Source organism: Stomoxys calcitrans, chromosome 4 (genome assembly GCF_963082655.1).
Source record: "Stomoxys calcitrans chromosome 4, idStoCalc2.1, whole genome shotgun sequence".
Classification (NCBI taxonomy): domain Eukaryota; kingdom Metazoa; phylum Arthropoda; class Insecta; order Diptera; family Muscidae; genus Stomoxys; species Stomoxys calcitrans.
In genome coordinates this window covers 134986644-135224933 of record NC_081555.1, presented here as the reverse complement: position 1 = coordinate 135224933, position 238290 = coordinate 134986644, and the positions used below count along the sequence as shown (strand labels likewise).

Below are 238290 nucleotides of genomic sequence, written 5' to 3'. Positions count from 1 at the left end.
CTTGGCATTGAGGACGTCAACTTGTTCTCTTTTTAGATTCATTCTTTGTTTACGTTTTCTCCTATTTGATGACATTTTCAAACGGCATAATTGATCTACTTAATGATGCTCATGGGACCTATCCACTTTATGTTTTCGCAAGTGACCCAACCTTCTATTAGTGAGTCCTGTTTTGCTTATGTCGTTTTGAGAAACATCCCAACCGTTCGTTCACACTAGTTGAGATGATTTGGAAATTGCTTTTTTTCACACTCCAACATAAATGTTATGATGCACTTTTGTTAAGATTATTTTTTTTTGGCTTTATCTGTACACTTTTGTTTATTTACATATTTTTTTTTTTTTTTTTGAAAAATCAATTTTTAATTTTTAGCATTATTCAAGGCTGTGTTAATTTGGCACAATTTAGGCATTTATTTAGTCTTACATGCCCAATCGTTTTACCCTTACGAACTTTAAAGGAAAAAATTAGTAGTTTTCAGAGCATTATAAAGGGAAAACAAAAGGTTTGCTCAGAACAGTTTTGGTCTGAACATTGCTGAAGTTGCATAGTTGCAGTGGTAAGTTATCAATTATCATGCAATAACAGATAAAAGCCGATTAATAGAGATTTGCACTGTATAGTACTAAAATAAAACACAGCAAGTATATGAAATTCATGGACATATACTAAGCGAAATTTTCGGTAGCGAAACTTTTGCAGTCAAATAAAATAAAATTCATAGCCAGCTTTCAGAATGAAACAAAAGAAAACTTCAGATTTTTAATCGTTGTTCGTAGTTGCAATTTATCTTTAAGAGCACATACTGCAAAATTAAAATAGATAAATTATTTTTTTGAACGAAGTTTTTTTGAACGAAGTCCATTTATGGACTGGAATGTGTATCCTGCCTCCAGTTTCCAAACAGAAATCTGGAAGGATTGTTCTACGAAAAAAGTACTGTGATATGTTCAATACGCCAATTTGAAGATACTGATCTTCCTGGAAGGATTTGTTTAACAAAATACAGTTCTTGGGTAGGTGCGATAAAGCAAGCTAAAGGCAATGATCTCCCCTTTAATTTGGTATATGGACATTTTTAAACGAAGTTCCTTCCTGGCCTCCAGGTTGGAAGTAGATAGCTCACATCCATGGTGAAACAATTAAAGGCGGTCTCATTTGTACAACAAATCATATGAAGCAATCCGCCATCTTGTCATCAAGCTGATCGACGTTTTGCCAACACGCACAAAGAAATTTGTGTGCTTGTGTGTATACGTGTGCGTAGATGAACAGAGAATATGCGAAAAAGAAGATTACAACAAAGAGAATACAAACAAAAATCTTACACCTTAATACCGTCAAACCTGGTCGACTGTTAGCAGTTGTTCGCGTGAGACCACCTTATTAAATCCTCCGTGGTTCTGCCTTGGATTTGGATACAACTCTGGAATTGGACAATTCTATCAGCTAGGTAAGTGAACCAGCCAATTCAACCATGGACCCAAAATGTATTCATTTACTAATTATATTATGCATAGACCCAGGATGCACTAATAATTGTACCATGCCATGGACCCAACCAATGACCGTATGCCACGATATATTCATTTACAGGTAGTGGCAATTGGCCAAAAACAAAATATTGAGTACATTATCTGTCAAAATCAGTGATTAGTGCAACTCTGATTCGCGTCATTTTTCATTGTTTGTGTGTGGTATGTTTCTTGATTATAATACACCCAAACAACTAAAACTCGTTGACAGATAATGCACTTCGCGAGAAAAATTGTATTCAGCTTTTTACGGTACATTACCTGGTAATTATATCATGCCGTATGCTCCCAAGACATACGGCATGTCACAATTTCCAAAATTATTAGATAATTATTACGAAATTACGCTCAATTGTTTCAACAGTTTCACACACGTATGAACCATGACATAACTACCAGGTAGTGTGTGAACGAGTTTTTGTTGTGTGTGTATTATAGTTAAGAACCACAACAAACACAAGCAACGAAAAGAAGCGCGATCTAGTTACATACACAAAATCAGAGTTGCACCGATCATTGATTTCGACAAATTGTGCTCTCAATACTTTGTTGTTGGACAACAGCCACTAAATGTAAATGAATATATCTTGGTATGATATCTTGGTATATCTTTCAAAATTCCTAAAATCTATGGACCTAACCTTTTTTAATAAACCCTGGGTACCAGCCCTAACTTAGGCAACGTTACTCTTGCCACTAATCAAGTCGGAAAACGGCAATCAGCTGATTTAAATATATTAAATGTATTGTCCGCCAATGGTGATAGGAATACATCTTAGATTTGTTCAACCTTCTGCATTTTGTTAACTAGAAATGTCAAAAATAGTGGAACTTAGGCAAGATCGCGCTCTAATGCGTCCCAATTTTGATGGTTATAAACTTTCTTTAGAGCCTGTGCCGGTAATTAGACAAGATTTGACATCTGCTCCTTTAAAAGCAGAACCAAGTGACGAACAATATTCACTTTTACACGTCGAATTGTTTTCCATGCAAAATTTACTCATTGTTGATCCTTGGTCGAGAACAGAGTCTTATTACATTAATCGCAAGGGTGATGTTGTACGAGTCAGCTATGATGAAAACAAAGGTAGTCCTAATCCAATGCATATTGTATACCGAATGAATCAAGAGGAAAATGATGATTCCACCCCGATTTGGAAATGTAAGGGACAATATAATACCACATTTCGTTTTATTTCGGAAAAATTTTGTGTCTTATGTGATGGAAACAAGAGACTATTTCTGTTTGAAACTGGAAATCGTTCAAAAGCTCAAGAATGGCAAGTTGTAGCCACCACCAATATATATGGGAGCGACATAGAACTCGAAGAGAGGGGCTATGTTATCTTCGACGCCCGTTTAGATATATTGCAAGAACAAAAGCAGATTTCACTGGCTCTTGGTCATGTCCAGAGAGTCGATTCGTCACAAGCTCGCAGTAGTAGCACACATTATATGTACATACATTGGGCCAAATGGATCCTTAAGGACCAACAATGGCAACTAGAAATTGTGGATACTTTGGAGTGCAAAGGTTCCATTTATTATTGTGCATTTGAGCCACGCAGCCAATCCTTAATTTTAAGCTCTAATCGTCCATGCATTTGGCGTTCTGCAAAAACAAATAAACATACTGAAGGTGAACCCCTTGCAGAAATGGCTCAACTGCACGAAGGAGACGAGGAGGACAGGACAGAAATATCTAGTTATTCATGGTCGCAAACCGATGATGATATATTGGTAAAATTCAATGTAAAACCAGGAATGGACAAAAACAATTACCACATCAAGTGCGTTTCGAACAGAATAACCGTCAAATGCAACGACGAAACTTTATTAGATAATGAGCTGAAGGAGAAAATCGATCATGATTTAACAACATGGACTATAGTAAGTTTACAATTTATATCAACGAAAGAAGCCTTATACATTTACCGTATTTTGCATTGCAGGAGAATAACTTTTTGCAAATTACTTTAGTTAAACAAGATTCAGATATGTATTGGAGTTCATTGCTTGCAAATGATTTAGGTCCCAAGGAAAATACAGAAAATAACACACAACAAAACTGCCTGCCATTAGAACAGCAACCTATAGCAAATTTAGAGGCTCCAATAGAAGATTGCGATTTCCCTATGGGGATTGAAGAGGATGAAATAACCATATGTAAGTTGAAACAAAACAGTCGTAGTTTATCCACATTAATATATTTTTTATATTTTAGCTCGCTTCAATTTGCCCACCAAAAGCATAACACATTCCGTAATAATGGGATCCAATCCTCCATTATTTACAACGTCTCTCAGACCAGGGTTTCCCTTAGCCATTGCAACGAGACAGGATGTTGATTGTTCTTTGTGGCTACAACAATATAATGTCACAAAACCTGACGAATGGTCACTAAGGCACGAAGGAAATTTGCATGCCTTTGGATATATTCAAGCATCAAAACAGCAAAAAAAGTTTATGGACTGTTCTCCAGATTTGGGCTATGCTATTATCTCTGAATCGCATCGTCATATATTTTTATATAAATCGAAGTATGATACCGCAAATGGTTTGAGGAACCGGAATGGCCCACAGGTGACAATTGGCAAACAGCATTTGGTTACTTTAGATGATGCAGGTGAAGTTCTTGGTTTATGTACAGCTAATAGTACAGCCACTTTGTTAACAGAAAAGTTTATAATGTTTATTCAAATAGAAAGTTAATAAATATTTGGTACACACTACATATTCCTCCTTATTGTAATTAAAAACTATTTATCTAAGAATAAATATTGATTGCAATCATAATATGGTAATAAACGCAAATCGAAGGTAAATATCTTCGCAGATGTGTGCTTTGAAACGGAAAGCTACCTGCCAGGGAATATTTAGAAGATAAAAGTTTGATGTCAAGAAGGTATTGATTTCATATCTAAACAATATTTATTTGAATCTAGAAGATATTCACTTGATTCTAGAAGATATTCATTTGGTATTTGTAGGCCATCGTGGCGCAGAGTTTAACATTCCCGTGAACTGGTGAGAAGATCGTAAAAAATTTCCAGCGGTAATTATATCTTCCTAATGTTGGTGGCATTTGTGCCATGTATTGTGAAAAGCGGTGTGGTCGATAGTCAATGGTGGTGTCACGGACTCCAGTTCGGAGTTAAGTAAGCTTATTCTGACTCTGGATATATATTAGTGAATCTGCGGTGAAGCAGAAACTAGATTGTTAATTCGCTAAGCCGACAGCGCTTGATGCATGCAAATTAAACCGAAGATGGCGAACATTGGCCATCTTTTCTGTCGGAATTTTTTGTTCCTCGATTATGACTCAAGCTCCATTGAGATATTTTATTGCTAATTTCACTGTCCTAAACGGGTCTCATGTTTCTATTCGACCGGCCGGGAAGAAGCGAGTGGCTTCTGCCGTGATGTTTCAACGTAGAACCTTCTCTGCGTTGCGAACTTCAGAAGGGGTGGTTGTCGTCGGAATATTTTTTCGGTATGCGAGGTAGACAATCGTTCGCCATTTCGTAAAGATTACCAGTCCTGCGCCGACTATCCTGATTTCAGGCGAACTCGAGCAGGCTTCCATTGTCCTTCCATTTCTGCTGCCCCTTTCTGGCGAAAATCGATCACACCACCACCCTTAAAGGCCAAGTGCCAGAGTTCATGGTCAACATTATAGCCTTATTTATCTATGCGGTTTTCGTCTACAATCAGTACTCCAATGTTAATTTTTTTTTTGTTTTATGGCCCCATTTTTACATATGGATACAACAAGCAAATGCAAATTGCCAATTTTCCCATGAACAATTCATTAAGGAACAGAGGCAACTTCTCATATATCGAGGAGTGCTGTCCGAATGTCGCCAGCAATAGAAGGGGTAAACCACGGCGGAAAATTTTTCTGATTTTCTCGCTAGGACTCGAACCCAGGCGATCAGCGTAATTGGCGGACATGCTTACCTCTGCTTTACGGTGGCCTCCGGTGGGTTAGAACAAGCTCCTTTTGTTAAGCAAGTTGGATCCGAACCATAGAACCTATAGCAGGGGAGAATGTTTTTTCTTTCAAGAGGAGTGGTGGAAATTGCAAATTTTGCTCATGAACATTCCACTATGGAAGAGGTTAAGTTATTCTACATTAGCGCACATTAATTGGCGCTTATTCTACATTAGCGCACATTAATTTGGCACTTACTTTCTGAAAAAATTAATCAATAATTTGGAACTTTTAGTTCGTGCTAATGGATGTTTATGCCAAATACCTATCTTGGGTAGTAGAGCATTTCAAAACGATAATTAAAATATGAAACCTAAATATAATAAGTTTCCAGGTAAATAGTAAATTACTAAATCGTATATGCTCGCCACGTAACACAGCGACTAATTGTGTTAATTAAACACACACATGAATGTAAGAATGTCAATGCCAGCAAAAATTCTTAAAGCCGTTGAAAAAAGTTTGCAATTCAACAAAAAAAATGTTTTTGTGATGAAAATATAAAAATAAACTTTATTTACAAAGAAAATGTTATGAATCTCTATCCAAATACGGACATATAAAGATCATGTCGATGGAGGAGGAAAAAACGGAGAATGTGCCGAAAGTGTGGAAACCAGAATTGTATAAAATACAATTGGAAGCACCCGTTCCAAAACCTCTATATACCACTAAATTCCTAACAAATAATTTTGAGAATGAAGAGAAAATACCGAATTTCTATGGAAGTGAGTATCATGGGCGTATGAATCACAAAGAAGCCGATGAGTTATTGAACAATAAGCCCGATGGAAGCTTTCTCGTGAGGTTGAGTCCTGGAGCAGAAGACTATTATACACTTAGTTTGCGATTTAATCGGAAAACTAAACACTTTAAGATATACTTTAAAAGTGGCCAAGGTCATTATCTTCAGGAGCAATCAAAGCACTTTGAAACCGTTCACGATCTTGTGGCCGATGGTTTGGTTAGTTTTTATATGCAACTACATGCTGCACCTATAATCAATGAAATAAATCAACAAACGGGCAATTCGTATCAATCAAGCCCTTATATGACATTGAATAGACGAAAGTTGAGAGCACTTTCCAATGATTTGCGAAAGTCCCTTGTGCACAAAACCAATGGTAATAAGGACTATTCAGAGGACAACAATGCAGCTGCAGATTTAAATGAAATAACAGCAGAAGTAGATGGGTGCACTGTAAGCACTGCCAAAAATTCGGATAATGATGTTGATGCCTTGCTACCGTTTGTATACGAAAAAGACCATGCCTTTAAAGTGCACACCTTCAAGGGGCTTAATTGGTGTGAAGTGTGTGCCAACTTCCTATGGGGATTCACAGCTCAGGGCGTGAAATGCGAAGACTGTGGCATAGTGGCTCATAATAAATGCTCTGAATTAGTGCCAGCAAAATGCTTACCCGATTTGAAAAATATACGCGGTGTATTTGGAACCGATTTGACCACAGTTGTACAGTTATATCAATGTTCTATTCCTTTTGTGGTACGTCGATGTGTCGAAGAGGTTGAGGCGCGTGGTATGCTACAAGAAGGTATTTATCGTGTATCTGGTTTCGCCGATGAAATAGATGCATTGAAATTGGCTCTTGATAGTGAGGGCGAAAAGACGAATATGTCTGAATCAGCGTATAGCAATGTTAACGTTATAGCGGGAACTTTAAAGCTATATTTGCGACTGTTGCCTGTACCATTGATAACGTTTCAGGCCTATCCCAGTTTTATGGAGGCATCAAGTAAGTTGGACAAAATTAAATCAATACTTATTAATATTTGTATATGTAGCGTGGCCCACCAAGAAGTTACTATTGAGACTGTAATATCTTCAATAACATTTCCGACGTATCAAGTATTCAATACTTGGTTTGCGGCTTACTTTGTGCCTTTGCATAGTACTAATTATTATAATAAACGAACCAACTAGAAGGGCTTTAAAAGAGTATAATAGAATAAATTGTTTTGAATTGGATATTTCAACTAATACGAATCTTCGAACATCTTAGATTTTCTTTACTATTAATTTTAGGTTAATTTTAATTTTAAGTTTCTAACCTATAAGCAACTTTATTAATCCATAGACTTAATAGAATGAATGAAATAAGTTTCTTTTTATAACAATTTGTAGAATATGTACAACTCTTTCGTGGGCCATCCTTAATTTTAAGAATTACTTTTTGAAATATTTATTTAAAACTATATTTATTGTTTCCCAAGAGTATGCTCCACAGCTTTCTCCCTCAATTTTGCATATAAAATTTGTTTAAAAAATTGTCTTATTATCTATTTTTTTAATTTTCAGGAATTAACAATCAAGAAGACCAAATTAAAAGAATGGCTGATTCTGTGAAAAAGCTTCCGATGGCCCACTACGCTTGCCTTAAATTCATGATGGAACATCTAAAAAGGTAATTTTTTAACAGAATATAAAGGGAATAGCATTCTTAAAAGACACCCGCTGTAGGGAGGTTGGATTACAAGTACAAGGTCGAGGGTTCGATTCCCATTTGAGGATACGCTGTTGTGGTATCAAGACAAGATTTGTCTAAGTAAATCAGTGTTTAGACTGCCACTATAAACACCATTGAATCTCAAAGCCAGCTCGATAAAATTTTCCAATTGAATAATTTTTGCTAACCAGCAATAGAAAACAAATCAAATCTTATTTCCCTTATTCAAATCCAACTTATCCTAATCCATCATCGTCCGCTGATGATTTTTCTTGGTCGAAAATGAAATCGCGATACGGGTAGCCAGTCAAATCCTTTTAGCAACAACACACTTTTGCTGACTTCTAAATGTTTGTTGCTATGCTATTCTTTGAATAGAAAGCATTGAACAATGGTCTAAAGCCGGACAATATTCTGCAATGGAACCTCATTTTTTTATAGAAAATTAAAAATGTTTTCAAAATTTTATTTTTAAAGAAAATTTTGTAAAAATTGTCTCCTTTTCGAATGTTTTTAAATTGTATTTCTATAGAAAATTTTGTAAAATTTTTTCTTTTTTCAAATGTTTTTGATATTCATTGTATGTATAGTAAAAACTAACCTAAAGCGAAATAAAAATAATACAATAATTTTCTTTTTCTCTCCTTTCAGAGTTGCTTCCCATTATGCTGTTAATAAAATGAACGAACATAATTTAGCTACTGTGTTTGCACCCACATTGATAGCTACACCTCAGCATCTTACAAATTTAACGGAGGAAATCTTCATGTTATCATCCTTAATAACACACTGTGCGCTCATCTTCAATTAACATACACCCCGCACCTAAGAGTAACTATAAGCGTTACTCATTGTGTTCTATTAAAATTTATGACATAAATATTCAAAAAAGTGCACCAAAGTATTTATTACAAGTCTCGGTCTTCATTGAAAAACATACATAGCCACATTTCAGCGACAACATGTAACCAACCCTCCATATACTCCCACTATGACCCACATATTTTACTCTTAGAGCATTTATTTATTTCTAGTTTATGTACGTATGATGTATGAGTTTTTTGTACTTTTATATACCCTAGGAGATACGAAATAGATAAGCAAACCATACATTGGAAATAAAATCCAAATGAGAAAATTACACGCAATTTGTGTACAAAAAATGTGTTTTATAATTTATTTAAAGATTTCGTGAAAAATCGCAGTAGAAGAACACAATTCGTTGATACACCGCCATTAAAGGAACAATGGAAATAATATCAGCTAACATTCAAAAAGCCACATAGACATCTATGAGTTAACGAGTCTTTAATTTCATTTGTTTTTTGTTATTAAATAAGGTAGGTAGGTGTTGGTATTATAAGAATGATAGGAAAGGAAAAAATGAAAACCAATAAAATACTTAATTCTTCGAATACAACTTTTTTAAATTGTGATATACTATTATAGTTTCCGCTTTTTTAAGGCAATATGCAAAAGCATTACATGCAAATGTAAAATGCCTGTGTATTTGTTGTTGCTTTTTGTCGGCTTATAGGAAATATGGTGTAGTATTGTGTGGTGGTATGACACGATCCGTTTCAGGTACTGCCACAAATATTCTTGTTGTCCGATCCTTAGCTGTTTGGAAATTTAACATAGCCGCTACATTACCGCAACGATAGCAATAGTTTGGAGCTGACCATACCGTTACTAATTTGCTGTCGAACATATATTTTATGCCTTCGTTAACCAGCTGATGGGCTCGACAAATTAATTCCAGGTTATTAATTTGCATAAAATCTTTGGTAACCATTTGACCGAAAAGCCAACCCGCTCCTCTTGGACTTTGGCCCCTGAAAAATGTTTTTAAACGCTTTTACTTCTATAATTTTATGTTCACTCGATTTCCCATAGATAATAATTCCCTATCATAGAAAGCTGTCTTGCTGTAATGTTTCTATCTTAAACTGAAAAAAATATGCAAAAACCACCCAAAGTGAAAATGGTACTCACTAAATAAGATAGGGAGTTGTTAAGTAAAAAATAAGGAAGCTGTCTGGTTGGTTTGTATTATTTTTAACAAAATTACATTGGATTAGGAGTAACTTGTGGTATTTGTTTTGAAAAGAATTCAAAAAGCACAGATTCCTGTATTAAATTCCAACCAGAAACTTTGAATTGTTGATACAAATGGTTTAACTCCGTCAAAATCTAATAGAAACTGCAAACTTTAGAATGGCTCCTTTATTTACGGAGATAAGCCTGTACTTGTGCTCTTATCAGAATCTCATATATTCCTATGGTATGAAGGAGCTTAAGGTTAATTTTCATTCCAAAGGCAGGAAAACACTACCGCTATCTCCACATGTGCCTACAACAACTTTAACAAAAGATGTTCGTTCTATTAGTCCGTCATTCATTCATTTTGGAAAGAACCCACCTCATTGAGCCACACCGAGAAGACTTTGATTATACCAATGATTGCTTTACAATTAAGTTTTAGCTCAATGATTAAGGGCCAAATTTGTATAGCATCGTACAAAGGCGTGCTTCCGAAGGACAAATCCTTGCTAAGATTAAAACAATTTTAAATAGTTGAATGTCTGACAAATGTCGCCAGCATTGGTGAATGAATAACTAATTGTTGGTGTTCTCGCCCGGATTCGTATGTAAGCGTTCTTCGCTAACCTCATGGTGGACTTCCAATAAAGAAATTTTACAAATGTCGACAGCACAAGCGAGGAATAACTTGGTGCTTTCGGTGTGTTGGCCACAATTGTGTTTTGGTGGTCCTCGAAAAAATATGCTCATTGATCATTGTGTTACGCAGACGTTTTCTTGAGGAAGAAAGAATGTGGAGCCAGCTGTATTTTTAGTAAAAGAATTTCTAATGCGTAATTATCAATATATGTCCATCACGCCACAACCCTAATAATTTGCTATACTTGCTACTATATGCCTTATGGCACTCCATGACGATTGAGCCACACCTTCAAATACATACCAATAATCCATTTCTTCTGGATCAGACCATACTAAATCGCAGAATGCACCCTTATAAGGAATTTCACCATTTCGATCGATTGTTCTTATTTGATCCAATGTTATTATCTCGGGACTTAAGCCACCATGGACACATAGAACTTCTTCGTCAATTATCTGGTTAAGAGCGTAAAAACAGCAAATATTACAATTATATCCTTCAACAACGAATTCAACATATACTAACAGCAGCTATAGCTAATAAATCGAAAACTTTACAGCAGTACTTCCAAGCATTCGCATTACCATATTTGCTAAAACATTCATCATAGAATCCATAGACCTTTGTAATTTGCCGTGACTCATGATTACCTCTTAGTAAAGTTATACGATCAGGATAACGTGCCTGTAACGAAACAACAGTGCTTGTAAGGTGTGAATTGCAGACAAAAAACTTAGAATTCTTGCATACCTTTAGAGTCAGTAAACGTGTCAATGTTTCCAAACTGTAATACCCTCGGTCAACGAAATCGCCCATAAATATGTAACTCGTATTTGGAATAGCACCGCCGATACAAAATAATTCTTCTAGATCATAAAACTGTTTATAATAGTATTTTCCGTTATTTATACGCCCATGTTTGGTTGATGTTTATAAATCCTCGAAAACACTTACCTGCCCATGTATATCACCACAAACTGTCACTGGCGTGCTGACTGGCTGTATGTTTGACTCTTCCAAAAGAATTTCACACACGATATCACAAAGCTTTTTTAGGTCATTCTCGGGTAAGTATCTGCAGTCCTTTACTAGTTCAATCCACTTATCTAGATCAGCCATGATCTTGCGTCCTTTTATTTGTGAAAATTAAGAAAAAAATCGCAAAAATGCGTTTTCAATCCCTTTAACTTGCTCTTCTTCAACCTCAACTACGATTCACAGCGATATGATAACACACACGATAGGGCTTGCAATGCAAGTTAATGGTGATTTTAAGTGTTGGAGCAAGGCGGATTTAAAAAGGTGGTCTCAAGCGAACAGCCGTTAACAGCTGGCAAAGTTTGATGGTATTAAGATGACAGATTTTTGTTTGCATTCTCTTTGTGATTAGTGCGCAACTCTGATTTTGAGTATGTTACTAGTTCGTGCTATTTTCCGTCGTTTGCGTGTATGGTTCTTAACTATAATACACACACACAAAACCAAAACTCGTTGACAGATAGTGCACTTCGGTAGAAAAAATTGTACTCAGCTGTTTGCGGTACACTACCTGGTAATTATGTCATACTCATCGGCAAGGACTGCCGTCTCAGTGTACAACACACTGCTACAACAACAACAATTAGAATTTAAGTAACATACGGTCACTCGAAAACATGATTATACTCTGATTTCTATTGTTACGTTGTAATTTCCTGCTGTACGTTACTTAAGAAACCATAGAGTAATTGGCAACTTTTCATCTGATTTGCAAAATGTTAATTGTTTATATTATTTGTTAACAAACCAACGTGAATGGCAATTTCGACTTTCCATAATAAGTGGTAGTGCTAAGTATTCCTTAATTTATTATTTGTACTTTTTTGTAAAAAAAACTATATCTAAACATATTGTTGCGCACTGAGTTATGAATTGCGAATTATGCATAATTCCTTTGCGAAGGACAAAATCATATAGTATTTACGACGAGTTTTTTGATGACAAACATCGTTTGGTTGATGTAATAGAAAAATATTTGCAAATGCAGGTAAGTGTGGTGTTGTGGACTAAGAGTTTTGAAAGGCCACATTTTTTGGAATTTAAATGTGGGAATAGTAATGGACCTGTGTGCTATGTTTCTCTTTCATTCCAAAGCTTAAATCCACGGAATCTCAATCTTCATTTCTTTGTCAATCATGTTATACACACTTGGACGATTTCCACAAGTTTGCCTTGCTAGTAAAGGAAAAACAAGAATCGCTGAATGATATACCTACAATAAAACTTGAAGATTCCGATGATGAAGAACATGAAATTGGGTACATACGCGATACCGATGTTTTAGTGGAATTTAAGACTGACGGAGATATGCAAGACGACGATGCGGCGGACATGCAAGAGGATTTACTAATTCCAGCCGCTGGCTATGCAAATGGTACAGATTATTACAATGACAGCAGATCCGGTTTTGAATATAATTCGTCGTGGCTTACAGGAAATGATAGAATGTTCAAGTGAGTTTTATATGTACATACGATAGCATTAAACATGGGTAGGTATTGTATATTAAAATAATTAATTATAATTGCTACATTTACCACCACCATTTAGAAACAACTCGGAAGAATTGTTTTAATGCTATTTCTACGAATTAACTATTTTTGATGTTTATTTTTTGTGTTATAGATCCAAGAATTGTTCCCCTAAAACACCAGTGCGCAAAACTCCTTATAAAACACATACTCCAGAAGATCGGTCACGAATCGTCGATGCTGCTAATCGCGGAGATGATTGGTCGGCTTTGGCTTCAAGACTAGGAGTAAAATATAAAACAGCCTACACTTGGGTCTCGACAAGCCGCAAGGAAATGTTTTTAAAAAGTGGAAAAACTTCGTTCACTGAAGATGAAATTCAAACTATAATACAGTGGATAGAAGAAAATCGCCAAATGACATTGAAGGAAATCGTTGCGAAAGTCAAGAGCCATTTAAAAAAAGATGTGTGCGTATATTTCGTGGAGGGTACACTCGAAGGTCGTCTGTATCAGCACAGGCGTTCCCAGGATTACCATCCGCATCTTATGAATACAATCGAAAATAAAATGAAACGTTCCGAATATGTAAAGACGTTAAAGTATTATATGGATTTAAAAAAGAGTATTATTTGGCTGGGAGAAGCTAATTTCAAAATGTTTTGCCGTCGCGCCAAGGGACGTTTCAACACAAACTCAACCATTTATGCAACATGCGATCCCACTATATATATGATGGGAGCTATATCGCATGATGGCGTACTAGATCTAAAGCGTAGCCGAACGCGTATAAGACCTGAAGAGATTTTTAAAGAATGGATGGAGACCAAACGTGACAATATTACTAATTTTGTAATTGTATGTGATAGTGACTATTGTTTTTCTGAACTGGATGAGTACTTTAATAATTCCGATGTGACACTCCTATTGCTAAGTCCTTATTCCTGCACCTTAAATCCTTTAGAAATTATTTGGGAAAATATTAAAACGAATATTAAAAGCCAATCAAACATTTCCCATTTCATTCCGAATGACCTTAAAGAACAACGTCTTTTGGTGGCCGAGAAATGCATCGATGATATGTTGCCTAATATTACCGTAGATGATTGTCAGAATGCTATCAGAAATGCAAATAAACGTAATAAAGATATAATGGATATGCTGGATATGCCAGTTTATTAAGCATTTTAAGTAGATGTACCGTTATACTACTTCTTTACACATTAAAAAATGTGCAAAGCAAGTGTGGTGAGAAGTATTAAACTATAATAATTATTTAGATTTTAAAAGAAGAAATATTGAATAGTTATTTAGTTACATAAAAGAATATTTATTACATTCAAATAAATTGAGTACAAATTATTTATTGAAAATTTCGCCTTTCTTATTTTTACAATTTAGTCTCATCTTACACATTGACAATATTTTATCGTAGGTGTCTGAATGGATCTAAACACATAGCATAAGATAAATGACAATATTCAGTAAAAAAGAAAAAAAAAATTATGGCTAAAACGTACTTTCTTAGTGCTTAATTCTACTTTTACCATCAGGTCTATTTTCAAAAGGCTTCTTTGCTAGGACTTCTTCACACATTATTTGCCATACAGCTTGTGGGGTAATTCAAATAACGAATAAAAATTTGCCCTTGTCTCTTAAACACTTGATCGTTCCGTTCCATAGAACCGATCGCCACAGAAACATGATGGCCATTGGTTATTAAAAGGAGATAAATTGTCGATTTAGGCAAAAAACCACTTTATAGAGCGCATCTCCGATTTTGCTGAAATTTCGTATGTAGGTATGAGTCGACCCCAGGAACACGAATCTGAAGTCCGTATCTGGGACAAAAGGTCGTGAAGCCCCATTTGGAGTAAACAAGCCCCCCACATTTAGGTGGGAAGGGCTCCAACCTAAACAATATGAATACCAAACCAAAGGTATTAACGGAGAGATTAAAAATATGCAAAAAAAGGTCAAAAATTAAACTCGAGAAGGAACTATGTGGCCTTGAAATGTTGAACCCCCTAACAATCAAATAAAAACGATTGACGAGTAGATTACTAATGTGGAATGTAGATTACTTATGAAAATGAAAAACATTTTAAACAAATTTTATTCAAAGTGATAAGTATGGAAATGCGCCAAGGTGAAAATTTCTTCAAAAAAAATCGCACGATTTCTTTTTAAATTCGCCTGCGGTTCTTTTCAATGTTTGTCATTTTTTTTATTTTCATTTTATTACCTTTCGTTTGATATCTATATTGTTGAGATTGCAGCACGTCCAATTGGGTGGGTTTTCTCTGTATGGGATAGCTGTGAGCACCACGCAGGCTGGAACTTTGAGGTTTAATCTGTGTGGTGTTCATCGCTGTCACGAGAAGCTTAGCGGCGAACTACCCGGCGCGTCCACAGGTTGCGGATAGTGGAATGTTCCATACCAAGTAGCTGCAACGCTAGTCGCGGAAATTCGGAGGCATGGAGTGGAGAGTCTTAGTGATAGGCCGGGCGGCACCAGCTCTTGCATTAATACTATTATGCTCGATATGGCAAGGCGAGTTATTGGCGCTTTAAATAACCAAGAGCCAACCCGCGGCGATCGATCTTTTGGAACGAGCTTGCTCACTTACAGGAGCTTGACGAGAATCGCAACCTCCACATGACAATGTGTCTACAACAACATTAACAGGGGGTTTTGGCCTCTTGGGGTTCTTCGGACCATTACCATTTTGACAGTATCGTTGCTACTGCATCGTACATATCTGTCTAGCGGGTCAGGCTGTATTATTGATATTTAATCAAATAACCTGTTTAACCCTAATGTTCATGTTTTGCTCATCTGTGGTGTTTGCTATCAATCATAAGTGATTGATTCAGAATTCACACACAAAAGCAGAAGAAGAAATCAAAACAACTCTAAATAACAAGAAGGAACAGAACCTTTCTAAAATTTAATAAAAATTATTAGTGAAAACATAAATATGATTTGTCGTTTATGCCTTAAAGACAGTGCTTCAATTGCATCTGTCGTTAAATTATTTCACAACTCTGATCTCAACATCATCGAAGGCCTGGAAGTTGCAAGACTCATTGAAAAGTATCTGGAAATAGAGGTGTGTAGAATTTTTTTTTTAATTCTACGAATTTAGTAATGTTATTGTTTACTATAGGTTACACATGACGATGTCATTTCAACCATGATCTGCACTGAGTGTCATGGGCATTTGAAAGAATTCCATAAGTTTCGGAGAAATGTTGAAGAAAGGCAATGTACACTACGCTCTGACTTTCTGCAAATTCAAGTCAAAGAAGAGACAACTAATTTGATTGCTAGCAATAATGGTAACGATTGCGACAGGATTATACCCGATACTTTGGGAATGGAGGAAGATGCTCCTGATTATCAAATGGATATAGCAAAAAGTGAACTAGATGAGGAAAAGGCAGAGAACGATCAACCGATTTTTTTACAAACCAGCGATATGAATACTAATAGTGCGGTAGATAAAGGCATTTTTCCAAATCATAATGACTTAACGGGAGGTAAGTCCAAATAGGTATTTATGTTTATAAATTAAAGGCATCAGACCTTTTAAGCTATTACACAATGCATATATTATAGGTATAAAACTTCTTCATTTTGGGAGTCTACGAATTGTTCAATTGGTAAATTTTTCTCGTTAGAGAACACGATATCAGGAAATTCATCAGTCCATTTAACAACTATATATAAATTTAAACCGATTTAGCCCGTATTTACCTTTAACCACTATAGACTTCAAATTGCAAAATCATCTTTATTGAGCTAAAAGTGCGTATAAAGTACGCTTACGTTGGTCAATAAATTTAGATTTATGGTCTTTTCGAGATTTAAGTCGTAAAAATCATGTTTTTTGCAGGTTTTACCATACAAAAAAATCCCATTTTTGCAGAACTTACTTTGAAATCCCAAATAAAACCGATTTCATGGCAAAATAATCGATAAAAGTACCAATATATGCAACTGCCCGGTTGTCTAGCCAGTAACCAGTTGGCACCATCATTTCCAGAGTAACATGGTTATACCAATGACAAAACCATGTTAAATTCACCAGTTGTTTACACTGAAAGTAAACAAAAGTGGAACTAGTCCTGATTACTGATTACTACTACTAGTGAATAGACTAGGCTGGACTACTGCGTAGCCCCTAGTTCCAAACATGTCTATTCACTAGTTCCAAAGTAACCAATAGCTTGGACTACTGTGTGCCCTGCACGGGATAGCAGTGAGCACCACACAGGCTGGAACATTGAGGTCCGATCTGTGCGGTGTTCATTGCTGTTACGAGAAGCTTAGCTGCGAGCTACCGGGTTCCCATGTTGCGGGTAATGGAATGCTTCATACGGAGTAGCTGCAACGATAGTCGCAGACACTGCACAAATATTCTCGATACGGCAAGGCGAGTTATTGGCGCCTTTAAATAACCATTATCGCGGTGATCGGTCTTTTGGGCCGCAACGAGCTTGCTCATCTATAGGAGCATGACAAGGATCGCCACCTCCACATGTAAATGTGGTTAAAACAACTACAACAACTACTGTGTGTTTTCAAGAATTGTGTGTGGATGTGCGTAATATGCACATTCATGTATACGCATGTACGCTTGTGTATGTCACTTAAATTTCCAAAAACTCGGTGTAAACGGACATGATTTGTTTTTGGATTCAGTTAAATCTAGATCTTAAAAATTTCAATATAAACGTATTGAGGTATAGAAGAAGCAAAATAGGTATATAAATCTTAAGAGTGTTTTTTTAGACAGGTAGTAGCCCGGGTTAATTGGACGTCGATGAAGCAAATGTATTGAAATAAATGTCTAGACATATCGGTTAGCTGTCGTTGCGATGTCTATGTAGAAGAATCTGTATGCCCTGCCTTCTCTTCTAACAACATTCTCAAAGACGCTAAAATGAATTTCTAATACAATATTATATATGTGGATGGATAAAATGCTTGCGCATTGCATGAATAAATACGTTGCTGGGAATACAACTTATTCTTCTTATTAAGCATCTTTTTCGGCGCAACGAAATTTTTGCAAAAACTCAATAAAAATTCAATTTTGAACCAAATGAAATAACACCCCTTAAAAATTAAATAATTCCCATTTTTATACCCTCCACCATAGGATTGGGGTATACTAATTGAGTCATTCTGTTTGTAGCTCCTAGAAATATTCGTCTTCGACCCCATAAAGTATATACATTCTAGATCGTCATGACATTTTAAGTCCATCTAACCATGTCCGTCTGTCGAAAGCATGCTAACTGTCGAAGGAGTAAAACTAGCCGCTTGAAAATTTCCACAAATACTTTTTATTAATGTAGGTCGGTTGAAATTGTAAATGTAATCCGATCCGAGGTTAAGACTTCTTGGACCTATAGATGGCGCAATTCCTATCCGATTTGGGTGACATTTTGCATGAGGTGTTCTGTTATTTTCAACAACTGTGCAAAGTGTGGTTCAAATCGATCCATAATCTAATATAGCTGCCATATAAACCGATCTTGAATTTTGACTCTTTGAGCCACTACAGGACGCAATTCTTATCTGATTTGGCTGAAATTTTGTACAACGTCTTTTCTTATGACCTTCAATATACGTGTCAAATATGGTCTGAATCGGTCTATAGCCTGATATAGCTCCGCTGTAAACCGATCTCCCTATTTTACTTTTTGAGGCCATAAAGGGCGCAATTTTTAATCGATTTGACTGAAATCTTACACAATAACTTCTACTATGGTGTCCAATATTCAATTCATTTATTGTCCGAATCGAACCATAACTTGATATAGCTCCAATAGCATACGACTTCTTTTCCGTTATCCTTTGTTTACCTAAAGGGATACCGGGAAAATAACTCGATAAATGCGATAGTGGAGGGTTTATAAGATTCGGCCTTGCGGAACTTAGCAAACTTTTACTTGTTTTAAGTTTGTTTGGGAATTATTATGATATAATTTATCAACGAAATAAACCCAAATAATATGAAATTACTTTTGAGGGTTATTTCTTTTTTTGCGTTAAAGGTTATTACATTAGGGGTTAATTCGGAGAGCTATCATTTTAATATAAATTGAAAGATGTGTTTTGTATGGCGTCTGTCCAATTTATGAAGTCTGAAAATATATATTCGATAATAATTTCAAGCAATGTAAAAATATCATTTAATTTTAAACGTGTAAGAGCTTAAATTAGTTTTTGTTGCTCAAAATTTCAATCTAAGTGCGATATAATAAAAATACTTATTGAATCATAGTTTTTTGTGGTAAGTATTCTATTCTCTCATTTTATTTAAATTAAACTTTAGCATCATTTATTTATTTTCTAGACAAAATTATCTCTGTCTAACGAGTCTCGTACTGCAAAATCTGTTGGTATTCAATTACCTATAAAAACTTACTATTGCTTGCTTCTTTTTTGTGAAGCTAAGTTTTTAGAGTCGGCCTGGTAGTAGAGTTGGCAACATGCTCATATTACCAGCGCGGGGACAGTGGTGAGAACCGCACAGGCTGGCACATTGAGGTCCGATCAGTGTGATGTTCAATGCTGTCACGAGAATTGGCTGTGAGCTACCGGACCGCAGCTTGCGGATAGTGGAATGCTCCATACGGAGTGGCTGCAACGGCCTGATCCGTCGCTTCTGTGGTATCACAGTTGACTAAAATAGTCTTAAGTGAATCTGTTTTGAAAATAGACTGCCACTCTAAGCTAACCTAAGCCAAGTAAAGCATCTTCACTCGGAATGTAATCTTGTAACATTACAATTTTTTCTAATTTTGAAAAACATAGTATGAAATTTGTATTAATGTCTTGATTTTCTAACGTTAATCATAAGATATTTTTTTTAGCATATAGAACTTTTGTTTACAATTTTGTTCACCAATTCACATAGAGAACTTTTTATTTGTTCCGCAAATTTAGCATTAAAGACAAACGAAATGGACACATTTTTACAATATGCTCAGCTATTAAAAGAGATTCATAAGTTAAAAATCGATATAAGATCACGTGATGAAACTAATCAGAATCTTATAATTAGTTTAACGGAGGAGTTAGTAGCACTGCGACATGAAGTTAAAAAGCAAAAAGTTGTGTTTCCCCCAGAAGAAGATACATCTCTTTTGCCCCCCATGCCGTTTTATTCGTTTGAAGACTTTAAGAAATTCGACGGAAAGATATCGCTGGAAGATGACATGAGAGTTCAGCTGGTAGGAATATTTCATATTTGTTAAGGTTTTAAAGAGATATACAATAAATTTTTTTAAATATTTCAGAAAAGTTTAATACTACGGCTTGGAGGTAAAGACATGCCTTCATTTATGAAAATGGCCATAAAATCAATAATAAGTGATGAAATGGCCGTAGGATTAACGTGGCGAGGAACACCCGAAAAGCCGAGTATTCAGGAATTTGCAACATTTAAAATAATAAAAGGTTGAAATTTTTTGTATACATTTTAAAATTTAACAAAAGATTTTTAATGAAATTTCTTTATTAGATATATGCCAAACTAAATACAAGAACGCTACTATTGCGGACATAAACAGAGTTTGCCAACAGCACGTAGTACATGCCAAAGATCGTGTTGGCAAAAAGCTGAAAAAGAAAGAAATGGCTTTAAGCATTTAATTTATAAATAAACTTATTTTAATTTAATTTCCTTATTTTAGTACTCCTAATATTCTTGAATAATACCTTTCTGTATTAAAGTAGTTTTTAATTTTTAAATAAACCATAGACAAAAATTATTCAAAAAGAACTGATTTTTCCATAAAAAGGTATATTTAGATATTCAGGTCACCTGAGAAAGAATTTGATTAGATTGCGGTTAGTCGCCGAGTACAAGAATGCTGGCACTGCGTGATAATCGGCAAGGAAAAAGTTTGCGACTTTTACGATCAGAATTAGCGAGCAACATATCTGTGTAGATTATCAAGTGATTTGATCTAGGGTGTTGACTGATTGTTGACAGTATCAGACGGTGTGGGCTATGCAGCCACGGGGAACGTGAATGCTGTTGAACTTGTATGGATACCAAAGGTTTTGTCAAAATGGATACTACTTAAAGCTGTATTGCATACAGGGACCTCGGGACGAAGTAACCACGGACAAGGGTAAATAACCTGCTGAACTTTTCAAAGATAAATTTGTGAGCATTCTGATGGTACATAAGATCATTAACATACATTCAATCCCATGGCAGCCGGTTATACGTACCGGATTGACCCGATGGAGTCCTTCATTGGCAAGGGCTGCCGCCTCAGTGTACAACACACTGCTACAACAACAACAACAACAACCATACATTCAATCCCATGGCAGCCGGTTGTACGTAGCGGATTGACTCGGTGTACAACACACTGCTACAACTAACATACATTTGGCAAAATCATACGAAAGATTACCGCAGACTACAAAAAATTAAAACCGGTTTGAACCATGAAATTAATTGATCCAATTAGAGTTTTAATTGAAACTGCTTCAATCACGAATATGATAACATTAAGGTTTTTGAAAAAGGCGATTAAAAACATTTTCAATTAAAAAAATTGGATATTCAATTAAAAAAAATTATTGAAAATTTCAAAATTGAATAGAAAGCTTTGATTATGATCTCGAGCTGAAAGATGTTCGAAAAATCACGAAAAGTTTTTGAAGATCAAAATAAAAGAGCGCAAACATGCAAATCAAACGAAGCGGTCCGTCGCTGTACTGCGGCCTAATAAAGCACTTGCAGTGACATTCAAAAAATGTTCAAGTGCACAACAAAAAGAGATTGGCAATGTTTATGTGTTTGTTGTTCATAGCATTGAAGATTAGTTTGTATCGGAATAGTGGAAATTAAAGCTTTCTTCTTTCTTGCTACGCTAAGGAGAGTTAAAGTACTTATTGGGCCCTGTTTCGAAACAAAAGCGTGCTCTACACCGTACTTAAAAGCCTTTGGGGCACCGTACGTTATCACCGAATTCGAAACGACACGTTGGAAAATATATCCGATTTTAATAAGAGTTCATTTCAGAATTCTGAACGACGTTTTCAAATTCCCATGGTTTATACTCAGAATTCAGTCCGAATTCGACAAAACCGTCCGATTTCCCTCCGAGATTTCGTTTCGAAATCGTGTCAACCAATCCATATATTTTTCGTTAAGAATTCGGACAGACTTCGTATACGAATTCGAATGAATTTGCCAACTTTGCCAGAATTCTGAACATTTGATTCACCAGGTAGGTTTGTGCCCTTGTATATGTATGTGAGATCATTTGTATATATGTATAATAATTTAAGGCCTGTACTTGGTACCGTAAAAGCAACCTGTTTCAACCGTAAAAGCAACAACAACCTCAGGTGGTCTACAAACAACGCTCACAAAGAAAAACAACTCAGAAAGTCTTAAGAAAACTAGAAAAGAAAGAAAAAACCTAAGACGGCGAGAAAAATCTTAAGAGATTTAAGCAATTGAAGAACTGAAGTAAACCTAAAAATGGAAGCAGTGGCCATAACGAATCCGAGTGACGATAACATAAGGCAGAGCAATATGAATTTCTCAGACATTGAAAGTTCTCTGCCTAGATTCAGTGAAGACGACGACTACGGCATAATGAAATGGATTGCAGACTTTGAGGCAATTACTGACATTAAAGGGTGCTCTCCGGAGGAAAAATTCATAATCGCTAGCCTATATTGCGAATGATTAATCAGATTCATGAAACGATATTAAAGCCCAATTATATGCCCGGCACGGGATAGCTGTGAGCACCACACAGGCTGGAACATTGAGGTCTGGTCTGTGTGATGTGCATTGCTGTCACGAGAATCATAGCTGCGAGCTACCGGGAGCGTCCAGAGGTTGCGGATAGTGGAATGCTCCATACGGAGAAGCTGTGAAGGCAGTCGCGGATGAGCGGAGAGTGTCAAAAAGAAGCCGATCGGCATCGGGTCTTGCACAAATACTGGTTGCCTATGGTGCTCGATATGGCAAGGCTAGTTGTTGGCGCCTTGTATCCGCGGGGATCGGGCTTTTGGACAAGAACGACAGACTGCACTCAGGCCCTGAATCGGACTGCACTCATTGATATTGATTTGCCCCTGTTCCTTAGGGGAATGTTCATGGGCAAAATTTGCATGTAGTATCGATATGAGTGATGATGCAAGGCCTGACGTGGATTGGACTCTCGGCCTAGTCAAGTGTGAGAAGTTGGAGATTTTGAAGATTGTGGAGTGTGATTATTTTGCTAAGTCCAATACTATGCCAGTGCCATCAAATTTTTGTTCACCGTGACGTCTCTCATTTGCCTAAAAAGGGAAATTGGTCGCATAATAGATGATCTTCTGCGGAATGGGGTGATTCAGTCTGGGGATTCTCCATACGCCTCTCCCATTGCATTGACTAAGAACAAATCGGGCGAAACTAGTTTATAGATTACAGGGCACTCAACAAGGTAATAGTTAGGGATAATTACCCCTGCTTGTTATTGGGGATTGTCTGGAACATTTGGAAGGAAAGACGTACTTCACAGTGATGGATTTGAAGTCTGGTTTATACTAGGCGAAAATGGCAGAGGACTCTGTGAAATCCACTTCGTTTGTTATGCCGACGGGTTAATTCGAATTTCTGCGCTTACCTTTTCACATTGAGAAATGGTCCAACAATTTTCCAACGGTTTGTTAGTGGGATTTTAAGGACTTCTTGGAAAGGAATGAGGTGTTGATATACCTGGATGACATGGTTGTTGCTAGGATTTGCTACGACGGGTTAGTGGAGAATGGACTGGGATTGAAATTCCAAAAAAGTAAGTTTGCTAACACCACGATAGACTATTTGGGATACTTGGTTTCGGGGAAGGGAACGGATGTTATGAGACGTCGAGCTGAGGCCAAAATAGTCAGATATCAGAAATACAATGAGGAAAAGGTTGCGGCCAGTGTGGGTAGGATGAATGAGTTTCAGAAGGATGATGTTGTTATGCATATTTTTTTCTTACTTATGTGGTTATTTGTTTTGCTTGCAGCGCACGTTGCATTGTCCAAAAAATTGTCCAAGTTATTGGTTAAAAAATTTGAGCACTGAAGCACGCCGTTCAGACTTGATTATAGAAAGGAGGTCTCCTATCACTGAGCTTTAACTTGAATCGGGCAGCACTCATTGATATGTGAGAAGTTTGCCCTCTGTTCCTTAATGGAATTTGGATTATCTTCAGACACATATTCCTCTCGTCATTATGGGCTGTTTTATTACTCTTATGCATAGAAAAAGTAATTTTAGTACCATTTCTCCTAGGAAAAGCTAGTTTTAGTACCCTTTCCCTTAGGAAATGATTAGACCACAATGGTTTCTATATCCTTATGAGAAGCATAACGTCTGTTTAATTTAATCTATCCTGAGAGTCATCATGAGTGCTAAATTTCAGGATCTTTGTCTTATATGTATGGGTGCACTTATTAAAATGTGCTTATGTAACTTTCACTGCAAGCCGATCGTTGCAAATAGTAGTAAGTACTACACACTGCGTACTTCCATATAGTACTAAATTTCCGATGAACATTCCATTAAGGAACAGGGGATACAACAATATACAATATTGTATAACGAAGTATAGTGGCCACTAGAGATGTGCTTGTGAGTGATTTTTCACTCATGCTCACGAGACATAGAAAATATTAATGCCCGACTTTTTTATGTCGCTCACGTTCACGCAAAATTATAATCACGACTAACGAAAAACTTGCAAATCACGGTTGAAAAAATATTTTTCCATGAAGCAAATAATTTTTCTGCAAACGTCGGCGAAAAGTAGAAGAAAAATAGGCGAAAAAGTAGATTAGGTTAGGTTTAAGTGGCAGCCTGCCATCAAACACACTTGACATTTTTGTCCATTGGAAGATGCCTTCTAGTTCCTAACGATGAACCATCCAGATCGCTTCAAAAGCCTAAGAACTTGCGAATGTTCATATCCGCTAAATCAGACAGGTTCTCAAAGAAATGAGAACCTAAAGTGGAACTTCTTCTGACTGCCAGTGCGGGAGACACACACAAAAGGTGTTCCATAGTCTCTTCTTCTTCGATGTCCTCACAACTTCTGCAAAAGTTGTTACTGGCAACCCTCAGTCTGTCAGCATGTTTTCCGATTAGACTGTGACCTGTCATGATGGACACAATGACTAAGACGTATGTTCTTGGCAGTGACAGCAAAGCGGTAGACCTCTTCATGTATAGATTAGGCCACATAGATTTGGAATGCTCACAGCCCCCTCTTTATGACTATCTAATATTCGTTGTCCTTCGGGCCGGGTCCTGAAAACTTAGCTTATATGTCGCTAGAGGCATACCCACAGATTCCAGTTTCCCTGAAATGTGTAAGTGGCCCAGCACCCAGAAAAGGTAAATTTTGAATTGTTAAGCCATCTCGTTGAGAGATCTGCGACAGTCGAGGGAGGTTTTGTGTTCAGAAATACGTTATCCAGTGATTTAATAGTTGCCTGGCTGTCTGAGTAGATATTTATTCCAATAACTAACCCTAAAGCCAAGTACTGACTTCGACTTTTCACCCGAACAACTGTTAAAACGCACTGTAAAAAAATGGTGACGAAGATAATGCGAACACATTCCGTACAAGTGGTACTGAGTTCTATGAGCAAAATAGTAACAACATGTCGCTACATCAGGATAAATTTCGCATAATTTTAATTGCAAATGTAATTAAATGCTAACGAAATGGGCGGAATCAACTCTGTTACAATCTTTATTTTTGTCTTGGTTGTGTTTTGTTGTTTGACTTTTGTTTGTGTTCTGACAAAGAAAAGAGTTCGCCGGATTTCGCAATAATTTAATAGGCATTTTCGCTGTGAATGAAGTAGTACTAGACTTAAGTCGTGATTTTCCTATGAGTCGTTATATCTCGCGGTTCGTGATTTTCTCGTGTGTCCGTGAGTAGCGTTGTGATTCACGCTCACGCACCAAGATATTTAATTCAAAAACCCTTACGCACAATCACGTAATTATATTTGGATCTCACTCACGAATCACGTGACTCACGTGTGATACGACTACTCACGACTCACGTGCACACGTCTCGGCACTATTCCTATTTGCCTTTTTCTTTTTTTTATACCCATCACCGTAGGATAGGGGGTATATTCATTTAGTTATTCCGTTTGCAACACATCGAAATATCAATTTCCGACCCTAACAAGTATATATATATATATATATATATATATATATATATATATATATATATATATATATATATATATATATATATACATATATATTTCACATCGTCGTAAAATTCTAAGACGATTTAACGATGTCCGTGTGTCTGTTGTAATCACTCTACACCCTACAAAAATTGAGGCATTGAGCTGAAATTTGGCAAAGATACGTCTTTTTGACCGATCTGCCAGTAAAGGGTCTTATGCCCATAAATGCTTTAGTTTTTATCTGATATCGCTGAAATTTGAAACAGTGAGTATTTTTGGGCCTCCCGACTTTTGACACAAATAGGTTTCAGATCGAAATTAATTTTCGATTTCGCTGAAGTTTGAAACAGTGAGTAGTTTTAGACCTCCCAACATAGTACCCAAATATTGTTAATATCGGACTATATTTAGATATAGCTGTCAAATAGACCAATCTGCCGATAAGGGGTCTGAAGCCCATAAACCGACTGTTTTGAATTTCAGCGGAATTGGGTAACAAATAAAACGTTACCCGATTCCGCTGAAATTCGAAACAGTCGGTTATTTTAAGCCCTACGACATATTTTTTAACCGATTTCGCTGAATTGAGTGAGTTTTCTTTAGCCTCTCACCATCGGTCCTTAATATGATTCAGATCGAGATATATTTGAATATAGCTGTCATATAGACCGATTTGCCGATAAAGGGTCTGAAACCCATAAAAGCTTTATTTATTACCCGAATTTGCTGAAAATTGCAACAGTGAGTTATCTTGAGCCTCCCGCTATCTGACCCAAAATGGTATAGATCGGACTGTATTTAGATATAGCAGTCATAAAGACCAATATGCCAATAAAGGGTCTGAAGCTCATAAAATCTTTATTTATTACCCGATTTCGATAAAATTTGAAAGTGAGTTGTTTTAAGCCTCCCGACATCCGACCCAAATATGAGTCAGATCAGACTATATAGATATAGCTGTCATATAGACCGATCTTCCAATTTAGGGTCGTAATCCCATAAAAAGCAAAGTTATTGTCTGAAAATGTTACTAGTATATGAGTTCTTGGGACCTGAATAAAATATGATGGAGACCAGCCCCTATTAAAATATAAATACGGATATTGTAGTGGAGTTAGAATAAAATAGGACGATTATATCCTTGTTTAATGTGGTCCAGATTGGTTATAGGTGCCGTATAGAATGATCTCTCAATGTAAAGTCTTGACCCTATTGAAGGCGGATTTATTATCCGATTTCGTTGAAATTTGACGCAATAACTTATGTTGGGCTTTTCGGCATCTGTGTCATTTATGGTTCAGATCGATTTATATTTGGATATACAATAGTTGCCAAAAAGGCCAATATTTCTACAAAATTTAACAGTTACTTATATTTATTAGACCACTCAATGTCCGTGCCGAATTTGGGTGCATAAGTTATCCAATTTTCACTGGATTGTGACGAAAGGGGGTTTACATATATACCCGAAGAGGTGTGTATCCAAAGTTCGGCCCGGCCGAACTTAATGCCTTTTTACTTGTTTCAATTCAAAAGACTTAACACTCAAATTTTCCTATTAGTTTTTAAACTAACCACGTGAATGTCGTAGATTTTTTTAAACCAATCTGTGCTTCTTTTATTTATAGCTATGACGACCATGTTAAAGTGCATCCAAAAGCATATCGAAGGTCAGACGCAAGTACTTCGCAGAGAAATTCATAGTCAACATCAGTTTGTTGTTAATGAATTATTTGAAATTAAAATGTGTCTAACTGAACTAATGGATAAAAATGAAGAAAAAAAGAAAATTGTAAAACTCTTCCCCATCGAAACACTAGAGAGCATGGCCGAACTGGAGCATACATTGAGGACTAAAGATAGTAACGAGTTATTAGAAACCGTTAAGAAAATCATCAAAAGAGGGGGATTTCTCAAAAATTTCCGCAATTTGTTGGGCGATAATATAATCAAAGATTTTAACTTCGATGGCAGTCAAGGAAAGAAATCATTCAAATCATTTGAAAATATAAACGATTTGTTCTTTGCTGCTGCAGAATCGGAATGTGAAACATTCGATGCATACAAGGAGTCTGTTAAAAGAGCCTTTAAGTTGGGCAAAAACAAACTGTACAAGGCAAAATGTATAGAAATTAAGCAAAGAGAAACAAATAATGCGGCCAAAGAAGATTCGAATGCAGATTGTCCTTAAAAAATACACTGCCTTTTAGCAAGTCTATATCTTAGTAATAGTAATAATAAAGTATTTTAAGTTTGTTGTTTTTTTGTTCGAACTATTTTTAATATACTTTTTTTATACATTACTATAAGTTTTACTGGGTTTTCACAATGGACTATAATGTGGAAATGTGTTTAGTTTTGGGAATAAAACTATGGCCTAACCTACATTACCTGCCAGAAGTGTTGGTATACCAAATTACTATATTACTTAGATTATTTCAGTGTCCTTAAAAAACTATTTATTTAAATTTAATTTTTTTATATTCAAATGTTTTTGTCCTTTGTAAATATTTCATAAAAGAAATATACGAGAAATGCACAAATATAAAGTGGAACATTTTGATCATTTTACTATCTTCTCATGAAATGTATACGTTAAATTCCAGTACTCTTCTTAAATTAATCATAACTTGCTTAAACTCTCTTAATATGTAAGTCAAAAAGTGTATCACTTTCCTCATCAAGATAAGACGGTGTTATTTAATTATCTTAAAGCTCACCAATGTAAATATTAAGCTTTCTCTGTATAGGTATTTAAATGCAATATGTAATAAATGCATTTTTATGAACAAACTGTGAATGTATTTAAAATTGTTTAAAAAAATTCGCAATCAATCAAAAAAAAATTAAATAAAATTGTGAAGCTGGATTTCCTTTCTATAGAATATCTGAACATGAAATTTATACTCATGGGGTTAGAAAGAATAGAAAGACATCCAAGAATTATGTTATTCCTTGTTGCAAAATTAAAACCAACCAGTCAGGAAGTCGGGCGGTGCCGACTGTACACCTACACCTACCATATAAGTACAATGTGGGAGCTATATCCATTTCGGAACCAATGTTGATGGACTTCGGCGGATGTTTTCAGATGGGTTTTTGAATAATCCGTATCAAATTAGGAGCAAATATGTTCAAACTGTAATAACTACGGTTCACAAATAACAACATTATTGCAAATTACCCAAAATCTAACGAACATGGGAGCTATATCTAATTCTGAACCGATTTCAAGCAAACTACTCCGATAATTTGGTAGTCGTCGGGGAAAGCTTTGTGCAAAATGTTGGCAAGATTGATCAAAAAATGTGCTTGCAGTGTCTCTTAGAAAATCCTTCCTGTCAAATGGGTAACAAATGAGCACTTTATTGCATTATTTCTCAAAATCGGACGAACATATACAAACCATTATCTTATTTTGGAGGGCGTGTGGGGCCATTATCATATTTTTAGTTTGCCATTAAAACGATTACATTTTTTTTCATAAAAAAACACGGTTGCACCCAACAATCTGATTTTTTGAGAGACCGACAGTCGGTGGAAAGAAAAAAACCGGCCATGCATGGTTAATTGCTTATGTAGATTATAGAGATAGGGTTGCAACCTGGGTTCTAAGTCTCTTCATTCGGAGACTCCATTATGTTCGCACTGAAAGAAGGAAAAGGAGTAAATAGCAAGCGAAGAATATAGACAGAGACCCACAATGTTTTTTCACATTTACATATGGTGGTAGCGACCCTCAAATTCCTATACGTAAGAGAGCTAGTTCCACCCTATAGGACCGATCGCGGCGGGAACATAATGATCATTTGTTATTTAAGGCGCCACATATAGAGCATCATACGCATTCAGTATTTAAGCATGAGCCTGTGCCGCCCGTCCTCTCACTTGATACTGCAGATTGTCAGCGACTGCAGTTGCAGCTGCTCCGTAATGACCATCCTACTATCCGCAATCCTGTGCGTCCGGTAGCTCCCAACTAATCCGTGCTAATATCTTGTCAAAAATTAATGTTACCAAGTTTTGAGAAAATACAAATGGTAAGAGTTCATGTCTTATTTTATGCATTTGATAAAATGTTTAATTTATTTTATTATGTCTACAAAATATATACTTAAAAAGTTTAAAATTATACAAAAACGCAAAATAATATTTGGAAATGATATATATTATTTAAATTTTATATCTCCTTTAGCAAGAAATAATTGATACTTTTCGAAGTATATGCGGACAAATGTGCTTAATTTCTATTAATGCACACATATGTATGTATGTATAAAAAAAACAAAACATAATTGAAATTTGGTATGCAGGGGGGAAATATTACTATAAACGATATGGCTATACGGAATTGCGGTTGCGAAATGGATTTAATCTATAGAACTTAAACTACAACAAAATTAAAATTGTTTCACGAATTGGCTTAAAATATCATCAGACATTAAACATGCAATATGACAAAAAAAAAATAAATAAATAAAACTGTCTTAAAAAATTATGACACTTTCAACCGCAATGATGGTGACTTATAATACTTTGCTTATGCCTTCAGATACTTTTAATAATAATCTATTTTGTGAACGATTTTCCTCCCATTCTTTCCGATGTTCATTTTTCCTATGCTTGTGCATATTAGCATTCGAAATAAAGGTTCTCGGGCAATGGGGACAAGTATATAAGGCTTCGCCTGTATGGGTGCTTAAATGCTCTTTTAATTCTTTAGGTCGCCGAAAAGCCTTTTCGCATAGGTGACAAGCATGCCTCCTTTTCATTGTATGAGAATACTGGATATGACTTTTATGAGCTGCAATATTAGGCGAAACTTTGGAGCAATATGGACAGATCTGTTCTTGCATATTTTCTTCAGTGTGCCGCAATCTTCGATGTCTGTTGAGACCATAGATACTTGTGAGCTTCATACCGCATAGGTCGCATTCTATATTTGGTGTAGGTATTCCAGTGTGCTCAGACAAATGACGTTGAAATGAATACCTCTCGCGAAATGCTTTGCCGCACACATCACATATTTTTGCATATTTGTTTAAATGCGTTACTTTCATATGTTGTGTTCTTAAGCTTTCCGAAGCAAATTTTTTATCACACTCTATACATTGAAACTTTCTTTCCTCCTCGGGCACATGCAGAAGCTTGTGCTTCGCCAGACTACCACTTCTGAAGAAATTTTTTCCACATTCCTCACAATTATATTTCGCTTTTCGGGACTCATCATGCGATTCTAAATGGTTTTTCAAGCACCGCCGATTCGAAAGCACTTTCTCACAGTGTTTACATTTAAAATATTCCGGATCTTTGTGCACATACAGATGGTCCACAAATATTGCCCGTTTATAGAATTTCTTATCACAGCACATGGCAAAAGGTTTGGTGCTGCTATGGTCCTTTTGAAAATGAAGAATCAAGTTTTGAAAATCCGAAAGTGGAATGTGACAGAGAGAGCAAAATAACTCATGATTTTCGGCGATAAAGCTATCATATTTTTTTGTTAAATGGATTGAGGAAGCTCCATCATCTTTGGGTTTATTTTTCTTACATGATGCTGTTTTCCTACTTTTTTCAATTGGGACATTTACAATCTCTTCCGATGCGGAAGATAGTTTGCTGCTACTGCAATCGTCTTGAAATTCATCACACTCGGGACCTTCTTCATCGGACATAATAGTTGAATTTTGTTCATGATGATCAGAAATAAGGGAACCGGTCTCGCTTTTAATGTCCACGTCTGCCACGGTGATGTTGAGATTTTCTTCAAATAGTTTTGGACGCCCTCGTTTACGTTTGGCCAATGGTATTAGGTCTTCATAAAGTTCTTCTGGATTTTCAGTCACGTTCTCATCATCATCCGCCTCCTCTGCCTTTGTTGGCTCACCACTAATCAGCGTCAAAAATTGCATATTCTGCGATTTTTGCACTCGCAAATAAAATGTGTGGAAAGACCAAAGTGAGGACCAGCATTCGTGACATATCCATGAGAAATGGTTTTTGGTCCACCACCAAAGGTGTTTCTCAATAATATGTTGTACATTATACTTATTCCATTCATCCGAATTGATGCTGAGGCGGGAATATACATCCCCATTGGATTCCAGACATACCATGCAATTATCCATTTCTTTTAAACTTTATTTAGGTATATAGCAAGTAGATAGTATGTTTATTAAATTCTCCATTAAAAAGTTATCAGTAAATACTCAAAAAACCGTGGGCGATATACTTTGGGTGTAAATTTAATTTATAACAAAAAATAAACAACAGCTGTTAATTGTTTACTGTAACTAGTCGGTAGAACCGTATCGTCATTCATAGATGGATGGCCGCAAATCGTTACCTTTACGTACAGTTAGCACAAGATAATCAGCCTTGTTCAGATTTTCATGTGAATTTGCGAATAAAAATCGTAATAAATTCGTACAAGGATAGGTTGACTCCACGGTCTTCGTGCAATTTTCATTCTATTTACATTACATGTTGTTGGCAACACTTTAACAGCTGTAACAGAAGTGAGTCAAATGTTTTGCCTTATTGTAACGCATTGCGAATATTTGTGTCAATTACTTTTTATCTATTTTAGAAGAAACGTTTAAAATAACAAAATTATTATACTACATTATCAAATACCATCTTGCAATGGCACAAAAGCATTTGTATAATAGATAAAAAGCTAAAACATGTTATTAATCTAATATTCGTTAATATTTTTAAATTTTACTGACTTATTTTGCAATATTTTGTAGGAAAATATTATCAGCTGTTTATTTTCCTGTGTGTTTGCAGTGAATTAGCAAAATATGCCAACAGCGATAGCAGTGATTTTGGAGTGTTGACTGTTGACTGACTGATTTGAAATCTGAAAATGTTTGCGATTTCCGATCACCGGAACATAAATAAGAATTAAATTACCAAAATTATTCCGATTGCGGTCACCGGAACATGCCTGTCAAAAGTCATGTACACTCCGAGCCATTTATTTTCCTAGCCTAATGGGATAGACATTTTTTAACCCAAAATGTTGGCAACGCATGCCGATGACACATCACATGTTTGCTATCATTGCATTGTGATTAAGATAGAAAGAAGAAAATATACACATCCCATTTTCTTGGTGTCCGAGACAAAAAATTGCAAATTGGAAAAATACCAATAAAATGGTTTGCCGTTTGTGTCTAAAAGCAATTCCTAGTGAATCTGTAATAAAATTATACCAAGATTTAAACTGTGCAACTGAAGCACTCGAAATGGTAAAACATATTGAAAAGTACCTAGATATTGAGGTTGGTTGTTGTTTTTGTAATTGATAATTAACCATTGTGTATGTGTTGTAAAAAACTTCTATTAACTGATTTTTTTCTTTATCAGGTTAGGCAAGATGATGTTGTCTCCACAATGATATGTCAGGATTGCCATGACCACTTGGAGGAATTTCATAAATTCTATCAAGACGTGAAAGGGAAGCAATGTACACGTCATAACAATTTTCTGGAAGTTGAGCTTAAAGAAGAAAGTCATGATAGCCGGGATGTCGATGTTAAGAACAATGACGATAGCAACAAAGTGGATGGTAATGATAAGATTAGCAACGTTGCCAAGGAAATCGAACAAGCAATGTTCGAAAGTCCTATTGATATCATGAAAACCGAGGCAGATGATGAAAAGGATGAGCAAGAAGTGATAGCAACGGATGTGCTAGATGATGATGTAGATTTGGATAAAGAGGACGTGTTTGCGGATGACGGTGTTGACATTGACAGCGCCGATTTACAATCATCAGAGGGTAAAACATAAAAAATAAAGCTTATACATTAAAAATAAGTATGTAGGTATATGAGCCAAACTGTTTGTTTTTGTATTTTTTTTTTTTGTATATTCGACCTTTAACCTTTACCCTATACATTAACCTCTATCTATACATGTCAAAACGGTGTAATGGAAAAATGCTCAACAAAGTAGTACACTGTATAATGTAGTTTCCCCTGATTTTAACACTTGGCCACAAATCTTTGTTATTACCACAGCTTTGAGACGAGCTAAGTCCGTATGAGCAAACCTAAATTACAAAGCAAAGCCTCAAAACTTCATTACCATTGGCATGAAATAATTTTAGCAAAATTTTTGAAATATATAAAGCAGCTTTGATGCGAGCATTATTTGCCTAACATGACAACTTGAAAGCTGTAAGAATAAGAGTTTTCAATATTCTCAACTAGTATCACTTGTACGCCTGTCTGGTACAAAAAAAAGTTACATAGGTTTACGCCTTGGGCAAAACTTTTGAAACATATAAAGCAGCTTTGACGCGATAATAATTTGTCTTACATGAAAATTTAAAAACTATTTCAAATAAAAGCGAAGTTTCAAGACCCTTGTTAGGGTTTTCACTTAACATATTGAAAACTTGCACCAAATTTAAAAAATTACATAGGTATATAGATAATATAATATTATTGATATTTTAAAAACATAAATTAAACTAAGTTTAATATGTATATTATATGCATTCCAGACGATGTACCTTTAATAAACTTGAAAACTAAGAAGAAAATCACATTATTTTGCAATATTTTGTAGGAAAATATTATCAGCTGTTTATTTTCCTGTTTGTTTGCAGTGAATTAGCAAAATATGCCAACAGCGATAGCAGTGATTTTGGAGTGTTGACTGTTGACTGACTGATTTGAAATCTGAAAATGTTTGCGATTTCCGATCACCGGAACATAAATAAGAATTAAATTACCAAAATTATTCCGATTGCGGTCACCGGAACATGCCTGTCAAAAGTCATGTACACTCCGAGCCATTTATTTTCCTAGCCTAATGGGATAGACATTTTTTAACCCAAAATGTTGGCAACGCATGCCGATGACACATCACATGTTTGCTATCATTGCATTGTGATTAAGATAGAAAGAAGAAAATATACACATCCCATTTTCTTGGTGTCCGAGACAAAAAATTGCAAATTGGAAAAATACCAATAAAATGGTTTGCCGTTTGTGTCTAAAAGCAATTCCTAGTGAATCTGTAATAAAATTATACCAAGATTTAAACTGTGCAACTGAAGCACTCGAAATGGTAAAACATATTGAAAAGTACCTAGATATTGAGGTTGGTTGTTGTTTTTGTAATTGATAATTAACCATTGTGTATGTGTTGTAAAAAACTTCTATTAACTGATTTTTTTCTTTATCAGGTTAGGCAAGATGATGTTGTCTCCACAATGATATGTCAGGATTGCCATGACCACTTGGAGGAATTTCATAAATTCTATCAAGACGTGAAAGGGAAGCAATGTACACTTCATAACAATTTTCTGGAAGTTGAGCTTAAAGAAGAAAGTCATGATAGCCGGGATGTCGATGTTAAGAACAATGACGATAGCAACAAAGTGGATGGTAATGATAAGATTAGCAACGTTGCCAAGGAAATCGAACAAGCAATGTTCGAAAGTCCTATTGATATCATGAAAACCGAGGCAGATGATGAAAAGGATGAGCAAGAAGTGATAGCAACGGATGTGCTAGATGATGATGTGGATTTGGATAAAGAGGACGTGTTTGCGGATGACGGTGTTGACATTGACAGCGCCGATTTACAATCATCAGAGGGTAAAACATAAAAAATAAAGCTTATACATTAAAAATAAGTATGTAGGTATATGAGCCAAACTGTTTGTTTTTGTATTTTTTTTTTTTTTTGTATATTCGACCTTTAACCTTTACCCTATACATTAACCTCTATCTATACATTTCAAAACGGTGTAATGGAAAAATGCTCAACAAAGTAGTACACTGTATAATGTAGTTTCCCCTGATTTTAACACTTGGCCACAAATCTTTGTTATTACCACAGCTTTGAGACGAGCTAAGTCCGTATGAGCAAACCTAAATTACAAAGCAAAGCCTCAAAACTTCATTACCATTGGCATGAAATAATTTTAGCAAAATTTTTGAAATATATAAAGCAGCTTTGATGCGAGCATTATTTGCCTAACATGACAACTTGAAAGCTGTAAGAATAAGAGTTTTCAATATTCTCAACTAGTATCACTTGTACGCCTGTCTGGTACAAAAAAAAGTTACATAGGTTTACGCCTTGGGCAAAACTTTTGAAACATATAAAGCAGCTTTGACGCGATAATAATTTGTCTTACATGAAAATTTAAAAACTATTTCAAATAAAAGCGAAGTTTCAAGACCCTTGTTAGGGTTTTCACTTAACATATTGAAAACTTGCACCAAATTTAAAAAATTACATAGGTATATAGATAATATAATATTATTGATATTTTAAAAACATAAATTAAACTAAGTTTAATATGTATATTATATGCATTCCAGACGATGTACCTTTAATAAACTTGAAAACTAAGAAGAAAATCACATTAAAGCGAAAATACACAACAAAGGGCACGCCGAAAGAACCAAAAGAACGCAAGCAACGCAGAGAACCAAGAGAACGCAAGGAACCAAAAGAACCTAAGGAACGGAAAGAACGTAAAGTGCCAAAGGAGAGAAAAGAACCAAAAGAACCCAGAAAGAAAGGCGAAAGAAAAAAGAATCTATCAGCGCAAGAGCTTATAGCAACTTCAATGGAATTAAAATGTGACATTTGTCAAGTTCAAGTTAACACATGGAAAGAATTAAGACAACACTTTTTATTGGCTCACACGCGTACACCTTACATAAAATGTTGTGATACAGTTTATGAAAAACAACGGCCCTTGGCCGATCATCTTCAATGGCACAAAAATCCCGATGCATTCAAGTATATCTATTATACAGAATAAATGTAAATATACAAAAATAATTTATTTTCCCACTTTTGTTACAGATGCAAAATGTGCAATGAGGTACTATCTAATTCCAGAGATTTGACCTCTCACATTAGCAGCCAACATCCTGATAATGTCGATATACTTGAAAATTATGAGTGCGAACATTGTTTTAAACAATTCCGTAATTACACAATATTCAAAAATCATTTACGTACCCACAGCAAAGACAAAGACGTTGAATGCCAAATATGCAACAAAAGGTAAGTGTCATAGATTATTTTCATTTAGAACGCTATTTGTTCTATAAAAAATGGTAAGAAATCTTGTATTAAATGTCTAATTCGTGTCGGACGCCCATGAGAATTGAAAATCTTTTGAAAGTTATAGTCTAGAAGTACTACAAATTGTCATATACAGATTTTGAGGTTTATTGTAGGGCATAGGGATAGCGCTAATAGAGAGGCTTAGAGACTTATTTTTTAAAATATGTAGTTGCTAAAAAATATAAAGATTTCATTGAAGCCAATTAGCAGCCAAAAATGCTATTTTAAACAATTTAACTGCCTGATATATACTAATATTAAATTTTTCGAACACACCATCGAATTATCATTACCCGGCACGGGATAGCTGTGAGCACCACACAGTCTGGAACATTGAGGTCCGATCTGGGTGGTGTTCATTGCTGACACGAGAAGCTTAGCTGCGAGTTTCCGGGCGCGAACACAGGTTGCGGATAATGGAATGCTTCATGCTCGATATGACAAGGCGAGTTATTGACGACTTTAAATAACCAATGGCCAACCTGTTTCCGCGGCGATCGGTCCTTTGGATCGGAACGAGCTTGCTCACCTACTGAAGCTTGACGATGATCATCACCTCTACATGAAAATGTGGCTACAACAACAACAACTTCATTACCCAGTAATCCAATGACACACGGTTGTACGTACCAGGTTAACCCGATGCAGTCTTTCATCGGCAAGGACTGCCGCCTCAGTGTAGAACACAATGTAACAACAATAACAACCATTACCTGACATCCGATTGGAACTGCAAGGACCATGGCATGCAAGGGCACTTGGACAAAGAGAGTTATGTAAAGGTCTTGAAGTGTATTTTGGCTCAAGCACATATCTACTTAATTACATAAATGGTAGGCATGAATATCTTTTCAGATAGAAAATTGCAGGCTAATCATTAAAACCCTTGACAATAAAACCCATTTTGGAAATTCTAGATCAGTCTATGAATGCAACATCTCACGACAATCAAACGCTTCCAATGAATTTGAAAGCGAAGTAATGATTCTAGTTGAATATGGTTTGCGTATACGGGGTCCCTCATATAGTTTTAAAGCAAAAAAAAATTAATATACCCCCTATCCTAGAAAAAACTTGTAGGACATTCCCTTTTACCTACCATTAACTTGAAATAAATATCATATGTATATTATTATTATTTTGTAATTTTGCTCAGGGACATTCCACTGTAAAATTTGCTCAGGAACATTCAACTAAGGAACAGGGGTAAAGGAGGTACTTTTTATACCGGAGATCACACAGTGGGCAGCTGTGCGATACCTCTTTGGGGAAAAGTTTTGACATGGCATAGTACCTCAAAATTGTCGCCAACATAGGGGGATAACTTTTCTTAAGACAAAATTTTAATGACATTTTTCTTAAGACAACAATTTAATAAAACTTTTTATTACATATTTTTTTTAATTCAATGACAAATCAATAACATTTTCTGTAAAACCAAGACTGCGATAAGAAAGAAAAGAAAGAAAACAAATTTCCCTAAAATGTTGACTGTTTAGTGTTATTTACACTCTCGTTCTTTGTATATATCGATAAATAATTTAAATAACAGAAATATTTCAAGCTTGAATTTAAAAACAGTAAAATTGAATACAAAAATCGCGTATTAATATATCAATACTTTATTTTCTCGAGAGAATATTCAATGCTTTCTACTCAGAGATACGCCATGTATTTTCATCAGCACCTTTGTCAAATTGATTAAGGTGCCCTTCATACCCAACGACTATTGAGTACTGTGTAGAGCACGTTTTGTTTTGAAACAGGGCTCAATAAGTCCTCTACCTCTCCTTAGTCCAGTAAGCGAGAAGAAAGCCTTACTTTCCACTATTCCGATACAAACTTATCATCAATGCTAACAACAACAAATACATCAACATGGCCAAACTCTTTTAGTTGTGCACTTGGAAAACTTTTTGTATTTAAAACCCCGTATATACTGCTCATTAAATCTGGAATTAAAGTTCTCGTCAGTTTTTTTAAAAAGGAAAAACAGATGATCGAGCCATTAAACCCGGATTTAAAGAGCAGTGTGAACGGGGTTTCAACTTTTCTTCAAACTTTTGTTACGACCTTAAATGTCTGTCACAGGATGACCCTTAATAACATATGCTTTGTTCGACATTATATTTTATATACTGCATTGGTCTCACATTAATGCTCTTTCTTAATTGAAAGGAAACGCGGCACCAATTTGAGCAGTGCTAATATATGGTGCGGACCGACACACTGAATCAATCCTTAGACCAGTACCGGGTGGACCTGATCCCTAGATACTGTATAAACCATATGCTAACAGTTGTATAAATTGTGTGTCCCGACATAAATATCATAGAGAAAGTGGCACCAGACACGCCACATGGGGGAATTTTATCGCCACTCCTATGGGTGACCACCATAAATGACCTATTACGGATGCTGACTGAGGAGGGATTTGAAACCGTCTGCTACGCAGACGATGTTATAATACAATAATACATCTAAGGAGTAAGGATCCGAACCAGCTATGCAGAAGGGCGGAAAGGTCTTGCATATGGCATATGACTGGGCTAGACCCAGGGGTCTCATTGTTAACCCAGAGAAGACTGAAATATGTCAGTTTATGAGGAAGAGGAAGGTAGACCAATTTGTCGCATCACGTTTCCTCAATAAAGCGATTTCCATATCTGACAAAGTCAAATACTTAGGTGTGATCTTGGACGTGAAACTGAATTGGAAGTGTCACATTCAGGAGCGTACTGAGAAGGCTCGAAATGGGACCTGTATCCGAAGATAGTCCACTTGCTCTACAGGGACGTGATTAGGCCAATACTTACTGACGCCTCAGTAGTTTAGTGGACTGCGATGGAGAAAAAGTCCAACGTTAGGAGTACACAACAACAGGTTCAGAGAACATGTTGTCTTGGCTTAGGCGGAGCGATCAGGACCATTCCTACTAGGGCAATGGAGGCCATTCTAGATATACGACCCATAGACATACAGATTAAGTGTGAGACAGCCATTGCGGCTATGAGACTTAAGGCGATGGGAGAATGGATAGAGGATAGAAGCAGGTCATACAATCGCGGTATGACGCGGTAGATGATTTGACAGTGAAGGCCATAGAAGAGTCGTCAATAAACTTGGTTAACCCGAAGCCTTTTGGGTCGACGCAGTCCGAGTTAAGTGGCTTGGGCGACAAATGCGCATGCAAACCTGTGGAACAGCGAAACGATCGGTAAATGAAAATTTGCAAATTTGGCCGATGAACATTCCACTAAGAAACCGGAGCAAACTTCTCACATATCAATGAGTGCAGTTCGATTCAAGTTTAAGCTCAACGATAATGGGCCTCCTTTTATAGCCCAACGGCGCGCCGCAGTGCGACACCTCTTTTGAGAAAAGTTTTACATGGCATAGTACATAACAAATGTCGCCAGCATTAGGAGGGGAAAACACCGCTGAATATTCTTTTCTGACGGTCTCGCCAGGATTCGAACTCAGGCGTTCAGCGTCATAGGCGGACATGCTAACTTCTGCGTTACGGTGGCTGCGAAACGGTCGGTAAGACGGCGAAAATCCTATGGGGAGATCCAGATCGTTGTCGTTGTAGCAGTGTGTTAAACATCACCCCATAGGATTTTCGCCTGAAAGAAAGTAAGAAGTAGGTCAGCATAGTTCTCGGTAGCATAACAGAACACATAGGATTAAAAGCTCATTTATGTATAATCGGTCCGGCAAGGGATACCATGTGTAGGAGATGCGCGGTAAATAATGACGTTGGAGCATTTTCTATTTCATTGCCCGGCTTTCGCGTAAAACAGATACCGACACATAGGTGCGGCCACACTACCAGACATGAACCAACTTAGGGACGTGGCATGGAAAACAATTAAGGATTTTATAAGTAGCACGGAATTCCTAACTTAAATTTTCTTTTTCGGGGTAACTTTTATAGTATTTAGAGCGCACAATAAGCCAATTACTGGCTGTAAGTCCATAGTAGCATGGGGCAAATTATAAAAGTGAAAAGTTGTTTAATCTAAAACCTATATATATAAATGAAAATAGTTTCAGGAAGACAAGGCAACCTGTGCATCTTGTACGCGGTATATGACATGAAACTTGAAACCTAAGTGGCGGATAATTTAATTAGGACAACTATATACGGGCCTTATAGGGAAATTTTGTAGCGGGATTTTATTAAGTTTTTTAAAGGTTAGATAATTTGTTAAGCACATTTAGAAAAAAATTCTCTATCGTAAACTCTTGTAAAAAAAATTGTAAAAATGTATTTTTCTCGGATTTCTTTTATCGACAGTTTCCAAATGTTTACGAAATTAATCTCTTAATCGCCAGGTTTAGTTAGGTGCATATCGTTTAACCTAAGCTTACTAAGGATTTAGGAATTTTAATGAAAGTTATAAAAATATGGTTGCGTTAAAGTTGGGTTTGGATGTTCTGGGTTGAATATTGATCTTTATACAAAAATTTTATGAATTTATTTTAAATGTTTTAAATTCCGAATTTTTTGAAAAAAAAACTCTCTAAATGAATACATATATAAAATTTTGAAGTACTAATTGCAATTGCACCTCTGGTGAAAAGCAAAAAATCAGTATTTTATGCAAATGGAGAAAAAAGGGCGCAAATAGAAATGGGAAGTATTTTTTTTATTATTTGTAATCAAACAAAAATTAATATTTAAGAAAATCTATTTTCTGCTTTAAAAACTTCGCTAGGGGTTTATAAAAGACAATCCTCCTTATTCCGGTTGGCAATGGCGTGGTCGCATGTCGAAATTTTTACAAAATGGTATTATGGTTGTCGATTTTTGGTATTACGTTAGTCAAATTCGACTGTCAAATTTCGGGTCTGTTTATCGAAAGAGCATGAAACCTTCTTTTATATTATTTTTTTTGTTATTTACCACAATATTTTTCTATTATCAATCTGTCGAAGGCAAATAAGTTACAGAATACCACGGAAGTGAAATTCGCCTTCGACTGCGAAAGCTGTCGATTTTCGCCTACGACTACGGGAATAAGGGTGAATATACACAACATTGCTCAAACGATATTGCCACAATCATATTTAAACATTTTTAAGCCCCACATTTTTTGGTAAATCTCATAGTTTATTACATTGCAGTTAAATTTTTCTATATGTCCTTATAATTATTTCAACAAAAAAAAATTAAATAAAATTTCATGTGTATCACACAGATTAGAAAGTGAATTCCAATTGCGACGTCATATGGATTCCTTTCACAAGGACGCTTCTTTGCACATATGTGACATTTGTGGTAAACATTTCAAATGTAAAGATTCCTTTAAACGACACTACCAAGTACATCAAGGCATCGTTGAACCAGCTGTGCAGTGTTCCATATGCAAGTCGTGGCTTAAAAATCAGCACAGTTTACGCATACATCGGTTCGTGCATGAGGAACATCCCAATTCGTGCAATGTGTGTGGAAAACAGTTTAAGACGCGTCACACCTTACGTAGGCATATGAAATATTGGCATGAATTGGAACGTAATCTACACTGCACGTATTGCGACAAAGTGTTCCGCCAGAAACGCAATTTGGAGGAACACATGGCCACGCACACCGGTGCCCAGTTGTATACATGCCCCCATTGCGGTAAGGAATCGCGATCCAAATCGAACATGTATGTCCATATAAAACGTGTGCATCCAAATGAATGGTGGCAATCGAAAGTGGAACGTTTAAATTTAGATCCAAGCACAGAACATCCCGAGGTAGAAAAATATCGTCAACAGCAACAAGATGTATTGAAATTGTATGATACTTTTTTAAATAAATAATAAAAACACAAAAAACTGTTGTAAAAATTTGTTAATATGAAAATAAATTACAAAACAAGGTTTTTTCTGTGCCTCCCAGAGGTAAAGTGTTTAGCTGTTATGTAAAAGAGGGATATATACTAATTTCAACTTGAAATAGGAACCACCAATTCTAAATGCGGTGAAAACAATTTTACGTAAAGTAAAAAACTACAAATAAATCAAAATCGTATTCCTATTTCTATGAATGAGTCTGTTTAAGAAGTATTGAAATCCAAAAACTTTTCTTGTTGAGCATATCTCAACAAAAGGATTACTGGGATCTCTACATAAACTCTGGTATACATTTCGTCAGTTGTATGCTTAAGTGTTCCACATTTCATTACTTAATAAAAAACGCAAAACTATTTTTTGGTTACCTATTGAGTTAGAAGAAGGTAGATATAAACCGACATAGAATTCTGTAAGAGCTTGAAAAAAGCACCCATAAATTAAGGAAGTATGCAACCAACGATTTGGGAAATCCAAAACATGCAACCAAAGATTTGTCGCAGCTGATACAAACACTTCGTTGATAAGATTATTAGAGTTAAACCCTATCTTAAATAAAAAGAGTATTAGTATTTATAATAAATTCTTCATTGGCTCTACATCTTAAAAGCGTTTTGAACAAGGAATTGAAGTCTAATCCGAATTTAACCCATGTGGATAGATTAAAAAACAAGACTTATTTTTTCTATTTAGTGTGCATTTGCTTTCGTCTCTTCTCTTCTCTTTGCTTTTATTATATTGATTAAATATTTTGTCTTTCTACAATTAAATTTCCAACTAGATGTGCCACTATTTACCGCTTGCGTAGTCACATCGAATCCGTGCACAATAATGTTTATCACCATATTTGTGATATATGCGGGAAAAAGTTCAAATCGAAAACGGCCTTTCAAAAACACTATGAGGAACATCAGGGCATCGTTGAACCGGCCGCCCAGTGTTCCATATGCGAGGCATGGCTTAAAAATCGTTACAGTCTTAAAGTGCATTTAACCATACACGAAAAAGCCGAATTCTCATGTGACGTTTGTGGGAAAATGTTCAACACCAAGAAGAATTTGAGTCGCCACAAAGGCTATTGGCATCGATTGGAGAAAAATCTTAAATGTAGCTATTGCGATAAAATATTTCGTGAGAAAAGAAATCTCAACGAACATATGGCGACACATACTGAGACACAGCTATATGCTTGCCCCCATTGTGGCAAAGAATCACGTTCCAAATCGAACATGTATGTGCATGTAAAAAAACAACATCCCGACGAATGGTGGAAATCGAAACAAGAACGTTATAACATTAAACCGGAAACGGAAAATACAAAAACAACTGAGATCGAAAACAATAGTATAACAAAAGAAGTTGAAAATCCCCAATAAATGTGGAGTGAAAGGAAGCAAAAGAAGAAGCTGTATTTTTGTTAACTTTTTAATTTTCACCTAGCATAGAGACAATATTTAATGTGCTTTTTTTAAATGATAAATATATATGTATATATGGCATTTTATGCAGTAAAAGAAAAATCTGTGACTTAATGTGGTATTTATATTTCTCAGAGAAAGTCGGTGGGTCTTCTGATAAGGACAAGTATTTGACTTGTTTTTTTTTTAAAGAAACTAAAAACACTGTGAGAGAATTTCAGAGTCTTGGTCTGGGAAGTTACACTTTCTAACTTATAGTGATGGTAATGAGTTAGTAGAGCAAACCCCTTTAAGGGTTTTGAGTTGCCAGCGTAATAGTGAGATCCCCATATTGAAAGATGTATGGACCGATTAATGCGATTTTTTTTACCTTAATAGTAAAGTAAAATATAAAGCAAACATTTAAATTTAGGCTCAAATACGTAGGGGAAACACCCCACTCAAAACCCCCCAAACGGACAAATAGAACGTTTATGGGACTTAAATGAAAAGTGTTTGGAAGTAGAGTATGAATTTGATATAAAAATTATGGGCCAAGTGCGAAGGATGTTTTAATACTAATATCGTCATTCTATTTGTAACTCCTCGAAATATTCCTCTAAGACCCCATAAAGTGTATATATTCTTGATCGTCAAGTCATTTTAAGTCGATCTAGCCATGTCCGTCCGTTTGTCTGTCGGAAGCACGCTAACTTTCGAAGGAGAAAAGCTAGCCGCTTGAAATTTCCCACGACTACTTCTAAGTAGTGTAGGTTGTTCTTGGTGTAGTAGCAGTGTGTTAGAAGTCATAACAAAACACGTCATTCGAAATTTCAGCCAAATTGAATAAAATTTGCCCCCTCTAGTGGCTCAAGAAATCAAGATTCAAGATCGGTTTATATAGCAGCTTTATCAAAACATGGACCGATATAGCCCATTTACAATCCCAACCGACCTACACTAATAAGAAGTATTTGTGCAAAATTTCGAGCGGCTAGCTTTACTCCTTCGAAAGTTAGCATGATTTCGACAGACAGACGGACGGACATGGCTAGATCGACTTAAAATGTCATGACGATCCAGAATATATATACTTTATGGGTTCTAAGACGAATATTTCGAGGAGTTACAAACAGAATGACGAAATTGGTATACCCCCATCCTATGGTGAAGGGTATAAAATATTAATCATATCAATTAATCAACGAAATCCGTCATTTCTAGGGGCCTAAACCATGTATGTATTTAAGTTTTGTGCGAATTTCTACGATACCGGCTAACAGGGTAGTAATCTTAATAAACTAAATTTCCCATGAACATTCCATTAAGCAACATAGGATACTTCTCTCATATCACTAAGTGCTTTCCGATTAAAGTTTAAGATCAATTATAAGGGGCCTCCTTTTTTATGCCGAGTTCTAACGGCGTGCCGCATAGCGACATCACATGGTAGAGAAGTTTTAACATGGCAGGATACCTCACAAATGTAGCCAGCATAAGTAAGGGGATAACCACCGCTGAAAATTTTTTTGATGTTCACGCCGGAGTTTGAACCCGAGCGTTCGGCGTCATAGGCGGATATGTTAACCTCTGCGCCACGATAAATACTAATCGGTTTATTTAATATTGTCAAAACGCAAATTTCCTCAAGAAAATTATACAAAGAGATAGCGGCGATACTTCTCTTATATTAACAAGGTCTGACTGATTCTTAATTAATGGTGGACCTGATTTTTCTAATAGAAGGACCGCATGCCTTCAAAAATGAGGCTTAAAAGAGGACTACATTGCACCTTCTTAAACTTGGACAAGGGATGTTTCTAACGTCTTCATGTATTCCTTAAGTACCCCTTAAAATATATGGCAAACATGTCAGTGGCTATTGTGGCTACTTGTGAGGTACTTATGCAGTAATTCTGCCCTTCATAAGGACAAGTATTTAACATAAAAAGCAAGTACTAACCACGCAATGCCACTCAATGTTAAAAAGATATTAATATTGAATGAAAACGCCACCTATTCCCTCCGGATTAGTAGAAAAATTTTACACGGCTTAATACCTCATAAATGTGGCCAGCATTGGTGAGGGGCTAACCACCGTTTAAGTATTAGTGAGAGGTTAACCACCGTTTTAAAATTGTTCTAATGTTCTCGCCAGGATTTGAACTCAGGCATTCAACCTCATATGCGAACATGCTAACGTCTGCACTACGGTAGCTTCCATACAAAAATTATAGCCTTGACTTTTTGCATATTAACAACTTTTTTAGACTAGCTACTTTTATTTAATGGCAGACGGGCAAATTTGTAATATCAATAATTTAAATCACAATTTCATTAAAATCTACATAGTAGCTATTAAATTTTTGCAAATACATATATGTATTGAATAAATCATGTTAGCATTGTACTGAACTAAAAAACTTTCGCCTACCGTAGATATGAAACTAATCATCAATTGCAACGTCATATCACAACTCTGCACAAGGATGTTACAAATTTTGTCTGTGATATTTGTGGTAAGAATTTCCAAAACAGAGGATCGTTTAAAAAGCACTGCCTAATGCATCAGGGCATCAGCGATCCAACAGTCCAATGTACCATATGCAAGAGATGGTTGAAAAAACCAAAATAGTTTACGAATACATCGTTTTATGCACGAGGAACAACCTTGTCCCTGTCCTATTTGTGGTGAAGAGTTTAGGACACGTCGCAGTTTGAAAAAACATGTGCAATATTGGCATGAATTGAAAAAGAATCTAAAGTGTAATTTCTGTGAAAAAGTTTTTCGTGAAAAACGAAATTTAGACGAACACATGGCAATACACACGGGTGCCCAATTGTATACCTGTCCCCATTGTGGCAAGGAATCACGCTCAAAATCGAATATGTATGTTCACATAAAACGTAAACATCTTGAGGAATGGTGGAAAACGAAGGTGAAACGTTTGAAACTAGATCCGAAAACTCAAAATCCGGAAAAAGAGAAACCTTTACCGAAATAGTCTGCTGCTGCTGCTAGCGGGCAATTGAGTATATATAAATGCCTTGTGTAGACTAGGAATGTAAATAAAATCTTATAAAAACTAAATGGTATTGTTTTCGTAATAATTTCGTATATAGAAAAATTTGTAACGTTATGGAATCGATTTTCAAAATTTCATTAGGCACATGCTTATTTCAAAAATTCAAATAGTCCTTTGCGACAGCAGTCCCTCTTATGCTCATTTATATATGAAATCAACCGTTTAGAAATTTCGAAAAATTATATATGTAACACTCCTAATTTCCATCTATCGTAGGTTCGTAACCAAACAACAATTACGTCGTCACCAAACTGCCCAGCATAAGGATGTGCCAATTCATGTATGTGATGTTTGTGGCAAAAATTTCAAATGCAAAGAATCATTCAAACGGCACTATCAAGAACATCAAGGTCTGACGGAACCCCCAGTACAGTGTTCTATATGCAAGACATGGCTTAAAAATCCCAACAGTTTGCGTTTACATCGTTTTAAACATGAAGATGTACCACAACCGTGTAAGATATGTGGCAAAGTGTTTAAGACCCGACGCAGTTTGAAAAACCATATAAAATATTTACACGAAATGGAAAAAAATTTACAGTGTAATTTTTGTGATAAAGTATTTCGAGAAAAGCGTGGTCTGGACGAACACTTGGCCACCCATACCGGAGCCCAGTTATACACATGTCCACATTGCGGCAAAGAATCACGTTCCAAATCAAACATGTATGTCCATATAAAACGTCAACATCCCAAAGAATGGTGGAAGACGAAGATGGAGCGACTAAAGCTAGATCCAAATACGGAAAATCCCGAATTGCGTCAGGAGAGGCAACCGGAAAAAACCTATGAGCAGCTTCAGTTAATGCAACAATTTCGTATACTAAATTCTTTTATGCAGTAATTTTTAAGTTAACTTGTTTTGTTTAATTTCATGGTGGAAGAGAAAACTATGCTATTTCGAATTGGTGCGGTAGCTCCTTGTACTTTGAAGAAAACATAGACCGCTTGTATATGTAAAGAAATCACTATCGTTTGAAAATATTTAGTATTTTAATACAAATGGCATGTCCTCAAGGCACAACAGATGGACTTCTGAAATATTTCTAACTTTTTAAATTGAAATGGAATATGTGAACGTTTACACTTGCCCGTCTGCCTGTCTATTTAATTATTAAGTCAATCTATAGACCAATCTTTGCAAACATGTCAAGTCTCTCGACAGACTTTGAACTCGGTCTTAAGAGACAGTTAGTGTAGAGACAGGATGTCCAACAACAAACCCAGTCAACCTAGGTAGATTTAAGAAGATAAAGTCATAAGCACCACAACGAAATCAACGATACAGACTTGTGGGAATGTGTGTAGAAATTCCCACTCTTGTCAAACTTATATACACTGTCAAATCGATATATTAGTTTTTATTTGGATTGCCACGTACAGCAGCCAAAAAGCGTGCTAAGTTCGGTCGGGCCGAATCTTATATACCCTCCACCATAGATAGCATTTGTCGAGGATAAAAGAAAAAGAGTTGATTTAATATTGAAGCTATATCAAGTTATGGGCCGATTCGGAACATAATTGAATTGAATGTTGGAGACCATAGTAGTAGTAGAAGTCATTGTGTAAAATTTCATCCGATTGTGTAAGAATTGCGTCCTTAGGGGCTCAAGAAGTAAAATAGAGAGATGGGTTTATATGGAAGCTGTATCAGGCTATAGACCTATTCGGACCATATTTCAGCCAAATCGGATAATAATTACGCCCTCTGGAGGCTCAAGAAGTCAAGATCTCAGATCGGTTTAAATGACAGCTATATCAGGTTATTTGTCGATTTGAACCATATTTGACACAGTTGTTAGAAGTCATAATAAAACACCTCATGAAAATTTTCAGCCAAATCGGATAAGAATTGCGCCATCTAGTGGCTCAAGAAGTCAAGATTCAAGACCGGTTTATATGGCAGCTATATCAGGCTATGGACAGATTTAAAGCATACTTAGCACAGTTGTTGGAAGTTATAATAAAGCACCTTATGCAAAATTTCAGCCAATTCGGACAAGAATTATGCGCTTTAATGGCTCAAAAAGTCAAGACCCCCGATAGGTTTATATGATAGCTATTTCAGGTTATGGACCGATTTAAAGCATACTTAGCACAGTTATTGGAAGTCATAACTAAACACGCCGTGCAAAATTTCTGCCAAATCGGATAGGAATTACGCCCTCTAGGCGCTCAAGAAGTCAAGACCCCAGATAGGTTTATATGACACTATATCAGGTTATGGACCGATTCAACCATACTCAGCACAGTTGTTGGAATTCATAATAACGTACCTCATGCAAAATTTCAGCCAAATCGCACAATAATTGTGCCTTCTAATGGCTCAAGAAGTCAAGATCCAAGATCGGTTTATATGGCAGCTATATCAAAACATGAACCGATATATCCCTTTTACAATCCCAACCGACCTACACTAATAAGTAGTATTTGTGCAAAATTTCCAGCGGCTAGCTTTACTCCTTCGAAAGTTAGCGTGCTTTCGACAGACAGACGGACGGGCGGACGGACATGGCTGGATGGACTCTTAGATGAACATTTCGAGGAGTTACAAACACAATGACGAAATTAGTTGTCTCGAATGCTGTGGGCTGATCCCGTATACATTTTGCTTTGGATTTATATGAAATAGACGGCCCCAGACACTTGTCCTAAATTTATATATCATATTCGTACTCTACTTCCATAGACCTTTCACAATATAGTTCGAGTCGACATGACCGTTTGGTGTTATTTTTAATTGGGGGAATGGCGTCAGTCCCCCAGATTCTTGGACCCAAATAAAAATATAAAATTTTTATTGTTCTGTAAAAAACTTTGTACTTTATGGTATGGATGGCAACCTTAGTTCCATTGCGTTATCAGTTGCCAAATTTAAATTACGGATGGTAACTTTCAACTGAAGTTTCTAATATCGCACAGTGGGATGAGAAAAAAATAAGCGGATATAAGTCTGCCATTTTGGAACGGATAGAGATATCTTCATGAAATTTTACATGGTTATAGCTGATAAACTGGATAGCACAGTTTATAAAGGCCCTAGAAATCCCAGGGGCCCATTGGTGGGCCTTCAAAGTTGGTCACCTCGGCCCTACAACATTTTTTTCGGTCTGTGAAGAGCGCATTTATGGTTCGATTTTCATTTTTTTGCTTAAAAATCACTACAAAAAAACAGGCCTAAATGTGCGGGATATCTTTAATAGTGTTTAAGAAATTTGACTAACATTTTTTTTGAAATTTTCACAGAGTCTGTTCTCTTATTTTGTTGCTTGTGAAAGCATTTTTGAACCGATTTCAAATTTTTTAACTGATTTAGAAAGATAAAAATGTACTATTTTTTTGTTGCGACATATGCTAAGGTCCGATTCTTCAGTCAAAAGTTATGGGAGTTACAAATCAAAAATGTGAAAAAAGTAAATTTTTGGCATTTTTTCGTAAAAGAGGTAATTTCATAGTTTCCTCTCTATACAGAAAAATTGGCCCAGCACTATTAATTTTGCTTACTGTTCTGTAAAGAAGATTTGATGTAGATGCGTTTTAAGATTGTTTTAACTCTAACAGGAGATTTGTGAATACAATATTGGAATTTTTACCAAAAAAAAACTGGGAAAACTCTACGAGTTCTCAAAACGCAAAGCTGAGACTCCCAACATTATAATATATTTTCATTGCCCTAAGCAATAACTAATTGCATGCAAAAAATTTTTTGCGCCATCCAAAAAATAGCATTTTGCAAACATCTTTCCCCAGTGTGGGGATTTTGGGTGTTTTCATAAAGAAATGTGGCCAAAATTTTTACTCATTTTTTTAAAAAGATATTTATACTCAAATTTGTGAAAAATTAGAGGGAATTCATTAGTAGTTTTGGTTTTATGATATTTTTAATTTGAATTTTATTTTCACAAAATAAATTGGACCATAAATGCGCTTTTGACGGCCCGAACAAAATTTTGTGAGGCCGATATAAACTGGATAACACCTCAGCTATAACCATGTAAAATTTCATGAAGATATCTCTATCCGTTCCAAAATGATGGACTTATTTCCACTTATTTTTTTCCCATCTCACTGTGTGTCGGTTGCTAAAAATGCGATTTTCAGCAACCACTTTTACGTAATTGCTTCGTTGATTTTATTAGTAAATAAACTGTAATATTAAAAGGAAATTATTTTTTTTGTGCTTAAATTGTTTATGTATTACAAGTGTGTTGCTGTTTGTAGGCCTTACCATGGTTAAAATCGCCACAAATCAATAATTAATAGTTGTTAGACAAAATGGACGTGAACCCAAACGCAGTGCGGGTTATTCATGTGCAAAAAAGAAAATATCGCCACCGCGTTATTTCTGGAGAATAATTGATAGTGTGAAAAAATTTACTGCAAATATAAAAATGATAATGAAACTGATGCACAATAACGAAAACTTTAACATCACATGTTGGGCCATCGCCAGAAGTGTCTATATCCATTAGGACAGATGGCAGCGGACTTATAGCAAATTAACTTGGATGAAAACCCATTGGGGAAGCTCTTTGATTTAGAAGATATGATGATTTGGAGCAGCTATACGAAACCATTAAAAAATGCTGAAAAAGGCGACAAAATTATCTTTTACACCTTAAGCAGGACAGCCAAAACACTATTAACTTTTATTAGAGCGATCTACATGTACTTTTTAAGATCAAGATATGGTCACTAATATTAATTTCCCCGGTACGGAATAGCAATGAGCGCCACACAGACTGCAACATTGAGGTCCGATCTGTGTGGTGTTCATTACTGTCACGAGAAGCTTAGCGCGAACTACCGGGCGCGTCCACATGTTGCGGATGGGAATGCTCGGTGCGGAGTAGCTGCAACGACAGTCCTGGACAATCAGCGGTCTTGAGCGGAGAATCTCAGTGAGAGGCCGGGCAGCACCGGCTCTTGCCCAAATAATAAATGCCTATAATGCTCTATATTACAAGGCGGGTTATTGGAGCCTTTGAATAACCAATGGCCAACCTGTTCCCTTGGCAATCTGTCCTTTGGGCCGAAACGAGCTTGCCCACCTACATGAGCTTGACGAGGATCGCCACCTTCACATGGAAATGGGGCTATGACAACGACAAGAACAACTAATATTTATATCAGATTCAACTTTGGAGGTTGGGCGACCCTTTAATACTTATACCAGATTGGTAGTGTACCTGTTAAGAACATTTCTTTAATACCCATTTCGTGTCGTTGGTCATACATGTCAGTTTTAGGGATTTGGGGGGTAGGGGAGGCGGCTCCCACATACGTCGGACAAATTTTTTATACCAGAATAGTACTTCTTGATGGACATTTGGTCCTTCTTTGTGAGGATTTTCGGAAGCGTCCTCTGAGGCTTTTGGGGCCCATTTTTTAAATCAAATTCGTTTTGTACTCTTTAACACCTTTTATTTAACAATCAGTGAAATCAAATCTTAACGTGATTGCGACTAAATATGCAAAGCTAAACTATTAAAAACATTATAGCTATCCACATTTTTTTAAGGTAAACATTTTGTATCCACATTCCGGCGAAAAAATCGGAAAGAAGGTGCCTTTGGTACACGCGAAACAATTAACTTTAAGTTCCATGGCTGACAACCATTCAATGGGAAACTCTCTCATTATTTATGGTAAAACTCTTATAAAAATATGTTATGATACATATGTAATTACTTCAAAAAAGTAATTACGAAAAATGAAAAAAAAAATTTTCCAACTGTCTCCGTTACGGGATAGTGAGCATCACATAGGCTGGAACATTGCGTCCACAGGTTGCGGATAGTGGAATGCTTCATACGGAGCAGTTGCAACGGCGGTCGCGGACAATCAGCGGTATCGATCGGAGAGTCTCAGCGAGTGGCCGGGCGGCTACGGCTCTTGCATAAATACTGAGTGGCTATGATGCTCGATATGACAAGGCGAGTTATTGGCGTCTTTAAATAACCAATGGCCACCTTGTTGCCACGGCTATCGGTCCTTTGAACCAGAACGAACTTGCTCACCTACTGGAACTTGACGGGAAGCGCTACCTCCACCTGAAAATGTGGCTACAACAACAACGAAAATAATACCAGCATTGATGGAAAAGCCAAGAGGAGCCTAGTTCGTTCAAATGTCGGAGTTTTGCTCAGATCTCTTTGTTTATTTAAGATGAAATCTATTTGTAATATGACATATTGTTATGAAAACTTTACCCTATGTAAAATGTATATACATCGTCTGATACATATGAAACATTTTATGTGAAAAGCGGATGTGGGAATAAATAGGTAATTTAATTGATTAAAGCGAGCTCTATTTTCATCACATGTAGACACATGTAAATAAAAAAAGTTAAATACATATGACAAATGCATGATGCAAGGGTGGTATTTATACACAAGCCAGGCAAGGCAAGTTATGCGACACAAAAGGCTTATAGACCTATAAGTCTTACGTCGTCTTAACACAAAACCATGGAACGTATCGTGGATACCAGGATAAAGAGTGGGTCATCCATCCATATGCTTAAATACAAATAGCACGCCTTTGTCAAGGGAAACTCGGTGGAGACCGTCTTGCACGAGATTGTGCATTGAATAGAAGAGTTCTTAGATGTCAAGAAGTACAAATTGGCGATATTCTTTGACATCGAAGGGGCTTTTAAAAATGTGCGGACCGATACACTGACGAACAGTTCCGGAGTATAGAAAGGAAATTAACACATTATCTGAGAATGGCACGATCCACATCGTTTGCAAGTGATTTTGCAGTAAAGGCCAAAGGATTGCTGTCAATAAACTTGGTTAACCCGAAGCCTTTCGGGTCGACGCAGTCCGAGTTAAGGGCATGGGCCACGAACTCGCATTTAACACTGTTGTACAGCGAAACGAACGGTAGTACGATGAAAACATCCAAATTGTGAGAAGACGAGGCTATTACTGAAAGGAAGTAAGCGGGAAGTCAGTATAGCTTTCGGTATCATAACAGGGCACATGGAACAACGAGCTCACTTATGCAATATCGGTGCAGCAAGTGATAGCATATGTAGGGCATGTGGGGAAGATGTGGCCGGCTTTTGTGGTACATAATTGGGAACATAGTTGTTGACAACTATGTTCCCAAAACAGTTACTTATACAATATTTATTAGGCCGCTCAACGTCCGTGAAGAATTTGGGTGCATTAATTATCCAATTTTCAACGGATTGTGATGAAACGGGTTTGCATACATACCCGAGGTGGTATTTATCCAAAGTTTGGCCCGGCCAAATTTAATGCCTTTTACAAGGACAGCAAAAGTCATTATGGCAGTGCCATTTAAATGTTCGGGAATGGGATGTAATGATTTGCAAATTTTTTCGTGATTACTTTTTTTAGATAATAGATTAAAAAAAAAAAAGAAACTCAGATTTCATTCTGTAGGACATTCCTCATGTCATTATTGAGATTTTTGTAGTGTTTCAAAAAAGTAATCGCGAAAAAAACGTTTTCAACTGTGAAAAACAAAGTACTAACTACTAAATGGGAAATTATAACTTTTCAAAAGATAATTTGTATATTTGCAACAATTTAAAATATAGTTCCCACTTACCATTGAGGAAGATTCTATTCACTGTTGAAGTTTTTCGGGAGAGCATTATCACCATAAACTTTTTTCAATCCCCATTGCATTCAGGTTTTCAGAACGTCTATTTACATTTCATCACAAGTAGTTTAATATATATGGTGCGTCAGAGAAACTTATTTGTTTAAAAAACTTCCCGAGCAGGAGTTGGGCGAGGAGAGGGTCAAGAGAGACGCATCAGTTGCCATCATACTCTGTTCTAGACAGCAGCGGGCTTTAGCCTTCGGAAGCTTTACTTTCTCACTTGTTGCTAAGCAACGTGGTTTCCGTGCTCAGTTTGAAATTCCTCCTCAAAGTGTCGTTCCTGGCAGTAATTTGATTGAATGGGACTTTAACAGACCATCAGAGCTCCGAAAAATATCGAAGAGAGGCGCAGTTACCGTGATTGCAGCTCGTTACAGGAACATAATCGAACAATTTTTTCATCGAAGCCTTGGAGAAATTAACGTTAGAAACGTATAGTTTCAGAAAAATGGAGCCACAGCACGAGATTCAATGAATTCGTTGCGACATTTCCTCGACCGCCTCATTTCTCTCAGAAGCTGCAAAAGCTGGACACGAATTTTAAAAATCGACTACATTAGTGTATGCGGCATTTACCCGACGTCATTTTCTAGTCTGGTTGAAAAAAATGGGATATTGTAATATCAAATAAAAAAAGTACAAAAATAATAACTGAAGTATTTTTGCTTTTATTGACCTTTTATACATTTAAATACACGAATTTATTAAGAAAGCATGCACTTTAACATTCTATCAATTACCTTTGCAGCCCAACTGTTTTTTTTTTGTTTTTTCAAAATAACTTGACATTTAAAACTATTTTTCCATTCTCTCTGGACTCACGAATAAAGCTAAGTATTCTGTTCAGGTTTTCAAGCGGAATGTTGTCAAACTCCATATAAAAAAACGTCGGCGATTCGTTGGCTAAAAATAGACGGAAAAGTAGTACTCTGTTTATAGTGAGGAAAATGCCAAAAATATCAAAGTGGCAACACTTTAATCATTGCCGGTATCTTTTTTGTATAAATAAAATAGAGAAAACAATAAGTGCAGATAAAAAAACGTGTTTTGGTATGGAAACAAAAACATTTAACAGCTGTCAAACTCCGCTTGCGGAACAATTAAAAATTTCCGCGACTATTCCGAAAGCAGAATAGATTACCAACCCTAACTTTGCTTTCATTATTCTTTATACTTAGGGTGCCAACAAAGTGGAACAGAATGAGCTGATGCCGAGCGGAACCGAGCCGAGCTTATTTTCAAGCGAGAAGAAAATTTGTTCGTTTTGTGTGTTTTGCTTTTATGTCATTTAGTCTTGTTGTTCGTTTGTGTTTATAAAATTGTTGCACACGGCAATGGATTCATCTGCTAAAGATAATTTTGCTTCTTCTAGTATGATAACACCAAAGAAATTGAAAAAAAAAAATCCAATTACACTAAAAAGGGAGTGAATTTCAATATACATGATTTTTTTTTTGTTAAAACATTAAGAAAAAACACGATTGCACGCTAAAAAGTAAACATCAACAATGCAAACAAGCTTTGGAACTCTTTTCTCGCACTCAATCGGCTTTGATCTCTGCTCTGCTCGGCGTTCACTATGTTAAGGCTGATGCTACCAAGATATCAAGGCGGATTTAACAAGATGGTCTCACACGAACAGCTGTTAACAGCCGATCAGGTTTGACGGTATTAAGATGTCAGATTTTTGTTTGCATTCTCTTTGTTGTCATCTTCTTTCTCGCAAATTATCTGCTCATGCGCGCACACGTATGCAAACACGCACACAAATTTCTTTGTGTGTGTTGGCAAAACGTCGATCAGCTTGATGGCAAGATGACGGATTGCACCATATGATTTGTGGTTGTTGTACAAATGAGACCACCTTTAATCGTTTCGCTATGCCAAGATATATTCATTTACAGGTAGTGATGCCCAACAACAAAATATTGTGTGCACTATCTGTCAAATTCAGCAATTAGTGCAACTCTGATTTTGAGTACGTTACCAATTCGGTTCTTAACTATAAAACACATACACAATCAAAACTTGTTGAAAGATAGTGCACTTCGCGAGAAAACTTATATTCAGTTTACGGTACGCTAACAGGTAATTTTGTCATGGCTGGTACTATATATTCAAAAAAGTAACTGTGAAAAACATATGTTTTCACCTGTGAAAAACGAATATAGTACCAGTCTTAAAATAAAACAGCAATTATTTTTATTTATAACTATAAAATGACAGGGCAACGAAGTTCTGGTTAAATTGTCAGTGCAGGCACAGAACATCTATTGTCAGGATTGTCATCGTATGTTTTTCATAAATAAGTGTGGCCACTTGCAGAAATAACTTTATTGTGAATGGTAAAACAAAATAAATAAAACCAATTATTTATACAATTGGGTACACAAATCTTAATACTTTTAATTTGACTGCTATGCCCACACATGTTTTGCAAATTTTAGTTATAAATTTTACAAATATTTGCACATTTTCCTCGTATTGCCAAATGGCGTTACCACTTCAAAGCACACAAACAAACTTGCACTGGAAACTTTTTTACGTTTTATTTGTACTCTTCACCGCTTCTCTATCTAATACTAAATTAAAACAAAGCAGAAATCAACCGGCCAAAATCTCTACCTTCCATGCATCTACCTCGTTGCCGTTAAAAAAATTGCTATTTTTGACTGGCAACACTTTCTTAAGAGCCATGACTGTTGCCAAACTAAAAAAAAGTAGGCATAAACCGATTTTAAATTAGACGACTTACCGCCCAGTGAAACTTTCTTCAGAGATATGCTTTGCTATACATAGCACCCAAATTCTAGAAATAATCGAAAATATTTTCCATTTTTTTAAAAACTGTGTTTTATTTCCATTACAAATTAATTATATATTTTAATATCACATTATTCCAAATAATGCAATAGTAAAAGTAGTATTAACCATTTTGAGTATGAAGGTATGTGTGTATCTGTTCTTCACATTTTACGTCCATATATAAAACCGTATAATTTCGGTTTGGTGGTATATATATGTATATAAATATATGTAACTATGTACATATACATAGTTTGTTTATGATATATACATTGAAACGCAAAATACAATTTAACTTTACTGTACATTGTGTTCCCAATCTACACTAAGATAAACATCTAAAACAAAGCTAAAAGCTGGTCAAAAATGAAAAGATAAGATTTAAAAGTTAGCTTAAATAAGAAAATAAAATCGAGAAAACGATATTTTTTTAAAAACACCAAAATCAATCGTATAATTTTGTTTGTTGTACTTTAAGATGAGATGATGGCTCTCCGTTAACATCCTTTATTGGTTAAAAGCAAATAATTGCTGCATTTATTCATCCCTGGCCATTGCAGGTGTCCAGTTTTGGTATTGAGAAAACAAATGCTAAGCAGCCGAAGCGGATTAAAGTCCCGTGCTGCAAAATTGCTGTACCCTCCCAGGCACCTTTAATCATGGGGACTTCTTCAATGGAAGAACACTTGCAGTCAGGCTTAGGCGGAGGAGCCATGCTATAATTATGTAAAATTAAATTAATACGATTTTGACAACGACCTTATTTAACTGACATACCGAGCATTGTTGTCAACCACAAAATAATGCCGTTGGATACCTCTCCTTTTGTCGAGAATAGCTTGGACTTTCTTTTGCAAGTCCACATCATCAGGTTTTAATTTTTTAGCTGGCGTGGGATTGGGTTCACTAAAGTCGCAGGAATACAATTGACCATTTACTTCCGTACCGTATTCAGAGTAATTGATCAATTCATATGTTTTGGAAAAATCATCATAAAATATGGTAGCATGTTTTGGTGAAATGCGTCGACAATAACCGATTAACGATAGATTGACATCCACCCCCAGGTTGGTGTCACCATATCCCACGTTTATGCTGCGATAGCGCATGAAAAATGACGAACGCAATTCGATGTTACTAAACCAACGATTGTCCTCAAGAATATCACCAAGAGGCGTAAGAACCGCTCGCGCACGTATTTTTCTTCGTAACAATTTTAATTCAAGTCTAGTGGCTATTTCATAGGCCTTCTCTTGTTCCGAGTAGAGGCGTGGCGTATATTTTTGTTCCTCTTCATCGGCGGCAACAATTGCCGCCGCTGTTGCTAAAGCGGGATGCAATTGCGGCATATCTTCGGAAGCAGAATTAGGTTGGGCCAATATGGATGATGTCTCACCCGTAAACATAATGCACAAACGTCTAACGTCATTGGGGGAAAGAATTTCGGATGGCACCACCGCGGGGGATCCGGTAGAATTTTGTTCTTCAGGCGCCGTTACAATTGCCGGTTGGGTCTGCGTCAGTTCTCTAATACGTTTCGCAGCTGTACGATTTTGATATTGCACAACAATTTCTGGATGATCTTGTACAAGCTGCTGCAGTCGTTGAAAAGCCAATTTCTTAATAAGCTCTACATCTAAATACTGAAGTTCAGTATCTATTTGGGGATCGTATTTCGTTTCTTCATCGGAGTCCTCTGCATTGTTGTTGCAGCTGTAGTTAGCATCAATTTTTGATTTTTCTTCTGCTTGTGGTGTTGCATTTTTTTCATCCTTTTCTTCGGGTATAGTCTCACATTCGGTTTTAATTTCTGTTTCCTTCAGATGAGTGGCGTGACTTGTTGAGTTGCGTTTTGTGCGTTTGATCTTTGTTTTGTTTGTTTGTTTTTCTGTCAACACTTCATCGCCGTTATCATCCTTGGTAGTCTCTACTTTAGCTTCCGACCCACTAGTCTTTTTGTCATTCCCATGAGCTGTGGCATTTTTCGGTTCCTCCTCGTCTTCACTGCTACTGCTACTGCTGCTACTACTCAATTCTTCTACACGCCCAAGTTCCTTTTGTATTTCTCTAAACTTTGCCTTAGCTGATTTTAAAGCTTCCAAGTCTTTAACCAATGACTCTGCTACACTTTCCTTGGAAATAACTTCTGGAGCACTGGGCAAACATTTGCGTCTCTTAACGATATCATAGCGTAACGTTTCTCTCAGTGACGGCAAGAGGGGAGGAGGATTTTCATAATGATACTTAACCATGGGGGGTACTTCGATTGTATCCCTAGATTTCACTGGTACCTTAATACGAAATGGTGGATTTTTCATGTGAACACGACGAAAGAAGTCCATTTTTACAGCTTCGTGGTCAAATGGCTGTGAAAACTTGTCCCATAAACGCACCCGTTCAGTTGCCGAAATACTGCTGAGTAAATTGTTGTCCTATGGGATGATAACACAAAGCAAATGCAGAGTTACTCTGAAGAGCGATTCTAGGCCGACAGCTATACTTACAATAAAATTTTCTACATGGTTTGGACACATCCACAAACCGGTCGGCAATGCTGTCATTGGTGGATCCAAACAATCCTGATGAAAAAATAATGGGCAATAGTCACATGCCACAAGTGGTGCTTTTTTGCACGAGCGGTGACAGTAAAAACATGTTTTAGCTGGCAATGGAACCAAACCTTGAGAATCCAATTCGAAAGGTTTAGAGTTTCTGCGATAGTTGGGCTTTTTGTGATTATTGCCATTGTTACGTATAGGTTCAACTAAAATGGTCAAATGGAAAGCAATTGAAAAGTGAAAAAAAAACATTTTTATATTTGACCAGTGCTAATTATAACATTTTGTTTTTTTTCCTCCCTTTGGCATTCTATTACTCATTAAGATTAAGCTCTTCGTTTCAACTTACTTTTATCGTTGCCCGGAAATTGTGTATGAATTTCCAGTTCTCTTGGTAATTCAAATTGTTTTGGATTTAAAATACTAGCTGCCTTAATTAGTTCATCTAAAGGTGTTGGCTTCTTGTTGGGGTCTAATGCCCTCTGTATACCAACTGGTAATTTCGATAGATATTTCTCTGTGCCACTTAAATCGCTACAAAATGAAGCACGACTACTGCTGCGTTTACGTAAATGACGAATTTTCAATGGTATCGACTCCAGATCACCGCCAGCGGAAGGAGTATTAGGCCTTGAATTAACTCCAGCAGCAGCTGCAGCAACAACTGCTGCTGTCGCAGGTGTTGCGGAAGTACGCTCAACGGAACTAGATTTTGATGAAGTCGATGGAGCCGTTTTTAATGTCATGCGACAATTGTGGCATAACCATTGACCACTAGGTATATCATCTTCCGTTAATGGTGGATCACTGTCAAAATATAAGGTTATGTATTATGTACATGCATTAACTCAAGGAAAATATATCTATTTATCTATCCAACACCTAATTTGCTTCTTCGAACTTACTGGCATTGCAAGTGGAAGCTTGATGGACAGCGATCACAACAAAGCAAATCTCCTCCTTCTTCACAGGCATCACACAAATCATGGTTATGGCCCCGACCGGGTCTTTTATAGTATGGATGCTTGGTCGCTGTTGGACGAACACCTAATTTTTCATCTTCTGTTGGCGGAGGTTTTATAAGATTTTGTATTTGCTATGGTAATAGATAAAATATCAAGTTAGTAGCTTTCGTCAAAAATAGGAATATCGGTAGTTGTGTATCAGCGTTTTGTAAGACCATAGCTGTACACACACATTTCCCACTTTTTTTCTCTCTCTAGTGCTTCTGGCCAAATGGTCGTTGAGGCTTTCACTTATTGCAGCATTAATTTCCCACTTACCTCCATAATGCTTAACTCAGCATTAGGATTAGCATCAATTTTAGACATTGTTAAATCCTATTTCAAATAACAATGCAGTGAAGAAATTTATATTTTTATATATTTTATTAACAAATAAATATAATGAAGGACTCGGTCGTTGTTGGGTCGTTTGTTTGACATTAGTCCAAATTGTACAGTGTTTCCAATGTTGCTTGGAAAGATAGCGTTGCCAAGTGAAACTTACATACCAATTAGTAGACACGCAATCCGAAATGTAGTGACGCAGCTATTATGTTTTGTGTGACCATTGAGCCAAACGAGATGTGAGTGGATTGTTCCCATTTGTATCAGATCATTCTATTCAATGGCAATTCTATTATATTTGGGTAGTTTTATTTATCAATTAAAGCCCTGAAAATGCCACATTTTTCTCTATTAATACTATTTGTCTAAAACAAATGCATTGCTACGACATCACGCCATGACGGCCTGAAAAAATATTCCAGTCCTGCCATGCCGAAATAACCACAATGCCATTGTCTGTTATCATACATGGCGAATCAATTAAAGGTGGTCTCATTTGTACAACAACCACAAATCATATGATGCAACTCGCCATCTTGTCATCAAGCTGATAGAGCTGGCAAAATATCGGTAGCACTATCGATATTTAATTTTTTGACTGAATATCGATTGATATTTTTCCGATTGATACTATCGCAAAAATTGAATTTTTTGCAAAACTAAACAACAATAAGCAATTCGACACTAACACACACAAAGAATTTTGTGTGCGTGTGTGTATATGTTTGCGTACATGAGCAGAGAATATGTGAGAAAGAAAACAACAAAGAGAATGCAAACAAAAATCTGACATCTAAATCAAATAGCGTAAGAAAGAATAAGAGCTGGCATTAGAGCGTAATACGGGATGACGAGTGACAAATTTTAAAGACACAACTTGTTTGAATTGCTTACGATATTTCGTTTTTCCTTTATTCCAACTTTCGGTTGCAAAGAAACAAAGCAAAATACGAAAAAATGTTCGAAGGAATGCCTGAATCAAAACAGAATAACCCGAAAATGTTGCAACCCTCAATGTGAATCCAATTGGAATACAATAAAAATGTTGTGTCTTTAACGCGAGTTATTTTACGGTACGAGGAAGACAAAGCAGAAACCCTCTCTTGTATTAGATCTTATGCTCTTTGATATAAATACGGTCAAACCGGTTGTTAGCAAAGAGAGTAAAAAAAGAGTGGGTTTCAACCTAGTTTTACCAATACCGTAAAAAACTCGCGTTAAAGACACAACCTGTTCGATGTATTAAAATTGGATTCACATTGAGGGTTGCAACATTTTCGGATTTTTTTTGTTTTGATTCGGGCATTTGTTCGAACATATTTTCGTATTTTGCTTTGCAATCGAAAATTTGTATAAAAGGAAAAACGAAATATCGTAAGCAATTCAAACATGTTGTGTGTTTAATATTTGTCACTGGTCATCCAAAATTTCACTCTAATGCCAACTCTTCTTCTTTTACCCTTTTGGACAAGATGGGGAATAGCACCATATGATTTGTGGTTACAAATTAGACCACCGTTAATTATTTCGCCATGAGAGTTACCAAAGCAAAATAAAGAATTACTTATTCAGCCGCTATTGTAGGGTTTTTAATACAAATGCTAAAGTGAGCTTATTGTACAATAATCGTTTAAAAACTATTATGCATTTTAATACTTCATTAGTAATTTTTGTGAATACTGCTGTTAAATTTTTGTAGTGTTTAAAAAAGTAATTGTGAAAAAAAATGTTCTTCAACTGTGAATGACCATAGTGCCAGTCTTTAAACATCATAATGAAGAACATGTATCTTTGCGTGTGAACCATACATAGGATTTATTCATACCATTTGTTTTGTTTTCTTCTATTGTTGAACTGCGCGATTACGCATCAGATTTAATTAATAGATTTATAAAAAAATACTACGCTACCTCTCCTGGGCAGAGCACACAGATAGATTCCGGACAAAATGTTCTCATTTTTTACAAAAAAGTCTCAAAACTCTGATTCTCCGGTCATTATTCAAGGTCCTTCAACATCAACGACTACAGATCCGCAAGGAGATGACTTCATATTTGTAGAGAAAAAAGGTGACCGCCAGCCCGATGGGCCTGGCCAACCTCAAAGGCCAATGTATCCACCAATGCCAGCAGGACCATATGGAGCACCATATCCCAGATATCCATACGGGCCACCACCAGGAGGTCATCATGGTGTACCGCCCCAAAATGGAAGTACAACGACTACTTCACATCCTGTACCTTATGTTCAAGATGTGCCATTTGTTCTAGCGCCACAATTATGCACAAAAACCACGTTCGACAGTACACAAACACAGGTTGATGGTATTTTGGCTTTCCTAACAAGACAAATGTCTGTCGATGGACTGGAGGAATACAACTTCACCTTGGAACAGAATGTTCTACAAAATGAGTGATACTAGTATTTAGACATTGTTTATGTGACTTGGTGATGATAATACGTTTTGCTCGCTTTTCCTTTCTTTTGTATGATTTAACAACCACTGCTTTGAATGTACGACTAAAGATACATAGTCTTAATACATGTTAAAAATTAAATAGAAATAAGTACAAAACTGAAAAATTGTTTTCTATAGATTTATTATAAAGTTGAAAACATCTTTTAAGACCATAGTATTTAGGTGGGAAAAAAAGAAAACAATGGACTGCTTACTACTAAGCAAAGTTTTCAACCCAATATTTAGTTGATGAAGGGGCGTACAAAGTCTTGACTCTTTCACTTTCTATTCTTGAAATCTGGTGAGGCATTAAAATCTGTAGGTGCCAACTACTTAATAAAATGCATCCTAGAACATTAATAGCATATGGTTTTATGTGGAAAGAGATTCACCGTTAAAGTTAAACTTTAGTTTGATTAAAATTAAAGTTGTAAAGTTAGGAATAGCCAGTAAGATATTTAATATTTATTATGAATCAGAATCGACACGATTGTTGTTGTCGTAGTCACATTTGCATGGGCAGGGGGCGATCCTCGTCAAACTCTTATAGTTTCGTTCCGGTATAAAGAACAGATCGCCGCGTGAACATGATGGTCATTGGTTATTTAAAGGCGACAATAACTCGCCTTGGCATATGAAGCAACATAGGCACTCAGTATTTATGAAGAGCTGGTGCCGCCCGGCCTTACAATGTTGCCGCCTGGCTCCGTATGGAACATTTCACCATTCCCACCTGTAGACGCGCCTGGTAGTTCGCATCTAAGATCTTCGTGACAACGATGACATCACACAGACCTGAGCTAAAATGTCCAGCCTGTGTGGTGCCGATCCGGGCCGGTACGAGATCTCCTTAAGTACTACACAGGCTGGAACTTTGAGATCCCATATATATGGTATTCACGAAAAGCTTGGCTGAAACTTACCGGCCGTGTTTTCATGCTGCGAATAGTGTAAAGCTTTGCATTTATGCAGCCAGGGGCAATCAGAGGTTTCGAGAGCAGAGTCTCAGTGAGGGGTCGCATGGCACTTACTTTTACTTATATACTGAGTGTCTAAGATGATGGAAATGACAAGGCGAGTTATTAACGTCTTCAAATAACAAGCATCTGTCTCCAGAGGCTGGCTGGAATCGGGGGCCGGATATTGGACCACTGGACAATTAACCTGTGCCCGGAAAGGTTATGAGTCGATAACGGACTGGAACCCAATTTCAGTTGAGTTACCATCGGCCAAATTTTGCATGTTTTTACAATTTACCTAGTAGCTGTAGGCACAAAACACTCATATTGATTGAAACTGAGAAAAATTAAAAAAAATTTACTAATTTTTATTTCATTGTTTTATCACCTGGCAACGCAACTATAATCGCGTTGTAATCTTCACTGATAAAGAAAAGTAAAAACTGACTCACCTGACGTTGACGAACCCTGCAAACGGATTAAAGACCACGATCTGCGTATCTGTGCCGGAATATGTCAAGAATGTCCGGAATATTTACAAAGAGGAAGCGGTATACCCACTGACGGATGTATTGGAAAAGTACAAGTCAGACATAACTGCTATAGCTGTTATGGTACAATGCATGAATTTGTCCATAGATTTGCGGTTAGTCGTTTAGGCTGAAACACCTTGTATCCAATTTATTTCTGCGGATGAGCGGCTAGCCACAACCCGCACAAATGCCAAATTCTTTAATATCAGTCTTATCTTTGCCCATGCCCCAACAAGAGACAAGGAAGGATATTTTTTTATAAGAGACTAGAGAGAACATATGAACGCTACCGCGAACATGACATTAAAATCGTTCTAGGAGTCTTTAATGCCAAGATAGGAAGGGAGTATATCATGGTCCGATGATCGAAGTCTAAAGCCTCTATCCGACAATGGATTGAGGCTAGTAGACTTCGCCGCGACCAGAGACATGATGGTTAACAACACCAGATTTCAACATAATAAAATTTTAAAAGCTGCAAATGCTACAACAGGCAGCGATTATAGACTGACCCAACTGCTTGATGAAATCACTCCTTGTTCCGGTGATATAACGGCACAATGGCTAACCATTGTCCACTCTATGGAAAATGCCCCAAAATTGTACTGTATTCCAGAATGCAACATAAAGAGCAATAACTGAAGAAAAAGAGAGAGGAGAAACGTCTACGAATTCTCCATACGGATTAGCTGCAACTGCAGTCGCGGACAATCAACGATATCGAGTGAGAGTCTTAGTCCGAGACCAAGGCCTTGTCGATATGACAAGGCAAGTTTTTGGTGCCTTTAAATAACTAATGGCCACATTGTTCCCCGCTGCGATCGGTCGTATAGCCTGGTCTCTTATAAGAGCATGACAAGGATCTCCATCTCCACATGCAAATGTAGCTCGAACAACAACCGATTGATGTATTGTTAAAATCTATCTATCATAATAAAGAACTCCATCTATGTTTCACATCACTAATTAAATGCATTTCTTTGCCGACGTTCTTCACAACAAATTCCGAGTGTTTATTTTGCTTTTCGGAAGATTTTTTAAAAATCATGACGGGTTTCTTTAGTTTTTTTTAACCGTTTCGGAAATATAGTTGCGAAATTGATGCAATGTTTCCCACACTGTTTCATGACTTAGGCACCATCATGTCTGTACGCAACGATATCGTTTTCAAGAATAAGATCAAAGACTTTTAACTTTTTTTCTACGATACATATTCTTTTTATCGTAGATTTATTTTCTCCAATTTTTTTATTTCCTCGAAATCCAAATAAAATGTTTTCAAAACTCCTTCGTAGTATGCTCCGAGAACATTGACGCACTAAGTGTTAGAAATGTCAATCCATTCATCAACTGTTATAGAGAAACACCATTCATTACTTCTTATTTTAGGAAACAAAGTCATATACGCGATCTTTTTTTCGTCGTTAACATTGTTAATATGAGATCAAATTGTATTTTCACTTGATGGCATTTTTAATCCTTAACTAGTGAGGTAAGAATTTAAATATTGGAATTTTTTAGGGATTAGAAATTAGAGAAAGAGCACAGGAGAGCAAGGCGCTTGGAAATTTATCTGAGTTCGGGTAGTGGGACAAGTGCTCTGTCAAAAACAATTAAAGTAAAAGTAATGTCGACTACCCAATCCTAACTATACTGAAATGTTCACCTTCCGGAGCCTTATTTTCGAACTTTTAATTGCATACTCGCAATATAATCTTCAATACATTCCATTTGATGCCGGTACTGGCAAATAGGAGCACAACCTCCCGGATGTTTTTTGGTGTTGGGGACACGGTTTCCTGGAGTCATGCCATGTTTGTGCATAAAATTATATGGATAAGTGTTTTGTATTTTAACGTTGGCAACACTAACACACATTCAAAATAATGAATTATCAACAGAAAAAATAAAATAAGTTATTTTAGTTTTAAATAAATGTTTGTCGGGATCATAAATGTGATTTTATTAAAATCTTAAGCAATTTTGCCATTCCAGAACGTTTAATCATTGTTGCGTTCCAAGGCGGATTTAAAAAGGTGGTCTCACGCGAACAGCTGTTAACAGCCGGCCAGGTTTGACGGTATTAAGATGTCAGATTTTTGTTTGCAATCTCTTTGTTGCTATCTTCTTTCTCGTATATTCTCTGCTCATGTACGCACACGTATACATACACCCACACAAATTTCTTTGCGTGTGTATTCAAAACGTAGATCAGCTTGATGACAAGATGGCGGTTTGTGTTGTACAAATGAGACCATCTTTTATTGTTTCGCCATGGTTCTCTTTTAGTCTTGTCATTCCGATTGAATGATGACACCATTGTTTCAATGAAAAGCGATAGTAAGTGGTGATAAGATTAGCAGCTTAGCTAATCAGGGTGGAATTTTTCTCCATACAAACTATGCGAGCAAATCCGTTTAAATAATACACCCGTAAAAAAAACACCTCAACTATTTCTATGCTCGGCAGCTCTTAAAAAATATCGATAACTCGATAACATAACTGCAGCTACAAGTGCCACCACCAACTGTCAATTTTGTCATAATCAGCTTATTTTCGACTATAGTCAGTAGATGGTATTGTGTTTCTTGATTAATAATAAATTGTGATTAAATATAGTATTAAAAACAGTTTTTCTACGAAAATTGCTTAAATTATGGCTTCACAGCCAGTAGAAACTCAGGGACTGCAACAGAAGTCCAAACGGCCCTCGGGTATGTAGACAATTGTTAATTTTTTTTTGTATGACGGGAAGACAACAAAGAGTTGGGTGAATAATTTTTGATTTTTGGAGGTACAACAATCTACGCAATAAATGACTAACAATGTAAACGCAAGGGCAATATACGCGTACAAGATAACAAACTCAAGGGGTTGGTTGGTTGTGAACAAATATTTATTATTGATAACTTTAACTGACCATTAGCGACGGTGACGTGACTATTGATTTTTTCCTGATTTGTTACTTATAATACCTTTTTCGTAGATTCTGCATTTAAGCAGCAGCGTTTACCAGCATGGCAGCCTGTCTTGACAGCTGGAACGGTTCTGCCAACATTCTTTATTATTGGTATACTCTTTATACCTGTTGGCGTAGCTCTGCTCTATTTCTCGGATGAAGTTAGTGAATATGTCATTGATTACACGAATTGTCTAAAAACAGGCGAAAGCAATTTGACATGTTCCCAATATATTGTTCAGAACGTAAGTTCTTCATGCAGATGCGAAATACCATTTACTTTGGAAAAAGATTTTGTGGTAAGTAGAGATAATCCATACTATAAAATTATTATAGTAGGTACCAATATTTATAACTTTTTCTAACTATAATTTTGAACTTCAAAACGATTAGGACTTTATCTCTTAAATCGTTTATAGGGCATACAAGAAGAAAGCCTCGTAATGTTGATAAGTTAAAATTGAAGCTAATGACTTTATGTTGCCAAAATATTCGCATATTTTCCTATTCGTTCTTTTTATAGAGAGATAAACTTATCAACATTTTGGGGGAGAAACAATTGAAGTACATTTTAAATAACCATTGGTTTTGCTGTAGAGTTCTCGTAAAAATATAAAACAAGCACAATTTGTACCTATTAACTGAATGGGTAGAAAAATACCATAGAATAGGGTCAGTCTTAGAAAAATTCTGGCTCGAGTTAAGAAAGAGCTATCCCAGTAAAGTTTGGATTGGCCTAACTTTCCCAACCTAAAGTTTAAAAGTTTGAAATCACTTGAGAATTCTCTTGCTGCATAGAAATTTGATTGAAGTATGCATTTTAAATTGTATATGACATCGTTTGGGAGAATTAAGGCAAACTAAGTCCTTCGTTTTGTGTTTTCGAAAACCGGAACAGGTACAGGCATTCAAACAAAAAATGTTCTCAAAATTCTTGAGAGTGAGATTTCTGGCAACCGTGTTATTGTCTTGTGGCATTTGATGCTTTCTTTATTAAAACAAATATATTTATGGCTTTGGAATTCTACTTATCGCAGAAGTTGGGATTTTGTGTTTTTGCATCAAAATCTATTTTGTTGTGGGACAGGTTTCATATTTTTCTTAAAGGAAATTTTTAATGAGTTCATGTTAATCTAATTTTATTTATTTATTTTTTACTTTTCAGGGCAATGTCTTTATGTACTATGGACTAAGTAATTATTACCAAAATCATAGACGCTATGTAAAATCGCGAGATGATGATCAATTACTTGGCCGGTTATCACCAACACCCTCCACAGATTGTGTACCATTTGCCTATGAAGATACAGCAACGGGTGCACAAATGCCAATTGCACCATGTGGTGCTATAGCAAATTCATTATTCAATGGTAATGCTAAATTCTGCAAAACTAATTCAAATAAAAATTAATTGTTTTATAATATTTTTACAGACACTTTAACGTTGGACTATAATAGCACACCTGTTCCTTTGCTAAATACTGGTATTGCATGGCCGTCAGATAAGCAGGTTAAATTCCGCAATCCACAGGGCAGCCTGGAAGCTGTACTGAAAGACAAATATGCCAAACCCAAATTCTGGAGTAAAGAATTATGGGAGCTGGACCCTAATAATCCGGATAACAATGGTTTTCAGGTATGTTAGAAAATATAAACTTAAAATAAAACTGAAAATGCTATTCTTAATTTGGCAGCAAAGCAATACAAAGAGTGTTCTAGTCTAAAATTAAAATCAGAACACAATTTCTCGATTTAATTTTCTTAAATGTATTATCCTCTATTTTGAGACTTGTTGTTCTTTGACAACTTTCTTTTAAGATTAAGTTTCATGTTACTTTCAACTTTAATTGGCTTAGACAGAACATATGTATGTTTCACTAGCCGACTAGATTGTTGAATAAATTTTCAAACGCTTCTATCTAATGCTTATTCTCCAATTTGTAACACCTAATTTCGAAATGCCTTTCTCCACTCGAACTATCCAACGTTATTTTGGTCTTTCAATTTTGCGTGTACCACAATGTTCTCCTCCTTGGCAGGAGCTTCTTCATTCATTTTCACTGTAGTTGACAGAGACAAATCTCCTTCTCCTTTTTAAAATAGTATTTTAGCATATCAAAATAAATTAAAAAAATTTTTTTGCTATCTATGGGTCTTTGAGTACAACAAAACACAAAATTTAACTTAAACGCCAGGATTAAAAAATGAAAAATTTAATATTCCCCTCAGCATTATCAGTAATATATTGTAGCATAAAAAACTATAAACATAAAAAAGAAAAGATTATGTGTTATCGTAAGAATATTTACAAAAATTCCAGGAGGAAATTCCTAAGCGGGGAATACTTAAATAGTTGAATATGAATTAAAGAATGTCTTCCTGTTCTTTTGCTATTACAAAAAAAAATATTTCATTTGTTTATATTCTGTATTTATCTTTTCAGAATGAAGATTTAATTGTTTGGATGCGTACAGCGGCATTGCCCAGTTTCCGTAAATTATATCGACGCATTGATCATAGTAAACCAAACTTTGAAAATGGCCTAAAGAGCGGACAATACAAATTACTCATTGATTACCGTATGTATTATTAATGATTACTTATTCTATTTTTGATTTCATTGTTTTTTTTTTTGCAGAATATCCAGTTTCCGCATTTGATGGTTCCAAGAAAATGATACTATCAACCACATCATTATTAGGAGGGAAAAATCCATTTTTGGGAATTGCTTACATTGTTGTTGGATGCATTTGCCTTATTTTGGGCATTGCATTATTAATTATACATATCAAATGTAGCAAAAGGTTTGACATATTGCCATAAATATTGTTTAACAAATTTTTACGATACACACACAAATAAGGTGGTCAATTGACGGGTAATATTCAAGGCATTCAATCTTTCAATGAAGTATAACTTTGTATTCTTTGAGTATCATAACGTGGAGTGAAAAATCACTCAAGCAACCTTAAAAAATATATACATATATGTATATTTGTCCGGGTTCGTACTTTAATGATTTCTTGGTTTGTGCATTTTCATTCATGTACACTATATACCATATGTTCCTACAGTCAAAACGTACTAACAAGTCGCTATGTATTTATGTATTGTCATCTTAAATGCAAGACAGAGTAATACACAAAAAAACAGTTTTAAGAGAAACGATACATTTTAATATATAAAGATCATATACAGATGCAGGACAATGAAATGCTTCAATTACTCAAATTCGCTTTATTGTGTTCTCATAGCCATGATAATGTTATGAGAAATGAGAGCTTGTTTCTATAAGCTGAAAGTTAAAACTGTTTATGTAAAACATAGAAATTATAATGCTTGGTCAATGCAATATATGCATCTTAAATTTAGGTTGCAAGGTAATCTCTTGTAAAAATTTATCTTTAATGTAGCCGTGAGGATATTATGGTTGTGACCTTTTATGTTTTGGTTTATAACTTTTAAAAATTCCAGTGTGATTCAGTGTAAAACCCATAGTGCAATATTTTGTCATGGTTGTCAAACTTAAACTATGAAATTATCTGTCAAATATTTCAAACCTAATTCGAAATCTTTTTTAGCGGCAATTTATTCATTCTACAATCAAAAGTTCTCTTAAAACTATAATTAAAAATAAATTTTGTATTAAATTGTCTTGTGTTTAAGGTGACGATGTGCTTTCTAGCACAGCTCGAAAATTTCTCATGAATGAAGTTGTTAAAATAAACCTGTTGGTACAAATAGTCACTGAATTGTTTATGGTACGCTGCTATTCCCATACGAAATTCTATAATGTGAAAGGGTATGATTTTTGGTATGTTTTCAGAGAAAAGGTACAAAATCAAAAGCGAAGATTTAAATGTATTTTTATTTAGTCTGATATGACACATAAGTAAACTAAACACCCGATTCGGTTTCTTGAGCCAACCAAAGGGCATTCTTTATTTCAATTTCAGTAATATTACGCCTTATTGGCCTAAAATACGTATTACACTGAAGAAAAACCTAAGTAGGCATTTACCTTAATTAAAAAATAATGAAAATTCTAGTAAAGAGTTCAATAAAAGGTTCAATATAATTAAAGGGTGATTTTTTTGAGGTTAGGATTTTCATGCATTAGTATTTGACAGATCACGTGGGATTTCAGACATGGTGTCAAAGAGAAAGATGCTCAGTATGCTTTGACATTTCATCATGAATAGACTTACTAACGAGCAACGCTTGCAAATCATTGAATTTTATTACCAAAATCAGTGTTCGGTTCGAAATGTGTTAATTCACCGTAACGTTGCGTCCAACAGCATCTTTGAAAAAATACGGTCCAATGAATCCACCAGCGTACAAACCACACCAAACAGTGCATTTTTCGGGATGCATGGGCAGTTCTTGAACGGCTTCTGGTTGCTCTTCACTCCAAATGCGGCAATTTTGCTTATTTACGTAGCCATTCAACCAGAAATGAGCCTCATCGCTGAACAAAATTTGTCAAAATTTGAACACATTTCGAACCGAACACTGATTTTGGTAATAAAATTCAATGATTTGCAAGCGTTGCTCGTTAGTAAGTCTATTCATGATGAAATGTCAAAGCATACTGAGCATCTTTCTCTTTGACACCATGTCTGAAATCCCACGTGATCTGTCAAATACTAATGCATGAAAATCCTAACCTCAAAAAAATCACCCTTTATAAAGTTAATCAGCTGACCCGATGTGCTTCGCTACACCCTCCGTCCGTTACTATAGCCACATTTTCATGTGAAGGTGGCGATCCTTGTCAAGCTCGTTACGGTCCAAAAGACCAATCGCCGCGAGAACAGGGTGACCATTGGTTATATAAAGGCGCCAATAATTCGCCTTGTCATATCGAGCATCATAGGCACTCAGTATTTGTGCAAGAGTCGCTGTTGCCTCTCACTGAGACTCTCCGCTCGATACCGCTGTTTCTCCGCGACTGCCGTTGCAGCTACTCCGTATGGAGCGTTCTACTATACGCAACGTGTGGACGCGCCCGGTAGCTCGCTGTTAAGCTTCTCCTGACAGCACTGGACACCACACAAATTGGACCTCAATGTGCCTGTGTGATGGTCACAGCTATCCCGTGCCGGGGTTTTGTTGCGGTTCCAGATACTTGTCGTTTTATTTTGGTCCCACATTGTTCCGGTCGTATGCATGAGAGTTTGGGGTATATTAGGAGGATCTCACTCTTGTTTCCTAATATTCGTACTCTACTTTCAAAGATATCACATTTAAGTTCTATATTGTCCTTGTTGACCTTCATTTTATTCATTAATTTTTTCACCAGACACTTGCTGTCTAAAATTAATATCAGATTCGTATTTCACTACCAATGATCTTTTATATGAGTCCCATATTGTCTCGCACGGCCCACAAACTCTTTTGAGGAATATTTAATGTCCCCCCCTTTAATTTGAGTCTCGTATTGTACCGATTGGTCTCCATGTCCATTTGGGGGGTTGTTTAACTTAATTTTGAATTCGTATTCTAAACTGACATACCTAGCATTCGAGTCCCACATTGCCGCAGTCGGTTGAAATGACGGGTGTGGTTTTTGGGCGGGACGGCTCCCCCTCTTCCCATATTTTGATATAGATTTCGAAGTCTCCTTCAAAATACCTTGGAAACGTCGGCGAAAACTAGAAGAGAAATAAGCGAAAAAGTTGTACTCTGCGTATAGTGAGGAAAATGACATAAAAAATTATATTAGCAACCCTTGAAACCATTAAGGCCAAAACGGAATGGCCGCGTTGAGCTTTGCTTTTGAGCGTTGCGTTGAAAACCCTTCGAGTTCGCAAAACGCAAAGCTGAGACAACCAACTTTAGAACATATTTTCATTGCCTTAACTAATTGTATGCAAAAAAGTTTTTGCGCCATCCAAGGATTGAGGTCTCTATGGACATTTTGCTAAAAATGCCAATTTTGCAAACATCTTTCCCCAGTGTGGGGATTTTGGGTGTTTTCATTAAGTAATGTGAACAAAATTTGTACTCATTTTTTTTAAAGATATTCATCTACAAATTTGTGAAAAATTAGAACGATATCTTAAGTAGTTTTGGTTTTATGATATTTTCAATTTGAATTTTATTTTTCACAAAACAACAACAAAATTTTGTAGAGCCGAGGTGGCCAACTTTGAAGGCTCCTGGGACTTCTAGGGCCCTGGGCATTTAAACTGGACAACACCTCAGCTATAACCATGTAAATTTTCATGAAGATATCTCTATCCGTTCCAAAATGGCAGACTTATTTTTTTCCATCCCACTGTGCGTCAGTCTGTGTTGCCATACGTGGGGAAGAATTTTTAGGCGTCAAAGTTAAAAATGGTTTAATTTTTGCTACGCTCAAAAAAGCTCATTCTGTTTTGGCCTTTATGGCTACAATTAACGGCATAATTTTTCTTTGTTTTATTGGTTTAAATGGTTAGGTCTTTTTATTTATTTGTGAAAGAAATAAAATAAATAATAATAGAAAACAATAAGTGCAGTTAAAAAAGTGTTTTGGTATGGAAACAAAAACGTGTAATGGCTGTAAAATTTCGCTTGTGAAACAATTCCAAATTTTAGCTACTTTTCCGAAAACAGAGTGGTGATATCTCGCGTGGTGATATCTCGCGAGCCTTGACTAGCGTTGTGGGTCGTGATTCACGCTTACACACAAAGAATTCTAATTCAATCACGCTCACGCTTGATTAGGTGATTTAATTTAGATCTGACTCACGAATCACGTGACTCACGCGTGACTCCTTACTCTCCTGCAAATTTTTACTGGGAAATTTGAACTGGGAAAGTACACGAACAGATCTAATAATACAAAACACATAGTCTAAAAAAGAAGCATATGTAATTGGCTGCCCTCCGTTCAAACCTAACACATCACCCTCCAATACCCCACCGCACTGAAACAGTAATCGCTATCTTTCACGCATTCAACTGCTATCACTCATACTCTCATATTAAGCCACTCAATTTGTGGGGGCATCTACAGCGGGGCTTCCAGATAAATTTGGTAAAAAATTATCACTTTTCCGCACTTCTTCTTAAATAATCGGGAAATAATCGGAACATATATTTTAACAATAAAAACATTTGTTTTTAATAAAAAAATAAGTTAGGTATGAATCCACCATAATGAATATATTTTAAGCCGGATAAAAAATACACCTATGTGTCCTCCAAGTATGACCATATTTACCATGCATAAAGGGGGGCCCAATACAGCCAAATGAACCATTTTTTTCTTGCAAGAGCAGGAGATATTTCTAAATGATATATCGAGATATGGTCCAATTGAGACTGAATTTAGCGGGGGTGTAACTAAGGCAAAAATACCTGTCAAATGAACTCAATAAGTCTAAACAATAGATCTTCATGACAGCTATGTTCAAATTACTTCCGATTTAGAGTATATAAAGTATATATAGGGTAAAAATAGACTTAAAAAGATCAAAAAAAATTTCATCAGGAGACCTGTATTTTTGGTAATTATATAAAAATTGTCCCATATAACTCTGTATCAATTTTAGCCGAATCTGATAGGCCTTTTGTGAATTTAAATCTCAAGATCGGTTGATATGAAGACTATATAAAGATACGGCATATCTTCGAACTTAATCTGCCAATGAGAAAAACAATTACTTGTACCAAGTTTCAGCTCAATACATTTATTTTCACAACTGTAGATTGATTTCTACTAGATACGAAAGGTAATTTCAAGGGTGTTTAAGAATTATATTAAGATTAAGAATTGTATAACTTTTTGGGTCGGAAAAGAAGTTTCGATTTATATAAAGCGGAATAACAAAATAAAAAAAAATACCTCCGGTTGTGGGTTTAAAATTAAAAAAACAAACTACTGTTATCAAATTTTTAAAAAATTTGCATTTTTAGAGTAAAATTGGCACTTTGCTATTTTTGAAGCTTAAAATTGGCAAATCTGGCAGCCCTGGTCCACAGTTATAATGATTTCTATTAGTATACTCAGTATCTTGAACCGTAAGGTTTTCTCTCGTATTTTTATCTAATTACTGTTGTAATATGGTTTTGCATTAGCACAAACAAATGAGTCTTAACCTAAGTAATTTTAAAATGTTTTAGTTAGAATTTAAAAAAATCCAGCCTTATATCGCATCTTCGTACCTAGAGTGACCTTTATTCAAAATTTGAAGTATGTAGGTTCAGCCAATTCGTCTGGCCGAATATCAATCAGTAACACTATTCTTTTATATATATAAATATAACTTTCATAAATATATCAATATATAGGGTGATTTTTTAGCTGTTATCTTTTTAGAAACACTGGTTTAAACAGCTCAGGCACGTTTCGTGTTTTAGTTTCACTGTCAAACATCTTCAGTTTGGTCTATAACTTAACCATGAATCGTTTTACAAACGAATAACGCTTGCAAATTATTGAATTTTATTATCAAAATGCGTGCTCTGTTAGGAAAGTTCATAGCGCTCATTCTTCATTTCATTTCGAAGCTCATTTTTAGTTAAATGGGTACGTAAATAAGCAGAATTGTCGATTTTGGAGTGAAGATCATCCAGAGGCATTGAAAGAGCTACCAATGCATCTAGAAAGTCACAGTTTGGTGCAGTTTATGGGCTGGTGGCATCATTGGACCGTACTTCTTCAAAGATGATGCGAATCGTAACGTAACTGCGAGCGCTATCGTTAGAATATATCAAACTTTTTTTTATCCAAAATGCAAGAGCTTGACTTGCATGGCATGTGTTTTTAATAAGACGGTGCCACTTGCTACACGGCACGAGTAACAATGGACTTATTGAGAGGCGATATCGATTAAAGCTCATGCCTATCCAGAGGCGTAGTCACGGTCAACATTTGCATGCAATAATCTTCAGACATTAAATCGTATGGACCGTACTATCGATTCAAATAAAGATTTTATGCATTTTTCAGATTCTTCTGAATTTTATGTTTTTTTTTGTGAAAAACTTTTCTATAGCTCTAAAAAAATCAACCTTTATAATATTCAAGATTACAATTCTTTTTTTTACACGAAATATCAATTAAATCTTCTCTAGAGACAAAATCTTAGTTTAATATTCTTCAAAGGCATAATTTAACTGACATTTTTCTTAAACACAAAATTTCAATGAAATCTTTAATAAATATTTTTTTAAGAACAAAATTTTATAAATTTTGGCTTAAGGGTGCAATATAAATGAATTTTTATTGAAATATCAATTTATTTACAGAACTTATTCTATTAATATAAAGAGTTTATATAGTACTGACAAACAAACAATGAGTAAAAATATACTACTACTGAATTTTTCACGATGGCCTTAATAATTATGTAAGCTTTTAATTAAGCGTCAAAAGGCAAAAAATCGACAAAATTATGCTACGTCTGGCAGCCCTGTGTAGAATGCCGAGGTTGCAATCATCGTGTATGCGTTCTTCGAGCTGATGCATACGCCTTATCGCATGTGCGGTCTAAAATAGTTCTACCGGCAACACAACGGCTCCAGCTGCCTTGTTGTTTTCTCACCGGTTAACTGATACTTGGACCTTATTCGAACTAGGCGGTATACATTCTATACCAGTGATGGGCACACTAACACTGTTGAAAATACCAAACTGTGTTTGTATGAGTATCAATCAATCGTAAATGACATAGCATTGAAAAAGAGGCAGCCGAATGAAGCCACACGAAGTTGTTTTTATATCATCATCAGGAATTGGTTCTGCGTTATTCTCGTCGCCGTCACTATTACGAAAAAGGTTCTTTCTTTATCCCAAGCGCACTGTATGTATGTATTACCAGATAACCTTTTTTGTCTCTGCGGGAGGATGTGCCTTTACCAAAGCTATCGGTCTGATTTTTGATACCGTTATAAAATTCCTGGATTTAATTCTGTCTCCTGCACGTCTCTTAACAAATTTTGTTGAAATCTTGCACATATGTAAATCAGTAACAGTCCATGCCAAATTTTGTGCAGATCGGTTGAAAATTGTTGCCTACGGCCATTTAAGTGCAAATTGGGCGATACATATATATGGGAGCTATATCTCAATCTGAAGCGATTTTTACCAAAATCTATAGCGTCTGTCCTTGGGCCAAAAAAGTGATATGTGCAAAATTTCGCGATGATTGGACAACAAATACCACCTGCACTTTGATTACAAGAATACATAGACTCACAGACGGACGGGCGGACATGGCTAAATCAATTCAGAAAGTGATTCTGAGTCGATCGGTATACTTATCAATGGGTCTAGCTCTTCTTCTCCCTCTTAGCGTTGCATTTGTACTGTACATCATGGCACTTCTGTCGGAACGTTGGAGTCGCTCAATCCACTAGTTTGGTGAGAGTAAGGTTGTGGCTCTGGATATCTTCAATGCATTTGATAGGGTCTGGCACGGTGAACTATTATCAAAGCTTGTCGCATTTAGTGTCGGTAATGGCTTCGTTCGATTTCTTTGTTTTCATCAACTATCTGTTGAGTCATCGAATCGAATCCGATTTACTCATTTGCGGATGACAGTAATCTTTGTCACTCGTACACATTCGACCATAGGCCGAGTCTTCGAGAGATTGAGGACAAGAAGCGGAGTGGATGATACACTATACCAGAATTTGCTGGCCATTTCTGAGTGGGTCGAATAAATCGTGATTTTAATACACGGAAGACTCAGTGCTGTTTGTTAGTACTTTTTTTTGGAATTGGGCTGGAATATAAGTAATGTAACAATACTTTTTACACGAATGGATTGTATTATCTGTAACTATTATTCTTGAAATAGATTATATGTATATATAATATTTACATTTTAATAAAATTTAAGTTTAAATTTCGTATATCATGCGGTAAATATTTAATGACATCTTTAAGTGCTGTTTTAAAACGTTTTCCTATTAAGCCAAAACCTTCCACAACATTCTCTTTTAGGAGTGTTAAAGAAAGAAACGTTCTACATCGTATTATTTCACTACGTGTCACATAATATCTTAGCGTCTTTTTGAGACTCTCTATTATATTAGCGGTCCCAAATTTCTTAGAATTTATTCTATAACTCGGTTAAAGGCTATGCCTTCTTTTTCAAGAATTATACAACTCCTTTCATTATCATTACATACGAATGTTAAATACATACATGATCACAACTACTAATTTAACTCCTTCTAACATATAACCCGCATATCAGCATATCTCCATTTTTACTGATACCAACTCAATAAAAAAAACCCAATGGTTTTCTTTTTTTTTTGTTTTTCTTTACAGTAATGCGGAAATGATCAATGTGAACCCTCGTACGCCATATTCGTAAATGATAACAAAATCTAAGAACATTCTATGTGCCGACCGTAATCATCAGCTGCTATGTTGATGTAATCCTTTTCTCCCGTATATGTCCGACCCTTGTGGTTAATTCAATTTGTGTCTTAGAAAGTAGAAAACCCAATACTAAAACCAAAAAAGAACCGGAAGTCCTTATCACACATGTGTACGTCTAGATGTTTTAAAATGATATGTACATGCGTTAAATAGTTCTACTACCAAGTGGCTTATCGTTGTAATGCATATTTTTTCTTTATAATTGCTACACTGAAAATGTTTATGTATTTACAATTATTTTTTGAATTTGTTATTTTGTTATATTGTCTTGGTACATAAAATTTAATTTAAGTGCGATTTTTTTCCTATATAGCTTAGTTATACTTATATAAATGTATGTTCAAATTTTTAATACTTAAAACATTTCAATTATATATTGTCGTTATATTTTTTTCCTGTGTAAGTACCACATTGTATGGTTAATGCTTTTGAAAAACGCAATTTTTTTCTGCTGTATCGACCACCTACACAATTTGTATTACATAATATATTTTACATTTATAAGCACATAATTTATTATAATAACATTTTAAGAAAGGATCACTTGTGACCTTTTGAATAAAAAAAAACGAAAACAAAAAAAGAATATGTTTTATTCCACAACAACAAATATTGAATAAATATCATAAAAATCATATTTCAATAAAAATATATTTTCGGAAAACGTGATTTTTCGAACATCTTCCAGTTCGAGATCATGCTTTCATTCAATGCTTTCTATTCAAAGAATAGCATAGCTAAGAACTTACAAAAGTTTAGCAAGTGTGTGTTATTATTCAAAACTCTTTGAATGGTTAATGGATCGCGATTTCTGTTACGCCATGTAACTTCATCAGCTCTTTTGTCAAATTGATTAAGGTGCCCTACTATTAAGCACGGTGTAGAGCACGCTTTTGTTTTGAAACAGGACTCAATAAGTCCTCCAACTCTCCTAAGCGCAGCAAGACAGAAGAAAGTCTTAAAAAGCCTTACTCTATAAAAAAAATAAATAATAAAAGAAATGACAAAATGTTGAAATTTCAACGAAAATAGAATCTAGCTTCAGTTGGGTTGAAAAGATGGTGCGGATTTAAGATGTGCGCGTGAGCGGCACATGTTCAGGCACAATCATGAGACAAAAATTTACTCACGCACGACTCACGAGACAATCACGACTTACGATGCACTCACGACTTACGAGGCACTCACGACTCTTCAGAAAATCACGACTCACGAAGCACTCACCACTCACGAAACACTCACGAGTCACTTGCGACTCACGAAACACTCACGAGTCACTCAAGACTCAGGAGTGACGGTTAAACAAATATTTTTCAATGAAGCGAATAGTATTTTTTTCCCATGCGTCTCAAATCGTACAGCATTTGTACGTACGTATAATGATGTATAAAATGTATCAGCCCTGCATAACCACTTATTTGCTCTCTTCCTTCTTTGCATCTGTAGACAGATTTGCATGTTAAAATACCGTATGATTTGAGAGCATGAGAAAAATTTAGTTTTTCGTTAATTTTTGTTTGTTTCGTTAGTGTCTCGTCAGTCGTGATTAGTGTCGTGAGCATGATTTCACTCACGCACGAAGAATTTTAATTCAATAACGGTCACGCACGATCACGATCAAAAATTAAAGCTTCTAGGAACCAACCTGAATGATCGAAAGCCCGGTTTATATGAAAGCTACATCAGGTTATAGACCAATTACGACCGTACTAGGCTTAGTTGTTGGCAGTCATAACAAAACACTACATGCTCAATTTCAGCCAAATCGGGAAAAAAATAATAATCGGGAGATCGGTTTATATGGGAGTTATATCAGGTTATAGACCGATTCGAACCGTACTTGGCACAGTTGTTGGAAGTCATAATAGAACACTACATGCAAAATATCAAATCGGACAAAAATTGCGGCTTGTAAGGGCTCAAGAAGTCAAATCGGGAGACCGGTTTATAAGGAAGCTATATCACGTTATAGACCAATTTGGACCGTACTAGACAGAGTTGTTGGAAGTCATAACAGAACACTACATGCAAAATTTCAGCCAAATCTGAAACAAATTGCGACTTCCAGGGGCTCAAGAAGTCAAATCGGGAGATCGGTTTATATGGAAGCTATATCTAAATTGGAACCGATATGGCCCCTTTGCAATCCCCAACGACCTACATCAATATTAAGTATCTGTGCGAAATTTCAAGCGGCTAGCTCTACGCGTTCGACCGCTACCGTGTTTTCGAAAGACGGACGGACGGACATGGCTAGATCGACTCAGAGCGTCGAGACGATCAAGATTTTAGGGGGTCTTAGACGAATATTTCGAGGTGTTACAAACGGAATGACTAGATTAGTATACAACCATCCTATGGTGGTGGGTATAAAAAGAAAAAAATCGAAGTCAGGAATTACGTGATACTAACGAAATCTTTAATTGTCCTCCATTCTAGGTCCCTAAGTCCGTTCAACTCTGTGGCCTAATTACCGAATTTGTAAACGACTTATAACGATCGAGTTTCGCATTATTTTAGATGATGATGATGGCATCCGCAATCGATTAGTGTCGTAATTTTGAATACAAATGTGCGAGTTTTTGCCCGCTGCAATGTACCTATCAATAACAACCGGGCACGGGATAACTATGAGTACCACACAGGCTGGAACTTTGAGCTCCGATCTGTGTGGCGTTCATTGATATCACGATAAGCTTAGTTGTGGGCAGCGCGGACGGCTCATTTCGATTTTGGCAGATTTTTAGCAAAATTGCATTTTTATAACCACCACCATAGGAAAGGAGGTAAATTCATTTAGTCGTTCTGTTAAGATATCGGAAAAAAAATTCAGCAAAATCGGACTACAAATGTGGTTTGGTGGGCTTAAGACCTTAAATCGGTAGATCGGTCTATATGGGGGCAATATCAAGATATGGTCTGATATTGCCCATTTTCGAACTTAACCTGCCAATGGTCAAAAAAAAAAGTGTGCAAAGTTTCAGCTCAATATCGCTATTTTTAAACACTGTAGCGACGGGCAAATGGGCGTACTTGGCTACATCATCTTAGATTTTTACGATCAAGAATATATATTGGGTTTCCCAAAAAGTAATTGCGGATTTTTTAAAAGAAAGTAAATGCATTTTTAATAAAACTTAGAATGAACTTAATCAAATATCCTTTTTTTACACTTTTTTCTAAAACAAGCTAAAATTAACAGCTGATAACTGACAGAAGAAATAATGCAATTGCAGAATCACAAGCTGTGAAAAAATTTGTCAACGCCGACTATATGAAAAATCGCCAATTACTTTTTGGGCAACCCAAAATATATACTTTACTGGCTCGGAAATGAATATTTCGATGTGTTGGTAATGGAATGACAAAATGATTATACCCCATCCTTCGGAATTAGGCCTCTGATCTCATTTATCTTCCTTTCAGCAATAGCCTCGCCTTCTCCGTATTTCCCCACAGGATTTTCTCCTGCCTATAGACCGTTTAACCCACGTTCTTAGCACGCTCAGACCGCTTCTTCCCGAAAGGCTTCGGATTAATCAAGTTTTTTGACGGCAGTCCTCAGACCTTCACGGCCAAATCGTCTGCTCTTTTATTCCCCCTGACTCAACACGCAAACGATGCAGATCACGAAATCCTCAAAGACGGCGTTAATCTCCTGCTTACCCTCCAATATTGTTCGTGACCTTACGGCCTTCGTTGTTACAGGCCTGACTGTCAGTTTACTCTCCGGAAAGATGTTCACACTCGACGTCCTTCGCCTACAGTACAGTATTATGATCAGGCAGTCGGAAACAAATCTCAGTCCCTAGGTTCTCAATGTAGACCTTCAAGCCCATTCTGTCCTCTAGCCGTGTAGCTTCAACTTCTAGATGATAATACTAGAGTTTTGTCACTCCAAGACTGTGTCGCTGGCAGCAGTGACTCGCACTTAACGTCTTACAAGTTTTCTATAGTCGCCTGGATTACACAGCGATAGTGTGACTTGCTCTTATCCTCTATCCATTTTCCCATGGCCTTAAGTCTCATAGCCGCAGTGACTGCCTCACACTTAAACTGTAAGTCTATAGGTCGGTTATCTAGAAGAGACTCCAGTGACCTAGTGGGCGCGCTTCTCATCGCCCTGCCCATGCCAAGACAACATGCTCAAATTGTTTTATTATCCTTAGGTTGCACTTTTCTTCATCGCAGTCCACCAAACTTCTAAGGTGTAAGTAAGTATTGTATCAGTATAATCACAGGGGACTATCTTCGTATTAGGCCACATTTTAAGCCAACAATCCGTCGACATCCAGCCGAATATCTGTGAGCCTTCACGGTAGAATCTCGAATGTGACACGTCCAGTTTCCTTCCAGTATTTTTTCATAAAACTCTAAGTTTGACCACATATTCTATTAATATCAAAATAAAATGAAATCTAAAATATAAAAGTCAAAGTATTGTAAGGTTAGGTTGAAAAGAGGGTTCGGATATTAATCCGCCCTATGCCACTATGGACATACATCTAACCCAGTAATTGGTTACTTAAAAGTAACCCCGAAAAAGAACATTTTAAGTCAGGAATTCCGTGCTGCTTACAAAAGTATTGTTTATTTGTTTGTTTTATCCATATAGACTCAAGAAACGCGGAACTGATTTTGATAAAATTTCCCCGATGAAAAAAGGGTCCTTAATTTTTCGATATCGTTTGATCCATTAACCGAACTTTGAATAGATTTCCATCAATAATTTTGACACTTTGTTTCTAGATGCCTCTCTCTTTCAACTGAGCTTTGGCTCATAGATCGCTGATACTTTCCATCAATATAGATCGGGCCATACATTTTACGATACAACTTTTTCTGATACAATCGAAGTTTTGCCTCGCATGCTTTCGCAAATTCTCATAACGCTTCGGAACCATATACAACACGGCTAGTATCAGAGTCTTGTATTGTGTGATTTTCGTCGGTCAAGTGGTGATCTGCTTGCTCAAAAATCCCTGTCAGAAATCTTTCTCTGATCGTTTTGATTGCAAATTTGACCATGAACATTTTATTAAGGAACAGGGGCAACAGGGACCAAGATCTTATATACAATAGCTGTCATATAAACCAATCTGGGGTCTTGATTTCTTGACTTCTTGAGCGTCTAGAGGGCGCAATTCCTATCTGATTTGGCTGAAATTTTGCACGACGTGTTGAGTTATGACTTGCAACAACTGTGCTTAGTATGGTTTAAATTGTTCTAAAACCTGATATAGCTGCCATATAAACCGATCTTGAATCTTGGCTTCTTGAGACACTAGAGGACGCAATTCTTATACGATTTGGCTGACATTTCGCATGACGTGCATGATTTCTAACAACTGTGCCAAATATAGTTCAAACGATCTATAACCTGATATAGCTGCCATATAAACCTATCTGGGATCTTGACTTCTTGAGCCTACAGATCCTATTTAGCTGAAATTTTGTACAACGGCGTCTCCCATGACCTTCAACATTGGTGTCAAATATGATCCGAATCGGTCCATAGCTTGATACAGCTCCCATATAAACCGATCTCTCTATTTTACTTTTTGAGCCCCTAAAGGGCGCAATTCTTACTCGTATTGTCTGAAATTTTACACAATGACTTCTACTATCGTCTCCAACATTAAATTCAATTATGGTCCGAATCGGAACATAACTTAATATAGCTCCAATATTATAGCAATTCTTTTCTTTTATCCTTTGTTTGCCAAAAAAGAGATATCGGGAAAAGAACTCGACAAATGTGATCTATGGTGGAGGTTATATAAGATTCGGCCCGGCCGAACTTAGCACGCTTTTACTTGTATTTATAGACATGTATTTACATATATGTTCAATGAAATAAAAGCTCGATTTAATAGAAAAAGTTTCATATTTTTTCCAAAATCCGTATCACACGATGTGTACAACTTTCAAAGTTGGTGTTTTTGAAATTACATTTTAATATGTCTAGAGATGGGTGATGGCTAAATACCCAAAAGGTATTTACCCGGTAAATTGGGTATATACTTGGGTATTTACCCATTTATACCCAAAAGCTGGGTATTTATAATTTGGAGATAACTTGGGTATAAAAACATTTTCCAAAAAAATTTTGATGATTTCGTATTCTTTGTATATAAACCTGACCTTCTTAACTCATAAATCGAATTTTAGTTATATATAGCCGCTGTACAGACCGATCTCCAGACTGAAAGTCTTGAGGCAATAAATTGGTCATTTTGCATCTGATTTCGATGAAATTTGGCATAGTGAGTTCTGGTAGACCACTACCTTTTTCTGTGATGCGTGGTTCAGATCGGACTTTATTTGGATATAACTGCCCTATAGACCGACCGCCCGATCTCCCGATATAGGCCATAAAACATCCATTTATTACCCGAATTCGATGAAATTTGGAACAGTGTATTCTGATAGACCCCTATCTATTCCTGTAAAATCAGATCAGATCGGACCATATTTGGATATAGGTGCCATATAGACCTATCTCCCGATGTAATGTAATGAGCCTATAAAGGGAGCATTTATAATCCTATTTCGATGAAATTTGGCACAGCGAGTTCTGGTACCCCAAATAGACCTATCACCCGATGTAGTGTAATGAGCCTGTAAAGGGAGCCTTGTTTTATCCCATTTCAATGAAATTTGGCACAGCGAGTTCTGGTACCCCTCTAAACCTTTTTGTCGATCTATAGGCCAGCTATATCCAAATATAGTCCGATCTGAACCACACTTCACAGAGATGAATAGGGGTTTTCCAGAACTCACTGTGCCAAATTTCGTCGAAATCGGATGAAAAATTAGTAATTTATTGCCTCAATACTTTAAGTCTGGAAATCGGTCTATATAGCAGCTATATATAACTAAAATCCGATTTTATGAGACCAGAAGATCAGGTTTATATACAAAGAATACGAAATCATCAAACAGTTGATTGGAATATGTTTTTATACCTAAAATATCTGCAAAATTATAAATACCCAAGCGTTGGGTATTTGCCCGGTAGAAACCCTATCGTCTAATGGAAGCTTTATATATAACTTTACATGTCGCTAAAGGCATGACCACAGATACCAGTAATGCATAAGGTAGTTCCTAGTCTTACAAATTCGTCTGCTCTACAATTTTTTGGGTTATCTCTGTAACCCGTGATCCAGACCAGGCGAATTTTGAACTTTTTAGGCATCTTGTTGTCAGAGATTTTAGAATGAGCGCAGAAGATCGAGGCGCTTGGAACGCTATTCTATGTTCGGCTAGTGGAATAAATGTTCTGTCATAGCCAATTAAAGTAAAGTAAGTAAATCATCTTGTTGAGAGATCTGCTACAGTAGAGGGCGGATTGAATTGAATTTTAAATGGCTGTCTGAAGAGATATTTATGCCAATCCTTTTCACAAAAGTTTCTATGTAAATAAATTTTCAGTTATACGTTTATTCTGTAAAAATCATAGGTTGATGAAATTAAAAAAAAAAAACACAAATTTCAACAAATAATTTCATGAAATTTCATTGTTATTTCTTTTGAAAATCTTGTCCCACTTAACAAGAACCACTGTAGCCGCATTGATCTTCATCACAGTTTTGTGTGACAGGACATCAAATAATTGTACATCATACCTTCATGGACACCACCGCATATGAAAGGCGAAAAAAAGGTAGACGAGTGGCGTCGAAATGATTTTGGGGGTGTGGTACTGGTGAAAAGAGGGTTGGTGGGGCGTTAGACAGTATCCATATTCTATCGATTTCATATACTAAAGACTTAATAAAATGGAATAAACATAACACAACTTGAAATTCGTCAACCTAGTCCTGCTCTGCTTTTCCCTTTCTCTCTCCGTATGGTGGTCGCTAAAGACCAAACATGCATGCTACATATTTACAAACAAACACTATAGCACAAAAAAGAGTAAACACGAGGCGGTGGTATGGAAGGGTAAAGAGAATTTCTCGAAGGCCTTAAATTAGTAGTAGGACCGGAATTTAAGGACTGACGGGGAAGGGATAACAAATGGCCACAAGTTAAAAACAGTGAATGCTCCGAGATTATGTAGCCCAATGTGAACTTAAAGAGGTCTATCTCATCGCTATACTATTGCCTTGACGTCGTTGTGCAGAAATCTTACCCATTGCGTCCGTTGCGACAGGTTATTGCCACTAGCGAATGTCAACATTTTCCCGTTGGTCTTAATGTCCTTTCGGTGTCGTTCGTTTTTTATTCGGTGCAATGTTTCTTGACTTTTTTATATCAAGTTCGAGTTTTTAGTTTATTCCGAAGTTTTGAGTTTTGTATAATGGTGGAAAGGAAGAAGAAAGGCCTTCTTCCTGTCCACCTTATTTTACCGTCCGTTATTTTCATCGTGGAACCAAACTCTTCATTCTGCGAAAGTGTCCGAAAAACGGTTAAGTCGCATTTGAGCCTCAGTAGACATACAAACAAACCATTTCACTTTAACTTTTATACCAACAAAGCCTGGTGTTTCAAAACGGCAAACCATTTACTATAATTGCAGACAATTTTTTTCAAAAAGTAAAGGCTTAAATTGGATTCTAAAGGCCCTGTCATTGTCAACAGCAGCACTTTGCGGTACGTTATGTGACCACGTGTGCATGTGTTTGTAGCATTTATAGGCAAAAAGGACAACGACTACTTAAGGAAACGCATGCGCCTTCACAAATACGCCAAACGACCTCGTGTGTCCAACATCGTAAAATACTTTGGATACAAAAAAAAAAAAAACAAAGAAAATAAGACCCAATACTCGTGTACACGCTCACCCAACATCATAATGAGCTTCCATCTTCATAATAATTGTCGAACGTGGCTGTCGTCGTCGTCTTGGTCCTCGTCATCACTTAACGACAAACGGCCATCCTACCGCGTTCGAGGAGGCAGACGAACAACAACAAGGATATTTTCTATTGAAGGGGGGAGACTCGAGGATACTTTGTTTTGATTTTTCACTCAGAACGTTGGAAGCATAACATAAAAGGAATTGTGAACTGTGTTTTGTGTAGTGTGGTGCATCAGAACTAATAGAACGACACAGAAAAGGAAATTTAATTGTGGCAATTTGTTAAAAAATTTGCAAAAAGGAAAGAAAACAACAAATACGGAACAAATTAATCTTCAAAGTTAGTGTAGTGAAAAGTTTTCTTTAGGTTTCATTTGGAAAAAAAGAAATTTAAATAAAAAACTCAAAAAACAAAATTCAATAAGAACGTTTTCATAGTGATATTTCATGTGCCCTAATAAATATGCAATAGGAAAATATATTAAATACTTGCCTAAATGTATGCAACGTTCTTTGAAATTATTACCCCAAAACAAAGAAAGTAGTACAAAGATGTTTATAGTATATACCGTTATATATATTTACTACATACCTAGTATATGCAAACAAACGTGTGCACATACATACATGCATACGCATATATGTTAAATACAGACATGTGTGTTCAATAGTGTTTGTATTCTCTTCTCTTTTAAATATATGCAATAATACTACTTGCCTTATATACACCCAATAAATATACACTGATGGGGAAAAGTATGAACACATACTGTATTGGAAATTTTATTGTTGGTAATGAATTCGAAGGCTATGTTCGGAAATTGTTAGTTTTATGATATGAATAGAACATTTTTATATCCATCATGCGAAGTGATAAAGTGAAGTTTAAAAGCAAATACAAGATACTGATACTACTGGTGCAGTGATATGCAGATAAGACGGCGTTTGGAATATTCAAAAGGAAACCTCTTTGCAAAATATATAGACAAATCTGCCATGAGAGAGCATATTGAAGTAGAAGGAACCATAAGCTGTACGAAATATATGCCAACACCAACATAGGCTAGAGATCATGTTTAGAGATGTGTTTCTACCGGGTAAATACCCAACACTTGGGTATTTATTGGGTAAATATCATTTTGGGTATTTATTGTAATTGGGTATTTATAAATTTTCCAAAACAATTTTAAATGATTTCGTATTCTTTGTATATAAACCTAACCTACTAATCTCATAAAATTGGATTTTAGTTATATTGGGTTGCCCAAAAATTGCGGATTTTTTAAAAGAAAGTAAATGCATTTTTGATAAAGCTTAGAATGAACTTTAATCAAATATACTCTTTTTACACTTTCCTTCTAAAGCAAGCTAAAAGTAACAGCTGATAACTGACAGAAAAAAAGAATACAATTACAGAGTCACAAGCTGTGAAAAAATTTGTCAACGCCGACTATATGAAAAATCCACAATTACTTTTTGGGCAACCCAATATATAGCCGCTATAAATACCGATCTCCAGACTTAAAGTCTTGAGACAAAAAATTGGTAATTTTTCATCCGATTTCAATGAAATTTGGCACAGCGAGTTCTGGTAGAACCCTACCCATTTCTGTGAACCCATACCCATTTATTACTCGAATTCGATGAAATTTGGCACTGTCAAAAGTGGTCCAGATCGCACCATATTTGGATATAGATGCCATGTAGACCTATCTCCCGATATGGAGTATTGAGCCCATAAAAGGAGCATTTTTTCTTTTGATTTTGATGAAACTTAAATCAGAATTACCATGTCGATTTCACAATTGCAATTCTTGAGCTTATAAAAAATTTCCTGTGTGGATATAGTTGTTGACGGTTGATTAATGGATAAAATATGTCATTAGTTTGATTGCTATTTGCTTTTAACGGCTGAATCTGGGGCTATATTCAAATATGCTCATATCTGCACCACATTTGCCAATAATGTGTAGGGTTCCTTCAAATCTTACTGCTGCAATCAGATGAGAAATTCGACTTTAATGTACTCAGTACCTAATAGTCTAATCTGGCCCACATTTCCTATATGGACCAATCTGGACGATATTTTACAAAAAGGTTTAGAGGGGTACCAAAACGCACTGTTTCAAATTTCATCCAAATCTGATGAAAAGTACTCCTTTTATGGGCTCAATACTCTATATCGGGAGATCGGTCTACATGCACGTATATCCAAATATGGTCCGATCTGGACCACATTTGTTGGGAATGGTTAGGGATCTACCAGAACTCACTATGCCAAATTTAATCGAATTCGGGTAATAAATAGATCTTTTATGGCCTCCATACTGTCGGTGTATAGGCTATATCCAAATATAGTCCGATCTGAACCACACCTCACAGAAATGGGTAGGAGTCTACCAGAACTCACATGCCATCCAAATCGGATTTTTATCGGAAAATTATCAATTTATTGCCTCATGAATTTAAGTCTGGAGATCGGTCTATATAGCAGCTATATATAACTAAAATCCGATTTTATGAGATCAGAATGTCAGGTTTATATATAAAGAATACGAAATCATAAAAAATTGTTTGGAAAATGTTTTTAAACCCAAGATAAATACCCAGCTTTTGGCTATAAATGGGTAAATACCCGGATATTTACCCATAGAAACATAGGCACGTTTTGGTTAACTCAGAAGTGAAAGAAAGACCGGTTAAAAATTTAAGAAGAAGAATTGTTAACGAAATTTGGCAAGAAGGATTTTCTCTTGGCAATCGACACTACTGTTGAATTTCATAGAAAAAGGTTCAGATTTATATATAGTTCTCATTTATATACATCGCCCGATTTTCGGTTCTGGAGCTATCTAGCAATCTTGGTAAAATTGTGTACAACGCTTTCCTCGACGACTATTACAATATCTAAAAAGTTTTCTCGAATCGGCTCAGATTTAGATGTAGCTCCCATATATTTTTTTCGTCAGATTTTACGTAATTATACCCACCACAATTGGATGGGGGTATACAAACCTAGTCATTCCGTTTGTAACACCTCGAAACATACATCTAAGACCCCATAAAATATATATAATCTTGGTCGTCTCGACATTCTGAGTGCATCTATCCATGTCCATCTGTCCAAATCACGATAGCGGTCGAACGCGTAAAGCTAGCCGCTTGAAATTTTGCACAGATACTTAATATCATTGGGGATTGTAAATGAGCCATATAGGTTCGGATTTGGATATAGCTCCCATATAAACCGATCTTCAGACTTGACTTCTTCAGCCCCTGGAAGCCGCAATTTTTGTCCGAGTTGGTCGAAATTTTGCATGTGGTGTTCTGTTAAGAGTTCCAATAACTGTGCAAGGTACGGTCCTATTCGGCCAAGAACCTGATATAGATTCCACATAACCCGATCCCCATATTTGACTTCTCGAGCACCTGCAAACCGCAATTTTTGTCCGATTTGGCTTTTGCACGCAGTGTAATGTTATGACTTCCAACAACTGTGCCATGTATGGTCTAATTCGGTCAAGAACCTGATATATCTCCCATATAAACCGATCTCCCGATTTTACTTCTTGCGCCCCTGGAAGCCGGAATTGTTGTCCGATTTGGCTGAAATTTTGCACGCAGTGTAATGTTATGACTTCCTGTGCCAAGTACGGTCTAATTCGGTCAAGAACCTAATATAGCTCCCATATAATACGATCGCCCCATTTGACTTCTTGAGCCCTTGGAAGTCGCAAATTACAATTTGGCTGAAATTTTGCACATAGTGTTCTGTTATGACTTCCAACAACTGTGTTAAGTACGGTCCAAATCGGTCAAAAACATGATTTAGCCCCATGTATACCCGATTCGGTTCGGTTCTTAGAGCTTTCATTTTTGCTGGTTTGGCAGAAGTTTGGTATGTAGAATAAAATTATGCACTTCAATTTATTTTATATACATTTTAGCATCATCCATGGTAGTGGGTTTTAAGATTCAAGATTACTTGTTTGTAATAATGTTTTCATTTGTGAACCGTAGTTATTACAGTTTGAATAGTTGATAACCCATCCCGCCGAAGTCAATCAAAATTGATTCAGAATTGGATATAGCACACACTTTGTATTTATAAGGAAGGTGTAAGGTATTATACAGTCGGCCCCGCCCGACTTTTGCCTTTCCTTACTGGTTTTATTTTAGTTTTTGTAATTTTTAATTTCAGCAGCGAACAAAATCAGCCATCACTGTTTAATTTACATATTATGATTCGTGTTGTGTTGGTTACGCTATAGTTGCGTATGCTTTAAACCCGGGAGATGAGTTGTGGGTGGTGTATGTTTTGTATTTTAGAGTCTGAGCATCATTCCCCCGCATTGCCAAATACATTTGCACGTGACCCACTAAAATAAAACAAAGTATTTAAACTTTGTTTATATTTTGAATTTGGAATTTATATTGAAGATAAATTTCCACTCCACCAACACCCAGCCCCTAAAAAAAGTGTATGATGAGTTTCCAATATTCACTCTTTAAAAATTAAGGAGTGGAACTGAAACTTGATACAAATTATTTTCTTTGGTTCTTATACAGGTTAACTACAATAGATTATATCCAGGGATTTGGAGCGGAGGAGGCCTAATTTTGCTGGAGCGATATCGAAATGTTTAGAGCCTGGATAGGAGCGGGAGCGTAGCGGTTTCCAATCTTAAAAACCGCTCCCAAAAATAAAAAATAAATTGTGTATTCATAACTTTTATACCCACCACCAAAGGATGGGGATATACTAATCTAGTCATTTCGTTTGTAGCACCTCGAAATTTTAAGACCCCATAAGTACATATATCGTCTCGACGTTCTGAGTCGATCTAGATATGTCCGTCCATCCATCCGTCTGTCGAAATCACGATAGCCCCAATAGTTGAACCCGTAAGGCTAGCCGCTTGAAATCTTGCACAGATACTTAATAATGATGTAGGTCCTTGCGGATTGCAAATGGGCCATATCTGTTCAGATTTAGATATAGCTCCCATATAAACCGATCTCCCGATTTGATTTCTTGAGCCCTTGGGAGCCGCAATTTTTGTCCGAGTTAGTTGAAATTTTGCATGTGATGTTCTGTTATGAGTTCCAATAACTGTGCCAAGTACGGTCCTATTCGGCCAAGAACCAAGATATAGATTCCATATAACCCGATCTCCATATTTGACTTCTTGAGCCCCTGGAAGCCGCAATTTTTGCCCGATTTGGCTGAAATTTTGCATGACGTCCATAAACTGATATAGCTATAGCATCTATAAACTGATATAGCTCCCATATAAACCAATCTCCCGATTTGACTTCTTGAGCCCCTGGGAGCCGCAATTTTTGTCCGATTTGGCTGAAATTTTGCATATGGTGTTCTGTTATGAAATTTAACAACTATGCGAAGTACGTTCCAAATCGGTCCATAACCACATATAGCTCCCATATTTTAGCAGAATCCATGGTGGTGGGTTCCCAAGATTCGGCTCGGCCGAGCTTAGCACACTTTTACTTGTTAGGTATAGCCCCCCAAATAGAGCGATCTACCGATTAAAGGACTTCCCGTTTGCGACACATCGAAATATTGATTTTCGACCTTATAAAGTAGATAAATTCTTGATCCTCGCAAAATTCTAAGACGATCTTGGCATGTCTATCTGTCCGTTCGTCCGTCTGCTGAAATCATGCTACAGTCTTTAAAAATAAAGAAAATGAGCTGAAGATTTTTTGCACTGATTATTTTTTTGGCCATAGGTAGGTTAAGTTCTAAGATGGGCTAGTCGGACTATCAGCCGATCCCATCAGATCTAAGGTCCCCCATTTAGATTTAACGTCCATAGAAGCTGCATACATTGTCCGATTTCGCTGAAAAGTGGCACATATAGTTTTGTAAAAACATTAGTGCCAAAATGTTCCAAGCCGGTTTATATTTGAAAATAGCTCCCACGTACACATTTATTACCCGATTTCGTTTGTGTGTGCAGTGTGAGCTGTATAAGTCTCTTCCTCGTCCGTGTGGAGTATGGTTCAGATCGGAACATATTTGTATATAGAAGCCATATATATCGAACTCCCGATTTAGGATCTCTCTCCCATAAATTCTGTATTTAATACCAGATTTCCCATGATCAAATCATATTTGGATCTAGCTGCCATATATACCGATCTCCCGATTTACGTTCTGGAACCCACATAACGCCCATTTATTACCCTATTTCGCTGAATTTTGTTACAGTGAGCTGCGTTAAACCCTCGATAGCCGTGCTGGGTTTGACATAAATCGGAACATATTTCGACTGGTCAAACTTTGCGTCGATTTACTTCTTTTTCTAATTTTGGTTAAGGATAGCTTCCGGTATTTAGCTTAAGAAGTAAAATGGTTTGATCGGTTTGTATGGGAGCAATATCAGGTTAGAGAAGGATTCAGACTATAGTTGGAGGTCGTTGGAAAATTATTATGTAAAATGTTAACCAAATCGTTTAAATGGGAGCTACATATAGTTATGGCCCGATTCATACTATACTGGACAAGAATGTTGGAGGTCATAAAAGAAACCGTTATCCAAAATTTGGATAAAAATTGCGCCCTCTCGGGACTCAAGTTATCAAATCGGGGATCGTTTATATGGGCGCTATATCTAGATATAAACCGATTTAGCCCATTTACAATCCCTAACGACACTCATCGAAAGAAAGTAAAATCGGAAAATCGCTATATATGGGGGATTTATAAAGATATAGACCGATATAGGAGACGATCATGTATGAATATTATCGGAGTAGACTATTGGTAGATGTTTCAAACGTAATGACAAAATTGTCCTACGATGGTGTGTATAATGAAAAGAAGAAAATTTAACAATAAACACTTAAAAGCGTGCTAAGTTCGGCCGGGCCGAATCTTGGGTACCCACCACCATGAATTCTGCTAAGAATTTATACAAAATAAATTTAGTTGAAATACATAAATTTATTATACATACCAAAATTCTGCCAAACCATCAAAAATTAAAGCTTCTACGAACCGAACAGGGATAATCGAGAGACCGGTTTATATAGGAGCTATATCAGGTTATAGACTGATTTAGACCGTACTTGGCACAGTTGTTGAAAGTCATAACGAAACACTACATACAAATAGGACAAAAAGTGTGGCTTATAAGGGCTCAAGAAGTCAAATCGGGAGATCGGTTTATATGGGAGCTATATCAGGTTATAAACCGATTTAGACCGTACTTGGCACAGTTGTTGGAAATCATAACAAAATACCGCATGCAAAATTTGAGCCAAATCGGACAAAAGTTGCGGCTTCCAGGGACTCAAAGGCACAAATCTGGAGATCGGCTTATATGGGAGCTATATCATAATCTGAACCAATTATAATGCCCAGCTAGCTGTACGCGTCCGACCGCTATCGTGATTTCGACAGACGGACGGACGGACATGGCTAGATTGATTCAGAACGACGAGAAGATCAAGAATATATATACTTTATCGGGTCTAAGATGAATATTTTGAGGTGTTACTAAATAATCAATTAATATAAAAAAGAGTGGGAGCGGAGCAAAAAAATTTTTTGTCGGAGCAAAAAAAATTCACCGCTCCGGATCCCTGGTTATATCCCACTCAATCTATTCATTGATTTTATATAAAACGATTTTGTGCTGCACATTGTTATATGTATGTGCCAAAAAGGGTACACATTAGAGGTGTGCACTTGAGTTATCGTGTCACGCGTTGGTCAAGTTATTTGTGAAAGAAAAAATTCAATCACGCGTGTCCGTTGTTGAGTAAAAATACATCGTTTGCTGAGTATGTGAAATCATGTTCACGACACTTGTCAGGATTCACAAGAAAATTACAATACGAAAAAAAGTACGAGTCACGAGAATGATTACGACTAACGAGAAAATTTACAAGAAATCAAGACTCTCGAGAAGTGTTTCCACTGAAGAACAAATGTTCCTATCAAAAATTTCAAAAAACCTACCCAACTAGCCGACCAAAATATTAAATTTACTAAAATTTGGTACACAAATGTGAGTGCTATAACGCGTAACTGCAAATCCAGTATACACTGAAAAAATTAATCATTAATAAAAATGATATGTGAGAAGTTTGCCCCTGTTCCTTAGAGGAATGTTCATGGACAAAATTTGCATTTCTTTATAACACTTAGAAGGAAGACCCATTGATAAGTATACCGATCGACTCAGAATCACTTTCTGATTCCATTTAGCTATGTCCTTCTCTCCACGTTAATTTGTGTACAAAGTACAGGTCGGAGTGTTCATCCGATCGTCTTAAAATTTGGTACAGGCATGTTTATTCAGCCTAGAGACGAACCCTATTGAAATTGGAAAAATCGGTTCAGATTTGGATATAGCTCCCAAAAATATGTTCTTCCGAATTGCAGTAATAAAGCAATAAAAAGATCATTTGTTAACCAGTTCTCTCGAACCGATTTGGCAGAAAGGATTTTCTCTTGAATCTCGACATTACTGGTGAATTTCATAGAAATCGGTTCAGATTTAGTTATAGCACTCATATAAATATATAGCCCGATTTAAACTTCTAGAGCCACAGTAAGCGCATTTATCGACCAATCTTGCGAAAATTTTGCACAACGCTTTCCTTGACGACTACCAGAATATCTATAGAGTTTGGTCGAAATCGATTCAGATTAAGATATAGCTCCCATATATATGTTCGTCAGATTTTGGGTAATTTGTAATAATGTTGCCATTTGTCAAACGCAGTTATTACAATTTGAACATATTTTCTCGAAATTTGATAGGGATCGTTTAATAATGCATCTGAAAACATCCTCCGAGGTCCATCAAAATTGGTTCAGAATTGGATACAACTCCCACATTTTACATATGGGGTAGGAGTAGGGTATTATACAGTCGGCACCGCCCAATTTTTGCCCTTTCTCACTGGTTTTTATAAAAACAATACCGATTTGTGTACATGATGTAAAGCGTTTAGTACTGTTAGGCGTTGAATGAAGTAATGCTAATTTTTTGTCAGTGTATATAAAGCTTCCATATATACACAGATATCAAAATCTAAAATTCGAACCGATTTATTGTGTGAGAGACTTTCCTGCGATGTTAATGTTCCCAATTACACAGAGGTGGTATAAAATATACATAAACAAGTCCTGGGCTGGGCCGAATCTTATATACCCTCTATTGAGCCTGGCGGCTGTGGCAGGCTTCATTAGCCTACAAACGACTGGTATGCAGGGGCTTTTGAAGAAGACACCTGTTTCAAGACTTGAGGATAAAACCAAACCTTTTTCTCTTGCTAACCAATAGGTTCTCCGAGGGCTTTTAATAATAATAGGCGCGTTGCTCCCAGTTTTATTGAGAAGCTTGTTGCGAATGATCCTAAAACTCTCAACGTTAAGGAGAGGCTCCCCTAATTGGACTTGAAAATTTGCTGAACAGTCTACCCCGAAGTCTAAACATCTAGAGACGGAAACGGCACAGCAGTCAGCCAAAAGGCTAGGGTCTTCCCCAAAAGAACTTAGGCGAACAATAGCAATGTAGCAAGAACCATTGCTAGTGTCGCCAAGGACAGTTTGTTGATGGTACTTGTCGATAAGGGAGAACAACAGTGTTGCATACCCAGGAGCAATTGAAGTGGGATAGTCAGTGGACTATCAGCTGCAAAATCCGAAGCCTTTGCAGAATTGTCAGGGTTTCCTCCAGTTTTAAACGATGCCGGTTGGTATCGGGGCCGAGACCAACTAGGGGATCAACCTTCAATTAACATGTATAGTTGATCCCATCTAAAAAAGATTGGTGAGGTCTGGCCAGGCGCAATACTGGATTAAATCGAGAAGGATGATATTCCTTCTCGACCAATGGCACAAATTTTTTCACTTAAATTTTTTCCAAAAACTTAACTTGGCATAATTTTCCATGAAATTTAAATTTTTAAAAATGTTGTAATACTTGGATAAAATTTTGCTTAAAGTTCAAATTAGGGATTTGCAACACCAACATTTTTTCTGCGACACCAAAATTTGAATAATGTGCTATTAAAATTTTATTTCCTAAAAAATCTAATTTAGACAGCATTTGAACCTTAGGTCTGCATCATCAGGCCTCAACTGGAATGGTCCAACTAAAGACTTAAATTTAAAATATGTAAAAAGCACTAAATTCCCAACCACATCCGTTTATATAAGGCTTAAAAAGCAATGATGAGCACTATATCAGTGTACGAGTATTTTCATGACTTCACAGACATACACATACACACCTACAATCATTTGTATTTCAATTAACTCGAGTTGGAGTTTATCCTTGAACATTTTGTTTAACAACACATGCACGGTATTCCCCACGTTTATGTGAAAACAGCCCTGCAAACATTTTCGATCGCCAAAAAATCTTCTGCGATGAAGGTTGTGTCCGCCGACTAGCTCGTCTTAAGAGTCGTAGAGAGAGCATAACTCCTCCTCCATCGTAAGGAGTTGTGCTCTCAAGACGAATGCTCTGGAAAAGTGTTCTTCGAATCTTCAATATAAGTTGCTTACAAGTAAGAAGAGTCTTGGAAGATCTTAACATCGCGCAAGAATCGTGTGAACGAGTAAAAATGTTTTAGTTGTTCACTAAACTAAAACATCGAATAACACAATTCAATACAAGTCCTACACCCGCCAGATACTAAAGTAAATACAATTGCGAAAAGTGCACTCAGGTGATTGATAGGCAAATCTTCTGAATGATAATAATGCAATGAGTTATATAACAATCAACAATCGTCGCGACGTGTTGCAAAAACTTCCACACACCCAATGCATTGTCCAATGATATCCTGGAAGAGTGTTTCACGACTCATACGATTATAACGTAATGGGTTGTAAGAAAATCGTCGCGAAGAGTTGCTAAAACTTCGGCACACGCAATGCATTGTCCATTATATCCTAGAAGAGTGTTTCGCGACTCATACGGAAGAAAAATTGCACAAAAATCTTCCAGAAGATTGTTATATTCATTGCGGAAACAAACGCCCTTCCAAAATTAGGAAAAATGTTTGCAGGGAGAATATACATACATGTGCGTGTTTGTATGTGTTTGTATGTGTGCGGTACTTTGTGTGTGATTGTGTGCTTTGTTATTGAAGCAACTCCGAACTTGCCCCAATACTATATACATACATAAGTATGTATGTACCCGTTGGGGTCACTCAGTCTGTTACAATGTACAGACACAGGAACAGGATCAAGTTTTTGTGTCATTGGGTTTTTCCGCAGCGGGGTCAATAGTATAGGCATGTAAAAGCCCTTTACAAGGAACAATTTTTGTGAAACGAAATAAACAACAACACTCCCTGCCGCTGTTTTGTATGTTTACAAATGTTTTGTGATATTTTATTTTAGTGTATAAAAAATTTTGACAAAATTTTCTTAGAAAATCAGATATTGGAAATATTTTGTAAAAATAAATGCAAACTCTGTGATTTTATTTAAATTATTGACATATGGTGAAAGGTTGTAACTAGAAGGATTCGTAATATGGAGTTCGAGAAAGATCCAAGACTGGGCTGAGTCGGATATATGGCAGAACTAAGATCCACACCGCAGGAAGTTCTGTAAGCATTGCTAAAAATGCCACATACTTATTGATATATTAAGAACAGTGCCACCTTGGCTACGCTCAGGCATTTTGAAGGAGGACCATAGTTCCACTCTGGGTACTATAGACGCGTGTGTGATTGTGTGCTTTGTTATTGAAGCAACTCCGAACTTGCCCCAATACTATATACATACATAAGTATGTATGTACCCGTTGGGGTCACTCAGTCTGTTACAATGTACAGACACAGGAACAGGATCAAGTTTTTGTGTCATTGGGTTTTTCCGCAGCGGGGTCAATAGTATAGGCATGTAAAAGCCCTTTACAAGGAACAATTTTTGTGAAACGAAATAAACAACAACACTCCCTGCCGCTGTTTTGTATGTTTACAAATGTTTTGTGATATTTTATTTTAGTGTATAAAAAATTTTGACAAAATTTTCTTAGAAAATCAGATATTGGAAATATTTTGTAAAAATAAATGCAAACTCTGTGATTTTATTTAAATTATTGACATATGGTGAAAGGTTGTAACTAGAAGGATTCGTAATATGGAGTTCGAGAAAGATCCAAGACTGGGCTGAGTCGGATATATGGCAGAACTAAGATCCACACCGCAGGAAGTTCTGTAAGCATTGCTAAAAATGCCACATACTTATTGATATATTAAGAACAGTGCCACCTTGGCTACGCTCAGGCATTTTGAAGGAGGACCATAGTTCCACTCTGGGTACTATAGACGCGGAAGGTTAGGTTAGGTTGAATGGGTAGCCCACCAAAGGTGAGTTCACTCGGAGGCCAGTTTGGCCCATTGTGGTACCCCAGAGAGAGAGAAAGCGAAGAAAAAAAAGAAAATGTGAGTCCTCGTACTAGAGGTTATACACAAATAGAAGAAAAAGACAGGAGGAGTGGAGAAACCTGAGCGGAGGGTGAAGAACCGCCCGTCCCTACGCTAGCACGGCACCATCCTGTTCACTCAACAAATCTCAGGAGAGATACCAGAGGTACGTTCGCAAGTTCACCCAGATCACAGAAGAAACGGCTGCGCAGAAAGGAGAGCCTACGTCTCTGCAGACCCGGACAGGAACACAGCAAATGCTCAATAGTCTCCTCCTCATCCTCATTGAGGCAACTCATTGTGCGGCATACCCATGCGCGGCACCATGCAGCCTATGGCACAGTGTCCGGTTATGAGCCCTGTCAAAGTACTCATCGACCTTTTATCGAACGCCAGCAACTACGTCGTCTTCCGCCGGTCGATGACCAGCCATAGCGCCTTCGCAGTCCGGCAACCATCTACCGTGTCCCACCTCGCCACCGACGCCGCCCCGACCATCCTATCTACTGTGTTCAGTAGCTCGACAAATGGCACATAGGCAAAACCTGGTCCGCCCGGCATAGACGAAACCCTCCTCGCGCACTCGTCCGACCTCTCATTTTCTGGAATCCCTTTATGCCCAGGAACCCATGTCAGCGTCACATCGTGGGCCCGGAGCCTATCCAGGGATTCCAAACAGTCCGCTACGCATCTCGACCTCACCATCCTCGACCCCAAGGCCCTGAGCGCCGCCATACTGTCCACATAACGCAGAAGGTAGACTGAGAAACCGATTCGAGGATCTTCAGGATGAGCTTTCCCCTTAGGAAGAATTGCGAGGCGAATGTAGTATGAACAAGATAAGGGCACGTTCATCATTTATGTGTCTCAGATGGAGTCAGCAATGGAATTGAGTGTCTACTCCGATGCACTCGATTTGGGTATATCGTTTTTGTTGCTGTAGCCACATTGGCATGTGGGGTAGCAATCCACGCCAAGCTCCTAAGGGTAAAAAAGCTGGTTCAGGGCGGGGACACGATGACCACCGTCAATAACTCGCCTTGTCATATCGAGCATAATAGACACTCAGTATTTAAGCATGAGCCGGTTCCGCCCGGCTTCTCACAGGGACTATCCACTCGATACCGCTGATTGTTCGTGACTGCAGTTTGCAGTTATTCCGAATGCGGAGCATTCCACTATCCTCAACTTGTGGACGCGTCCAGTAGCTCCCATATGAGCTTCTCATGATAACAATGAACACCACACTAATCTAAGGTCAGAGTTACATCCTGTGTGGTACTTATAGTTATCCCGTATCGAGAACGGTGTCGTTGAAACTGCCGACATCGTAACTAAGAACGAGAGAAGTGGTTGTCAAAACGACACGGCTGAGGGAAATCTGATATATTTACAAAATGCGGACGATTTTGCTTTTCTGATTATGGTTATATTATTTTCAACCTTGCAGTATTTCAGCAGATGTGGTCCCTCGGCTAAACAGAAGAATGGCGGATTGGAATACATTTCGTTACAAATTGAGGACGACACGTCTATCCTTTCTAGACCAGAAAAGGAAGTGGAAACTGCGGAGGATATAGACATAATGGTCAAGCGGATCACGAAGGCTCTGAATGACTCACTTGTGTCAGCATGTCCTAGTGCCAAGCCAAGGGGCAAAGAGCGACCGCCATATAAGGGCGAGCTAAGAGAGTCTCAGAACAAATCCTGGGTAGAATTTTGTAGCTCTGTAGAGGATACATCTGAGGCCTCTAGGCTAAGGAAAATTCTGTCATCGTGACCTATTACGGTGCGATATATTCAGAAGTCAGAAAATGTGTGGACAATGTCTATTGAGGAAACATTAGAACTACTCGTTGATACACATTTCCCGGGAAACTCTCCAGCTAACAACGTGGCTCTAGAAGAGGTTGCCACTGGTACGCATTTGTTGGAAGTTATTGGCGAAATTGTGTCGGAGTCAATAATCCTTTGGGCGATAAAAAGTTTCTACTCCTTTTAGTTGCCAGGCCCTGATGATGTATCACCGGTTGAATAACAAGCTGTGTCTGATAGACTGATTCCTTGGCTTAGGGAGATATACTCTGTCATTATACCTGTGAGATGTAGGGACACAAAGGTCATTTCCATTCCAAAAGCAGGAAAATATTACCACACGAAGGCGAAAGATATTCGTCCTATTAGTCTGTCATCCTTTATGCTGAAGACTGTTGAGAGGTTGATAGAAACATATCTTAGGGCAAAGATACTTGGAGATCGCATGTCGCGGCAGCAGCATGCATAATGTAAAGGCAAGTCCACTGAAACTGCTCTTCCCGACCTAGTCGGCTACATGGAGGGCACCTTCTTGACATTGAAGGTGCATTCAGTAATGTAAAACCGACGTCAATCATGAAGGAGTTGGAGTTTCTAGACATCAACTCAACCATAAGAAAGTTTATTAAAAACGTACTTACTAAAAGATGCATTACGGCAGGCTTGGCATCTGTGGATCTAAAAATATGGGTCAGCAGAGAAACACCTCAAGAAGGTGTACTGTCTCCTCTACTTTGTAATATAGCCATTAACAATATGCTGATGACGTGGCTATTGCGGTTAGGGAAAAGTTTCCCAGCACTCTAAGATATATACTTCAGTAGGCTAAACGTGCAACAGCGAAGTGGGCTACCAAAAGTGGTCTTGGTATAAATCCGTGCAAGACTAAAGTAGTTCTTTTCAGCAGGAGATACCTAAAGTGGCACCTGTCTCCTTGGGAGGAGAAAATGTTCTTCTTACAGAAAGCGCAAAATACCTGGGTGTTTTGCTGCACAGGAAATTGAACTTCAAATCCAACATTTTAGAAAGGGCAAGAAAGGCATTATACACCTGCAAGGGAGCCATTGGCAAAAGTTGGGGGTTTAGACCGCGTGTCATGCATTGGGTATATACTGCAGTTGTCAGACCAATAATGCTAGATGGTGTTCTGGTCTGGTGGACGGCGTTTGAAAAGTCCAAATGCTGCTCAATGCTTAACCAGATTCAACGGATGACTAAGGGAGCTTTCTCTTCGGTCATATGGCGGCTAAGGACACTGTGATATCCTTGATACAATGTCCGATGTGTGGATTACACTCTACCTGAGCCGCTTTTTGATTAAGTACTGTACCACTATTTCTGATAGAACCGATTAAAACTACGATGTCCCTGGTAATAGAAGTTACATAGACTTCTATGCGGAGGGTTCCGAACTAGACGACCAGATGGGCTTTGGGGTGTACTCTAAAGAGTGATTCTTGCAATTAAGAAAGTGCCGGAATGGCTAAGATATAATGTCATAACGACGATTGGCATAAATGTCTTCTCAGATAGCCAGGCACCCATTAAATCTCTGGAGAACGTATTTCTGAACTCAGAAACCACCGTCGACTGTCGCAGATCTCTCAACGAGATGGCTGAACAGTTGGTTGCCGGGCCACAGAGATATCCCATGGAATTGTAAAGCGGACGAGCTTGCGAAACTAGGAACTACCTTACACATTCCAGGGAAACTGCAATCTTTTGTTTGTCTCTAGCAACATTTGAGCTAAGTTTTCAGGATCAGTCCCGTAGGACAACGAATGATAGACTGTCACAAAGAGGGGGCTGAGGGCATACCAAAACTTTGTGGAATAATCTAGACTTGAAGAAGTCTATCGCTTTGCTGTCACTGGCTAGAACAGACGTCTCAGTCATTTCGTCCGCCATGACAGGTCACTGTCTAATTGGAAAACATGCTGACAGACTGAAGAATGCCAGCTACGACTTTTGCAGAAGCTGTTAGGACATCGAAGAGGAAGAGACTATAGAACACCTTCTGTGTGTGTGTCCTGCACTGGCAGTCAGAATGAGTTCCACTTTAGGTTCTTATTTCTTTGAGAACCTGTCTGATTTAGCGGATGTGAACAAGCGATCTGAATTGTTCAACGGTAGGAACTAGAAGGCATCTTCCTTCTTGTGTTCCTGTGGTATCATAATGGACGAAAACGTTTAAGTGAGTCTGATGGCAGACTGTCACTTAAACCTAACCCAACCGAAGTTTAATGAGTTATCTCAAGAAATTGCACATTCGGATGCACGCCTAGTGCAATGCAATTTAACGCCTCCAGACTATTTTCTTTGGAGCTACGTCATGTCAATGATCTATGCCAACAAGCCGACGACGCACAGTGGGATGGAAAAAAAAAATAAGTGGAAATAAGCCTGCCATTTTGGAACGGATATATATATATATCTTTATGAAATGGTTATAGCTGTGGTGTTATCCAGTTTATATTCAAAATTTTAGGGCACTAGAAGTCCCAGGGGCCCATAGGTGGGCCTTCGAAATTGGTCACCTCGGCCCTACAAATTTTTTTTGGGCTGTCAAAAGAGCACTTATGGTCCGATTTTCAAAACTTTGCCAGAAAGTGCTTAAAAAGCCATACAAAAAACAAGCCTAAATGTGCGGTGTATCTTTTAAGTGATCAAGAAATTTGACTAGATTTTTTTTTTGAAATTTTCGCACAAGTTTTTCTACTATTTTGTTGCTTGTGAAAGCATTTATGAACCGATTTCAAATTTTTAACTTATTTGGAAAGCTAATAAAATTTACTATTCTTTTGTCGCGATATATGCTAAGGACCGATTCTTCAGTCAAACGTTATGCGAGTTACAAATCAAAATATGTGAAAAAAGTAAATTTTTAGCATTTTTTCGTAAAAGAGGTAATTTCATTGTATTGTATTTGTATTTTATTATGATAAAACCCAAACAAAAGACAGTGTCTTATATAAAGCATGGGTTAGTAAATTGATAAATACATTGTTTCGTCTCTATACAGAAAACATGAAGATATCTCTATCCGTTCCAAAATGGCAGACTTATTTCTACTTATTTTTTTTCCCATCCCACTGTGCGTCGTTGGAAATGCACAGAGCCAACATTGAAGGGGAAATAGCAACCGTTTCAACTGAAATGTGTGGCCGAGTCATTGAAAATTGGGTCCAACGTACGAACAGATCCAAATGTGCCCGTGGTGGTCATATGAACGAAGTCGAGTTCCATCCATAAATATTTTGATTGTACTTCAAGCCGATAATGAAGTTTTTGAAATATCTCCTATCTCTCTATATTGTAAAGCTCGATATTAGTGCTAAATTTATTTTCTTAGCATGTTAAAAAAAATATTTTCGCGCACATTATTTTCATTGATAAAAACTTAGTCACAGTTTTTTCCAGACACAAGCTTTTGTGTTATTGCCGTTTGTATATGGGTTCTCATTAAAAAACATTTTTAGGTTAACCATTCGACACACATGATCCATAGCTGTACTAACTGTTAGTTTATGTTGTTCATTCATTGCCCTCAAATTTATCACATAAGTAAGAAAGAAAAAAAACTACACTATCTTACAAAAAGAAATTTGCTAGCGTTATGTAGGGTTGTCACTTTGAGGTATCCTTAAAATTTAATAATGCAGAAAACAATCTGATATATAGACCGATAATGACAAAGTGAAACTTAATGAAAGAAAGCCTTACAAATTGGAGTGTCCTCATATATGTGTAGCATTAAAGTACGATTTTTCCAACAAGGTTTGGTTGAAAAGAGTGTGCGGATTCTAATCCACCCTATGTCACTATGCCAATAATCTGATTGTTGTGCATTATAAAACTGAAAAGTAACCCCAAAGATATTAATGCCAGAAATTTCTTACTGCTTACAAATCCTTAATCGATATCCATTCTACTAAATTTCCCATAAACATCCTATTGGGTTGCCCAAAAAGTAATTGCGGATTTTTTATAAGAAAGTAAATACATTTTTAATAAAACTTAGAATGAACGGTTGATTTTTGTATATTTAACTTCTCCCTTATCTCACGCTCAGTTACATGACGATCCAATTCGATTAATGCTTTGATTTGGTCATCATCAACTTCATTTGGCCGACCTGAACGTGGCTCATCTTTAAGTGAAAAATCTCCAGAACGGAATTTGCGAAACCAATTTTGACACTGTCTTCCTTTTAAGGCTTTATCACTATACACATCTCGTAACTTTTTAGCAACCTGCTCCGCGTTTTTTCCTTTACGGAAATTAGTAAAATATGACGAAAATGCTCCTTTGTGGGCTCCATATTAAAATTGACGCCAAACAAACAAATGTAAACAAAATTTCGCGCACTTTTTTTCTAAAGCAAGCTAAAAGTAACAGCTGATAACTGACAGAAGAAAGAATGAAATTACAGAGTCACAAGCCGTTGAAAAAATTTGTCAACGCCGAATATATGAAAAATTCGCAATTACTTTTTGGGCAACCCAATATTAAGGAACAGGGGATACACCTCTCATATCAATAAGTACAGTGCGATTAAAGTTTAAGTTCAATTATAAGGGGTCTCCTTTTTTATGCCGAGTCCGAACGGCTATAAAAAGGAGGCCCCTTATCATTGAGCTTAAACTTGAATCGGACTGCACTCATTGATATGTGAGAAGTTTGCCCCTGTTCTTTAGTGGAATGTTCATGGGCAAAATTTGCAATTTTGCTATTGTAACCGTTGAGTAGAGCGGATGTGTTTTCATTTCGCTCCTCAAAAAAAAAAATATATCGGAAAAACTGCTACCCATTACGTAAAAATGTTAAAGCCTTTCAAGAGTTGACTCAAAGTCGACTCCAAAGACCCTACAGTTGAGGTGGTGGCATCAGACCGTAGCATGTTTTCCGCTCCTCCTATAGGTGTGGGTGCCTTGGCACCTGTAGTCGAGAGTAATGCTTCAAACGCACAACCAGTCGTCAGACTAACAAATGAGGTAGAGACGGATGAAGCAGAGGGATGCGAAGTTCGTTCCCAGCTTTTAAGAAGAAGTGTTGTTTCCAATTCCGAGTCAGACAGTAACAGTCATCCCAGCCGAATCGAGAGATGAGGACAGCGGGAGTAGCGAGCGGGGGCTTTGTTAAGGTCACAAGAAGATCGAGAAAGCAATCCTAAGCACGTCGAAGGAGATTGAGGTGCATGCACATGCAGCGCAATCAAGCGAAAATGCAGCATGCTGATAGGGATAGAACTCACCTTCCAAGCTCTTCTACGGAAGAGGGAAAGAGAATCAAATCTTTCGAAGAGCATAACACTGCTAAAACGCTGAAAAGAAAAAAATAGGACTCTGGGAAGACCAAACCAGCCCTCCCTCAATGAAGACTTCAGACAGTGTCCTGCGGAGATAAACAAGGTCGCAACAGGAAGAAAGAAAAAGCGCAAGGCGCCTGAGTCTTCATGGAGGACTGTGACTTTCAAAAGGATGCCACAGCCATCATGGAAGAACAAGATGGTAGTTGAAAAAGGTAAGAAGCCGCCCTCTTACACCGGAGCGGCAAGAAAGCACAACAGAGATGAGATGACTAAAGCAGTCATCGATATCGTCTGTGCATCCGATAGGATTACACCAGATTATCGGTCCCAGGAGAGGTATTTGGTAAACGAACGGGTTACCGAACATGTGTTGAAGTCTGAAGGGGGTCCACCCATACGAATTATGAGCTGCGAGTTTAGAGCAAAGCTGTGCGCTTTGCGACAGCAAAATGTATTGATATCGTCAAAAAGCTCGTTGGATGTATCCACACTCCCTGGGGCGCAGAGCTCAACCTTGTGAGAAAGATGGACATCCCACAGCTCACAAAGGTAACGGTCTTCATGTAGAATGAGGTCATCGAAATCACGACAGAACGCATGATGGAAGTCTTAAACAAGCAAAACCAAGATTTGGTCGTGGAGAAATGCGAGGTTTTCCACAGGGAGGAGAAGAAGGAAGTAACTCTCATTGTGGTGGGCAATGATCAAATCTCCGTGACAAGTTTGGCTAAGACTATAGGCATGGCGTACTAAGGGGCCATGGCCGTCTTTTTCAAGGATAGACAAAAATCCTCATATTGAGACATCAGGCCGTGCAGTGGCAGGTGAATGCCGCCCAACAGACAGGGGGCTGACGACGAGATAATCACCGTATCTCTCAATATTGGGCAGACTAGGATAAGCAAAGATCCTAATACTAAAACATCAGGCAGTGCATGAGCGAGAGACCCAACACAACCTAACGAATAGGAACCCGACGACGGAGCCATCACCGACTTCAAGATTCGGAAGACTAGGATAGGTAAAGATCCTAATATTGAAACATCAGGTAGTGCAGCGACAGGAGTCTCAATGCAGCCTAACGTACAGGGAACCGACGATGGAACCATCACCTACTCCCAAGAAGACCATTTACTTGAGATTTGGAAGACTAAGATAGGCAAAGATCCTAGTATTGAAACATCAGGCAGTACAGGGACGGGAAATTCAATACAGCCTAACGAACAGGGACCCGACGATGGAACCATTATCGACTTTATAAAGATTCGGAAGACTAGTGTAGGCAAGAAACCCATTACGAAAATATCAGGCAGTGCAGTGACAGGAAAATCAATGCATCCTTGTGAGCGGGGAGCGGGCGATGAGATCATCACCCATTCCCAAGAAGCCCATTTACTGGAGGACCAATGGTTGATGTTATCCAGAAAAACCATAATCCAGACACACGCGCCGATGGAGAAAATCAGCAAGGGCAAGATTAATTTTGCCTTTATTCAGGAGCCATGGACGACCCGGAACAAAGTTTCTGGACTGAACCATATTAACTACCAATTATTCTTATCTTACACTGGAGACCTGCGTTATTTGTCATAAAAATTTAAATTATATATTTTTTCCCAGAGTCGTCAACGTCGGATGCAACAGTGGTGAGATAAAGAGACGGTGGAGCATACCTGGCATCACTTTATGTGCCTTTCGACTCTCCGACACCGGCCCCCGGCCGGAGCTGCAACGGCTGGTGAGGAAAGCAAAACAGACAGGAAACGACGTACTAATAGGGTGCGATGCGAACTCTCACCACATTTCGGGGGGTAGTACCAACACTAATAAGCGGGGCCAAGCCCCGGCAGAGTTCTTGAATACTAACGACCTAATAACACTTAATATTGGTAACACCGCTACTTTTGTTGATGGCATTAGGGAGGAGGTATTGGATGTGACGATATGTTCCAAAAATTTAATCGATGAGGTTCAGGATTGAAGGGTCTCCATGAAACACTCTTTCTCTGACCATCGCTACATTAGGTTTAGAATAGCACGGCCAGGGCCGAATCCGATAAGCTACCGGAATAAGTTGAAAACCAACTGGACAAAACTCTGAAGACTACTTAGAAGAAGACTTGGGATAATAATTTAGATTGTGCAAGCATAGAAGACATTGAAGACAATAGGACTACAACTGCATTAGTGGGGTCTTTCGAAGATATTGGGTTGCGGATTTTTTAAAATTGCGGATTTTTTAAAAGAGTGTAAATGCATTTTTAATAAAACTTAGAATGAACTTTAATAAAACATACTTTTTTACACTTTTTTTCTAAAGCAAGGTAAAAGTAGCAACTGATAACTGACAGAAGAAAGAATTTTACAAGCTGTGAAAAAATTTGTCAACGCCGACTATATGAAAAATCCGCAATTACTTTTTGGGCAACCCAATAGTTGTCCTCTTCGAAAAAGGAAATCAGCCCAAGAAAAACCCGTGAGGTTTCGCAATATGGGGAAAGAGATCCACAGACTTTATAATAAAGCACGTCAGAAAATAGCGGCAGTTTATTGGAATGTGTATAGCAAACGGCTCAAGGAATACAATAAAATTACCAAAGCGGGAAAGCGTGTCTCCTGGAAGCTTTTCTGCGAACAGGTCGAAAGTTGCCATCGCCCTATTAATACCTCGTTTCCTGTCTGTTTTGCTTTCCTCACCAGCCATTACAGCTCCGACGTGGATGGCGGTGTCGGAGAGTCGAAAGGCGGATAAAGTGATGCGAGGTATGCTGCACCGTCTCCCTATCTCGCCACTGTTGCCTCCGACGTTCACAACTCTGGGGAAAATATATAATTCAAAATTTTATGACAAATAACGCAGGTCCTCGGCCGAATACAAGTGTTAGCATAGAATAATTGATAGTTGATAAGGTTCAGTCCAGAAACTTTGTTCCGGGTTGTCCATGGCTCCTGAATTAAGGCAATATGAATCTTGCCTTTACTGATTTTCTCCATCGTGAACTTTTCTGTTATCATTTTTTAAATGAACGATTTTCATTAAACCTAGTCTATGAATCGCACTACTGTGCCCAATCAGTCAGTTATAAATAAAGAAGCATAAGGAAGACTAGCTTGAAATCTACTGTTATCTATAAATATATCTGAATTTCTTTTTTATTTCAATATGTAAATTTTGTATTTTAATACATTTATAATGAATTATGATGCAATCATGCTTAAAAAAAATCTGCGCCAATATGTGTTGGCAATGTTCTAAATATTTGAATACTTCAAAAGAAAAACGCCAACAAAATAAATTCACAAAATTGGATAAGAAGAAAAATCCGCAGATTTGACCCATACCCAAGTAGTACATGCGACAAGTAGGGGCGACGGATACTAAGTTATGATAACCACTATTTCTGCTGTCGCTGAGGCTGAGGCTGCAGTGACTGACATGTAGGCGTGGTTTTGTGATAAGCCAAAATAAAACACCGAAGCCTTTTCATGCTGTATGCTGTACAGCTTCTGCGGGTCTCTCGCTGTGCATACATTGATCCAGTCACCAATCAGTCGCTCACTCACCCATTGAAAGCCGCAAAAATTATTGTGTAAGTATTATCGTATTCAACATATGTGAATATTCTCTGTATATATTGTATATGCATATGAAAATATATATCTCAAAATGGCTTATCAGAAGATGTAGCCGGTGACGGCTACAACAACTACACAACGACCACAACGACTTTAACATTCATCATTAGACTTAAGATCAATCACTATTTAAGACTCGGATACATCTTTGCATTTCCTCAGTCGCATTTCGCAGTTCTATTAGCAACGATGTTAAGGATTAAACTAAACTATAAACGAAACACAAAAAATCCAAACTCTAATCTCTTCCTCTGGATAAGACAAGGGGAAATGTGAACCTACGAAAAACGTCATTGAGACGAAAAAGCTGAATTTTATAAAATTTCAAGTCAGTCCATCATTTGGCAACATAGCTGTTTTAAGATTGTTAGCTGCCTTGTGAAGGGCTTCCTTGTAATTTCATTACAACAAGCTAAAAAATATAACCCCATCCCATTAAGTGTTAAAAAATACTAAAAATACAAAGTGCAAGAGAACAATGAAAGAGAATCGTTTGAATTCAGTGCACTAAGTGATAATCGAAAAAACTGAGTTATCCCCCTAAAAGTTTGATCTCCCGCTGGACTATAACAACTATGATGCTCTCAAATGCTTATAATTATACTTTGCTTGCTTTAATTTATAACCACCCTACACCTACTCCATATGTACAATGTGGGAGCTACATCCAATTCTGATCCCATTTTGATGGATCTCGACGGATGTTTTCAGATGGGTTATTAAACAATCCGTATTGAATTTCAAACAAATATTTTTAAACTGACAAATGAGAACATTATTTGGCAATTACCCAAAATCTGACGATCATAGACATGGAAGCAATATCTAATTCTGAACCGATTTCGAGCAATCTTCTCAGAAAATATGGTAAAGCGTTGTGCGAAATTTTGGCAAGTTTGGTCAATAAATGCGTTTACAGTGACCCTAGAAGGGAAAATCGGGCGATATACATATATGACAGCTATTTATAAATCTGGTCCGAATTCTATGAAATTCACCAGTCGATATGTCAAGAGTAATAGGAAAATCCTTCCTGCCAAATTTCGAGAAAATCGTTTAACAAGTAGGTTAGGTTGAAAAGAGAGTGCAGATATTAATCCGCCCCATACCACTATGGACATACACCTAAGCCAGTAATCGGCATATTGTGCGCTCTAAAAACTATAAAGTAACCTCTAAAAAGAAAATTTTAAGTTAAGAATTCCGTGCTACTTACAAAATCCTTAAAAGTTTTCAATGCCACTCCCCTAAGTTGGTTCATGTCTGATATTGTGTCTCCACCTAAGTACCGGTGTCTATTGAACGCGAAAGCCGGGCAATGACAAAGGAAATGCTCCAACGTCTCATCATCTTCCCCGCATGGCCTACACATGCTATCACTTGCCGCACCGATTTTACATAATTGAGCTCGTAGTCCTATGTGTCCCGTTATGATACCAATAGCTATACTGACCTCCTTCTTGCTTCCTTTCAGTAATAGCCCCATCTTCTCACGATCTGGATCCCCCCAGATCGTCCTAACGACCGTTTCGCTGCTCCGAAACAAGTAAGAGCGTGCTAAGTTTGGCCGGGCCGAATCTTATATACCCTCCACCATGGATCGTATTTGTCGAGTTCTATGTACGGTATCTCTTTTAGGCAAACAAAGAATATTGAATAAGAACTGTTATGCTATTGGAGCTATATCAAGTTTTAGTCCGATTCGGAGCATAAAAGAATGTTGAATGAAGAAGACATAGTGTAATATTTCAGTTCATTCGGATAAGAATTGCACCTTGTAGGGGCTCAAGAAGCAAAATCGGGAGATGGGTTTATATGGGAGCTGTATCAAGCTATTGATCGATTCAGACGCGTATGTTGAAGGTCATGAGAGAAGCCGTTGTGCAAAATTTCTGCCAAATCGGAAGAGAATTGCGCCCTCTAGAGGCTCCAGAAGTCAAGATCCCAGATCGGTCTATATGGCAGTTATAACAGGTTATGTACCGATTTGGTCCATACTTAGCACAGTTATTAAAAGTCATAACAAAACACCTCATGCAAAATTTCAGCCAAATCGGATGAGAATTGCGGGCCCTATTGCCTCAAGAAGTAAAGATCCACAGATTATAAACCAATTTGAATCATACTTAACACAGTTGTTGCAAGTGATACCAAAACACTACGTGCAAAATTTCAATCAAATCGGACGAGAATTGCGTAGAGGCTCAAGAAGTCAAGACTCAAAATCGGTTTATATGGCAGCTATGTCAAAACATGGAACGATTTGAACCATACGTGCTACGTGCAAAATTACGCCCTCTAGAGACTCAAGAAGTCAAGACCCAAGATCGGTTTATATGGCAGCTATATCAAAACATGGACCGATTTGTCCCATTTACAATCCCAACCGACCTACATTAATAAAAAGTATTTGTGCAAAATTTCAAGCTGCTAGCTTTACTCCTTTGAAAGTTAGCCTGCTTTCGGCAGACAGACGAACGGAGATGGCTAGATCGACTTAAAATAACATGACCATCAAGAATATATATACTTTATGGGGTCTCAGACGCATATTTCGAGGTACTGCAAACAGAACGACGAAATTAGTATACCCCCATCCAATGCTGGAGGGTATAAAAACTGAACACATTACTGCAATATTTCTCAAAATTGGACGAACATATGTATGGGAGCTATACCTTAATCTGAACCGATTTCGAGCAAACTTCTCAAATACTGTGGCATTCGTCAAGGAAAGCGTTTTGCAAAATTTTGGTAAGATGGGTCAATAAATGCGCTTGCTGCGACTCTAGAAGTAAAAATCGGGCGATATAAATATATATATATATATGTGAGCTATATCTAAATCTGAACCGATATCCATGAAATTCACCAATAATGTCTAGAGTCAAGAGGAAATCCTTCCTGCCAAATTTCGAGAGAATCGGTTAACACATGATAATTTGCAATACAATATTACTGTAAATCGGACGTATATATATATGGGAGCTATATCTTAATCTGAATCGATTTCGAGCATACTTTACAGACACTGAGGAAGTCGTCAAGGAAAGCGTTGTACGAAGTTTTGGCAAGATTGGTCAATAAATGCGCTTGCAGTGGCTGTAGGAGTAAAAATCGGGCGACATATATATATAGGAGCTATATCTAAATCTGAACTGATTTCTATGAAATTCACTACCAACATCGAGAATCATAAGAAAATCCTTCCTACCAAATTTCCAGAAAATCGGTTAACAAATTACCATTTTATTGCATTATTACAACAAATCGGACGAACATAAATATGGGAGCTATATCCAAATCTGAACCGATTTTTTCCAATTTCAATAGGCTTTGTCTCTAGGCCGCAAAACATGCCTATACCAAATTTTGAGACGATGGAATGAAAATTGCGAGCTGTACTTTGTACACAAATAACATGGACAGACAGACGGACATATCTGAATCGAATCAGAAAGTGATTCTGAGTCGATTGGTATACTTATCAATGGGTATATCTCTCTTCCTTTTGGGTGTTACAAACAAATTCACTAAGTTATAATACCCTGTAACACAGTAATGGTATGCAAATGCAAATTTTGCCCATGAACATTCCACTAACGAACAGGGGCAAACTTCTCACATATCAATGAGTGCCGTCCGATTCAAGTTTTAAGCTCAATGATTAGGGGCCTCCTTTTTATAGCCGAGTCCGAACGGCATGCCGCAGTGTGACACCTCTTTCGAGAGAAGTTTTACATGGCATAGTACCTCACAAATGTTGCCAGCATTAGAAGGGGAAAACCACCGTTGAAAATTTTTTCTGATGGTCTCGCCAGGATTCGAAACCAGGCGTTCAGCGTCATAGGCGGACAGGCTAACCTCTGCGCTACGGTGGCCTCCACACAGTAGTGGTATAGGGTATAAAAAATCCTTTCACATACTTTTGGACTATACCTGACGTCAAGAAAACAAAAGATTTACTCAAGTTGAGCAAGATACCTACCGTCCTGATTCTTATTGCCCAATTTTACTGTCCGTAAAGATGTTTACACTCGACGTCCTCGCGTTAGTACCACACAACCTCATGCATTCGGGTTAACCAAGTTTATTGACGGCATTCCACTGGCCTTCACCGCCAAATCGTCTGCCCTTTCAGTCCCCCTTACTCCGTTATGGCTCGGCACCCAAACGTTGCGGATTTTTCTATCCTCAAAGAAGGCGTTAATTTCCTTCTTACACTGCAAGAATGTTTGTGACCTTAACGTCCTGGTTGTTATTGCCCTTATGGCAATTTTACTGTTCATAACGATGTTCACACTCGACGTCCTCGTTTTAGATTCACACCACCTCACGCATGCCGTGATCGCCTGGATCTCCGCCTGTAGTACCATATTATGGTCAGGCAGTCCAGATCTCAGTCCCTGGGTTCTCAATTTAGATCCCAGGCTTACTGTGAAACAGTGAAACGGTCGGTAGGACGGAGGATCCATATCGTGAGAAGACGAGGTTATTACTGAAAGGGTGTAAGAAGGAGGTCAGTATAGCTTTCGGTATCATGACAAGACATATAGGACTACGAGCTTACTTATGTAAACTCGATGCGGCAAGTGATAGCATGTGTAGTACATGCGGGGAAGATGAAAAGACTGAGGAGCATTTCCTATATCATTGACCGGCTTTCGCGTCTAACAGATACCGGCACTTAGGTGGAGCTTTAAACCATTTAAGTCACCCGGACCTGATGGAATATTTCCGGCGTTAATTCAGAATGAGGCAGACTATCTGGCGCCTCATCTGGCCAAAATTTAGGCAAGTTATGCGACACCAAAGGCCTACAGACCTTTAAGCCTTACGTCCTTTCTACTCAAAACCATGGAAAGTATTGTGGACACCATGATAAAGAGTAGGAAATCCTGCGAAGTGCTCAAATACAAACAGCATGCCTATGTCAAGGGAAGGTTGGTGGAGACTGCCCTGCACGAGGTTGTGCATAAAATAAAAGAATCCTTCGATGCCAAAACCGTACACACTGGCGGTACGCTTTGACATCGAGGGGACTTTTAACAATGTTCGGACCGAGACACTGATCCAATCCTTAGACCAGTACCGGGTGGACCCGGTCCTTAGAGACTGAATAAACCATATGCTAAGGAACAGGTGAATTAATTGTGTGTCCCATGGCATAAATATAAGCGAGAAAGTGGCACAGTGCACGCCACAGGGGGGCATTTTATCACCACTCCTATGGGTGACACCATAAATGACCTATTACGAATGCTGACTGAGAAGGGATTTGAACCCGTATGCTACGCCGACGATGTTATAATACTTCTAAGGGGTAAGGATACGAACGAGCTATGCAGAAGGGCCGAAAGGGTCTTGCATATGGCTTATAACTGGGCTAGACCCAGACGTCTCAATGTTAACCCAGAGAAGACTGAAATATGCGTGTTCACGAGGAAGACGAAGGTGGGCCAATTTAAAGCACCACGTTTCCTCAATAAGACGATTTCGATATCTTACGTATGATCTTGGACAGGAAACTGAATTGGAAGTGGCACATTCAGGAGCGCACTGATAAGGCTCACAGATGTTGGGCACTATGTAGACAGGCTGTAGGCTCGAAATGGGACCTGAATCCGAGGATAATCCACTGGCTCTACAGGAACGTGATTAGACCAATACTTACCTACGCCTCAGTAGTTTGGTGGACTGCTATGGAGAAAAAAAGAATGTTGTCTTGACATAGGCGGAGCGATTAGGCCTACAGACCCACTAGGGCAATGGAGACTATTCTAGACATCCGACCCATTGACATACAGATTAAATGTGAGGCAGCCACTACGGCTATGAGACTTAAGGCGATGGGAGAATGGATTGAGGATGGGAGCAGCTAATAAAGGGTGATTTTTTTGAGGTTAGGATTTTCATGCATTAGTATTTGACAGATCACGTGGGATTTCAGACATGGTGTCAAAGAGAAAGATGCTCAGTATGCTTTGACATTTCATCATGAATAGACTTACTAACGAGCAACGCTTGCAAATCATTGAATTTTATTACCAAAATCAGTGTTCGGTTCGAAATGTGTTCAAATTTTGACAAATTTTGTTCAGCGATGAGGCTCATTTCTGGTTGAATGGCTACGTAAATAAGCAAAATTGCCGCATTTGGAGTGAAGAGCAACCAGAAGCCGTTCAAGAACTGCCCATGCATCCCGAAAAATGCACTGTTTGGTGTGGTTTGTACGCTGGTGGAATCATTGGACCGTATTTTTTCAAAGATGCTGTTGGACGCAACGTTACGGTGAATGAACACATTTCGAACCGAACACTGATTTTGGTAATAAAATTCAATGATTTGCAAGCGTTGCTCGTTAGTAAGTCTATTCATGATGAAATGTCAAAGCATACTGAGCATCTTTCTCTTTGACACCATGTCTGAAATCCCACGTGATCTGTCAAATACTAATGCAGAAAATCCTAACCTCAAAAAAATCACCCTTTACCATCGCGGTATAATCGAGGCAACGATTAGAAACCCGGAAGGAAGGGAAGAGGTTTCCGATCGGATACCTGAGATGAACCTTGAAGTCGAGTGCGAGGCACTGCTGCCATCGGCACAGTCTTGGATTGACGGAACCCTAGTATTGCCATCTGGAAGATCATGTTACACGGATGGATCAAAGCTAGTGGACAGACTGGGCCTAGGGGTTTACATTGAGAATCCAGGGACTGAGATCTGACCATAATACGGTCCTGCAGGTGGAAATCCGGGCGATCACGGAATGCCTGAAATGGTGTGGTGATTACGCGAGGACGTCGAGTATGAACATCTTTACCGACAGTAATATTGCCATAACGACAATAATAACCAGGCCGGTAAGGTCACGAACAGTCTTGCAGTGTTAGAAGGAGATTAACGCCTTCTCTGTGGATGGCAAACTCAGCATCGTTTGGGTGCCGGGCCATAACGGAGTAAGGGGAAATGAAAGGGCAGACGATTTGGCGGTGAAGGCCTGAAGACTGCCGTCAATAAACTTGGTTAACCCGAAACCTTTCGGGTCCAAGCAGTCCGAGTTAAGGCGAACAGCGAAACGGTCGGTAGGACCAGGATCCAGATCGTGAGAAGGCGAGGCTTTTACTGAAAGGAAGCAAGAAGGATGTCAGTATAGCTATTGGTATCATAACGGGACACATAAGACTACGAGCTCAATTATTTAAAATCGGAGCGGCAAGTGATAGCATGTGTAGGACATGCGGGGAAGATGATGAGACGTTGGAGCATTTTCTTTGTATGCAACATTGTGGAACAGCGAAACGGTCGGTAGGACCGCGAAAATCCTATGGGGCGATCCAGATCGTGAGAAGACGAGGCTTTTGCTGAAAGGAACCAAGAAGGAGGTAGGTATAGCTGTTGGTATCATAACGGGACACATAGGACTACGAGCTCAATTATGTAAAATCGGTGCGGCAAGTGATAGCATGTGTAGGACATGCGGGGAAGATGATGAGACGTTGGAGCATTTTCTTTGTATGCAACATTGTGGAACAGCGAAACGGTCGGTAGGACCGCGAAAATCCTATGGGGCGATCCAGATCGTGAGAAGACGAGGCTTTTGCTGAAAGGAACCAAGAAGGAGGTAGGTATAGCTGTTGGTATCATAACGGGACACATAGGACTACGAGCTCAATTATGTAAAATCGGTGCGGCAAGTGATAGCATGTGTAGGGCATGCGGGGAAGATGATGAGACGTTGGAGCATTTTCTTTGCATGCAACATTGTGGAACTGCGAAACGGTCGGTAGGAGGGCGAAAATCCTATGGGGCGATCCAGATCGTGAGAAGACGAAGCTTTTGCTGAAAGGAAGCAAGAAGGATGTCAGTATGGCTGTTGGTATCATAACGAGACACATAGGACTACTCAATTATGTAAAATCGTTGCGGCAAGTGATAGCATGTGTAGAGCATGGGGGGAAGATGATAAGACGTTGGAGCATTTTCTTTGCCATTGCCCGTATTTCGCGTCTAACGGATACCGGCACTTAGGTGGAGACACAATACCAGACATGAACCAACTTTGGGGAGTGGTATTGAAAAAAAATAAGGATTTTGTAAGTAGCACGGAATTCCTAACTTAACATTTTCTTTTTAGAGGTTACCTTATAGTTTTTAGAGCGCACAACAACCCGAATACTGGCTTAGGTGTATGTCCCTAGTGGCATGGGGCGGATTGATATCTGCACCCTCTTTTCAACCTAACCTAACCTAATGAAGCTAAATCTACCATAGACCTGAAGTCTACATTTCGTTAGATCGTCAATTCTTAAGCCAATTTCAACAGCCCTTAATTTTCAAAGGTGTTTCAAGCCAAGCCATCACTTGGCAGTATGAGAAAAATAGTAGAGAATATATACGAAACTTTCGCAAAGGCAATTTTATTCGATTAGTTTACAATTTTTGCATGCTCTAAGAAAGTCTTCTCAAAATTTAAGTGTAGCAAGGTACTAAAAAAATAATGTTTGCGTCAGATCTTCAAAGCTCAAAACTAAACGAGCTGGTCTCAAGAGCATTACAGTCATACATCCACATATCCTTGCTGTGTGTCCACAACTATTTTAAAATATCAACCATATACACTTAAAATGTTACTTGAATAAGGTTGTATTTGTAATTTGACTCACTTAAACAAAGTGTAATTCCGTTTTTATGATTCACGTTGGTGGTTACAAATCGTAACCACAAATTTAAAAATATTCTTTAGAAGAAAAATCCATTCTTTACAAATACATCATAAATGCACGTGTTGTTGTAGACGGCTTGGCGTTTTGAACATGTATGTACATATGTAAATGGCAAACGCAAATTCATTGCTACATAAAATATCAACTCTCTGATCTAATTTAAGAAATTGAATAAGAATCTATTCGAAGTAGAAGTTTTATAGAGTAATGCAGATGGTTTTGGTATTATTTTTCAATGTACACACCCAAAGATGTGGTTTTAATGAGGAAGAAACTTTTTTGTTTCGATGTGGAAATAAATTTTCACCCAAGACAAAAAAGTACCTATAAATCCACTTACAGTCGATTCGTTTTTAAAAACCTCAAAGTATATTCTTCAAAGATTCTATAAGTAGGATAATTGTACTCTTGACATTTGAGAGCCTGACAAAAATGGGAGCCAGGAAACCCGGAGATGATCTCTCAACGGTATGTGCTCTTTTCAGTTGACCCTTTTAAGGCCCTTCAGTTATCCAAAAGAACTGTGTGATGAAAGCGAAAATCAGACTCAAAAACTGGTGTTCACCCATAATCCTGTTTTGTCCTACACAACAAGATAAGTATCTTATAAATTACAGTGTAGGATTACAATTATTGAAAACATATCCAACTTAATCTAGTAAACTTTAAAATTAAACAAGTAAAAGCGTGCAAAGTTGGGCCAGGCGAATCTTATATACCCTCCACCATGGATCGCATTTGTCGAGTTCTTTTCCCGGCATCTCTTCTTAGGCAAAAAAGGAAATAAGAAAAGTTGTGCTCTGCTATTAGAGCGATATCAAGATATGGTCCGGTTTGGACCACAATCAAATTATATGTTGGAGACCTGTGTAAAATGTCAGCCAATTCAAATAAGAATTGCGCCCTTTGGGGGCTCAAGAAGTAAAATAGAGAGATGGATTTATATGGGAGCTGTATCGGGCTATAGACCGATTCAAACCATAATAAACACGTATGTTGATGGTCATGAGAGGATCCGTCGTACAAAATTTCAGGCAAATCGGATAATAATTACGACCTCTAGAGGCTCAAGAAGTCAAGATCCCAGATCGGTTTATATGGCAGCTATATCAGGTTATGAACCGATTTGAACCTTATTTGACACAGTTGTTGAAAGTAAGAATAAAATACTTCATGCAAAATTTCAGCCAAATCAGATAGGAATTGCGCCCTCTAGAAGCTCAAGAAGTCAAGTCCTCAGATCTGTTTATATGACAGCTACATCAGGTTATGAACCGATTTGAGCCATACTTGGCACAGTTGCTGGATATCATAACAAAATACTTCGTGCAAAAATTCTTTCAAATCGGATAAGAATTGCGCCCTCTAGAGGCTCAAGAAGTCAAGACCCAAGATCGGTTTATATGGCAGCTATATCAAAACATGGACCGATATGGCCTATTTACAATACCAACCGACCTACACTAATAAGAAGTATTTGTGCAAAATTTCAAGCGGCTAGCTTTACTCCTTCGGAAGTTAGCGTGCTTTCGACAGACGGACATGGCTAGATCGACTTAACATGTCATGACGATCAAAAATATTTCGAGGTGTCCTATGGCGGAGGGTATAATAAAAGTGTACTACGTTCGGTCGGGCCGAATCTTGGGAACCCACCCCCCTGGATTCTGCTAAAAATTTATACAAAAAAAATTTAGTTGAAGGGCATAATTTTATTCTACATACCAAATTTCTGTCAAATTAGCAAAAATTAAAGCTTCTAGGAACCAAACAAGGATGAAATAGCTCCCATGGGAGCTGCATCAGGTTAAAGACTGATTTGGACTGTATTTTGCACAGTTGTTGGGAGTTATAACAGAACACCGCATGCAAAATTTCAGCCAAATCGGACAAATTGCTGCTTGCAAGGACTCAAGAAGTCAAATCGGGATATCGGCTTATATGGGAGCTTTATCAGTTTATAGACCGATTTAGACCGTACTTGGCACAGTTGTTGAAAGTCATAACAAAACACTTCATGGTCATAGATCTACAACTTGTCTATCGAAAAGGTTATCCGACTACTAAAGTGTGTATCAAGCGGTGATCCTTGCAATAAAGGAAGTGGTGGAACGGCTAAGATATGATGTCATAACGACAATTGGAATAAATATCCTCGCAGACAGCCATTAAATCTCTGGGGAACGTATTTCGGAACACAAAAACCGCCCCCCGGCTGTCGCAGATCTCTCAACGAGATGGCTGAACAATTCAAAATTCACCTTTTCTGGGTGCCGGACCACAGAGATATCCCAGGGAATGGTAAAGCGGGCGAACTTGCGAGACTAGGAACTACCCTACACATTATATAGGGAACTCGAATCTGTGGGTATGCCTCCAGCGACATGTAAACTAAGTCTTCAGGATCAGGCCCGAAGGACAACGAATGATAGAAGGTCACAAAGAGGATGCTGTGAGCATTCCAAAACTATTGGCTAGAACAGACGTCTCAGTCATTGAGTCCGTCATGACAGGTCACTGTCTAATCGGAAAACATGCTGACAGACTGAAGGTTGCCAGCAACGACTTTTGCAGAAGCAGTGAGGACATCAAAGAAAAAGAGACTTCTGTGTGTGTGTCCTGCACTGGCAGTCAGAAGGAGTTCCACTTTAGGTTCTAATATCTTTCATAACCTGTCTGATTTAGCGAATGTGAACATTCGGAAGTTATTGGGCTTTTTAAAGCGATCTGGATGGTTCAACGGTAGGAACTAGAAGGCATCTTCCTTCTTCTTCTATGTCCAAAATTTCAGCCAAATCGGACAAAAATAGCGGCTTCCAGGGGCTTAAAAAATCAAATCGGGAGATCAGTTTATCCTGCCCGCCAGTTTCTAAACAGAAATCTAGAACATTTGTTCGACAAAAAACTGATTCCTGCTAAGTGTTATACGTCAAATTGAAGATAATGACCTCCTCTTTGATGTGGCATTTTTCTGAACGAAGTCCATACCCGGACGCTAGGCTGAAATCAGTGTCCTGCACTCCAGCTTCTAAATAGGAATCTGGAAAATTGGTTCGACAAAAAACTTACTGAAGCCAAGTGTGATACGGGAAATTGAAGTTAGTGACCTCCACTTTGATGTGACATTTGCAATTTTTAAATGAAGTCTATGTCTGGGCGCTAGGCTGGAATCAGTGTTCTGCCATCCAGTTTCCAAACAGAAATCTAGAAACTTTGAATGAATTTGGAAAATTTTTTGTTGTTGAAAGTTACCTACGTCGTTAACTTCACGCAGGTCCATTAAGGAACAGTTGAAATACTTCCTCATATCAATGAATGCTGTCCGATGATGCCGAGCACGAACGGTATGCTGTTTGGCGATACAACATTGTAGAAGTTTAATTTTCACTGAAAATTTTGTCTGGTACTCATAGACAATAATGACGAAATTCGTTTTTTGTGCAATCTTCTGTCAAAATTTATTTCTTCACTATTAATTATTTTAGACAATAAATTTTAAAAGCCGAACAGAAACCACCATTTCCTCTCGTTATTTATGAACTATTACTAACCTTAAATTATTTCACTAAATGTTTATTCACTCAATCTACCAAAATACCACATCCAGGAGTGTCGTAGTTTAACCGAGTTTATGATGTGCTGTTACAAAAAATTACTAAATGGTGGATATATGATACATTGCAACTGTTCGAGGGTATCTTCCTCGTCTACGATACGTAATTGGAATAAAATAATTGATATGTAGATGTCGCCTTAAAATAATGATTGCATCGATTATTTAAAAATTAATCGATTATTGTGTGTGAGTGTTATGCTCAGTTTACATCGCACATCACGATGCGTGGTCGTTGTAATAGTATTGGTGAAAATAAGGGTGTATGCGTCGCATGTACACATAAAAGGCGTGCACAGTTACAACTGATTGCACCAGTTTGGTCGTTTTTCAACATTCAGTGAGTAGAGATAATTAGGATTCAGTTTCTGTTACAAGTCCATATTGCAACTTTTTCAACGAAATTAAGTGTGAATGAGTAAAGAGAAATAGAGAGTAACATATCTATTTGCCTATGGTTTGTCCAAACAGTTATAAACAGATGTTGATGAATGATTACACATTTGATGTGTAAAAGGCAATCCAAAGACGGCAATCATCGAATTTTCAGCCATGATTAGAGCTGGCAAACTATCGATAATCTCAATATTCTATATTTTCGATAGTTTTAATAATAAATATCGATACTATCGTTAATTCCCCATCACCTACACTTCAAATAAAAATGAGAAGTTAAAATTATGAGATCAATTTATATAGAAGCAATATCAATGAACAGACCAAATAAAACTAAGATTAATTAAGTCAGATCGAAGCGATAAATCTATAAGCGCAATGTATCTTAAAGGATACGTTCAGAGTATTTTTGTTAAATTTTGCAAAAATATTTAACTTTTCCGATAGTATCCATCGGAAAAATATCAATCGATATTCAGTCAAAAAATTAAATATCTATAGTGGCTTCGATATTTTGCCAGCTCTAGCCATGACTGATGGTTATGTATACTACAAAACAGATATACCAACTTACCTAATTCTACTGATAAAAATAATAGAATGAGTGTTGCAGTTAAGGCCAAAACAGCTCATTCTGTTTTGAGCTTTGGTTTTGGGCGTCGCGTTACAGAAATGCAACTTTCCACACAAATTCCACAGAAGCAAGGCTCAAAGGAAAACAATTTTTAACTTTGACGCCTTAAAACACTACTTGACGTACGGCAACACAGAATGACGCTCGATTTCAGTCGTCAAAGTTGAGAATTTTTTTAACTTTTGCGCGTTGATTTTGCGACACTCAAAAACAAAGCACAGCATAAAGTATCGATAGGAAAAACATGTATCAGACAATTCAGACAATAAATAAAATATCGATAGTACCATCGATGTTTTGTCAGCTTTATGCCTAATGGGGACTTTGCATAGCACATCATGATGCGTGGTCATTGTGATAAATATTATTGGTGAAAATAAGGGTGTATGCATCACATGTACACATAACCATCAGTCATGGCTGGCAAATCGAAATCATTTGATTTTTTCGGTAATAAGCGTCTATCGATTACTGTTTGCACAGAAATGTGGAATTATTACTTGCAGATATTGAAAAACCGCTCTATCCAGTTTTAGCCTTATTCCCAAACTTTATGAAGCCTTAAAATAAGTTTATCTTACAGTTCTATAAAGGAAATATGTCAAGTAAACCTACTTCAAATCCACATTATGGTTTGTGAATAAGGCCGTTAAGAAATTAAGAAAAAGTATGGATAATTAAATAAAAAATCGATGTACCGTTTGCGGCAAAAGCTGTAATCATGACGTGCCGTATAAACTGGCTTTTATAAAGGCCGTTTATACGGCACATCGATCGTACTTTTTGATACCCTTCATTTGATATCCGTATTGACTAATCGTAAAAATGTGACTTGGGGGTGGGGCGACCCTCTGATACTAGGGGTCAAAGTTGTGTATCAAAATATACCTTTCAATTGATATAAATTTTTCTTTGGTTGGTAAAAATCTGTGTCTTGGAAGTGTTTTTTTGGGGTGGGTCGATCACTCTGATAATAGAGGCAAGGCGGATTTGAAAAGGTGGTCTCACGCGAACAGCTGTAAATAGCCAGCCAGGTTTTACGATATTAAGATGTCAAATTTTTGTTTGCATTCTCTTTGTTGTTATCTTCTTTCTCCCATATTCTCTGCTTATGTAGGCACACGTATACACACACAAATTTCTTTGTGTGTGTTGGCAAAAACTTGCCTTGCCTCAATGCCAAGTACTGCCAAAAATGATATGAAATTGTATGTCGGCTAATCGTTGGGCTAAACCTTATTCAATGAATCCTGACGTATAGTGGACTTCACAAGAAAAATTATACTCAGCTGTTTGCTGTATATTACCGTTTTGTAATATCATGGATAGGAAACAAACTTTTTGTTAAAATATCAAGTTAAAAATACTTTTATATCTGATTCACTTATATTTCATGCGTTTTGTTGCTGCCCTACTAGCATGATATCGATAGCAAACTTTTAAACTCGTCAAAATCACACTACGTTGGCACTAACTAAAGTTCAACATTTTTGGTTGGCAACGCGCTCATATGATGTTCTATGTTCTACAGGGCCCCAACCTCCCCCATCCACACCCCCCCACCCAAAAGGGTAAAAGAAAAATATATTTTCAACCCCCCAATCGTTGTCTTCCATTTTCGTGTTGTTCGCTTGCAGAACGAGAAAATTTTTGTTGCGATGTTTTAAAACAAATCGCCTTTAATTTTATTAAGGAAAATTAAGCGAAAAACCCAAACAACAAAACAAGTGCAATGTAAAGTGTGCGAATTAATGGAGCAATTAGATAAATCGGAGGCAGAAATTGTCAACAAAATTTACACGCAGGTGCGTATGGGCACGCAGACGTGACAGCAACGGGTCAACTGGGCCTGCTTGCTCCGTGCAAAAAGTAATAACCATATTTTTCATAATGTGTGTAATGGGAAGAAAATTCCCAAGGTGGAAACTCAAATGCCCCGTAAGGAAATTATGGATAAGACCCAAAAGTCAAAGTGCGCACTAGATGGGGACTCTCAAAATTTTGGAATAATGGCCCACAAACGAATTCCATTAAATTTGTATATATGTATGGGTGTGTATGGCTAAGGATATATTTTCCTGGTACTTTTTGTTTTTTTTTTGGCCAAGATTCCTTTTTGGTGAAAAATCGAAATGTTTTGTGTATCTATTTGCTGCTGCGAACGCCGTCATTGTATATTTTTGCTTGTTGTTTGTGTTTGTGCCTTTGGATGTTTTGACCACACCACTTACTAACGTTGAGGGTGTTTTTGGGAGCAGCCCAGCACCAGCACCCCTGTTTGTTAACTCTTACCTACAGTTGTTGATGTTATGCTGTGTTTCCTACATTTCTGGCATTTAGACTGTGATGTGCAAATTGATGATTTATGATTTTCAGCAAGAGAGTCATATCTCAAAATCAAATTTTGTTTTCACATTTGACTTTTAGTTAAATATATGAAGAAATTGTGTGCCCGTTTTTTTAACTTTTAACAAACTCCATGTAAGAGGTCTTACTAAATACCTAGGTTGTGTGTGGAGTTTGCTGTTTCTTTTTTCCTTTTTGACATGTGATGCTCTAGCATAAAATCCTGCGTCTCGTTGCTGTTTTGTATCCATGTTTGTACATATGACTATACATATGTACAAACATACAGATATGTGCAATTTTTGATTGATTTATTCTGTATAGTTTTCAATATTTGATTACCTCAGCAAAGTGTAGTAAATTAGCTATAGTTTATAATTCCAGTTGGGCCATCTTTTTCATTTCTTAATTTTTTTTTGGTATATGGCAAAATGAATTTTGGTCTGACGTGGCTTCTAAGTAAATACATATACATAGGTGTATATGGTAGAATTTAACTTTTTTTGAAATCAGTTGAATTTGTAACCGCCATTTGTTTATTGTCTGCCAACAAAATCACCAACTGGCTGTCAATAGGACAATGTCAATGGCAAAGTTGATATGAATTGAATTTGTTGGCCTTGCCTAACAATTGTCACAAACTATTCTTAATAAAACACATGTATGTATAGCCTATTCCATAAGTCGCCAGTGTTAAGTGTTAAAATTAATTCTCTTTACCCAAGGCAAGCGTTGAGCTGATGATGTGTATGGTCTTGTATTTGACTATGGAATGAATATCATTCGTTGTTGATGAGTTGATGCGCGATATTTTGTCTTGCCACCAAATTCCGCACATACATCCATTGCGAATGTCCCATTTCTATGCATGCTCAATGCAAGCTCCGTCTCTGGGCTTGTGTTATTTCACAAAATACAACAAGACAAAGTGGCAGGGACTGGCAGACGGACGAGCTGTTGGACGGGCTGGCGGGTGGACGGACATGTGGCAAACAAATACATCAGTATTTCATTTATGAATGACTTGGCGGCCTTAAGGACGGACATGCCAAGCCAATTGTTTGTAAGAGAACATATGATGCATACAATTGTTTTTGTTATGATTGTGCTCGTGTTGTTATTCTCATTTGTTTACATTTTCATTGTAGTAAGGATCAGCGCTGGCGCTGTTTGCCCCAATTAGTTTTTACTAAATTGTCTTAGTGCAAGAAATCCCGCCAAAATTAAGGTGTAGAAAGTGTCTCTATGATAACTATGAATTTTGGAATAAAAAAATTTTCGAAAAAAAAATATTCCTTTATGAAGCAAAATACAAGGAATAGTGTAAAAGGAGGGTAGCCAATTGCTGGAAATTGAAATATATAGACCAGAACATCTTTTCACTAGAATTATGGTAGCAATAATTCATTTAAAATCTGATTTCAGTTTTGGCTTACTTTAAGCCAACGCGATTGGGTCTACGACCGAAATTCTAGGCCTCTTGCGGGTTCAAATGCTAGTACCAGATGCACCCAAAATGATTTTGTACTGGAAACCGGGAAGAACGGAAAATACCTTTACATTTTATTAACTAATTTAATAATTTGATTTCCTTTCTGAGTCGAGATTTTATTAGGCTGATCTCTTCGTGCCTATCCGTCTGTCCCTATGCCAGCTGTTAACGCGCTACAGACTTTTAAAATAAAGATTTTAATTTGAAACAGAATTGATTTACCAACACATCACTGGTATATATTTTGAACGGACCCTATTGCGATATACCTCCCTAAAAGACTAAACTCCTGATTTAATGTCTTTAACTGCTAGAGAGCCTTTTTATACCCTCCACCATAGGATGGGGCATAGTAATTTCATCATTCCGTTTTGTAACACATGGAAATATTGATCAGAGAACCAACAAAGGGAGATTGGAACGTTTGTGGCCACATTTTCATGTGGAGTTGGCGATGCTCGCCAAGCTCTTGTAGGTGAGCAAACTCGTTGCGGCCTAAAGGACTGATCGCCGGGGAACAGGGTGGCCATTGGTTATTAAAATGTGCCAATAATCCGCCTTGTCATATCGAGCATCATAGGCACTCAGCCACTATGCAAATGGCGGTGGCGCTCGGGCTCTCATTAAGACTCTCCGCTCGATACCGCTGATTGTCCGCGACTGTCGTTGCAGCTACTCCGTATAGAGCATTCCACTATCGGCAACCTGTGGACGTGCCTGGTAGCTCGCAGCTAAGCTTCTCATGACAGCAACGAACACCACACAGATCGGACCTCAATGTTCCAGCCTGTGTGGTGCTCACAGCTAACCCGGCCCATATCAGTCCATGTTTTGAAATAGCTGCGATATAGACCACCGTAGCGCAGAGGTTAGCATGTCCGCCTATGACGCTGAACGCCTGGTTTTCCAATCCTGACGAGACCATCAGAAAAATTTTTCAGCGGTGGTTTTCCTCCCTGCTGACAACATTTGTGAGGTACTATGCCATGTAAAACTTCTCTCCAAAAAGGTGTCGCACTGCGGCACGCCGTTTGGACTCGGCTATAAAAAGGAGGCCCCTTATCATTGAGCTTAACCTTGAATGGGACTGCTACGGAGGCCACCGTAGCGCAGAGGTTAGCATGTCCGCCTATGACACTGAACGCCTGGGTTCGAATCCTGGCGAGATCATCAGAAAAAATTTTTAGCAGTGGTTTTCCCCTCCTAATGCTGGCGACATTTGTGAGGTACTATGCCATGTAAAACTTCTCTCCAAAGAGGTGTCGCACTGCGGCTCGCCGTTCGGACTCGGCTATAAAAAGGAGGTCCCTTATCATTGAGCTTTAACTTGAATCGGACTGCACTCATTGATATGTGAGAAGTTTGCCCCTGTTCCTTAGTGGAATGTTCATGGGCAAAATTTGCAATTTACTCATTGATAAGTGAGAAGTTTGCCCCTGTTCCTTAGAGGAATGTTCATGGGCAAAATTTGCAATTTTGCCATATAAACCGATCTTGGATTTTGACTTCTAGTGGGCACAATTCTTATCCGATTTTGCTGAAATTTTTGCTGAAGGTGCTTTGTTATGATTTCCATTCCAACAACTGTGCCAAATATGGGTTAAATCGGTTCATAACCTATTATAGCTGCCACATTAACCGATATTCAGGGTTAACTTCTTGAGCGTCTGGAAGGCAAAATTACCACCCGATTTGGTTGAAATTTTGCATATAGGCTTCTCCTATGACTTTCAACATACGTGTTAAGTATGACCCGAATCGTTCTATATACAGCTCCCTTATAAACCGAACTCCTGTTTACACTTCTTGAGTCCCATAGAGGACGCAATTCCTTTCCGATTTGGTTGAAATTGCTTCTACTTTTGTCTTTAACAACTAAGTATGGCCCGAATCGGTTCATGTTGTTGTTGTAGGAGTTTGTTGTGTTCTATATTTCGTCTGTTTGATTTTGTTGAGTGTCAAGACCCAGGAATTCTGCGACTAAGATGGGGTGCGTCCACAGGGATCTGGGTCTGATTCGGGTGGGTCTGGCTGGGCAGTTTAACAGGTGACGTGTATCGTGTGGTCCCTGGTTACAACCGGTACATACATCTTGCACGCCGGTATCAATCCTTGCTCTGTAGAAGTTGAGACGGCTGCATCTGCCGGAACATAATTGAACCAGAACAAGTCTGATTTGCCGGGTGAGGTCAATTTCTTTAGGTGCAATGGGAGGCGGTCGTTCTTCAAGGACTACATTAAGCCGGTAGCTATTTACCGCATCTGCTACCGTGTCAGCATGAATGTTGTCTGGAGCCTTCAATCTGCTCTGCCAAAGCCATGCCACGCTGGTCGTTACCTAGGGGAGAATGCCATGAACTGTGATGCGCATTAAAGTCCTCTAGAAACAGACAACTATGGCCAGATAGTTACTCACTTCTGTCGGTGTTGTAATAATAATAAACAATAAACACGTTGTATAGCTCTATCTCGGCAGTACCTGACCAGACTGCTATCCCCATGCACTCCATGTAGGGGTCACTAGCGCCAGGCGCAGGTGAGATGCGTCTATATTGCACGGAATGGTGTATAACGAAGACCAATCCCTCACCTCCATTCATTGAACGATCCTTACATAGCACATTCTATCCGTGACAACTGTGCTAGCTGCAGGTGTTGGTCAGCTTTGTCTCCTGGATCATTGCGACCAATATGTTCTTCCGACTCATAAAATCGATAATCTCATCGATCTTGACCAGTTGCAGTTCAGTTGCAAAAATGATACACTTCCCGGCACTGGCCTGGCAATATTGGGGCCGGGATGCTGCACCGACATGTAGTCGGTGCATGCAGTCGATGGAGGCGGTTCTAGCATACCGAACAGAACCAGGGTCCGGAGTTCTTTTCCATCCCGTCACGGACCAGAAACGTGCAGAGAAGGCACTTCGGGATGTACCTCTCCCACGACGAAAAAAGATGAACACGTACACTAAGGCGGCAGCCCTTGTCGATGAAGGATTCCATTGGGGCAATCCGGTGCGTACAACCGGCTGTCATGGGAATGAGTTTAACATCTTCTCCGGGGATGACACAATCCATATCGTTTTCGCTAGGGGGAATGAAAGGGCAGATAATTTGGCCGTGAAGGCCGTCACTTAACTTGGTTAATCCGAAAACCTTTCGGATTAAGGTAGTCAATGGAGGCGGTTCTAGCATACCGAACAGAACCAGGGTCCGGAGTTCTTTTCCATCCCGTCACGGACCAGAAGCGTGCAGAGAAGGCACTTCGGGATGTACCTCTCCCACAACGAAAAAAGATGAACAAGTACACTAAGGCGGCAGCCCTTGTCGATGAAGGATTCCATTGGGGCAATCCGGTGCGTACAACCGGCTGTCATGGGAAAGATTTTAACACCTTCTCCGGGGATGACACAATCCATATCGTTTTCGCTAGGGGAAATGAAAGGGCAGATAATTTGGCCGTGATGGCCGTCACTTAACTTGGTTAATCCGAAAACCTTTCGGGGAGAAGCAGGCCGTAGCTGACGATCGTATGGGGAGATCCGGACAGTGAAAAGACGAGTCTAATACTGAAGGGAAATAGGTAGGAGGTCAGTTTGGTTTCAATGTCATTACGAGACACATAAGACTACGAGTGCAATTATGCAGAATAGGTGCGGTAAGCGATTGCGTGTGAAGGGCATGCGGGGAAGATGATGAGACGTTGGAGCATTTCCTATGCAACTGCCCGGATTTTAAGGCTAACAGACTCCGGGAGTGGAGTGGAGGACAATAAGGGATTTTGTGAGTAGCACGTAATCCGATGTTGTTGTTGTAGCAGTGTTGTACACTGAGGTGGCAGCCCTTGCCGAAGAAAGACTCAATCGGGCCAATCCGGTACGTACAACCGGCTGCCATGGGATTGTATCATTCAGCTTAAACTTGTATGATAGCAAGTTTAAATTTACCAGTGAGCATTCCATTAAGGAATAGGAGCAGACTTTTCACGCTGGCCTTAATCGGAGACCACCCATTGTTATAAAGAAATATTTCGGCTTTTCTTTAATGGAATGTTCTTGGAAAAAATTTACATTTGATTAGCCGATGGCTTAGGGTGTGTTGTTGTTGTTGCAGCCACATTTGCATGTGGAGGTGACAATCCTCGTACCAGTTTAAAGGACCGATCGACCAATATTGAGCATTATTTATGCAAGAGCCGGTGTTGCCCGGCCTCGCATTGTCCGCTTAGATTTAGGGGTATGTTCGTAGTTGCATGTGGTATGTTAATATCCGCACTTTCTTTTCCACCTTACCTTACCTAACTGAAATTTATAACAGTTATTGTTATAGTAACTCTGAGTCCCAGACTGTGTGGTCCTCACAGTAATCCGTTCCAGAACGTAGGTTGTTTTTGTTGTTGTAAACGTGTGTTGTTTAGTCTATCTATCGTCTGCTTTGTTTTGTTGAATATCTGAATGTATCCAGAGTGATCTGGTCCTGAGTCGAGTGGGTCTGGCTGGACAGACCCAATTATGTCACATTAGGGATACACATCCTGCACAGCATGGTATTATTTCATGCCCTGTATGAGTTGAGGCGGCTGCATTTGCCGGAACCACTTTGGTTTGCCGGGGGAGGTTAATTCTTCAGTTGTGATGGGTAGGGGTCGTTCTCCATGGACAATATCCCCGCGGAAGATATTCCCCGCATCTGGTACAGTGTCTGCATGAATATTTTTCAGCCCCAATTAATATGCCGCTTGATCTAGAAGTTCTCCCTTGTAGCGATAATCTATCACTCTATATCATCAAGATCCACCTTAAGGCTTCGGGGTGGTCCATACCCATCCACAAGATGATTATTTCGATGGTCCCTACAATAAAAGCCCAAAAAGTTATTGCTTAGACAGCATGTAGTTATCTTTGTCTCCTGATGAAGGCGGTCCACGTGATAACTGAGGAGACAGTTGCTCGCAGTTCGAAGAGGGGCATTATGGCAGATCTAAATATTATTCTACTGCGTGTCACATAGTTGACGAGACCACACTGGCGCTGCATAACTTACCACTGAACGGCCAATTGCAATCAGGTTTCTTTGCCAGCACCCCAAGTGCTACCGGCAAGTGACTTGAGGACCTTTTTTCTATTTCTGACCTATTTCTAAGCCGCAATTGTTATCCCATAAGGCTAACACAATTTTGTACGTAGCGTTCTGTTACGACTTCTAACAAAGGTGCCAAGTACGGTTCTAATAAGTCTTTAAGCTGATATTGTTGAAGTTGTCCCGATCATTTGAGAACCATTCTATGGCATAATTTTAAATATTTTTTCGTTTCATGTTTTCGTAGAAAGAGAATTTAGTCCTAGTAACCTAAAGACAAAATTTCAATGAAATTTTCTCTAAAGACAAAATTTCAATGAAATTTTCTCTAAAGACAAAATTTCAATGAAATTTTCTCTAAAGACAAAATTTCAATGAAATTTTCTCTAAAGACAAAATTTCAATGAAATTTTCTCTAAAGACAAAATTTCAATGAAATTTTCTCTAAAGACAAAATTTCAATGAAATTTTCTCTAAAGACAAAATTTCAATGAAATTTTCTCTAAAGACAAAATTTCAATGAAATTTTCTCTAAAGACAAAATTTCAATGAAATTTTCTCTAAAGACAAGATTTCAATGAAATTTTCTCTAAAGACAAAATTTCAATGAAATTTTCTCTAAAGACAAAATTTCAATGAAATTTTCTCTAAAGACAAAATTTCAATGAAATTTTCTCTAAAGACAAGATTTCAATGAAATTTTCTCTAAAGACAAAATTTCAATGAAATTTTCTCTAAAGACAAAATTTCAATGAAATTTTCTCTAAAGACAAAATTTCAATGAAATTTTCTCTAAAGACAAAATTTCAATGAAATTTTCTCTAAAGACAAAATTTCAATGAAATTTTCTCTAAAGACAAAATTTCAATGAAATTTTCTCTAAAGACAAAATTTCAATGAAATTTTCTCTAAAGACAAAATTTCAATGAAATTTTCTCTAAAGACAAAATTTCAATGAAATTTTCTCTAAAGACAAAATTTCAATGAAATTTTCTCTAAAGACAAAATTTCAATGAAATTTTCTCTAAAGACAAAATTTCAATGAAATTTTCTCTAAAGACAAAATTTCAATGAAATTTTCTCTAAAGACAAAATTTCAATGAAATTTTCTCTAAAGACAAAATTTCAATGAAATTTTCTCTAAAGACAAAATTTCAATGAAATTTTCTCTAAAGACAAAATTTCAATGAAATTTTCTCTAAAGACAAAATTTCAATGAAATTTTCTCTAAAGACAAAATTTCAATGAAATTTTCTCTAAAGACAAAATTTCAATGAAATTTTTTCTAAAAACAAAATTTCAATGAAATTTTCTCTAAAGACAAAACCTGATATAGCACCCATATAAACCGAATTCCCGATTTGATTTCTTGAAAAATTTCTTTGTGTTTATGAAAATTTTAATTAATTTAATGAAAACACACTAATTAAACGCGTTCATTTATGGAATGAAGCATTTTTCAGTGTACATATAAAAAAATTTTCATAAAAGTATTATGAGATTTTATCATTGATATTTCAAAAAAGAACCCCTGAAAAATATGTGTTTTCACCTGTGAAAAACGAATATAGTACCAGCCTTAAAGATAAAATTGTTTAAAACAAAAGAATCAATCTTATGCTCAATTGTATAAAGATCACTGGGTATAAAAACTTTTTTTCTTTTAATGTGTTTTGGAGGTAACATGGGAATAACATTAGCCATATGGTGCCCTTGATTACAACAATTTTGATAACATAAAAAGCGAGAAAAAAAAAACGATTTTAGGCTTATCTCTATCAAACAAAGAGAAATCAAATCAACCCTTCCAAAAATTACAACCCTCAACTACAGCGGCGGTATATTTTACATGGATTCTCTCTGTTACCCCCCTCAATGGTGGCAGTACAGTTCCAATCAGAACTTTTTTGCTTGGGGGGAATTCGAGATATACAATGCGCGTGTGTATGTGTTAGCCGCTAAAGTAGGGAATTTTTTTCCAACCACACTACGCACACTCTTGCCGCTTCGGTTGCATGCATGCATGCTATGGCAGGCTGTCAGACAGCCCGCCTGCCAACCAGTCCGTCAGCCGTTCACCTCATCCCTATGCAGGGGGGTTTCATTTTGTACATGCGCCGCTTACCTTTCCTCTGGTCGTTTGGAAAAAAGCCAAAACAGGCGCACACATTCTCACTCGAAACCGAACAATTTGGTGTGGTTCTACTTTCGAGTCTGTTTCATTATGAAAATAAACAATAAAACAAGAACGAGAACGAAACTGAAACTGAAAATGAAAACAGCCGCAAACGTTAAGTAAAACAAAATAATAATAAAAAAAAAGAAAATTGATGATTACAGCACAAGTGCATTATATTTTTCTTATACTTTTTTTTGTATTGATTTGTTGCTGGGTTGTTGTTTGTTTTATTTAATATTGTTTTTCATTTCATGTTCATCTTTTGTATTTATTCATTTATTTTAGTGAAGGTGGTTATTAGAGAGTGTTTCTTTGAGGTTCTATTGTTGTAAAGAACGAAAACTTTATGGGAAAAAATTCTTTAAGAAAAATTTGTAAATTTTTAAGAAAAACCAAAAAAAAAAATGGTAAGTTCGACTGGGCCGAATCTTATGGATTCTGCTACAATATGGGAGCTATATCTAGTTATAGACCGAATTTGGCCGTACTTGGCGCAGTTGTTGAGAGTCATAACAGAACACTTTATGCAAAATTTAAGCCAAATCGGATACAAATCGCGGCTTGTAAGGACTCAATAAGTCATATCAGGAAATCGGTTTGTATGGGAGCTATATCAGATTCTTGACCGACTTAGACCGTACTTGACACAGTTATTGGGAGTCTTAAAAGAACACCATGTGCAAAATTTTAGCCAAATCGGATGAAAATTGAGGCTTCCAGGGGCTCAGGAAATCAAATCGGGAGATCAGTTTATATGGGAGCAATATCAGGTTCTTGACCGATTCAGACCGTACTTGGCACAGTTGTTGGAAGTCATAAGAAAACACTATTTACAAAATTTAAGCCAAATCGGATGAAAATTGAGGCTTCAAGGGGCTCAAGAAGTCAAATCGGGAAATCGGTTTATGTGGGAGCTATTTCCAAATCTGAACCGATATGGCCCATTTGCAATCCCCAACGACCTATATCAATATTTAGTATCTGTGCAAAATTTCAAGCGGCTGGCTTTACGCGGTCGACTTCTATCGTGATTTCGATGGACGGACATGACTAGATCGAATCAATATGTCGAGACGATCAAGAATGTATATACTTTATAGGGTCCCAGATCAATATTTCCAGGTGTTAGAAAGGTAATGACTAGATCAGTATATACCATCCTATGGAGGTGGGTATAACAAACAAACAAAGCGCAACAATTTAATTTTTATACTCATCACCAAAGGATGTGGGTGTATATTCATTTTGTCATTCCGTTTGCAACACATTGAAATATCCATTTCCGATCCTATAAAGCATATATATTCTTGATCGTCGTAAAAATCTAAGACGATCTAGCCATGTTCGTTCGTCCTTCTGTTGAAATCATGCTACAGGCTTTAAAAATAGAGATATTGAGCTGAAATTTTGCACAGATTCTTTTTTGGTCCAGAAGCAGGTTAAGTTCGAAGATGGACTATATCGGACTATATCTTGATATAGCACTTATATAGACCGATCTGCCGATTTCATCGAAATTTTGTCTTTAGCGAAATTTTTATTGCAATTTTGTCTTTAGAGAAAATTTCTTAGAAATTTTGTCTTTAGAGAAAATGTTATTGAAATTTTGTTTTTGAAGAAAATTTCATTTCAAATTTGTCTTCAAAGAAAATTTCATTTCAGAGGAAATTTCATTAGCATTTTATCTTAAGAAAAAAATTCATAAAAATTTTGTCTTAAGAAAATTTTTATTGAAATTTTGTCTTTCTTTAAGATGTTTCCCACCAATGTTCAATGTGAATTTTGTCTTAGGATTTTAAAGGAAAGCCACATTTATTTTCCGATTTTGCTGAAATTTAGGCTAGTCGACATCCGTCTTCTATATAGCCCAGATCCGTCCAGATTTGGATATAGCTTCCATATAGACTGATCTCTCGATTTAAGGTCTTGGGCCCATAAAAGTTGCATTCATTGTCCGATTTTGCCAAAAATTGGGGACAGTGAGTTGTATTAGGCCCCTCGACATCTTTACGCAATTTGGCTTAGATAAGTCCACATTTGGATATAGCTGCCATATAGACCGATCTCTCGATTTAAGGTCTTGGGCCCATAAAAGTCCCATTTATTGTCCGATTTTGCGAAAATTTGGGACAGTGAGTTTTAATGGGCCCCTCGACATCTTGCTGCAATTTGGCCTAGATCAGTCCAGATTTAGATATAGCTGCCATATAGACCTATCTCTCGATTTAAGGTCTTGGACGCTTAAAAACCGCATTTATTGCCCGATTTCGCCGAAATTTGCGGCGGCGAGTTGTGTTAGGCCTTTCAACATTCTTCTCTAGATTTGGATACAGCTACCATTTATTGTCCGATTTCGCTGATTTTTAACATAGTGACCTATGTTAGGATTTTCGACATCCGTGTTGTATATGGTTCAGATCGGTCTATATTTGAATATGGCTACCAAAAGGGCCAATATTTTGTTGTACAAAATTAAAGAATGACTTGTACTTATTAGACCACTCAATGTCTGTGCCGAATTTGGTCCAAATCGAACTATATTTCGATATAGCCGCTATGGTGGCATACATTATGCATTTTTCACCGGATTATGACGAAAGGTGGTGGGTATCCAAAGCTCGGCCGGACCGAACTTAACGCCTATTTACTTGTTATATAACAGATTTCATTGAAATTTTGTCTTTACCGAAATTTTTATTGCAATTTTGTCTTTAGAGAAAATGTCATTGAAATATTGTCTTTAGAGAAAATTGCTTAGAAATTTAGTCTTTAGAGAAAATTTCTTAGAAATTTTCTCTAAAGACTAAGAAAATTTCTTAGAAATTTTGTTTGTAGAGAAAATTTCATAGAAATCTTGTCTATAGAGAAAATTTCATAGAAATTTTGTCTTTAGTGAAAATTTCATAGAAATTTTGTCTTTAGAGAAAATTTCATAGAAATTTTGTCTTTAGAGAAAATTTCATAGAAATTTCGTCTTTAGAGAAAATTTCATAGAAATTTTGTCTTTAGAGAAAATTTCATAGAAATTTTGTCTTTAGAGAAAATTTCATAGAAATTTTGTCTTTAGAGAAAATTTCATAGAAATTTTGTCTTTAGAGAAAATTTCATAGAAATTTTGTCTTTAGAGAAAATTTCATAGAAATTTTGTCTTTAGAGAAAATTTCATAGAAATTTTGTCTTTAGAGAAAATTTCATAGAAATTTTGTCTTTAGAGAAAATTTCATAGAAATTTTGTCTTTAGAGAAAATTTCATAGAAATTTTGTCTTTAGAGAAAATTTCATAGAAATTTTGTCTTTAGAGAAAATTTCATAGAAATTTTGTCTTTAGAGAAAATTTCATAGAAATTTTGTCTTTAGAGAAAATTTCATAGAAATTTTGTCTTTAGAGAAAATTTCATAGAAATTTTGTCTTTAGAGAAAATTTCATAGAAATTTTGTCTTTAGAGAAAATTTCATAGAAATTTTGTCTTTAGAGAAAATTTCATAGAAATTTTGTCTTTAGAGAAAATTTCATAGAAATTTTGTCTTTAGAGAAAATTTCATAGAAATTTTGTCTTTAGAGAAAATTTCATAGAAATTTTGTCTTTAGAGGAAATTTCATTGAAATTTTAATCAGAGGAAATTTCATAGAAATTTTGTTCAGAGGAAATTTCATAGAAATTTTGTTCAGAGGAAATTTCATTAGCATTTTTTCTTTAGAAAAAAATTCATAAAAATTTTGTCTTTAGAAAATTTTCAATGAAATTTTGTCTTTCTTTAAGATGTTTAAATTTCCCACCAATGTTCAATGTGCATTTTGTCTTAGGATTTTAAAGAATAAACTAAGACAAGAGGCTATTAGTATATCTTAAGAATAGCCGCAGTGGGAGAGATAATCATAGCCACCACACACCAGGCCACGTACGCGCGCACGCCGCACAGCCGAGTAAAAAGAGTCATTGATCTGTCGCATTGTGCAATATTCTAAAAAAGAAAATACCTACAAGCAGACGAAAAATCAAAACTTTTTGGATTATTCCGTTTTGTTTTCTTATCAAATGTGGAATGTGGCGCACATGAGCAGATACTATAAACGCGAGAAAAGAGCGGTCATAGAGAGCTCTTGCAAGTACGTATGTATGTACCTGAATTTTTATTTTTGTTGATTGATTCTTCTACTGATTATAAAGTACCCAACTCCCTATAATGTTTCAAAGAATGTATGCAGGTCTGTTCGTTTTTCTTTTTTTTAATTTTGGTCAAAGCCCAGATAGCAATTTTCTTTGATTCATCTGGAAATTTGGCATAGATAACTACTTTTTGGTCTAGTGACAAAGCCTGTGAAAACTGTTTTGAATACTGAAATCCAGAATATTTAACATAATTTAATAGTGTAAAACAAAGAAAATATTATTAATTGTTTACCAATAGGTATATATGTATAAGAGTAATGTACAGAAAACTTGGTTTCATGCTGCATGGTGTTATATGTATGTGCGAGTATGTATATTATCTGACTCGTGCCAAACATGGGGTGTTTTGGTTTACAATCATAAATCTCATGCAATACTCTTTCTATCCACAGAGTGTTGTTGTTAACAGCGCATACATTTAGTTTAGTTTGCTTCGATACAAAAGAAAAGCTAATGCCAACGGCCACTGTCGTATACATATTTTTTTTTTTGTTTTGGAAAAATACGCGCAGGGACATGACCAAACAACTTTTAAGGGTGCAGTGCATGCGTGTATTATGGGCTGAGTCTCAATGAGTGTGTGTGACAGACCGTGTGTCACATTTGAATCATTAGCAAGTGCAAAGTGTAATAAGGAAAAACAGACAAAACCACCCCAAGTAGACTAGCACAACTTTTGACAGGGTTGGAGTAGGTGGTGGTAGAAAAGAAAGCATTCGTTTGTATTGTTAAGACGACAAGTTACACCATGAGTTGGTAATGGGGTGGCGTGGGGTGGTAAAAACAAAGCTTAATGGTGGTGGCAATTGTTGGTTGCTCTCTCTTTCTCTCGTTTCGGTTGAATTTAATACTCGTGCCGTTGTGTTTAGGGTTACCCTTCTTGCAGAATAATTTTAAATCAAAAAATTAATTAAAGTAAAAAATACAACTAAAATAATTTTAATTAACTTTTTCATACAATCGCATGTTGTTAATGTCTTAGAAATTGAAATTGAAAATAAAAAAAGCTGCCAAAAGAGTAAGTTTTCAATGTAAGCATATTGCAGCCAATACTGTTTAAAATAAAAAAAGTGTAATTTTTATACCCTCAACCATAGGATGGGGGTATACTAATTTCGTCATTCTGTTTCCAACACCTCGAAATATGCGTCTAAGACTCCATGAAGTATATATATTCTTGATTGTCATGACATTTACTCGTCTGTCCGTTCGTCTGTCTGTCGAAAGCACGATAACTTTCGAAGGAGTAAAGCTAGGCGTTTGAAATTTTTCACAAAATACTTTTTATTAGTGTAGGTCGGTTGGGATTGTAAATGGGCCAAATCGGTCCATGTTTTGATATAGCTGCCATATAAATCGATCTTGGGTCTTGACTTCTTAAGCCTCAAGAAGGCACAATTCTCTTCCGATTTGACTGAAATTTTGCACGTGGTGTTTTGGTACCACATCCAACCACTGTGCTTAGTATGGTTCAAATCGGTTCATGACATCTACTATGCAAATGGTCGAAATCGGTTCAGATTTACTTATCGCTCCCATATAAAGCTTAATTTTTTCAGCTATTACCTTTTTGGCCACACTAATTTAAACAGCTCACTTACGTTTCGTGTTTTGTTTCACTGTCGAACATCTTCAGTTTGGTCTATAATTTAACCATGAATCGCCATAGAAACGAACAACGCTTGCAAATTATTGAATTTTATTATCACACTGCGTGCTCTGTTAAGTAATTTCATCGCGCGCTTCATCCATTGAGCGACGAAGCTCATTTTTGGCTCAATGGGTACGTAAATAAGCATAATTGCCGATTTTGGAGAGAAGATCAGCCAGAAGCTTTGCAAGAGCTACCAATGCATCCAGAAAAAGGTCACAGTTTGGTGAGGTTTATGTGCTGCTGGCAACATTGGACCGTACTTCTTCAAAGGTGATGCGAATCGTAACGTAACGGTGAATGGTGACCGCTATCGTGAGATGATATCCAACTTTTTTTGTCCAAAATGCAAGAGCTTGACTTGCATGACGTGTGGTTTTAACAAGATGAGATGATATCCAATTTTTTTTTGTCCAAAATGCAAGAGCTTGACTTGCATGACATGTGGTTTTAACAAGACGGTGCCATATGCCACACAGCACGCATAACAATGGACTTATTGAAACGCGAGTTCGGTGAATATTTTATTTCATGTTCGGGGCCGGTCAATTGGCCGAAAATGGGACAGCAGTAACTTGTTGCTAAAACAGTAGACATTTTCTGACAGTGTTTGCCGATATCAGCAAACTAATTTTTCTGGGTGTACTTCCACTTGCTCTACATTTACAAATATAAGCAGAAAATGTACATTGTTACAAAACTTTTAAAATTAAAATCTGAATTCTTGTTAAAATAGTCAAATTATTTCAACTATATTAACATGCTATTTTGATGCAAAAATTTATACAAACCATAAATGACACTTACACCAAAATCAGTTTCGCTCTCATTTCATAACGGTACATGGTACGGCTCTGATATTTGGAGAGGATACGTAATTCGTAATAATATCCTCTCTCGATATTCATTAAAAAACAAAAATCGAAAAAATGTCGTTTACATCATTTACGCGGGAAGGTCCCGATATGTAAATTAACGGTCATTTTCACAAAACTTAATGAAGCCTTAAAATAGATTTATTTTACATTTCTTTAAAGGAAATCTGTCAAATAACCTTATTTCAAATCTACATTAAGTTTTATGAATACCGGTGTGAGTAATTAATTACAATTCAATATGCCTACCTAGGTATTTAAATAAATCCAAAATAATTATAGGGAACAACAATATTAAACTTGCCAATAAAAAAAAATTGCAGCGGCAACTCTACTTGTAAATCTATTCTAAAGTCTGTTTGTCCGTCTGTCATCGCTCGTTTTACCCTCCTGTGTTCGATAATGAGAGATGTGTGCGTGTGTGTGTGGACATGCATTGCTCGCTGGCTGGATGGGCTGGTGCGCGCCCGGCCAGCCCGTCAGCCAAGTGCAAATGCTGACGATGTTGCTGTTGTTCGATGTGACGACCGACTGTGTTGTTTTGTATTGATTTTTATTATTGTTTGTCTTGTTGTACATTTTATGCTTTCTTTCTTTCTCGCTCTCACTCTTATTATTACACTCACTGAAAATGAAAACGACGACGACGCAGACGGGGAAAACTGTTATGCTCCTGCTCAGTCGGTGGGGTGGTTCGTTGAAGTATAGAAGTGATTTTTTCTCGCTTGCACAGCGGCAATGCGTTTGCGTTAAAGTTTCAAAAATAGAATAAGAACAACACCATATATACAATATTTAATTAAAAAAATATTATTCAACAAAAATACAAATAATAATGTGCTCATGAGAAATTAAAGGCAAATACAATTTATGAATAGCTATAATTGTAAGTTGAAAAAAAAAAAACAATGAAACCAAAACAAAAATTCCAACTAGAATTGTGATAAGCAAATAAGAGCGATTAAATTTTATGATAAGCAAAGAAATAAAAAAACAAAAAAAATTCATTTACGCAAGCGCAAATGGGTGTTTGTGAGTGTGTTGTAATAGTGGCCGTTGTCATTATAATCATTGCCGAAGTCGGTCGGCCCTGTTTTCCGATGTGTCTTAATTAAGTGCACCGACTTCTGATGACCTCATTTTGTTATCAAAATACCAACAATAAAAAATAAAAACAACAACAACAATGAAGAATTTATTTTCTATAAGGGCCCAAGAATTCATATTGTTGTTATAGCACTTTGGTATTTTAAGTTTTGTTTTTTCTTCCAAAACTTACAATGCGTTTTGAAAAGCTTTGAAGTTAATTACAATGATGACCTCCCAAATAGAATAACATTTGAATATTCTCTCTGGCTGTCATCAATGTACATTACTGTTATATTTCAAAAACTTGACTACCCCTCTCCCTCTCTTTGCATGTAGCGAGTATTGGAGACTTCGTGAACAAAAATAACAACAACAGAAAACCGAAACTTATTACATGTTTCGCCTAAATCGTCTATTATTAAAGTTTTCATAATTGGCAAAGGTAGAACGTGTCATTTGTTTATTGTATGCCATGAACAATACGAATGTCTACAGATGTGTCTCTTATAACCGAATATGAAATAGGTATTTTACAATGCTTTCTCATTTACAGAGAAAAGAAGAGCATATATAATTCCCTCTCATGGCGCACTGTGTGCTATTTGGGTCTTATTACAATTTGAAGTTAATTGATAAGCCGAAGCACATATGTATTGGAAAATGTGATTTTTCGAAAAACTGCACCATGCTATAGAATGAATTGGACCGTACTTGGCGCAATTGTTGAGAATCATAACAGAACACTATATGCAAAATTTCAGCCAAATCGGGAAAAAATTGCGGCTTGGAAGGGCTCAAGAAGTCAAATCGGGAGATCGGTTTATATGGGAGCTATATAATGTTCTTATCCAATTTGAACCGTACTTGGCACAGTTGGGTTGGGAATCATAACAGAAGACCATGTACAAAATTTCAGCAAAATCGGGCAAAAAAATGCGGCTTCCAAGGACTTTGGATGTCAAATTGTGAGATCGGTTTATATGGGAGCTATATCAGGTTCTTGACAGATTTATACCGTACTAGGCATAGTTGTTGGAACTCAAAATAGAAGACTATGTGCAAAATTTTAGCCAAATCGGATGAAAAGTTAAGTGAAAAGCTTCCAGGGGCTCGAGAAATCTAATAGGGAGATCGGTTTATATGGGAGCTATATCAGGTTCTCGACTGATTTGGATGGTGCTGGGCACAATTGTTCGAACTCATAACAGAACACTATGTGCAAAATTTCAGCCAAATCGGACAAAAATTGTGGCTGCCACGGGCTCAAGAAGTCAAATCGGGAACCTACCACCATGGATTCTGATAAAATATGGAAGGTATATCTAATTATAGACCGAATTGAACCGCACTTGGCGCAGTTGTTGAGAGTCATAACAGTACACTATATGTAAAATTACATCCAAATCGGAAAAATCGTGGCTTGGAAGGGCTCAATAAGTCAAATTGGGAGATCGGAGTCATAACAGAACACCATGTGCGAAATTTCAGCCAAATCGGACAAAAATTGTGGATTCCAGGGGCTCAAGAATTCTAATTGGGAGATCGGTTTATATGGGAGCTATCTTAGGTTCTTGATCGATTTGAACCGTATTTAGCACCGTTGTTGGAAGTCATAACAGGACCCTATGGGCCAAAAGTCACCCAAATCGGATGAAAAGTGAGGCTTCTCGAGAAGTCAAATATGGAAATCGGTTTATATGGGAGCTATGTCAGGTTCTCGACTGATTTGGATGGTGCTTGGCACAGTTGTTAGAAGTCACAACAGAACACTCAAGGGGGGCTTAAGGGGCTCAAGAAGTCAAATCGGGAGATCGCTTTATATGGGAGCTTTAACAGGTTCTTGACCGATGTGGACCGTACTTGGTACGGTTGTTGGAACCCATAACAGAACACTATGTGCAACATTTCAGCCAAATCGGACAAAAATTGAAATCGAAACGAGAAATCGGTTTATATGGAAGCTATATCCAAATCTGAATCGATGCGGCCCATTTGCAATCCCCAACGACCTACATCAATATAAAGTATCTGTACAAAGTTTCAAGCGGCTAGCTCTACGCGTCGACCGCTATCGTGATTTCGACAGACGGACAGACGGGCGGGCATGGCTAATTCTAATCAGAATTTCGAGACGATCAAGAATATATATACTTTATGGGATCCTAGATCAATATTTCGAGGTGTTATAAACGGAATGACTAGATTTGTAGACCCCCATCCTATGGTGGTTGGTATGGAAACCGAACTAAAGAACTATTCAAAAGTCCACTCTTATGTTCTTTTCAGTTTATGAGGCGACGCGGATTTAGATAATTTCAATTAAATTTTCTCTAAAGCCAAACTTTTAATGAAATTTTTCTGTAATCACAAAGTTCAACTGGTGTTTTCTGAATAAAAAGTTTCAATATTTCAAGGCAAGAATTCAATGTAATTTGTTGTGTTTCCAGAAAATTTCATTGAAATCTTGGATCTGAACCACTTTAGCCCCTTGCAAAATGAAAATTTTGCCTATGAACATTTCACTAAGGAACAGGGGTAAAGAAGTTGACAAATGCGATCCAGGGTGGAGGGCATTAATATTCCGATCGGCCGAACTTAGCTTAGTTTTTACTTGTTTATTGTTATGTTTTTTATTGTTGGGTGCAGGGTTGAGGAGTCGGAGTCGAAAAATTTTGCCTGGAGTCGAAGTCGAGATAATTTTCTCGACTCCGACTTCGAATCCGGACAAAGTAGTATAAAACGTCTTAAAAAAATTAATTATAAATATTTTTAGAATAAAAAAATTAAATGTTGTTATTTTTATACCTGACTGTTGTATTCAAATTTGCTGTTTTTAAATTCAAGCTCGAGGTCTTTTTGTTTTTTATTTAAATTAGTTGCCTCTGTTCCTTAATGGAATGGTCATGGGCAATTTTATTTTACCGAGCACCATAGGATAGGGGTATATTTATTTAGTTATTCCGTTTGCAGCACATCGAAATATAAATAAAAAAATTAAATCACTATAACGAAAAGTAGAATTATAAAATTTTTTAAATTTTTGTTTTGTAAAAAAATCACCAAAATTGAATAAGGGGATCAAGCGACAGACGCTATGGCAAACCTATTAAAAATATTAAAAACAAACAAAAGAAAATTATATTCCCCGTATTGCAAAAAAAAAAATTATAAAATTTTATAGTTATTGAGAATTTTTATAAAATTGTATTTGTCTGTTGGCGCTTTCTTTTTTGGTCTTAAATCTTAAGAAATTTGTCAAACGGATCACAGTGCTTTGTATACCAACCCTACTAGTGTAGGTTGCAAAGGGACCCTCCCCCTTACCCTCATTTTCGTAAATTCCAGATCTTGGACATGGTTGCACCGATTTAAGCGAAATTTTGTATGCCACCTTATGGTATCCGAAAAACACAACATTGGTATAAAGTTTTGGGGTCAAATAACATGGGGGGACGCCCCATCCCAAAACCCATCCAAACGGGCATATTTACCGATTGGGACAATATGGGTATCAAATGAAAGGTATTAAAGAGTAGAATATGAACTTGGCATAAAAATGCCACACCTCCCAACAGGACACTTTTACCGCGTTGGGCAATATGTATTTCAAATGAAAGTTATTTAAAAGTAGAGTACAAATATGACATAAAAATGTATTCCTTGGTGTCTGATTGGCCTCCCCACCCCCCAAAATCCCCCAGCAGGGTGGGATTGAGACAATATGGGACTCAAGTGAAACGTAGTTGGGAGTTAAATACGAATATGGTATTAAAAATTAGGTCCAAGTACTTAGGAGGCCGCCCAGGCCCAAAACCGCGTCAAAAGTAGTGCCCAAAACAAAAAGTTGTACCGATCGGGACAATTTGAGGCTCAAATAATAAAGGGTGATTTTTTTCAGGTTAGGATTTTCATGCATTAGTATTTGACAGATCACGTGGGATTTCAGACATGGTGTCAAAGAGAAAGATGCTCAGTATGCTTTGACATTTCATCATGAATAGACTTACTAACGAGCAACGCTTGCAAATCATTGAATTTTATTACCAAAATCAGTATTCGGTTCGAAATGTGTTCATTCACCGTAACGTTGCGTCCAACAGCATCTTTGAAAAAATACGGTCCAATGATTCCACCAGCGTACAAACCACACCAAACAGTGCATTTTTCGGGATGCATGGGCAGTTCTTGAACGGCTTCTGGTTGCTCTTCACTCCAAATGCGGCAATTTTGCTTATTTACGTAGCCATTCAACCAGAAATGAGCCTCATCGCTGAACAAAATTTGTCAAAATTTGAACACATTTCGAACCGAACACTGATTTTGGTAATAAAATTCAATGATTTGCAAGCGTTGCTCGTTAGTAAGTCTATTCATGATGAAATGTCAAAGCATACTGAGCATCTTTCTCTTTGACACCATGTCTGAAATCCCACGTGATCTGTCAAATACTAATGCATGAAAATCCTAACCTCAAAAAAATCACCCTTTAGGTATTTGGGAGTATAGTATAAATACGATATTTAAAATTAGGTCCAAGTACCTAGCGAGCTGTCCAAAGCCAAAAACCACCCAAAAATACCACCAAAAATAAAATTTGACCGATCGGGACAATATGGAACTTAAGTGAAAGGTTTTCGGGAGTGGAATGCCAATATGGTGTCAAAAATTGGATCCAAGTAATTAGGGCGTCGTCCCAAGAGTACCGACCAAAATAAAAAGCCGACCGATCGGGACAATATAGGGCCGTTAAGAAAGGTATTTTAGAGTAGAGTACGAATATGATATTAAAAATTGTATCCAAGTATCTAGGGAGCCTTCCCTAACGCAAAATCAAACGTGGACCGATCGGGACCATACGGGACTCCAATGAAAGTTATTCGAGAGTACGAATATGATTATCGAATATTAAAAATCGGGTGTAATTACCAAGGAGCCGCCCCAAAATCGTCCCAAGTGGGCATATTAGACCATCATGACAATACGGGACTCAAATAAAGGTTTTCAGGAGTAGATTACGAATATGGTATTAAAAACTGATATTCAAGTGGTTCGAGGGGTTGCCTACCCCTCAAAACACCTCACAAAATGTGAAATGTGAAATGTATATGGGGTTCAATAAAAGGAATTTGGTAGTGATAAACAAATTGTACTCGGGAGATACATATGGTAGTAAGTAAAAAATTTAGTTTTCGCGTGGTCCTAATGAATATGCAACTGAGAGCAGCGGGCCAGGTACAGCTATTTGTCAAAATTTAATTAGAAAGTTTTGTGAATATATTCATTTTGTCATTCCGTTTGCAACACATCGAAATATACATTTCCGACCCTATATCACCTTCTTTATCACCGTAAGACTATCTAGCCATGTCCGTCCGTCTGTTTGTTGAAATCACGCTACAGTCTTTAAAAATAGAGATATTGAGCTGAAACTTTCCACAGCTTCTTTTTTTTTGTCCATAAGCAGGTTAAGTTTGAAGATGGGCTATATCGAACTATAGCTTGATAAAGTCCCCACATAGACCGATTCGCCAATTTTGGGTCTTAGGCCCATAAAAGCCAGATTTATTATCCGATTTTGCCAAAATTTGAGACAGTGAGTTGTGTTAGGCCCTTCGACATTCTTCTTCAATTTCGTCCAGATCGGTCCAGATTTGAATATAGCTGCCCAAAAGACCGATCTCTCGATATAGGGCTTTGAGCCCATAAAAGGCTCATTTAAAATCCAATGTCGTCGAAATTTGCGTTAATTAAATTAATTAAATTAAGCCCCTCGACATACTTGTGCAATATGGCACAGATCGGTCCAGATTTGGATATAGCTGCCATATAGACTGATATATCGATTTAAGGTTTTGAGTCCATAAAAGGTGTATTTATTGTCCGATGTGGCCGAAATTTGGGATAGTGAGTTGTGTTGGGACCTTCGACATCCTTCTTCAATTTGGCCCAGATCGGTCTAGATTTGGATTTAGCTGCCATATAGACCGATCTCTCGATTCAAGGTTTTGGGGCCATAAAAGGCACATTTTTTGTCCGATTTCGTCGAAATTTGGGACAGTGAGTTGTGTTAGGCTCTTCGACATTTTTCTGCAACTTGCCCCAAATCGGTCCAGATTTGGATATAGCTGTCATATAGATCGATATCTCGATTTAAGGTCTTGGCCTCATAAAAGACGTATTTATAATCCGATTTCACTGAAATTTGACACAGTGACTTTTCAACATCCGTGTCGTATATGGTTCAGATCGGTTTATTTTTAGATATAGCTGCTAAGAAGATAAATATTTTGTTATTCACTATTGAACAATGACTTGTACATGGTATTTGGTCAAAATCGGAACATATTTCGATATAGCTGCTATGGGGCATAAGGTATGCATTTTTCACCGGATTTTGACGAAAGGTGGTTTATATAAAGGGTGATTTTTTTTGAGGTTAGGATTTTCATGCATTAGTATTTGACAGATCACGTGGGATTTCAGACATGGTGTCAAAGAGAAAGATGCTCAGTATGCTTTGACATTTCATCATGAATAGACTTACTAACGAGCAACGCTTGCAAATCATTGAATTTTATTACCAAAATCAGTGTTCGGTTCGAAATGTGTTCATTCACCGTAACGTTGCGTCCAACAGCATCTTTGAAAAAATACGGTCCAATGATTCCACCAGCGTACAAACCACACCAAACAGTGCATTTTTCGGGATGCATGGGCAGTTCTTGAACGGCTTCTGGTTGCTCTTCACTCCAAATGCGGCAATTTTGCTTATTTACGTAGCCATTCAACCAGAAATGAGCCTCATCGCTGAACAAAATTTGTCAAAATTTGAACACATTTCGAACCGAACACTGATTTTGGTAATAAAATTCAATGATTTGCAAGCGTTGCTCGTTAGTAAGTCTATTCATGATGAAATGTCAAAGCATACTGAGCATCTTTCTCTTTGACACCATGTCTGAAATCCCACGTGATCTGTCAAATACTAATGCATGAAAATCCTAACCTCAAAAAAATCACCCTTTATATACCCGAGGTCGTGGGCATCCGAAGTTCGGCCCGGCCGAACTTAACGGCTTTTTATTTGTTTTTGTTGTGTTGGAATTTTTGGAATCTTATAAATTGTAAAGATTGTTTTTCAAATTTTAATTTTTATAAAATTGGTTAAAAAAATGTTTAAGCTTTTTTTTTTAATTTTTTCTTTCTATATCAAATTTTGTCAGCAACTTTTTTGAATGAAAGTTTTATTTAATAATTTTTATTTATTCCTCTGGCCAATCACCTTTAAGTAAATTTATTTATATATTTTTAGTTTCGAACATCTTACAACCGTCTATCTAAAGCGAACATCTCTACATCTGTCAACGCCTACAACATATTTCTTCTATCTATAATATAAGACAAAGACCACAAAACGAATTAAGCCACTGGGAGGAAGACAAGGACGATACGAAGAGAAGAAGTGCAATAAACTAAACCAAAAATCATTTGTATTACTTTTAAGTGAAACGAAACCAAAGATTGGGAATAATCCCATAAGATAAGGAGAGGGCTGTCACGCACATAGTTGGGAAGCCCTTTTCGAAACCCCCCCCCCCCCCCAAAAAAAAAAAAAACCATCAACTAGAGACACCAAACGGTCGGTCGCTTAGCCAAAATTATGAATGTGACCACTATAACTACTTTGCCCAATGCAACGCAGGCGGCAGTGGAAAGTATTACAAGCCATGGCCACAAACAACAGCAACAGACCACATATAAAATCGAAATGCTCGACGATAGTATGGCCTCGGATGATGACGACGATGATCTGATTAGCAGCGATGGCAGCATATTTGATGAGAACGAATTGGCCCAAATCGCTGTACAGGATGATTTGGCCAATCAATTGGCAGCTGCAGGACCAGTTGGTGTTGCAGCTGCAGCAGCCATTGCCTCATCAAAGAAACGCAAAAGGCAACATTCGTTCGAAACGAATCCGTCGGTGCGTAAACGACAACAGAACCGTTTGCTGCGCAAATTGCGCGGCATAATATACGAGTTCACAGGACGTGTGGGCAAACAGGCGGTGGTGCTGGTGGCCACGCCTGGCAAGCCCAATACCAGCTACAAAGTGTTCGGTGCCAAACCCTTAGAGGATGTAGTACGTAATCTTAAGAATATTGTTATGGATGAGCTGGAAAATGCTTTGGCACAACAGGCTCCTCCCCCACCGCAAGAAGATCCCTCACTGTTTGAATTGCCGCCTCTGATTATCGATGGTATACCCACACCAGTGGAAAAGATGACCCAGGCCCAGCTGAGAGCCTTTATACCCTTGATGTTGAAATATTCCACAGGTCGTGGTAAGCCGGGATGGGGTCGTGAGGCCACAAGACCACCATGGTGGCCCAAAGAATTGCCTTGGGCCAATGTGCGCATGGATGCCAGATCCGAAGATGACAAACAAAAGGTTTAAGGATTTTTTTTTTACTATTTTTCTATTATACCAAATTTTCATGAGTTTCTTTGCTTCGTTTTCGTAGATTTCCTGGACTCATGCTTTGCGTAAAATTGTTATAAACTGTTATAAATATCATGGACGTGAGGATTTGTTGCCCACATTTGCCGACGAAGATGATAAAGTCTCCCAATTGATCTCACACGAAGAAGAGGACGATGAAGAAGAGGTGATTGTACAACCTGTCCATAATAACACAGCTACTACCATACAAACTGTAACAGCTACACCAACTACTAATGCCAACTCTAATGTAAGGGTAAATATTAACCATTTTTTCTATTTTTCACTACAAGTAGCGATATAAGAAAACAAGGAACGTCCTTTAAATATGTAATGCTTGTTATGGGAATGGGTATTTATAACTTGGAATATGGATATTTAAAACGGCGATATTCAAGTGTGGGGTGGTGCATCAAGCTGATTTGACATCTTTAATGACATTGCCGCTGTGAAATCTTGTATAGAACGAAAGGGAGTCATTGACATCGCATTTCTGCGCATAGTGAGGCAGTCTACTAAAGGGTTTGTGGCGATGAGAAGGAAGTAGAATCGCTCGAAATCAATCGCTGGCGAAGTTAGGGTCTGAAAATGTAACAGACCATAAACTTGGTTGGGATTCGTTCAGAGTGATTTGGTTAAAAGTTGAGTAGGATTGGCTGCGCGCATAAACTTGTTACGTGTATCGTTGTACGTACCGGTTGTACGTACCGGATTGACCCGAGGAATTCTTTCATCGACAAGGGCTGCCGCCATAGTGTACAACACACTGCTACAACAACAACAACAACGTGTATCGTGTGTGATCAAGATATAATTTGGACGGCTGAAACTGCAAGAACACTCACGTTCCAAAGCTTCATTTCACCAGATTTTACGGGCACCAGTTGATCCGTGAACATATTCTCATGAATGTTGTCTGATACGCTGCTTGATCTGAATGCTCTCTTTTGTAAAGCGGAAATTTGCTCATGAAGATCCAATCTGCAGTTTCTGGACTGTGTTGCCTCTACAGTAGGTGTTGATTTGGTAAATGTTGCGGAAACAACTCAGTAGACTGCTTAGATAACATACATATTGGGTTGCCCAAAAATTAATTGCGGATTTTTCATATAGTCGGCGTTGACAAATTTTTTCACAGCTTGTGACTCTGTAATTGCATTCTTTCTTCTGTCAGTTATCAGCTGTTACTTTTAGCTTGCTTTAGAAAAAAAGTGTAAAAAAGTATATTTGATTAAAGTTCATTCTAAGTTTTATTAAAAATGCATTTACTTTCTTTTAAAAAATCCATAATTACTTTTTGGGCAACCCAATACTTTCTTTTAAAAAATCCGCAATTACTTTTTGGGCAACCCAATAGAATTATGTCTTCCCTTTGGAAGAATCTTCTCCATATGGGAGTGATCCACATGCGGATCTCGACGCAAATAAATCCCCGGGCTCGGATGGTATATCAACACTGGTCCTGTCTAAGTGTTCTTCGACGCTTGCTTATGCAACCTCAATCCCATGGCTTCCGGTTGTATGTACCGGATTGACCCGATGAATTCCTTCATCGGCAAGGGCTGCTCAGTGTACCACACACTGCTACTACTACAACAACAATCTATTCAACCTTGCTAACCGTGTGGGAGTTTTCCCGGCGTTGTTGTTGTAGCAGTTTATTGTGTTCTATCTTTCGTCTGTTTGATTATGTTGAGTGTCAGGAACTCTGCGACTAAGATGGGGTGCGTCCACAGGGATCTTGGTCTGAGTCGAGTGAGTCTGGCCGGGCAGTTAAACAGGTGAGGTGTATCGTGCGGTCCCTGGTTACAATCGGGACATACATCTTGCACGTCGGCATCAATCCTAGCTCTGTATGAATTGAGGCGGCTGCATCTGCCGGAACGTAATTCAACCAGAACTACTCTGGTTTGCAGGGGAGGTCGATTTCTTCCGGTGCAATGGGTGACGGTCGTTCTCCAAGGACTACATTCACCCGGTAGCCACTTACCGCATCTGCTACCGTGTCTGCATGAATATTGTCTAGACCTGCTTCATATGCCGCTTGATCTAGAGGTTCTCTCTTGTAGCGCAGAACCTTACGCTCTAGATCATGTAGATCTACCTTAAGGCTTCTGAGCGCTGGATATCTATCCACAAGATGATGATTGGATGGTCACTGCGATAACAGCCCAAAGGTTTTGCTTAGACAGCATGTAGTCATGTCTTCGCACTGGTAGGATCTTTGTCTCCTTATGGAGGTGGTCCACATGAGAATTGAGAAGACAGCCCGTCGCAGTTCGGGCTGCGTGTCACAAAGCTGATGAGACCATACTGGCGCTGCATAACGTACCACAGACCGGCCAATTGCTTTGTACGTGGTCAACAGAGTTTCTTTGCCTGCTCCCTAAGTGCTGCCAGCAAGTGACTTGAGGAACTTGTTTCTTCTTTTGACTTTATCCCAAATTGCTGTGGCATGCGGGGAGAATGTACAAGAGCTGCCAAATGTTACGCCAAGTATTTTGGAACACTTGATGGTCGGAATCATTTCTCCATCGACCATCATAGTCAGCTCTGTATTCACCTCACGCGTATTTGTAGTGAACAATGTGGCTGAAGATTCGGTGGCAGATATCTTCAGATTTCTTGCAGCGAACTATGAGGCAAGTTCGTTGAGATAGACGTTAAACCTATCGCAGATGTCAACAACGGGTGGGGGGCCTGATGCCACGATCCGCATATGATACGATCTCTATGCCATCTAGAGGGGTTGAAATGGAGGATAGGTTAAACAGTGTCGGAGATATCACCCCACCTTGGAGAACTCCCTGTTTCACTCTACGGTGCCTCGACTTATTATCCCTAAATTTCACAAATGACAGATTGGCAAGGCTGACTGTGTCGAATGCCTCCAATAGGTTCAGTGCCACGAGGACCGTCCTATCGCATGGCCTGGGCTGCTAGAAGCCACGACACGATGTGTGCGGTGATGGCATGCAAAGCAGTTATTGTGGTATGAAGTCTTAAAAATACATCCTGATGCACGGCGACCGGAAATTCTCCAACCATGCTCGGGAGGAGTAGTCCCTCAAGCGTCTTAGTTACTGCTGAGAGTAGGAAGATCGTTCTGTACGGCTCTTCCTTACTCGTGTCATTTACAGGCTTCGTTAGCAGTATCATTCTGACCTTCTCCCAGACATCGGAAACAACAAAATTGTTGAAAGACAGGTTGAGGATATTTGTAAGGTACTCAACTCCAGGTAGATCCAGATTCTTCAGCATCAGAGTAGAAATTCCGTCGTGGCCCAACGTCTAAGATCATTTGGCGTCACGGATGACATTCGAGATCGGTCTGTACGACCCCCCTTACTCGGGTCCATTCCAGTCTTAATTAGTGGAATCACTCTGCCCATATTCCAGACATCGATAACTATAAAAGTGTTCAAAGACAGTTTGAGGACAGTTGTAAGGTACTCAACTCCAGATAAATCCAGATTCCTCAACATCAATGTAGAGATTCCGTCGGAGCTCAACGCCTTAGATGATTTGGCACCACAGATGACATTCGTAACTTCGCCCACGGTAAATAGTGATGGCTGTCCATCTACTCGGAGACCACGGATACGGCGAATGGCTCTCCTCCTTGCCCTGTCACTCTCGCGATGCACAAAAAATTGACGGTTGAACAACCTGGCGCATCTCTTCGGATCTGTCACAGTTACTTCTCCAAATGTGACTGAGGTCCTGCCATCCCGTCTATCGGGATTCGAGAGTGACTTACCAGTAGACCGCAGCTTGCCTTAACCGGTGCCTTAGTTACATTGCTCCAAGTGTTCCAGCCACAAATTCCGCCTATGTTCGTTGACTACCCTGTTAATTTCCAGATTTAGCTCACTGATTCCGGGGTAGTGGGGTCCATACAACGAATCCCATCAGGCTCGTCTGCGAGTACCACTGCCTGCCCCGGGAAATTGGGCCACACTTGGAGTATTCGACTGGCTGATATGAAGCGAGCGTCTGCTGTGTTAAGGATGTGTAGGAATTTCCCATCCGAGGGGGTGACAGTTCACTGAAGCGGCGATTGGTAGTAGTATCGTGAACTGTGTGTCTGTTTCAGTGCGGGTGAAGATATTCATATGGCCGGGCATGGCAATTTTTTTTAAATTATTATTGCGAAAATAAAGGGAGTTCCGGCTGGCTCCCGTCGTGATAAGGTATAATGTTTTTTCTCGTTTGCCATTTGTCAGTCGTTCAGGGTTGTATGCCAACCATACTTCTAATTGTTGGTGTTGCAATGATGGCAGTAGTTTTGAGAGTAGTGAAGATAATGCCGTGCGAGAGATATTGGATTCATGAAATTTACTGGTGAGACAATTCGCTTGAGCTATGATTTTTTGTTGCAATGGATTTTAGAAAGAGCTTAATGTAACATAATCTACAGAAAGAGAAGTGTTTGGGATGTATTGACAAAGTGATGTGATGTGGGGTCACCTAAAAAAAGGAGTCATGAGATCATGGTAGGGAGGGCGGATGGAGATAAGAGGATCGCAGCCACTAACTTGGAATGTGCCTTTGAAGAGTAGAGTATTTTGAGTAGAACCTTTTCTTTATTGATACGTCCTAAGGCAGGGATATTGGGATGGGACTACTCCTGAGAAACGACTAGGTTAGCTGGAAGCAAAACAGTATCCCATGCTGCATATAGGCACTCGTAACAACATTGAGGTGTAAGAGTTCCCCAACAATAGCTCTTGATGTTTGTCGGTTTGTTCCGTATAGACTCAAAAAAGGGTGAACCAATTACCTTGAAATTTTTACAGATTGTGTAAAGTGGTCTGGAAGAAAACATAGGATATATAATTTTTTGATATTAGAAGCGAGTTCCTCTTACCCCAAAAGTATTACCCCAAAAGTATTACCCAAAAAAAAAGAGTACCGATCGCGACAGGATGGGATTCAAATGAAAGGTTTTCGGGAGTAGAGTACGAATTTCGTATTAAAAATTTGGTCCTGGGGGGCTACCTCAACCCCAAAACCGCCTAAAATAGGTTTATTGGACGAACCTGACAACATGGGACTCAAATGAATATGACCAGGAAGGGGGAATAGGCTTTAGAATTTGTTGACTTCGGAAGGGGGCGGACTCTCTCCCGGGACCTTCGGGATAATATGGGTATCAAATCAAAGTTATTGAAGAGTAGAATACGAATATGATATTTAAAATAGTATCTAAGTACCCCGGAAGTCACAAATTGTGTAGGTTTTTGTGGAAGGAAACATAGGTTATATAATGTTTAGATATCGGATGGTGGCGGACCCTCCCCTTACCCCATAAAAGCCACCCAAAGCCAAAAGTTATTGGAGACTAGAATTATTGGACGATCATGACAATATGGAACTCAAATGAAAGGTATTCGGGAGTAGATTACAAATATGGCCAGAAAGGGGGAATTTTATAATTTGTTGATTTCGGAAGGGGTCGGACTCTCCCCCGGGACCTTCTGGATAATATGGGTATCAAATCAAAGGTATTGAAGAGTAGAAAACGTATATCGTAATAAAATTTGGCTCCAAGTACCCAGTGGGCCGCGCCAAGCCCAAAACTCCTCTAAAGAGATATTGGGTTGCCCAAAAATTAATTGCGGATTTTTTAAAAGAAAGTAAATGCATTTTTAATAATACTTAGAATGAACAAATATACCTTTTTTACACATTTTTTCTAAAGCAAGCTAAAAGTAACAGCTGATAACTGATAGAAGAAAGAATGCAAATACAGAGTCACAAGCTGTGAAAAAATTTGCCAACTCCGACTATATGAAAAATCCGCAATTACTTTTTGGGCAACCCAATATATTCGATATATATGGGTAACCGCCCCTCCCCAAAATACTTCCCTATTATTTATTTGGGCTGGAAATTTATTGATTTCTGGGAAATTTTTTTATTCATTTTCGGGAAAAAGACCCTGGACTCAACCCCACCCTCAAACACAACTTATTTACCGATCATGCCATTATGGGACTCATGAAATGTTTTTGAAAGTATAGCACGAACGAATCTTTTAGTGGCCAAGCGACAATCCCTGTAATACCCCCTAAACCGGAAATATTTATCAATACAGTAATATAGGACTCAAAAGAAATTCATTTTAGAGTAGATTAAAAATTTGAACCCATGAACCGAGGAGGGGCAAACTTCTTACACATCAATGAGTGCCTTTTTTATAGCCGAGTACGCCGTTCGGACAGCAGTGCAACATCTCTTTGGAGAAAATTTTTTACGTGGCTTTTATGAATGGCATAGTACCTCGCAAATATCGCCAGTTTTAAGGGGGATAACCACCGCTTTAAATTTTCTCCGATGTTCCCGCCAGCGGCACGAATCCGATATCCACATTCAGGGCGAAGTGTCCCCACCCTAAAAATGTTTAAACAGTTAAAGAAGGCGATGCGGAGCGGGCCAGTTTCGGCTAGTTTTTAAATAAATGAAGAGGCGAATGCTTTTGGTGGTTGTAAACAATATAAAGAGCTGTCAATAAAACCAATATAATGTAGTCGTCATTTCTAGTTTGACAGATAAACTAGCGTGAACTTGGTAACACTTCGTGTCAGCTACTCTGTATGATTTTGTAGTCTGATAAGCATTAATTTTACTTGCATGAGACACCTAAACGATTTACAGGGCGAAGCCAACTAACTGCATAAAATTTGTTAACACGGAAGCCTAACAATTCCTGTTAACTTTCTCGAAATACTGAAAAAAAAATCTCTAAAATGTCACCCTTTAATTGGTACTTATTACAATACAAAAACAAACAATAAACTCCTTTTCTAGCAACAAGTTAATGTGGTCAAGATCAATAGTTCGGGCACAGTGATTACCACAACAAATCCACACAATCCCAATAATCCAGGACCCACCATAATACAAAGTACGAATGATCAGCATATAACGACAACAGCTAGATTGCCGGCATCAACGAAAATTGAATTGTGTCCTGCTCCGATGGCTCAAATTACAACACATCATCAGCAGCAAACACAGCAGCAGCATCATCAGCAACAAACACAGCAGCAGCAACAACAACAACAACAACAGCAGCAGCAACATCATCACCATCAACAGCAGCAGCAACAGCAAGTACAACAGCAGCAACACCAGCCTCAGCAGCAACATCATCAACAGCAGCAGCAGCAACAACATCATCAGCAACAGACAGTGCAGGCTCAACAAATCCATACCACAACGAATGCAGCACAGACCATAGCAAATGCTCAAGTTTGCATAGAGCCCATGACCTTGGGAGATGTGGATGTTCGTAACATGAGATGTTTTTAAATTGCCCATAGTTGTTGTTGTGTTGCCTATTTTTGATAACTTTTTTTTTCCTTCGAGCCTTTGATTTTGGATTGATGTGTTATGTTTTTTTTTTACTTTAATTGTTGTTGTTTTTTTATTGTATTTTATTTTACAAATAACTTTATTTTGAAAATTATGTTTTGCTTTCTGTGAGAAAAATCTTACGGAACTTTCAAATCTCTGCTTTCTTCGATTTTGTCTTTGAAACTGCCCCAGATTCAAACTGCATCCAATGTTGTTGTTGTTATTTTTTTTATTTTTTGTAATGAATTGTTTCTACATTTTTGCTAACTTTGTTTTTTTTGGCTTATTTATGGATTTTCAGATTTTTTGTTTTTTGATTTGCCCTTCCTTTTGTTTATATTCTCTTTTTTTAATTTCCTTACTTTGAAATGGCATTTTTTATACTTTCGCTAATTTTTGCGTTTTTTTTTCTATTTCTTATAGTACACCACGCAAACAGTTCTATCTACCATACAAAATGCTGATGGCACAGTGTCTCTGATACAGGTTGATCCCAATAATCCTATAATCACTTTGCCCGACGGCACTACGGCTCAAGTCCAGGGTGTTGCCACGGTATGTTGATTGTCTTGTGGTGGCAAAAGTCTCTTTGTTTTGGTGATTTAATTCTTTTCGTTTTTATTACAGTTACATCAAGGTGAAGGTGGTGCCACCATACAAACCGTACAAAGCCTGGGAGATGTTAATGGTCATGAGAATATGACTGTGGATTTAACTGAAGCCACAGTTGCACAAGATGGTCAAATCTATATAACCACAGAAGATGGACAAGGTATGTATGTGCAAATGTTTAGTTTAAGAATTTGTTGGACTACAATGAAGCGTTCGCAAATTCAACTTAAAGGAGGACAGAGGCATGCATTTTCGCGGCTGTTAGGTTACGCTAGATTATAATGACATTTTAGCCCATTAAGATACCATAGGAACAAGAGGATGAGGATGCCTTCAAGTTTCTAACGTTAAGCCAACCACCGTATGTGGTATAGGAGCCCCGATATTGGAACATTGCTCGAAACGAAGACGGAAAACTCATAGTCCTTGGAGACTTGAGTTCTCACCATGGCTATGGCACTCGGGCCTTAGGAGTTATAGTATGATGTAGTATATACATGGCTTCTATGGTGGTATAGGAGCCTCGATATTGGAACCATTGCTCGAAACGAAAACGGTCATTGGAGACTTGAGTGGTTACCATGGATATGGCACTCGGGCCTTAGGAGTTATAGTATGATGTAGTATGTCATAGTGGGTGTGCGACATGCGGCCATAATATGGCATACTATTGGGTTGCCTAAAAAGTAATTGCGGATTTTTCATATAGTTGGCGTTGACAAATTTTTTCACAGCTTCTGACTCTGTAATTGTATTCTTTCTTCTGTCAGTTATCAGCTGTTACTTTTAGCTTGCTTTAGAAAAAAAGTGTAAAAAAAGTATATTTGATTAAAGTTCATTCTAAGTTTTAAAGGGTGATTTTTTTGAGGTTAGGATTTTCATGCATTAGTATTTGACAGATCACGTGGGATTTCAGACATGGTGTCAAAGAGAAAGATGCTCAGTATGCTTTGACATTTCATCATGAATAGACTTACTAACGAGCAACGCTTGCAAATCATTGAATTTTATTACCAAAATCAGTGTTCGGTTCGAAATGTGTTCATTCACCGTAACGTTGCGTCCAACAGCATCTTTGAAAAAATACGGTCCAATGATTCCACCAGCGTACAAACCACACCAAACAGTGCATTTTTCGGGATGCATGGGCAGTTCTTGAACGGCTTCTGGTTGCTCTTCACTCCAAATGCGGCAATTTTGCTTATTTACGTAGCCATTCAACCAGAAATGAGCCTCATCGCTGAACAAAATTTGTCAAAATTTGAACACATTTCGAACCGAACACTGATTTTGGTAATAAAATTCAATGATTTGCAAGCGTTGCTCGTTAGTAAGTCTATTCATGATGAAATGTCAAAGCATACTGAGCATCTTTCTCTTTGACACCATGTCTGAAATCCCACGTGATCTGTCAAATACTAATGCATGAAAATCCTAACCTCAAAAAAATCACCCTTTATTTAAAATGCATTTACTTTCTTTTAAAAATCCGCAATTACTTTTTGGGCAACCCAATATATCATACCATAACTCTAAAGGATGACCAAATGCTGTCTAAGCAATAGCTTTTGGGCTGTTATCACAGAGACCATCCAAATCATCATCTTGTGGATAGGTATCTACCGCCCAGAAGCCTTAGGGTAGATCTACATGATATAGAGCTTCAGGTTCAGCGCTACAAGATAGAACCTCTAGATCAAGTGGCATATCAAGCGGATCTAGATAACATTCATGCAAACACGGTTGCAGATGTGGTAAATAGCTACCAGGTGAATGTATTCAGTTCTTGGAGAAAGACTGCCTCCCATTGCACCTGAACAAATTGACCTCCCCTGGCAAACCAGAGTAGTTCTGGCTCAACTACGATCCGGCAGTTACTGCCGCCTCTACTCATACAGAGCAAGGATTGATGCCGACGTCCAGAATATATGTCCCGATTGTGACCAAGAATCACACGTCACCTATTTAACTTCCCAGCCAGACCCACTCGACTCAAATCCAGATCGTGTTCCAGTTCCAGGATCTTGATACTCAACAGAATCAGGCAGGCGAAAATAGAACACAACAACAACCTGAGAAGGGTAACACTGACTAAACAAATAGACTACTCCACTTTCTGCACCATAAAAGACGACACCCCGACCAGGATTATGGGAGTTGCTCAATTTCGGCGAACATTACAATGGTCGATGCAGGTCTGAATCACTTCACTGCATGGTTAACGATTGTCACCCTCGCCTCAGACCACCTTCCCATAATCAAAGATCTTTATCGTCCGAGTGACTTCATATTTTCCAAAAGTCGAACGTACGTCAGCCAAAAACAAGTAAAAACACAGCTGAGGTCATAAATAGCGCCAATCGGTCAAAGACTGTGAGCTCTGAAGGAATATCAATGCTAATGCTTAAACATTTTGGTAATTATGGATTCTAATACCTGCTGGACACTCACAACCTATCTCCGTCTTCAGCCTAGTAATAGTAATACCTGCGATATAGAAACTAGAACAGGGAGCATCCACCATGTCAAGCCAGGAAAACATGCGGACCAATGAGAGTCATATATGTGGACCGATCTCTCTTCTATGCCCGGTCGCAAAGACACTTAAGGCGCTGCTATTATCGAGCTTAAATGTATCCCTACTTTCAGCAGGTCATTAGCACGGATTTTCCGAAAGATGTACAGCATAACAACAGCAGTTTTTCCCATCAGCCACGGCCTGAACGAGGGGAACCAAATGTTCTCGTGAACCTGATCTATCGAAAGCATTCAATACGGCCAATTTCCCCACTCTTCAATGCCGTCATCGAGCCTGATCTCTGAAACTTGTTTAAGAGTTGGATTTTTAACTACATGAGCCCAATCTTCCCACTGGCAGGATTTTTGTCTCCTGATGGAAGTGGTCCACATGAGAACTGAGAAGACAGCCCATCGCAGTTCAAGGGGCGACATTCTGAAAGATATGAATATTATTCCACTGGGTGTCACAGAGCTGACGAGATCCATTCCTTTGTATGTGGTCAACAAGGTTTCTTTGTCAGCACCCCAAGTGCTGCAGACAAGTGACTTGAGAACCTTGTTTCTATTTTAACCTCGTCGCAAATTGCTGTGGAATGTGGGGAAACGCCCAGTATGAATGGAGGATAGGGAGATGTTAAACAATGCCGCCTTGGGGAACTCGCTGTTTCACTCTACGGTGCTTCGACCTGTTATCCCTACATTCCACAAATGACTGGCGACCATGCAGATAATTCGCCACCCAGCTTTTCGGGCCTGGCAGGAGGGGCCTGTTGGCGATGTCCTCAAATAGTTTGGCATGGCTGACCTGGTGTTGAATGCCTTTGACAGCTTCAGTGCCACGAGGACTGTCCTATCACATGGCCTGGGCTGCTTAAAGTCACGGCGCCACCGATAACATTCGTAACTTCGCCCACGGTAACTTGTGATGGCTGTCCATCGGCTAGGATACCACGGATACGACGAATGGCTCTCCTCCCAGCCCTGTCACTCTCGGCATGCACAATAAATTTACGGTGAAACAAACTGGCTCATCTCTTCAGATTAGTTACAGAGATGAGCCAGATTAGTTACAGAGATGAGCAAATGGTTGAGGTCCTGGCATCCCGTCTACCGGGGTTCGTGAGTGACTTAACAGTAGGCCACTTTATGGCAGGATTATTAATGCGAACCTGGAAGATAGTGTGGTCACCCGCCGGTGACCAGAGGAACGCTTTAAGGAGGGGTGTTCTCGCCTATTCTATGGAACCTTGTGATTAATGAAATCCTGATGGATCTCGATGGGGATGGCACGAGGATTATCGCTTATGCGGACGACGTTGTGATGCTGGTCCGAGGTAGGTTTCTGTCGACGATCAGCGAGATCATGGAAGGATCACTGAGAAGTTTGTAGTGATGAGCTACCAGATGAGCAACGCAGGGAAGACCGAGCTGGTGCCCTTCCCGCGTAGATATAAGATATCAGAGTTCAGACTCCTGCCTTGGACGGGGTAACCCTGCGGCTGTCGAAGGAGGCGAAGTACCTAGGCATAGTCCTCGATTCGAAACTGTTCTGGAAGAGGAACACTGAGGAAAGAAGCCGTAGGGCACTGTGCTCATTTTACTGCTGCAGAAGGATGTTCGGTAGGAAGTGGGGAAGATGATTTATTGGACATATACGGCCATCATGAGACTGCCAGTACTAGTCTATGGAGCACTGGTATGGTGGAAGGACGAAGAGGACGCGTGTGAGAGAGTTCGAGAAGGTCCATAGACTGGCCTGCGTCGGGGTCACAGGGGCACTGAGATGCGCATCGCAGGCATGCCTAGAGGCGATATGCAGCCTATTGAGACCTATATTCGGAATTGCGCCGCCAAGGTATGCATAGGCTGAGGCATGATGAAGGACGATGGTTGCGGCAACAGTTCGATTTTGGGTGTTATGGATGCGGGGGACAGACTGAGGAGGACCTGTGAGGGCATTCGTGATTCGTTTTCCTGGGAGAGATGAATGAAGAGCGAATGCTATACTTGAGGAGGATTAGATCTCGCTACACCGATGGCTTCTAGATGGTGTTAGGGACTTGATTGGGGGTCTATTCTGACGCACTCAATATCGGTATGTCTCTGAGACTGCCGGACGAGTGTACGGTCTTTCAAGCAGAGGTCTGTGCCATTGTAGTGGCCGCAAGGGAAATTCTGCTAGGGGATTTACCGTTCTCAAAACTCAGAATTTATGTGGATAGTATGGCGGCGTTCAAGGCCTTGGGGTCGAGGATGGTGAGGTCGAGATGCATGGCGGATTGTTTGGAGTCCCTGGATAAGCTCCGGGCCCACGTTGTGACGCTGACATGGATTCCTGGACATGATGGGATTCCAGTAATGAGAGGGCGGACGAGTGCGCCAGGAGGGGTTCGTCTGCGCCAGGCGGCGAGGTACTGAACATAGTAGAAGGGATGGCCAGGACGGCGTCGGTGGAAAGATGAGACTCGGTAGATGGTTGCCGGACTGCAAAGCGCTTTGGCCTGTCATCGACCGGAGGAGGAAGTTGTTGGCGTTCAATAAGAGGTTAATGAGTATCTTAACAGGGGTCATAACCGGACACTTTGCCATAGGCTGCATGGCGGCGCGCATGGGAATACCGCACTGTGACTGTAGCAGTTGCCTCGATGAGGATGAAGAGGAGACTGTTGAGCACTTGCTGTGTTCATGTCCGGGTCTGCCCCGCTAGTCGTTACCTAGGGGAGAATGCCATGAAGTGTGATGCGCATTTAAGTCTCCTAGAACCAGACGATTATGGACAGATAGTAACCCACATATGTCGGGGTTGTAAGCTTGGCCATTAATCGGGACACAGCTACCAACCGGCGGTATGTACACGTTGTATAGCTCTATCTCGGCAGTATCGCACCTGACTGCTATCGCCATGTGCTCCATGTAGGGATCACTAGCGCCAGGCGCAGGCGAGATAGGTCTTTATTGCAAGGAATGGTGTATCACGAAGGCCAATCCTTGTGATCCACTGATTTCTATGTTCGCTCAGCACCTCGCAACATATTCTGTGTGACTATACTCCCGTAGTAACGTAAGGTTGGAGCAAGATTGGAAATGTACCCACTACAGGCACCGGTTAGACCTCACCGACACCTACCGATGATGGAGGCGGTTTTGGCAAATCGAACATAATCGAGGTCCGGAATTCTTTTCAATTCCGGCACGGACCAGAAGCGTGCGAAGAAGGCAGGACCGACCTTTTCACAAGATGGCTATGAGCACTAATGCAGGCAACATATACCATGTAAAAATTTCTCTCCAAAGAGGTGCCACACTGCACGCCGTTCGGACTCGACTTTTAAAAGGAGGCCGCTCTTCATTGAGCTTAAACTTGAATCGGACTGCACTCATTGATATGTAAGAAGTTTGCCCCTTTCACTTAGTGGAATGTTCATGGGCAAAATTTGCATTTGCTATAAAACCTCCGATTTTCTATTTGTGTGGTGTTCGTCGTCATCACGAAAAGCACAGCTGGGAACTACCGGGCGCGTCCACAGATTCCGGATAGTGGAATGCTTCGTATACGAAGTAGCTGCAAATGAAGTCGCGGAGAATCAGCGATATCGAGTGGAGAGTCTCAATCAGAGGTGCCCGTGATACTCGAAATGACAATGGCCAAACGTTCCAGCGGTGATCGGTCCTATGGACGGGAATGAGCATGCTCACATATGGAGCTTGACGAGGATCATTACCTCCACATACCAATTAGCCTAAAACATCAACAACACCAATCTTTTCGCGTTTTTAAAATGTTTAACTTTTATTTTGATTATTTTTGCCCCATTGTAATTCTCTCTATCTCTCTCACTTCTTTTTCAGGCTATCCTGTGTCGGTCAGCAACATGATCACGGTACCCGTTTCAGCATCCATGTATCAATCGATGATGGCCAATATTCAGCAAATTCATACGAACAGTGATGGTACCGTGTGTATAACACCAATGCAGGTAGATTCTCATACCAGTAATAGTAATAGCAATAGTGATAGCAATAATAGGCATAGTCCCAACGAAGCTGGCAATGGTGGGGGCCATAGCAGTAGCAACAGCAACAACTCTGCTGCGAATAACAATACAAGTAGTAATAGTAATAATGCCACAATAATTGCGGCAGGACCCCATCAACAGCAATATCAATGCTATTCCATAATGGCAGCATCACCCTTAGCCACAACGGCAGCGGCAGCCCAACGTCTATTAGCCAATTCGGGACTGAGTCAAGCTCATGCATTGGTGCAGAGTTTAAGTTTGAATAGTAATAATAACAATAACAACAATAATAGTGGTAGTAGCAGCAACAGCAACAACAGTGATAATAGTCATAATCATAATAATCATAATAATAGTAATAACGGTAGTAGTTGCAACAACAATTTAATTAGTACAAATGCCAATAATATACGTTGCCAAATAATAAATGCCTCTTCTAGTTTATTAGCAAATCAAAATTCTTCTAGTCACCAACAGATGGCAACACAGCAGCACCATCATCATTTGCAACACCATCAGCACCAACAGGCTGCGGCTGCCTTCATAAATCAACAAAGTCTAGCAAATGTTTTGCAAAATGGAACAGCAAAAGTTTTTATTGCTGCAAATCCGGCCCATTTAAGTTTAACTGCAGCAGCTGCAGCAAATATTTTCAATAGCAATAACAACAATAACGATGCCACAGCTACAAATAATAACAATAATAATGGCAGCAACAGCAACATAAAAATTGCAACAGCCTTGCCCATAGTAGTTGCAACAACGGGTAATCCCCATGCCCACCATCAGCATTATCACCAGCAGGCAACAGCAGCCATTATAGCTGCTGCTGGCGGAGTTGGTGCTGGTGCTGGTTTTGGCCTTGGAAAACATCGAAGCCGTAACAGCAACAGCCAACATAGTGCTGGTGGCTTTGCCATGAAAACCAGCCACAAACGTCGTAAACATAACAACTTTGCTGCCAAAGTGTTGCCGATTAAAATTGAAGAACAAGATTGCAATAGTGCCGAAACGGACACCTCATCTTTAATGCATCATAATAATAATAGCAATAACAACAGTGGCTCAGGTGGCGGCAGCGGCAATATTATTAACACCACCACAACTCAAAATGCCGAAGGCCTTTTGAACATACAAATTCTTGAGAGTTCGTCGGAGAGGACTTTGTGTCATGCAGAAGATGGTGGTGTTACTGCAGATGATGCCGATGGTGTTGGTGGTGGTGCGGACGACAATGATGATGTGGGAAATCATGCTGGCGGTGGTGCTGTCCTAGGTGTCTGTCATGTTGGTAATGTTCGCATGGGCAATCGTCTTCTCAGTGTTGATGTTTCAAAAACCATTAAACTTGAGTCCATAGATAGTTAATTTAATTACAAAAACAGCATAGGACTCAAAGGCAATCAAAGTGTTTAAGAAGATTTTCACGAAGGATGGAAGGGAAGATGAATGTTTTCTTTAAAGAACTTAAGAAGGAAGTAGATTTTCAAGTTATCGAATTGCTCAGAATTGTGATAATTTAAAGGCTAAGCTTTGAGGATATCTATTTCGGAAAGAAAAAGAAAGTCTGAAAACGGAAAACGATTTTTATCATTTTTGTGGTCCTTAAAGCACCGAAACCAAATTACTGGTTTTCGGCTGTTATCGCATGATATTGATAACAATCCGGTGCACCCTTGGCTAAAGCTTGCAAACTATCGATATTCGCAATATTCGATATTTTCGATAGTTTCAATAATAAATATCGATAGTTTCGATATTTCAAACAAAAATGAGAAGTAAAAATCTGGAGATCGATTTATATAGAAGCAATATCAATGCACAGACCAAATAAAACCAAGGTTATTAAAATCAGTTCGAAGTCACGAGAGAAATCATTGTTAGCCCAGTCGGATGAAAATTGCGCCCTCTATAGGCGCAATGTATCTTAAAGGATACATTCAGTGTAGGATTGCTTATTCTACCCACCTCCTTAGGATAGGGGGTATATTCATTTGGTCATTCCGTTTGCAACACATCGAAATATCAATTTCCGACCCTACAAAGTATATATATTTCGGATAGTATTAGATTGGTCCATATTTAGATATAGCTGCCATTTAGACCGATCTCCCGATAAAGGGTCTGAAGCCCATAAAAGCTTTATTTTTTACCCGATTTCGCTGAAATTTAAAACAGTGGGTTATTTTAAGCCTTTCGATATCTGACGTAAATATAGTTCAGATCGGACTATAATTAGATATATCTTTCATATAGACCGATCTGCCGATAAAGGATCTGAAGGCCATTAAAGCTTTATTTTTTATCCGATTTCGCTGAAATTTGGAATAGTGCGCAGTTTTAAGCCTCCCAACATCCGACCCAAATATGGTACAGATCGGACTATATTTAAATATAGCGGTCATATAGACCGATCTGCCGATAAAGGATCTGAAGGCCATTCGATTTCGCTAAAATTTGAAGCCTCTTGACACCCGACCTAAATATGGTTCAGATCGGACTGTATTTATTGTAGATATAGCTGCTATATAGACCGATCTGCCAATAAGGGATCTAAAGCTAATAAAAGCTTTATTTATTACTCGAATTCGCTGAAATTTGAAACAGTGAGTAAGTTAAGACCTCCCAACATCCGACCTAAATTTGGTTCTGATCGGACTATATTTAGACATAGCTGCCATAAAGACCGATCTGCCGATAAGGGGGCTGAAGCCCATAAAAGCTTTATTTATTGCCCGATTTCGCTGAAATTTGAAACAGTGAGTTTTTCTGAGCCTCACGATATCCGACCTTAATATGGTTCAGATCGGTTTATAATTGGATATATCTGCCAAAAAGACCAATATTTTGTTCTACAAAACTGAATAGTGACATATATATTGGACCACTTAATGTCCGTGCCGAATTTGGGTGCTTTAGTTATGCAATTTTCACCGGATTGTGAAGAAATGGGGTTTACATATATACCCGAGGTGGTGGGTATCCAAAGTTCGGCCCGGCCGAACTTAATGCCTTTTTACTGATCTTCTGATCTCATAAAATCGGATATTAGTTATATATAGCCGCTATATAGACCGATCTCCAGACTTAAAGTCTTGAGGCAAAAAATTGGTAATTTTTTTTTTATCCGATTTCGATGATATTTGACACAGTGAGTTCTGGTAGACCCTTACGCATTTTATGGGTTCAGATCGGACTATATTTGGATATAGCCCTATAGACCGACCGCCCGATCTCCCGATATAGGATATTGAGGCTATAAAAAATCCATTTATTACCCGAATTCGATGAAATTTGGCACAGTGTGTTTTGGTATACCCCTACCCATTCCTGTCAAATGTGGTACAGATCGGACCATATTTGGATATAGCTGCCGATATAGTGTAATGAGCCTATAAAAGGAGCATTTTTCATCCTATTTCGTTGAAATCTGGCATATCGAGTTTTGGTACCCCTCTAAACCCTTTAGTTGAATATCGTCCAGATCGCACCATGTTTGGAAATAGCTGTCATATAGACCGATCTCCCGATATAGAGTATTGGGCCCATAAAAGGAGCATTTTTCATCCGATTTTGATGAAATTTGAAACAGCGAGATTTGGTACCTCTCTAAACCCTTTCGTTGAACATCGTCCAGATCGAACCTTATTTGGATATAGCTGCCATATAGACCCATCTCCCGATATAGAGTATTGGGCCCATAAAAGGAGCATTTTTCATCCGATTTTAATGAAATTTGAAACAGTGCGTTTTGATACACCTCTACATCTTTGTGTCGAACATCGCCCAGATCGGAACATATTTGGATATAGTTGCAATTTAGACCGATGTCTCGATTTAGAGTATTGGTCCCATAAAAGCAGCATTTTTCATCCGATTTTGATGAAATTTGAAACAGCGAGTTTTGGTACCCCGCTAAACCCTTTTGTTGAATATTGTCCGGACCGGACAATATTTGGATATAGCTGCCACATAAACCGATCTTCCGATATAGAGTATTGGGCCCATAAAAGGAGCATTTTTCATCCGATTTTGATGAAATTTGAAACAGCGAGTTTTGGTACCCCTCTTAAACCTTTTGTTGAATATCGTCCAGATCGGACAATATTTGGATATAGCTGCCACATAGACCGATCTTCCGATATAGAGTATTGGGCCCATAAAAGGAGAATTTTTCATCCGATTTTGATGAAATTTGAAACAGTGCGTTTTGATAGATCTCTGTACCTTTCTGCCGAACAATGTCCAGATTGTACCTTATTTGAATATTGCTACCTATAGGCCGATTTCCCGATTTAGAGTATTTAGCCCATAAAAGGAGCTTTTTTCATCCGATTTTGATGAAATTTGAAACAGTGCGTTTTGGCACCCTTCTAAACATAGGGGAATATTCGTTTGAAACATAGGAGATAGGAAAATAACGTAGTGTCGATATTTAATATTAGATATATCGAAAACATCGAATGTTGCGATTATCGATAGTTTGCCAGCTCTATGTACTACACATCTGCTCTAATACATCGATGCACTATTAATTATAAGCGCCTATGCACATTTTATTCCTACTCGCTTTCGATAAATTTGGATAATAGACCATAGCTCAATTATTGATTTTTATGGAACAAGTCATATAAACTATAATATATATAATAATATATAATAAATATATATAATCATAATATATATTTAATAGCCGATAACAGACAATTTGGCAGTTTTTATATCGATAAATATCGATAGCCTGCAAATATAGCCGATTACTCGCTTTTTGGTTAATAAGCGCAAGACATATGTATCACATATCTATCCCTGCACATTAATGTACTATCGATAGCAGATGGATCACTCGATATCACTCGATAATATCCAATAACATATTTCTTGATTCTTATTTGGCAAGTCATATCTTCTACATATCTACCCAGAACATCAATATACTATAGATAATACCCGATAATCCGAAGCGCAGAGGTTAGCATGTCCGCCTATGGCGCTGAACGCCTGGGTTCGAATCCTGGCGAGACCATCAGAAAAAATTTCCAGCGGTGGTTTTTTGCCTCCTCGTGCTGGCAACATTTGTGAGGTACTTTGCCATGTAAAACTTCCCTTCAAAGAGATGTCGCACTGCGGCACGCCGTTCGGACTTTAAAAAGGAGGCCCCTTATCATTGAGCTTAAAACTTAAATCGGACTGCACTCATTGATATGTGAGAAGTTTGCCCCTGTTCCTTAGTGGAATGTTCATGGGCAAAATTTGCATACCCGATAATCTACATTCGGCTCTACATCGCCAATTCGATAACTATAAAAGCTTTTATAACAGATTCTTTGCATTCGCATAGCTCACAAAAACTATCTTATACGAATTAGAAACTACTCGAATGTTGAGAAAGAAACATTCTTTACCACTATCTTCCCTACTTATCGCAGTCTATAGGAAAATTTAGCTTATAGTCCGTCCTGGTGCCTTTTTAAGCTTAAGAAACTTGATTGTCTTCTTTAAATCAACTTTTACCACCCACTTCTTCTACTTCTATACAATATTGCAAATATTGTATCCCTCGTCCCTCTATAGGTGTTACTTCCATTTTGGAAATTTATGTAAATACCATCTAAACTTAGCCAAGTTTTTCGTTTTGATTAGCTATAAGTTAGTGTTCTAAGTAGGCTAACTTAATTTGTTGTTATTCTTCTTATTATTGTCATCATCATCATTATTTTTATTAGTCTTTAATTAGGTTACATAAAATTTTAAATAATGTATCATCGCCATAATTTGCCATCATCGTTACAGTCATCATCTTTATCATCATCTAGTCACCAAAGATATACCCAAACCAAAAAAAAAAGAAAATTTTAAAGCTAGGAAAAGGGAACCAAGTCCCTCACTTCCTTCTTACACTTAACAAATTTGAAAAACTTTTTCATTATAATTTATAAAAAATTCATTGACAAAATCAAACCAAGTTTGATTTTCAACTAATTGGCAAATTTTAATTGTCTTTACTGTGCGTTTGTAGCCGCATAGAGTAGCAACAGCGTTAAGACAACACCACAACCAAAACAACAAAATCCTTATTATGTCCTTGGTCATCCTTTTTTAAGATGGTCGTATTGTTCTTCTTGCTCAATATTTATGCTAATCTGTTTGATAAAATCATCATTTTGCATCAATATTAAATAAGATTTTATTGAGTTTTGCTTTGATGCAAATAAGCATTTACTACTTTAAAAGGATTTCAAGCACATCATGGTCCAATGGGAAATATAAAATTTTTTGCCATAAATTTGGAAGGTCACCATAGCGCAGAGGTTAGAATGTCCGCCCATCTCGCTAGATGCCTGGGTTCGAATTCTTACGAGAACATCAGAAAAACAAATCTGCGATGGTAATCCCCCCCCCCCCAAGACGTTCGGACTCGGCTATGAAAAAGGAGGTCCCTTATTATTGAGGTTAAACTTGTATAGCACAGCACTCATCGATATGGTAGAAGTTTGTCCCTGTTCTTAAAGAAATATTCATGGGCAAATTTCCTTTAAATTATGTTGATGCAGTTAAGGAAAGGGTAAGGGGAAAGGTCAAACATAACCTAGAAGAAGCGGGAGTTTGTTTATTTTAAGTAAAATTTACATTTGAAGTTTGGTTTTTATAGAATTTTTTCAAAGGTCGATATGTTCTTCATTGTTATCGAAAGTTCTTTTTTTCATACAATTTTATGTAACGGGGACTTTACACGGCACATCATGATGCGTGGCCATTGTAATAGTATTGGTGAAAATAAGGGAGTATACGTCAAATGTACACATGGTTGGGTTAGGTTTAAGTGGCAGTCTGCCATCTGACTCACTTAAAGGTTTTCGTCCATTGTGATAGTACAGGAACAGAAGAAGGAAGATGCCTTCTAGTACCATCCAGAATGCTTTAAAAATACCAATAACTTGCGAATGTTCACATCCGCTAAACCAGACAGGTTCTCAAAGAAATGAGAACCTAAAGTGGAACTCCTTCTGACTGCTAGTGCGGGACACACACGGGGGTGTGTTCTATAGTCTCTTCTTCTGCGATGTCCTCAAAGCTTCGGTAAATGTCGTTACTGGCAACTTTCAGTCTGTCAGCATGTTTTCCGATTGGGCAGTGACCTGTCATGACGGACACAATGATTTAGACATCTGTTCTAGCCAAAGACACCGGAGTGGTAGACCTCTTCAAGTCTTGATAAGGCCACATAATTTTGAAGTGTTCACAACCCCCCCTTTGTGACCATCTATCATACGTTGCCCCTCGGGCTTGATCCTGAAGACCTAGCGTACATGTCGCTTGAGGCATACCCGCAGATTCCTGTTCTCCCTAGAATGTGCAAGCTCATCTGCTCTACAATTCCCTGGGATATATTTGTGCCCCGGCTCCTGGAACAGGTGAATTTTGAACTGTTCAGCCATCTCGATCTGCGACAGTCGACCAAACTTGATCCACAATGGTGTTGAAGATTATGATCTAACCAGGTACACCAGTGGTGCAAACGTTGATATTTTGCATGTTTATTGGAGGCCACCTATGACGCTGAACGCCTGCATACGAATCCTGGCGAGACCATCAGAAAAAATTTTCAGCGTTGGTTTTCCCCTCCTAATGTTGGCAACATTTGTGAGGTACTATGCCATGTAAAACTTATCTTCAAAGAGGTGTCGCTCTGCGGCACGCCGTGCGGTCTCGCATATAAAAAGGAGGCCCCTTATCATCGAGCTTAAATTTGAATCGGACTGCACTCATTGTATGTGAGAAGTTTGCCCCTGTTCCTTAGTGGAATGTTCATGGCCAAAATTTGGTTTTGTTTGAATTGGATTTTAAACTATAAATTATAAAAAATTTCAACTTACTAAATTTGTATACCCTCTACCATGGGATGGCTGTATAATAATTTCGTCATTCCATTTCTAACACCTCGAAATATTCCTTTACGACCCCTTAAAGTATATATAATCTTGATTGTCATGACATTTTAAGTCGATCTAGCCATGTCCTTCTGTCCGCCTGTCTGTCGAAAGCACAAAAACTTTGGAAGAAGTAAAGATAGGTGCCCGAAATTTTGCAAAAATAGTTCTTGTAAGTGTATCTCGATTGGGATTGTAAGTGGGGCAAATCGGTCAATGTTTAGATATAACTCCCATACATAAACCGTTCTCCAAAATGTATACTTCATGATCCTTTAAACGGCCTTATTCATATCCGATTTGGCTGAAATTTTGCACGTTGATTTTTTCTATATTTTTTCAATAGATATGCAAAGTTTAGTCCCAATAGGTTCAAAACCTTATATAGTTCTCATATAAACCGATCTACCGAATATAGTTTTTGAGCCTCTGGAGGCCGCAACTCTTATCCGATTTAGCTAAAATTTTGCCCAGTGGCTTTTCCTGCGACTTCCGACAGTTGTACCGGATATGGTTCCAATCGGTTCTAAATATGATATAGCTTCCATATAAACCGATCTCCCGAATATACTTCTTGAACCTGCGGAGGGCGCAATTCTTATCTGATTTGGCTGAAATTTTTCTATGACCTCCAACAGATGTACAAAATATGTTTCGAATCGGTCTATAACCTGATATAGCTCCCATATAAACCGATCTCCCGAATATATTTTATGAACCTATAGATTTCTTATCCGATTTCGCAATTCTTATCCTATGACCTCGAATAGATGTACTAAGCATGTTCTGAATTAATCTTAAAGCTCCCATAGCTCCCACATAAGCCGATCTCCCAAATATACTTCTTAAGCCTCTAGAGGGCGCAATTCTTATCCGTTTTGACTGAAATTTTTTACGATAAATTTTCCTATGACCTTCAATAGATGTTCCCGGTATATTTGAAATCGGTCTATAATCTGATATAGCTCCCTTTTAAACCGAACTCCCGAATATATTTTATGAACCTCTAGAGGGCGCAATTTTTATCCAATTTGGCTAACATTTTGCCCAATGACTTTTTCTATGACCTCGAATAGATGTACTAAGCATAGTCGGAATTAATATAAAATATGATAGTACTTCCATATAAACCTATCTCCCGAATAGGGCCTCTAGAGGGCGCAATTCTTATCAGATTTGGCTAAAATTTTGCCCAATGACTTTTCCTATGACCTCCAACAGATGAACCCAGTATGTTTGAAATCGGTCTATAATCTGATATAGCTTCCATATAAACCGATCTCCCAAATATACTTCTTAAGCCTCTAGAGGGCGCAATTCTTATCCCATTTGGCTAAAATTTTACCCAATGACTTTTCCCATGACCTCGAATAGATGTACTAAGCATGGTCTGAATTAATCTAAAAGCTGATATAGCTCCCTTATAAACCAATCTCACGAATATATATAATGAGCCTCTAGAGGGCGCAATTCTTATCTCATTTGGCTTAAATTTTACCCAATGACTTTTGCTATGACCTGGAATAGATATACTAAGAATGGTCAGAATTAATCGAAAAGCTTATATGGCTCCCATATAAACCGACCTCCGAAATATACTTCTTGATCCTCTAGAGGGCGCCGTTCTTAGCCGATTTGGCAAAAATTTTGCCCAATGACTTTTTTCTATGTCCTCGAATAGATGTACGTAGTACGGTCCGAATCAGTCTAAATCCTGATACAGCTCCCATATAAACTTATCTAGCGAATATACTTCTTTAGCCTCTAGAGGGCGCACTTCTTAACCAAGCATATAATACATGGAAATTTCTTGCTATGACCTACGATAATCCTTTTTCAGTTTCTGTCTATAGAGAGAAACCGTTCGAAGAACATAACAACATGCGATCCATGGTGGTGTCTCCACCATATAAAATTTGGCCCAGCCGAATTTCAAGGAATAGCTCATTGTCTATAAAAAATTTCTTAAAATAAAGTTAAGTTAGATTAGGTTGAAAAGAGGGTGCACATATTAATCCGTCCTATGCCACTATGGACATACACCCAAGCTAGTAATCGGCTTGTTGTGCACTCTAAATACCACAACAGTAAACTGAAAAAAGAAAATGTAAGTCAGTAATTCTGTGCTACTAACAAAATCTCTAATTGTTTTTCATACCATGCCCCTAAGTCGGTTCATATCTGGTATTGTGTCTCCACCTGACATGACCTATAAATTAAAAAAACCTAATTTGTCCTTTTATATTTTCGCTATCTGCTTTCGAAACAAAGCAATTCTTGAATGACGTTCCCTCCATTTTCTGCACTTTAATGCTTTTACAAAGCATTTTTTAACGCCCTTTTATGCAAAACAACACTCAGCCAAATGGAAAATTGAATTAATTTTTTTTTGTTCGTTTTTATTTCATAGAAGATGCTGACTTCTACAACGACGACAAATTGTAGAATAGAATTAGCGACAAGTAGTTTTCTAATTGCCCCACTTTGTTCTTTTTTTTTGGGGAAAAATTTCATAGAAAAATTTCATCCATGTTAGGGGGGCTTGGGTGGTTGAAGGAACGAGGGACAGACATTCGAATTGCTAAGAGCAGCAGTAGAATTTAATGCCGATGGCATTGCTCGTTTTGATAAATTCATATTTATGGTAAGAGATTGTACATTGGGGCAAAGTACTTTGTGTCGCCCTCCCCTCTGTCTGGTAGTATACCCTCTCCGCTAAAAACCCAAAGGCTATGATGCTATTGTTTTTCATAGCTCCCTTTTTTGCTTGCTGGGTAACTGTAGAAAAATTCATTTTGTTTTTTTTTTTAACAGGACACATATTTCGATATAGCTGCCATATAGACCGATTGACCTATAATAGGCGCATTTATTATTCTAATTCGCTGAAATTTGGAACATTGAGTTGTATTAAGATTCCCAAAATCTGCGCCGAATATGGTCCAGATCGGGCTTTATTTAGATATAGCTGATATAGAGACCAATCTTCAGCTTTAGAGAGCTGGTTTAAGAAATCCGACATTCAACCCAATAGCACCGCTAAAAATTGAAAGTGAACCAATCGAGACAATATGGTACTCAAATGAAAAGTATTTGGGAGAAGAGTATTAATACGATATTAAAAATTGGATCCAAATACATGGGGAGCCGTCCAAATCCCAAAACCACCCCAAAATTACCGCCGAAAATTAAAGTGAACCGATCGGGACTATATGGTACTCAAATGAAAGTTATTCGGGAGTAGAATACGAATATGAAAAATTGAATCCCAGTACCGGGAGCAACTCTCCATGCCCACAACCACCCCAAAAGTACTGCCCAACATCAAAAGTGGACCGATCGGGACAATATTGTACTCCTATAAAAGGCATATGAGAGTAGAGTACGAATATGATTATCGAATACTTACCAGTGGGAAAAGGCAAAGTTGGGCGGTGTCGACTGTATAATACCTTACACCTACCCTATCTGCACAAAGTAAGAGCTATATCTAATTCTGAACCAATTTTGACGACCTCGGCGGATGTTTTCAGATGGCTTATTAAACAATCCGTATAAAATTTCTGGCAAAAATGTAGTGTAACTACGGTTGACAAATGACAACATTATTGCAAATGGACCAAAATCGGACGAACATATATATGGGAGCTATATCTAAATCTGAACCGATTTCGACCAAACTTTTTATACCCTACACTACTACTGTGGTATAGGGTATTATAACTTAGTGAATTAGTTTGTAACACCCAAAAGGAAGAGATGTAATCCCATTGATAAGTATACCGATCGACTCAGAATCACTTTCTGATTCGGTTTAGCTATGTCCGTCTGTCTGTCTGTCCGTCTGTCAGTCTGTCCGTCTGTCCATGTTAATTTGTGTTCAAACTACAGGTCGCAATTTTCATCCGATCGTCTTCAAATTTGATATGGGCATGTTTTTCGGCATGGAGACGAAGCCTATTGAAATTGGAAAAAATCGGTTCAGATTTGGATATAGCTCCAATATATATGTTCGTCCGATTTGCAGTAATACAGCAATAACATGGTAATTTGTTGACCGATTCTCTTGAAATTTGGTTGGAAGGATTTTCTTATGACTCTCAATAGTAGAAGTGAATATCATAGAAATCGGTTTAGATTTGGGTATAGCTCTCATATATATGTTCGTCCGATTTAAAGTAATAATGCAATAAAATGGTCACTTGTTAACCGATTCTCTTGAAATTTGGTAGGAAGGATTTTCTTATGACTCCCAGTATAACTGGTGAATTTTATAGAAATCGGTTCAGATTTGGATATAGCTCCCATATATATGTTCGTCCGATTTGTAGTAATACTGCAATAACATTGTCATTTGTTAACCGATTCTCTCGAAATTTGGCAAGAAGGATTTTCTTATGACTCTCAATATTAGAAGTGAATATCATAGAAATCGGTTCAGATTTGGATATAGCTCCCATATATATGTTCGGCCGATTTGCAGTAATACAGCAATAAAATGGTCATTTGTTGACCTATTCTCGTGAAATTTGGTAGGAAGGATTTTCTTATGACCCTCAATTTTACTGGTGAATTTTATAAAATCGGTTCAGATTTGGATATAGCTCCCATATATATGTTCGTTCGATTTGCAGTAATACAGCAATAAAATGGTCATCAGTTAACCGATTCTCTCGAAATGTGGCCAGAAGGATTTTCTTATGACCCTCAATTTTACTGGTGAATTTTATAGAAATCGGTTCAGATTTGGATATAGCTCCCATCTATATGTTCGGCCGATTTGCAGTAATACAGCATTAAAATGATCATCTGTTAACCGATTCTCTCGAAAATTTGCAGGAAGGATTTTCTTATGACTCTCGATATTACGGGTGAATTTCATAAAAATCTGTACAGATTTAGGTATAGCTCACATAATTCATTAAAATTGGTTCAGAATTAGATATAGTCCCACTTTTGTATTTAAAGGGTTGGTGTAGGGTATTATAAAGTTGGCACCGCCCGACTTTTGCCTTTCCTTACTGGTTAGATACTGTGGTTGTCGTCGAGGAAAGCGTTGTGCAAAATTTTGGCAAGGTTGAGCAATAAATGCGCTTGTAGTGGCTCCAGGAGTGAAAATCAGGCGATATATATACATTGGTACAGATATGTCTACAAACCTTTCCGTAATTAGCAGTGACGTAAACTGGCAGTAACGTTGGTAGAATATGATTTTGCCCCAAAAATGTTAGAAAATGCAAATTTTGCATATGAACATTCCACTAAGCAACAGGGGCAAAACTTCTCACATATCAATGGGTGCAGTCCGATTCAAGTTTAAGCTCAATGATAAGGGGTCTCCTTTTTAAAGCCGACTCCGAACGGCGTACCGCATTGCGACACCTCTTTGGAGAGAAGTTTTACATGGCATAGTACCTCACAAATGTTGCCAGCATTAGGAGGGGAAAACCACCGCTGAAATTTTTTTCTGATGGTGGTTCGAATCCTGGCGATTCGAACCCAAGTGTTCAACGTCATAGGCGGACATGCTAACCTCTGCGCTACGATGGCCTCCAAAATGTTAACAAATTAAAATACTTAGGATCATGGTAAACAGTTTTAGTTACAATAGACATTTGGCAGAAAAAATTTTTCGTATAAAAATATCGCTTTGCGAAATGTGTTTTTTGAGTGGGGTATGTAGACTTTTCTGCTGTAGCGAAGCTCGCTTAAGAGTGTAGCGAAGCACACTTAAGGGTGTAGCGAAGCTCACTTAAGGGTGTAGCGAAGCACACACCGGGCCAGTTGTATATAAAGAAACAAAAAATTCTTAAAAAATAAACCCTTTATAATTGGTCTAAAATCGAATCGGGTAGCATCTATTCATAAAAATGCAATTAAGGGAATTTTAATATTATTAATTAAAATGTATGCATTGTTTTGAAGAATCGTGTTGTTCTACTCTGTTGTCTTCGGAAACTATAATAAATTTGCCAAAAATATTCGCCAAAATTGCTACTTGCCATTTTTATGTTTCAACTTTACACAAAAATTTGTTACAATTGTATTGGAATTAAAATTACTAAATAGAAAATTTTTATTTTGAATTTTTAATCGTTAGCTATGCCAAAGTTGTGTATTCTATTTTTACAATACACCAAATATTTAATTTTTTTTAATAAATATTTTTAGCTTTCATTAACCCATCATGAGTGCATTAATTAATCTTAACATATGTGAAATGAAGTTTTATTTTACGTTATTTTATTTTTTGAATAGTATTCATGTAATGAATAAAAAAAAATTGAAATGAGAAAAATGTTCCTAAAAGTTGATAAAGCTGAATAAAAAACACAAGAGAAAAATTTAAAACAGAAACAAAAAAAAATATTTTGAGGGCCAATTTCTCAATAGGAGTCATATATTGACATGGGCGCCCCGGTAACCGAGTTGGTAGTGTGCTCTGATTGCCAGAGCGGCGGTCGAGGGTTTGATTTCCCCCCAGAGGCCTTGGTCTGTCGCTACTTTGGTATCACTATGGACTTAACACTGTCTAAGTGAGGCAATGACAAAGGAAATGCTCCAACGTCTCATCATCTTTCCCGCATGCCCTACACATGCTTTCAATTGCCGCACCGATTTTACATAAGCTAGCTTGTAGTCCTGTGTGTCCCGTTATGATTCAAATAGCTATATTGACCTCCTTCTTGCTTCCTTTCAGTAATAGCCTAGTCTTCTCACGTTCTGGACCCCCCCATAGGATTTTCGCCGTCCTACCGACCGTTTCGCTTTTTTCATAGGGTTGCATGCGCATTCATCGCCCACGCTTCTAACTCGGACTGCGTCGACCCAAAAGGCTTCGGGTTAACAAAGTTTATTGATGACAGTCTCACTGTAGACCCCCAGGCCCACTCTGTCCTCTAACTTTGATCCATGCGGGTAACATCATCTTCCAGATGGCAATACTAGGGTTCAGTCAATCCAAGATTGTTCCGCTGGCAGCAGTGTCTCGCACTCGACCTTAAGGTTCATCTCAGGTTCCCTTCCTTTCGAGGTTTCCTATCATCGCCTCGATTATACCGCGATGGTGTGAGCTGCTCCCATCCTCAATCCATTCTCCCATCGCTTTAAGTCTCATAGCCGCAGTGGCTGCCTCACACTCAATGGGTCGGATATCTAGATTAGTCTTCAGTGCCCTAGTGGGCGTGGTACTCATCGCTCCGCCTATGCCAAACAACATGTTCTCTGAACCTGTTGTATGGTCCTTATGTTGCAATTTTTCTTCATAGTAGTCCACCAAACTACAGTCCCGCACATGTAGAGCCAGTGAACTATCCTCGGATTAAGGCCTAATTTCAAGCCTACGGCCCGTCTACGTAGTGCCCAACATCTGTGAGCCTTCTCAGTTCGCTCCTGAATATGACACTTCCAATTCAGTTTCTTGTCCAAGATCACACCTAAGTATTTGACCTTGTCAGATATAGAAATCGTCTTATTGAGGAAACGTGGCGCGTCGAATTGGCCTACCTTCGGCTTTATCGTGAACAGACATATTTCTGCCTTCTCTGGGTTAACATTGATACTCCTGGGTCTAGCCCAGTCATATGCCATATGCAAGACCCTTTCAGCCCTTCTGCATAGCTGGTTCTGATCCTTATCCCTTATAACATCGTCTGCGTAACAGACGGGTTCAAATCCCTCCTCAGTCAGCATCCGTAATAGATCATTTATAGTGGTCACCCATAAGAGTGGCGATAAAATGCCCCCTTATATCGTGCCCTGTGCCACCTTCTCCCTTATATTTATGCCATGGGACACACAATTTATCAACCTGTTCCTTAGAATATGGTTTATCCAGTCTCTAAGGAACGGGTCCACCCGGTACTGGTCTAAGGATTGGATCAGTATATCGATGTCAATGCATACCGCCAGTGTGTATGTTTTGGCATCGAAGGATTCTTCTATTTTATGCACAACCTTGTGCAGGGCAGTCTCCACCAATCTTCCCTTGACATAGGCATGCTGTTTCTATTATAGCACTTCGCTGGATGTCCTACCCTGGTTGTTAAAAAAATTGCCTAACAAATTTTTGGCTATTTTCCACTCTTTACCATCTGAAAATGTTTGCTGTTTTAGCAAAAATGTATGCCATTTTCAGCGGATGTTGGCTGTTATTACAGTGGATGTCAGCATTAAACTTGTTGTGTCTTGTTTGTTATGTAACATTTTCGAATTTTCATTAGCAACCACCATATGATGGGTGGTGTAATAGCCTCACCTATTTTGTTTTGCTATTCTGTCAGGCTCCATTGGTACAGGCCAAAAATCTAGCCCGCTTCACCCCAGGGGGATTTGTTCCCCCTTTGAAGCAGTTCTATAAATACTGGCCGAAATTTTTCACAGAAATACCCAAAATTCCCACCGTAGCGCAGAGGTTAGCATGTCCGCCTATGACGCTGAACGCCTTGGTTCGAATCCTGGCGAGACCATCAGAAAAAATTTTCAACGGTGGTTTTCCCCTCCTGATGCTGGCAACGTATGTGAGGTACTATGCCATGTAAAACTTCGCTCCAAAAGAGGTGTCGCACTGCGGCACGCCGTTCGGACTCGGCTATAAAAAGGAGGCCCCTCATCATTGAGCTTCAACTGGAATCGGACTGCACTCATTGATATGTGAGAAGTTTGCCCCTGTTCCTTAGTGGAATGTTCATGGGGAAAATTTGCAATTTTTTACCCAGAATTACCAGTTTGGGCAAAGATAGTTTCCATATCGGCATTTTTTTACATTTGCTGTGGAAGCTACAAATAAAATAGTATATTGTTATTCTAATATCGCTATTGATATGCTAACTTGATATTGAGAAATTGGCCCTTCATTTGATTATTGAAATTTTTTTTTTAATTTTTTTGTTTTTTATATTTTTTTTTTGTTTTTATAGAAATATTATAAATCTTTAATAAAAGTTATATAAATTATTATTTTTTTTTCTATGCCACTTGTAATGTGCAATCAAAAGTTGTTCAAAATGAACCTTAAAAAAATAAAAAAAATAAGTTATGTTATAAATAATTTAACCTAAGTGCTATGAACCAAAAACTACTAAAAAAATATTTTTTTAAAATATAATTTTAGTTGATTTTTTTTTTAATTAATTTTTTACTTTATATGCTTTAAAGAGTGCAATTTTAGTAAGTTTAGTTTTATTTTCTGAATTTTTGTTTTAAAAACAAATCGCCGCCATTGACCACCAAAAAACAAAAAATCCAACCAAACACCCACCCAAATATCCTAAACGTGTAGTTCTAAATCATCATATATGAATAATTGATTATAAGCAAATCTTCTTTTTGTTGTGTTAATATATTATATAGTTTTGTTTGTTGTTGTAAACAACCTAGAATTACAAAATATCGTATTGTCTCTGTGGACAATACATCAATTTATCTAATTAATTTTTGTTTTTGCCTCTGTAAATAATAAATTTACAATTTATTTTATTTACATTTATGTTTTTGTTGTGTTATGATTGATTAGCTATGGTAAAACAAAACAAAAAATAATCCCCGAAATTTTAATTACATGTGTTGGCCTTTATATTAAGGCCAACATTTGCGCACATATTGTCAATATTTGATTTAATTTGGAATTTATAATTTATGTTCTCATTTAGTTCTTTGTATTACATTATTTTGTAAAACTGATTTTAGTTGAGAGTTTTTATTTCCCTTGTTAGCCATGAAATATTTTTGTATATATAAAAATTTTTGTTTTTTTTTCTTTTTTATAATCTAGTTTAATTTTATTTAATTTGAAGAAATTTATGAATTAATGAATTAAATATTTAAATAAATTATCATGATGTGTGAAAAAATGTTTATTTTGGTTTCTTTCATATTTTTCTTTCTTTTGGTGTGGCGTAAGTTTTTATTGCTTTGTTTCTTTTTCTTTTTCTGTTTCATTTAATTTAATTTCTTTTCTTTATTTTTCAGTTTGTTGTGTAACTTGTATCGGCTTTAGTTTCTTTAGATGTTGATCTTTTAATAAATCATCACATAGCACAAAGGTTAAGAAATCAATGCAATCATTTGGCATTAACCGAGAATTGTAAGTTTTGTTCTATTTATACCCTACACCATCACTGTGGTACTGAGTGCATTTGTTTGTTACACCCAGAGGGATAGACCCATTGATAAGTATACCGATGGACTTAGAATCACTTTCTGATTCGATTTAGCCATGTCTGTCTGTATATCTGTCCATGTTTATTTGTGTACAAACTACAGGTCGCAATTTTCATCCCATAGTCTTCAAATTTGGTACATACATTTTTTTGGCGCAGACGAAGCCTGTTGAAATTGGTGACAGAAATCGGATCAGATTTGTATTGTGTATATGTCCTTTATTTACAACTAGCTGACCCGGGCCCGCTCCGCTGCGCCTTCTTTTACTTTATATGGAACAAAAGTTTCCTTGGTATATTTATTTTCGACAATTAAAGAGCTTTCAGTGAAACACCATCCAACAATATATAGCTATATGTATATGTACAGCTCCCATATAAACCGATCCCCCTATTTGATTTCTTGAACCCCTGGAAGCCGCAATTTTTACCCGATTTCGCTAAAATTTCGTACATAGTGTTCTGTTATGGCTTTCAACAACTGTGCCAAATACAGACTAAGTCGGTGAAGAACCTGATATAGCTCCCATATAAACCAATCTGTCGATTTGACTTCTTGAGCCCCTGGAAGCCTCAAGTTTCATCTGATGTGGATGAAATTTTGCACATAGTGTTCTGTTATGACTTCCAATAACGGTTTAAATCGGTCTATTACCTGATATAGCTCCTGGCCCCTGGAAGCCGATTTGGCTGAAATTTTGCATGTGGTGTTTCGTTATGACATCCAAAAACTTGTACAAGCACGGTTCCAATCGATCTATAACCTGATGTAGCTCCAATTTTTGTCGGATATGGCTGAAATTTTGCATGAGGTGTTCCGTTATTACTTCCAATAACTGTGCCAAGTACGGTCCGAATCGGTCTATAACCTGATATAGCTCCAAACCGATCACCCGATTTGACTTCTTGAGCCCTTACACGCCGCAATTTTTGTCCGATTTGATTGAAAATTTTTATGACTTTCAACAACTGTGCCAATTACGGTTCAAATCGGTCTATAACATGATATAGCTTCCATATAAACCGATCTTCCGATTTGGCTTCTTGAGTCCTTACAAACCGCAATTTTTGTACGTTTTGGCTAAAATTTTGCATGAGGTGTTCTGTTACGACTTCCAACAACTGTGTCAAGTACTGTCTAACTCGCTGAAGAACCTGATCCCATATAAACCGATCTACCGATTTGACTTCTTGAACCCCTGGAAGCTTCAATTTTCATCCGATTGGCTGAACCTGACAAATGCGATACATGGTGGAGGGTATATAATATTCGGCCCGGTTGAACTTAGCACACTTTTACTTGTTATTTATCAATCATTCCTTTTCTTGTTATCATTCATTGTCCTATTTCTATTTGTCTAGCTTAGACCTTTGACAAGTTAATGAGGCCATGTTGAACTAACTTCTAGTTAAGTTCTTGATCTCAGACACTACAATCCATTATGAAACTAGATCACATTGGCTTCATAAAAAAACAAGTAAATTAAAGCTAACACAACGAGTTTCCTATTTGCTTACTTGAACAGCAAGTGCATCACTTGACTCCGGAACTGCAAGGCAACTCCAAGACTCTTTGTTCCATCAATCATTGTTCAAAGGCGTCTAAAAGTAGGATCATTTGAACCGGGTGGAACCAGCGACCATATGTAAAAACGCCTTCGGATCAAGTGTGAATGGATCCAAAGGAAATTTTGTTGAACTTGCTTCAACAGACCTAAAGTTAAGGAACTATTATACTAACAATTAAGACAAATATTCCTTAATATCAGTTAAATAATCGTTTACCATAGAAAATGTTTCCTAAAAAGATTTAGTTGAACAAATCTGGAAAAAAATTGTTGGTGTATAAAAAATAAGAGACATTTTTTATATCTATAAAATGTGTTTAATATAAATGTTTTGTTTTTTCTTTCGTTTTTAGGTCGAAAATGGCGATCAACTGGAAACCATTAACATCTCACCCGGCATGCATCAAATGATGATACAGGGTGCACCCGGTGAGCAGCCCCAGGTTTTACAGGTGGTCAGTCTGAAAGATGCCACGCTGCTGTCTAAGGCCATGGAGGCCATCAATAGCGGTAATGTCAAAGCTGACGATACCATTATAATGGAACAATAGAATACGGCATACGCCAAAACGATGACGCATCAACAACAACTGAGAACAACGGCATCGGGAACGGCGACAACAATAGCCTCATCACCAAATATACAGTTTATACAAATTTCAAATTAAAGGTAAATTTGGGTGATTGTGATCATGAACATCATAATGAGCTTCCTAAGGGCGTATGCATGAATTTAAGAAAAAACAGGAAGCAAGAAAAATTAACTAAATTTTTTTGTGTATCAGTGTGATATACATAAACTATCATTTGTCACTTGGAAAGATTTGTTATTGATGTGGCGTTGCGTTACTATGCGTTGTGGTATGTTTCATTTGTAAAGCCTAGTACTGACTTCGATTTTTCGCCCGAACAACTGTAAAATATGCCGTAGCAAAATACCAACGACATGTCGCTGCGCCAATACAAATTTTGCTTCAATTAACTGCTTATTAAATGGGCACCATTCAACGCCACTTCAATGCTGTTGGCTTTGTTGGGTGATCTTGTTTGACTTTTGTTTGTATTCTGGCGAACAATAGAGTCTGTTGGATTTCGCAATTATTTAATAGGTATTTTCGCTACGAAAAAAATCAGTGCTAGGCTAAAGTGCATATTTGTGAGAAGTTTTTACATAATTTTATGTACCTGAAAGGTTTACGATTTTTTTGCAATACTTTTATTTTTTTTAATTTATGTGATTTTATAAAAATTACGTTTGTTTTTTTAAATTTTTTAATATTTTTTATGTGTTTTGTTTTTATATCCACCGAAGGATGGGAGTATATTCATTTTGTCATTCCGTTTGCAACACATCGAAATATCCATTTCAGTATATATATTCTTGATCAGCGTAAAAATCTAAGACAATCTAGGCGATCTGTCCGTCTGTCTGTTATAATCACGCTACAATCTTTAAAAATAGAGATATTGAGCTGAAACTTTGCACACATTCTTTTTTTGTCTATAAGAAGGTTAAGTTCGAAAATGGGCTATATCGGACTATAACTTGATATAGCCCCAATATAGACCGACCCGCCGATTTAGGGTCTTAGGCCCATATAAGCCACATTTATTATCCGATTTTGCCGAAATTTGGGACAGTGAGTTGTGTTAAGCTTTTCGACATCCTTTGTTAATTTGGTCCAGATCGGTTCAGATTTGGATATAGCTGTCATATAGACTGATCCTCCGATTTAGGGTCTTTGGGTCATAAAAGCCACATTTATTATCCGATTTTGCTGAAATTTGGGACAGTGAGTTGCATTAGGTCTTTCGACATCCTTTTTCAATTTCGGTCCAGATTTGGATATAGCTGCCATATAGACCGATCCTCCGATTTAGGGTCATAGGCCTATAAAAGCCATATTTATTATCCGAAATTTGGGACAGTGAGTTGTCTTAGGCCCTTCGACATGTTTCTACAATTTGGCCCTGATCGGTTCAGATTTGGATATAGCTGCCATATAGACCGATTTCTCGATTTAAGGTTTTGGGCCCATAAAAGGCGCTTTTATTGTCCAATGTCGCCGAAATTGGGACAGTGAGTCAGGTAAAGCCCCTTGACATACTTCTGCAATATGGCACAGATCCGTCCAGATTTGGATATAGCTGTCATATAGACCAATCTGCCGATAAGGGGTCTGAAGCCCCTAAAACCTTTATTTATTACCCGATTTCGCTGAAATTTAAAGCAGTGACTCATTTTAAGCCTCCCAACATCCGACCTATATATGGTACAGATCGGACTATATTTGGATATAACTGCCAAATAGACCGGTATCCGAAGAAGGGTCTGAAGCCCATAAAAGCTTTACTTGTTATCCGATTTCGCTGAAATTCGAAACCGTGGGTAGTTTTAGCCTTTCAAACATTTTACTGAAATAAGGTTCAGGTCGTTCTATATTTGGACCATATAGACCGATCTGTCGATAAGGACCCTTCCCACCCCGGACCCCCCCCTTACCCTAATTTTCCGAAACGCCAGATCTCAGAGATGGGTGGTGCGATTTAAGCGAAATTTTGTGTGCTCTCATATAGTACCCTAAAAATAAAAATTTGGTATCCAAATTTCGGATGGGGTACCTAGGGGGGCCGCCCCACCCTAGAACCTACCAAACATATATTTAGACTAATCACGACAATTTGAGTTATATCAAATGAAAGGTATTTAAGATTAGAAAACGTATCTGATATCCAATTGTCGGATCAAGTGTTACTGGGACCAACCCAATCCCCATAACACCCCTAAATCGGACATATTTATCGACCATGGCGATATGGGACTCAAATGAAAAATATTTGCGAATAGAATATGAATCTAACATCGAAATGTGGGACCACGTTTCTGGTTGTCCAGAAACGTGGTAAAAGGTATTTGAGTGTAGAATACGAATCTGATATCCAAATATGGGACCAAGTGTTTTGGGGGCCGCCTCTCCCCGAAAACATCTTCCATAGGGGACAAATTTGCGACCATAGCAATATAGGGCTCAAATGATATGTCTCTGGGAGTAAATCACAAATATGATATCAATATGCGGGAAAAGTGTCTATGGGGCCAAATAGGAAGTATTTGCTGACTATTGCAATATGAGGGTTTTTAGAGTAGAACACGAATCCGATATATATTTTCAAGGCCAACTCACTGTGTGGCCGCCCATCCCTGAAAACACCCACCAAGCCAGTCATGTTTGCCAACTATGGAAATATGGGGCTCAAATTAAAGGTATTTGGGAGTAGACCACGTACCTGATATCAACATTAGTGACCAATAGTCTAGGGGACGTCCCACCACCATAACAACCCCCAAATAAGACGTATTCGCTCACCAAGACAATTTGGCTATTAAAGAGAATGGAACTTATTATTTATGGTCTAAGGGTCAATACCCCAAATCAGACATATTTGCTGACTTTTGCAATAAGGAGTCCAAATGAGATTAGAAAACAAATTTGATATCCATTTTTGAGACTAATTGCAATATGGGGTTCAAATAAATGATACATAGATACATGAGAATAGAGCACGTTGCTGATATATTTTCAGGGCTTAGTGTTTGGGGGAACACCCCACTCCCCAAAACATACCTAAATCAGGCATATTTATCGGCCATGTTAATGTGGAGCTTAAATACAAGGTATTGGGGGATAGAGCAAGCATTGATACGCACTTTCGGGACCAATTTTCTGGTGGTCTACCCCTTTTCCAAAATACCCCACAAACAGCAATTTTTTACTGGCCATCGCAATATGGGGATTAAAAAAAAGGCATTTGGGAGTAGAATACGAATTTGATATCCAATGTAGGACCATGTATTTAGGGCATCACCCCTTCCCCAAAACACGCCAAGGGTTAAAAATTGTTTGACCATGCCAATATGTGGCCCAAATGAAAGGTATTTGAGATTATAAAACGAATTGGATAACCAAACTTGTGGTCAAGTGTTTGTAGGACGCCTCATCCTGTAAACTGCCCTCAAAACCAATTGCAATATGGGGTTTAAAAAAATGGTATTTGAGAGAAGAGCACGATGCTGATATTTTTTCGGGGCCAAGTGCCTGGGGTACCACCTCACCCCCGTAAATACCCCTAAATCAAGCATCATGAGAATATCGGGCTGAAATAAAGTACTTAAAGAATGGGATACACCTTATATCCAAACTTAACTTCGTAGACCAATAATGATGATATGGGATTCAGATAAAGGCATTTATATTGTTAAACTGTTAGTCAAGCGATATACTATTATCGTAGCATGGTATTTCATTAAAAGCTCTTTAATTGTCGAAAATAAATTTTCCAAGCCAAATTTTATTCTTTATAAGGTAAAAGAAGGCGCGGCGGATCGGGCCCGGGTCAGCTAGTTAGGATATAACTAGGGATATTGTAGTGGAGTTATAATAAAATAAGATGATTATTATATCCTTGGTGGTGGGTATCCAAAGTTCGGCACGGCCGAACTTTACATGTTTTTACTTGTTTTTTTTTCTAAAAATGTTTCTTAGTTATATAATTATGTTATGCTTTAAAAATCCTTAGATTTTTATATGTTTCATACTATTGTTTTATTGTAATATTTTTTTTTGTTTAAGTTAATTAACCGTCTCTAGTCATTTGTTTATTTGCCATTTTGCCATATTTATTTATTTAACAATGCTATATAGACAAACAAAGGGTGTAAATCCAATTCCATGAAATTAAGCAAAATTGTAAATTTGTTCATTAAACAAAAATGGAAAACAAATTACAATTATAACGAATTCATTCTTTTGAACTTTTGTTATTTTAAGGCAATTTTCCCATTAACAAAATAAATGTAAATAATTGTTTAATGGAAATTAATTTGTCAAAATCTGCTAATTATAATCAACATTATTGTGTTTATTATCAAAAATGCCCCCCTCAAACGCAATAGTTTTCACAAACACCAAAGAGCTTTAAACATTGGAATAAATATTTTTAAATATTTATTAAAATTTGTGTAAAATTTAAAACTTAAAATACAAGTAATGAGTGTAAAAATTCTAGTCAAAGCTTAAATATTGTGAAAACATCCATAGGCATTTTTGTAATAGTTGGAATTTTAAGGATTTTTGTATAAAAAAAAAAATAAAAAAAAATTATTTGTATATACCTACACCATTTAAAATTAATTTTAATCAACTCTATGCCAATGAGTAAGAGGAAATATTGAAACATTTAATTGCAAAGATCTCATTGTCGAAGAAAGTATTTTTTTACATTTTTTAAATGTTTTAACAGTTTTGTATGGCTTTGGTTCAAATTTATTTACCTTTTATTGCTGTCCTATTCCATTCTGATCGGCTTTTTTCCCCTTTTTGTTTTGGGTATGATGGGGGAGGGGGATTGCCCTCTGACACGTCCTTTCATTTCATACAATATGTTCTCAGGGAGAGTATCGGTCCCCCCGACGCTAAGATCCATGATACCATTTATTTGAGTCCTTTATTGTCACGATCTACATGTCCTGCTGAACGGCAGGACGTGACCCAGATTCTTGGAACCTTATATCAACATTGAATTCGAACTCTACTTTCAAAGACCTTTCTTTTAATTCCCATTGAAGGGTATTTAGTGCGTGGGCCGGTCCCAGACTTTGCCAAAAGTGTATACCAAATTCGTAGGCAATTCCCGAAGAACTTTCATTTGATACCCATTTTGTGACGCTGGACATTCATGCCCGTTTTGGAAGTGTTTAAGGTTGGGAAGGCCCCGTAGACACCTTGGACCAAATTCTTATAATAGATGTGTACTCAAGTGTCAAATATCTTTCATTTGATACCCATATTGTCTCATTTGGTAAATATGTTGAGAGGTTTTGGTGGATGAGGAGGCTCCTCAGACGCCAAGGAATAAATTTTTATATCTGATTCTTACTCTACTTTTCATTTGATATCCATATTGTCCCAATTGGTAAATATGCCCTGATGGGGGGGTTTGGGAGGTGGTAGGGCCCTCAGACACCAAGGAATAAATTTTATATATCAGATTCGTAGTCTACTTTTAAACACCTTTCATTTGATACCCATATTGCCCAAAGTGGTGAAAGTGTCCTGCTGGGGGGGGTTTTTGGGGGTGGGGGACCCCCAAACACTAAGGGTGAAATTTGTATACCAAGTTCGTACTCTACTCTTAAATACCTTTCATGTGATACCCATATTGTCCCAATCGGTAAACATGTCCGTTCAGGTGGGTTTTGTGATGGGGCGTCCCCCCAGGTTATTTGACCCCAAAGTTGTACACATATTTCATGTTTTTGGGGTACATACAAAATTTCGCTTAAATCGGTGCACCCATTTCCGAGATTTGGCGTTTTGAGTCCGGAGGAAGTTGTATTGATGGCTTCGAACGCTAGACAACGGCACTCAAACCTGGGCAACGGGACTCGAACCTAGGCATACGGAGCCTCAGCGAGAGCCGTTGCTGTTATCTAGCGTTCGAAGCCATCAATACAACTTCCAACAGATGCATCAAACGGTTGATAGACGTATCATAGAGACGTTTTCGCAATAAATAAGATTTAAATACAATGCCATGCATGGTCATTAAAAAAATCTTCCCCAGAGAGGTGTCGCACTGCGGGACGCCGTTCGGACTCGGCTATAGTAAAAGGTCCCTTATCATTGTTTTTAAACTTGAATCGGTAAGCCGTCATTGATGTGTGAGAAGTTTGCCTCTGTTAGGTTTCTGGTGATTTTAAAAATTAGCGTAATGAGAATTGCTTTTTAAGGGGAGAGATGGCACCTCAGACATTTCGACTCAAATATGGATATCAAATTCGTGCTGCACTTCCAAATTCCTTTAATTTGAACCCCATATTGCCATGGCCGGTAAATATGAACCGTTTGGAGGGTGTTTTGCGGCTGGAGCGGTCACCGGCACTTTGCACTGACAATAAATATCAAATTCGTTCATTATTCCCAACGAAAATTAAGTTCAGTTTAGGGGGTGCTTTAGGGCGTACCCCAAAACACTTGGCTCCGAAATTCGTTTTCTACTCTCAAATACCATTTATTTCAGTCCCATATTGTCATAGTGGGTCAAATAACCCATTTGACGTATCTTAAAGAAGAAAATCGTAGAGTAGAGTAGAGAGTAGAGTTGAGTAGAGAGACATTAAAATGTCATATTCGTAATCTACTCCTAAATACCTTTCATTTGTGTCCCATATAGCCATAGTCGGCTAATATGCCCATTTGGGGGTTTTTGGGGTAAGGGGGAGGGTCCGCCTCCACCCGATATCTAAAAATTATGTAGCCTATGTTTCCTTCCAGACACACGTACTCAATCTTTGAAAAATTCATGAAAATCGGTTCAGCCATGTATTATATAGTTACAATGGGTCTAATGGCTTTTTTTTGAGGAGTGGCGTGACCCTCTATACTTCCATCTGATTTTGTATGCCAGATTCGAAATCTACTCCCGAATACCTTACCTTTCATTTGAGCCCCATATTGAAATTACCGTTCAATATGTCTGTTTGGGGGAGTTTTGTGGTTGGGGCGGCCCGATGGATACTTAGACTCAAATTTGAATATCATATTCGTATTCAACTTTCCAATACCTGTCATGTGATACCTATACTGTCCCGATCGGTCCACTTTTAATTTTGGGTTGTGTTTTTGTCATAAGGGGGAGGGTCCGTTCCCCTTACGTTATCGAAAAATCATATAGCCTATGTTTGCTTCCAGACCAACCTACACAATATGCGAAAATTTCGAGAAAATCGGTTCTGCCGTTTTTCAGTCTATACGGAACAAACAAACCGAGACCCATATATCCGTCATTGGATAATGTGCCCGTTTTGGGCGTTTTTGTGGGGGTGGGGTGACCCCCTATACTTCGACATGAATTTGTATGCCAGATTTGTTATCTAATACCGCATACTTTACATATATACCCATATTGTCCTTATCGGTCCACTTTTGATTTTGGGTGGTGTTTTTGGGGTAACGGTGGAGGGTCCGCCCCCTTTCGTTATCAATAAATTATAAAGCCTATTCCTACTTCCTGACCATATTCGTAATCTACTCTCGAATACCTTTCATTTGAGTCCCATGATTGCCATGATCGTCAAATAAACCTATTTTAAGGGGTTTTGGGCCTTATTTTCAACATTTATATATTTTTTAATCTTTGGCATTCAGTTCTAGTCCATCAAACAAAACCAGAAAAAACTACACTTAGTGTTAAAAAATTAATTATTTTTAATATATAACCAAAAACTTTTTGTATAATTTTAAATTAGAATAAAATATAAAATAAATAATACTCCATCATACATAATTTATGGCATTAACGCATTAAACAATATTTATAAATATTTTATTTTTTTACAAAAATTAAAAAAAATTTTCAATGCAAAAACAAATTATGAAATATTTAAATATCATTAATGTTAATAAATAATGGTATTCATTAAAGATATGTATCTACATTATGTATAGCACCTTCATTAATATATAGAATTTTCCATAGATTACACGTTAGAGAATATTGTAAACACTTCTTTTTTTTATATATGAGACAAAAGGAAAAACAAAATTTTTTCCAATATACATATAATATTATGTGCAAAATTTAACTGTTCTAGTCAAAGAAATCTAAAAAACTAAAAAAACAAAAAAACTTAAATTAAGTGAATACAAGTTTTTTTTGTGTTGAAAATTATTTTATTCTATTTTTTTTTTTGTAATAAATCATATTTATATTTGTATATGTACTATATGACAGACATTGTATTGAAAATACTATGATATTAATTACACACTATATTATAATGAATTATTATCTATATATTTAAATGTATAGTTTAAAAGCAATGTGTATAAATAAAATTAATCGAATATTGAATAAAATTTATTAATCTCAAAGGAGTTTACATGAAATTATATGCGTGTTTTATTTAACTTGGGAAGTGGAATGGTCAAGAGGAATAGTCCTTGGGATGGCAATTACTTGTGAAGTTTAAGTAGCGCTAATATTTATAAAATTCAAAATTCAAATCATAATACCTTGTTGTACAGATAGGATAAAATCCCAAGTGAGCTTTGAATGCAACTTAATATTAAAATCTCCATAATCCTATCGGCAGAATTTTACATATCACCACGATATGAGGCTATTAAGTGGGTATTTATTGGGTAATTATGTTTTTTACCGAAATGGTAAAAGGTTCCTGTGGGGCAAAGCTTTAATTGGCATATGAACACTTAAGTGCCTTAGGTATATAGTCAGCCAATGTACTTATGAATATGTTTGAATACATACAATGTATATTAGGGTGTATAGAAAGAGCGGATTTTTATGACAGTATATTTTTTTATATACAACTAGCCGCACCGGACCCGATCCGCTGCGCCTTCTTTTACTTTATATGGAACAAAAGTTTCTTTGGAATATTTATTTTCCACAATTAAAGATCTTTTAGTGAAATACCATGCTACGAAATACCTTTCATTTAAGCTCCACATTGACAGGGTGGGTAAATATGCCCGATTTAGGGGTGTTTTGGGGCTTGGGGTGGCCCCCCTAGCACTTGGTCCGACAATTGGATATCAGATACGTTTTCTTATCCTAAATACCTTTCATTTGAGTCCCATATTGTCGTGATTGGTCTAAATATATGTTTGTTAGGTTTTAGGGTGGGGCAGCCCCCCTAGGTACCCCATCCAAAATTTTGATACCAAATTTTTATTTTTAGGGTACTATATGAGAGCACACTAACTTTTGCTTAAATCGCACCACCCGTCTTCGAGATCTTGCGTTTCTGAAAATTAGGGTAAGGGGGAGGAACCGTCCCCCCTTTAGATATCAAAAAATGTAGTACCCTATGTTCACCACGGGGTCATTATGCACCATCTGTGAAAATTTCAAGAAAATCGGTTCATCCGTTTCTGAGTCTATAAGGAACACACAAACATACAAACAAACACAAATTGATTTTTATATATAAGAAGACTAGAAGACCCGCTCCGCTGCGCCTTCTTTAATTCTCTAATTTTTTTTAGGGTGGTGACACTTCGCCCTGAATGTGTTTATCTAATTCGTGCTATTGTAGCCCATGTCCGCTTATGACGCTGAACGCCTGCGTTTGAATCCTGGCTAGAATACCAAAAAACAAGTAAAAAAGCGTTTATTTCGGCCGGACCGATACCCACCATCTCGGGTATATATGTAAACTACCTTTCGTCAAAATCCGGTGAAAAGGGGCATAACTTATGCCCCTTAACAGCTATATCGAAATATGTTGCGATTTGGACCAAATACTAATAAGTACAAGTCATAAGTCACTATTTCAAATTTCAATGAAAACGGATTATAAATGCGCCTTTTATCGGACCAAGACTTTAAATCGATAGATCGGTCTATATGGCAGCTACATCCAAATCAGGACCAAATTGAAGAAGAATGTCAAAGGGCCTAACACAACTCACTGTCCCAAATTTCGGCGACATCGGTCCATAAATGCGCCTTTTATGGGCCCAAAACCTTAAACCGAGAGATTGTTCTATATGGCAGCTATATACAATTCTTGATCGATCTAGGCCAGATTGGAAAAATATGTCGAGGGGTTTAACCTAATTCACAGTCCCAAATTTCAGCGACATCGCACAATAAATGCGTCTTTGATGGGCCCAAAACCTTAAATCGAGAGATTGGTCTATATGGCAGCTATATTCAAATCTCGACCGATCAAATTGAAGAAGGATGTGGAAGGGCCTAACACAACTCACTGTCCCAAATATCGGAGACATCAGACAATAAATGCGCCAAAACCTTAAATCGAGAGATTGGTCTATATGGCACCTATATCCAAATCTTGACCGATCTGTGCCATATTGAAGAAGTATGTCGTGGCGCTTAACTTAACTCATCGGCGAATTCGGACAATAAATGGGCCTTTTATGGGCCCAAAACCTTAAATCGAGAGATCTGTCAATACGGAAGCTATATCCAAATCTGGACCAAATTGTAGAAGGATGTGGAAGGGCCTAACACAACTCACTGTCCCAAATATCGGAGACATCAGACAATAAATGCGCCTTTTATGGGGCCAAAACCTTAAATCGAGAGATCGGTCTATATGGCAGCTATATCCAAATCTTGACCGATCTGTGCCATATTGAAGAAGTATGTCGTGGCGCTTAACTTAACTCATCGGCGACATCGGATAACAAATGGGCCTTTTATGGGCCCAAAACCTTAAATCGAGAGATCTGTCAATACGGAACCAATATCCAAATCTGGACCAATCTGGGCCAAATTGAAGAAAGATGTTTAAGGGCCTGACACAACTCACTGTCCCAAGTTTTAGTAAAATCGTACAATAAATGCGCCTTTTATGGTACTAAGACCCTAAATCGGCGGATCGGTCTATATGGCAGCTATATCCAAATCTGGATCGTTCTAGACCAAATTGAAGAAGGATTACGAGTGGCTTAACACAACTCACTGTCCCAAAATTTAGCAAAATCGGATAATAAATGTGTCTTTTATGGGCCTAAGATCCTAAGTCGGCGCATCGGTCTATATGAGGGCTATACCAAGATATAATCCGATATAGCCCATACACGAACTTAACCTGCTTATGGACAAAAAAAGAATCTGTGCAAAGTTTCAGCTCAATATCTCTATTTTTAAAGACTGTAGCGTGATTTCGACAGACAGAGGGACAGACGCACGGACAGACGGACGGGCATGGCTAGATCGTCTTAGGGTCGGAAATGGATATTTCGATGTGTTGCAAATAGAATGACAAAACGAATATTTCGGATGGGGTATATTCGGTGGTTATCGCCTCTTAATGCCTATGAAACTTGCGAGGTACCACGCCATATTACCACTTTTGAAATATTTCCTGTTTACGAGGTATGTCGGGGTGGTGTGGTCACCCAGACGCTTTGTCTTTAAAGTAAATATAAGCTACGTGTTCAACTTTCAAAAACATTTTATATGAGCCCCATTTTGGCATGATTGGAAAATAAGTTCTTCTTGAGGTTGGAGTGGACCCAAGGGTCTTTGTCCCGAAAATTAGTATCAATTTCGTACTCTACTTCCAAAAAGCTTTTATATAACTCCGTATTGAAATGGTCGGTCTTTACGTCCGATTAGGATGGTGTTATGGGGTGGGGGACCCCCAAACACGTAACTCTTCAATTGGATACCAAATTCGTTTTTATACCCTCCACCATAGGATGGGGGTATACTTATTTCGTCATTCTGTTTGTAACTACTCGAAATAGTCATCTGAGACCCCATAAAGTATATATATTCTTGATCGTCGTGACATTTTACGTCGATCTAGCCACGTTCGTCCGTCTTTCCGTCCGTCTGACCGTTTATCCGTCTGTCCGTCCGTCTGTCTGTCGAAAGCACGTTGATTTTCGAAGGAGTAGGGCTGGCCGCTTGAAATTTTGCACAAATACTTCTGATTAGTGTAGGTCGGTTGGGATTGTAAATGGGCCATATCGGTCCATGTTTTGATATAGCTTCCATATAAACCGTTCTTGGGTCTTGACTTCTTGTGCCTCTAGAAGTCGCAATTCTTATCCGATTGGAATAAAATTTTGCACGGCGTGTGTTGTTTTATATCCAACAATTTGAAGAATAGTTCAAATCGGTCCATAACCTGATATAGCTGACATACAAACCGGTCTTGGGTCGTGACTTCTTGAGCTTCTAGACTTTCAACAACTGTGCTAAATAAGGCTCAAATCGGTTCATAACCTGACATAGCTGCCATATAAATCGATCTGGGATCTTCAATCAATCCGATTTGCCTGAAATTTTGTACGACGGATCCTCTCATGACCATCAACATTCGTGTTGAATATGGTCTGAATCGGTCTATAGCCTGATACAGCTCCCATATAAATCGATCTCTCTATTTTACTTCTTGAGCCCCCAAACAGCGCAATTCTTATTCGAATTGGCTGACTATTTACACAGGTCTCCAACATATAATTTAATTGTGGTCCGAACCGGACCATATCTCGATATCGCTCTAATAGCAGAGCAAATCTATTCTTTTTTGCCTAAAAAGAACGGACGGACGGACATGACTAGTTCGATTCAGAATGGCGAGGAGATCAAGAATATATACTTTATGGGGTCTTAGGTCAATATTTCGAGGTGTTAGAAACGGAATGACTAGATTAGTATTCCCCCGTCCTGTGGTGGTGGGTATAAAAATGGTATGGCAGCCATGTAAAAACTTCTCCCCAAAGAGGTGCGCACTGAGGCACGCCATTCTGACACGACTAATAAAAGGAGGTCCCTTATCATTAGGCTTAAACTTGAATCGGACGGCACTATTTGATATGTGAGAACAGGGGCAAACTGTTCCTTAATGGAATGCTCATAAGTAAATTTTCAACACTGTCATGTGATGTCTAAATTATCCTCCTGAATGCCTTATCAAGTTTTAAAATTGTTATTTCTCTTCGCCATTTTTTTGATACGTCCCAATGTCCTGGAGATATCATTGTTGGTAACCACACATGTGTAAGCATGAAAGTGACGTTATTTTAAAGCATTTTAATGTATGCACATATACATGTATACAAACGGTACTTCATATGTATTTGCATACATCCTATATGGATTGTATATAAAAGGTCTATCGACATTAAAGAGCTTTACAGTGATAAAAACATAAACCACAAATACATCCAATCAAAGATATCGATACTCCTATGGTTGTTGGAGTATGGACAGGGATCGGAACGAAGATTAAGTGGATTCAAATGAGTGCTCCGAAGGCTGATGTTAATCGCCATGGCAAATGTGAGACGCACGATGTGTCAACATAAACCTACTGACACATACAACATTCATATTGGTATGGCATGTATATGAGTAAATACAATCAATGATATAAGTTTTAAATAAGGATGGAAGGCAGGACTATGTTTAAAAGACAATGGGGCCTTATTGGGAAGGAATGGTTATGTGGTCTTAATACATTTATTTTTTTTTGTACGATCCCACAATTGCAAATTGCAAATTTGCTCATGAACATTCCATTAAGGAACTGCGGCAAACTTCTCACACCACATTGTTGTGTGCGATTCAGGTTAAAGCTCAACTTGAAGGGGTCTCCTTTTTACAGTCGAGTCCGAACGGCGTGCCGCAGTGTGACATCTCTTTGGGGAGAAGTTAGGAGGGGATAACCACCGCTGAAAATTGTTTCCAATGTCCTCGACAGTCATAGGCAGACATGCTAACCTCTGCGCTGCGGTGGCTTCCACGATCCCATAATACCCCCATGTTTTCATGGCTGAGGAGCTGGGCTATTAAGCTGCAGTCAGAAAAAACCCATTAATCTTAAGAAAGCTGGAAGAGAAGTACGGACTCATCTTAAGTTGTTGACGACTCCCGCAAAAAATACCAGGACCATGATTTACGAATCTGCACCTGAAATTTCCGAGCTTTTTGTAGTTGTTGTCGACGACTCCCGAAAAAAATACCAGGACCATGATTTGCAAATCTGCACCTGAAATTCCCGAACTTTTTGTAGAGAAGGTGTAGTATATGCAATAGCGGATGTGTGGGCCAATACGGGTTTGACATTACCGCTTCGGGCGACACGGGACAACTTTGAGCACCACACGGGCTGGAACTTTGTACTACGACTTGTGTTGTGTTAATCGCGGGAAGCTTAGTTGGCTAAGCTATCACGGGAAGCTTAGTTAGCTACCGGCCCCGTCTACAGGTTGCGGATAGTGGAAAGCTTCGTTTTTAAGCGGCCACGGGCAGTCAGCGATTTCGAGAGGAGAGTCTTAGGTGGCGCTGGTTCTTTTTAAATACTGAGTGCTAATGGTACTCGAGATGACTTCAAATAACCAATGGCCAACATCAGCGTCTGTTCCCTGGGGGGGCGTCTGTTCTCTGGAGGCGAGCGTCTGTTTTTCTGGAGGCGAGCGTCGGATCTTGGTCATATAAACCGATCTGGGATCTTGACTTCTTGAGCCTCTAGAGGTCGCAGTTATTATCCGATTTGCCTGAAATTTTGTACGACGGATCCTCTCATGACCATCAACATACGTGTTTATTATGGTCTGAATCGGTCTATCGGTCTCACATTTTACACAGGTCTGCAACATATATTGGGTTGCCCAAAAAGTAATTGTCGGTAATATAAATAGTAGTAATATAGTCGGCGTTGACAAATTTTTTTAACGGCTTGTGACTCTGTAATTGCATTCTTTCTTCTGTCAGTTATCTGCTGTTACTTTTAGCTTGCTTTAGAAAAAAAGTGCGCAAAATTTTGTTTACATTTGTTTGTTTGGCGTCAATTTTAATATTGGTACCACATGTATTGAAAGAAATTCATTTTAAAACCCGAATCAACACTTGTGATATGCACCTTAAACGCAATGAATTCGATCCGTTTTTAAAACGAATCATAACTGGAGATGAAAAATGGATTGTTTACAACAACGTTAGTCGAAAACGATCATGGTCCAAGCATGGTGAACCAGCTCAAACCACTTCAAAGGCTGATATCCACCAAAAGAAGGTTATGCTGTGTGTTTGGTGGGATTGGAAGGGTGTGGTATATTTTGAGCTGCTTCCAAGGAACCAAACGATTAATTCGGATGTTTACTGTCAACAATTGGACAAATTTAATACAGCCCTCAAGGAGAATCTACCAGAATTGGTCAATCGTAAAGGTGTCATATTCCACCAGGACAACGCTAGACCGCACACATTTTTGGTCACTAGCCAAAAACTGAGTGAGCTTGGCTGGGAACTTTTGATGCATCCACCATATAGCCCTGACCTTGCACCATCAGACTACCATTTATTTCGATCTTTGCAGAACTCCTTAAATGGTAAAACTTTTAGAAATGATGAGGCTATAAAATCGCACTTGGTTCAGTTTTTTGCAGATAAAGGCCAGAAGTTCTATGAGCGTGGAATACTAAATTTGCGAGGAAGATGGCAAAAGGTTATCGAACAAAATGGCAATTATATATTTGATTAAAGTTCATTCTAAGTTTTATTAAAAATGCATTTACTTTCTTTTAAAAAATCCGCAATTACTTTTCAGGCAACCCAATAATTTAATTGTGGTCCGAACCGGACCATTTCTTGATATCGCTCTAATAGCAGAGCAAATCTTTTCTTTTATCCTGAAGAGATGCCGGGAAAAGTACTCGACAAATGCGATCCATGGTGTAGGGTATATAAGATTCGGCCCGGCCGAACTTAGCACGCTTTTACTTGTTTTTTTTTTTCTTTCTTCCACTATGCGACTTTGATAATATGAGTCGGTCACCGGAAGAAGAAATTGCAGTCTTTTAACATATCGAAATGGAATCAGCGAAAGTGGGTATGGGAGTAAATGGAGATATAACAAAGTGGATGGTATCAATTTCCTGTTGTAGCTACCGTATAAACCGATTTTCCAAAGTCTTCTGCCTTGAAGCTTAAATTTTGTTCGATTTGGCAGAAATTATGTACGTAAAGCCCGCATATGCCCTTCAGCGAAGTAATTTTTTTTTTAAATTGTGAGCTGAATTCATAGTAGCGGGTTCCCAATAATCGGAAATAATTCTGAAACTTTTGATCGGTCCATATATGACTGTTTGGCAAGCAATAAAAAATTTGACATACCTTTGATTATACTCGTCCGCCACTGTGATCCTTTACATGAAAATGTATCTATACAACCTCAACTAAGAGTATTCATGTTGGGGGAAAATCTCCTTTTCATGTTTCTGTCACTTTTATGTTCATTCCAATTCGAATGTCTGCAAGAATATAACACACAAATACCAAAACATTAAAATCCATATCGAAAGGAATCAAACCGAGATAAGGAAAGTGAGGTGGAGAGAGAAAGAGATGACGGTTTTAACTTAAAAATTCAACCATTATCATAAAATGATATGAATATATAATGTCGACTTAATGTATTATTACACCTGTCAATGGCATTCATAGCCCACTCTCCTCCATACACACACACAGGGTACACACAGGGCACACACAGGCATACTTATGTACATAGCCAACTTACTAAGCATGGATCTCCTACTTTCCCTGTTTCTGAGAGCATAAAGGTCTTCTTTATATCCATTGTTTATGGAATCATTAGCATATGGATATCCTTCGATGATTACTGGTGCCCGTAACATTTAATGCACTCACACACACACACTTGGGCCTACACACACATTATGGCATAGTACCATTATATATAATGAAAAAAATCCTTTATGCTAAGTAAGACAATAAGCTTGAAATTCAGGAAGACAAGAAAAATCTCTATGAAAGTCTTTGTAAATGCACGTGTGAAAAACCGGATTTTCCTTTCACCTTAAAAATAATTACAGGAATAGGAAATTTTCGTTAAATTAATAGCTGATGGTGCTGATAGAAAGGCAATGTTGCCAAGTTATTATAATAATTAAAGCTACGTTTAAAGGGCGTTAAAAGATTCAAGTGAATAAGTGATTTTTAAAATAAAACAAGTAAAGATGGGCTAAGTTCAGCCGAGCCACATCTTGAGTCTGCATGGATTCTGCATATAATTTACTCTCATTAACTCTGTTTGTAAATGAGGCCACCGTAGCTCTGAGGCTAGCATGCCCACCTAGGACGCTAAACGCCTGGATTCGAATCCTGGCGAGAACATCGAAACATTTTTCACCGGTGTTTATCCCCCTCTTGTTGCTGGCGACATTTGTGCGGTACTATGCAATGTAAAAACTTCGGCTATCAAAATGAGACACTTATCACTGAGCTTAAACTTGAATCGGAGAGCACTCATTTATATGTGAGAAGTTTGCCCCTGTTCCTAAATGGTTTTTTTTTATACCTACCACAGAAGGATGGGGGCCGTCTGTCTGTTGAAATCTGTCTTTAAGAAGTAAAAAGGCTTTAAGTTCGGCCGGGCCGAACTTTGGATACCCACCACCTCGGGTATATATGAAAACCCCCCCTTCGGCACAATCCGGTAAAAATTGGATAAATTATGCACTCAAATTTGGCACGGACTTTGAGTGGTCTAATAAATATAAGTCACAGTTGAATTTTGTATCTCAAATTTCAACAAAATCGGGTAATAAATAAAGCTTTTATGAGTTTCAGACGCTTAACCGGAATATGGGTCTATATGACAGCTATATCTAAATACAGTCCGATTTTTACCATACTTGGATCAGATGGCGGGTGACCTAAACTACTTACTGTTTCGGATAAAAAATATAGCTTTTATGGGCTCATACTCTTTATCGGAGATGGCAGCTATATCTAAATATAATCCGATCCGAACCATATTTGGCACGGATGTTGGGAGACCTCGGATAAAAAATACAACTTTTACGGCTTCAGACCTTTTATCAGCAGATCGGTCCATAAGGCAGCTATATCTAAATATAGTCCGACCTCAACCATATTAAGCTCTGATATCGGGAGGCTCAAAACAACTCACTGTTTCAAATTTGAGCGAAATCGGGTAATAAGGCATATCGGTCTATATGGCAGCTATATCTAAATATAATCCGATCTGAACCACATTTGAGTCCTATGTTGAGAGGCGTAACTACTCACTGTTTCAAATTTCAGCGAAATCGGTTAAAAAATAAAGCTTTTATGAGCTTCAGACCCTTAATCGGGAGATCGGTCTATATGGCAGCTATATCTAAATATAGTCCGACCTGAACCATATTTAGGTCAGATGTCGGGAGGCTTAAATTAACCTACTGTTTCAAATTTAAGCGAAATCGGTTAAAAAATAAAGCTTTTATGGGCGTCAGACCCTTAATCGGGAGATCGGTCTATATGGCAGCTATATCTAAATATAGTCCGACCTGAACCATATTTAGGTCAGATGTCGGGAGGCTTAAATTAACCTACTGTTTCAAATTTCAGCGAAATCGGTTAAAAAATAAAGCTGTTATGGGCGTCTGACCCTTTATCGGCAGATCGGTCTATATGGCAGCTCTATCTAAATAAAGTCCGATCTGAACCATATTTAGGTCAGATGTCGGGAGGCTTTAATTAACCTACTGTTTCAAATTTCACCGAAATCGGTTAAAAAATAAAGCTTTTATGGGCGTCAGACCCTTAATCGGGAGATCGGACTATATGGCAGCTCTATCTAAATATAATCCGATCTGAACCATATTTAGGTCAGATGTCGGGAGGCTTAAATCAACCTACTGTTTCAAATTTCACCGAAATCGGTTAAAAAATAAAGCTTTTATGGGCGTCAGACCCTTAATCGGGAGATCGGTCTATATGGCAGCTATATCTAAATATAGTCCGACCTGAACCATATTTAGGTCAGATGTCGGGAGGCTTAAATTAACCTACTGTTTCAAATTTCAGCGAAATCGGTTAAAAAATAAAGCTGTTATGGGCGTCTGACCCTTTATCGGCAGATCGGTCTATATGGCAGCTCTATCTAAATAAAGTCCGATCTGAACCATATTTAGGTCAGATGTCGGGAGGCTTAAATTAACCTACTGTTTCAAATTTCACCGAAATCGGTTAAAAAATAAAGCTTTTATGGGCGTCAGACCCTTAATCGGGAGATCGGACTATATGGCAGCTCTATCTAAATATAATCCGATCTGAACCATATTTAGGTCAGATATCGGGAGGCTTAAATTAACCTACTGTTTCAAATTTCACCGAAATCGGTTAAAAAATAAAGCTTTTATGGGCGTCAGACCCTTAATCGGGAGATCGGACTATATGGCAGCTCTATCTAAATATAATCCGATCTGAACCATATTTAGGTCAGATATCGGGAGGCTTAAATTAACCTACTGTTTCAAATTTAAGCGAAATCGGGTAATAAATAAAGCTTTTATGGATTATAAACCGTTTATCGGCCGATCGGGATATATGTCAGCTATATCTAAATATAATCCGATCTAAACGATATTTAGGCAGAATGTTGGGAGGTCTAAAACTACTCACTGTTTTAAATTTCAGCAAAATCGGGTAATAAATAAAGCATATAATGGCATTAGACCCTTTATCGGAGGATCGGTCTATATAGCATCTATGTCCAAATATGGTCCGATTTGGCCCGTTTAAGAACTTAACTAGCGTGCATTAAAAAGACGTATCTGTGCCAAATTTCAGCTCAATATCTCAATTTTTGAAGGCTGTAGGGTGATTACAACAAACCGACGGACTAACACACGGACATCGTTATATCGTCTTAGAAGTTTACAACGATCCGAAATATATATACTTTGTAGGGTCGGAAATTGATATTTCGATGTGTTGCAAACGGAATGACTAAATGAATATACCCCCTATCCTACGGTGGTGAGTATGAAAATCTCTATACTATTTGAGCTGAAACTTTGCATAATTTCTTTTTTTGTCCATAGGCAGGTTAAATTCGAAGATGGGCTATATTGAACTATATCTCGATATAGCCCCCATATAGACCGATCCACCGATTTAAGGTCTTAGACCCATAAAAGCTACATTTATTATCCGATTTTGCCAAAATTTTGGACAGTGAGATGTGTTAAGCCCCTTGATATCCTTGGTCAATTTGGCCCAGATCGGTCCAGATTTGGATATAGATGCCATATAGACCGATCTGTCGATTTAAGGCTTTTTGTCATTAAAAAGCGCATTTATTGTCCGATATCGCCGAAACTTGGTACAGTGAGTTGTGTTAGCCTCCTCAACATCTTTATGCAATTTGGCTCAGATCGGTCTAGATTTGGATATAGATGCTATATAGACCGATCCTCCGATAAAGGGTCTAATGCCATTATATGCTTTATTTATTACCCGATCTCTCGATTTAAGGTTTTGGGTCCATAAAAGGCGCACTTATTGTCCGATATCGCCGAAATTTGGGACAGCGAGTTGTGTTGGGCTCCTCAACATCCTTATGCAATTTGGCCCAGATCGGTCTAGATTTGGCTATACCTGTCATATAGACCGATCTCTCGATCGCATTTATTGTCTGATGTCGCCGAAATTTGGGACAGTGAGCTCGACATACTTCTTCAATTTGGCCTAGATCGATTCAGATTTGGATATAGCTGCCCTATAGACTGATCTCTTGATTTAATATCTTGGCCCCATAAAAGGCACATTCATAATCCGATTTCGCTGAAATTTGACACAGTGACTTATGTTAGGCTTTTTGACATCCGTGTTGTATATGGTTCAGATCGGTCTATATTTGGATATAGCTACCAAAAAGACCAATATTTTGTTCTACAAAATTGAGCAATGACTTTTTCTTATTAGACCATTAAATGTCCGTGCCGAATATGGTCCAAATCGGACCATATTTCGATATAGCTACAATATGTGGTGCCGATGCGGTTAGGAAGGATATTGAGTGTGGCTGTCCCCAGGAGTTCATCTCTGTTACTCATATGGAACCTTATGATGGATACTTTAAAATCGGTGAGTATTTGTTAAGCCCTTTAAAACCAGTGAATATACGTTTAACCTGCTTATCCTAGTTGATGGAGATTGGGTTTAGATCAATGAATTGAATTGTAGCTTAAAATAAGCAAGGTATTTATCGATAGCTGAATAGAGTTTGATCATTTTGCCTTTGGGACTTAGGTCGGTTCTCTCCTTAACGGCCGGTGGGCCGACAACAAGGATATGGAAAGAACATTTTACCCAGCTGCTAGTGTCCGAAGTTGGCGGCGAAGAGGATAAGGCAAAACCAATCCCTGATGATAGTTTAGAATGTTTACCTCCTAGTCAGAATAAGGTCCAAGTAGAAGTGACTCGATTGAAGAACAACAAGGCAGCAGGTACTGACGAGTTACCCGCTGAACTATTTAAGACCGGAGGCGACACATTGATAAGGCGTATGTATCAGCTTGTCTGAGCAATCTGGCTAGAAGAACCTATAACCAATGATTGGAACCTCGGCACTAGTAAGGAGGCAAAACGGAATGTGTCAACTACAAAGGAATACGTCTCTTCCCCATCGCATACAAGTTACTCTCGAGCGTACTGTGTGAAAGATTGAAACCTAAAGTCAAAGATATAATTGGGCCCTATCAATGCGGCTTTAGGTATACCCACCGTAGACCAAATCCTGGAAAAGACCCAAGAAGGGCAGGCCAACACATACCATCTCGCACAGTGGAATGGAACCGAAAGAACTAGTAAAATATATGGCATTTGAGAGCGGATAGAGATAACACTTTGAAATTTTAAATGGCTAGAGCTGAGGTTCAATCGAAATCCTAAGTGGGTCGGCGCCTCTTGACAGGGTCCTCATTTGGTCACTTCGGCATTTCGAAAAATTGTTCGGTCTGCCAAATCTTTATTTGCACATGATCTTGATAATACCTCAGCTCTAACCATTTTAAATTTCATATAGTTATCTCTATCCGTTCTCATATGGAATATTTTTTTATTAGTGTCTTTCGATTCTATCCCACTGTGCTTGTATAAACCACGAACTGTATGACGAAAGTTAAACGTATCAAAATACAACGGTTGCGTTGACCCAAATTGGACAAAAATTGCGGCTTGTAAGGGCTATATAAGGTTATAGTCCGATTTGGACCGATTAGTACAGTTGTTGAAAGTCTTAACAGAACACTACATTCAGAAATTCAGACAAATCGGACAAAATTTGTGGCTTGTAAGGGCTCAATAAGTCAAATTGGGAGATCGGTCTATATGATAACTATATCAGGTTATAGACCGATCATACAAAAATTGCGGCTTCTAGGCGCTGAAGAAGTCAAATCGGGAGATGGGTTTATATAGGAGCTATATCTAAATCTGAACCGATATGGCCCATTTGCAATCCCCAACGACCTATATTAGAATTCAGTATCTGTGCAAAATTTCAATCGTCTAGCTTTACGCGTTCGACCGTTATCGTGATTTCGACAGACGGATTCTATCCCACTGTGCGACGTATAAACCACAAACTGTGTGACGATAGTTAAACCTATCAACGGTTGCGTTGGCTAGGTCATTTTGTCAGAATGAATGAAAAAGCTCCAGCGAAGAAGTCTTTTGAAGGCCAGCACAAACCGGGACGACCAAAACTCCGATGGGAAGATCAAGTGGTGAAAGACATCTCGAAACTTGGTGTCAAAAATAGGGTTGCCCAAAAAGTAATTGCGGATTTTTCATATAGTCGGCGTGACAAATTTTTTCCCAGCTTGTGACTCTGTAATTGCATTCTTTCTTCTGTCAGTTATCAGCTGTTACTTTTAGCTTGCTTTAGAAAAAAAGTGTAAAAAAGTATATTTGATTAAAGTTCATTCTAAGTTTTATTAAAAATGCATTTACTTTCTTTTAAAAAATCCGCAATTACTTTTTGGGCAACCCAATAGTATAGCTATTGTTATCATAACGGGACACATAGGACTACGAGCTCACTTATGTAAAATTGGTGCGGCAAGTGATAGCATGTGTAGGGCATGCGGGGAGGATGATGAGACATTGGAGCATTTCTTATGTCACTGCCCGGCTTTCGCATCTAACAGATACCGGCACTTAGGTGGAGACACAATACCATGCATCGACCAACTTTGAGGAGTGGTATTGAAAACAATTAAGGATTTTGTAGGTAGCACGGAATTCCTTACTTAACATTTTCTTTTTAGAGCACACAACAAGCCGTTTACTGGCTTAGGTGTTTGTCCATAGTGGCATGGGGCGGATTAATATCTGCCCCCTCTTTTCAATCTTACCTAACCTAACATGGTGTCAGAGATTGGAGAAGTTGCGCAGAAGGACAAAGAGCATGGAAAACCATTCTAAGTTCGGCTAATGGGACAAATTTTCTATTGGGTTGCCCAAAAAGTAATTGCGGATTTTGTAAAAGAAGGTAAATACATTTTTAATAAAACTTCTTCTAAGTTTAATCAAATATACTTTTTTTACACTTTTGTTCTAAAGCAAGCTAAAAGTAACAGCTAATAACTGACAGAAGAAAGAATGCAATTGCAGAGTCACAAGCTGTGAAAAAATTTGTCAACGCCGACTATATGAAAAATCCGCAATTACTTTTTGGTCAACCCAATATTATAGCGAATTAAAGTAAAAGGATTCTGATTGCGACTGATGTATGTGACTGTGGCAGACCTGAGGGCTGGAGGCATGTATTGACAGAATGGCCGTCCTATGCTGAAATTGGTGTTCCTGTGGTGTTGGTCTTCCGTGAAGGGACGATTTGGAGTCTAACTGTAATTACTTTCGGGGTCGAAAAGAGACTTTTGGAGCCCCTGGAACTTTAGTTCCAGCATGAATGCGGCGAAAAATGTTGTTGGATACAGAGCTGCGGAGTCTGGCTCTGGCTGGACCCCGGGTCGGAGTGTTATTCTGGAGTCAGAGAATTAAGCTGGAGTGGGAGAGCTATTCGGGGTCGGGGGAAGTGGCCTCAACTCCGAACCGAAGTCCGACCCCGACTCAATAGTCTGAATTCGGCTCAATAGTTCGACTCTGACTTCAAAGTTTCGATTCTGGTCGACTCCGCGGTCCTGGTTGGATAGACTCATTCTATTCAAGGGTGAATAGAATGAATAGTGTCTCGCCTCGCTTGAGCCGTCATTGCCTGCATATGCGTTAGACATTGACATATCCTGTCCCATTAACATAACCTAACACAATTTGTAGCTTTATAATGGGAGAAGCGGCTCTAGTCTACTGCTACGGGCGTTAAATTTCCCCATTTAGCTACGCGTCTGTCGTTGACTAACAAAAGAAATTTTTGTTTTTGCCACATTTCAAATTAAAATTTTCATTTAATTATTCAATTGTGAATCAAATGAAGCTTAAATGTTGTTGAAATCCAACGTTTTTGCACTACTCTCATTTCTAATTCAGCAATCAACTAAAACAGTGTGAATATCCATATGAATGTAATCAAAGTCCTAAGCCATTATAATTAAAAATTCAGCACATTTGTCATTTAGTTGAACATGTCAATGTGAATTGCGATGCAAGCAATTGTCAACTAAATGGATAAATTAAAAATTCATAGTTTGCTGAGTTCCTACAATCAGCGAAAATTGTCATATGAAATAGTCCTTGCAGCGAAAGAAAAATAATTGGTCGTTGCTCTCTTATCAGTCGACAGCGGTCAACACAATTGAAATTTAGTTTAGATTGGTATTTTAACAAGTTTTTCAAACTTAAACAAAGTTCAATTGTTGGCCAATTATTGTAATGCGTGGAGGAATGAATGCAGCTGCTGATGGTCATTTTCACTTTGTTTGCTACAAATTGCCCTGTGAAATAAAACCAAATTATGAGGGCAATTTGATACGAAGTGTAGTGTGTGTGAATTGTTTTCTGGGGCCATGGCTGGGGGTTTGAGCAAAAGGCAATATGAGGTGCCATTCGATGTGAGATGGTGCAAAAACAGTTATTTTATGCTAGCACCCATTTGAATGGGTCAATTTACAGTGTTTTTCTACTCAATCTTAAAAGCCAAATCTTGACCACAACAGGCAAGGAGGTCTAAGGGTTCAAAACAACAAAGAACTCAACATTTTGTTGATGCAAATGCAAATTTTGCCGATGAATATTCCATTAAGGAAAAGGGGCAAACTTCTAAAATATCAATGGGTGACTTAAGCTCAATGATAAGGTGCCCGAATCGCATTACCAATCTCTCTGAAAATAGATATCAAATTCGTTCTTTAATCCCAAATACCGTTGATTTGTGTTCATATTGCCGTAGTCGGAAATAAAGTCCAGTTAAGGGGATGCTTTAGGGCGCACCCCCAAAAACTGGGCTTCAAAATTGGATATCAGATTTGTTCTCTACTCTCAAATAACTTTCATTTGACTCCAATATTGTCATATTGGGTCTATTAACCAATATGACGTATTTTTAGGGGGAAAAGCGCCACCTAGACTTGAACGCAAATTTTATTTTTCGCCACCATCCAATATCTAAAAATTTTATAACCTATGTTTCCTTCCACAAAAACCTAGACAATCTGTGAAAAGGTTAAGAAAATTGGTTCAGCCGTTTTTGATTCTACGAAACAAACAAACAAACCGAGTCTTATAGAGTCATTACGGATCATATGGCCATTTGGGGCGTTTTTGGTGGGTGAGATGTTCCCCTACACTTTGGTCAGATTTTGTATGCCAGATTCGTAATCTACTACCGAATACCTTTCATTTGAGCCCCATATTGATATGGACGTCAAATTTGTCTGCTTTTAGAAGTTTTGGGGCTAAGGCGACTTCCTGGGTAATTGGATACAATTTTTAATACCATATTCGTATTCTACTCTTCAATACCTCCCATTTCCGATAACAACAAATTATAAAGCGTATTTCTTTATCCTGACTATATTCGTAATCTACTTTTTTTGCTGCAACATGGTAATGATCCGAATCTATGTATATTTGCTCCACGGACCCATCGTACATCTAACACCCTAGATGAATGCCTTCCATCTATCACATCGTGATCAATTTGGTTTCTAGGGTGACAGCCATGTGGCTTTGTGTCCGTTACTTCAAGAGCGTTAATTCCAATTTTGATGAAGCCCATTTTTGGCCTAATGGGTTCGTCAATAAGCAAAATATGTGTTATGGGTCAGGTGAAAATCTACATGTGCTGCACCAATCAACACTTCATCTACAAAAAATAACTGTTTGATGAGGTTTGTATGTCGGCGACGTCATTGGACCATACTTTTTCGTCGACGAAAGGCAGCGTGCTCACTGATTATTTTTGGCCTAAATTAGATGATGATGTCCCTAAACGACATGTGGTTTCAACAGGACGGTGACGCAAGCTACAAACCACACGTTACAACCGATTTATTGAATAGTTAGTTTGATGATCGTTTTATCACAAGAAATGACCCAGTTGAGTGGGCGCCTCGCTCGTGCGATTTGAAAGCTAGACTATTTTCTTTGGTCCACTGGTCTATGCCAAGAAGTCAACGACGATGGAGTCAAAATTGAACGGAATATAACGGAATCGGTTTATATGGGAGCTATATCGGGATAGGAACCGAATAGACCCATACTTGGCACAGCTGCTAATGGTCAAACCAAAACACTTCATGCAAAATTTAAGCCAAGTCGGATTATAATTGCACCCTCTATCGCCCCAAGAAGTCAAGATCCGAAATTGGTTTATACAGGAGCAGTATCACAGTAGTTGGTGGTCAAACAAAAACACTTCATACAAAATTTAAGCCAAATCGGATAAGAATTGCACCCTCTAGCGGCTCAAGAAGTCAAGATCCGAGATCGGTTTATATGGGAGCTATATCAGGTTATTAACCGATTTGGACTTGACTTGGCAGTGTTGTTGGAAGTCAAATTAAAGCACTTGGTGCAAAATATCAGCCAAATCGGTTAAGAATTGCGCCGTCTAGTGGCTCAAGAAGTCAATATGCGATATCGGTTTATATGACAGCTATACCAAAACATGGGTCAATTCGGCTCATTTACAATCCCAACCGACCTGCACTAATAAGAAGTATTTGTGCAAAATTTCAAGCACTTAGCTTTACTGCTTCGAAAATTAGCGTGCTTTCGACAGACAGACGGACGGACATGGTTAAATCGGCTCAGAAAGTCAAGACGATCAAGAATATACATACTTTGTTGGGTCTCGGATCAATATTTCGATGTGTTACAAACGGAATGACGAAATTAATATACACCCATCCTATGGTGTAGGGTACAAAAAGTCTTTATTGTAAACCCGATAAGTATACCGATTTTGGTCGAAATAGGTTTAAACTTAGGCATGTAGCCCATGCCATGGCTGCCAAGGATTATTTTCGTTGTATTTGGACTAATCCTCACAAAATTTTGCTCGTTAGGATTTTTTTCTGTCTTTAGATCACTGATGATGGGAGAATTGATTGAGGATGGGAGCAGCTCATACCATCGCGGTATAATCGAGGCGACGATAGGAAACCTGGAAGGTATGGAAGAGGTTTCCAATCGGATACCTGAGATGAACCTTGAAGTCGAGTGCGAGGCACTGCTGCCATCGGCACAGTCTTGGATTGACGCAACCTTAGTATTGCCATCAGGAAGATCATATAACACGGATGGATCAAAGCTGGAGGACAGAGTGGGCCTGGGAGTTTACATTGAGAACCCAGGGACTGAGATCTGTTTTAGACTGCCTGACCATAATACGGTCCTGCAGGCGGAGATCGGGCATATCACGGAATGCGTGAAGAATGTCCAGTGTGAACATCTTTTCCGACAGTAAAATTGCCATAATGGCAATAAGAATCAGGACGGTAAGGTCACGAACAGTCTTGCAGTGTAAGAAGCAGATTAATGCCTTCTCTGAGGATGGCAAAATCCGTATCGTTTGGGTGCCGGGCCATAACGGAGTAAGGGGAAAAGAAAGGTCAGACGATATGAAGGTGAAGGCCAGAGCACTGCCGTCAATAGTTTTGGTTAACCTGAAGCCTTTCGGGTTGACGCAGTCCGAGTTAAGGGAGTGGGCGACGAATGCGAATGCAACATTGTGGAACAGTGGAATTGTCGGTAGGACGGCGAAAGTCTTATGGGGGGATCCAGATCGTGAGAAGACGAGGCTATTACTGAAAGGAAGCAAGAAGGAGGTCAGTATTGTTAGTGGTATCATAACGGGACACATAGGACTACGAGCTCACTTGTGTAAAATCGGTGCGGCAAGTGATAGCATGTGTAGGGCATGCGGGAAAGATGATGTGGCGTTTGAGCTTTTCCTTTGTCATTGCCCGGCTTTCGCGTCTAACAGATACCGGCACTTAGGTGGAGACACAATACCAGGCATGAACCAACTTAGGGGAGTGGTAGTGAAAACAATTAAGGATTTTGTAAGTAGCACGGAATTCCTTACTTAAAATTTTCTTTTTAGAGGTTACTTTATAGTTTTTATAGCGCACAACAAGCCGTTTACTGGCTTAGGTGTATGTCCATTATGGCATGAGACGGATTAATATCTGCACTCTCTTTTCAATCTAACCTTACTTTACTCCATCGAAAATTAGTGTGCTTTCGACAGACAGACGAACGGACGGACATGGCTCAATCGACTCAGAAGGACAAGGCGACCGGAAGAGGAGGAGGAAAGGAGAGGATTTGGACTGTACTTGGCACAATTTTTGGTTTTTGCTTCGTCATAACAGAACACCACATGAAAAATTTCAGCCATATCGGACAAAAATTTCGACTTGTAAGGGCTCAAGAAGTCAAATCGGGAGATCGGTTTATATGGGAGGTATATTAGGTTCTTGACCGATATGGACCGTACTTGGCACAGTTGTTGGAAGTCATAACGAAACACTACATGCTCAATTTCAGTCTAATCGAACAAAAGTTGCGGATTGTAAGGGTTCAAGAAGCGTTCGACCTTTATCGTGATTTCGACAGACGGACGAACATGGCTAGATCGACTTAGATCGTCGAGAGGATCAAGAATATATATACTTTATGGGGTCTTAGACGAATATTTCGAGGTGTTACAAGCGGAATGACTAGATTAGTACACCCCCATCCTATGGTGGGTAATAATTTGGTGATTTGTTGACCGCTACTTTCAAAATGTTTCTAGAAGGGATCTTTTGTGACTCTTCGGATCCTCGGTGAATTCCATATCAATCGGTCGAGATTAAGACATATGTAGCTGCCATATAAATGTATCTCCCGATTTTCACTTTCGGGGCCTTTGCAAGCGCATGTATCAATCGATTGCCCCAACATTGTGCACAAGGATTTCCTCTATGACACAAAATGTACGGTTTTTAGTTGAAATTCTTCATTTCAAATTTAAGCAAATTTTAATTTCGAAGACTTAGCCTGCATACCCAAAGTGGGGTAGGGCATCAAATGGTGGGCTTTGCCCGACTTTAGCCCATCCTTACTTGCAAATAGAGATTTGGTTAAGAAATATTCTTAAAAGTAATTTTTCTAGGAAGTAATTTTTGTCATTTTGGTTCAACACACTGTGCCTTCACCGATATTGCCAGTGTTGATGAGGTTTAGCAGAACTGTGCGACTGTTTTTGGTAAAAGTTTTCAAGTACACATGTATGCGAGTGTGAGTGTGTGTCCATGTTGGGAAAGTGAATGAGCGTATAAAACCCAAGAGCATCATCGTTGTTGTCGTTAAAAGCAAGGAATTGAAGCTGCTCATTTGAACGTTTTTATTGAAAAATTCGTTTGACGACAAACAACATAAAGTCAAACGGACACGGATACGGATACGGCCACGGACTCGGACACCGGAAACATCACCACATATCGCACTATTTGAAGGCGACAACATTTTGCGCAAGCAAAAAAAAAAAACAAACGAAAGTGTTAAGTGCTGTTGTGTCACCCTGCTGCCCCCAAAGAGGAGTGAAAAGCAATTTGTTTCTTGGCCGGAACAATGTCATCGGAGAGCATTCATACATGGCAGGCATTTAAGAACCACTGGATTATATGGAAATGTTGCGGCTTACGGCCACCGGGACGTGACTCCATATGGTTTAAGCCATACATTGTTTATGCCGTCCTCTTAAATGTCACGGTCACCTTATGTTTTCCCACCTCGCTGATTGTGGATTTAATACTCTCGAAAAGTCTGGAGGAATTGTGCGAAAATCTCTATGTGACCATTACAGACGTGATTTGCAATATCAAGTTTATCAATGTTTTTACGGTGCGTCAAAAATTGTTGCAAGTACGCACAATTGTGGAGCGTTTGGATATGAGGGCCAAAACGCCCGAACAGAGGCACGAACTGAAGTGTGGCATTAGGACAGCTAAAAAATGTTTTACGATATTTTCGCGTTTTTATGCTTGCGCTGTCATTACCAGCCAATTGGTGGTTTATCTTTCGAGTGAGCGTGTCCTTATGTATCCCGCCTGGTTTCCCTGGGATTGGAGAGCTACGCAACGTAATTTTCTATTTGCCCATTGCTATCAGGTGTATGCAGTTTCAGTGCAGACATTGCAAAATCTTGGCAGTGACACCTATCCTCAGGCCTATATAGTGGTGCTGATAGCTCACATTAGAGCTTTGGCTTTGAGAATTAAAGATTTGGGCTCCCATAGCTCTACGAGGGAGGATGCATCAAAGGAAGATGCATTGTATAGGGAATTGGTGGCATGCGTTAAGGATCATGAGACTATACATGAGTAAGTACATGCTGATATTGGGAAGATAAAGGGACAAATGGTGGAATCTTTTACAAACTCCCCCATGAATGGCATTTTTCATCGATTTAGCTATGTTCGTCTGTCTGTCTGTCTATCCGTATGTCTGTCCATGGTAATTTGTGTACAAAGTACAGATCGCAATTTTCATCCGATCGTCTTCAAATTCGGTACAGACATGTTTTTTCGGCCTAGAGACGAAGCCTATGAAATTGGAAAAAATCGGTGCAGATTTGAATATAGCTCCCATATATATGTTCGTCCGATTTCTAGTAATAATGCAATAATATGGTCATTTGTTAACCGATTCTCTCCGAAATTTGGCAAGAAGAACTTTCTTATGACTTTCGATATTGGTGGCGAATTTCATAGAAATCGGTTCAGATTTAGATATAGCTTTCATATATATGTTCGTCCGATTTGCAGTAATATAGAAATAAAATGGTCATTTGTTACCCGATTCTCTCGAAATTCGGTGAGAAGGATTTTTTCTTAACTCTCGACATTACTGGTGATATATGAGATATATCTTTAATATATATATCGTCCGATTTTCACTCCTAGAGCCACTGCAAGCGCATTTATTGACCAATCTTCCCAAAACTTTGAACAACTCTTTCTTCGATGACTTTAACAATATCTGTAAAGTTTGCTCGAAATCGGTTCAGATTTAGACATAGCTCCCATATATGTGTTCGTCTGATTTGCAGTAATAATGCTATAAAATGGACATTTGTTAACCGTTTCCTTTGAAATTTGGTAGGAAGGATTTTCTCTTGAATTTCGACATTACTGGTAAATCGGTCCAGATTTATTGGGTTGCCCAAAAAGTAATTGCGGATTTTTCATATAGTCGGCGTTGAGAAATTTTTTCACAGCTTGTGACTCTGTAATTGCATTCATTCTTCTGTCAGTTATCAGCTGTTACTTTTAGCTTGCTTCAGAAAAAAAGTGCAAAAAAAGTATATTTGATTAAAGTTCATTCTAAGTTTTATTAAAAATGCATTTACTTTCTTTTAAAAAATCCGCAATTACTTTTTGGGCAACCCAATAGATATAGCTGCCATGAGGAAGACTTTTAAAGAAAAATCGTTCGTTAAAAAATATGTATCTATCTGCGTTGCGGAGAATATACGTATTGGATGAACCATGACCAGTATGAGCTATATGGCGAAGTTATCAGGTACTTTGTTGACTGCCTTAGAACGTTTGGTCCACTAGTCAAATTCGTAATAAATTTCTAGGTTAGGTTTGAGTGGCAGTCTGCCATCAGACTCACTTAGACTTTTTCGTCCATTGTGGTACCACTGTAACGGAAAAAGGAAGATGCTTTCTAATTCCTACTATTGAGCCATTCAGATCGCTTTGAAAAGCCCAAAAACTTGCGAATGTTCACATCCGCTAAATCAGACAGGTTCTTAAAGAAATGAGAACCTTAAGTGAAACTCATTCTGACTGCCAGTGCGGGACACACACATAGAAGGTGTTCTATAGTCTCTTCGATGTCCTCACAGCTTCTGCAAAAGTCGTTGCAGACAACCTGTAGTCTGTCAGCATGTTTTCTGCTTAGACAGTGACCTGTCATGACGGCCATAATGACTGAGACGTATGTCCTTGCCAGTGACAGCAAAGCGGTAGATCTCTTCAAGACTATATTAGGCCACATAGTTTTGGAATGCTCACAGCCCCAAAACTATTGAAGGGTACCAGTACGACTTTTGATTTCTAAGTGCCTCTATATTCTCATTTTTCAAACAACTACTTTCGTGATGTTATTTTATACTCTCCACCATAGGATGGGGGTATACTAACATCGTCATGCCGTTTGTAACATATCGAAATATTGGTCTGAGACCCCATAAAGTATATATATTCTTGATCATCGCGACATTTAATGTCGATCTAGCCATGTCCGTCCGTCCCTCCGTCCGTCCCTCCGTCCGTCCGTTCGTCTGTCTGTCGAAAGAACGCTATCTCTCGAAGGTGTAAAGCTAGCTGCTTGAAATTTTGCACAAATACTTCTTTATGGTGTAGGTCGGTTGGGATTGTAAATGGGCCATATCGGTCCATGTTTTGATATAGCTGCCATATAAACCGATCTTGGGTCTTAACTTCTTGAGCCTCTAGAGTGCGCAATTCTTATCCGATTGGAATGAAATTTTGCACGCCGTGTTTTGTTATGATATCCAAAAACTGAGCCAAGCATGGTTCAAATCGGTCCATAACGTGATATAGCTAACATATAAACCGATCTTGGGTCTTGACTTCTTGAGCCTCTAGAAGGCGCAATTCTTAACCGATTTGGCTGAAATTTTGCATGACGTATTTTATTCTTACTTTCAACAACTGTGCTAAATAAGGTTCAAATCGGTTCATAACATGATATAGCTGCCATATAAACCGATCTGGGATCTTGACTTCTTGAGGCTCTAGAGGTCGCAATTATTATCCGATTTGCCTGAAATTACGACGGATCCTCTCATTACCATCAACATACGTGTTTATTATGGTCTGAATCGGTCTATAGCCCGATACAGCTCCCATATAACTCTCTATTTTACTTCTTGAGCCCCCAAAGGGCGCAATTCTTATTCGAATTGGCTGACATTTTACACAGGTCTCCAACATAAAATATAATTGTGATCCAAACCGGACCATATCTTGATATCGCTCTAATAGCAGAGCAAATCTTTTCTTATATCCTTTTTTGCCTAAGAAGAGATGCCGGGAAAAGAACTAAATAAATGCGATTCATGGTGGAGGGTATATAAGATTCGGCCCGGCCGAACTTAGCACGCTTTTACTTGTTTTATACTCTCCACCATAGGATGGGGGTATACTATCGTCATGCCGTTTGTAACACATCGAAATATTGGTCTAAGAACCCATAAAGTATATATATTCTTGATCACCATGACATTTTCATAACCTGATATAGCTGCCATATAAACCAATCTGGGATCTTGACATTATGAATCTCAAGTGGGTGCAATTCTCATCCGATTTGACTGAAATTTTGTATAAAGTGTTTTGTTTTGTTTGTTTGTTCCAACAGCTATGCCAAGTATGGTCTTTATCGGTAAACACCCAGCCTATGATGGTGGGTGGCTATCCACCATGGGTCGCATTTGTCAAGTTTTGGAGTCAATGGAGTCAGATTTTCTTAATAGGTAGTCACTTAAGAATCTAAATCGAAAAATAGGTTATATGGCAGCTACGACAGGTTATGAAACGGTTTTGACTATACTTTGCACAAATGTTTTGAGGTAATAGTTGATGTCAATGCGCAAAATTTCAAATCGGGTAAAAATTGCGCATTCTACAGGCTCATAAAGTACAATAGGGAGATCGGTTTATATGGGAGCTAAATCAGGTTATAGACTGATTCAGATCGTACTTGGCACGAATATTGGAGGATACAGTGGAAGTCATTGTGCGAAATTTAAGTCAAATTGGCTAAGAATTGGGCACTCTAGGGGCTCAAGAGTTACATTCGAGAGATCGGTTTACATAGGAGCTATATCAGGTTATGAATTGATTCAGGCCTTACATACCACGAATGTTGAAAATCATAGTAGAGGTCATTGTGCGAAATTTCAGTCAAATCGTGAAACAATTTTAAGTAGCTAACTTCACCTGTTCTCCCGCTATCGTGATTTCCACAGACGGACGGACATGGCTAGATCGACTCAGAATGTTGAGCCGATACGGAATACCCGTATATATACGTTATAGTTTTCTAGATCAAAATTTCTAGGTGTAACAAAGGTAATGACTAGATTGGTATACGATATCCCATTCTATGGTAGATGGTATAAAAATTTTCATTGAACTAAATTTATTTTTAACATGTAAGGAAGGGCTAAAGTTGGGCAAAGTCGGCCTTTACAAAGAAAATCTAAGCCATGAATTCGGTGCTACTTACAAAATCCTTAATTTTTTTCCATCCCACGCCCCTTAGTTGGTTCAAGCCTGGTATTGTGTCCCCACCTAAGTACGGGTTTCTTTTAGTTGCGAAAGCCGGGCAATGATATAGGAAATGCTCAAATGTCTCATCATCTTCCCCACATGCCCTACAAATGCTATCACTTGCCGCACCGATTGTGCATAAGTGGGCTCGTAGTCCTATGTGTCCCGTTATGGTACCAAAAGACTTTCTTCTTACTTCCATTCATTAGGATAGGATTTTCGCCGTCCTACTGACTGTTTCGCTGTTCCACAGCGTTCGTCGCCCACGCCCTTAACTTCGTTCCCCACATGCCCTACACATGCTATCTCTTGCCACACCAATTTTGCATGAGTGAGCTCGTAGTCCTATGTGTCCCGTTATGATACCAAAAGCTATACTGACCTTCTTCTTACTTCCATTCAGTAATAGCCTCGTCCTCTCACGATCCGGATCACCCCATATGATTTTCGCCGTCCTACTGACTGTTTCGCTGTTCCACAGCGTTCGTCGCCCACGCCCTTAACTCGGAGTACGACGTTTGCCCTTTCATTCCCCCTTACTCCGTTATTACCCGGCATCCAAACAATGCGGACCGTGCGATCTTCAGAGAAAGCTTTAATCTCCTTCTTACATTACGAATTGTTCATGATCCTATCGTCCTGGTTATTATTGCCCTTATGGCCATTTTATTGTCCGTAAAAATTCTCATACTCCACGTGCCCGCGTTAACACTACAGCACTTCGAACATTCTATGATCGCCAGGATCTTCGGCTGCCGGAACGTATTATAGTCAGGCAGTCTTACACAGATCTCAGTCCCTGGGTTCTCAATGTAGATTCCGAGGCCCACTCTATCCTGTAGTTTTGACCCATCCGTGTAATATTTCTTTCAGATGGCAATACTAGGATTCCGTCAGTTTAAAACTGTGCCGCTGGCAGCAGTGACTCGCATTCGACTTCAAGGTTCTTCTCAGGTATCCGATCAGAAACCTCTTCCCTTCCTTCCAGGCTTCCTATCGTCGCCTTGATTATACCGCGATGATATATGCTGCTCCCATTCTCCCATCGCCTTAAGTCTCATAGCTGCAATGGCTGCCTCACACTTAATCTGTATGTCAATGGGTCGGGTATCGAAGATAGTCTCCAGTGCCCTAGTGAGAGTGGTCCTCATCGCTCCGCCTATACCAAGACAACATGTTCTCTGAACCTGTTGTATGGTCCTTATGTTGTACTTTTTCCCCATAGCAGTCCACCAAACTGCTGAGGTACATACCCCTCTGTTTCCTTCGTCGTGCCCCGGATTGCTTGCTCGGTCTGCTTGCGAGCTTAGCAAAGCCATCGCTGTCCTCGAATCGAGAAATGATTCGGCTGCGATGACTGCTTCATTAACACTCTTGCTGTCTGAATCCGAGTCAGAAATACCACCTTTACTTAAAGGCTGGGGACGAACTGTACATCCCTCTGGTTTATCCGTAACTTCCTCATTAATTAGTCTGACGACTAGTTGTGCACTTGAATAATTAATTTCGACTACAGGTGCCAAGGCACCCACGTCTTTAGGAGGGGATTAACAACATGCTGCGGTCTGACGCCACCACCGCAGCTGGTGGGTCTTTGGAGCCCATTTCTAGCCAACTTCAAAAAGACTTTAAAATTTTTCGTAATAGGTAGTACCTATTCCGAGATACGGCTGCTATAATAATACTTTCACGCAAATATTTTATTATACCCTCCACCATAGGATGGGGGTATACTAATTTCGTTATTCTGTTTGTAACACCTCGAAATATGCGTCTGAGACCCCATAAAGTATAATATTCTTGATCGTCATGTCCTTCTGAGTCGATATAGCCATGTCCGTCCGTCTGTCCGTCCGTCCGTTCATCCATCCGTTTGTCTGTCGAAAGCAGGCTAACTTTCGAAGGAGTAAAGCTAGCCGCTTGAAATTTTGCACAAATACTTTTTATCAGTGTAGGTAGGGCTGGGATTGTAAATGGGCCAAATCGTACCATGTTTTGATATAACTGCCATATAAACCGATCTTGGGTCTTGACTTCTTAAGCCTCTAGAGGGCGTAATTCTCGTCCGATTTGATTGAAATTTTGCACGTGGTGATTTGGTATCACTTCCAACAACTGCGCTAAGTATGGTTTAAATCGGTCCATGTTTTGATATAGCTGTATGTATGATTCAAATCGGTTCATAATCTGGTATACCTGCCATATAAACCGATCTTGGCTCTTGACGCGCAATCCTCATCCGATTTGGCTGAAATTTTGCATGAGGTGTTTTGTTATGACTTTCAATAACTGTGCTAAGTATAGCGCTAATCGGTACATAACCTGATATAGCTGCCATTTAAACCGATCTGGGATCTTGACTTCTTGAGCCTCTAGAGGGTGCAATTCTTATCCAATTTGGTTGAAATTTTGTACAAAGACTTCTCCCATGACCTTTAACATACGTATCCAATATGGTCTGAATCGATCTATAGCTTGATACAGCTCCCATATGAACCGATCTCCCAATTTTCTTCATGAGCCCCCACAAGGCGCAATTCTTATCCGAATGAACTGAAATCTCGCACAATGACTTCTACAATGTTCAGCATTCATTTATGGTCCGAATCGGACTATAACTTGATATAGCTCCAATGGCATAACAGTTCTTATTCAATATTCTATGTTTGCCTTGAAAGAGATATCGCGCATAGAACTCGACAAATGCGATCCATGTTGGAGGGTATATAAGATTCGGCCCGGCCGAACTTAGTACGCTCTTACTTGTGTAACATTTAACTCTTTTGTCATTCTATATCTTTTGCCAGACTTTATCTTACAATCCAAGAATGCATATCAGGCACATGTTTGGCCCAATTTGTTGCCACTGGCTTGGCTCAATGCACCATTGGCGTTTATGTCCTCTATGTGGGTGCGGATTTTTCACGTCTCTTGAATAGCTGCATGTTCTTTGGTGCAATTACAATTGAAATTCTTATTCTATGCTATTTTGGCGATTTGTATTGTCGTGCAAATGATTTTCTAATCGATGCCATATATGAATGTAATTGGATGGATCGCGATGAGGAATTTAAGAAGGCCATTTTGTTGTTGTTACAACGTTCACAGCAATCGAATTGTTTAAGAGCTGGCAATATAATACCAGTACGATTGCCAACATTTGTTAAGGTATGTATTTTTGTATGTATGTAGTATGTGAGTGTGAGGGAAATTCCATAACAAATAGTAACGCAATTCTGGACAAAGAAATTCCAGAACAGCAATATTCAATTTGAATATTGCAAATGTAAGAAAATTTTGCAAAGACTGGTGTAGAGTGGGAATAGACAACGTCAAAAGTTTGGAAAATAAAATTTTTTAAATTTTGGGAAAGTTAAAAAATCTTTTCCAAACTACCTATTTTGTCTTGGAGTACCCGTCATTCAATTTAACTTAAAATAACTCAATTTCTTATAACTATTGGGTTTTCCAATAAGGACTTGACAATTTTTTTTTTAACGAAACACAAACCATATTTCAAAATCTCTATTGCCAGCTTGAATTACAATCAGAACGGAGAGGGAAGTACAATTCGGAGCAGAGCGGTCCATATTGGACATGTATGTTGAAGGTCATAGGAGAAGTCGTACAAAATTTCTGCCAAATCTGAGAGACTTGCGCCCTCTAGAGACTCAAGAAGTCAAGATGCAAGATCGGTTTATATGGCAGCTATATCAGGTTATGTACCGATTTGCGCTATACTAAACACAGTTGTTAGGAGTCATAACAAAACATCTCATGCAAAATTTGAGCTAAATCGGATGAAGATTGCGCCCTCTAGAGGCTCAAGAAGCCAAGATCCAAGATCGATTTATATGGCAGCCAAACCAGGTTGTGATCCGATTTAAACTATACATAGCACAGTTGTTGGAAGTGATACAAAACACTTCATGCAAAATTACAGCCTAATCGGATAACAATTGCGCCCTCTAAAAGCTAAAGAAGTCAAGACCCATGATCGGTTTATATGGCACCTATATATCAGGTTATGAACCGATTTGAGCCATACTTAGCACAGTTGTTGGAAGTGACACCAAAACACCACGTGCGTCCTCTAGAGGCTCAAGGAGTCAAGACCCAAAATCGGTTTATATGGCAGCCAATCAAAAATAAAAACTTTTGCCGGAGCGGGAAAAAGGCACCCGTTCCGGAACCTTGAATGGAACTAGACTTCATTTATATGGCCACCGAAGACACTTTTGTCAATGCATTGGACCAATTTTCGGTGGTACTCGGCCTAACATTTCAGCCGAAACGGTCGCTAAATTTCAGCAGAAACGGTCACTCTGAGCTCTTCGAACGTCGCACAGTGAGAGAAAATCGAAAAAAACTAGTTAAAAATATGCCATGTGAGAACGGGTAGAAATTTGAAATAGTTAGAACTGAGGTGTTATCGAGATGTGCAAAATTTCAAGGCCCTAGGTTGTCCGGGCTCCTTTTGCCAGGCCCATAAATTTGTTCACCTCTATATATATCAAAAAGTTGTTCAGGATGCCAAATCTTTATTTATGGTTTGTTGTATGGCTTGTCCTGGCACCGTCCTGTTGATACCACATGTCGTCCAGGTGCATATCTTCCAATTCAGGTTAAAAATAATCAGTGGGCATGATGCGGACATTCAGGATAACGTGATGATTGACAAGGTCGACGATGAAGTATGGCTCAATGACGCCGTCGGCATGCAAACTGCACCAAACAGTTGTTTTAGGTGGATGAAGTGTTTATTTGAGAAGCACATGTGGATTTTGACCTGACCAACAACTTATATATTGTTAATTGATGATGTTATTCATCACTGAAGATGATTTTGCCGTTAAAGTAGCGGTCACGGAATCAGAACTTCGGTAGTAACCGTATATGATTAGCAAACTTTGTTCCTTCGTGTACTTTACCATGATGAAAATGCTGAGTTTATTGAATAAATTGACAGTGACGTGATTCGATGATTAGTGTAGGAGGGCGTTCACAAATTAGATTCAAAGTTTTCAAGTCCCTATTGGAAAACCCTTTTTTTATGCAATCTCTTTCACATATCACATCCTACTGACTAATATGTCCTTTTGAATTACAAAGACATCTGTTAAGCTTTAGGCTTTTCCATACACATTAACCCCAATGTTAATAACTGGGCTATTTTACAGTATGATTTTCAATTCACTTAATTTTGCAATCACAAACCCGATAATTATTACTTATTTAAATGGTAGTAATTAATTATGCATTTATTGGGCTATGTAAACACAGGACGAAGGTCAGTCACTGGTTGGTCAGTAGGTTGTTCGATGTTGGTTTGACATTGGGCACTGAACACTGGCTGGGATGGAATACAAATTTAATAATACCTCTCACATGTTTATTCAATTACAGATTATGAAAACTGCATACTCGGCATTCACCGTATTAAATGAGGTTAATTAAATTGCAATTCGCCCGCCCCAATGATATGCAAACAGCCAATTCAAAGAAGATACATTTAGCTATAATGTAATATTATAATATAAAAAAATCAATGTTATATTAAATTATTAAATCTTCTCGCTTTATTTGGTATGTGTTAGTTTAATTGCACGATTGAAATAATAAAACCATTGAGGAAAGGCAAAATTCGAGAGCATTTGCTTATTTAATACTCTAATCAAGTCTATCTACTGCCTTTAGTACGTAGAACTTGTGTCTAAATCTAGTCTGACTTTAATTTTGTATATCTATTGAAATATCGAATATGGATTTATTGGATAAATACCCAATAAATACCTTTTTTTTAGTTTTTATTTGGGTATTTATAATTTTGCGGATATCTTGGCCATAAAATTATTTTCCAAACTATTTTTGATGATCTCGTATTCTTTGTATATAAACCTAATCTTGTGATCTCATAAAATTGGATTTTTTATATGTAGCCGCTATATAGACCTATCACCTGACTTAGAGTCTTGAGGCAATAAATTGGTAATTTTTCATCCGATTTCGATAAAATTTGCCACAGTGAGTTCTGGTAGACCTCTACTCATTTCTGTGAAGTATGGTTCAGATCGAATTATATTTGGATATAGCTGCCATATATACCGAAATCCCGATATAGCGTAATGAGCCTATAAAAGGAGCATTTTTCATCCGATTTCAATGAAATTTGGCACAGCGAGTTCTGCTTTCCCTCTTAACCTTTTTTTAATATCGACAAGACAAGACTATATTTGGATATAGCTGCCATATAGACCGATCCCCCGATATAAAGAATTGAGCCCATAAAAGGAGCATTTTTCATCCGATTCGGATGAGATTTGAACACTCTGCGCCAAATTTCATCGAATTCGGGTAATAAATGGATCTTTTATGGCCTCAATACCATATATCGGGAGATCGGGTGGTCGGTCTTAGGGCAACTATACCCAAATATAGTCCGATCTGAAGCGCACTTCACAGAAATGAATAGGGGTCTAAAAGAATTCACTGTGCTAAATTTCATCGAAATTGGATGAAAAATTACCAATTTATTGTCTCAAGACTTTAAGCCTGGAGATCGGTCTATATAGCGGCTAAAATGCGATTTCAAGAGATCAGAAGGTCAGGTTTACATACAAAGAATAAGAAATCATCGAAAATTTTTTGAAAAATGTTTTTATACCCAAGATATCTGCAAAATTATAAATACCCAGCTTTTGGTTATAAATGGGTAAATATCCGGGTATTTACCCAATTTACCGGGTAAGTACCCTTTGGGTATTTACCCATCGCGCATCTCTAGTACTGTGCCTTTTAGGATCTCAAGAAGTAAAATTGGGAGATAAGTTTATATGGGAGCAATAAACGGTTTTGGACCGATGCAGACAATACTTGACGGGTATGTTGAAGATCAAAGGATAAGTTATTGTGAAAAATTTCAGCAAAGTCGGTTAAGAATAGTGACCTCTAGGTTCAAGAAGTAAAATCAGGAAATCGGCTTATGTGCACACTATATCAGGTTATGAACCGATTCAGACCATACATAGCACATTTGCTGGACCTCATAGCAGAAATCATTTCGAAATCATTTTAGAAATCAAATTTCAACCAAATTGGATTCGAGTTGCGTTCTCAAGAGGCTCAAGAAGTCAAATCTGGAGATCGGTTTGTATGGGAGCTATATCAAAACATGGACCGATATGACCCATTTACAATTCCAACTGACCTGCACGAATGAGAAGTATTTGTGCAAAATTTCAAGCGTCTAGCTTTACATCTTCGAAAGTTAGTTAGTATCTAAAATGTCATGGCGATCACGAATATATATACTTTATGGGAGCTATGCGGGACATTTCGATGTGTTAGAAACGAAATTAGTACCTCCCTATCCTATGGTTGAGGGTACAAAAATAATAATATAATCAGGTAATTATACCCACCATCATAGGATGGGTGTATACTTATCGAATCATTCCGTTTGTAACACCTAGAAATTTAGATTTGCGACCCCATAAAGTATATATATTCTGGATCGACATTTTTAGTCTATCTAGCTAGCTATGGTCTGCCGAAATCAGGATAACGGTCTAACGCGTAAAGCTAGCCTCTGCCGAAATCAGGATAACGGTCTAACGCGTAAAGCTAGCCTCAGCTTCAAATTTTGCACATATTGGTGCAGATTTGGATATACGCCCCATATAACCGATCTCCCGATTTGACTTCCTGAGGCCCTAGAAGCCTCATTTTCAATTTCATTCGATTTGGCCGAAATTTGGAACAAAGACTTGAGTTATGACTTCCAAGATTCATGCCAAGTATGGTCCAAATCGGTTTGTAAACAGGTATAGCCCCCATATAAACCCATCCTTTGATTTGAATTAAGCCCTTAGAAGCCACATCTGATTTGGCTGAAATTTGAAAAAAATTGAGTTATGACTTCCAAGATCCATGAAAAGTATGATCTGAATCGGTCAATAAACAGATATAGCCCCCATGTAAGCAGATCTCCGGATGTGACGTCGTGAGCCCTTAGAAGCCTCAATTTGCATCCGATGTCGCTGAAATTTGGAACATATATTTGAGTTATAACTTCCAACAACCATGATTCGAATCGGTCTATAAACAGATGTAGCTCCCATATATATCGATCCCCGGATTTGAGTTCTTGAGCCCTTAGAAGCCACACTTTTTATACGATTTGGCTGAAATTTGAAGCAAAGACTTGAGTTATGACTTCCAAGATCCATTTCGTAAACACCTGTGGGAAGGAGAGAGGGCAAAAAAAGATAATTTTCATTCCAAAAGCACTAAAAACGTGCCACACAAAAGATAAAGATTTTCGCCCCATAAGTCTGTCATTCTTTATGATGAAAACTCTATAGAGGTAGATAAAAATATATCTTAGGGGCAAAGATGCTTACAGATCACCTGTCTCGGCAACTGCATGCATATATGAGGGTTGCCTTTTATATTTCGGGATTGTTGTCTGCCAACTATGGTAAAGCTTGACAACTATGGTAAAGCTTGACATTTTTGAGGTTATACGTGCAAGTAGAGTATATTTCTCTGGGAAAGTACGAAAAGGATGAGCATACTTTGCAAGTATTTTTAAGGAAGATAACAAATATATTTAACGGATAAGCAATTTTTAACAATAGTTAAGCGACTTTTTAAAAACCAATTATGAATCATAAGTTATGACAAACTGTTCATTCCCTGTAGGATATGTCCTGTGACAAGTACTAATTCTCCAGTTTAGGACCGTTATATTTGGGGCAATTGACTACGCATTTCCCGTAGGGTACATTCTCTGACTTCTGAAAGTATGCTACCGTAATAGTTTTCGAGGACAGGATCTTATTTAACCTAGAGAATTCTATCCTCCACAGAGATGTAGAATTCCACCCAGGATTTGTTCTAAGACATTTCCAGCTCGCCCTTATAGCTCATCCCTATAGACATCCCAGCCGTGTGGTACCCTTGTGGGATTCGCCCTATTGAAGTGGTCTCTGCAACCCTTCCTTAGCCAGTCTTAGAAATGGCAACGAAGGGGGCTCCCCAAATTGGTTTATGCGTAAGGTGGTGCCTGATTTCTTTGGAAGAAAATAATGTTCCATTTACTGATACAGCAAAGTACCTGGGTGTTTTGCTGGTTAGGAAAAAGAACATCAAATCCAACATTTTGGAAGTGTGAAAAGGCATCTCTTAGGCATCTCTAAGGATCTGTAAGAGAGCCGCTTATTGACGAAGGTTGGTATAAATATTTGCTGACACTCAGTAGAATGTATTTCCGAATTCAAATACCGTCGTTGAGACTGTGACAGTTGAAAATCCATCTGTTCCGGATGCTGAGCCACAGAGAGAGAGAGAGAGAGAGAGCAGGTGAACGTGCTAGATTAGCAACTACCGTACACTTTCCAGAAGAACTGCATTCTGCGGGTATGCATCTGAATTGTTCTAGATATGACCCGAAGGGCACCGGATAGCAAGTGGGCACGCAATGAATTTGAAGAGATCAAGACCGCTTTGCTGTCGCTGACGTCATGTCATCATCGTGTCCGTCATGACAGGTTAAAGTCTTATCGGAAAACATGGTGATAGATTGCAGGTTGTCAGTAATGACTAGTACCGAAGCTGTGATAATGTCGACAAAGAGAAGACTATAGAAGATCTGTTATGTCTATGTCCCGCACTGACAAGTAGAAGAATTTCCACTTTAGGTACTCATTTCATTGAGGACTTATCTGAAATAGTGGATGTAAACGTTCGCAAGTTGTTGGGCTTTATAAAGCGATCTGGATGGTTTAACGGTAGAATTAGAATGCGTCTTAATTCTCTGTTACTGTGTTATCACAATGGGCGAAAATGTCCAAGTGAGTACGAATGCTGTCTGCCACCTAAACCTAACCGAGAATAATGATCAAACAAAGAAATGTATTGCTATTATGACTAAGACTAATGTTCTTAAGGGATTAGAGGGAAAATTAATATTCCTATCAGCATTTGATTAAGTTTCGAGGTCAGCAAATATTATTTTATCATTTCATACATACAAAAACACCAATCAAGGAGGAGTATATTATAAATATATAAATGTGTTAAGAAAATTAGCAAATTGTAGCGCTCAGTATAAGTGTGCTTCCTTAAGATAATATCATTACACCGAGAGAAAAATCAATTGGAAATGTTATAGGTTCAAAGTTTTTTAAATAAATCACAGTTTAAATAAATTTCTTAAATTTTTAAATTTTTGATCTTCTTCCAAGAAAATCTATTTACAATGAGAAAATTTTGCGATTAATGATTTCCTTAAGTGTTATGTACGAAAAACTTTATTGACTCGTCAAATTTCGGGTAAACAATAAATTCCAAACTCTCTAAGTAGAGAAATGTGCTAAAATAGGAAAGATTTTTTGTTAAATTCTATAGGTTAGGTTAGGTTGAAAAGAGGGTGCAGATATTAATTCGCCCCATGCCACTATGGACATACACCTAAGCCAGTGCCCTCTAAAAACTATAAAGTAACTTCTAAAAAGAAAATTTTAAGTTAGGAATTTCGTGCGACTTACAAAATCCTTAGTTGTTTTCGATACCACTCCCCTAAGTTGGTTCATGTCTGGTATTGTGTCTCCCCCTAAGTGCCGGTATCTGTTAGACGCAAAAGTCGGGCAATGACAAAGGAAATTCTCCAACGTCTCATCATCTTCCCCGCATGCCCTGCACATGCTATCACCGATTTTATATAAGTGAGCTCGTAGTCCTATGTGTCCCGTTATGATACCAATAGCTATACTGACCTTCGTCTTACTTCCTTTCAGTAATAGCCTCGTCTTCTCACGATCTGGATCCCCACATAGGATTTTCGCCGTCCTACAGACCGTTTCGCTGTTCCACAATGTTGCATGCGCATTCGTCGCCAACTCCCTTAACTTGGTCTGCGTCGACCCGAAGGGCTTCGGGTTAACCAACTGTATTGACGGCAGTCCTCTGGCCTTCACAGCCAAATCGTCTGCCCTTTCATCTTCCCTTACTCCGTTATGGCCCGGCACCCAAACGATGAGGATTTTGCCATCTTCAGAGAAGGCGTTAATCTCCTTCTTACACTGCAAGACTGTTCGTGACCTTACCTTCCTGGTTGTTATTGCCCTTATGGCAATTTTACTGTCGTTAGTGATGTTCACACTCGACGTCCGCGCGTTAGCACCACACGACTTCACGCATTCCGTGATCGCCCAGATCTCCGCCATCAGAACCGTATTATGGTCAGGGTTCTCAATGTAGACCCCCATGCCCACTCTGTCCTCTAGCTTTGATCCATCCGTGTAACATGATCTTCCAGATGGCAATACTAGGGTTCAGTCAATCCAAGACTGTGTCGATGGCAGAAGTGCCTCGAAATCGTCTTCAAGGTTCATCTCAGGTATCCGATCGGAAACCTCTTCCTTTCCTGCCAGGTTTCCTATCGTCGACTCGATTATACTGCGATGGTATGAGCTTCTCCCATCCTCAATCCATTTCCCCATCGCCTTAAATCTGATAGCCGCAGTGGCTGCCTCACACTTAATATGTATATTAATGGGTCGGATATCTAGAATAGTCTCCAGTGCCCTAGTGGGCATGGTTCTCATCGCTCCGCCTATGCCAAGACAACATGTTCTCTGAACCTGTTGTATGGTCCTTATGTTGCACTTTTTCTCCATAGCAGTTCACCAAACTACTGAGGCGTAAGTAAGTATTGGTCTAATCACGCTCCTATAAAGCCAGTGGACTATCCTAGGATTCAGGCCCCATTTCAAGCCTACGGCCCGTCTACATAGTGCCCAACATCTGTAAGCCTTCTCAGTACGCTCCTGAATGTGACACTTCCACTTCAGTTTTCTGTCCAAGATCTCACCCAAGTATTTGACCTTGTCAGATATCGAGTATCAGTGTCAGCCGAGTACCAGTGTTAGCATAGAATAATTGGTAGTTGATATGGTTCAGTCCAGAAACTTTGTTCCGGGTCGTCCATGGCTTCTGAACTAAGGCAATATGAATCTTGCCCTTGCTGATTTTCCCCATCAGAGCGTGTATAGCAGTCTCGCTCCAGTGGAGGTTTATCTGGATTACCTCAATCATTGGTGATGATCTCACCGTCTGCTCCCTGTTCTTTAGACTGCATTAACTTTCCTGTCACTGCACTGCCTGATGTCATCGTTTTAGGTTCCTTGCCTAGTCTAGTCTTCCGACTCTTTAAAGTAGATAATGGTTCCATCGTTGAATCCCTGTTCTTTAGGCTGTATTGGGTTTCCATTCCCTGTACTGCCTGATGTTTCTATACTAGGATCTTTGCCTATCTTAGTCGTCCAAATCTCAAGTAAATGGGCTTCTTGGAAGTAGGTGATGGTACCATCGTCGGCTCCCTGTTCATTAGGCTGCATTGAAACTCTTGTCGCTGCACTGCCTAATGCTTCAATATTAGGATTTTTCCCCATCCTAGTCCTCCGAATTTTGAAGCCGGTGATGGGTCCGTCGCCACTGCACTGCCTGTGTGTGGGTCTGTGTTGGGTCTCTCGCCACTGCACTGCCTGATATTTATTGAGAGAGGCGGTGATTGGCTCGTCGTCTGCCCCCTGTTCGGTGGGCGGTATTGAGTCACCTGCCACTGCACGGCCTGACGTCTCAAAATAAGAATTTCTGCCTATCCTAGTCTTCCCAATCTTGAAAAAGACAGCCTTGCCTTTGTGAGCTGGGAGATGTACATCATTCTCACCAGGTCGTGCGTGTATACCTCTGACGAGCTGTTCCAGGGTATCAATATATTCCGCCGACGCAAAACGCAGCGTAAAGTTGTCCCCTCTAAACTCGCAGCTTATCATTTGTATGGGTGGACCCTTTACAGAGTTCCACACATGTTCGAAAATTCGCTCGTTAACCAGATCCTTCACTTGGGACCGATGATCTGGTGGAATCCTACCGGATGCACTGCCGATATTGATGACGGCATAAGTCAGCTCATCTCTGTTGTGCTTCCTTGCCACTCTGGCGTAAGAGGGCGGCTCCTTACCATTCTCAGCGACCATCTTCCCCTTCCGTGATGGCTGTGGGCTCCTCATCACAGTCCTCCATGCACTTTCGCCCGATTGCGCAGCCGGTGCAACCACCTCAAGCATCTTCGTCGTGCCCCGGATCGCTTTCTCGGGCTGCAAGTGAGTTTAGCAAAGCCATCGCTCACTTGTACCATCGTCCCACTGCCCTCATCTCTCGATTCGGCTGCGATGAATGTTTCATTGACACCGTCTCTATCTGAATCCGAGTCAAAAACACCAGCTTTAATTAAAGGCTGGGGACGAGCTGTGCATCCCTCTGATTTATCCATCTCATCCATATTAATTAGCCTGACGATTAGCTGTCCGCTTGAAGCATTACTCTCGACTACAGGTGCCAAGGTACCCACACCTATAGGAAGGGAGAACAACTCGCTACGGTCTGAGGCCACTACCGCAGCTATTGGGTCTTTGAAGTCCATTTCTAGCATAGATGGGCTATATAGGACTTTATTTTGATATAGCCCCCATATAGATCGATCCGCCGATTTAAGGTCTTAGGCCCATAAAAGACACATTTATTATCCAATTTTATTGACAGTTGGGGCAGTGAGTTGTTTTAGGCCACACATCCTTCTTTAATTTGGGCCGGATCGGTTCAGATTTGGATATAGCTGCCATATCGACCGATCTTCCGATTTAGTGTCTTAGGCCCATAAAAGTCACATTTATTACCCGATTTTGCTGAAATTTGGGACAGTGAGTTGTGTTAGGCCAGTCGACATCCCACTTCAATTTGGCCCAGATCGGTCCAGATTTGAATATAGCTGCCATATATTGTAGACCGATCCTCCGATTTAGGGTCTTAGGCCCATAAAAGCCACATTTATTACCCAATTTTGCTGAAATTTGGGACAGTGAGTTGTGTTAGGCTAGTCGACATCCCATTACAATTTGGCCCAAATCGGTCCAGATTTGGATATAGCTGCCATATAGACCGATCCACCGATTTAGGGTTTTAGGCCCATAAAAGACACATTTATTATCCGATTTTGCTGAAATTCGGGACAGTGAGTTCTGTTAGGTCCTTCGACAGCTTTCGTGAATTTGGCTCAGATCGGTCCAGATTTGGATATAGCTGCCATATAGACCGTTCCCACGATTTAAGGTTTAGGGCCCATAAAAGGCGCCGAAATTTGGAACGATGAGTTAAATTAAGCCCCTTGACATACTTTTGCATTATGGCACAGATCGGTCCAGATTTGGGTATAGCTGCCATATAGACCGATCTCTGGGTTCAAGGTTTTGGGCCTATAAAAGGCGCATATATTGTCCAATTTCGCCGAAGTTTGGAACAGTGATTTGCGCTAGGCCCTTCAATATTCTTCTGCAATTTGGTCTAGATCGATCAAGATTTGCATATAGCTGCCATATAGACCGATAGCTCGATTTAAAGTCTTGGCCCCATAAAAGACGCATTATAATCCGATTTCACTGAAATTTGACACAGTGACTTATGTTAGGCTTTTCGATATCCATGTTGTATATGGTTCAGATCGGTTTATTTTTAGATATAGTTACTGAAAAGACCAATAGTTTGTTATACACAATTGAACAATGACTTGTACTTATTAGCATTTGGTCCAAATCGAATCATATTTCGATATAACTGCTACGGGTCATAAGAAATTAAATTTTCACATGATTTTGTTGGAAGGTGGTTTGCATATATACCCGAGGTGGTGGATATCCAAAGTTCGTCCCGGTTGAACTTAACGCCTTTTTACTTGTTTTTAATTCCTATTGATTTGGGTCCACTCATTTGTGTATAATGTGTTCTCAGTCGTTCTACACGACTCTGAGACCTAAAAACACCATTTATTTGAGTTTTTTATTGTCGCGATCTAAATGTTCTGCTGAATGGCAGAACGGGACCCAAATACTTCTTATATCAACATTATATTAGAACTCTACTGTCATAGACCTTTCCTTTGATTCTCATATTATCCCGATCGAACTACACGTCCTATTGAAGGGTATTTAGTGGGTGGGTCGGTCCCGGACTCTGCCAAATATGTATGCCAGATTCGTAGTGAACTCCCGAATCACTTGAAGCGTTCCCTTAGGTTATTTGACCCCAAAATTTTAGACCAATAGGTGGCAAACAAAACGTTGCATAAATCGGTGCACCTATCTCCGAGATCTGGGTTTTTGGAAAATTGTGGCAAGGGGGAGGGTCCGCCCCCCTACGGACGTTATAAAATGTAGTACACTTTTTTCACCGGGGGCTCAAACTCCACCATTGGTGAAAATTTCATGAAAATAGGGTTAAGTCGTTTTTGAGTCTATACGGAACAGACAAACAAACAAGCAAACAAAGCGCAAGAATTTCGTTTTTATATAAAAGAGAGATATTTTACAACCCATTCGAAAACCTCCGTCTTTGAGTATCCATATAATGATATCGCCCATCATACACTTGTATTTCTTTAATTTCAACTCAGTCATTGTAGTTCTAATAACCTGCTCCCATGCAATTCTTATAGTTTTCATTTTCACTATTTTCTCTTTCAGTGTACCAAGGCAGGCATTCAATGTCTAAATGTTGCAAAGTGTACTTTAAACAATTTTTAAAACGAAAAACAAGAAAATAAAAAAACAAAGAAATTCCTCA

General features: G+C 38.2%; 13 protein-coding genes and 1 long non-coding RNA gene across 19 annotated transcripts; 11 read left to right on the top strand and 3 right to left on the bottom strand.

The window, feature by feature from the left end:
- The first annotated feature begins 2266 nt into the window (after positions 1-2266).
- LOC106085204 (nudC domain-containing protein 1) lies at positions 2267-4268 on the top strand. The gene is made up of 3 exons (XM_013249324.2): positions 2267-3426; positions 3489-3702; positions 3761-4268. The coding sequence occupies exons 1-3, from the start codon at positions 2350-2352 to the stop codon at positions 4246-4248; spliced, it is 1779 nt and encodes a 592-aa protein (XP_013104778.2). The 5' UTR covers positions 2267-2349; the 3' UTR covers positions 4249-4268.
- A 1723-nt stretch (positions 4269-5991) lies between these two features.
- Positions 5992-9136, top strand: LOC106085222 (N-chimaerin). Its single transcript, XM_013249349.2, has 3 exons — positions 5992-7284; positions 7848-7953; positions 8647-9136. The coding sequence occupies exons 1-3, from the start codon at positions 6099-6101 to the stop codon at positions 8804-8806; spliced, it is 1452 nt and encodes a 483-aa protein (XP_013104803.2). The 5' UTR covers positions 5992-6098; the 3' UTR covers positions 8807-9136.
- Positions 9137-9143: 7 nt separating this feature from the next.
- Positions 9144-11916, bottom strand: LOC106085223 (serine/threonine-protein phosphatase 6 catalytic subunit). Its single transcript, XM_013249350.2, has 5 exons — positions 11636-11916; positions 11432-11560; positions 11207-11365; positions 10982-11136; positions 9144-9830 (listed from the first exon to the last, which is right to left on the bottom strand). The coding sequence occupies exons 1-5, from the start codon at positions 11798-11800 to the stop codon at positions 9527-9529; spliced, it is 912 nt and encodes a 303-aa protein (XP_013104804.1). The 5' UTR covers positions 11801-11916; the 3' UTR covers positions 9144-9526.
- A 603-nt stretch (positions 11917-12519) lies between these two features.
- LOC106085205 (uncharacterized) lies at positions 12520-14563 on the top strand. Its single transcript, XM_013249326.2, has 3 exons — positions 12520-12707; positions 12815-13173; positions 13346-14563. The coding sequence occupies exons 1-3, from the start codon at positions 12588-12590 to the stop codon at positions 14370-14372; spliced, it is 1506 nt and encodes a 501-aa protein (XP_013104780.2). The 5' UTR covers positions 12520-12587; the 3' UTR covers positions 14373-14563.
- A 1520-nt stretch (positions 14564-16083) lies between these two features.
- LOC106085219 (uncharacterized) lies at positions 16084-29306 on the top strand. Of its 2 annotated transcripts, XM_013249346.2 has the most exons (5): positions 16084-16303; positions 16361-16733; positions 20155-20441; positions 20508-20667; positions 20732-20961. In XM_013249346.2, the coding sequence occupies exons 1-5, from the start codon at positions 16172-16174 to the stop codon at positions 20860-20862; spliced, it is 1083 nt and encodes a 360-aa protein (XP_013104800.2). In that variant the 5' UTR covers positions 16084-16171; the 3' UTR covers positions 20863-20961. The 2 variants fall into 2 exon arrangements, with proteins under 2 accessions (XP_013104800.2, XP_013104801.2); XM_013249347.2 differs by lacking the exons at positions 20155-20441; positions 20508-20667; positions 20732-20961 and adding an exon at positions 28065-29306.
- Positions 29307-30714: 1408 nt separating this feature from the next.
- On the bottom strand, positions 30715-32668 carry LOC106085218 (transcription factor grauzone). The gene has a single exon (XM_013249345.2). The coding sequence runs from the start codon at positions 32562-32564 to the stop codon at positions 30963-30965; it is 1602 nt and encodes a 533-aa protein (XP_013104799.1). The 5' UTR covers positions 32565-32668; the 3' UTR covers positions 30715-30962.
- An 857-nt stretch (positions 32669-33525) lies between these two features.
- On the top strand, positions 33526-35120 carry LOC131997031 (uncharacterized). Its single transcript, XM_059367280.1, has 4 exons — positions 33526-33725; positions 33811-34225; positions 34955-35015; positions 35060-35120. Exons 1-4 carry the CDS (start codon positions 33600-33602, stop codon positions 35118-35120), a joined length of 663 nt encoding a protein of 220 aa, XP_059223263.1. The 5' UTR covers positions 33526-33599.
- A 227-nt stretch (positions 35121-35347) lies between these two features.
- On the top strand, positions 35348-48913 carry LOC106085217 (zinc finger protein 660). 3 transcript variants are annotated; one of them, XM_013249341.2, is made up of 5 exons: positions 35348-35556; positions 35642-36056; positions 36789-37215; positions 37282-37485; positions 48089-48913. In XM_013249341.2, the coding sequence occupies exons 1-5, from the start codon at positions 35431-35433 to the stop codon at positions 48714-48716; spliced, it is 1800 nt and encodes a 599-aa protein (XP_013104795.1). In that variant the 5' UTR covers positions 35348-35430; the 3' UTR covers positions 48717-48913. The 3 variants fall into 3 exon arrangements, with proteins under 3 accessions (XP_013104795.1, XP_013104798.1, XP_013104796.1); XM_013249344.2 differs by lacking the exon at positions 48089-48913 and adding an exon at positions 44171-44897; XM_013249342.2 differs by lacking the exon at positions 48089-48913 and adding an exon at positions 42753-43452.
- Positions 48914-58360: 9447 nt separating this feature from the next.
- On the bottom strand, positions 58361-124556 carry LOC106085224 (PHD finger protein 12). Of its 2 annotated transcripts, none has more exons than XM_059366621.1 (6): positions 124518-124556; positions 61788-61978; positions 61232-61689; positions 60829-61088; positions 59102-60756; positions 58361-59040 (listed from the first exon to the last, which is right to left on the bottom strand). In XM_059366621.1, the coding sequence occupies exons 1-6, from the start codon at positions 124539-124541 to the stop codon at positions 58866-58868; spliced, it is 2763 nt and encodes a 920-aa protein (XP_059222604.1). In that variant the 5' UTR covers positions 124542-124556; the 3' UTR covers positions 58361-58865. The 2 variants fall into 2 exon arrangements, with proteins under 2 accessions (XP_059222604.1, XP_013104806.1); XM_013249352.1 differs by lacking the exon at positions 124518-124556 and adding an exon at positions 62166-62316.
- Positions 64050-65049, top strand: LOC106085206 (proline-rich proteoglycan 2). The gene has a single exon (XM_013249327.2). The coding sequence runs from the start codon at positions 64180-64182 to the stop codon at positions 64645-64647; it is 468 nt and encodes a 155-aa protein (XP_013104781.1). The 5' UTR covers positions 64050-64179; the 3' UTR covers positions 64648-65049.
- LOC106085221 (cell cycle control protein 50A) lies at positions 68726-80723 on the top strand. Its single transcript, XM_013249348.2, has 7 exons — positions 68726-68895; positions 69168-69439; positions 70306-70510; positions 70574-70776; positions 71584-71719; positions 71779-71944; positions 80416-80723. The coding sequence occupies exons 1-7, from the start codon at positions 68838-68840 to the stop codon at positions 80459-80461; spliced, it is 1086 nt and encodes a 361-aa protein (XP_013104802.1). The 5' UTR covers positions 68726-68837; the 3' UTR covers positions 80462-80723.
- Positions 124557-127482: 2926 nt separating the features above from the next.
- Positions 127483-152381, top strand: LOC131996701 (uncharacterized). Of its 2 annotated transcripts, none has more exons than XR_009397938.1 (2): positions 127483-127709; positions 152100-152381. It is a non-coding gene; the product is annotated as an uncharacterized LOC131996701 (long non-coding RNA). The 2 variants fall into 2 exon arrangements; XR_009397937.1 differs by having other exon boundaries at positions 127483-127773.
- Positions 152382-152400: 19 nt separating this feature from the next.
- LOC106085209 (DNA-binding protein Ewg) lies at positions 152401-169397 on the top strand. The gene is given in 8 exon segments (XM_059366447.1): positions 152401-153239; positions 153313-153540; positions 160104-160311; positions 160314-160405; positions 160455-160583; positions 161076-161207; positions 161280-161424; positions 167634-169397. Coding segments are annotated over 8 exon segments (3264 nt in total). The 5' UTR covers positions 152401-152447; the 3' UTR covers positions 169172-169397.
- A 48257-nt stretch (positions 169398-217654) lies between these two features.
- On the top strand, positions 217655-228097 carry LOC106085211 (odorant receptor 2a-like). The gene is made up of 3 exons (XM_013249336.2): positions 217655-218622; positions 225417-225777; positions 228016-228097. Exons 1-3 carry the CDS (start codon positions 217871-217873, stop codon positions 228064-228066), a joined length of 1164 nt encoding a protein of 387 aa, XP_013104790.2. The 5' UTR covers positions 217655-217870; the 3' UTR covers positions 228067-228097.
- Positions 228098-238290: the final 10193 nt, after the last annotated feature.

Coding starts and splice junctions, on each gene's coding strand:
- LOC106085204 (XM_013249324.2), top strand. CDS start 2,350: ATGTCAAAAATAGTGGAACTTAGGCAAGATCGCGCTCTAATGCGTCCC. Junction 3,427..3,488: donor ATTTAACAACATGGACTATA/GTAAGTTTACAA, acceptor TTTGCATTGCAG/GAGAATAACTTTTTGCAAAT. Junction 3,703..3,760: donor AGAGGATGAAATAACCATAT/GTAAGTTGAAAC, acceptor TTTATATTTTAG/CTCGCTTCAATTTGCCCACC.
- LOC106085222 (XM_013249349.2), top strand. CDS start 6,099: ATGTCGATGGAGGAGGAAAAAACGGAGAATGTGCCGAAAGTGTGGAAA. Junction 7,285..7,847: donor CAGTTTTATGGAGGCATCAA/GTAAGTTGGACA, acceptor TTTAATTTTCAG/GAATTAACAATCAAGAAGAC. Junction 7,954..8,646: donor ATGATGGAACATCTAAAAAG/GTAATTTTTTAA, acceptor CTCTCCTTTCAG/AGTTGCTTCCCATTATGCTG.
- LOC106085223 (XM_013249350.2), bottom strand. CDS start 11,800: ATGGCTGATCTAGATAAGTGGATTGAACTAGTAAAGGACTGCAGATAC. Junction 11,561..11,635: donor GTGGTGATATACATGGGCAG/GTAAGTGTTTTC, acceptor TATTATAAACAG/TTTTATGATCTAGAAGAATT. Junction 11,137..11,206: donor ATTTATTAGCTATAGCTGCT/GTTAGTATATGT, acceptor GCTCTTAACCAG/ATAATTGACGAAGAAGTTCT.
- LOC106085205 (XM_013249326.2), top strand. CDS start 12,588: ATGAATTGCGAATTATGCATAATTCCTTTGCGAAGGACAAAATCATAT. Junction 12,708..12,814: donor AAAAATATTTGCAAATGCAG/GTAAGTGTGGTG, acceptor TTCATTCCAAAG/CTTAAATCCACGGAATCTCA. Junction 13,174..13,345: donor GGAAATGATAGAATGTTCAA/GTGAGTTTTATA, acceptor TTTGTGTTATAG/ATCCAAGAATTGTTCCCCTA.
- LOC106085219 (XM_013249346.2), top strand. CDS start 16,172: ATGATTTGTCGTTTATGCCTTAAAGACAGTGCTTCAATTGCATCTGTC. Junction 20,442..20,507: donor ATGACATGAGAGTTCAGCTG/GTAGGAATATTT, acceptor TAAATATTTCAG/AAAAGTTTAATACTACGGCT. Junction 20,668..20,731: donor AACATTTAAAATAATAAAAG/GTTGAAATTTTT, acceptor TTTCTTTATTAG/ATATATGCCAAACTAAATAC.
- LOC106085218 (XM_013249345.2), bottom strand. CDS start 32,564: ATGGATAATTGCATGGTATGTCTGGAATCCAATGGGGATGTATATTCC.
- LOC131997031 (XM_059367280.1), top strand. CDS start 33,600: ATGGTTTGCCGTTTGTGTCTAAAAGCAATTCCTAGTGAATCTGTAATA. Junction 33,726..33,810: donor AAAAGTACCTAGATATTGAG/GTTGGTTGTTGT, acceptor TTTCTTTATCAG/GTTAGGCAAGATGATGTTGT. Junction 35,016..35,059: donor ACATTATTTTGCAATATTTT/GTAGGAAAATAT, acceptor GTTTGTTTGCAG/TGAATTAGCAAAATATGCCA.
- LOC106085217 (XM_013249341.2), top strand. CDS start 35,431: ATGGTTTGCCGTTTGTGTCTAAAAGCAATTCCTAGTGAATCTGTAATA. Junction 36,057..36,788: donor CGATTTACAATCATCAGAGG/GTAAAACATAAA, acceptor TATGCATTCCAG/ACGATGTACCTTTAATAAAC. Junction 37,486..48,088: donor TGCCAAATATGCAACAAAAG/GTAAGTGTCATA, acceptor CATCTATCGTAG/GTTCGTAACCAAACAACAAT.
- LOC106085224 (XM_013249352.1), bottom strand. CDS start 62,213: ATGTCTAAAATTGATGCTAATCCTAATGCTGAGTTAAGCATTATGGAG. Junction 61,979..62,165: donor CTGAGTTAAGCATTATGGAG/GTAAGTGGGAAA, acceptor CTATTACCATAG/CAAATACAAAATCTTATAAA. Junction 61,690..61,787: donor AGCTTCCACTTGCAATGCCA/GTAAGTTCGAAG, acceptor ATATTTTGACAG/TGATCCACCATTAACGGAAG.
- LOC106085206 (XM_013249327.2), top strand. CDS start 64,180: ATGTTCTCATTTTTTACAAAAAAGTCTCAAAACTCTGATTCTCCGGTC.
- LOC106085221 (XM_013249348.2), top strand. CDS start 68,838: ATGGCTTCACAGCCAGTAGAAACTCAGGGACTGCAACAGAAGTCCAAA. Junction 69,440..70,305: donor CTTTGGAAAAAGATTTTGTG/GTAAGTAGAGAT, acceptor TTTACTTTTCAG/GGCAATGTCTTTATGTACTA. Junction 71,945..80,415: donor CATATCAAATGTAGCAAAAG/GTTTGACATATT, acceptor TTTTCTTTACAG/TAATGCGGAAATGATCAATG.
- LOC106085211 (XM_013249336.2), top strand. CDS start 217,871: ATGTCATCGGAGAGCATTCATACATGGCAGGCATTTAAGAACCACTGG. Junction 218,623..225,416: donor GATCATGAGACTATACATGA/GTAAGTACATGC, acceptor ATCTTTTGCCAG/ACTTTATCTTACAATCCAAG. Junction 225,778..228,015: donor GATTGCCAACATTTGTTAAG/GTATGTATTTTT, acceptor ATTCAATTACAG/ATTATGAAAACTGCATACTC.